Below are 249,161 nucleotides of genomic sequence, written 5' to 3'. Positions count from 1 at the left end.
GAAGGTCATTATTATTCATAACAGTGGCACCAGCCAGCAGAAATACAATGGTGAGATTCATTCTAGGCAGGGACCACCTGTCCTTTGACCCATTCTGTACTTTACACCACTATGTGTGCATTCTGGGCCTGGAGAAGTCTTCTGGGGGCCACAGGAGTCTGGGTATAAGAAATATTTCAGCCTGTCTGAATTGAGTTTTTTTTAATTGAGATATAATTAATATAGAACATTCTAATAATTTCAGATGTACAGCATGATCACCCAAAGATATTTGTATCTATTGGAAAATGATCACAATAAGTTCAGCTGTATCGGTTCTTTATATATTTTAGATATTAACCCCTTATATATATGATTTGCAAATATTTTCTCTCATTTGCCTTTGTTGATGGTGTCCTTGGCTGTGCAGAAGCTTTTTAGTTTGATGTAGTCCCACTTGTTTACTTTTGCTTCTGTTGCCTCTACTTTTGGTGTCAGATCCAAAAAATCCTCCCCAACATGGATGTCAAGGAGCTTGGCCTGTATATTTTCTCCTAGGAGTTTGATGGTTTCAGATCTTATATTCAAGTCTTGATTTTTGAGTTAATTTTGAGCTAATTTTTCTATATGGTGTAAGATAATGATCCAGTTTCCTTTGACTTGAGTTTATGACACTTACAATCAAAAGAATCCTAAATAATACAGCTGCTCAGTCTTGTTGCAAAAGTCTATGGAGAGTGTCAGTGGTAAGAAATAAAGTAACAGTAAGGCAGTAAATAAACATGATCACTCTACCTACCTGCCCACAGCCTCTTCTAAGAGACTGTCCTGCCTAGAATATTTTGATGAAGGTTTGGGTCTGATCATGTTATTCCAACCTACCAGTTGGCCAGGAGCAGGTTCTTGACCCCAAGACTGTCAGGATAAATTAGGTCGTGCTGCCTTAACAAATACCACCCACGATATTAGTGACTTCAAGGAACATAAGAGGGAATACAAAGCATAGGTTTATCTCCTGATCATATTCCACGTCCATAATATGTCAGCTGGGAGTTCCTCTCCAAATTGTCCTCAATCCAAGACAAGTTGAGGGACAGCCACCTGCTGGACCATTGCTGGTCACTACAGCAGAAGAAAAAAGAAAATGGCTGAGATAATACAAAGGGTTGAACTGTCAAAGCAAACTCACGGGGATCATAGATCTTACCCAATACCAAAATGTTTTGGTTTTTTTTCATTAAAGTTTATTGGGGTGACAATTGTTAGTAAAGTTACATAGATTTCAGGTGTACAATTCTGTACTACATCATCTTTCTATCACGTTTTGTGTTCACCACAAAATGTATTAATAATTCAAAGGATATAGGCAGTCCCAAGAAATAAGTGAAACAGGAGAAATTTGGAACTGTCAGTGCAAGTTTCCCTTTCTGTCTGAATTAGGACACATTCTCGTTCGGATTTAAAATACAGTGGTACCTCAGTTTTCGAACGTCTCCGTTGACGAACATTTTGGTTTATGAACGCCATAAACCCGGAAGTAAATGCTTCATTTTTCGAACACAACTCAGAAGTCGAACATGTCACACGGCATCCGCTGAGTGCAAGATTCCAAGGCCTAGCTGTCAGCTGTTTTCAACCATTTCAGAACTCGTGGATTACGTTCAAAAACTGAGGTACTACTGTAGTAGGTTTTAAGGATGGGTTCACTTAGAAAAAGGGAGTCTTTCAGTTATGAAATATCTCCAATTTATACCCTAATCATTACATATCTATTGACAGTTTTCCAGTGGACCATACTCCATAAGTACATAAATTCCACATTTGTGTACCATAAGCAACCTAGACAGACCAAGTACTTCCTGTTACAACCATTCTATAGGTGAAGACTCTCCATTGTCGTCAGGAGGTGTGCTTAGCACACTTACAAGGAATAATTCCTTTTTTTCTAAATCCCCCTTACCATCCATTTGCATCCCCAGGAGAAGGAGAATGGTTGTAGGCCTGTTTCTACTGATGAATCATGCTTTGGCTGTTAAAGGCGTCTATCGGCAAGTTAAGCATATCATTTCTACTCACATTTCATTAGCCAAAGCAAATCATATGGTCAAGCCTGGAATCAAGGGGATGGGGAAGTATAATCCTTCCTCAGGGAGGGGAACCAGATATTGTGAACAGTTATAAAGTTTACCAGAGGCAGCCAATCCACAGTCAGGAAGGTAGACTCTGATATACAGATTTGCATTGTACTAAGGTAATGCTAACTGCTGTAACAGATAAACCTCTAGATTTCAGGTGCTTAACACAAAGAATGTTTATTTCTCTTTCTCGTTGCAATTCAATGTGATATTTGTCAGGCAGCTTTCTATGTGGTAACTCAGGTTCCCAATCTCCATAAAATTACTCCACCATCCCCCATGGCTTCAGCATTCTCTTCCAGATGGCTAATGGAGAGAGACAGGATGGAGAAGTGAGAACTGATGCTTCTTGAGAGCTTTGGTTCACAAGTGACACACACAGTTTCACCTATATTCAAGGTAGGCTAGGAAATATAGCCCCAGCTACTTCCTAACCATAATTCCACACAGAAAGGGAACAAAATCTCTAATGGAAGCCAGCCATCTGTGCTGCAGGCATTAAAAGATGGGACTTGACAGATTTATCTTTCTCTTAGAAATTTTAACTAGCAAACGCTAAAGGAAATTTCCAATTTACGCATCTGATGGAGCTGTACCTAAAGGAATATATCAGTAAGGATTGGGTTGAGTTGTTGGGGGTGGGGGTGAATAGCAGCTTTAAAAAGAAGTTTGTTTCTTATATATAAAAGTCCAAAAATAAGCAGCCCAGGACTAGTATTGTGGCTCTGCTCCCCGAAGTCTTCAGCAATCCAGGCTCCTCCTGTCTTGTTTTAGGAGGCATGAATGGTTTCCTCCTGGACCCCATGGCAATCCCATGCCTAGCCATCTATCTATAATCTAACCAACAAGAAGAAAGGCAGAAAAAAGAAGAGGGTAAAGGGCTCATACCTCGTGTCATTTTTCTTGAAAGGTTCCTGGAAGCCATGACAAAACACTTCTGTTTATATTCCACCGGCCAGAACATACATGGTCATATGACCAAATCTAGGTGTTAGACAGCCAGGAAATATGGTCTGTATTCTAATAGGCCAGGAAATTGACTGGGGGTGAGAGAACTTTCTTTTAGAAAAACAGCCTAATGGATTAGAGTGGTTATGAACAACTAGGCTCTTTGTGGATTAACCTAGATGGGAATAAGTTAAAGAGAATTCAGTTGCTTTTCATAATAAAATGACAGAAAACTGGACTCTTCTTCTATTGTGCAAAAGATCAAGAGTGTTGGAATACAGGAGAGAAAGAGAAAGGCCTTAGTAGTGGGGGGATCTGGGTATGATGGTGTATAGTTTCCTAGGAATGCTATAACCAAGTCCCACAGACTGGGTGCCTTCAACAACAGAAATTTATTGTCTCACAGTTCTAAAGGCTAGAAGTCCAAAATCAAGGTGTTGGCAGGGTTGGTTCTTCCTGAGAGTTCTGAGGAAAGGCCTCTCTTCTTGGCTTGTAGATGGCCATCTTCCGCCTGTATCTCTTCTTATCGTTTTCCCTCTATGCGTGTCTGTCTGTGTCCAAATGTCCCACTTCTTAGAAAGACCCAGTCATATTGGATTGGAGTCCACACTAGTGACCTCATTTTGACTTGACTTCCTCTGTGAAGACATTATCTCCAAATAACGTTACATTCTGAGATACTAGGGATTAAGACTCCAACATGTCTTTTTTTTAGGGGAACGCAATTCAACCTATAACAAAGAGTAAGGGGAAGAATGGCTGGTGAGAAGTTCTCTAGGGAGGGATAGCAAAGACCTTTAAGAATAGCAATGTTTAATATTCCGTTTAAATGTTCTGTTCATGTAGCTATAAATCCCCTCTATGACCCCAAACCTTCAGTAAAAAGTCTGCCACGTAGGAGCAACATTCAGGTTAGGGGTGCTTTGGAGAATTGATATTCTGTCTGAGGAAGCACTCTCAGCCTGCTTTTCCTGCTCTGCCCGCTCTGAAAGCAAGCTGGAGAGTTAGTGCCTGCAAGCATCCCCCCGCCATTCCAGATAAGGAAGTAGTGGGTAAATATCCCGACTTCCATGCCTTGGACAAGTCTGCGATTCTTTCCTCACCATCTCCAGATTCCCCAGTGGCACTGACCTCCAGTTGCCTACAGTGATAATCCTGCTTTAGTCACTTCCTTCCCCTCCTGAGCTCATGTCCTCACTGGTGTTTTCTGGGATCACTGCCCCAGAAAACTACTTGTAATCAAACTCTAGTTTGAGGGTTTGCTACTGGATGATCCTAAATTTAGACAGAGACGAAAAATCTGAAATCTTAAATCGGATTCCAAGAGCTTTCTTAGCTTACTATGCTCAAGGAAAAAAATCCTAATGCTCTTCATTAATGTCTGTTCATGTCTCTGATAACCCCCTGCCCTGGAAAACAATGCTGTATCAAAGTTTCTTGTTGATTCATGGGCTTTCAACATTAGATTTGAAAAGGTGGAAAAAACAACAAATAGTTGTATTTTCAAAGTTTATTTTTATTTTACTTCCTGCTAGCACCTTGAAACAGATGGTATCCATTCAAATGAAAATGGGGTATAAAGTAATTTTTATTAAATTAACATTCAAGTTTTGCTTTATTATGCATACCACAAATAACTAACTGTGTGAGTGCCCTATAAATAGGTTGTATATGTGAAATAATTCATAGTTATTCGTGCTCTACCAATTACATTGAAATTATGACTGGAGTTACCACAGCACCTCAATAATCATTACTATATAATTTGCAGTTTTCCGGATTGGGGAGGTCTTTGGAAGCGGCAAATAACTAGCCTATTGTTTTTGGGGAGTACAGTAATGACTGTTATTACCGAGGAGTTGAATGAAGCTCCTTTTTATGCCCTGAAGATTACTTGATAATTACACTTGATGATATCCTTAAAAAGAAAAAAAAGTACCAACAGATACACAGAAGCAAACTAACTATATAATAACAGTCCAATAAGGTGGGCCAATATTGGTGGCTGTGAAAATTAACACAATCTTCCATTGATTTTTATTTCTCTAATGGGAACACCTGCCTATACAAGTACACTTAATTAGATGGATCGCCTTGCCTTGCGAATGGCATTAGAAGAACAATCAGTGAAGTTAAACGGAAGATTTCTAAGATTTTGTTTTCTATGCGAAAGTACAATAGGTCGCAAAGAAGACTCAAACTAAGTCGACATCCCTCACCTCACCTGAAACAAACCCAGCTCGATCCTCCCTTCAGAGCTTCTTGAGTATGATGGCCAGCTCCATCACCAGCATTGCCTTTCAGTAACCTGACCCTGGACTAGAACGTACTGCTACAGCCACTTCTCAGAAAACCTTTATTTTCTATAGGTGGAGCCCATTAAAAGATTTCTTACATTTAAGTACTTGAAAACAATATTTCTCCTCTTTTTTCCCCCTCTTAAACTAGGCCACCTTAGACCTTCCCCAGACATTTTTTGTTCAGGGAAACTTACTTCTCATTCAGAATTGACTCCAAGCTAAAGTGTTAGAGATTCAAAGTTTGCTTTCAGTCCCATTAACCTCTTTTCCTGCCTTCTTACCCCTCTCATCTTTAGAGGTTCAGTGCAAGTCTGAACAAAGCTTGCTTTTAAGATAGTATCTCCTGCCAGCCCCTTTGTTACCTTTCCAGTGGTAATTGCTCTGTGAAATCACCTCTAGAGAGTGAATAAAAGATTTTTCTCCCCATGTTAAAGTACCTCAGCCAAGGGGAGGTCAAGTGGCTTCTGAAATCTGATGCCACAGGCAACACCTTGTCAAGTTACCTTCCTGAGACTGTGGGTATAGCCCTGAAACTGCCCACCATCCTGACTTCCCTGCTGGAAGAATGGAAGGCCCTGCCTGAAAATGGCCACAATGACAGCCTGGAGACTTAGCTTTTAATGCCCTCATTTTCTTCAGCTATTGCAAAATAAAAGCTCCTGCCTTTCACTGGTCAGTTGCCCTGGAAACCACTTTAATAAGTCTGTTAAGATCTTTGTTTATACTCTGTCTCATTGCTAGTATTAGCTCCTGTTTCTAATTTTAATAAGACTTTCACAAGCCAGCTCATTGAAACAGCCCTCTTAAATTTTTATTCAATTGATTAACTCCAACTGTTTATGACTAAACCATTTTATTTAATAGTCTCCAAAAGCACCCCATAAAATTCTTCATGAGTCTTTTCTTGGGGCCATTTTAATGAGCAAGCCCTATTATACTTTCAAAATCCTGTGATCAAAGTCTCACCTACCTTTCGAAGATTTTAATTGATGGAAACACCACCTATAAAAAAATCTACTGGCTGTGTGGGATGAAATGTCAGACTGACAAGATGGATACAAAGGCTGAAGTAGACACATTTGGGATGCGGTCCAGTTCTCCCTCTCTCAGGAAACTTCTTCACTCCCTTTGGGCCACTAGCAGCCAAGTTTATACTTACAAGTCGCCAATGCCTTGGCCAAAACTGAGTGGACCTGGAGGGAATGTCTAACCAAAGCTGGACCCAGGAATTTGGAATTGAGACTGACAGCTTAGCTGGTCATGCATGTTTTGCAATCGCAGGGGCAGGAGGGTGGAGTGGGGGGTAAACGTTACCTGTGTACAGGAGAAGCAAGAAAGCCAAATTGAAGGGAAAAGAGAATGAAATCAATGGGGTGAGAGGACCAGAGGTAAAAGTGAAGTGTTCTGACAGCATTGCAAGCCCAGTCCTGGCTGAGGCTCAGGTTCGTTTCTCCCTGCCCTAAGGTTCCATTAACCCTCCACAAACTTACAACAAAGCCCTCGGTTCTGCTTCAACTGGCCTCTTATCATGGCCTTGGTGGTGCTTTAAAATTAGATCCACAAATTCTCTGACACTCCTCCCTTCACAGAGCGAAGGCTGATTTCCCTCCCCTGAAATGTGAGCCAGGCTTAGTAGCTCACTCCTAACAAAGGGAACGGAGTGGAACTGACAGTGTGTGACTTCTGAAACCAAGTCGTAAGACACACTGCCACCTCACCTTGTTCTCTTACACCTTGCCCACTCTGGGGGACTTCAACAGCCACGTCTTGGGGACGCTCAAGCCGCCTGTGGAGAGGCCCAAGTTGAAAGGTGCCGAGGCCTCCCACAATCAACCATCTCTTCTTGGCAGCGACGGGAGCAAGCCACCTGGGAAGCAGCTCTTCCAGTCCCCGTCAAGCCCAGGCCAACATTTTAACTAAAACCTCTGAGATTCCTAGGCAGAACCATCCAGCAAAGCTGCTTCCAAATTCTTGACCCGTAGAAACCGTGGGGGTAATGAGTGTTTATGGTTTTAAGCCACTAAGTTTTGGGGTAACTTGTTACACAGCAGTCTTCAAGGCCCCACATGATCTGGACCCCCTTTCAGTCCTCATTTCTGCCCCTGCTCACTATCTTTTCCTCCTTACAACCTTTACCCATAGTATTCCCATTACCTGAAATCCTCTTCCCCCAGATAATATCTTCTCGTCTTTTTGGTCTCAGCTCACATGCCTGTGCTTCAAAGAGACCTTACCCAAGTGCCCAACCTAAAGCCTGTCCTTCTGCACCATCTCCACTATTCCCTCGCAACACCCTGTACTTGATCTTCATAGATGTTACTATGACTTATAATTACATATTTATTTGATTTGGGGTTTTCTTGTGGTATCCGCTTTCCAATAAGTCCAGGGCCAAGCACACAGTAGAATCTCAATAATACTTGTGGAATAAATATTGTAAATGAAGTGGGTTCCACTAGCTATGACCAAGGAGTCCTAACTAATAGCCGAACATGTTAACACTGGGCCAGGGAACCTAGACTCTGTTTCTGGGTTTTACAGTACGCTGATTGCCCTTTGCAGGATGTTTTTAGCTCCTCAAAGAAATCTTTAGGGTACGTAGATACCTAATGAAATGGGGCCCTGAGCTCAGGTGGGTAGGCTGTCAGAAGCCAAACAGTTAAAGAACTGTGAATGAGCTAGCTGGCCAATGACAGAATCACAGGTACCCGCTCTCACAAGCCACCCTGCTGGCTCTCTCTACCCTCTCATGGATTCATGCCTTGTTTTCCATCCCTTTTCAGAACAGCAGGACTGAACCTAATCCCAGAATGCTGGAAAGATCTCATTGCCACTGCATGTGGTATAGAATTCCCAATGTCCTTTCTACCCATGCTAGATGCTCTTGACTCTCTCGGTCTCCTCTCTGATGCCACAGAAGGGAGTTCTCTCTTCCCTCTGATTTCAACCCTACCCTGCCCTGGTCACAGCTCTCCTCCTCCGTGAGGGCCTCATTCTCTACTACCGCCTCAGACTCAGGCTGGTGCCCACAGCACTGTCTCTCCCCCCCACCCCACCAACTCCCATCTCACGTCTTTAATTTACCTTTTAAAATATCTATCACCCCGGTCATCACCAATACTAGAGTCACCTACAGGAAGTTGACTTTTCCTCACAACTAGCCAAGATAGAAAGCAGGGCAAGCCTGGGAAGGACACAGATAAGCTCCAGGAGAGCAACCGTTTCATGGGCAGAGCCCATGGCTTATTTGGCCAAATAGCCACAGCTATCGCTTGTGCTTCTCTCTCTCTCTCTCTCTCTCTCTCTCTCTCTCTCTCTCTCTCTCTCTCTCTCCCTCTCTCTCTCTCCCTCTCCCTCCCCTTCTTCCTCTCCCTCTCCTTCTCCCTCTCCCTCTTCTTCTCCCTCACCCTCTCCTTCACCCTCTCCCTCGCTCCTTCTCTCCTAAGACCGCTGGCCTCAGCCTGTGTCTTTGTTCCTATCTGTGCATCTGCTCTATTTTTTTTTCAGTCTCAATCAGCTTCCTCTTTTTACCTTACACCCTGTTCTTAATTTCTACAGAACTGAACACCACAGCACCCACAAGTCACTGGGATTTCCCTCTGTATCTTTTAGTTCCAATTTCCAAGATAGCTTGTGAGAAATTCAAATCATCTTTTCAGGCCAAACTATGCCAGTCAGAGGGTAGTAGCCTACTTCTTCATGGAGTCTCCCGTCGTCTGGGGCCAGTCGTCTGGGGCTGTAAGGGGCTGGGAACAGGGTCCTCAGCAAACTGTGGGCAAGCACTCTTCCAGAAGGGTGCAAGGAGGCCACTCCTCCACCAAGACCTGCCTCGTAGAAGCGTTAAATGTGATTTGAGGATTACTCAACAACCTAAGTATCTATTCCATCAACCCTTGGAGTTCAGTAAATTTTCTCCAGAAAAATCCTGCTACTGGCCAATATGTTACATGTAATCATAGCTTGGAGTCTTACAAAATGGGACTTTAGAGGTTCTCTAGTTCAGGAATAGCAAACTTGACTCATCTCCTGCCAAGCCTGACTGCTTACAGCATTGTATTGTAAAGAATTGTGCCCTGATCATTCTGTAAAGTTTGGGTATAAGGATTTGCTGGGTATTTGCTTGAACATGTTGAGACACTCGGCATCATACTTCAGGGGAATCTTTCCCAGTTGGTGTGTGGACTGCAGCCTCCTTTATAGTCTCCCATTCCTTCCGTCCTCAGTGGTAAACACATCATCCAGGCTGAATCAATGATAGTACACCATCCCTCTGGCCTCAGTGATTGGTACAGAGGTGGAAATGTGATCCCATAGGACCATTTAGGGTCTTTTCTATGATAACTACTTCTTATTAAAGTAGCAAGCCTCGAGACTGCCAGGTGCCCTGTTCCCCTGGGACATGACAAAGTCTGCAGGCAACCTGAAGACAGGGGAAGTCCTTCTGAACAGGAAGAAGGAGGGGGAGGGAAAATGGAGAGAGGGAGGGGAGGCAGGAGCGATAAGGAACTGGGACCTTAATAATATAGTTTGAACTACTGGATCCAACTATGCCCAAAGAAGACAATACATTTCTTTTTCTCTTAAACTAGTTTGAGTTTTCTGTCACATGCAACTAACAGAATTCAAAGTAATAACCCCATTCATTTTACAGATGAGGAGACTGAGAGTCCACATTCTTTGCCTATGAATCTAGTTAGTCATATGGCCAATTGGAAAGCAGGTTCTAAAAGAATGTGACACGGAGCCATCTATTCTTGCTGAGCCAGAGAAAAAAGGCCTATTGAAAGCTATTTGGATGCTGATTCTGTCATTAACTCTCTCTTCCAGTTCAATGTCCTCTGAAAATTTGATAAGTATCCCATTAATGTCTAAGCCACTATTAATATTCTTAAACACAACAAAACCAGATCCCAACGACAGAAACCTCCCCCCAGGATGACAGTGACCCATTGATCAATAGCTTCTTTTGATATAGCTATTCAATTACTTACTAACCACCTACCTGTACTTTTATGCAGTCTACGCCCTCACTACTCCAAGTGTGACGTGTGGACTTGTGCAACACCTTGGAGCTTTTTTACCCTGCCTCCAGCCCCCTTCCCATCTGGCAACCACCAGTTTGTTCTCTGTATCTATGAATTCGTTTCTGTTTTCTTTGTTTATTTATTTTGTTTTTTAGATTCCACGTATAAGTGAGATCATATGATATTTTTCTTTCTCTGTCTGACTTATTTCACTCAGCATAGTACCCTCTAGGTCCATCAATGTTGTCGCAAATGGTAAGATTTTATTCTTTTTTATGACGGAATAATACTCTATTGTATATACCAGGGGTGTCAAAAAATATATATACAAGTGGACATTTTGGTCAACGTTGCTCAAGCAGTAGTTCACCGTAGTCAGAAGTGTCTGAACGCTGATGGTAAGCACTTTGGGCACCTCTTGTAATTGCAAAAGTCAAACGTGACTTATATTTGTCTTTTGTTATTAGTATATATTGAGGATTACAATTTTAAAGCAGTTTTTTCCTTTCTTAAAATGTGTATGCATTTTTTTGTCACCCTCTGTACGAATACGTACCATATCTTCTCATCCACTCATCTTTTTTTTTTTTTTTGGCGTAAATTTTATTGGGGAATATTGGGGAACAGTGTGTTTCTCCAGGGCCTATCAGCTCCAAGTCATTGTCCTTCAATCTAGTTGTGGAGGACACAGCTCACTGGCCCATGTGGGAATTGATCTGGCAACCCTGTTGTTCAGAGCTCGTGCTCTAACCAACTGAGCCATCTGGCCTCCCTATCCACTAGTGTTTGGTGAACACTTAAGTTGTTTCCATATCTTGGCTATTGTAAATAGTGCTGCAGTGAAAATAGGGGTGCATATATCTTTTTAAATTAGTGTTTTGGGTTTCTTTGGATAAATACTCAGAAGAGGAATCGCTGGGTCATAGGTAGTCCTATTTTTAATTTTTTGAGGAAACTCCATACTGTTTTTCATAGTGGCTGCACCAATTTGCAATACTACCAACAGTGTATGAGGTTTCCCTTTTCTTCATATCCTCACCAACACATGTTGTTTGTTGATTTATTGATGATAGCCATTCTGATCAGAGTGAGGTTGTATCTCATTGTGGTTTTTATTTGCATTTCTCTAATGATTAGTGAGATTGAGCATTTTTTCATGTGTCTGTTGGTCATCTGTATATCCTCTTTAGAGAAACGTCTCTTCATGTCTTCTGCCCATTTTTTTACTAGGGTTGTTTGTTGTTGTTGTTTTTTTGATATTGAGTTGTATGAGTTTTTTATAAATTTTGGATATTAATGCATTATCAAAGTTATCACTGGCAAATATCTTCTCCCACTTGGTAGGATGACTTTTTATTTTTTGATGGTTTCCTTTGCTGTGAAAAAACTTTTTAGTTTGATGTAGTCCCACATGTTTATTTTTTTCTTTTGCTTCCCTTGATATATTTCCTGAGGAGATATATCAGTGAAAATATTACTAAGGGAATGTCTGTAAATTTACTTCCTATATTTTCTTCTAGGAGTTTTATGGTTTCGGGTCTTACATTTAAGTCTTTAATCCATTTTGAATTTATTCTTGTATATGGCATAAGAGTGTGGGCCAGTTTCATTTTTTTTGCATGTATCTGTCCAGTTTTCCCAGCACCATTTATTAAATAGACTGTCTTTACCTCAATGTAAATTCTTGCTTCCATTGTCATAGATTAAATGACCATATAGGCATGGATTTATTTCTGGGCTCTCTATTCTGTTCCACTGATCTATGTGTCTGTTTTTATGCTAATACCATGCTGTTTTGATTACTGTAGCCTTGTAGTATGATTTGATGTCAAGTATTATGATACCTCCCACTTTATTTTTATTTCTCAAGATTGCCATTCAGGGCTATTCACAGGGTCTTTTATGGTTCCAGGTAAATTTTAGGATTATTTGTTCTAGTCTGTAAAAAATGTCATTGGTAATTTGATAGGGATTGTGCTGAATATCTATTGCCTTAGATAGTATGGACATTTTCACTATATTAACTCTTCCTATCTATGAGCATGGTATATGTTTCCATTTATTTATGTTTTCTTTAATTTCTCTCTTCAGTGTCTTATAATTTTCTGAGTACAGGTCTTTTACTTCCTTGGTTAAATTTATTCCTAAGTAATTTATTGTTTTTGAGGCTATTGTAAATGGGATTGTTTTCTTAATTTCTCCTTCTGATAGTTTATTATTGGTGTATACAAAGGCACAAATACTGAATATTAATGTTTAATTTCTGCTAGTTTACAAAATTCATTTATCAGTTCTGATAGTTCTTTGGTGGGATCTTTGGGGTTCTCTACGTGTGGTATCATGTCATCTGCGTGTAATGACAATTTTACTTCCTCCTTTCCAATTTGGATGACTTTTATTTCTTTTTCTTGCCTGATGGCTGTGACTAGAACTTTCAGTACTATATTGGATAAAAGTGGTGAAAGTGGGCATCCTTATCTTGTTCCTGGTCTTAAGGGGAATGATTTTAGCATTTCCCCACTGAGAATGATGTTAGCTGTGGGTTTATCGTATATGGCCTTTATTATGTTGAGATGTTATTCCTCTATTCCCACTTTGCTAAGAGTTTTTATCATAAAAGGATGTTGGATTTTGTCAAATGCTTTTTCTGCATCTATTAATGTGACCACATGATTTTTACTTTTCATTTTGTTAATGTGGTATATCATGTTAATTGATTTATGGATATTGAACCAACCTTGCATACCAGAAATGAATCCCACTTGATCATGGTGTATGATTTTTTTAATGTATTGCTGAATTTGATTTGCTAATATTGAATAGAGGTTTTTTTGTTTTGTTTTGTTTTGTTTTTAATCTAATGCTTAGGCTCAAGCATCAATAGTTTTAAGCCCACCAGATGATATTCAGGTGCAGCCAGGATGGAGAATCACTGACGAGAAACTGTTCTCAATTTAAGCAAGATATTATGCTTTCTTCTGTTACATGCAGCCCAACCTGATCCAAACTAATGCAAATAGGGTTCACTGTTTGTGTAAGTCACCCAGACATACTTGAGCCCTCCTAGCTCAGGGCCCCCTGGAAAGCAAAGAGAAAATATTAATTCAAGGGAAAAGTACAAAAGACTACTTCAGGAAAAGTATACAGCTGTCAGATCAACTCAGTAACTGAAGGTGTTACTGTTACTGAACTGAAAATATTCCTCTACCCAGTGCAACAATGTTAATATGGCCCTTTGCCTGACCAGAAGAAAATGATTTTAACTCGTACTGGATTTTGGTTCAAGTCCCTGGAGGAAGCCTATGGGAGATTTGGAGTAATCAGGAAACTGGAAGGGTGAGGGCAGGGTGCACTAAGAGCTCCACCACATGTAGGCTAACTGTCCCCAGTATAGATATAAAGATGCAGAAATCAATCCAGAATGTCACCTAGATCCCAAAGCTGAGTTAGTGAAGCCTCCCGATGTCACCTCGAGAACTAACCTCATGGCAAGGGCAGCACGCATGAGTAAGAATCTCTAATTACTTTTTTCTTTTATTGATCTCAGCTGATCTATTCATTTGGTCGAGCTTACACTGAATGGAGGCTGGTCCATTTAGTCTCCTCCTGGCTGTAGGGCTTGCTTAATTATTCTTGGCATCTAGTTTATCACCTTAGAGCCTTCCTCATAAAAGATGTCATTGACACCTCAGAGAAGGGAGTTCTTTATAACATAGCATTTTTCTGGAGAGGATTTCACCTGCCAAATGGGAAAATATGACTTTTCAGGCAGACTGGTACAGCATTTTTCCTGCTCTGAGTATTTTCTTTCAGCTGTTTAGCAGGCCGTGGTCTGGGCCATTTTCAAGATTATGGAGAGTCAGTGAATGGCTGTGCCCACAGACTGGGCTGCATAAAACATACAGCCCTCTTGGCAACACTTCTCTGTCTTGGCCCCTTGCAGAAGTACCATGTCACTTTAGAAAGAGCAATGTCCTGCTGCTCTGGGTTCAGATTCTGACTCTGCCCCTGTGATACTGTGATTTCTAATAAGAAACATATATAGGTCTCTGCCCCCTGGTTCCTGACACAGAGCTCCTGAAACTTTGTAATTTCCTGCATGATAGAAGTGTCTTTTGTTCTAATAAGGTGACTCGGAGCGGGCTCCTGGATGGCTCCCGAATGAGGGCTGGTCACTGGAAAGACCGAGCCATGATTAGAAGCTTGGAGTTTTCAGCCCCACCCCCCATTCTCTTGAGAAGGCAGGAGGGCTGAAAACGAAGTTAATGATCAGTCATGCCTATGTAATGAAGCCCTCCGTAAAGTCCCCAAACTATGGGGTTCAGAGAGCTTCCAGGCTAAAGCACAACATCCATGCTGGGAAGATAATGCACCCCAACTTTACAGAAACAGAAGCTCCTGCTCTTGGGACCCTTCCAAACCTCATCCTCTGTATCTCATCATCTGGTTGTCCATCTGTGTCCTTTATCATATCCTTTGATAAACTGGTAAATGGAAGTAAGTGTTTCCCTGAGTTCCGTAAGCTACACTAGCAAATTACATAATTGAACCTAATGAGGGGATCTTGGGAAGCTCCGATTTGTAGCCGAATTGGACAGAAGTTGTGGGTAGTCTGAGACCTGCTCCTTGGTGATCTGAACATCTGAAGTGGAATGAGAACAGTCTCGTGGGACTGAGACCTTAACCTCAGGGTCTGACATTATCTCTGAATAGATAGTGTCAGAATTGAGTTCAACTGTAGGACACCGAGCTGGTGTTGCAGAGAATTGCTTGGTGTGGGGAAAACTCTCCACACAGTTGGTGACCAGAAGTGTTCTGTATTGAAGTAAAGAAAGACACAAGAGCAGGAGAGAACTGGAGGAAAAAATTGTGTATGTAGATGTTTCTTTTTCAGCCCCTCACTCTAATGTGGCCTGGAGTGACAACTTTGGGCAAGTCACTTAACTTCCCAGGGCCTCCGGCCACTTATTTGTAAGATAAGGGGTTAACGCATTCTTTAAGAAAGCATTCAGCTTTAAAATACTATAATTTTTGTGAGTTTTCTTATTAGGAATAGTAAAGGAAAACTTACCTATATTTTTTCACTGCACGTGCGCAATTATTTTTTATTACTCAAATGCACACATACTTTGCCAGAAAGTATAAATACTTATTAGCAGAAAGATTAAAATGTAAATCTTTCATACTCTCACCACCATAAATATTTTGTATATATCCTTCCAGACTTTTGTCTTAACATAAATATGCTAGAAATCTTTTTATAAAAAGTATGATCCCATCTAATCAACTGTTCCATTGGTCTGCTTTTTCACTGAACACAATATTCAAAAAACCTTTTTATGTCATACACACACACACACACACACACACACACACACAGAGACACACACGCACACACATAAATATGTGGGCATGTATATCATCATGTTAATGATCACATGCTATTCTATTGTAAGAATACAGCAAAATTTATTTAACCAAACTCCCATTTTTTGCTATTATAAACATTGTTGTATTGAACATCGAGGTATATACATATATTCTGTTATTTTTCCTTAGGGAAAATTCCTAGACATGAAATTCCTGAATTTAACAGTATCCTTCTTTTAAGGATTTTATACATATTCCAAATTGTCCTCCAAACAATAGGAATGGTTTTTTCCCACCCTCCCCCTCAGTCCTCTTACTTTTTGTCTTTCTAGTATGTATATCCTGTTACTTTTAATTTTTCATTCTTTGACAACCAGTGGGATTTGTTCTTTTGTATATTCTCTTGGAGATTTGTGTATTTTCCCTAGAAAACTGTCTGTCCATGTCCTATATCCTTTTTTCTGTTGGGACTATCTCTGGGCTCTCTTCTATAGGCATAGCTGCTGCCACCTTAAAGGTGACAGATGGAGAAGAAGTGACAGGTGAAAGGATGAAGAGAGAGGGAGTCCCCAAGAAAGGTCTATAAGGGTTCCTGGACCTAGAGGATAAGCCCATATGCTCCCCACTTCCTGCACCTTCAGTCCCTGGTAACCCACTCCAGAACACAGGAAGGAGAGGGATGTGGAACCCATGCTCCTAAGGCTATGGGGGGAACTGAGTGGCTCTCCAGGTGACTACCTGACGTTGGCTGTCATAGCAGGGTCGGAGCACAGGAAGATCCAGAGCGGTCCAGAAGCCATCATTTAGAAAAAAAATGACTAGACAACAATGAGTGATGGGATGGGGTTGGGGCTGTCTCCAAAATGTCCAGCTGCATTACTGATATCCACCACACATTTACGCTTTAGTTAGTTGATAAATATTTATTGAGTATCTACTATGAGCCAGGGACTACCCTTGCCAAAATAAATAAATGGACCACAGTAATATTGTTACTTATATAACTATTTGGTTCTTGTTTCTTCAAAAAGGTTTCATTTTCAGCATTCAGAAAGTTGGGAACATTTCATTTGAAGTAGTTAGAATGCAGTCAGAACAGTAAATGGGATAGAATCTGACTGGACAAAATGGAGTACTTCTCCCAGTGATATATTTATATAAAACCATGTGATTAGATAGGACCTGGAGGTGATGCAAGAATTTGCAACAATCCTCTAAATAGTTTCCTTGGGGCCAGAGGAAGTAATATAAACCTATTCCCAGCCAACTCACCATGTGGGAATGTGTTTTTACAAAAGGCAAAATGATCAAGAGTTTGTACTGAGTAGTGATGGAAATAGTAACACTAGCAATGGTAGCGGACCATCTATCAGTTTTTGCAGTGAGGTATGTTGTAACGTTTTTAATGGGAAAATCTCAAAGATTATTGACATGAGAGAAATTGAAACTTTTGAATATGACCTGTGGCAGCTGTTCAGTAATTCACTATAGCTGACTCAGAGAAGATTTCAAAATCAGTGGAGTTCATCCCCTCTTCCTTGCCTGCCCCCAAATACCGCTTTCTGGTACAATCAAAACTCAATAATTCAGTCATGTGGATTATCTCAAAGGTATGATGTAGTATGATAAATACGTCGCTCCTTCATTATTACTTGCTCATCTTATGTGTGTCTCTGTATTTGTGAGGCAGGTTTCACATTTCACCCTGGGCACATCACTTGCCAGGCCGGTTTTGCCTTTCTGTGAGTTTTGTTTCATAGGACCAGAGGTTAAATATAATACCACAGCTTGCACCTTCATGCAAGGGGTGAATGGTGGAGGGGCAGATTTTGTAGTATCTCTAGCAATCTTCCACATAAATTAGAGCCATTCAGGAACATAGACCTTTGTTTCCGCAGTTCAGGAGAATTCATTCTTAGTAGAGAAAATTCATTTGCTAGTGACAGTGATTCAAGCTGCTAAGCTCACGGAGCATATTGCTGGAGCCAAATTCTTTCTCAGTTATGGAGGTCAGAGGGGAGGCAACTGTGCTTACAGGGCAAAGCTCTTTTTATGGATTCCCTTGGCTTTCTACCTTTTCCTTTACAGCTGATTAATACCCAATAACCATTTCTTTAAAAAAGAAAAATTCACTTCCTCTCAGTTTAATTAGCTTACCGAGTGCAGCCTGCTGAATCCAGACAATGGCTTGAGACTTGAGAGAGGGGGTTTGTGGTCAAAACAAGGCCTGGACTTAACCTTTTGCTGGCTGGCACATGTGAGGACTCCTGAATGCTGCGTAGTGTATGCATTATAGGTGACTTTTGCCGAGGTCTCATCCCTTAGGATAAGCCTTCCAGCCCTCTTCAGTGCATGTGCCAACAGCATGGGTTTTAGTATTGAGAATTTGAACATACTGTGGAGTACTTCTTTCTGCTTCATTCTTTGGACAATTAACAAATGTTTATTGAGAATCCAGAGAGGATGGTTTATTTTATACATTTATTTTGTACATTTACGAAGTATCTATAGATAACCATATGCATTTTTATTCTTTTATTACAGCTTTTCAGTGTTATATGGTAGAGGCAATAAAGTATAATGGTGAAGTGAATACGAAGCCCAAATGCCTCAGTTCAAATCTAGCTCTGACATTTCTCAGTTATCTTGATGATGACAAGTTAAGGGACTTTCTCTGTGCCTCAGTTTCCTCACATGTAAAATAAAAATAAGAGCAGTAACTACCTTGGGGTCTTTAAGTAGTAAATTAGTGAACAAATGTAAAGCAGTTAGAACAGTCCATGGGCTCAGAGTAAGTCCTCATAATGCTTACCCACAGTGAGCATGAATAAAGGTCATCGCTGCTGAAAGAGCATTCTTCCATTGAGGAGTGAGATTGTACATTTTCTACAACTAATTGTCCTGTCAACTATCATTCATCTATTACCTGTTTTGTGCAAAGCATGGTTTGGGGGGATAGAGCCACAAGGTGAATCCTACATAAACTCTCTTCTGGAGTTCATTGGGAATTTTGCACGTACATCACAATTGTGTGATGAGTTGCTGCATGAAGTCACCCAGCTGTACCAGCCTAGCTAGGACTGAGTCAGGACCTCATACATCACAGGGTAATATGAAGTGTCACAGTGCTCTGATACCCAACTCATTATTTCCTTATTTCCTTTAAGGCTTTCTAAATTACCTCACCTCTGTCAGTGATCTTCTGCTCCTCGAAAAAGCCTGGCACACAAGAAAGGAAACAATCCCCACTGATCTTTAAAAAGAACCTTAAAGGCGGTGTTACTGTATGTCACTGACTCTGAGGGGCACATTTTTTTCACCTTTTTGACTCCTCCGAAATCAGATGCAGTGAGAAAGTGTTGCCATTGCCTACGCAGGCACAAATGTGGTCATAGCCACTCAGCTGTCACTGCAGCTGAGTTATGTGCATTGTCGGTACCACAGGGCTTAAAATTTATGGTCATTAAAATGTCTTCAAAAAGATTACAGTGTGATTTAGATTGAAATGAAAAGTTATTGTACATACAGGAAGGCACAGAAAAAGAGCACTGTAATATATGATCAAAAATTATGCTTAGTAAGTATAAAAGAGAGCTTTCATTAAACATAAAACAAAATTCTAAGTGCTAGGAAAGCATGGGTCTTAGTTGAGTACTGGCAGTATTTTCTTGTTTCTTTGCAGTGGATAAAATAATAGTTCATTTTACAATTAAAAGCTTCTTAAATTTGATGAAATATAGTACATTTAAAGCTCGAGAAATAATTAGAAGATTCTAAAAATAGTTACCTTGTCCCGCATTCCATTCCTTTCCCCAGCATTCCAAATTTTCAATTTTTGGCAGAACCAAATTCTACCTCCATTCATATTTTTTGTTTCTTTTGTTTTTTTCTTGTTTTTTGTTTTTGGTTTTTAATTAAAATTTATTGGGGTGACAATTGTTAGTAAAGTTACATAGATTTCAGGTGTACAATTCTGTATTACATCATCTATAAATCCCATTGTGTGTTCACCTCCCAGAGTCAGTTCTCCTTCCATCACCATATAATTGATCCCCCTTACCCTCATCTCCCACCCCCCATCCCCCTTCCCCTCTGGTAACCACTAAACTATTGTCTGTGTCTATGAGTTTTTGTTTCTCATTTGTCTTGTTCTTTTGTGTTTTTGGTTTATATACCACATATCAGTGAAATCATATGGTTCTCTGCTTTTTCTGTCTGACTTATTTTGCTTAGCATTATAATCTCAAGATCCATCCATGTTGTCACAAATGTTCCTATATCATCTTTTCTTACCACCAAATAGTATTCCATTGTGTATATATACCACAACTTCTTTATCCATTCATCTATCGAAGGACACTTTGGTTGTTTCCATGTCTTGGCCACCATAAATAAAGCTGCAATGAACATTGGAGCACATGTGTCTTTATGGATAAATGTTTTCAGATTTTTTTGGGTAGATACCCAGGAGAGGGATTGCTGGGTCATATGGTAATTCTACTCGTAATTTTTTGAGGAGCCTCCACACTGCTTCCATAGTGGCTGCACCAGTCTGCATTCCCACCAGCAGTGTAAGAGGGTTCCTTTTTCTCCACAGCCTCTCCAACACTTGTTACTATTTGTCTTGTTCATGATAACAATTCTTGTTGGGGTGAGATGATATCTCGTGGTTTTTATTTGCATTTCTCTGATGATTAGTGATGTTGAGCATTTTTTCATATGTCTATTGGCCATTTGTATGTCCTCTTTGGAGAAATGTCTCTTCAGGTCCTCTGCCCATTTTTCAATTGGGTTGTTTGTTTTTTTGTTGTTGAGTTGCATGAGTTCCTTGTATATTTTGGATATCAGCCCCTTATCGGAGGCACTGTTTACAAGAATCTTCTCCCATTCAGTTGGTTGCCTCTTTATTTTGTCAATGGTTTCTTTTGCTGTGCAAAAGGTTTTAAGTTTGATGTAGTCCCATTCATTTATTTTAGCTTTTACTTCCTTTGCCTTTGGAGTCAAATTCATAAAATGCTCTTTGAACCCAAGGTCCATAAGTTTAGTACCTATGTTTTCTTCTATGCAGTTTATTGTTTCAGGTCTTATGCTTAAGTCTTTGATCCATTTTGAATTAATTTTGGTACATGGTGACAGATAGCAGTCCAGTTTCATTCTTTTGCACGTGGCTTTCCAATTCTCCCAGCACCATTTATTGAAGAGGCTGTCTTTTCTCCATTGTATGTTTTTTGCTTCTTTGTCAAAAATTATCTGTCCATATTTATGTGGTTTTATTTCTGAGTTCTCAATTTTATTCCATTGGTCTGTGTGTCTGTTTTTCTGCCAATATCATGTGGTTCTGATTATTGTTGCCCTGTAGTACAAGCTAAAGTCCAGGAGTGTGATACCTCCAGCACTGCTCTTTTTTCTTAAGATTGCTTTGGCTATTCGGAGTCTTTTGTGGTTCCAAACAAATCTATGATTTTTTGTTCTATTTCTTTAAAAAATGTCATTGGGATTTTGATGAGGATTGCAAAATCTGTATATTGTTTTGGGTAATATGGCCATTTTAACTATGTTGATTCTTCCAATCCATGAGCATGGAATATCTTTCCATTTCTTTGGGTCTTCAATTTCTTTTAAAAATGTCTTATAATTTTCAGCATATAGGTCTTTCACATCCTTGGTTAAGTTTATTCCTAGGTATTTTATTCTTTTTGCTGCAATTGCAAAAGGAAATGTTTTTTTTTTTTATTTCTTTTTCTGAGATTTCATTGTTAGTATATAGGAATGCAATGGACTTTTGTACGTTGATTTTGTAGCCGGCAACTTTACTGTATTCGTTGATTGTTTCTAATAACTTTTTGATGGAGTCTTTAGGGTTTTCTATATATAGCATTATGTCATCAGCAAAGAGTGACAATTTAACTTCTTCATTCCCAATTTGGATGCGTTTTATTTCTTCTCTTGCCTGATTGCTTTGGTGAGGACTTCCAAAACTATGTTGAAAAGCAGAAGTGATAGGGGACAGCCCTGTCATGTTCCTGAATGTAGAGCAAAGGGCTTCAGTTTTTCACCATTAATTATGAAACTAGCTGAGTGTTTGTCATATATGGCCTTTATTATGGTAAGGTATTTTCCTTCTATACCTATTTTATTAAGTATTTTAATCATAAATGGATGTTGTATCTTGTCAAATGCTTTTTCTGCATCAATTGATATAATAATATGATTTTTGTCCTTTATTTTGTTTATGTGATGTATCACATTGATGGATTTGCGGATGTTGAACCATCCTTGTGCCCCTGGGATGAACCCCACTTGATTGTGATGAATAATCTTTTTAATGCATTGTTGCATTCGATTTGCTAGAATCGAATGGTTACCCTTAAGTTTATGTAAAAGAAAGTTTGATATTTAGAGTATTCCATTTTCTTCAGCATGCTTACTTTCTCTGTTCCCATATTCCAGTTCAGGCCTTTACTCTCCCCCTTTTTATGTTTTGGTTGCCACAAATTATCCCTGTTGATGGTAGTCGAATAGCCTCCTTTAGTATTTCTTGTAGTGCAGGTCATGTATTAGAAAATTCCCTCAGCTTCTGTATGTCTGGAAAGGTCTTTATTCCTCCTTCATATCTAAAGGATATCTTTGCTGGGCATATTATTCTTGGCTCATAATTTCTCTCTTTCAATTTTGTTTGAATATTTGGTTCCTGGCTTGTAGAGTTTCTGCTGAGAAATCTGATGATAATCTAATGGGCTTTCCTTTGTAGGTTACCATCTTCTTTTCCCTGGCTACCTTGAGGATTCTTTCTTTGTTGTTGATTTTAGACAGCTTCAATACAATGTGCCTAGGGGAATGCATGTTGGGGTTAAGGTAATTAGGTGTTCTATTTGCTTCTTGGATTCGAGGATCCAGTTCTTTCCACAAGTTTGGGAAGTTCTCATCGACTATTTGTTTGAATATACTCTCTGTTCCCTTCTCTCTTTCTTCTCCTTCTGGTATGCCCATTATTCTTATATTGCTCTTTCTGATGGAGTCAGAAAGTTCTTGTAGAGTTCTTTCATTTCGTTTAAGTCTCAAGTCTCTTTCTTCTTCCATCTGTGTCATTTCCAAGTTTTTATCTTCGATGTCACTGATTCTTTCCTCTACCTGGTCAACTCTACTACCTGAGCTGGCTATTTCATTCTTAGTTTCTTCTGTTGAGTTCTTAATCTACAGAAATTCTATTTGGTTCTTTTTTAAAATTTCAATCTCTTTGGTAAAATGTTCATGTTGTTCTTTGATTGTGTTTCTGAGTTCATTAAACTGCCTTTCTGTGTTTTCTTGCTTCTCGTTGAGTTTTTTCAGAACTGCAATCTTGAATTCTCTTTCATTTAAGTCACATATTTCCATATCTTTAAATTCATTTTCTGGAGACTTTTCACTTTCTTGCTGAGCTGTCTTGTTGCCTTGGTTATTCATGGCAATTATTGATTTATTATTTCTCTTCCTAGACATCTTCAGAAGTGGGTTCTGCAACAGGTTGATAGGAAGAGGTCTTTCTTTTGTTTTCCAGTACATTTGGTAGAATGTTTTATTTTCTCTCCAACTGCAGCCTTTTTTTCTCTCTCACACTGTAGTGTTATGTTTTCTCTGCACTATTCCAGCTTCTCACACAATGGGGGGATTCCCTGAAAGGCGGGTTTCTCCTCTATTTACAGTTCACCTGGGTCATAGGGCACCGTGTCCCTGTGGGGATGCGGAGAGCTTTTGAAGTTCCAAAGCTCTTCCTGCACCAGATTCAGAACCCGTGTGTTTCAGCAGTTCTGTTTACTCCTGCAGGGATCTGCCCAGATAGGTGGCAATAGGGGCAGGGTGAGTTGTGAGAATTGGCCCAGAGCAATGGCGGAGACCACCACCACAGCCAGTCCTGCTTCCACAGCTCCCTCCCCTTTGCCGGAACTAGTTGGGCTACCAATCTTTGTCTGTGGACCACAGTTCTCAGAACTGCAAATATGCTGTTCTTTTGATCTGACACTGCTACTGTTCTGCTTGTAGCACTGGGCAAGTGTGCACTTGGGAGGGTAGGGAGGGGGCGGCTAGTCTCAGTGCCTAAGGCTTCCGTTCTCTGCTCAGCAGTGAGGGCTTAAACCATCGTTTTCAGCCTTCTTCATTCAGCCTTTGCTCCGAGGTCTCTGCCGTGAGTGTTGGATTCAGCTGTGTTATATGTCCCCTCAGCCCTGTGGGCCATAAACGGAGCCCTAGGTCCAAGTTCTTCCCTCTCCCGCAGCTGCGGTAGTTCTGGGATGCAGCGAGCTCGGACCACTGAGCTAGGTCTGCGTCCTGCGCCCCGCGCGGCTCCGTCTCCGCACTTCTCCCTTCCCACCTCCCCCACTAGCGAGATTCACCCACCTTTAGGTGAATTCAGTAGTGAGACTCTTCGTCTTGCCTGTCTGCTGTGCAGGGAGTCCTTTGTGGAGTTAGAGTTGTTCAATTTGTTGTAAATTCTAGGGGAGGTTTCTAGAGGCTCACCTCACGCCGCCATTTTGATGATATCTCTCCTCCATTTATAATTAATTAATTTTTACACTCATCTCATTTTTTAAACCTAATTATATTATTTTGAAAGTATATTATTCTTATAAATATAGAACGAAGGCTTTGATGTGCTAGTCAGATGATTTAAATATGAATAACAATAAACTGAATAGATGAGGTTCCACACACTCAGATCAGTCACTTCCTCCCAGCCACGGAGCCATTTTAACCATTTCCAGTCTCTTTATTTGCATTTGCTTTCAAGAAATCAACACAGAAAAATCTTGCCCAAACTGAACTCACAGAGAACTGCCACTGATGTAGTGTTCGACACAGTACCCAAGAGTTCCCAAGCTCATTTATTTTACTAAGGGATGGAAAGTTTTATGCCCTACTTTGGCTGGATGACTGACCCTCAGAGGTTGCCAGAGACTTTGCCATGAATTCTCACCAACATTTTGACATGATCATTTTGGAACTTTGGGGGTAGGGCTTTTAGCTTAAAGAAATCATTCTCACGATTCGTACTTGTCCTTCAATTTAGTTTCAGTTTGTAAACCCAGTCATACCTCTTCTTTGACTCCATAGAGCATCACTTTCATATGCCACCAGGATTCTTGTATCAACAAGATGAGGCAATTCTGTTTATCAGCAAGTGACACTTTTCACACTTTGTACTTCCTACTAATTATGGCTGTTAAGTTTTCAAGGTCTTATCACAAAGAGCAGCTCATTAACTTTAATTATTTTTGAAATTCATTTGCTCTGATACAGAATGAAGTTGGCAGGTGCCAGAGGGTTAGAGTTGAAGAAAGTAATTAACAAAGAATAGAAACTCTAATTAGATGATACTTTTGCTGTCTTTCTTTTTCTCATTTAACCAGTTCAGAGTGAGTTTGAGACCCTTAAAACTGGAGGCAGGAGAAAGGTAAGAGCTGAATGTTTAAGACAAGAAGTTCACGGCTTAGGCCAGGAGACGAGAACTTGGCTCATTTTCCATCATTTCCAACTGTATCACCATTGAGTCTGGAATTAGAAAATCTACAGATCAGTTGGTTGCCAAATCACCTCCAACTGGTGTCTATGTTTATTTGATTCCAGATAAAAGTTGGCACTTAAAAGCTTGACTGGAGTCCTTCTGCATGGCAACCTGTTAAAATGAAAGACCTCTGCTCTGTGAAAATGTGGCACTTTTACTGATATTTTTAAAACATCAAACCAGTTGGAATCTGTTGTTGTAGATTCCACTATTAGTAAGTCCATGTCTATTCTAATTTCTCTTTTTAGAAGTGACTTCCTGATGTGGAAAAGTAGTACTCTACAACTATTTTCTTTTCTTCCTTCCTTCCTTCCTTCCTTCCTTTCTTCTTTCCTTCTTTCCTTCTTTCCTTCTTTCCTTCTTTCCTTCCTTCCTTCCTTCCTTCCTTCCTTCCTTCCTTCCTTTCTTTTCCTTCCTTCCTCCCTCCTTTCCTTCCTTTCTTTTCTCTCTTTCTTTTTACACAATCTTTCTTAAAAACAAAGTAGCCATAGGCATAAGATGTCATCAAATGTACATACAATTTGACCAAGATTTCCACAAGTATTTTGTCTAAGGAAATAATAAGAAATGTGAGCAAAGATTTATCAATAAGGAAGTTTATTACCACATTAATTATAGTAGTGAAATATTAGAAAAACCTAAACATCCCAAATGCTTAACTATTATACAACTAGCAAACATGATGTCATAGAATATTTGACATAGGCAAATACTTACCTTATATTGTGCAAAGAACCATGTCACAGAACTACATAATATTATTCTAATTTTTAACATGTGTATACATTTATAGCAGTTAAGAGGGGATAGAATTACAGTACATGTTTATTTTCATCCCTGTATGTTTCTGTATTTTTTAGAATTTATACATTGAACAACTACCACTTTTATGATCAGAGAAGGAACATTAGCTTTAAAAAAGAAAGAAAAGAAAGCACCTCCTTGAGGCAGAGCACATTGTTGAAATTAAAAGTTTGTCAGAATCAAGCCCTTATTCTTCCTGAAAGTTCAGGAAGAAGGAAACTATGATTTGTTGAGGGCTTGACATGCAATATGCACTATGCTTGGGCCTTTTGCATGTATTTTCCCACTTAATCATCACAATAGTCCTGAAAGGTAGATACTATTAGTCTTATCCTTAGGGGTGAAGATGCAAAGACTAAGAGAACTTACGTAGCTTAATTTTTCTCAGTTCAAATAACTATAAATGACAGAGTCAGAATGCAGAGTCAGGTCTCATTCATTTGTTCATTCACTGATTTATTTATTCATACACACACACACACACACACACACAACTGTAATTTTGAGGATGGCTAACCAGTTCTGGCATATGAAAAACAAGAGAATAACATAACAAACAAAGAATAACATTAAAAATATCCATATATTCACCTTCATCCAGCTGTAGAAATTAAATATTTTAAACATACAGGATGCTGTCTGTGTATTTATCCCCAATTCTATCTGTTCTCTTCGATCCAGAGGTATCCATTAATTTTAATATGGAGTTTACTGTCTCCATGCAAGTTATTTTTCCTTTGCTACATATGTTTGTATCTGTAAACTATACTAAATCAGTCACTGTCTAGTCAGAAAAATAGAAACCATTTTATGTATTTCACACAAAGAGAGACTTAATACTGAGAACTGGTTACAAAGGCATATGAAGGGCTGATGGAACAAATGGGATAAGGGGGCTATGTTCAATTTCATCCATTTGCCCCTACAGATCAATTCTCCACCTTTCTTTGTACTCAGAAAACTGAGTGGTACAGACTGCTCCACTGGACTCTCTTGACTTCTGACTTCTGGTTGGTTTGGGCCATCATGAAGTGCTGGCAAGAGGTTGAGAAGAAGAGGAGAATGAGATCAGAGTATCTGCTCACTTCCTTTCTTCTCTGTTTGGTTGTTTCAGGTTGGCACTGCCACTGCTAACATAGCCACTATTGATACTATTGAAATACTCGTTTCCAATCACCTTCTCCTACAGCTGCTGCCACCATTGCTGGTAGCAGTGCCAGGAACAGAAAGGAAAATGGCCTCTCCGTTTCTTCTGTTTTCTAATCTCTTTGTCAGTGCAAGACACTGGCAAAACCTAACCAGAAATCAGGTGACAAGAGAGCCTGTGACATGTAGTACACAGGTTTCCAGCCTCTTACAATACTGAAGAGTGCACAGAAAGGCTGGAGTGGGGCTCAGAGCCAACAGCACATACCCAGCCCAAGGGCATTGCATTGTTTGCATTTTTAAAGATCTATATAGATAGTGTCATGCTAAACATACCCTTGCTTTTTTGTTTAACTTTAAACTTTGGAGATCTATCCATGTTAATTCATGTGTCTCTAGTTTATTCATTTTAAATGAATATTATATTTATATAATATTATATTTAATAATGGTATCTCTGCGAGGGAACTGGTAAAGATAGAAACATGGACGTTACTGGCATTGGGACAAAAGAGGTAGAAAGATAATATATGGCAAGCCATCAACAGTAGGTAAAATTAGATTACAGGAAAATGTTTCTAAAAGCTGTTTATTCCTTCACTCACCGCAGATTCATTGAGTTCCTACCATGTTCTAAGCATTGTTCTTAACACAAAGGACAGAAAGTCAAATATTATCTCGTCCCTGCTCTCCAGTTGCTGACACATAGACATTTAGATACACAATTTTCATCAGGGTAATAAGTACTTGGTAGAGTTATAACTAGGGTGTTATATAGGCACAGAGCTTGGTAAATAGAAAAAAGAAACAATAAGGCAATTTCAGTTATAGGCATAGATTTAAATTTCTAAATAAATAAAATACTGTATTTCAAATGGAATCCAGGAGTATAGTGAAAAATGATAATACTATGACTAAAAAAGGCTTATTTCAAGAATGCAAAATGCTTCAACATTCCTAAAAACCTATAAACATAGCAAGTTAAATGAGAAAAGTGGGATATATGTCAAAACTTCATTTGAAAAAAATTCAGCAGCTTCTCCTAATAAAAACTTAAAGTAGCCACTATTGCAGGATTCCATCTTAACATAATAAAGATTAGTTACCAAAAACTAAAAATAAACATCATAATAAATAATAAATTGTTAAATGCATTTCCACTTAAAGCAGGAGTAAGATACCACTAGTAATCACCTCATTTTGGACATCTTAGATAACATAGCAAGCTTAAAAAATAAATAAACAAATAAACAAACAAATAAAAGTAGGCATTGCAACAAATATCAAATTGTGAGCTATAATATCCTTATTAAAACAGAAGGATGTCCATGATACATTATTAAAAGAAAGGGGGAAGGGAAGCAAATTGCAGAGTCCTGTGTATAACGTATTTTTGTGTGGATGGGGAGGAAAAGAACACCCAATGTGTGTGAACATAAATGTGCATTAAGTTTGTAATTGGCTAGGGAAAAAAGCAAAACTACACAATCCAAACTCTTTTAACAGTGGTTATCTCAACAGACTAGAGTTTGAGATTGAGAGTTAGTGGATTTTTTATTATTTTAATTATATTTCATTGTGCTATTTAAAAATGAGCACGTGTCACTTTTGTCATCTAAAAATCTAGTAAACGGAATTTTTATTCAGATGGAGGTAGTCACAGAAGGCTTCCTATAGCGACGCCTGAACTTACTTTGAAAGATGAACAGTAGTTCATTAAAGAAAGAACCAGTAAGGCGCTTTCTCAGCAGGGAACAGTGAGAGCAAAGGCACTGAGGCATGAGACCAGATGAAGCTTTCTGGACATCACAAAAACCTGACGACAGCTCAAGCTAAGATGGTATGTGTAAATTGTCTCCATCATCACTAATTTCTGACATTTATGGGTTTACAGGCGGGATGGTTGGTCCTATGTGTCTGTACCACTTTGCATTCCCACCAGCAATGTTTGAGCATTCCATGTTACACTGCATCCTTGTGAGTACTTGGTGTTGTCAGCTCCTTTTATTTTAGCGACTCTCATAGTTGTATAGAGGTATCTCATTGCAGCCTTAGTTTTCATTTCTCTAAAGCTAATATTAAGCATTATCTCATGTCCGTATTTGCCATCTCTACATCTTTTTGCATTTGTGTGTGAAATATGTTTATTTAAGCCTGTTATCTATTTTTTAAAATTGGCTATTTTCTTATTACTGAATTATGAGAGTCCTTTATATATTATACATATATATTTATTAGATACGTGTTTTGCAAATATTTTCTTCTAGTATGTGGCTTTTCTTTTTCTTAATAAGTATCTTTTAAAGAGCCAAAATTTTAAACTTTGATGAAGTGTTATGTACCAATTTTTCTTTTATGGTTTATATTTTTTGTGTCCTATATAAAAGAAAATCTTTGCTTATGTTTTCTTCTAGAAGTTTAAAATTTGTAAGTTTCACATTTAGGTTGAGATTCTTTTTTTCTATCTTTCTTTTCTTATATATATATGGATGTCCAATATTCCAACACCATTTGATGAAAAGATTATCCTTTCTCCATTGAATTGTCTGAGCACCTTTGTCAAAAATCAATTAACCTTACCATATGATCTTACATATATGGAATCTAAAGAACAAAATAAATGAACAAACAAATCAGAAACAGACTCATAGATACAGAGAACAAACAGATGGTTGCCAGATGGGAGGGAGGTTGGAGAGCTGGGTGAAAAACGTGAAGGGATTAAGAAGTACAAATTGGTAGTTACATAATAGTCATGGAGATGTGAAGTACAGTACGGGGAATATAGTCAATAATATTGTAAAATTTATCTATAGTGTAAGGGAGGCACTAGACTTATTGGGGGGATCACTTCATAAATTATATAAATGTCTAACCACTAATGTATGCTATACACCTAATATAAAATATTATTGAATAAATAATTTTTTAAAATATAACTAACCTAAAAAAAATCAATTAACCTTATACGTGGGCCTATCTATTCTGTACCATTTATCTGTGTGTCTATACTGTAGCCAATATCAGCACTGACTTGATTACTAAAGCCTTCTATTAAGTGCTTCAGGCTGCTTTCACTATACAATGGCAGAGTTGAGTAATTGCTATCGAGGTATAGGACACAAAAATATTTGCTATCTGGCCTTCTACAGAAAAAGTTTGCTATTCTTAATCTGGTTCATATAGAAAAATGAGCAAGCAAGAACAGAAGAAAAATTCTGAAAAGAAAGAATACTGAAAAGTGACTAGTTCTACCAGCTATTGAAATATATTGTAAAACTATTCAGTTATGAAATGTGGCACTGGATCATGAACAGACAATGGGACACAAAATAGAAAGACCATAAGTAGAATCAAATACATATAGGAATTTAGTATTTGGTAAAGATGGTATTTCAAATAATTTTTCTTCTGGGAAAAGTTGGATATTTCACTAAACAGTTTTAGAACAACTGGGTAACTGTTGGGGAAATAATTAGGCTGGTCTATAATTACTATTCACAACAAAATAAATTACATCAAATGATTCTAACAGGATACACCTTAGTTGCCTCCACGTTAGGAAACTACGTGTCTCAGCCACAGTGGTGGGAGAGGGACTTGTTTCTCACTGTTCATTCTTTCATATCTGTTGAATCTTGTTACAATTATATTACCTATTCTCAAATTAATAAATAAAAGTTACTTTTTAAAGTTATAAGATCGAAAAATATCACAAATGACACAAGGGAAAACAAATAGTTGAAAGCCCAAAGCCCTCACAATTTTTTTATGTATCTCTAAAAAATAACTATTAACACACCTAAAAAAAATTTACAATAATTCTTTAATATCATCAAATATCTAGTCAGTGTTCAAATTTCTCTAATTGTCTTATAAGTGTCTTTATAGTTAGCTTGTTCAAATCAGAATCCAAACAAGAGCCATGCATTATGTTTTTTTATATACCTAAGTCTTTTTTTTTATCTCCAAGTTCCCCCTCCCTCTTTTATTTCCCCTTTGCATTTTATTTGCTGAAGAAACCAGATTGTTTGTCCTGTAGTTTCCCACAATCTGGAGTTTGCTTGTTTCACATGTTCCCCAGTATTTATTGAAAATATGTAGTTTCTAGAGGCTTGATCAGAATGGAGGGTAGTTATTTTTTTCTCACAATATCTTAGAAACACCAATGTAGCAATATTGCCAATAACATTTTCTGACTGAAAACTAGATGTAGTCACTAAGCTTTTCTAAAATGTATACTGCAATCACAGAGCTTCTCCAGCCAGCTCTGAGATTTTAGGAATTCTAACAGTGAGCTCCCTAGTTTAACTTCCCTACCCTTCTCCACACAGGACTGTGAAAACATGACAAACCTCCAAGCTGCCTCCAGTGTTCTCTTGCATAGCCCTGGGCTGGATTCTCCAGCTCGGCTAGAGAGGAGAGGGTGTAAATGCAGGTACAACCTTTTAGTTCCACTTACATTCCAGAGGGAGGCAGAATGGTATAGCCAAAGGGCATGAACTTGGGCATCATTGGGTCTGGATTTGAACTCTGATTATGCCATTTACTAGCTGTAGAGTCTTGGACAAATCACTTAACTTCTCTGCATCTCAGTTTCTACAAAAATGTAATTAATATCTACCTAGTGTTAACAAAGTTGTTTTGACATTTTATAGGCACTAAGGCAAGTTCAAAGTTTTCCTGTAATAATATCACTCTCACTTACTTAACATTTCAACATACTTTCTTAAGAAAGGACTTGAATCACAGTTATCAAATGGAGACTTTGCATAATCCTAGATAGGTCCCAGGTGCGTGTCATCCAAGTGAATATAATTTAAGTGTTCTAATTGGAATGTTGGTGTTCTCCCTCAAATTTATATGCTGAAATCCTAACCCTCAAAGATGATGGTATTAGGAGGTGGGTGGGGCCTTTGGGCGGAGCTTAAACCATGAGGGTGGCACACTCCTGCACGGTATTAGTGTCATAAAAGAGGCTCCAGAGAGATCCTTGCCCTTCCCATCATGTGAGGACACAGCAGAAAGATGCTAGCTATAAGCCAGGAAGAGGGCCCTCACCAAAAGGCGACCAAGCTGGTGCCTTGGTCTTAGACTTCCACCCTCAAGAACTGGGAGAAATACATTTCCATTTTTTATGTAAGCTACCCAGTCTCTGGTATTTTGTTATAGCAGCCAAAATGCACTAAGATTGAAAACTGATACCAACAAGTCGGGGTGTTGCTGTAACAAATACCTGAAAATGTGGAAGTAGCTTTGGAACTGGGTAATGGGCAGAGACTGGCAGAGTTATGAGGTGCATGCTAGTAAAAGTCTATGTTGCTCTGCACAGACCGTTAAAGGAGAGTCTCCTGAGGGCTCAGGAGGAGGAGAGCTATAGAGAAAGGCTCATCTTAAAAAATACCTAAGTGGTCATGAATAGAATGTTGTTAAAAATATGGACAGCAAAGGCCATTCTGATGAGGTCTCAGAAGGAATGAGGAACATGGCATTGCAAATGGGAGGAATGGCAATTCTTGGTATAAAGTGCCAAAAAACTTGGCTGAATTTCGAATACCAGTGCCGGGCTCTTCTGCTACCCCCAGGTGCAGCTTGGAGGGCACAGGTGCTAAACCTTGGTGACCTCCATGTGGCATGCAGAGGGCACAAACCATGGCTGTCTCTCTGTAGATTTTAAAGGGTGCCCAGGCAGAGGGTAGCCATGGGGGTGGGGTCACCACACAGAGCCCACACTAGGGCAATGCCCAGCTGAGGCTCGGGGCTGGCCCCCCACCCCTGCCTGTGATTCCAGCCCTTGAGAGCTACAGAGAGGCCTGTGCCCGGTGCTTTAATAACATGCTTTACATTGTCCCATGGTACAGAGCAGGGGCAAGGAGAAATAGATTGCCTAGGATGGTAAGATAGGTTCCTCTCTATCACCCAGGACCCTATAGAAGCTCCACCAACTTCTTCCACATTCTGAGGAAGTATAATTTGATGCAGCTCATGAGTTTCCATGTCTCCACAATAACAAAGAAAAAAAAATCATGCAAATAAAGCAGATATTAAGAGGTCGGTATTGTTCTTACTACACTTATTTTATTAGTGGCCCTGCCAGCATCTTTCATCTTCAAAGGACTCACAGGTAATAATTAACCTAAGCACTCATTTCCTAAGGTTAGACACCCACTAAGTTGCTAGAAGGACTCAGCTGCTAGGAGACAGTTGAAAGAAGTAGACCTGGGAAAGCTGTCTAAGCAGGTTCTTTTATCTGCAAAAAACAGATAGGCAAGCTACCTTGAGTAATAAAGGTTTTAGTTAAAAATACACGTGATGATAAAAGCGATGAAAATGTCAGAGAAATGCAAGAGCATTAGTACATGTGGAGCCTTACTACAGTAGTCCCCCCTTATCTGCGGCTTCACTTTCCATGTTTTCAGTTATTTGCAATCAACTGTGGTCTGAAAATATTAAATGGAAAATTTCAGAAATAAACAATTCATAAGTTTTAAATTGCACACCATTCTGAGTAATGTGATGAAATCTTGCTCCATCCCACTCGGGATGTGGATCTTCCCTTTGTCCAGCATATCCACACTGGACATGCTGCCCATGAGATACCTATATAATTAACTTTTATCATAGGTCTGTACATATAGAAAAAACATAGTATATATATATAGGGTCTGGTTCGATCTGTGGCTTCAGGCATCTACTGGGATCTTGGAACATATCCCCAGTGGATGGGGTAGAGGCACTACTGTATAGAGTTTGTTTGCTGGGAAGATCGCACCCAGCTCTAGAGAGTCTCTTTGACAAAGATGCAAAGACAAATCAGTGAAGAAAGGATAGTCTTTTCAACACATGGTGCTGGGACAATTGGATGTCCATATGCAAAAGAAATGAGCCTCAACATACACCTTACATCTTATACAAAAATTAACTGAAAATGGATCATAGACCTAAATGTAAAATGTGACACTATAAAACTTCTAGAAGAAAACATAGGAGAAAATCTGTGTGACCTTGGATTTGGTGAGAAGTTGTTAGACACAATACCAAAAGCACAATACATGAAAAAATTGATAAATTGGACTTTATAAAAATTTAAAAATGTTTGCTCTGTGATTGACATGGTTAAGAGAACAAAAAGAGAAGCCACAAGCTGGGTGTACTTCACATATTTGGTAAAGATTCATATCCAAGACATAGAACGAACACCTAAAACTCAACTATATGAAAATAAATAACACAATTTAAAAATGGACAACATATCTGAATGGACACTTCACGTGACAAGGAAGCTATATGGATGGCAGATAAGCATATGAAAAGATATTTGACAGCATTTGTCAATGGAGAAATTCAAGTTAAACCACAGGATACCACTACGTACCTAACAGAATGATTAAAATCCAGAAACTGACAACACCAAATGCTGGTGAGAAAGCAGAGCAACAGGAATGCACATGCATTGCTGGTGGGAATGCGACATAGTACAGCCGCTAGGGAAGACAGTTTGGCACCTTCTTACAAAGTTAAACATAAACTTACCATACCACCCAACAAATCCACTCTTAGGTATTTGCCCAAGTGAATTAAAAATGTATGTTCATACAAAACCTATATATGAATATTTATAACAGCCTTATTGATTCTCACCGCAAACTGGAAGAAACCAAGATGTCCTTTAACAGGTAAATGGAAGAACAAACTATAGTGCATCCATACAATGGAATACTGTTTAGTAATAAAAAGGAATGAGCTACTAGGCCATATGACACGCATGAATCTTAAATGCATTTTGCTAAGTGAAAGAAACTAGACCCAAAAGTCTACCTATTGTGTAATTTCATTCGGATGACATTCTGGGAAAGGCAAAACTATAAGGATGGAAAACAGATTAGTGGTTGCCAGGTTGCAAAGAAGGGGGAGTGGTTTACCACAAAGGGGACACACAAGGGAACTTTTAGAGTGATGGAAATATTTTGTATGATAAGGTGGTGGATACATGCATTTGTAAAAACCCAAAGAACTGTATATCACAAAGAGTGAATTATAATGTGTGCAAATTAAAAGAAAATCAACCGGGATGTCAGGGATCCCAGGATAAAATGCAGACTGGCACTAATCTAACTGTATTGCACAGGTGAAGATTACCATATATCTATCTTCACGTTACTGAAGAAGGTGTGGAGGAAAAAAAAGGAGCCAACCCAAGAAACGTTGGAAAATAGTGTTTTAACTCAAAACTGTAAGGCTAAATATAAAATACTGTACATAAATATGGTGCTCCCATTGGTAAATTTGCTTCTCATGAGAGTACATGTGAACACTCCTGAAACTATTTTGTATATATACTAGGTTGAAAAAAATAAGGAAGGAAATGGTAGATAATGGAACTAGGTTTCTCACCGTCAGAGAAAGAAGTGACATCTAATTAATCAAAGGGAAAATGCTGGATGAATACTGCGGTGCTCAGTCAGAGTTGGAGACAGTATAAGCTCATATTTAGTTTAATGTATATACAGATCAGGAGATACAGAAGTAATTACAGATATGTGAGTATACACAGATCAATACCTATTCACATGTTTCCTAGCTCTGTCTGCTGAGAAGGCCTGAAAGCAATACACTTCAGTAGCAATGAGTACACTCAGCACCCAGATCTTGGTCTAAATACCATTCTCCAAATAAAGGAGTCAGGGCTCCTGGGAGAATGGCTGATGCAGGGGCTGGTACAGGAAAAACACTGGAACATTTTGTAGTGCCAAAAAATACAAAAATGCTCAAATAACAAAAAAAAAATGATCGCACAACAATGTGAATGTACTTAATACCACTGAACTGTACACTTAGAAATGGTTATGATGGTAAATTTTAAGTTATGTGTTTTTACCATACATACACAAAAAAAGATGAGAGCCAATCAGGGAACACAGAAGTCAACCTGCAAGAGGTCCCAGTCGGCAAAACTGGAAAGATTTGACATTCTGCATTCCCATCAGCAATGAATAATGTAGTATTAGGTTATAATTAAAGTACAAAGCAAATACACATGAGTCCACACCAATATAAATAAAATGATTAAATAAATACGGAGGAAAGAAGAGGCAAAATTTCTCCTCCAGGAAGTGGAGCGTCAGGGTGAGCTTGACATAGTGACTTGTTTCCAGGGAAAAGGGAAAAATAGTCACTTGACTGTTAAAGCAGACAGCACCTTAACAAAGTGATCAGATCAACATCACCAGTAAGGAGTCATGTGACTCACGTGTACTCCTGATATGATGTAATGAAAAGAGCACTTTACCTCTGTGGTCTTTCTCCCCAAAACTCACAAGCCCATTCTAATCATGAGAAAAATATTAGATACACCCAAATGCAAGTGGATCCTGCAAAATACCTGACAGTGCTATTTGAAATCATCAAGGTCGTGAAAACCAGGAAATTCTGAGACACTGTCACAAACCATAGAAGACTAAGGCGATAGGACAACTAACTGCCATCTAGGATCCTGGATTGGATCCTGGAACAGAAAAAAGAACATTAGTGGAAAAACTTGTGAAATTTGCATAAAGCTTAGAGTTTAGTTCATACCCATGTACGAATGTTGGTTGCTTGGTTTCAACAAATGTACCACAGTGATGTGAGATATTAGGAGAAACTGGGTGAAGGACATATGGGAATTCTTGGTGCTATCTGTAACTTTTCTGTAAATCTAAAATTATTCCAGAATAAACATTTTGCTTAAAGGAAAACACTAAATAAAAGTTTGACAATAAAGGTGATGGGAACTTTACAGAAATGGTACCGTGCTAAGGGTCCAGCTGCCTGCCTCTTGAAACAATTAAAACTTAAGAGACAAGGTTTGTGGAAAGAAAAGCAGGTTTATTCAGAATGCCGGCATTCCTGGCGGATGGTGGACTCCTGTCCAAAGGCCATCTCCCGATTCCTAGACTCGGCAGAAGGTGTTCTAGATACACAAGAAGAACAAAGAAAAGGAGGAGCTGGTCTGGCAGGTCTGAGGGCTGACACACTTCCTGGGGTCAGGTCTTTTAAGATAATGTTATCTCCAGACTCTGCAGCCTGGGGCTTTATGCATCACCAGTAAAAACTGCAAGGGAGTTGCGACACGGATTCCGGTGTCCAAGCATCTGAGGATTAAGAAATTGCTCTTTTCAGATGAGGATTCTGCTGATTAAATGGATTAACAAAGCATGTGTAGCCTTAAGGAAGGGAACAAAACAGAGTTCTTAATCATTGAGGGAGAAACAAAAAACAGCTGAATATCAGGGTAGATCAAACTGCAAACAGGCTAAGTCTAACTACCTTATTGATTCCCCGAGTTTCACCCTTACAGAAACACAGGAACATCAGCACAAATTGAGCCTATGGCTGAGGGAGAATCCCTCTCAGCTCTACAGCTTCTCATTGGTTACCTGATTGCCCACAAATTGCAGCGCTTTATTGGGCATCGCTCCAGTGTGGTAGTTCTCAAATTTTGTGTGTATCAGAATCACCTGGAAATTAATAAAGACTACTAGGACCCCGGCTCATTGAAGTAAACTAGCACTTGGACTTCTGCATTTTCACAATGTTCCCTGATGATTCTGATACTTATCCAAGCTTGAGAACCACTGCTCTAGTGCTTTTCTATTAATATTATCATTCATTCAACAACCATTCGTTAAACAACTATTCTATGCCAGCCCATTATCAGTACTACTAAGTATACAGTGGTGGACACACGGGAAAAGATATCATGGAGCTAACATTCCAATATGCAAATACATATACACTAAATGAGTCTCTTCTTGTATTTGCCAGTTCCATGTCCCCAAAGAGAACATCTGATTGGCCTAGCTTGTCACCACCGTCTTGTTTGTTTTGGGGGACTCGGGGCAGAGCTCTTCTTAATGGGCCACTTAATAGGTTATTCGTTAGTGTAGGTATTGGTGGACAGAAGGTCAGGGGTTCCCCTCTACTCCAGTCTGCTGTGGCCGGTGTTCCATGGCACACTGACCCCTCCTGAGGTTTGCCCCCTAAGCAAAACAAGCTAGGTCAGGAAGAGACCCATGGATGAGGGAGGCCCTGCTGGCTGACTATGCAGAGCGGCTATCATGCAAAGGCAGCAGGAACCAAACTTTCCCAGGGCAGTCTGGAGGCAAAAATGTTAGGCTGCACTACCGTGTTTCCCTGAAAATAAGACCTAGTCGGACAATCAGCTCTAATGTCTTTTGGAGCAAAAATTAATATAAGACCCGGTCTAATATTATAGTAAAATAAGACCCTAATATTATGTTATAATATTTTATATTATTATGTTATATTATATAAAACTCAATCTTATTTTACTATAATTTTTGCTCCAAAGGACACATTAGAGCTGATTGTCTAGCTAGGTCTTATTTTCAGGGAAACATGGTAGCTGATACGATATAAATGACCCTATCATTTACACTCATTTATGGGAACTCAGAGTTCCCAGGACACAGCAAATTGTGTCTCAGATGCTTCTTCCAGAAAAGTAGATTTCTTCTGGTTTGACGTTTTTAGCCTAGATATTTGCTCTTGCTGGGTTTTGCTTTCCTGCTGCCTGTGATGTTTCAAAATACCAACTTGCCTGCAGCAGATTTCTACTTGAATGGAGACTGACTTAGACAGTAAGCTCCCATGTCTTTCCCCTCCATCGTGTTATATTTGTTTATATTAGCTTTGACAACATTCTTGAGATTTTATTCTCTGCCCTCGAGCACATTCCCTAAAAGAGGAAAACTGGCACCATAAAAACTAGAGCAATGGTTATCACAGTTTTTTAGTCCCAAATCAGGTGAGCTTTGTACGTCACTTTCTACGAATTGCCACTAAAGAGATAACACAGGATTTGATGAGGCACAAATAGGAGCAGCAGAAGTAACTTACTAACTGATCCTGAAAAGAAAAGGCTTTGAAGCTATTCATTACACACACTCAATTCAAATCAACAAACATTACTACTATGTTCCCAACACTCAATCAGGAACTGGGGATCTAACGATGAAAAGATCCTCACTCGGAATGCAGGGACCATAAAGAGTGCAAGATAAGCCTGTGAGGATGATGATGTTACCAGAAAAGAACTATTTCAGGAACTCAGAATGAGGAGAGTCGTTCTGAATTTAGGGATACATAACTAATATTTGAAATGGGCATTAAGGGATAGTTAAAATTTTTCTAAGAAAAATGTAGGAAAGCATTCCAGATGTATGGATTAGCATAAATAAAGTCAGGAAGGTAAGAATGTAAATGGTATGTATGGGGAATAGCAGGTAGTCCAAACTCTAGGTTAACTCAACACTAAACTTTATTCACAAAACTTGTGTAAAAATTTCACAAGTTTTTCCTCCACTTGTGTGGCCAGAACACAGTACAGTTCTAAGGAAGGGCAGGCCTGCAACCTGAGTTCTGCAAACAAAAATTTTGACCACTGAACACAGCAACAGCTTATTACACTACCATGAAGAGAATTATAATTGCCAAGCAGAACAAAACATTATCATCAAATCAAGTTCTTATATTTATTCCTTTGCATTAAAAATTTGTTGAATTAGCGGCCAGGCGCTCTGCTACGTAAGTATTAGGAACACAGAGTTGACTCCACTACAGTCCCTGTCCTTGAGGAGTCTAATAACTGGAGATTTGATTCCTGTATTTATGCATTTGTTAGGCCTCCTAAAACCTGATAATGGCTTATTGACAGCACAGAAAGGTAAATACTTTTTTATATTTAAATGTTAAATACTGTATTGTTATAGAAGCAGTCGATGAGCACTACAGAATATAGAGCCAACAAAAACAAAAAATAAAACATCTCTGTCACTACCCAGAGATCACTACTGGAACCCTTGGGTCATGTCCTCCCACATCTTCCTATACATACATATGTATTAATATGTATTTTATTTACGAAAATGTTTTTGTATTGTTTAGAGACGTTCTATCTTGTAAACTATTTTTTTAGTTAATAATTTCCACTTTTCCATGTCAATAAATGCTTTTCTTCTACTACTCAGTACATATTCAAATTTCCCAAATTGAGCCAAAAAGGTCCTTTACAGCTAATTTCTCCAAATCAGCCCCCAACTCAAGACCTTACTTTGCATCTCGTGGATATGTCCTTTATATATCTTTTCATTCAGTATAGTCCCTTTCTTATTATTCTAACTTGATGAAAAGAACTGGCCAGTTGTTCTGAAGGACAGTCTAACTCGTGTGTTTGCCTGGTTGCTTTCTTGCCTGTCAGTTTACTTGTTGCTCTGTCCTCTGCTTTCCTGTAAACTGGAAGATGTAACTGAAGATGTGACCGAAACAAGTTAAACATTTTGGACTAGAATACTTCATGGGTGATAATATATACTTCATGTTGCTTCACATCAGAACACGCATATTCTGATATCTGATTGATCCACAATAGGTGATAGTCAAATTGACCCCTGGGCAATGGACATAATTGGGGGTTTTAGAGGGAATGGGACAAAAGGAGGGAACAATGGAGTAGGAAAAGTGTGAATACAACTTGGCTACCTAAAGGAAATGGGGAATCCACCAGCAGGCAGTGGACCGCCAAGGACATCCAACTGTGCTGATCTTATTCTATTAGGGAAGGTAAAAAACAAAAACATCACCCCCCCCCGCCCCCTCCGTGGGTCCTCCATGACTCTTTGGGGAAGCTGTTTTATAAAGAGAAATTCCACTTTATAAAACTGAGCTGAGCAGACGCGTCTCCAATCCACGGAGAGCCACTGTCACACTCCTCTGTACAACCTGGGACAAGACCCCGAGAATTGGGAATAAGTTCGGTGTTGTTTGCGTCGCCTCCACTCTTTTCAACAGCAGCTCTTTTCTTGCCTCTGGCCGCCAGGGGGCGCTACAACCAAGCAACCGTTCTTTCAGGCGAGCGGGAACGAATCTAGATGAATCTTGTCCAACCTAGGACCCCGTAGCAAGGTGCCGAAGCCGGATGAACCGTATTTCTGCTCTCTCGCGAGCAAGAGTGGGCCCCTCCCCGCTATCCTCCTCCGCCCCTTCCACCCCACCGGCGCATGCTCAGGCCCCTCCCAGTGGCTCGCGGCAGGTGGCGCTGTCTGCGGCGTCGCAGCGGCCCTGGCAGCGGCGGAGACGATCTCCCGGCGGGCAGTGCGGCCCGGCTCTCCGGCGGCAGCGAGTGCCACGTCCCAAGTGCTACGCGGAGGAGCGGAGCAGGCGGTACGCGGGGGGCGGGGAGCTGCGCGGAGCCCGGTTCGGCCACACTGATCGCCCGCCGCCATGGGCTCTTCGCAGAGCGTCGAGATCCCAGGCGGGGGCACGGAAGGCTACCACGTCCTGCGGGTAAGAGCTCCGACGGCGACCCGAGAACGGTGGAGTGGAGGCGGTGCTTGGCCGCCGGGAGGCGGAGGCCCCGACGGGCCCTTTCCCGAGGCTGCCAGGCCTGACCCCGCGAGGGAGCGGCGACCGTGGTCGCTGCTTTGGTCGAGACCGGCTCAGGAGGCCGCTTGGATCCCCGCTCCCAGGGTGGCCTCGGGCCCCGGGGTTCCCCGCTTTGGGAGGACGGGCTGGAGCCGGAGACGGCATCCCGCGACTTCGCCGGGGGGCTGCCCAGGCAAGAGAGCGACATCCTTGGCTGCTTTTTTCCCCTCGCGATGTTCTCCGCCCGGTTCCCCTTAATTCTTAGCTTCCAAAGTTAGGAAAGGTTTGGGGACAAAGTCTGCAAAGAAGTGATGGTGAAGGTATCCTTTGAGTTTTCCGAGTAGAGGAAGCCTGGAACCTGCAGACAAGAGGCCGGGGGATGCGACGGCAGGTGGTCGGTCATTCACCTGGGCGCTGTCTGAGTGTCCGGAAAGGCCAATTAGGCAAACAAAACGCAGTGGCCTTCAAGTAGGTTTGACGGACTTAACATTTACTGGAATGGGACAGTTTCTCCTCTCGTGTAGCTCCTAACCTTTCAAATCCTCCTCTTCAACATTTCCTGGTGGGGGGGCAACTTCCGTTCTGTTCTAAAAGTATTCAGGGTGTGGTGGGGATTAAGGTCTAGAGCCACAGTGATAAAAAGAGGTAATGGAGGAGAATGTGTAAAAAATATCCAGATAAATAAAGGAAAAGAACCTCAGGCATCAGGATGCTGAGAAACACAGTATTTCAAAAGGCGTTAGCTAAGTCCCTGCGTATGGACAGCCTGGGTTGAACAAAACGTAGTCCTTCCCTCATGGAACTAGGAGTCTTTAAAAGTAGCATTGATGGTTGTGTGCTGTGACACCTACGTGTGCGGCAACATGATTTACTGTCAACAGAGTGGCCCCAATCTTGAGTGCCATTTCAGAATGTAATAGAGTGTCACTAGATACTAGCTTCTCACGGGCAAGAGCATTTTCACTGAAAGGGCGAAAGTGCACTTCGTGGTGCTACAATCATTTATTTTCGCCTTAGGTCCCAATGTTTTAGGTGAGACAAGCTCTTAAACTAAATTACCCAGATAGCTGTGCAATAGGGCTGTGATCGATCACCTTTTGGATCTTCAGGATTATCATGTCTAGTTGCCTCTCGATTAAACCTCCCTCTTGAAGCCACACTCTTGGCTGGAAAGGATGACTCTCCGGGAAAATAAAGGGAATCTATAAATCGTATTACCTTCCTAGTTCCTTCAGCTAAGACAGCCCCCAAGTACCACACTGATGGGGGAAATGGAAAAAGTGTCAGATCCCAGATGTGAAGTGAAAGTGGCAGTACTTTTCTCTCTCTTACCATGTTTCCCTGAAAATAAGACCTAGCCGGACAGTCAGCTCGAATGCCTCTTTTGGAGTAAAAATTAGTACAAGAGCCAGTGTTATGTTATATAAGACCCAGTCTTATATTATAGTAAAATGAGACCTGGTCTTACATTAATTTTTGCTCCAAAAAACTTATTGGAGCTGATTGTCTGGCTAGGTCTTATTTTCGGGAAAATATGGTATCTGGTTTGATTTTTGAGTTCTGTGCTCTGGGGTATGTTACCCAGGATTACCAGTTGATTCTTACAGTGACTGATTTTGGCCATAAATCCTTGGGGATTCATGATATTTTTGTAATACATGCACTTAGTAAAACAGTGTTAATGAGTTTAAAAAGTCTTCTAGAAAGCTGTACACATCAAAAGGATTCCAATTCAGTGACTTCTGTTAATGACTACATTTGCAGTTAGGTAACAAGCTAAAGTGTATTTTCTTTTCATAGGTGCACCTCAGTAAATCAGCGCTTATATTAATACATAATCTGATTTTTAGAAGCACTAGGGACAGCCTTACTTTCCAGTTTGCGTCTGGAGCATAAATATAGCAAAAGATGAATTCTTTTGTTTGACTTTTATTAGATAGAGCTTTAAAATAGTATTGATCATCTAGTTTAGGAGAATTTTTAAACTGTATCTGAGTTTCTAACCCACTCTGCCCCCATTCTGTAATTGGTTTTGTCTTTGTTCTTAAAGAAGGAAGTACATATTAAATCTCAATAGATAAAAATATCTTCCTTTCATTTATTATTACCTAAATGTACAGCGGTGTCTTCTACTGCTGGCTTACTGAGTTTGTAAACCAGAGTAAATATGACAGGATAACATTGGAATAAAATCACCCATGTTTAACCTTCTAGAATGATTTCATTAGAAGTTTATTTTCTTTAATAATTCCCTGGCCATTTCCTTGTCAGTAATGAAAACTTGTATGACTGGGTTTTGAAATACCAAGTATAGTGACTACCATATTCACTGCTGTTTTATTATTGTTATTTCAAAGTCCCTACAATTCAGATAGGTTGCACTTGACATTTTTTTCCATTTTTCCATATCCATTGTTAGAGTCTGCTTAAAAAAAAAATCTTTAGGGACAACCTTGAAATGGTTCCAGATTTTCTGCTATGAGCATTGTGCTTTCCCTTTTATGTTTTATGTGTTTATGTATTACTGCACATTTTTAATTTTGTGATCATTTTCTATACCCAATTTCCCACTCAGGAAATAACCACCATCGATAGTTTCTTATGTATCCTTTCAAAAATGTTTTATGCATATAAAATAATCTACCCTCCTGTCTTTCACTCTCTTGTTTGTTTCTTTCCTTTTGTAACTATTGAGATCAGATGATACATAGTGTTACACACCTTGGTCTTCTCCTTTGATAACCCATCTTGGCAGTCTTTCCATAGCAGCACATAGCTCTTTCCATAGCAGCACATAGCGCTCTGCCTCTTGTTTCACTTTGCTTCCATAGTAGACTGTTGTACCATAGTTTGGTTAAGCAGCACCTCCTGGCGTTGGACATTTAATTTTTCTAATATTGCTGTTACAAGTACATTTCTACAATCTTACATCCCACGTTTTGTTTTCACTTAAAATACACATTTTTCCCCAAATTATTGAATTTCAATTTTGTCTATTTATATAAATATTGATCTTTAGTAAATTGTTTTCTGATTATCAGCACGTGTTCATTAGAGATCATTTGGATAAATTCAAAAAGTATAACAAAGAATCAAAATTACCTGAAATCCTACCAAGTAAAGGTATTACTGTTGAAGTATTTTTCCTGGTGTTTTCCTGTGCCTAACATTGCCCCTTAGCCATGTTTCACAAAGATTTTGAATGATATGACATATTCAAGTTCAGTATGGTCAAAAGTTATCTTAAGATGTTAGCTTTATGACCTAAATATGTAGTAGCTGAGGAATTGTTAAATAAATCCGCACCTAACTACAGATTCGAATATTCTGCATTCAGTGAAAATTGTGTTTCAAAACACTCTGTGGACGTAATTATGCTTCTCCGTGTATGTCCATGTATGTTTGAGTGCCCAGGAAAATAAAATGGAAAGGTAATAAGCCAGGATATTAGACAGATTATTGGTGGGTGGTGGCATATTTATATTCCTTTTAAACTTGAATGTATTTTCTAAGATTTCTACAGTGATCATGAAAATTTATATAGTCACAAAAATATAGTTCAAAGAGTTATTTCTAAAAGTGGACTCCTAATGGAAGATTTTTTAATTTGTTAAGAAGTCTTTTGAAAATAACGTATTTTAGACGCCCTTTTGCAGTGGGTCCACGTCCATATTCACCATGAGTACCACTTTTATTCCCGTTCCGTAATTCTAACATAGACAGGAAAAATGTTATTCAAGGCTTCTAGTTTTGTTAGCAGCTACTGTGAGTTGCTACAGTTCAAGTATGTCAAATACAGAATTCTTGCCTAGATTTTCCACTAATTATCAAGTGAGTCCAACAGGGCCATTTTCAAAATTATATTTTTGGAGTTTCCTCCTGGACGCCCACTATGAGATCTATTTCTAAATTAAAGTATTCAAATTAATTCCATTGTACACTTAATACTTTTTGAGATGGGGATGTCTGAGGATATTCTGAAACCAGTGTTTGTACCAATCTGGGGACATGGAAAATGTCATGTTCACTATTTTTTATAATTTCCTCCAACAAAGGTTTTGAGGTGATAGATTTTTGTGGGAAAGGACATTGAGATGAAATGTGTCTCCAGTGTGATAACAGGCTTTTATCTCCTGAGCCATTTGCTGCAGACTGGGCAGTATTAGTTACTCTCCTTACAGGAGAAAGTGACAGTGAATGGAATTATTTCCATAGAAAACAGAATACCTAGACCGTATCTCCTAGTATGTATATCTGCTCTTTAAATGATGCTTCACTAATCTACATGAAATCCTGCAGGATTTCAGCTTAGTATTTATTTTGAGAAAGTGGATTCCCAATATTTGACAGTCATATTTTTTATCCTACTAACATAGTGTTTCTCAAACTTTTAAAACTCATGCTTCCATTTGAAAAACACAAAAATTTCACTACCACCCCCTTCTCTTCTCACTCATTTTGAAAACAATGGGTGAAAAGAAAACGGGGTTTTTTATGTGTTTTTCCAAATAAAAACTTATAATTGACAAAGCTTTATAAATGCCACCTAAAGATTCTGACCTGCTCCCCAAATTAATCCCTTCTAATAAAAGGCTGTGGAGTTTAATAAACATCCTTGAAATTGCTTTTAAATGTAGGAGTCAGAATATTTCAGTTTATTAACACCATAGAATACAAAGTATGTGAACCTTAGGACACTTTTAGGAATTGTAAGTATCATCAGAAATAAACGTTTCCTGATATGTTATAAATAGGCCTTGAACAAATACAAACTTTCATATTTTTGTGACGAAGTGTGTTTTACTGTATGGAGTGTCGTCTTCAGTCTCCTTATTTGGGGGGACCAGCTGTCGGTATGGTTTCTGTCGCTGGTCCCTTAGTAGTGTGCGCAGCACTAGTGCGAGTGCCTCGTGGGTCAGATGGTGACAGGGTTTTAAAAATAATTCCCCTGAAATTTTCATAGGAATTGAACTTCAAATAACCACTAACATCAGTACATTCATTTTGCTGGTTTTAATATTCTACTAAAAGGATTATATTATTTTGATTCACTAATAAAATATTAGTTAACCTAAACTAGCAAACACTTATTCATAAAGGTTTGATATGTCCTTGGAATCTGATTATAGATTGCTTTGGGAGGTGGGATTGACTATCAAGTAATATGGTTTTTTTTATTCCCCCCCCCCCCACCGAACAACATATTATGCAGAACCAAAGTAGTTACTTTGAGGGACTGTACACATCCCTCTTGGCACTGCAAATAATTGACGGCAGCATGAAGAGAATGATGCTGGGGTTTTTTGTTTGTTTCTTTAAAGCACCAATGAGAGATCATTCAGGCACGTTATCAGCAATAAGGAACTTCGTCAACTTGCCGGCATGAATATATTGAGAGACTATCAGACCACCACAGACCACTTTGGGATCACTGGATTCTAGTCTCAGCTCCATCCCTTCATTGTGTTTCCTTGGACAAACCTTTGAACTTCATTCTTTTTTATCGAAAAGTGGGGATAATAATAGTGCCGCCTCCACCTTTTTTACTAAAACCCATATTAGATACTACATATCAAATGTTTTGGAAAAAGTTGAGCACATTAACTTTCTTTATTTAAACTGCTGCCCACCTCATTGCTTATCCTGAGGAATAAATGAGATATTGCATGTAAAGCACGTAGCATAGGATCTGGAATGTGATAAAAATTCAATAAAGATTAGCTGATACCTTCATTATTAGTATTTGTATTATTGTGTCATCCATTAAAAACCACTATCATAGTGGCAATACTAGTTACAATATACTTGTAAACATTTTAAGAGTATTTCCATTTAATCCATCATTCAGTAGCTACTTTTTGTCCATGTGCTTAACCCTGTACTTTGCTGCTGTTTAAAACATAAGTTTTGGATCAGCTCTGACCCATTCATTTTATAAACGTGCCTGCTAATTTTTAAGGATCCTCATTTTTAAGGAAATCTTATGTCTTTTTTAAAAAGTAATACTATTGTTCTTTTTTTCATTGCTTTGCCACAGTGTGACTAAACACCTAAATTAAAATGACTAATAAAAGAGTCTATGTTATTAAAATGATCTTGTTGGGTTTGATCTGCACCATAGAATCTATAGATAGCTTAGCAACAGTTAGACTCACTTCATGGTGAATCGTTAAATCTTAGGGACTATCTAGTCAGCCTCCTCACTTTACAGCTAACGAAAAGGAGCACAGAGATTATTGCCCAAGGTTACCCAGCAAGTTTTCTTTCCCTAAGAAACAAATACCTAAGTTGGTATTTGAAGAGTATAAAATGAGGTGACAGGTTGTCAAAGTCTTTGCTTCTTTTGGAGCAGACTTCAGTTTCTTTCAACATTGATTTACTAATACACAAATCTTTTTCTAGGAAGCTACTATGTAATGATGGGTTTTTATTTCCTTCTAGTTACCATTAAAATTTTATTTCAAATTGCTTCATATGTTACAAGTTACATCATATGTTCAGTGTCAGGAGAACATGCTCTTTTGAGTTATTTTGGTAGAACATGTGAGGAGAATGTTTTAGCAGGTGAGACTTGAATTCTTCTAGTTTACTGCATAATTATTTACCACATATTTGTGGTCAAGTCCCAGATAGGAAACTGGACCCTTTTAGATGTAGAAGAGCTCCCCCACTCCAAAAGTGTGTTTCTTATCTCTGCAGGATTTAGAATTTATTTTATTACATCACATTCCCAAATCTTTTCCATTGTTTCAATCACCTAAACACACTCATATAACACAAGGCTTTATGTGTATATTTAAAATGAGTCCTTTAGGTGTTACTTGTATTGAATTTTGTAGTCTTATTTAAGATCTCTGCTGTTTTAAAAGCATTACAAAAGTGAGAGTGTTAATATTAAACTGAGAGCTAGAAGAGATGATGGTGTAGACAGAAAGTCAAAGGGACATTATCTATCTTTTATGGGTGAAGAAGGAATTGGTAGTGCAATAGTTGAGAGGAGAGAATTCCATTGAGTCAATTTTATGGAAACATCTCCATGGTCAGAAAACTTAAGGAAGATAATTCACATACCAGCCAGAAACTTGGATAAGTTTATCTTTGTATATCAATTTATAAAATACCTAGTCTGGCGATATCCTGTGTTCTGAAAGAAAGCTTGTGGTCTCCTTTGTTGTTACTTTAAGGTAGCAGTTCTGTATTCCTCAGCTGGAAGTACACAAGTAAATGGACCAATGCAACTGGGAAAATGCCTTCTTCCCTGCCTCCCCCCACTCCACCCAAACTTCTTTCTTTCCACCCTGCTGTCCCTCTCTCCCCTAAGTCAAGATATAAAAGAGAGAGAAGGGTTCATGGGAAATGGCCCAAACCTAGTATACAGTGCTACTGTACTTTTAATCCCAGAAGAGATGGATGCTTCACTGTTTCGAAAACAACCAATATAGAACTATTAGGTCTGCGCACAAAGAAAATTTCAGGCTAAATCTGGTAAAACTTTCTAATGATCCAGAATCAGGTGAGGGAAAAGTCAAGAGTTTAATTACTCTTATTACCTGAAATTTGAATGGACAAAACAGTTAATGGTATCTTACAGGGCATTTTTTTCAAACTTTGTTACAGCTCAAAGTAAACATATATTTGCATTGCAACTGGTATGTACTACTACATTTCATGAAAAATACCCTTATTAAGACATGAATTTTTTATATTTGTCTATTCTGATTTTTTTCTATTTTGACATTGGTCTATTCTATCATAATCCACTAAATTGATTATTTCAGAACCCACTGAAACTTCCCACAGTAGTTGAATGACTCCACTTTGGGGATTAATTTATGTATAGTTAGTAATTCAAACTTCTAATCATTGGTGCTTCTAATCATTGGTGCTAATTTCTTATGTAATGGGGGTGCATGCCCTTTCACTGTGCAGTTTCTATCATGAATTCATGTTTTGCTTCTTGAGGAGTAAAAAATGTCTAGCAAGTTTCATCTTGCTGTTTTTTCAAGAGTGCTTATGAAAGAATTATTTCTTTCATGTTGTGATTTTTATTTTGGTAAGATAACTTCAAAATGTAAAATTTGAACTCTTGTGTCAGTAACTGTGTTCAAAATTTCATCTACCTGCTCATGATTTGGTAACATTTCTTTTTGTAATTATCATTTATTTTTGTAAGCATCATTGCTCTTAGTATTTTCAGCTGTTTCATTATGTTTCTTAATTGTTCAAAGTAAATCAGATGGCCTGAGGAAAATTGGAAAAAGTACAATTTCAACATGCTTGTTAGAACTCTCAGGGAAAGGGTTTGCAAAGAATCAAAAAAAATTTTTTAATGGAGTGTTTACTGCTTTAAATATCAAAACTGTGTTATATGAAAATCCATTTTAAAAATGTATTGTGTGCTTCTCCAGCATCATAGGTAAGTTCTGAATATATTTTTAACCTCTTCATGTCTTAATTGTTATGATGACTGTCAATTAATGTGCCATATTGGAATACAAATCACATAGTTGTCACCTAGACCTGTGCTATCCAGCATGGTAGCCTCTAGCCACATATGGCTATTTAAACTTAGATGTCAATTATTAAAATTAAATGAAATTAAAAGTTCTGTTCCTCAGTCACATAAGCCACATTTCAAATGCTTCATAGTCACGTGTGGCTAGTGGTTACTGTTTTGGACAGCACACATGCAGAAGATTTCCATCATCACAAAGAGTTCCATAAATAGTGGCAAAGACTTTTTTCAATTTTTGTATTCCCTACAACAAGACAATCACAATTACACTTTTTATATAAGTACACAGTAAGTACTCACTAGGTGGAATTTGGTAAGTGGCTCAAGACTATTGCTTTTTTCTTTGGATTTTTGACACTTTTATTTTTTCTTTTCTGCTAGCTATCTTTTTCTTTTTTTCCATTTTTCTTATAATTAATGGCAGTAGCATCTATTTCCTCTTTCAGTTCTTTTGGCTGTTACTCTGCCTCTTGGTGGCTTGGAAATCAGATAGTCAAACTATGTAAAATAAATGTGAATAGAATCTAAGAGTGATCTTCAAGTTTTCTTGTGAAAAAGAATGATTGTAAGGTATATAAATATCTAATCATTACGTCATATACCTGATACTAATATAATGTTGTATGTCAACTGTAATTGAAAAATATAAAAAAAGAATGAGCAAGTAAGTTTACTTTGTGACTTTTACATTGCCTGCTCGGAGTCCTTTTAGACTTACTTGTTGGTTTTCAAATTGTGTTCCTTATAGGTGAGGTGTTGGGTATGTTCTTAAATTGTAGTAATTTCATTTCTACTTTTTGGATAGAGGGAACATGTCTTAAAACGTTTTACATTAAAATGCACATAAGTGTACAGCTTAATGCATTTTCACAAACAACACACTTGTGTAACCAGCATCCCATCTCCTTCCATTCACACCCCAGATATTCCTCAGCCCCCCCAGAATGAATACTGTCTGATTTCTAACGGCATAGATTAGTTTGGCCTGTTCTTACACTTTATATACATGGAAGCATGTGATATATACTCATTTGTGTTTGGCTTCTTTTGCTTAAGAGATTTTTATTGCTTGTGAGATTTACCCATGTTGTGTATTGCAGTCGATCTGTCATTAATATATCTTATGTCATTGAGAGCATATATGAAAATTTATGTTGATGAACATTATGTAGTTTTTAGTTTGGGGCTATTACAAATAGTGCCACTAAACATTCCACTGTGTACATCGTGGAGAACATGTAGACCCATTTCTGTTGGATATACTAACGAACAGAATATTTGGTCAAAGGCGTGCATATTTCAACATTAATAGATATTACCAAAAAGTTTACTAATTTACATTCCCACCAGCAGGTTTCTGATTGTTTCGTATCCTCATTAACAGTATTTTCCATCTTTTTCATTTTGGCCATTCTGATAGGTGTGCAGTGGTATTGCAGTGTGGTTTCAATTTTCGTTTCTTTGATAATTATTGAAGTTGAGCACATTTTCATATTTATTGGCCACTTCAGTATCCCCTTTTGTTTAGTATCTGCTTAAATCTTTTCCACATTTCTCTATTAGGTTATCCTTTTTTAGCAGTTTTATTGAGATTTAATTTACATACCACTAAATCTAACCTTTTAAAGTATACAGTTCAATGACTTTTTAGTATATTATTAACAGAGTTGTGCAACCTTCACCAGTATCTAATTCCAAAACCTTTTTTTCATCCCAGAAAGAAACTCTGTACTCATTAGCAGCTACTCCCCATTCCCCCAGCCCAGACCCTGGCAACTACTAATCTTTCTATTTCTATGGATTTGCCTTTTCTGAACATTTAAAATGGAATCATACAATATGTGGTCTTTGTGACTGGCTTCTTTCACTTATTAAAATGTTTTTCAAGGTTCATGCATGTTGTAACATGTTTCAGTACTTCATTTATTTTATTACCAAATGATATTCTGTTCTGTGGGTGTACCCCGTTTTGTTTAACCATTCATCGTCTGAGGAACATCAGCCGAGTTTCCATTTTTGGCTATTACGAGTAATGCAGCTGTGAAATCTGTGTATACAAGTTTTTATGTGGACGTGTTTTTATTTCTCTTGGTTATATAACCTAGGAGTGGAGTTGCTGGGTCATATGATAACTGTGTTTAACATTTTGAGAATCTGCCAAACTCTTTTCCACAGCAGCTCCAACATTTTACATTCCCATCATCAATGTATGAGGGTTCCAGTTTCTCCACATTCTTGCCACCCTGTTACTATCTTTTTTTTTTTTTTTTTTTTTTTAAAGATTTTATTGTGGAAGGGGAACAGGACTTTATTGGGGAACAGTGTGTACTTCCGGGACTTTTTTCCAAGTCAAGTTGTTGTCCTTTCAGTCTTAGTTGTGGAGGGCGCAGCTCAGCTCCAGCTCCCGTTGTTAGTTATAGGGGGCACAGCCCACCATCCCTTGCCGGAGTCGAGGAGTCGAACCGGCAACCTTGCGGTTGAGAGCCCGCGCTCCAACCAACTGAGCTATCTGGCCACCTGGGAGCTGAGCGGCAGCTCATTGACTTCAGTCTAGTTGCAGAGTGCGCAGCTCGCTGGCCCATGTGGGAATCGAACCGGCAGCCTCATTGCCCAGAGCTAGTGCTCTAACCAACTGAGCCACCTGTCCACCACTGTTACTATCTTTTTTTGTGTTAGCTGTTCTTGTAGATACGAAGTGGCATCTCATTGTGGTTTTACTGTCTATCTTAATGATTTGCAGTATTCTAAATTTGTTCTGAATACAGTTTCTTTGTTGAATAGGTATTGTACTTTTTCACTCTCTTGTCTTTTGATGAGCAGAAGTTTGTAGTTTTAGTATAGTTTATCTTATCATTTTTTAAGTTTATGGTTAGTACTTTTTGTGTCCTGTTTTAGAAGTCTTTTCATACTTGAAGATCTCAAAGATATTCTGTGTTTTCCTCTGTAAGTTTTATTTTGCCTGATATTTAGACCTGCAATCGATCTAGAATTGATTTTTGAGAGACAACACTTTAAACAATGATTTCTCTCCTCCTCCTAGCTGGCTAATATTTTAGGTCCTTTTTTTTAGGAGTAAGAGATAGTTAATACATAGTTAGAAAAATAATGCAGTGTTCAGGAATAAGATGGTTATAACGATTTGCCCTCAGGTGGTGATTGCAGAGTTAGGAAGATGAGCTTAAGATTTATAGGACTCTTATCATATGTCAGAGACTTAGCTAAGCATTTCATAAACTTAAACTCGTTCAGTCTCTACTGTATTCTTGTCAAGTAGATAACATTATCCCTTACAGATGAAAAAACTGAAACCCAGAAAGGTCAGAAAACTTTCCCAAGCTCACACTGCTAATAAGTAGGCAAAACCATGACGCAAAACCAAGTAACTCTAGCTCTAAAATTCTATCTTTTCACTGAACATTTTTTCAAAATCTTGTAAAGTCTTAATTATTAAACTTTCTGTCTTAACCTGTTCATCTTAAATTGCTATACTATTTGGCCCAATAATAAATGTTAAGTAGCCTATGTAGCCAGGTGCACGTGTGTGTGTGTGTGTGTGTGTGTGTGTGTGTGTGTGTTTTAAGATGGTTTAAAGGAAGCAAACGATGAAGCAACAATCCAGAGATCTCATAGGGGACAGAAAGTATTGAAGTGGTAATCTGATGCTTGAGAGATTAGGTGCCTGAGAGATTCTTGTCAGTGGATTATATTGCTCGAGAAACTTACCTGTGTGATGTTTAATTTGCTGTGTTGTAGGTCTTATTTTCCATACTATGAAATGTAGAAAATTTCCTTTTAAGTGTGTGAGGGTCAAAGGAAGCATTTCCCTAGGGCTCCCTCTACTGGTTTCCTAACAGAAATGAAGAGACCTAATTGCTAGAATTGTGCTGATACTAAGGATATAAATACATTTAGGAAAGAAATTAATTTCAAGGTCCATTAGAAACAGAAGATTGATGTTTGTAGCAAATGACAATGGAAAAATAGGATTAGAGAAAGGATTATTTAAGTTTATTTTAGAACTCAAAGTTTGTTATTGAATCTTTTTTGAGTTACTGGGAAGAATGTATCTAATGGTATTAGAAACTTTACATTTCAAACAGTGGTAAAAACTTTATGCCCAGAGGGTGGCATGATGAGGATTGACATGTGAGATCAACTTTCTAAGTTGGTGATGACATTACAAAAGCACTGTCTTTAGTCCTTTTTTAACTAAAAGGTAACCTTTTGGCAGCCTCAGGGGAGAAGTCTGAAATTGATCAGTGGACTAACTGGTTTCTAAATAAAATGGTCATTTGGAAACAGATTCAGAGAATTAGACAAGGACACTATTAAATAAGAAATTTCCCTCTGAGGGAGCTCCTCGGGTCCATGCTAATTGTCCTCTTTTCACACCTGAGGCATTTTACACCTAATTGATAGGCAACTAATAGGCATTTCACGCTTACCGTGTTTCCCCGAAAATAAGACCTAGTGGGACCATCAGCTCTAATACATCTTTTGGAGCAAAAATTAATATAAGACCCGGTCTTATTTTAATATAAGACAGGTCTTTATAACATAATATAATATAATGTAATACCCGGTATAATATAATATAATATAATATAATAATATAATATAATATAATATAATATAATATAATATAATATAATATAATATAATATAATATAATATAATACTGGGTCTTATGTTAACTTTTGCTCCAAAGACACATTAGAGCTGATGGTCCTGTTTTCGGTCTTGTTTCCGGGGAAACACGGTGGTAGATCCTGACTCTTTTTCAACCGACTGTGACTTGACCTCACTTTTCTTCTCCTAATGGCTCCAGGCAGCCACTTTCTTCCTTCCAGAGCTGCCACTTGAGAAGAAATCTTATCTGCCATTTTAGGTTCTAGACATTTTACTTGATGATATGTGTAATATCCCCCATTTAAGAAAACAGAAACTAAACAAGCGTGTACTGATTATTTTTTATTAGATTAAACACTTTTAAGTTCCTTTGATATTTAACTTTAATTTACAAAAATTAATTTACAAATTTGCAGGAAAATTTTCATAAAGCAAGATCAAACAGTTTTATTTTATTTTTTATTAACATTTTTTAAATTAGTTTCAGGTGTACAAAACAATGTAATAGTTAGATGTTTATCATTTATATCCCTCACACAGTGATAAGCCCCCTCCCCCATCCACTATCCCTCTGACATCGCACAGAGCCATTACATTTCCACTGTCTCTATTCCTAATGTTGTACTCCGCTTCTTGTACCTGTATATATATATATACAGTCTAGTTGCATATATGCACATATGCATATATATATATATATATACACACACACACAAAATTGTAGTTGACATTCATTACTGTTCAGCTTCAGCTTCAGGTGTACATCGCAGTGATCAGGCATCTACATCTTCCCTGAGGTGGCCTCCCTAACGAGACAAGTGTCCATCGGATACATGCTGAAAACTGCTGATTCATACAAAATGTTACATATAATTTCAGGAGGTGCAGTGTTCCCTGAAGCCACCCACCGACCTCTTGGATTAGAGGATTTCTGATTTTGAAAATCTATAATTTTTTATTTCTATCCCACAGCACCATGTTGTCTAGCTATATTATATTATGAGCCTCATTTTTCAGACTCGTCCTTTTGAGTTTTTACTCATTTCAGCTTTCAGGTGTCCTCCTTTATCTCCTTGTCCATCTTCATCTTTGCAAGTTCTGTGTGTATGTGTGAAGCTTCAACAATCAGAATTAATCTTTCCCTTAGAACTTTGTACCTCCATTTAGCCCTTACCTGTTTGGTCTTGTGTTACACTTATTAGGTTGGTGCAAAAGTAATTGCGGTTTTTGCAATTTTTAACCTTTTAAACCACAATTACTTCTGCACCAACCTAATATTAGAGGACTGTATACCCTCTGGCTCCCCTTTCTCTTCTTTCCTGTTCCTCAACAGATTGTAAATATTTTGACATCAACAGCTACGTTCCTACATTATTAGTTTTATAATTGAATTATGTCTTGCTAGTAGTATTTATGGAATAAATGCTCACTAATTTTAATTTGTCGCTCAGTAGTAGTAATTAACATTTAGCACTATGTCATGTGCTAAATGTTGGGAGGATTGCCCCACTTCTTACCTCCAAAAAGTGGAAAGTGGTGTGAAATAAAACTATTGAGGAAAAACCTCACGTAGAAGATGAACTTAAAGAAAAAAGAATCCAAAAAAATGAGTTTAAGAGGCCTTTGGGACAGCATCAAGCATACCAACTTCTGCATTATAGGGGTGCCAGAAGGAGAAGAGAGAGAGCAAGGAATTGAAAACCTATGTGAAGAAATAATGATGGAAAACTTCCCTAACCTGGTGAAGGAAATAGATATACAAGCCAAGGAAGTGCAGAGAGTCCCAAACAAGATGAAACCCAAAGAGGCCCACACCAAGACACATAATTAAAATGCCAAAGGTTGAAGACAAAGACAGACTCTTAAAAGCAGCAAGAGAAAGGCAGTTAGTTACCTACAGTGGAAATCCCATAAGGCTATCAGCTGATTTTTCAACAGAAACTTTGCAGGCCAGAAGGGAGTGGCACGAAATATTCAAAGTGATGAAGAGCAAGGACCTACAACCAAGATTACCCTACCCAGCAAAGCTATCGTTTAGAATCGAAGGACAGATAAAGAGCTTGCCAGACGAGAAAAAGCTAAAGGAGTTCATCACCACCAAACCAGTATTACAAGGAATGTTAGAGGGACTTCCTTAAGATGAAAAAAATAAAATATATGAATAATAAAATGGCAATAACTGCATACCTATCAACAATTACTTTTAGTGTAAATGGATTAAATGATCCGATCAAAAGATAGAGGGGCTGAATGGGTAAGAAAACAAGACCATTACATATGCTGCCTATAAGAGACTTCAGATTGAAAGACACAGACTGAAAGTAAAGGGATGGGAAAAGATATTTATTTTATGAAAATAGAAACAAACAAACAAGCTGGGGTAGCACAACTTATACCACACAAAATAGACTTTAAAACAAAGGCTATAACGAGACAAAGAAGGACCTAGTGATCCCACTTCTGGGTATTTATCCGAAGAAACCTAAAATGCTACTTCAAGGGGACATGCTCATCCGTATATTCATTGCAGCATTATTGATAGTGGCCAAGATATGAAGGCAACCTGGGTGTCCCTGAATGGATAAATGGGTAAAGAAGTGGTGGTACATTTATACAATGGAATATTACTCAGCCGTAAAAAATGAAATCTTGCCATGTGTGACAACATGGATGGACGTAGAGTGTATTGTGCTGAGTGTAGTAAGTTAGTGAAAGACAAATGTCATATAATTTCACTTACAAGTGGACTCTAAACAAAATAAATGAAACAGAAACAAGCTCATAGATACAGAGAACACTTTGATAGTTGCCAGATGGGAGGAGGTTTTGGGGATGGGTGAAAAAGGGGTCAGGATTAAGAAGTACAAATTGGTTGTTACACAGTAGTCTTAGGGATGTAGGGTATAGCATAAGGAACATAGTCAATAATATGGTAATAACGAAGTATGGTGTCAGATGGGTACTAGATCTATCAGGGTGATAGATGGGAGGGGTTGGGGGCAGGGTGAAAAAGATGAAGGGATTAAGAAATACAAATTGGTAGTTATAAAATAGTCATGGGGATATAAAGAAAAGCATAGGGAATATAATCAATAATATGGTAATAACTAAGTATAGCACCAAGTGGGTATAGTCGGGGGATCACTTCATAAATTATGTAAATGTCTAACCACTATCCTGTATCCTGTATCCTGAAATTAATATAAAATATTGAATGTTAATTGTAATTGAAAATTTTAAAAAGGGGGGAAGGATAAAGGGGAATAAGAGGTTCAAAGTTCCAGGTTTAAAACAAGTCTTGGGGATATAAAATACAACGTAGGAAATAAAATGAATAATATTGTGGTAGCATAGTACGGTGTCACATGGTTTCTGGATTTATCATGGTGATCACTTCTTTAGCACAGGGAATGTAATTAGTAATATGGTGATAACTATAGTACTGTTGAATAACTATGATGTACACCTGAAACTAATATAATATTGTATGTTAGCTATGTTTTAATACAAATCTTTAAAAAAATAATAAAGGTTAAGAAAAAGTTTTTTAAAAAACAGTAAAAAATATAAATAAATAAGATGAACTTGAATGAGTAGAATTTAGGAAGCTGCAAGGGTACTATCTGGGAGAGATGGAGAGAAATGAGAGAACGAGTCTATTTCTTTATCAATGAAATTAATCTATTTTTACAGAAAAGAGATAGGTATTAAAATTTTGCTTACAGTTTTTAATTCAGCTTTACATTTTTTATTTTGGCATTCTTGTTTTTACAGGTACAAGAAAATTCCCCAGGACATAGAGCTGGACTGGAGCCGTTCTTTGATTTTATTGTTTCTATTAATGGTTCGAGATTGGTAAGTTCAGCTATATGTAGGTTTGGCTATAGTGTTTTGTCATCTTTTGAAAAAGGAATTTCTCAGATTATCTGGGATGGATGTTTACTCGTTAGCTACATAGAATATGATAACAGTTTATAAAAATAATCGTGTTAGTAAACATACGAAAATGTCAAATACAGAATACCTCCCTCTCCATTGGTTATTTTATGGGAATAAAATCACTGGAGACTTACTTTATAGGTTAAATATTTAAGTTTTTTAAGCAGAAAGAAATAATTAAGATGAAAAAGTTTGCCTAGACTTTTGTAGGTTATTGACAAATGGATTAGTAAAGCTTCTCAAATTGTCAGTTTTCTTGGAGCTAAGTTCCATGATATATAAATAATGTTATCAGAACCTTACAGAAAGAGGTGTTCCCAAAGTGCAGAATTAAAACCACTTTTTATAAGTTGCTTTCAGTTTACCTGTAGTAAGGTCCTGTAGGAAGGAAATTATATAATTTCAGCAAAAGAAATTGTTACAATAATGGCTACTTGGTTGGCTCATTTTTTTTACAAAAATCTTAAGTTTTTGTTTATCACTTATCAACATCTCCTATATTTTGACCTTTATTCATTTCTGTAATGAAATATTTAACATACAGCTTCCATTTTCTTTTCCTGTCAGTTCCTAATAAATAAATAAAATGTATATTTAGGAGTAGAATCCAAAATTAAACTTCAACGCCAGCAAATGTTTTAGAGTTTAAAATCCATGTCATACCAACTCTGTTAGTAATATGACTTACGGAGTATTTTGGGTTTTTATCAAGGAAGCCCAAGATCAATTTATGTTGGGTTGCAAATTCCACAGTCTGTAATTGGTTATTAGCAAAAAGTCCAAAGTTGTTGTTAACGCAAGAGTTGTTCTTAATTTCTCAACACTCTTTTGCTGGGAGGAACATTTGAATGTTAATGAAACCTTTGCCTGTTGAATGTTTTATGTTGATTATTAATGTTACTCCAACAGGGCCATAGGATGCGTAAGCTAAGATAGTTAACATTAAATTTTTATTTATTAAGAAAAAATAATTTTGTATTCACAGAATAAAGACAATGATACCCTTAAGGATCTACTGAAAGCAAATGTTGAAAAGCCTGTAAAAATGCTTATCTACAGTAGTAAAACACTGGAGCTGCGCGAGACCTCGGTCACACCAAGTAACATGTGGGGTGGCCAGGGCTTGTTGGGAGTGAGCATTCGTTTCTGCAGCTTTGATGGGGCCAATGAAAACGTTTGGCATGTGTTGGTAGGTATCAACTGGGAGCTGTTACTTGGAGTTTAAGAAACGGTGTGGAAAGGTGTTTTAACAGTGATTGATTGCTTCCAGTTTGGTGAGATTGTAGGGGTATTAATATTTTTAGGCTATTTTTAGTTCCTGAAAATCAGAATTCATTGCTTTTAATATAAGGATTAATTTTAAAAAAACATGAGGAAGAGGAGCAAATACAGATGCCTAAGAACTATTTTTCTAATGATTTATCCATTACAAGGAGATACGTTAAAGCAGATAGCTACAGAAATATTTTAAATATTTATTAAATGTTACATAATTTTTATGCTTGGGGAATTTTAAAATTTATATTCTGTAGTTTCTGACATCTCTAAAAAGACAGAAATATAGGGGTTTTTATCCACTATAATTAAGGACTATGAACTATAAAATTTGGAAGATTATTTTCTGTACATTAATTTTGGGGTGTTTTTGTGTCCTTAGGAAGTGGAATCAAATTCTCCTGCGGCACTGGCAGGTCTTAGACCTCACAGTGATTATATCATTGGAGCAGATACTGTCATGAATGAGGTAATTAGTGTGTGTATTAATAATGAAAATTACGTAACATTTTTAAAGTAATGTTTCAAGCAAAAATATGTTTGCATACTTTACATTTAGAGTTGAAATTTAGGTCTTTGCTGTTCAAGATAGCTTATGCCTGGGGATGTTAAACAGAACATCTGGGAGGTTTCTTATTAGATACAGCTGTGAGGAAGAACACATACCATGTAACAGTTCTACAGAGTTTATGTGTGGCTTATATCAATCTCTGTGTACCTCAGGACGAAATCAAATCCTCATTTTGGTTATTGATTTCATTTTCTCTTCCCTTTTTAAGGTAACAAAATAGGCTCAGCTATGCTAATCACATCCTTTTCCTTGCCTGTTAATTAGTAGAAATATATATTGCTAGTCAAAAATGAGAGGAAAAAATAGGGTGCTCAGATGACCACATCTTAATAATGGAAAGCAAAAGCAGAATATGTAGAATTTGGGTGAGAAAAGTTTTACTAAAATTGAGGACTAGGTCTCATGGAACCGGATATAAGCCCTTGCACATAGTAGATAGGTAGTATATTAAATTAAACCTGGTTTGGAAGTATTGGTTTTAACAGTAATTTTTCTGTCTGGGGCTGGGACCAGAATCTGTGTGTGTGTTTTTGTTTGTTTCTTTTTTAAGGTTTTTTTTTTTGAGTGATTATGATATTAGCCATGTTTGAGACCCACTGTTTTAAAGTTCAGTAATGTGAAAATACTTTTCTCCTGTGATGCTTGCAGTCTGAAGATCTGTTCAGCCTTATTGAAACACATGAAGCAAAACCATTGAAACTTTATGTGTATAATACAGACACTGATAACTGTCGAGAAGTGATTATTACACCAAATTCTGCATGGGGTGGAGAAGGCAGGTAAGGTCATTTTTTAGACTGTTACAACTGCTTAAACTTAGTTTTGTTGTAAACGTTGACTGCTTTTATTTTGAAACAAGTTATTGGTTTATTATAAGACTTCTCTTGAGAATAGAAAATAGCTGACCTAGAATATTGAACCTAGTAATTCACTTTTTAAAGCACACATTTAGGAAGCACGGTATATACAAGCTCTAACAATTGAGTTCGGGAACTCATCCTAGAAAAAGTGCTACATACCTCATTGCTGAATATCACTATGGTCACCTTGGAAGTACTCCCCTTGGGAAGCTATGCACCCATAGCAGCACCTAGTCCACCCTTCAAAGCAATTTTGAAACTCTTTTTCTGGAATGGCCATGATATTACCCTTGATGTCCTGAATGTCATCAAAATGTCTTCCTTTCAATATTTCCTTAATTTTTATTGGGGGCCAGATCAGGTGGGTAGGGAGGATGTTCCAATACAGTTATTTGTTTACTGGCCAGAAACTCCATCACAGACAGTGCCGTGTGAGCTGGTGCATTGTCATGATGCAAGAGCCATGAATTGTTGGCGAAAAGTTCGGGTCGTTTTCGTCTGACTTTTTCATGCAGCCTTTTTAGCACTTCCAAATAGTAAACTTGGTTAGCTGTTTTGTCTTGTTGGTATAAATTCATAATGAAGAATCCCTCTGATATCAAAAAAAGGTTAGCAACATTGTTGTAACAAGTTCGTGAACAATTTTAATTGTCTGACCTCATATACTATAGTTCTTTTCTTTATTGATCTAAGAGATAAACAGCCTTTTTTGGTTTTGTTTTTTTAGTTTAATAAAACAGTTTTCAGTTTTTTATTTTCCCAATTCCCCTGCCAGCAATGGGACAGTACAGTGTAACTTTATGTAGCTACTGGGAAAATTTCTTAGCACTTTGTGGATGGAGACCGTTGGCTTTCAGAAATAGACTGATTTCAACCAAAAGTTAGACAAAATTGCAACAATAAAAAAGCGTTTGGAAAGAGGATCAAGCCGAGCAGATAAGCAGACTTTATAAAATCAGTTTTTTAGGACTGTTCATTATGTCAGTTCTCTAATTTCAAAAAGCCAGACCATAGCAAAGCATGCTTATTTACATTGCTTCTTTAGGTCTTCCAGTTGTTGTTTAGATTGTACAAATTTTTCACTATTTTTGAAAGTTCTAACAGCAGCCTTTTTTAATTTAAGGAATTATTGAACATAAGCCATAATTATAGGAAAGCCTAGGGTTTGGAAACTTCCAAGTGATCTGAAAAAGTTCCAGCATTTGCTGGGGAAAGGATGACTTAGTTTGCTCACAGTGTCTTTACCCACACTGCCTGAGATTCTACAGCTGAACATATGTTACCACCAGAATGCTAAGTTGTTGCAATTTGAGAAAATGAGATAGAGGTGTCATCTTAAGAATCTGCCCTGTGTGGGGCAGTACTTGATCAAATTATCACTGTCCAGGTTTATAATCACACAGAAATACGATCCTCTCGAGGCATTTCAGAGGGACTGTCTCATGCAAACTAAATTTGCAAAGAAGCTGCTGTATTAATTAGAATGGCAAATTTTCAGTTTACAGAAGAAAATACCCCTTCTCCAGGTAGAACGCTGAGGTCAGATTAGTACCACAAGAGTGCTTGGTGAACATGGAATCAAAGTGCGAGGAGGAGATTCTGTGGATGGTGAAGTCATCACTAGTTCTTTTATTTTTAATTACACTGACGAAATACCGCTGCATTGTTCTTGGAGCCCTTCTTTTCTAGACTCTGGTAATTACTTCTTTTCTTTGGAAGACATTTTTCCTTTTGACATGGTTTAGTACCATTTACCAGTCATTGCATTAGACAGGCCCATCCAGACCATATTCCCTAGTCTACCCTCACTTGGCATATGTCTGCCTCAGGTTTTCATTCATTCCTCAGAGGCTGACCACATTTCATTCATTACAACACATTTCTCTTAGTTTCATTCTTGGGCTAGCTTTAAGTTTGCAGAGGGTCTTGCTGTTGCCTCAGTGTTATCTCTTCCACCACTTAGTTATTTTGATGAATAAGCACCTCATTTTAAAATGCAGCTACTTCTAAAAGGCTAACATTGATCACTATAAATTACTTAATCTTAACTTACTTTCTTCAAATTCATGAGTTCCAGTCCGTGAGAATTGCAGTTTTGACAGTAGAAGGGAGGAAAAGTGAGAGAAAAAGGAACAAGTAATTTTGTAAAGTGAAGCATCATTGTGAAATCAAAATTGGATAAGGAAGAGCTGAATTTGGCCACTGCCTGCTCTCCCAGCTTTGGGTGGTAGTAGTACCCATGGAAATAATAAATGCCTTAGCAGGGGAGAGGCACAGAGACATCTGTGCATGGCCTACTCAGAAAGTGTCAAGTAGTTTGGGGAATAACGATCATGGTAGTAACATACTTAGAACCTGATTGTGCAGGGCCTTAAATACTATGGTCAGGAATTTGGATCTACTTTGTGCAGTGGGACTATGAAACTGTATCAGTGGGGGTTGTTTGCTTACAAATAGTAAAAACCAACTCATTGTCATAAGCAGACATGAATTGATTGCTGTGGAATCTTTCATATAATCAAAGAAACAGCTAAAGAATCAGACTTGGAAAGGACAGGACTCCGAATACCTACCTCTAGGGATTTAGAGAAGAAGGACTAATTGGCAATTTCATCAGTATTCTACTGAAGGGATGAGTCGTTTTTGTGTTTTCTGTCACTCCCAAGATTTGTAGCCATGGGCAAGAGAGGTGGATTGGCCTGGCTTAGCTCATTAGCTGCTCCTTGGTTTGAGTGAGAGAGGCCCCTGATTGACAGTCTCACCAGCACTGCACACACTGTTACAGAAGTAATTCTCCAAAAGAAAGAAGGAAACGTGAAGATTGGGAGGCCAGCAGGCTATGGAAAGAAGCAACATGATCAGGTCTTGTTAAAAAGATGGACTATGGTGGCAGTAGGAGGATGAATTAGAAAGAATCTGGATTAACTTGGATTGATTTGTGTCAGGTTCTGAAATAGAACTACGGGATGTATAAATGACTTCACTATACCAAAGTGTTTGGAGCTCTTCAGTGGAAATACTGTATGTCATTCGTTCTGCAAATAATTATTAAGTGGCTACCATGTGACAGGAACTGTCAAGGCAGTAAACAAACAAGGCCTCTGCCCTTAAGGACCCTAACGTTTTATTGGGGGAGACAGAAAATAAGCAAATAAACATGCAGTGTGTTCGATGGTGATAAATGCTTGAAGAAAAATTAAGACAAGTAAGGGTTGTGTCTGTGGTGGAGGGAAGGATGCTGTTTCATAAAACAGTGGTCAGAGGAGACCCCTGATAAGATGACATTATTTAAAGAATGGAAATTTATTTTTATATTTCAAAACCTCAGTGAAATGCAAGCTGTGATTGATGACAGTAACTTTAAAAATATGTATATTTTCATAGCCTAGGATGTGGCATTGGATATGGTTATTTGCATCGAATACCTACACGCCCCTTTGAAGAAGGAAAGAAAATCTCTCTTCCCGGACAAATGACTGGCACACCTATTACTCCTCTTAAAGATGGGTTTATGGAGGTAAGATTATGACCTGATTATATCACAAGGTTTTGACCAAAATGAGTCAAGTTGTTGTTGTGTGTGGTGGTAGCACTACTTGAGGTAGGGCAGACGATGAGGTCAGTATTGACCATGTTGAATGGGAAGTTCCTGTAGGATATCCAGCTGGATGTCCTGCGGGTCTAGATTTCAGGACAGAGAACAAGGCTAGAGATACAGATGATCAGCAAAGAGGATCATTTAACCAGTGAGTACTGATAACAGTTGTCAAGGAATCGGACCTGGCTGGGTCAGAGGACTGAGGTCGGAACCGTGAACATTCCTGGTATTTAAATGGATGGGCAGTAAAAGGGGATCCAGCAAAGGAAGCTCAGAAGTCCACGGGGAGAACAAAGCTTCAAGAAAAAGAGCATAGTCAGCTATGTGAGGTACTGCAGAGAAGTCAGTGAGAGGAGTGAAACAAACCTGTCCTGTGCTAGAGCAATTTCAGAGACTTGACAGGACGCAGACTTACACGAGGTAGAGGGTGAATGGTGAATGATAAGGCGGTGATAGCTGGTGCTTACTAGTGCAAGAAACTTGACTGGAGAAGCAAAGAATGCTAGGTGTGTGGGGACTATTAACAGGATCAAAGTAAAGCTTTGTAAGGAATAAGATATTTATGCACAGGATTATAGGCTTTTAACATGTTTTCTATGCAGGTCTCACAGGATAGTTAACGTTTGTCTGCATGACTAAATAAAAAACAGACATGCAAAAAGAAAAAGATACAGTTGTAAAGAAAGGGCTGCTACCACTCTGATTTTATGGTACACAGTTTGGCCATCCCCGATTCTAGAGGAACTTGGAGAAATGTAACCTCTGCTCCCTCCCCGTTGCCACCTATGGCCAGAGGCAGCATAGTTGTATGTTCAGACTCCTGTGACCATATCTGTGGCCCCTATCCGGATGAGCCTCTCTGGGCAGTCTGAGAAGACCAGCAGGTGAAATGGCAGTGAGAGAAAAGGGCCAGAATGCAAATTATGTTGGAATGTGCCAGAGGACACTGGAGTTGGCAGAAGTTGGAGTATTCAGAGGTGAAACCACCCATCCACCCAGCTGTAGAATCCACATAGACTCACTGATTTTCCCTCATTGGAAGGTAAAGATCTGGCTGCCATATTCATTCATTGATGAGAAAGGATAAGATGGACTTAAGAGGTTAGATATCTTGAGAAACTTCTAAGGGATTTATCATGGTATTAAGACTTCCATAAAACCAAAAAACAAACAAACAAACAAACAAAAACAAACAAACAAAAGACTTCCATGTGATTTCTTCCATGAGCAGTGAAAATTAAAAACAAAAACTCACTGAGAATTCAGAGAAGAGGAAAGCGGTGGTCTTCTGAGTTGACTAAAATGATTTGGGGATGGCCCCAAAGGACGAGGGAGTAGAATCTCCGCTTAGGGTGGAAGTAGCCAGTGTGTGAACCAGGGTAGATGCCATGTGTCGAGAGACTGGAAGTGGCAGGATGGGGAAATTGTTTACAGCGCTACATGGTCCTTGGCGTGTATCAGAATTAGGAAGGAGTGTGTCTGAAGGCAGAAGTGCCAGGTGAAAACTTTGACAGCTGGTATATGATCAAGAAAGGTATCTGCAGGACTGTTGAGAGCCTGTATTTTTATTTTCTTGTAAGTAAACTTGAGTAATTTTTTTTTCCTTTCTTTTTTTGGAAGGTCCAGCTGTCCTCAGTTAATCCCCCGTCTTTGTCACCACCAGGAACTACAGAAATTGAACAGGGTCTGTCTGGACTTTCTATTAGCGCAGCTCCGCCAGCTGTCAGTAATGTTCTCAGTACAGGTATATAGAAAAATATATTCTATTTTGAGTCTATTTGTTTTACATGATATTCTTTTCTATCTCAAGCTGTGGAATTTTAAAAATTAATGCCAGTATACTTTGAAAACTAATTTGCTCTGCACTGGCAGGCCCTGTCTGTGAAAGTTAGTACTAAATTACACACAGCCAGCATTCAAACCTCTTCTCAATTCACTTTAGACCTTGGGCTTCTCTTAATATTGTGTGAGTTATAGAGTCAGGACTCTACCTTTAAATTCTGTTTACTTGCTCTGTTTACTCAACACATGTGCATATCCCTTACGTAGTAGACACTGGGGGTACAAAAGTGAGCAGGATGCCATTCCTTTCCTAGGGGCTCAGTCTGCTCTGGGCACGTGTGTCTATTTCCTTCCTTTTTTTATTCCTTGTTCTACGTAATATACGTAGTCCTTTTTTTTTTTTTATCAAGATCTAATTCACATACCATGGAATTCACCCATTTACAATATACAATTCATTGTTTTTCTTTTTAATATATTTGCAGAGTTGTGTAATCCTCACCTCAGTTAATTTTTGTTCTTAGTTCATGAGCCCAATAGACATTGACTAGAATTCTTCTGTCCCATTTCCCAATATCTAAAACAGTTTGCTAATCTAGCCCTACTTAGGTCAAGTATAAACTCTCTTCCATGGGCCTTAGCTGGGTGGCTTTGCAGAGCCTCCCACCCTCAGCCCAGACTCTGCTAACCAGTCTGTTAAGGGCCCTGGGCAGAGTAGATGGATCAGCTCGGACGCACAGTGGCGTGGCCAGAAACCAAACCACATGAAGTCCCACTGAATGAAGACCTGACCATGGGGGAGGGAAGGGGACTGAACACTGTTTTAATATAGTCTGTTCATTCTTTGTCAACTGAATTTGTGAGACATTTTTTAAAGATTGTGCTTTTAATTTAGGTGTACCGACAATACCGTTATTGCCACCACAAGTAAACCAGTCCTTCACTTCTGTGCCATCAATGAATCCAGCTACTACATTACCAGGTGAGCAGCAGAAGCGTAATAATGATAGCATTACTGATATTTTGCATCTTAAAAAAATGACGACAAAAGTCTGACATCTGTGTAGTGACTTTTGCCTTTTAATCTCATTTTATCTCTGCTGCAACTTTGTGATAAATGAGAGCAAGTGTCAACAAGCTGTTAGTCACCATCTAGTTAGCTGCTGAGGCTTGGGCTCCCTACCTACCCCCAGCCAGCTCACCCACACCCTGCACTCACCCCCACCCTCATGCAGCATGAGGCAGGAATAAGGAATATGTAAAAGAACAACTTCTTCTTTTTTTTTTTTTTTTTATATATATATATTGAGAGGTTTATTTCAAGGATCTGTCTCACATGATTGTGGGGTCTGGCTAGGGAGTTTGAAATCCATAGGGCAGGTGGTCAGGGTGGGCTGGCTGGAACTCTCAGGCATGAGCTGAAGCGGGCTATCCACAGGTAGAATTTATTCTCAGAACAACTTCTTATCTTTAGGGCTTTCTAATAGTTGTTTATGTGAATACATAGTGTCCTGGAAGAGAGTAGTCCTGATTGGAATTTTCAGTAGCTCTAACTTTAAGTTAGATTTGAGTTTATTTCTCTTACTGTTCTCAGGGAAGACCAAGGAAGGCCCTTTATCCAGTAGATAATGATCAAATATCATGTCAGTGATCGAATATATTTGCATTGTGAGAGCCTTTAATTATATGGCTAGAGATGTCATTACACAAACATAATAAGCCGTTAACCCATTAACCAAATGTGTGTGTGCGCACACACACACACACACACACACAGAATGATAACGCAAGTATTGTAAAATGTCAACATTTGGGGAATTTGAGTGAAGGTACTGTGTTTCCCCGAAAATAAGACCTAGCCGGACAATCAGCTCTAATGCATCTTTTGGAGCAAAAATTAATATAAGACCCGGTCTTATTTTACTATAAGACCCAGTCAATAGAATATAATATAGTATAGTATAATATAATATAATATAATATAATATAATATAATATATCAGGTCTTATATTAATTTTTGCCCCAAAAGACGCATGAGAGCTGATTGTCCGTCTAGGTCTTCTTTTTGGGGAAATAATGGTATATATGGGGGTTCTTTATATCAACTGCTTTTTGTAACTCTAAGTCTGAAATTATTTCAGAATTTAAAAAAAAAGCCAGAGAGACTGTAAACCTCAACCCATCAAAGAAATATTAATTTCCTTTTACCATCATACTTGCTGAGCTAAATCAGCCTCTCTCTGAAACACTCAGGCCGGCTCATTCTTACTCTCGGGTTTAGAAGTATTTGTTTTAACCCTTACCCACTTAGACATCTGATCACTTAGATATAGAAAGACATTGTGCTGAAGTGAGATTTTGTTGTTGTTAATGTTGTTACGATACAAACCTGCCACAGTAAGTGGACTTCCAGTTTTCTCACTTGGCAGCGGGTAGTATTTTTGTCAGTCCACAAGGATTGAATGTTTCCCACAGGGGAAATGGTTTCCCTCCGTTTTTGCCTTCTCTCCAGGTCTGATGCCTTTACCAGCAGGACTCCCTAACCTGCCCGCTCTCCCCAACCTCAACCTCGCTGCGCCGCACGTCTTGCCCAGTGTCAGCCTTCCGGAACTCGTGAATGCGGCGGGTATGTTGCCCATCGTGCCTTCCTAGGATCTGTCTAAGGAAAGCTGTATCCAGGAAAGCCAATCCTCTATCTCAGCTTTTTTCTGGAAAAGGCAGATCAGTTTAATAAATTTCAGCTGCTTCAAATAAATATTAATCTTTTTTATTTAAAAAACTGAAAAAGGAAGAGGAAGAAGTATACCTCTGCGATTCTCCTCTACCTGGCCACCTCTCCGCCCCTTTCTCTTCTCTCTGCTTCCTGACTGCTCAAACACCGGAAAGGCCAGTTGTAGGAATAAAGACCCATTGCGTGGCACTGCTGTAGCTAAATTGGATGGAAAGTGTACGGCTCCCCCAGTGCAGGTGAATGAGCTCCTGTGATTCTCCTTGTTTGGGGCGCTGCCACTCATGGTGCCCATCTTACGTAGCCCAGGCCCAGAAACTTAAGCTGTGAAACTACTACCTTTGCTCATCTGGCTGGGCTTGTTATTTAATAGATACTCTCCATAATTAGCAAATATTATTATAATGAAAACGAGAGAGATTTTAGCAGAAATAGTTAAGTTAGCAGATGTTCAAAGTGTTTACACTCAGATTTCAGGCACTGATGAAAATGAGGCGGCAGAGTATCCCACTAGTCTGCTCTTCTAGTTAACGATTACCAGGTCCCTTTGACTCTGAGATGGCCACATGTCAGGGCTGACTTTTAATTGCTGCTGTGAACTCAAGTTAACGTTCACTGTCTTAGCGCTCCCTTTGTCTTTTGTGCCCCGTATTCTTGGCTTCTTTATCCTTTGTCCAGATTGAGGGTTTCACTAGCCCAGTGCTTGCCCTGAACCTGTTATGCAATCTGCTTTTCCTTTTTCTTAAAAAAGTAAAACTCTTTTCCCTTTATTCTACATTTTAAGATCGTCACAATAAACCCACCAAGTATGATATAAATAGTTATCAATCACAGGGCTTGAGCAGAGGCCAGGTACTTATGGGAGGCTGACGCCGGGCTACGTGACAAGCCCCTCCCTCCCACAGCTTCCCCAGGAGGGCTGGCTTCTGTGTCTCTTGCTGTCTGTCCCGAGGGCAGCCCTAGCCCAGCTTGCAGCTTCCCTGGGTGAGCGGGAACGCTCCTGTCCGACACTCAATGGAGCTGCACTGCCTGCCAGGTGAGGTGCAGTCCATCCCCACTGGGAGAGTCGGTGCCTGAGGCACAGCCTGTGCACCTAGGAGCCTGGAAGCTGGAACCTTTCCTTTTGGCCAGCTGGTCTTACAGTGACCATTTAATTCTGTCCTGGCCTCCCAACTGAGGATAAGCAGAGGTGGTGATCTGTTTTCTCTCCTTTGCTCCAGTTCCCTTAATGAAATACAAATAAAAATAGACAGGTGACAATGACTACTGCTCTTTTAGTGCTGGGAGGATATGTGATCTATGCCATTTTTGTCCTAGGTTTGCCACCTCTTCCTTCCTTGCCTCCCCGAAACTTACCAGGCATTGCACCTCTCCCCATGCCGTCCGAGTTCCTCCCATCATTCCCTTTGGTTCCAGAGGTGTCTTCCGCAGCAGGTACCGGGGAGCTGCTGCCCTCCCTCCCCCCCACCGGCAGCCTACCCTCCGACCCTGTCACGACCACTGCAAGGGCCGACGCCGCCTCCGCGCTCACTGTGGATATGATGCTCCCACCTTCCAAGGCGCCCACTGCCGCCGAGGACAGAGCCAGCGAATCCGCCCCAGCCGGCGAGAAGCCTGTGTCTGCGGTAACGGCGGCAAAGGCCTCGGAGTCACCTTAACTGGGAACTGCCGTCGCAGTTGGCGTGGTGTGCTGATTTCACCACGGGAGCCAGTCTGGAAATGAAAACTAGCATTAATTTCATCCTAGTTTGTACTGTATCTGTAGGCATCCTGTAAATAATTCTAAGGGGAAAACGAAGCGAGAGGACCGGGCTTGTATCCTGCTAAGTCAGGGCAGGCTCATGGGCCGAGGAGGAAACTGTCGCAAAGTGCTTGTATTTTAAAACAACCAAAAAGAATTGTCAGGGTGGCTTGCTGCCAGGTTTCCACTGCCGTTCTTGGGAGTGTGCGTCTTTGGGAAGGGTGGCGACGGCGTCTACGAGTCTCCCTCTCCCCCTGCTGCTCCTCTGTAAGAAAGCGAAATGTTTTATGCCTAGTACTCATACACCACATTTCTTGTATTTTGTAAATTGTTTGAGAGAATGCAGACCACCTCCCTAACCCATGAAAGGAAAAGATATTTTCTTTTGGTCTCTATGAGTCACATCTCTATTAAGGTTTACACGAAATTTCCAACTAAAGATGTTTGTTAAAGTTACACAATGTGCACTATTAATTGAACATCTTTTTATTCAGCCTATACATAGATCCTTGTTTTGAGCTCTCCAAATGACTCAGACAACATTTTGTAACTGCTGCTGTTGCTTTATACGTCCACCATAAAATGGCATTTAAAAAGAAATAAAGGAGACGCTGCGGTTTTAAACCAGAAGGTGGCACTTCGTGGCTACTTAAATTATGACAGCTCTACTGGGAAAGAGTAGATACAGCAATAAACGACAGTCGTTTGACTTTTCTTCTTGTGATCCATTTAAATTACAACTAATGACCGTGTGTGCACTTTTTACTCTCCAGGATGTCGCATATCTCTAATGTAATTTTTCGTGTCTTAATGTTTGCTTTCTCCTAACTTTTCTACGAGATAAGTGGAATTGATCTGTTGAATGAAATTAAATGCATATTATATCTCTGTTTTGTAACTAAGACGAAAGAGGCTCATCCGTTGCTGACCTGGTGCTGGCATGAGCATTGCTGAGAGAGCAGCACAGGTGACTGACCGCCAGCCCTCAGCTGGAAATGAGTGATCGGCACAAACCCGGAGCCTCCGGTAGGAGGCCCCGCGCCAGCTGATTTTAGGTCATATCCATTTCTGGGCCAGGTTTATACTAAAAGCGAAATGGTACAAGAAGCCTCCAGATCTAACCATAGTTTCTTCTGTTTGCATTGTAAATATTTCTCAAATAATTCAGTTAAAAATCCTATTTTTTGAAAAGGAGCTTATAACAGGTAGGGAAAATATTCACAAATATATTTAAATGTTATAATTTTTCCAGGACAGGAAAAGTTGAGCAAGTTGTTACTACTTTCGAAAAGATGCTCGTTGTGTGTGTGTGTGTGTGTGTGTGTGGGTGGGTGTGTGTGTGTAGGAGATAGATAACCTTAGTGGAAAGCAAGTAATAAGATTTAAAAAATGATTTTTTACAACAGACAAAGCCATGAGTATTACTCTAGTGAGATGACAGTTCTCATTTGAAAATGATGACAGCCCTGGGCCGTCATCTTCCCGGGATAATGCCCATAAGCACATGTATTAGGTGGGTGCAAAAGTCATTGTGGTTTAAAAAGTTAAAAATTGAAAAAATCACAATTATGTTTGCACCAACCTAATAAAACACTAAGCTCTGAGGAGAGAGGGATTCTTAGCACTCACACAAGATGGACAGATGGACATGGACTCGACCTAGATTGGATCACTGGGTCGTCCTGAGCTGGAAAACACTTATTTTAGATATTCTCTGCTTCTTTCAGGACCACCACTTTAGGTATTTATAGACAGTAGTAGATCCTGTACTGGGGGCCAGAAATGGAATGTAAAAGACTGTTCCTACCAAGATGCCCCTCACGTGGCCTCGTAGGGGGAACAGCCTGGGGGTTCGGCCTCAGGTCACTCCAGGATAAGTGCTCTAACCACAGAGAAGAGCTCCGCTGCCAGCCCGGGAGCTGAGGGCCACATCCAGGCAGAATTACCTTTAAACCCTCTTATGACTCGGCGTGGGCTCAAGTTCACACGAGATAGATATGAGGCAATGATGGAGGAGGTCATTAGTTTGGAATAGGCTCAGTTATCACAAAAACTCTCAATAGTGGCTTAAATAAGAACATGTATTTACCTATCACGTTCAGGTACTTGGAGGCAGCCCGGCTGAGGCAGCCCTGGCACTGCAATGTCAGAGACCTCGGCTTCCATCTTGCAGTTCTGGGTGTGGTTTTCATTTCCAAGGTCACCACATGGACCCAGATGGCAGCTGGAGCCCCAGCCATACCATTTTCGTTCCAGCCAGAAGTGGAAGGCATGCCCCCTTTGGGGACAATTCAGAGAAGATGCACACAGCACTTTGGTTTACATCCTTCTGGCCAGTGGAGTCACGTGGCCACTTGTAGCTGAAAGGCTAAGAAATGAACCAACCCACCACGTGCCCAGCCATTAGAAGGAAGAAGAGTAATAAATAGTGTGGCCCGCTATTTGCCCAAGCTCTAATGGAGCCAGAAGAGGCAGTTGGGCCAGGGCACTGGGGAGGGGGGCAGGGAAGTTTCTGAGAGATGACATTTGACAGCAAGAATTATACAGGCATACACCTGAAACTAATACAGTGTCAATGTGGGGACAGAGCCCCAAAAAGCAGTTTCCAGGCTCTCGGCCTCACATAGAAAGGTGCTGGCTCAGGTAGTAAATGGCCATCGACTGTGATCAAATGGCCAGCAGCTGTGGCTAGTTGGCCGTCAGCTGTAACCAGTGAGCCATTAGCCATGAATATAACTGCCGTGGCTAGGCTAGTAGCGAAAAGAAAAAAGGGGGAGCTAGCAAGAAGATGATGGCTGAGTCTGCAAGCGGCACAGTGAGGGTTGAGAATTGTGTTGCTCCTGGTTCCTGTGTCTCCAACCCAGCCGCCAGTGAGAGTATAGTGGTGTGACTCCCCTACCTATGGCTCCGTGGGTGTTCCTTTTTGGCCTCACCATGTCCTGCGTTCTTGTGTGGGGAGCGGGACCAGAGACCCCGCCTGACACCCCGCACGACAGTCAACTATAAAATACATATATATGGACGTGAACAGTGGCAGAGGCGTGCCAGCAGCTGCGGAAGGCTGGGACAGAGTTTACACCTGTTAAAGAGCAGCTGAGGACTGAGAAATGCAGCAAAGCTGCCCCTCACAGGTGCCCTCCGGCCACTCTCTAGTTCAAATAAAACTAGAGAAAACACACTTCATCACTGGTGGAAGTGGCCCCCAGGGACTTTCAGTGTTACCAGAGTTGAGGTTGCACCATGTTTCCTGGCAACTGATAGAAACAGGCCCCTCCCTGCTCAAAGGCACTGGGCCCTGGGATAATAACCGGCCACGGTTAGTAAGTGCTCACTGGTCGGTGGGTGAATAATGAAGCAAGGAGTGAGCCTACTCTGTGCAAAGCCCTTTGCAGGACAATCTGCCCAGTAAACGAGATGTACCGAGTTGGCTTCCCGGCAGACGTGGTTCCTTTGAGCTGCCCCGTGTATATTAAACAATTCATTGCCGATGTTTGAAAATCAGAATGTCCCATAAATCCAGATTTATGGTTTCTCTTAAGTCTCAAGATCTGGTAACACTGGATCCTCAGTCCCACAGGGAAACAAGTGCCCCCTTGAGCCTACACCCTCCAGTTTGCCACAGTCCCCACCTGGCCCACTGGTTTTAGCCACCTGCCTGACACACAGGCATCTGAATCTGCAGTGTCTCAAGTATTATCCTGGTAGGGAGGCTTGGGAAACTGGGTCTTCAAAAAGTTGGAGCATCTAGAGCCCAGGAGATCCAGGATCAGAAAACAAGATCCTTCATGGATTTCCTTATTTAGGATCCATAAATCATGGTGAGATGGGCACTGAGGTTGACAAAATTTGAAGCAGTCCCTGACTATAAACCTGCGGGACAAATGGGTCTCTGGACAATGACTGGGATGGCAACAGGGTTTGGGTTTCACCAGCTTCCTGCTCAAGTCAATGCTGTGACCCCAAACCCATTAATTATTTACCTTAACAACCAACTATTGAAATTTATCATCAGTTATCTTTCTTAGGGACCAAGGAGTAGGTAATAAGAGGTCCTGAATCCCTGAAGGACTTTCTTGTCCTCTGTCATGCAGGGTCTCTTGTTCTACTACCCGCACATGAACGCAGGATATGGTGAGGCCAAAAAGGAACACCCACGGAGTCATGGATAGGGAGCCACTATTTTCTCACTGGCGGCTGGGTTGGAGACACAGGAAGCAGGAGCCACACTATCCGCAATCCACTGCCTGCTTCTCTGCCAACCAACCAACGCAGCCATGGCAGTTATATCAGTGGCCATTGGCTAACTGGTTACAGCTGATGGCCATTTGATCACAGCTGCTGGCCATCTACTACCCGAGCCAGCACCTTTCCATGTGAGGCCGAGAGCCTGGAAACTGCTCTCTGGGACTCTGTCCCCACACCCTCCACTCTGTATGGCCTCAAACCCTGGTAAGAGGGAACCAACTCATATTTGCCCAGCTCTGGCCAGGCTGGGCTGGTTTGACACTGGAACTAGTAAGTCTGCCAGAAGTTGTGCTTCTTTGAGAAGCACTTGAATTAGGGTGGTTGGGGATGGGAACTTCTTGTTTCATCTCTTACACATGATTGTGTATTGCCAGAATTTTTAAAAACATATTTGAATTATTTTTTACTCAATAAAACCAATAGAGTTATTTCCATGTCGGGGGAAAATGGGAGACTTACAGGGTCAGGACTACATAGCCTGGAGGGGGTTGGGGGTGGTGCTGGCGATCTCCAGCAACACTTAAAAACAGCATATGACTGGTCTTATACACAGGAAGCTCTCTACTAAGAAATCCCTAATCATGGCCATAGATTAGAATTATCGGTGCTGTTTGCCTTAATAAACTGCAGATCAGTCACAGCACAAGTCTACGTTGTGTTTGTAAATCAGTTCGGCCTGAAGTGTCCTGTGTGTGTTTCAGACAGCTCTGCTGAGCGGAGGCCTGGAGACATGACGGCAAGAGTCCACACGGTCTGAAGGCATTGCTTTGGCATTCGGATCTCCAGAAATAATGTTAGCTGTCAGGTACATGAAGTACACGCAGCTCTAACATTATTTCATTTTAAGATCAGCAGCTGAACAACCTGTGCTCTTTTGGGCAATGGGGAACATGAATGTGAGAGCAAACTCCGTCTGTCTTGATAGGGAGCTGAATAAAAGAAGCAAGAAGAAATAGGCTTCTGTTGCATGAGTCCAGGGGCTCAGAGCTCATTTTCATTTTAATAAACAAGGCATTTACCCACCTCGGTCTCTGCCAAGTTTTTGTTTTTCTTTTCTTGGAATGATCAGCAATGAAAAGGGCATGAAATCTTAGAGACAATGAAATTCATTTTTCCAAATTCAGATCTCTACTAGGCAAATAGTATAACCTGAGGGGGGGTCTTTGCATCCTGGGGTCTTTGCATCCTGATGTTGCTGTGTTCCAGAGGCGACAGGTGAGGAGGGACTGCGGTTGGAACGTGGAAAGAAGCAGAGAGAGAAAGAGGAGGGGCCCCTGGGCGTGCGCAGGTTCTGGACTTGATGCCATGATCTCGTGTTCCCGAATATGGTACGCGGAGGAAAATTTGTTTTCTAATTTGAATACCTATGTATTTATTTTAACAAGTATTGGGGAAAAAATAGAGTTGCCTCAACGAGGCTGAAGTTGCTTCCTTTGCAAATAAACTTCAGTGAGAAAAAGGAACCAATTTAAAGTGAAGTATTAGTTGATAGCAGGTGCCAAGCACCGAGGTGGGCGAGTTTTTCTGTTAATTCTCCCTGGCATCCCAATAGGTTATACTGATATCTCCAATTAACAGATAAGAAACAACCTGCAGTTCACGCAGCAGGAGAGCTTTGGGCCAGAGGCTGACTCGAGGCACGTCTGTCGGGTCCCAAGCCTCAGTTCTGTACCCATATGACGGGCGGCCGCAGTGCCCAACGCTGACTGTCACCCAGGGACTCCTGTTCTCTCCACCGGGAGAGGGAAGGGAACGGGGGCAGGTAGGGTTCCCGAGCGGAGCCCGCAGTGCGTGCTGCGGCCACCAGGTGGCACCGCGAACCCGGGAAAGCTGAGCCCATCGGAGGCCGCGGGGTCTCCGGGCCGGCCTCGCAGGGCCCCTGGGCGGGGCTGGGGCGTCGTTGGAGCGGCCCCAAGGATGGGGACGCTTTTTGTTCTTTGGAAAAGGGTTTTGGGACTTAGTCCCCGGCTTCCCTTGCACCGCAGACGTGCAGCTGAGTGGGGATGCAGAAAAGCCTGCGTGCATCCACCAGACGGAGTACCTTTTCAACACAATTTTAAAGTAAACATATCAACTTGAGGATTGTTAAGATAAAGATGAAAAGCCCTTCAGGTGAATCCCTCAGATACTTCAGGAAACATCAGGAGTCTAAGTACCTGGTGAGGAAGGTTCAGGGGTCTTGCTTCCCACCGCTCCCAGCCCCAACCCTCCTTGCACCCCCTCCCCTGGCTCCCCAAGGCTTCCCCCTCATCCCCCCACCCCCCGATGTTGGAGCCTAGCTGTGATGTCACGTCTCCTACCGCCCAACAACCGCTCGGTGGGCGGACCGGACTCCGGGCCTGGCCCTGGGCTGGGCTCTCCCTTCCCTCTGCATCCTCCCTCAGCTGCTCCACAGACACAACCAAGCGCAACTAAGTGGGGCACCTGGGTTTGGCCCCACGTGTCTCTGAACCCAAAGGCATTCCACCACACTGCTTGTAAATTAGCAATTTAGTAACCAGTGTGATGCGTATAAGGAACAGAAGAGCGCCCAAGCAGGACGCTTTCCCACTGAGGAGGTCAGGGGAAGGCTCTCCTTTGAAGGATGGATAGAGATTCCCTCAGGCTGTCAAAGTGGAAGGACACTGTAGGCAGAAGGAAGAGCATGTACAATGACATGAAAGCATGGAACACACAATGTGTCCTGGAAGCACGAACTGCTCTGGGAGTCTCGAATATGGAGGGTGTAGTACGGAGTGGTGGGAGTTGCAGCCGATGGGGAAAAAGGGCCAGATCGTGAAAGGTCTTGGAAGCCACGGAGTCTCAGACCGTCTTGGGGAGTTGACAATGGGGTTTTTGTTTTGTTTGGGGCAGGGGAGTAAAGAGCTTGCCCTTTGTAAAAGATCAGTGATTTGGAAATCCTCCCTTTTAGCAAGGAGATAGCTTTTTGAAAATACAATATACGAAACACAGACTTAAAAACCAGATCCAGGTGGAGGGGCTGGCAGCTGCCCTCTGACCAGGAGGGAAGGCATGGCACCCCCGAGGAAGGCCACCAGGTCACCCCAGAGCTGACAGAACTCATCCCCCAAGAAACCTAAATCCAGAGAAAGGATGGGATGCCCCAGGTCTCCCCCCGCCCAATCCACCTCATCACTCACACAAGACCCTGCTCTAGACAGGACAGTGGAGCCCCTTCAGGTCCTCCCGGTCTTTAGAGGTCTGGGAAGAACCCAGCGCCGGATGCGGTGTGACCTCTGTCTCTTCCCTCTCCAGCCAAGGCAGCCCTTTCCGCCTGGGGCTTGGTAGAGCAACCCATGGACCGGTGCTGCTCAACCCTGGTTGCTTTTTTTAAAATACTGATTCCTGTGGATCAGGGAAAACAGCTTGGGGGGCCTTGGAGATCATGTCCCTCAAAGTGAAGAAAGTGAAATCCATTAAGCGACTCTCCCTCAGGCCCATAGCTAAGGGAGTGGTAGAACGGGACCCAGTACCCAGTTCTATGAATTAGGAACCGTTCATTGTTCTTTCAACGGGGCCACAACCTATGCCACGTGGGGTGGGGTGGGCGGAGCTGCTCACAGCCAGACCAGTGAGGCAGCTGGAGGGCAGGCAGAGGTCAGTGCCAGGGCCTGTGAGCGCTGGGAAGGGATCCCCTTAATACGCACCAAAGCTAAGAGCACCCTTGCTTATATTAGAATTTAGAATGTCTGAGTTTCCTTTTTTCCAACAATAAGACAGTGCAGTCTTATTGTTGTGATAAGAACCCAACTTGAACCATAATCTCACGGTGGCCATTTAATGGCAGGCTCCTGGAGGAGTTTCTGTGGTTGGAGGGGCCGCGTGCGCCTGGGCTGCAGTTCTCCTGGCGCTGGAGTCGTGTCGCTCCTGTGGACTGACAGAGAAGCGGACCCCGTGGAGTGGATGGCTCAGGTGAGAAAGGGCTGCAGTGTAAAGGAGTGTTTAAGGAGGGGAGTCCCGCTCCCCCCCGGGGGTTATACCCATTTGTCTTCACGCCTTGGTGGCAGGGACCATGGTTTTACGGTGTCTGTGCACATAGCACATGCTTAGCTCACAGCAAGCACTTAACATCTGCTGAATGAGTGACCATCAGGACCTGTCCTCGTTCGGTTGCAGTCTAGCCATGGGACCCAGATGAGAGTGTGTCAGTGTGATGGATGTGAGCTTAGAGTGCTCCGTGCGGTGGTGGGCCCCATTCCTCTACGTCCCTCTCTAGCCCACGGGCCCTCTACAGGGATCTGAGGCTGAAGGGACAGAATGGGGGAGGGGAGGAGTAGGGAAAGGACCACATTCCCCCTCCCCCGGGGCAACAGCTGTGGGTGGGGATAAGAGCGTGTGCCCTAGGGTAACTAAAGGGCAAAGGCTGTTCACACCTGCCTCTGACACCCAAAGGCCCTGTGTTCTCTCCTTCACCGCGTTCCCCGTCTAGCTCTGGTGGCCGTGGGGGAGGGGGGAGTTAAAAACAATAGGGTTTGGGATTAGGGGGCCTAGCTCTCTTGCTCAAGAGTAAATGATTAGTAAGTTAGGGGCAGGAATTGAGTCTAAAGAGAGTCTTATTTGATAGGATCTCGCGTTCAAAAGTCCTGTTCAGAGACTCATTCTTGAACTTACAGATTGGGACAATTAAAGTTCTCAACACTGAGAAAAAATGAAATACTTGAAATACCTGAGCATGTCAGAAACTAGCAACTCTTTGCTTTGTCTTCGGAAAACAGAACGGTATCTGGGGAGAACTGCATGTGATAAAACATTGGCAAAAGTATTCATAAAGAAAAGTATGGTAGTATCAATAATATAATCATCTAGGGGTTTAAGAAGTTCATACATGTAATAAAAATGGCAAGAATTATTTCAGAACCTTGTTAGAGAATTACCAAGGAAGGATTTTTAGCTTAAGTGCTCTCCTATTTTTCAGGGCTAGCATTTGTCCAACTTTCTCTTTTGAAGGGTCAAGGAGAATGGACAGGGTTAAAGTCTATGAGCTTCTTCAGATTGAAATTCCCTAAATAGCTGGAGGATTGCCAGCTATTATTGCCAATGTTCTCAGTGTGCCCCAGGTTACGTTTGTGCGTCTGATAATGGGGGGTACGGTGGGGGGTGATAATGATGACTATGTCGTATTATTTCATTTCCAAAGTGAGGAGATTTTATAGAATGATTTTAGTTATTTTTTCTTGAACAGCATAGACCTTTGACATTCTCTAGCTCTTTTTATTTTTCAGTAGCACATATCACAGTGTCTCACCACAACGTAATCTCACATTTATTTGTGTGATTCTCTAACTATTGTCTGTCTCCTCTATTGGACTCTGTGCTCCCAAAGGACACTTTCCTGCTTCCTTCTGTATCTGTGGAACCTAGAAGAGTGTCTGGCATAGAATACATGCTCTGTAAATTTTTGTTGGCTGAATAAAAGGGACATTGAGGGATTTTTATACTAGATAACCCATTTTACAGTATCCCTGACTGCGTTATTATCTAAATGCTCAAAAAACATATATGAAGGATGGAATTTTTATTTAGCAGCCTATAGATTTTAAATGATAACCTTTTCCCATTTTGAAAATCTTTCTTGATTTACTTGAATTTATTCGTAAGTAAAACAACTTAGATATGTTGACTTCTTGTCCAATTTCCCCACCAAACTTTTTTTACTTGAAGAAAATAACATAATATGTATTAGACACTTTTGTCTATATTTGCAGATTAAGGTGAAGGAAATTAGGGTGAAGTAATTTTGAGATATAATTGACATATAACATTACATTAGTTTCAGGCATACAGCATAACGATTTGATGTTTGTATATATTGCAAGATAATCACGCCAGTAAGCCTAGTTAACATTTGTCACTATAATTATTACTAAATGTTTTTTTCTAGTATAAAAACTTTTAAGATCTATGCTCTTAGCAGCTTTCAAATATTCAACAGTATTAACTGTAGTCACCATGCTGTATATTACATCGTGAGGACTTATTTATCTCTGGACATTTGTACCTTTTGACCCCGTTCACCCATTTTGCCACCCCTAACTTGCCACCCCCACCTCTGGCAACCACCAGTCTGTTCTGTGTGTCTATGAGCTCGTTTTCTGTTTTTCAATGTATGTTTTTTAAATCCACATATAAGTGAGATCATACGGTATTTGTCTTTCTCTGTCAGACATTTCACTTAGCATATAACCTCAAGGTCCATCCCATTGTCACAAATGTCAAGATTTCCTTCTTCTTTATGGCTGTATAATATTCCACTGTGTGTATCTATATATATCTATATCTATGTCTGTATACCACATTTTCTTTATCCACTCATCCATCAGTGGACATCAGTCTTGGCTATTGTAAATAATGCTGCAGTGAACATGGGGTGCTCATATCTTTTCAAATTAATGTTTTCATTTTCCTTGGATAAATATCCAGAAATGGAATTGCTGGATCATATGGTAGTGCAGGTTTTAATTGTTTGAGGGAACTCTGTACTGTTTTCTTCTTGTAATCAATAGTTCTGGTAGTTTGTTATTAGTGTATAGAAATGTAACACATTTTTGTATATTGGTTTGTATCCTGCAATTTTACTGAATTCATTAATTCTAATTTAGGAAAGTGTCTTTAGAGTTTTCTGTATGTAACATGATGTCATCTGTGAATAGTGACTGTTTTACTTCTCCTTTTATTTGGATGCCTTTTTGTTTTCTTCTTGTAATCGATTTCTAGTTTCATGCATTGTGGTCAGAAAAGATGCTTGATATTATTTCAGTTTTCTTAAATTTATTAAGACTTGTTTTGTGGCTTAACATATGATATATACAAGAGAATGTTCCATATGCACTTGAGAAAAACATGTATTTTGCTGCTTATGGATAGAATGTTCTGTATACATAAGTCCAACTGGTTTGAAGTGTCGTTTAAGGCTGGTTTCTGTATTGATTTTCTGTCTGGGTGATCTTTTGACGAGAGTGGTGTATTGAAAGTCTCCTATTATTACATTGCTATTTCCCACTTAAAGTTCTGTTAATATTTGCTTTCTATACTCAGGTGCTCCGATGTTGGGTGCATATTAACAAATGTTACATCCTCTTGTTGGATTGACCCTTTTATCATTATGTAATGACCTTCTCTTTTATTGTAGTCTTTGTTTTGAAGTCTGTTTCGTCTGAATAAAACTACACCAGCTTTTTTTCCCATTTGAATGGAGTATCTTTTTCCATCCCTTCACTGTTAGTCTGTGTGTATCCTTACGTCTGACGTGAGTTTCTTGTAGGTAGCACAAATGGATCTTTTTTAAAAAAACAATCCTTCAGCCAGTCTTTTGGAGAATTTAGTACATTTACACTTAATTATTGATAGGTATGTACTTACCGTTTTATTTTCTATTTTGTAGTTCTTCCCTTGCTCTCTTCCTTTGTGATTTGATGATTTGATGTGGTGTGCTTAGATTACTTTCTCTTTCTCTTTGTATATCTACTATAGGTTTTTCTCTTTGGTTACCATGAGGGAAGCTGAATTTCTTATAAAGCTTTTTACTAACAACTATGTATGTATTCTATATGTCCGGGAAGGAAGCTCAAGGAATAAAATTTTAAAATATTCCTGATGAAGTTAAAATCATAAGGTAACATTTTATCATAAATTGTTACATTAGCCCACAGACTACCATGGTGTTAATATTTATGGCTTGAACATATTCTTGGGATCCAAATAGCATCCCTAAAATGAAGAAAAAAGGGTAGACTGTTGCTCGGTCTGCAATCCACAATAGTTAGCTGCCTTGTCATTGAAAGTGCATGTACTGGCGAGGGGAAACATTTATGGAGCTTCTCACATGGTTGGTGACCGGCACAGCTCATACTAAGTAATGCACATGAGTTAAAATACAGTCTCTTCAGTGGTTGATAGATGGCTGCTGCCCCAAATCACGAGCGCCTCATCCCAACTACTCCTACCCCTTCGTCAGGGGTGTCCCACAGTGACCCCCGATCTTGGGTCAAGATCGGGGTGTCTTGACCCTCTCTTCCGCAGGACGGCCAGCATTTGTCCTGACTGATCAGATCCCATGCCATCAGTTGGAGAAACTTCTGAATGCACTCCTGGTGCTGGGTGCCTGAAAGGCAGGTACTATTAATAGAAAGAGTTTATAGATGTGGGCAGTAAGCCGAGAGGTTAGTGACTTTTCTCTAAGGTCAGAAAATTATTAAGTAACAAAGCTGGACGATGAAGACAGGTGTAACTTCAAAACCCATGCTTTCCCCCCTTTTAATCCTTCCTCTGAATACCTCCTTAAAAAGAAGTGATGAATTTGGTCGTCGTAGAGATGTTCTAGGATGCTGTATGAATGGCATGATTTGAAATAACCAACATGACGAATACTAAATTAACCCTACTCATTCTTTGGATCAAGTCATTTTAGTGTCTAAGTTTGTCTGTTATATTCTAGAGATAATACCTCAGTAGCTCTCTGATCACGTCAATGGTATTTAATCCAAGTATACCATATAGTCCACTGACAGTGGGGTGTTGGTCATAACATCTGTTGTTTAGCTCATGGGAACAGCCTAAGGTCCTTCAGATGGACACGGGGCACATATTTAAATAAAAATGTAAACTTAATTACTTGGGAGATTTTTTAAACCAATGAAGAGTCCCTTGAAGTCAGGATTACTCATTTGTGACCCGGTGCCGAGGCGCCACACGTGGGTAGTCTCAGCAGATGTGGAAGACTTTTAGAGATCAAGTTCAGGGGGCCATAGGGACAACTACTGAAGTTACCCTAAAGTTCCAGGGCCTCTTTTGAGAAAGTTATGGACATAACAGTTTTACAAATTTGTATTAGCTACCTACTGGTACCACTGCAGGAAGACAGGATGTGTATCATTACTTCCTGTGCTCGTGAACGTGTGCCAAGAATCAGGATGGTGAACAGATCTCTAAGTCAGGTAGAAGTGGACCGGACCTTTGACTTACAAAACGCGATGAAAAACCAATGTGAGAATGGGAAAAGGTTTGTGACCCACTCTCCCTGACCTAGAATGAGTGTGGGACCTTTGAAAGGGTCTCACAGCCAAGGCATGGCTCAGACGACACTCCTCATTGTTCTTTAGATTTGCTCTGTAATGGTAGCAATTATGTTTACACATCTACTCAGTTTTGTGTCCCCTTCGAAAACTCATGATTTAACACACTAACCAAGTTTTATACTAAAGAGGCAAGACATTAGCATGTTAAGAACCCTGCACCTTAGTTCTGATGCCACTACTTACTCATTATGTGGCCTTATCCAGTTTCTTCTCTTCTCCAAATGTTTCTTTTTTCTGTAAAACTATGATAATACTGCCTATTCTACCCCAAATGGCTGTTATTAGCAAGAAAAAAATATGGCAGACTTGCCTCTGATGAAATAGCATAAACCGTCAGGGTGTGATCCTTTTGGTGACTACAGTTTACACGAAGAGTTACCATTTTTTTGTTTTCAAATTGTTGGACCTTACCTTCCATTTTCAGGTAATCTAATCATTGTTTGAAATTTGAGTCTGGCAATGTTCTCGTAAAACTGCTATTTCTTAAAAGAAATTAAATTATCACCGGAAGCAAAGCATACTGCATCATGTATGAGGTTAAAAGCAATGGAATAATCACTGAGTCGTAAAGAATGGTAATAGCAGCTGATTATACGTGGCAACACAATGCGCTTGGCATAGTTCTAAGTGCTTTATATATGTGAATCATTTATTCCTCACAACCACTCTGAATGGTACTATTATTCTCATTTTCAGACGAGGAACCTGAAACACAGGTAATAAATGGCAGTTGACATTTGAAGCCAAAGAATCTGCTTCCAAAATGTGAGTTTTTAACCAGTATATTGTACTGCCTTTCTTAAAACAGTCATATGTATGCAGGTAATCTACATGCCTTGTATTTTGAGTGAGGATTTCTAGGTGAAAAATATGCATTTCCTAAAAACAATTCTATTAAGTTCTCTGGTTCTATGTAAATTTTTGAAGTTGGTTTACACACATTTACTCAAATCTTTTCCATTCAAGAACTAAAGAATTCCCAGGGGTGGGGTTGGGGGTTAGGGCCTCAAAAAAGGGGGAGGAAAGGGAAAGTAGGGGAAGGTAAACAGAGATATATGTGCTGGGAAATAAAGCTAATTCAAATAGACAAATTATATAAATTCTAGAGCTATTGTAGAGTTCCTGAAACCCAGGAACAAGAATTCTAATAATTTAAAATCTAGCTGATAAAGCACTTTTTGAAATGCCTTCAGAACATTAAATTTTAGTATATTTGGGAGGAAATTTAACATGTCAAAATCTAAAGTGGGATTAGAGAAAGACTGGTATTTGTGACTTTAAAGATATAAGGCTATCTTTTTCACACACAAATCAAACAGCTATGTAATTAAATTCTAAGAGAAAACTGACACTCTAAATGGACGGTCTGCATTACCACTAAAACATAGGTAATAACATCTGATGATATTATTGCATTTAATAAGCAACATTGAACAGCAAAACACAAATATACTCTTTAAATGTTTCACTGAACCTTTCCACCATTTTGGCTTCATGTAATGAGGTATTTGTAGAAGTATTTGTTTATATTTCATGTACCATTTAAACTGAAAGAGTTCTTTTTTTAGGAGAAGAGGATGGTGGCCAGTAAGGAAAAAACCAGATTATTTTTGAAAAACCACCAAATATCTACCCAATTCCTGACTTACAAATTATTAGGGTGCTTTCTACACTTACTTCCTCTCAACATGCACACACTAAAGCTGTTTTACATTAGAGAAAGATTTACATTAGAGAAAGATTTTAAAATTAGATGCAAAAACTGCATTTTACTGTGCCTCATCAGTGCTGACTTTTATAGGGAGTCAGACCGATAAGAGCCAAAGGAGAAGACCTCAGCTACTATTGTCTTATGGATATGAGACATGCTTTAATTTGGAGTGAATTCAGGAAACCAGAAAACAATTTAAGCTTCAAAAGGTGTTAGAGCCAAGGCTTACCAGAGTGACTGATATTATGTAGTGATAGATACCAATTTCCCATGTGAGGAAAAAAGTAAATTATTCAATTTGGCTCAATTAGCCATCTTCTACCTGCTGGGTTACTGGCATATTGTCCAAAATCTATAGCATTTGTTTGGAAAAACTTGAGGAAGAAAAGGTCTGTGAGTTTACTCCTTTCCTATACCTCGTGATTCTAAATGATTACCTAACCCAGGTCAGGGAAGCAGTTTCACTTTTATGGCTTATTTTCCTTTTTTGCTTTTTGACGCTAGCAGTCACTTTCATTCATCTGAAAAGAATAGGGTAGAGCAGGAGTCTCAGTCTACACTATTTATTCAAAGCAATCTCAGATTTTTATGTCCACTTAATATCTCACCAAAATTTTAAACAAAGCTGGGCATTTTCTTTTAATGCAGGTCTTCAAATAAAAGTTACTACATGTACACAGTACTTTGATTCAGAGACATGAAAACTACAAAATAGAAAGATTTGCGGGCAGCACCTAAAGCACTCGGGCAATACAACATTTCATTACCATGTCAATATTTTTTATAGGGTTTCCATCTTAATCTCCAGGGAAGCAGGCACAGCCCTTAAGCCACTCCTGATACTGCTAAGTGGTCCCCAGGATTAACCTTGATGATGGTTGTTAGGTTTACTTTAACAGCTTGAAACACGTTATACTTGTCTTGAAGTATACTTAAAGAATTTACTTAGCTGATTCTTAAGGAACCAAGTCAGAGGTGATATCCTAAATCTTAAAAGCTCCCTTCGAATATAATTTTCATAGTCTTTAAATTTTAACTGTAATTGTTTATTACTGTTTTGGCTATATCCTCTACAATTTCAGCAGCATCTTAAAGAGACAATGTGTGTATGTACAATGAAAAAACAAAATGGTTTGCAACATCAGAAGTTAAGAGCCACAGTTTAACTGTACAATATTAAGGAGAATCTGTGGTACGTATAGCCTCCTTTTTCGGCAACATGGACAACTTACATGTAAGTATCAGCATTATGAATGTAACAATAAAGAAATAATTCTTACAGAAGTAAAATACAGCATCCTGAAAAATAATGGTTTCTACCATACAAGGCAGTTAGAAAATGTTCACATTTTAACAAATCTATACAAACCACAAGAAACTTGTTTATGGGACCATCATCCCACCTTGCTGATAAGAACCTTCTAGAAATGTAGAATAACCATGAACAATTTATAAATCTAGTCTCTATGTGCTCCACAGCCTTAGAACCCAAGAAACTGATTTAGAGAATGCTGTATGTCCAACATGGGTCATTTTTACATGCCTTGATTGTTAATGAATGCCTGCTTTTAATTAATATGTCTCTGTGATGTACAGTCAATTTGCACCTTTAAGGAGGTCATTCAATTTTTTTTTTTTAGCAAAGAAGCAACATTTAGCAGCAATTAAAGCGCCTTCAAGACTTAAAAAAAATACAATATCCAATTAGAAAAGCCATATTTTTAAACATTTGTACAAGAATAAGCTGCTGAAAACCTGGTAATTGAAATACAACATATGTACAACAATTTACAACAGAGCTAGAAGGGAATTTATCATTATCCTGCATAGAACTGGTCTGCATTTGGTTATATACTGTCACTTGTTTTAATGAACAAGGCCTGGTAACAAAATGAAAATATCTGTTAACAATTCTAACATGTCGAAAACACTGGAGATACTACGATTTAGTGAATTCAACTGATTTCAAAATAAGCAGCTCATTTTGTCAAAGGTGTAAAGTAACTAGGAATAAAGGCTCTCCCTTTAACATAACCAGTGAAAAAGAGGACATGTGATTTCGAGGTACAATATGATAAAAGCCAGAACAGGCAAATGACAAAGTCTAACTTTGTCCAAAGCTCCTAACTCTCACATTCTATTACTATAAAAACACAACTGTCACTGTCATTCAGTTCTTACTTTGGTTTCAGCAGATTAACTGCCGAATGCTGAAGAATGTATCCAGGCACTATAGTTCTTGTGTTAGAAATGTCTCATTTTTTCCATGTGTTTTTAAATAATGAAAAACTACCCTTCATATTAGAACTCTCTAGTAACAACCAAATGTATTTAAGTATTATAAACGTTATGTACAGTGTTCCCCCAAACAAACAACAAATTATTTTTCTATCTTAACATGGTATTCCTGTTTCTGTGCAACAGGCAGTCATCCTTCACTGCTCAACATTATAGCTAGAAGTGAACATTTATTCTTGTCCATGATCCACTCTCATACAAATGACGCTAAGAAGAACTTCAGTTTACAAACAGTTCTCAACCATGTCCTGTGTAAAAAAGAAAATGATAACACTCAAATTCTTTCAAACTCAAGTGTGCATCTGGAAGCAATCAAAGGTATCATGCCCATTTGGGAGGAAAGTCAGTAAGTAATTATGCTGGAAGAAGGGGGTGTCGGGGATGCTGTCAGCCCAGCCATGTGTAAGTTCCCTGAAGAATTGGATCTTCTCATGTGTGGGAGAAGGTATGGGTCATTTGCCAGTTGGTGCACATCAAATCGATCTTCTTTTCGGTATGCCAAACAGCGTCTTATAAAGGCCTTAAAAAAAACAAAAAAGTCAGCAATTAAAATCTTTTCCCCTTCTAAATATCTATCAACTTAATACCATAGAAGGATGGACACATCAGAGACAATAGATTTCTTCTTACTAGAAGTTCAAATCTTACAAATTTTTTTCTATAGCAATAAAATTCTCACTCCAAATTCCACTCCCAATTCACAGCCCCTAGTGGGTCACTATACAGTCTAAATTATTATTGCTACCATTTAAACTTGTTACAGGAAAGCTATACTTTTTCAAAAAAATGTAGAGGTAAAATATCTATAACAAATGAACATGTTAACCCTTTCTGAGTATACAATTCAGTTTCATTAAGTACATCCACTCTGTTCCGCAATGTCACATCTGTCTCCAGAACCTTTTCATCTTCCCAGACTGAAACTCTGTACCCATTAAACAATAACCTCCCATTGCTCCTTCCCCCAGTCTTTGGTAACCACTATTCTATATTTTTTATGATTTGGCTATTCTAGGTACCTATATAAGATACCTAGAATATAAAATAAGTGGAATCATATAATATTTGTCCTTTGGTATCTGGCTTATTTCACTTAGAATAATGCTTAAGAGTCACCCACATTGTAGCATGCATCAATTTCATTCCTTTTTAAGGCTGAATAATATTCAACTGCATGTATATACCACATCTTGTTTATCCATTCATCTGCTGATTGACTGACACTTGGGTTTTCACCTTTTTGCTATTGCGAACAATGCTGTTATGAACACTGGTATATAAATATTTGTTGGAGTCTCTTTTCATTGCTGATGGATTCTGTTGCTGTGCAGCTTTTTCATTTGACGTAGTGCCACTTGTTAGTTTTTGTTGCCTTTGTTTTAGGTGTCAAATCCAAAAAATACTCGTCAAGATCAATGTCAAGAGCTTACTGCCTAGGTTTTCTTCTAGGAGTTTTATGGTTTCAGGCATTTACACTTTCAAGTCTTCCATCCATTTTGAATTAATGTTTGTGTGTGGTCCAGTTTCATTATTTTGCATCTATCTATCCAGTTTTCCTAACACTATTTATTGAAAAGACTGTCTTGGGTGGGAGATGAGGGTAAAGGGGGATCATATATATGGTGATGGAAGGAGAACTGACTCTGGGTGGTGAACACACAATGGGATTTATAGATGATGTAATACAGAATTGTACACCTGAAATCTATGTAATTTTACTAACAATTGTCACCCCAATAAATAAATAAAAAAAAGAAAAAAAAGAAAAGACTGTCTTTACCCCATTGTATTTTCTTGGCTCCTTTATTCATAAAATAATTGATCATGTAAGCGTGGGTTTATTCCTGGACTCTTGATTCTGTTCCATTGATCTATGTGTCTTGTTTTTATGCCCATACTATTTTGATTGCTATAGTGTGTAATATAGTTTGAAATCAGGGAGCATGATGCCTCCAACTTTGTTCTTCTTTCTCAAGATTGCTGTGGATATTTGGGGTCTTTTGTGGTTCTGTACAAAATTTAGGATTGTTTGTTCTAGTTCTTTGAAAAAAATGCCTTTGGAATTTTGGTAGGGATTATATTGACTCTGTAGACTGCTTTGGGTAGAATAGACATTTTAATATTAATTCTTCCAATCCGTGAGCATGGACTGTCTTTCCATATTTCTTTACTTTCTTCCATTAAAGTCTTGTAAGTTTTCAGTGTACAGGTCTTTCACTTCCTTGGTTAAATTATTCCCAGTATTTTATTCTTTTTGATGCAACTACAAATGGGACTGTTTCCTTAATTTCTCTTTCTGATCGTTATTTACTGAATTCACTGATTAGTTCTAACAGTTTTGGTGGTGTCTTTAGGGTTTACTACATACACAGTTGACCCTTGAACAGTGCACTGGTTGGGGTGCTGACCACCAGTGCAGTCGAAATCCACATACAGCTTAAATCGGCCTTCCACATATGTGATTTCCTCTGGCCACTCGACCCTTGAATAACACAGGTTTGAAGTACATGGGTCAAAGAAAAATTCTGTGTCTAAGTGGACTGGAGAAGTTTGAACCTGAGTTGTTCAAGGGTCAACTGTATAATATCATTTCATGTCTAAATATTGACAGTTTTATTTCTTCCTTTCTTTTATTTCTTTTTTGCCTAATTGCTCTGGCTAGGATTTCTGACATTATGTTGAATATGGGAAGCTGCATTTATACTTAGAAAATTCGGGATCCTTTTTTCTAGAATTTTTCTTCTGCTAAAATAATCCTCTCACCCTCTATCAGTTTAGTCTGGCTAGAGGGAATGCCATTTTTAGCCATAATGTTTTTTTTCCTACCGAGCATAAGGAATTTTACATGACGGGAACACTGAAGAACACTTCTACTGGGGTTTTTGTTTCTTAGGTTAAGACTGTGCATCAGTACACTTTTGAAAAAGCTAAATAATGGAATATAATCACTATCATTTTTCCTTCTCAAACTCGTTTTATGTATCTTCTTCTTGAGAATAGCTTCTTATAAAAAAATCTACTGAATTACAACATTTACAAAATATATAAATCCTAAGTGTACAGTAAAAAAGTGAATGTATCTATGTAACTGGCGACCAGATCAAGAAAAAAGCTTTATCAGAAACCCCTGAGTCTCTTCACACCCCTTCCAGGCATGGGCTCTGCCTACAACCCACCTGTATCTTAACTTTTAACACCAGAGTTCAATTTTGCCTGTTTTGATCTTTATGTAAATATACCCCTTTATCTAGCTTCTTTCACTCAATATTATATTTGAGAAATTCATCCATTTTTTGTAAAATAAATCATTCTCAAGGGGTAATTCATAATTGTTTCCATTTCTTACTGTTGACACTAGAAATAACTTCAGCTTGTCTTGAGATTCCTAACTGCCACATAAATTCATGAATTAAACCATTTGCAAGAAAATTATAACTAAGATACATACTTTATAATGTAATTAAACTTCGATTTAAAGTTAAATCTTTTGCATTCTGCTTTGAAATTCATTAGAAGTAATTTTTTCTCTAAAAACAAATCTAGCTCTTATCATTATACCATGGTTAGCTTACTAATATTTATCAAGTCTTTCTGATCCCTTAGGTCTTATCTTTTTAAATCTTTAACAAATAAAAATTTCAGAGACCACTCTGAATATGATTTAAGATACAGAAAAAAAATCAGGAGTGATTGACATGTTGAAGGCGGAGATTGAAAGGAAAAGCCATCACCAGCAAGATTTAGAAGCACACAAGGAGTAAGTGTGCTTCCGATGGCCGTATCGAGCTGCAGAGGCACTTGGCATTCTACAGGGACAAGAGATTAGAAACCAAACAAGCAATAATGTGACCTCCTCCTCTCCGGGTTCCAAAACGGACTGTGGCACCTATAAAGGGCCTAAGGACAGAACCAGATGGTAGATGCGACTTTCTTTTGGCACACTGCATTCATTCCTGGTAACTTTTGTCAGTATTAAAACATAAATGGACCTTCCGTTGACTAAATTTGTTTAGTTTCTATTCCCACTGATGCTGTATGTAGAAACAGAAGACAAATTTAGATGCTAGCACTGTCAAGATCTTTTTAAAGGAGCCATAATTACCTTATGAAAATAACTCATTATGCTTTAAAATAAGAATGCCAGTTATCTTTCCAATTGTCAAAATCTTCTCAAAGTCATTCAAATAATTTGCAAAAAGCCAATCAAGATGTAATGGATAAAATGAAATATGGAACAGTTCCAACAAACAACATACTTACTGAGATTATCCAAAAAGCAGAACATTTTCAATCATGAAGGCCATTCTGACTTCAGCCAGGGCCATGTAGCAGTGCTTGTCTTTACTCTAAGAATATGGAAAACTACATAATGCTTGTTTATGAATTATTATTAAGGCCTAGACTATTCCTACCAGGAAAATGAAATGCAAATTTCATGCGTTTGTCTTAGGAATCTCACCGGGTTTAAAAAGAACACTCCCACAGGGAGGTCACAAAGAAATAAACTTTGTGATGAGAGCATAACAAAGCAGGAGTGAAAATACAAATGTGAAAGGCCAACAGGAGGAGGAATGTGGGAAGATAACAAGCACCATAAAAGTCCTGCTACTAATTAGAAATAGCTATTTCATGTTATCATGTAGACATGGATTACAACTATAGGAAGCCATTTGTTACGGAGTCACAGACTCCTACATGCACGCAAAGCTGAAGAAGAGGTCAGGCTTTCTCAAAAACTACTGCAGGGCAGCATAACATCAAGTAGCGTTGCTACTTACTAGCTGGTATGATTCTGGACAAGATACTTTTGCTATGGCTTGGCTGGTTTCCTATTTTATAAAATGGGAATAGCAAAAATATCTACACCCTCATAAGGATGTTAAAAGATAATGTATATCAAATATCTATACAATGCTTTTATTTCTTACACAGCTGACCCTTGAACAATTTGGGGGGTTAGGGGCACCATCCCACCATGCAGCTGAAAATCCAACTTCTGAGCAAAGCCAATTAAGACACATTTGTACGTTATATACTGTATTCTTAGAATAAAGCTAGAGAAAATGTTAAGAAAATCATATGGAAGAGAAATATGTACATATATTTTATGCACTCGTGATATACCTTTCTCTTAAATTTTTTCAATATTTCTAGGCTACATGTTTGGGCCTAACTGGCAGTGTATTCCCAGAGAAGTCCCTTAAGTTCTTTTTCCACACTGATGAAGGGACAGGATGGGATGGGGAGCAGATAATATCTGTGGTAGTTTGTAGTTCTGACTTCAGTATAAAGAGAGGCTTGGGATTCCTCTGTAAGTTTTTTCAAATTGTTGTAAATCTCCAAAATATTTTCTAATATATTGAAAAAAATCCATGTGTAAATAGACCTGTGCAGTTCAAACCCATGTTGTTCAAGGGTCAACTATATATTTAAATATCTCAGTATTAACTGATAAACTGATATATAAAACAAAGGTAATGATGGGCCCAAATCCTGTGATTTTCCCCTAATTTTCAAAGCAAGCTGGTGTGAACAAAGAATCAGGGATTATATTTGGGTCCTTAAAAGATGAAAACTATTACAACCAAAGAAAGGCCTAAGCAACTCTTTTTTTCCAGAGCCAATTACCAGTCCCCAACTGGACAGATTTTCCTGCAGCAGCAATCCCTTTTATTTTACTGACTAATAAGTAATTATTTTGTTTAAGCACAATTTATGACATAAAATTTCACAAAACTTATTTATATAAATTTAATACCTTTGCTTCACTGCTTACAACCGGTTTTACAGGGAACTGGACTTCTGTGGCTTTTAATATTGTATTTTCTTGAAGAATATCTTGTTGAGATTGATTGTGACCAAATGGCTTTAAAAAAAAAAATGAATAAAATGTTGAGAAATTTATCTCACAAAAACTTTAAACAGAGATATTAGTGAATTCCCAAGATATAAATGATTTGTGTTCTAAAAAATCTAGTCCTCAATTGTATGGAAGTTTGGATACATTATCATAGCAACAAGGTAACAATTGGTAGCAGACTAGAAAGCCTTTCTAATCAATCCTCAGCATAGCTGAAACATTGTGAATGAGCAGTAGAAACAATGTTGTTACAATATATGTAATTAAGATAAAATAAAAACGTAAGAAATTTAAAAATTTATTCTGAATATTTAAAAAAATGAAGTTTGATTTAAAGAAGAGATGAAGAAGTGGCAATGTGAAAAGACCAAAGAATACTTGGAGCACAATACACTAACTTAAATGAAACAGCTCTGGGTTTGGTCCTAACTGGCAGTGTATTACCAGAGAAGTCCCTTAAGTTCTCTTTCAACACTGATGAAGGGACTGGATGGGATGGGGAGGAGATAATATCTATGGTAGTTTGTAGTTCTGACTTTAGTATAAAGAGAGGCTTGGGGAAAATGAAGACTAAGTTAAGTGGAATTTCCCTGCGGAAGTACAGGGTGAAACTATGCCCAGGCCAAACTGTGTGTGTGGTGGAGTAGAGAATGTGAGGACGTGGAGAGAAGGGAGGATAATGAAAAGAGTTTTGACTCCAGTATTCTTAACAGTAGAGAATGTCAGCACTGTTAACAGATAGTTACTTCTTTTCCTTAAGTTAAAAAAAAAAAAAAAAAAAAAAAAAGGCAGGTCAAATAAATTGCTATGACATTAAAACAATTCTGATCCATGGAAATTTTAGAAAGAAACCTGGATTTTCTTGCAAGAATCTGAATTGACCTTCAACTCCAAATTAATGAAACTTTGTATTTAAGAGGGTAATATTCAACTTATCTATATACACGTGAATCTGGTGTACTTGAACTTACCTTTCTACCGTAAAGACACTGAAAGAAGATGACTCCAACTGACCACACATCAACCTTGTTGGAAATCTTTGGTGGTTCTTTTCCAACTACAAAACACTCAGGAGGTAAATACCTATCATTTTTGGGGGAGAAAAAATTGTTCATAGGATACATTAACAATCTATAATTTAAAACCTTCTAGTGTAAAATCTCAGAACCCCAATTTTATGCATACATAAACCTTAGGATTTCATCAATGAAAATCACCAATCAAACTGTGAAGCATTTGCATCTGGTATCATTTGACTCTAGAGCCAAAAGATACAACTTTGTGATGAAGTATGCAACACACACACATACACAGACACACGGAGGGGGGGGAGGGGGGCAAAAAAAATGTATACACATGACTTGTATTCATCTTGTTATCGGTATATATTGAGTATTACAAATGTAATATAGTTTTTTCCTTTCTTAAAACGCGTATACATTTTTTGGCACCCTCTGTATATCTAAACTGTACTATATATGTATATTGTCTACAGAAATAAAAAATATCCTTAGAAATTACAATGTTCTAATTTGAGTACTAATAACAGAAGAAATGCTCTCTCATCCCCACCCGCTCACCAGCATTCAAACTGTAGGCAGGTCTTTTCCTAAAACACATGTCTGCTCAGTGGTTCTTTTGCTTAAGGAACTTCAACATAACTCATTGCCAAGATTAAGACCCCCTATCTCTTGTTTGTAACACAAGACCCATCCTAATCTAGTTCCAATTTAAATTTCCAACATTTGCACTCACTCTTCTCCCCCACCCCCTCAAACTGGCTAGGCAAAGCCAATTCACCTGGTTCCCCACACTGCTCTTTTGTCACCCATGCTTTTGAATATGACAATCTCTAGTACCTCCCCTACCCACTCCAGCTCACTTAGTAAGCACCTTTTCTTCTTCACAACCCACCCAACCTCTATTATCCTTTTCTGCTTCCCTCTAGGCAGAGCGTTGCTTCTTCCCCATGTAACCAACCACCAGACGTTATGGTACCTCTATTACAGCATTACAATAAAATCATACTAGACTAGGAGTAGCTCAAGGAGCTCTTAGTCACTGTGCAGTGTTCAAATAATAGCAGCATCTGCAATTACGCAGTATTTAAAACTACTGTTTTTTATTTGTAAGTGCTATTTATAAGTTCATAATTTTAGATAAAGTAAAGGTAGAAATAAATTTGTCACCTTAGGCTGTAAGTAAAAAGATACACCAGGAATGCAAGTACCTTATACCTCAAACATTTAGATAAACTGAAAATCCTGAAAAGGAGTAATACAGCTAAATGGGCATCTACGCTTTTTTTTTTTCCCTTTAGTTTCATACTCACTGCTAGGATGCTGACAGATCTCTTAAATTATTTGTGATGTTAACCCTTTCCTACACCCCAACTCAAGTAAAAAGCCAGATTTGTTTTACAAATAAAAGTGTATTTTGTGTAGCTTAATGTCTATGTAATTGAAACAAGAATAACTCTTAAACACTATGCTATACCATCTCTTGAGGCAAAAGGATATACCAAAAGGAACAAATACCAAAGGTATTTTTTTAAAAAATATTGATTTATAATTAAAAAAAAAAACAAAACACTTTTATTTAAGTGTGTTTTTCCAGGACCCACCAGCTCCAAGTCAAGTAGTTGTTTCAATCTAGTTGTGGAGGGGGCAGCTCACAGTGGCCCATGCAGGGATCGAACTGGCAACTTGTTGTTAAGAGCACCACGCTCTAACCAACTGAGCTAACCGGCCGCCCAATACCAAAGGTATTTGGGAAGAAAAATGTTGATCAGTATTTAGTAGACAATTACATTTGAGACCTGAGAGGGACAAAACCGATTTTCTTCTAAATGATACTCAAACAGCTTAAGCTTCCAGGGATGCAAGGTAATTTATGAAAGCACCATAGACAGGTATTCTATAAGTTTGTACAGGATATCCCAGTTTACCAAATACATAACTAAAAAACTAGTATGACTGTAGAAAACTAACCATTTTTGGAATAGTTTCTATGGGAAATATAGTCCAGGTTCCTACAGGGAAATGCCACGACTGTATCGCCTTCCTGCACAGCTCCCTAAACATAAGCTTCCCTGTCTCCTGCTCACCTGACAGAGGTAAATCCCCTGCCCTGCCCTGCCCTATTGAAGCCAGAGTGAGAGGGAAACAATATAGTGGGAGTCTCTGCAGAGGAAGAATGATGTATTATTTAGAACACGGTTTTTAAGCTGTCTTCCACAGAGTCCAGGGCTCTACCAAGAAGCCTTGTTCTTATTGGTTTTATTTATTAAAATTCTAAGACTTTGTTGTGAAAAAAGGAGGCTTGTTGTTAAAAGAAAAAAGTCTAAACACTACTGATTGAGGATACTGACTTTTAGGGGGCTACTAGTCTGAATGACAATTTTCTTTAAAAATGAAAAAGAAATTCATGACATTATCTTATAGTATACTCCTAGAAAATGCCACAGGTAGAATTTGAAACTTTAAAATGGTTTTAAAAGAATACATGAACATAACCAATCCCTGTTTATGAAAAGTACAGTCCACACAGACCTGTGGTATCTTATGGAACTGGCCTAACTGTGTGAAGACTGTTCTGGAAGCGCTAATGTCACATTTATGTTTGTAGTCACCATCCTGTTCAATGAAGTTAAGTACAGTTACTTCTCTTCCAATTAAAATTTCATTCTTTTTGCTCAGCTACTTTATTCTGAACACTAAGACTGTTTTGGAATTTTATTGTCTATGTTCTCTACTTTGGTGAATTTGACAAGAAGTGTGACAATTTACACTGAAGTAGTTTTTGTCCACACCTAGGGAACTTTGAAAGGAATAACATTCACTTAGACTTACATCTGTGAATCTATATTTCTATCTAGAGTTATATCTGTATGTATGAAGTCAATAAAAGGTATTTTTGAGAATCAAGTCTAAAGGCCAAGAATATGCCAAGTACCTCTCCCACCCATGATCAACAAAACATCCATCTCCACAAAATCTCTACAGAGAGGGCTTTATGCTTATTGCTTGTAGTAATTAAGATGCTATATTGCTATAAGTATTATTTGCATGATAAACGTCACTCTAACATTATAGAAGAAAATCCTCAACTTCTCCATGTAGGGAGTTTCTGGGTAGGTACTGAAGTCACTTGCTAATGCCCTGTCTCCCTCTAGTTAAGACCAGAGGAGTAAAGAGGACTGGCGAGAGTAGACTTCATATTAATCCCTCACCACAATTTCAAAGGCATGTGAAAGGAAAACTAAACTCTCAAAAAAGCCTTGTCACTAATTTAGACAATTTTCATATATTTCATAATACATTTACCAGTAAGTGCCTGCCCCTTGGGAAGTTAGGTCCATTCCATCTACACCATAACTATCATCATCCATAATCTTGGACAGACCAAAATCAGTGATTTTGATTTCTCCACATGCTGTTCCATCTACCAGAAGGATGTTTCCTAAGAACAAAATATAAGGTTCTTTTAGTGGTACATAGGTGAAAAACATTATCTTTACTACTTCAGCTAACTTTTGGGAAGTCGATATATATTTAAATTTTTAAATATAGTTAAAATGTAATTTTAAAAGGTGATTATGACAAAAACACTTTAAAGTCTACTAGCATTCCATTAACTTTAAAAAACTAAACCAAAAAGCATATCCTTAGGTAACTTAATAAATATGACTTTTAAAAACTGTACACTTTAGAGCTTAAAAATTATTTAGACACATTCTGCTAATTACCTGGCTTAAGATCATAATGTATAATAGGGGGTTTGATTTCATTGAGATATCTTAGTGCATTTACAATTTGCATTACAATAGACCTAGCTTCTTTCTCTGTCATTAATTTATGTTGCTTCAGATAGAAATCCAAGTCATTGCCTTCACAATATTCTAACACTGTACAAAACCTAGAATGGAGAAAAGAAAAAAATTACACAAAATACTATCCAGTAATTCAGAATCACAATGGAAAAATGAAGATGTTTATACTATCACAACAGAATAGGGAAAGCAAAAGCAAACATATCTTTATTTAAAAACTAAATCCTTATATTCACTTACGTATCTGTATCCAAGGAGAAATAATCATAGAGTTTAACTATTCTGGGGTGATCCAGTTCTTTATGTATTCTATACTCTCTGCAGGCATGTCTGTGGGAAGAGAGAGTACATTAATTCCCCATGACCATTAAATGTATTTTCAATTGATAAAAACCATGAAGTATTAATATTTACTTGTGGTAGTTTTCCTTTTTTTCATCCCTCCAGCTTTTATTAAGCTGATGGATCTTCACAGCAGCATATCTTTGTTCATAAAGGTCAAAAGCCTAGGATTAAGTCATAGAAGAATTAGGACCAAAGACCACTGAACAGCTAGAGATCTAAACAAAAATTTTGGTGATAATTTTTGCAATAACAGGGAATTAGAATATATACTACAATTTTTAGTGACCATCTCTGCTAAAGTTGTATATAGTTCAATGACACATTATCAGAAATAAGATACAAATTCCATGGTGTTAAGTCAGAGAAAACTTTAAAGTCAATTTCACATTCAAATTTTAAAAATGCTAATATACTGAAATCAAGATAAAACAATAAAGCTATTTTTTGTTTTTAATATGAACTTGCCCCTCTATTCTGGCAGTAGCATTAAGTAGCCAGGAAAACAGATGGCTCTAATGCTTTTTTGTGGGTTGGTTAAGCAAACTTTTTTTCTCTAGCTTTTTTCCTAGCAATTCCCCACTTCGTTGAAAATTAACAAGTTCCTAACAATTTCCCAACTGTTTAAAAAAATTCTAAATTTTGACTGTGAGACTGTTCAGACAGAACATAACCATTAACCATGTATCATTATCACACCTAATGACATCAATAATAATTCCTAATCTCATCTAATATACAACCTGCCTTCGATTTTCCTTGATTGTCAGAAAAAAAGTGTTTTATACTGGTTCATTTAAATCACCAGCCTATTTCTTAAATAACAAAATAAAGAATGATCAGGATTCTTTTAAGGCTTCAGGTGATTTTTAACCTTTAAAAAAAAAATGGAAGTCATTAAAAAGAGATTTAATAATTTAGGTTCTACTGTGATTTATATACAAAGTGCCCCTTTAAGAAAACTTAAAAGCTTACACATTTATTAGAAAGAAGGTCCCCAGTCTCCATTCTCCCCATCAATTTAACCTAAAAAATAAGCAGTAGGTATAAACTGCTGGTCACAAAATTATAAAAGCATGAGATCAGAAATAATATAGGATGGAGTAATTAAGAATATTAATATTGGAGTCAGATAAACTTATCAGCTGCATGACTTTGTGCTGATATCCTGTCTCAGCCTCAGTCTCATTTATAAAGCTTGGGTTCTGATTGAACTATATGTAATTTTAGCAGAGATGATCACCAAAAATTGTCGTGTATATTCTACACTAGAGGATTAAATGGAGTGAAACATACACAGTGTTTAGAATAACATATGACTCATAGTAAATATTCAATAAACATTCTATTATTAAGCATTGGGTTTAAAGAAATAGAAAAGAATTTTAAAAGTTCATGTGAGAGAAAAAGAGCATAAAAGATAAAATTCAAAGGCACTCATAATAAAGGATAACAGATGAAAATAAAAATTTAAGTATACTAATAAAAAGTTAATATCAATGATACTGATTATAATAATTATATATTGACGTATCTTTCTCCCAAGATTGGGTGAGTAAAGAATACCTTCCAATAAAGCTAATACGGTAATCACTAAGCAACTGATTCAATATTTTCCACCTTGATATAAATAAAAGTCTATACATTTTAGCTTACAACCTGTTGCTTTGTTTCTCAATGGACCTGGCAACCAGGAAAGGGCTTTGTAAGGGTTGGAGTGAGTCGTTAGTATTTAGGTCAGTACTGAAGGTCGAAGTCATCTGGCCCCCATCTGCATTTTCTAATTTCTATAAGCCTTTCTTCAAAAAGAAAAAGCTGCTTTTAGCCCCTATCAGTGGGGCTAAAAACAGTGGAAATACTATTGGGCAGTGGCAAAGGGTTGTTGTGATTAGTGGGCTCGGAAACTGGGCAACTCTCCGGCTGAGCTATTATGATCTTTTCTACCTTGTGACCTGGGTAAGCCTACTCCAACCATTATAGTGCATGAGACGATCTACGATTAGAATCAGAGATACAGAAACTGGAAGAGCGTTCGTTCACTCATCGACTCCTGATGGGTGAGGCCCATGATGCTGATTGCTTATCCAAGTTCAAACAAAAACAAAACATAATTCATGGTTGAACCAGAATCAGAACTGAAGTTCTCTAAATTGGAATTCCGTAATTTTTAATTTTTCCCAGTCAGAATAATCCAGGATGTCTTTAGTAAACCCCAAAGGCACAGTCCTCGTCTGACTGAACAGAGAGGACTTCTAATAATAATCTGATGAGTTTACATTTACTAAGCACCAATGTTCTACGTGATTTACTGGTGATAGCTCATTGAATCATTACCAGTATCCTATGATGCAGGTACTATTACTAGTCCCAGATGAAGACAGTGAGGCAGAAGATAGTAAGTAATAAGCCCAAGTTTATACAGTTAGTTAACAGTAGTCAGAATTAGTCAGGATTCAAACCCAGCCAATCTGGCTTCAGAACCCAACCTCTTAACCACTAACTACACCAATGTAAAACGAAGCACAAAGTATCACAAGGGGCTTATAAAAGGCAGACCAACAGGGAAGGCTTCTTTAGGAACTGAAGTTTAAGGGCGAGTCTGACCTTAATCCTAACTAAGAGCAAATAGGAAGCCGCTGGCTTATAAGCAGGGACATGAGATGATCAGATTGCACGTTACAAAAAGGCTACTAGAGCTGCAGCATACATTAAGTGAACCGGGGAAACTTAATGCCCAAAGGAAGGTGATCAGCTAGGAGGCTCGGGCAGCGATGCAAACGAGACAAGGAGGCCCTAACAGGAAGGGTCACCACGGGATTTAGGGGAGTTTAACGACATTAATAACAGTGGGCACCATGGTTATGTGTCGGGGGAAGGGAATTAAGGGAAAGGCTAGGTGAAGGATGGCTTTTATGTTTTTCACTTGAGGGACTGGGCAGGTGAATAGCAATGCTATGTACTGAAGTAGGGAGCAGTGTGAGAAGAAGGGGTTTTGTTTTGGAGAAGAGGAAAATAACTTCTAATTCAGATATAGGTTTGCAGGGCCTATGAAGCACTCACTTAAGGTGAACAGACTAAGTCATGTACATCAACAGGCATGGAGCTCTGAAGGAAAGTGTGGCACCCACACACATCTGAGGGTGAAATCAAATAGATGATAACTCAGTGAATGGGAGGGCATAAATTTGAAAAGGAGAACACAGAATAAGAGACCTTAGGAACTACAATATTAAAGGTTGGGCAGAAAGATACAACGTAAAGTGGAAAAAAAGTAAAGTATAAAACATTGAACATGGGGAGTGTGGGAACAGAGCTAGGAGTGCAGTTTCCAGGCTCTTGGCCTCACGTGGAAAGGTGCTGGCTCGGGTAGTAAATGGCCATCAGCTGTGATTGCATGGCCATCAGCTAAGGCTAATTGGCTGTCAGCTGTAACCAGTGAGACATTGGCCACTAATATAACTGCTGTGGCTACGCTAGCAGCAAATGGGGGGCTTCATCGGTGTTCCTGTTTGGCCTCACCATATCCTGCGTTCTTGTGCGGGGAGCAGGACTAGAGACCCCGCCTGACACCCTGCATGACAGTAAGTAAAAATGTCTACACTTACACATACACATTTGAGAAATACTGGCCTTAAAATGGGTAGAAATTTGAGTAAATTCGGGACATGTAACACTTCTGACATATACAGGGGTATCATCTTCCCACAAATGTTCTATATTAAGTGGCTCTCTGTCTATCTTGTTTCCAATGGCTGTTATTATTTGGATCGAACCGGCTAACCGGCTAATGGTAACTAGGTACCAAACGCCAGCAGCGCTGGGCAGATGCCCAGGACAGTCCTTAGACTCTTAAGACAACATAAGCCACCAGAGACTTTCGTAACAAGAGTCAGGACAGAAAATCTGTCAAAACATTCATAAAATCAATAAACAAAAGACAAGTACTTCTTAACCAAATACAGGTACCCCCCACTTTTTGATAGTTTGTGTTACACCCCTTTGCTTTTACAAAAGAACTACATTTGCACTGTTTTCGCTAACTGAAAGAAATCTAAAGAGGATTTTCGCTTCTACGAAAAAAGGCAAAAAGCGTACACAGCACTGTTTGCTCAGCCACGAGGCATTACAGAGGCAGCGCACATCCGCGCAGCGAGAGGGGCCCCACCAAGCTCCGGCCCCGGCACCACACTCAGCATCTCAGCCTCCAGCCGCCACAGCTGTGCACTGTGCCTGGGAGCATCTGTGCTTTATTTTGATTTACTTTGTGCATCTGTCAGCAAGGTATGTCCTAAGGTATCAGAAAAGCCTAAGAAAGCTCATAAGGGTGTTGCACTTAACATAAAACTGGATGTAATTAAGCGTATTTGGTATGATTTGGTAGGTTAATTTTTGGGTCTGGGAACAGCTGAACAAATTTCCATATAAATTAATGGTAACTGCTTCTTAGCTTTATGCTACTTTGGCTCATGAAAGCTTTCACAGGAATGCCCTTCTTTTGGATAGCAGGGGAAACCTGCACTCCTGTATCTTTGCTATACACGTTTCGTGTGAAGAACAGAAAAAGATTTACATTACCTTATACACTTCACTAAAGCCACCTCTACCAAGCAGATGAAGTAATAAATATCTTTCATTTAACGTTGGGTGATCTTTGAACCTTAAGGGTGGGGAAAAAAAACACTCAGGCACATGAAAACACACACAAAAAGGTTCCCTCCACAATAAAATTCTACTCTCTTACGTCTCCTCCTAGCTATTTCTTTCTCACTCCTACTGCTAATTTTGAATTCTGTCCCATACTTCTGACCAATTATAGTACTGTGATATAGACCTACCAACTACTGTGTTGCCAAGAGCTTTATAAAACCCCTATCTATCTACTCAGCAGGAGTGATTTCCCTTGCAAAACTGTACTTTTATATTAGGAGTTATGGTTAATCAAAACTTTACAGTATTGACATGATTAAAAATAATTATATTTATAAGTTGGCCTTCAACCACGATTAAATTTTACTGTTTTTGACTTCTACAAATAAAATTTAATTCCTAATTAAAAAAATAAAACTTAAAAAAAAAAACACACACAGAGAGTACTATTACATATCCACAAAAATGTTTGAACATAATTTTCAGAATAGCCAATTGTTAATAGTTCTGTTCTGTTTTACTAGAATTTTCATCTGGTACAATTTAGGTTATTCCATAACTATATTATTTTATCACCTTATACACTGGAATGATGTGTATGTGTATGAATTATACAGACCCAGATTATCACAAATAGGCCTTTTAAGTAAGATTATTAGTATTTCACAGCTGAAGGTGGCCACTTTGAATTCTGATACTCTCATTAGGTCACAAAGCTGTAAATTACATGACAAGTCTTAAAGATAAAGTTCAAAAAGGCACGCTTCCTCTCTTCTACATCAATTAAACCCAAGTAGTGCCTTGCTTAATTTATGTCTTCTTCATAAAGCTCTCACCAGCCCACAAGTATGTTCCCTTCTTTGAATTCCTTTAGCATTTAATATCTATGACACTCGTTTTTATAACCAGGGATTAAGGACAGAGACTATAACTTCAACTTTACCAATTTTTGTCAAGTTTTGTATAATGCTGAATACATGGCTTACTGAAATCCCTTTAGTTGAAATAATTTCTCCTTCACTATTGTAACATTAACCTTGGTATTCTGCCAACAAATATTTATGGCATACCTACCACATGCCAGGCACTGGTCTAGGCTCTGGGGATACAGCAACAATATAACTAGGCCCTCTTCTCCTGTAGCTTATATTCTAATATAACTAGAATATAACTAGAATATCATCTGTACTTACCAGTTAGAATATCTGTACTTATCAGTTACAGATTAAGTAACTGAAATATAAACTTATAAAGAGATAATGATAAATGCTACGAAATAAAGCAAGGTAAGGACACTGAGAGGGAATGGTGCGAGGTAAGGACTGCTACTTTAGGTAGGGTCGCTTAGGGATGCTCTAATGACCACTTGGAGGGCAATAAGGAGTAAGCCACTCAGGTACTTAGAGGAACATTTCAGGCAGAGGCACTGGCCAGCACAAAATCCCTGAGATGGGACTGTGCTAGCCAAGTTCAAGGGAGCCAGCATGTGTATGACATATGAGTGAGGGGAGGACGAGAGAGATGGGGTGGTGAGGTGGCCAGACGAGACCAGGCAAGACCTTCCGAGCCGTGGAAGGACTCTCTGGATCTTTTTCTAAGTGTGATGAGAAGCCCCTCAACGGGGAATCTTTTGTTTATGCTCTGCACAGAGGAGAAAGACTTTTATCATGCAAAACTGAAATACAAATAATGACTTACTGTGAATTATCTTCATTATTTATTCTTTTGAGCTCTCGAATGTGAAGATTTCTGACTCTTTCCAAACGTTCAAGTTCTGCCTGGATTTCTGCCTCTTCCTGAAAACGAAGAGAGGGGACTATAACAAGCTCAATTTATTTGTGATATAAAAAACATATTTTTACCCATGTATCAATTTTTTACAGTGACAGGAAGAATAGTGTATTATAAAGTACCACTGAGTTAAAAGACCAAAGTGCTCTTCTTTTCAATGCCTGAAAGATGGAAAAAGATCAGGAAAAAGCCTATTTCAAGAAACCATCCTCCACATAAAAATCTATACGTAATGAGATGCTGAATTTTATTCTGTACTATAAGAAATCTATTTTTATAATGTCTAAACTGAAAATGACAGCAAGGTAGTCTGAAACTGACTTAAAACACAAAATGAGCTGAAAGTTTTATTTCTGGCACAAATTTTAATTCTAAGCAGAAATAATTTACTACTTTGGAAAAAATGAAATGAAGATATTTTACAATAGCTAAAAGAAGAAGAAAGGAAGAAGACAAAACTGATTATTCCTAGACCTTGCAACATCTGAAAAACACACACACATTTACAATATGACCACTCACTAGATAAATCCCACTCTAATCTTAAAGAGACTCTAAAACTTTTATGGACAGCTGTGACAGATCCTTAGGTATCAAAGCAGATCTAGGCAAATCCTAAAGAAATTTAACATTCATTTAATGTAAAAATTTTGATAAATATTTTCAGGTCTCAAAATGTAATTCTTACACGTGTAGTAAGCTACTAAACATTTGATAGGCTGGTGGAATTTTAAATAATCTGATGAAATTATGAAATGCCTATTAGAATACCAGCCGAAATACCTGTTTTAACTTTATGTAAAATTGTGCTATGGGTCCTATTTCAAAAGTGAATTTATAGAAATTAAATTTTATTGAGTCATAAATTTATAATTATGAGATTCAACTAGATTGTTGATATACATAATTACATTTGTTTTATAATTGTTGGTAATCTTTAGATGTTTATATAATGGTAGTAACCAATATCACAAAAGAAATACTTATTTAAAAAAGTAAAATGTATATCTGCATCAGTTAAGCAAGCATTTTTTTTCCCTCCACGAAACATGACAAATATGCCCTATAAAATCTTACAAGACAAAAGCACAGGCAAGCTGCATTTTAGTTTGAACTGTAAAGTTTACAGGAAAAAAAACAAAATGTCAGAAGCACTATGGGAAAAAAACTGGATCCTAGTTACTTAAGAAGAAATGTCAAGGGAAAGAACTATAACCAAATCTTACATACAGACAAAAATCCTCCATCGTTAGTGAAACATATTTACAAACTCCATATTGTAATTTAGTATTCCATCTTAAGGTAATATCTTGGACCTTAAAACAAAGTGACACACTTTGGGGGAAAGATAATTCTGCAACTCGTAAGTAATCTCTCTCAAAGCCCACCAAACTGTAGGTATGTATTCGCCCCAAATTCATGTTTAAGCCCTAAACCCCAGCATGATGGGATATGGAGATGGGGCGTTTGGGAGGTCATGAAGGTGGGGCCCTCATGATGGGGTTAGTGGCTCTGTAAGAAGGACAAGAGAAAGCTCCCTCCCCCTACACCCACCTCCTCTGTGAAGGAGCACAGGGGAAAAGGCCATGGTGAGGAGTTGAGAAGGCAACCTACAAACCAGGAAGAGTCTCACCAGAAACTGAACCCTGCCAGACCTTGATCTTGATCTTCTAGCCTCTGGAAAAATAAATTTGTGTTGTTTAAGCCACCCAGTCTATAGCATTTTGTTATGATAGCCCAAGCAGAGCAGATCAGTACATACACTTTTAGGTGCAAATGCTAGAGCAACACTGCCTAGAACCCTCTCCTTACAGAAAAGGGTACGGCTCAGTTTTGGTCTGGCTTCAGGGTACAATAGTCTGATTACAGTTGTCTCAGTAACTAATTATCTGTAGTGCAGATCATTTCCAAACATCTATCCTGTAGGCGACACCTCCTTGCCTGAGATTGGCATTAACTTATGGGCCATCCTCAGAATAGTGTTCAGAGAGTTAAGGAGAAGCAAGGATGACCTGGGTTCACAACTGACCTAAATTCATTCAAGAATGGAATCCGCAAATGCAAGGCAAAACTAGACCAGATTACTAAAAATCAAAGAGAGAGAATCCAACTAGCTAGATCTTGCTTAGTAAGAACACCAAGTTTCAATCCTCTAGTCACCCACTAGCTGAGCAGCTGACAGACAGAAGGTCTAGAAGAAATGAAGAAACAATCTCTGGAAAGGAACTAGAACGACTGGAAATTACGGTGTAGAAGGGACATGAGTAAGAACAGATGGTAGTCAAGAAAGGTAGGTTTGGTGATCACGCACAATAAAAGGACACGGCTCCTTTCTGTTTAAACAATTTAACAGCACACACTGTAGCTACTTTAACAATATTTTGAAATAAGCTCTAATAGTCTCCATTATATTTTAAAAACCAAGTCACACCAGTATACAACAACAGATCTTGGTATTGCCTCATTGTTTAAACAACCTGCAAAGCATACCACCTTCCAAAATTTTTAACTTAAAATTTGTATGGAAGGTAAATTTCACAGCAATTTAACCAGAACAGTTTGTCCACCAGACGTTTAGCACAGAAATGCTTTCTATTTGTAATTAAAGTCTCTTCTGGAAACTTAATATCCCTTTGGCTCAACATTCTAAGGCAAAAGTTAGTTACAGCAATGTATAATTTCTGTAAAATGCCAGATTAAAACTGCGAGGCAGATATGGGGTATTTCTGAGCATTTCCCATAATGACAATTTTTAAAAGACAGGTGGGTGTGTAGGCCTTAAGCTATACAGCTTTCAGAGAGTTGTAAAATGCATTTTCACATGTAAAACTGATACATTTCCTATAAAAATTAAACATAGTAGTTTAAACTTCTTTAGCAAATCTTGAATGTACGTTACATGTTATCCCCACAAAAATAAACTCTTATTTCCAAGAGCTGCCTTTCTATAAAGCCAAGATAAGATAGGAAGAACTTTGAAACGACATTCTCAGCTTGCCTGTAATCGATGAGGACTGATAAAAGAAATTCTATGTGGTACATTAGGAAGATGGTGGAAGCAGAGAAACACCTGTCATTTTGAATAGTCTATTCAACTCCAGGAAAATTAGTTCAGAATGAGGTTTCAAAAAGTTTAACACCAAATTCATTTTAGTAACGATCAACAGCAATCCCTCAAAAGTTAGTATCTCTAGGTTTTAATTTCAAATTAAGTTTTCATTTCATGAATTATTTATAATGTCATTCTTACAAGTTCATCACCAGGAAAGTGAAACATGAAATTAACAAAAGCCACTACTAAAAACTAATGGAAGGGGCAGTTCAGAAAAGGAGAAAATTATAAACAATTTACTTCAAATTTATCTTTATTATATGTCCCCAGATTACTTACTTCTATGATATGCTTTCACATATCTTAAATATGAGATATGAACCATTAGAAGTATGAACCAACCAACAAAAAAACACCTAGAGAGCAGGTCTAACTTTGTGGAAATTAATTTTGAAACTACTTGCCCATAATCTTCTATTTTTGCTTGAGCATGATTATGTAGATTGAAGAGTGGGGTAAGAGGAGGACAAGGGACTAAAATTACGAAATTCCTGGGTGGTTTCTTTCCTAACTATATAAATGCTCCCTCCACTCCCATTCCCAGCCACTGAGCTGGTTATTATTGGCAGGAGCTACTTTAGCTCCCTCAGGTGTGTTTAACTGGCTCAGATAATTATTTTAGAACCTTAATGTTCTTCCCTCTCTGCAGTTTATTTCCTTTTCGGGGGGCAGGAGGGTTGTAGTGATGGAGGTGGTGTTTTATTCTCTCTTCAAATGCATAAATACTCATACATACATTAAAACCCCTAATGGAGAATAACTGGTAAAATGGGCAGGTTTTGATTCTCAGATCCTCCACTGTATTAAAATAAAACCTTACCTTACCAGCAGCAAATAAATATAGCAGTTCAACTGACTGGCAAAATTTAAGTATTTAGCACACTTCTTGAAACAGCAATTACAGCAGCTGTATGGGGTGGGGGGACGTGAAATTCCTTGACGTTAACACTACCCAAGGTGCTGACACCTGCCATAGCCTATACCATGTTTCCCCAAAAATAAGACCTACCCCAAAAATAAGCCCCAGTTAAGATCTCAGCCAGATGGACACATTTAGTACGTTATGACGATGTTCCAGAAGATGATGACATGACTGTATCTAAATAACTGTCAATTGTTGTATATAAAAAAATACGACATCCCCTGAAAATATGCCCTAATGTGTCTTTTGGAGCAAAAATTAATATAAGACCCGGTCTTATTTTCGGGGAAATACAGTACAGGTCCAATGCCTGACTACAGTATACAGTAGCCCTTCTCCCGGCTTTCTGCTTCCCTTTAACCTGCTTCGAGATTTTGGTAGATTCCAAGGATTTTTTTTTTTTTTTAAGTATGAAAAGATTTAATTTTCAACACAATAATGGAAAAAGCCTAGTTTTCTTGACTCCCTTAAAACCTACGCACATAAATGGAGTTACAGTTCTGATTGGGAAGGGCTGGTGGCCAAGCAACTGTTTTCTCCTTTTTTGGGAAAACAGTGATCTCCAGACTGAACTCACAAACCTAAATAAAACCCTGCTCTAACTAATGGCTAATATGACTCCTGAAATTCTTTCCAAATTTCCATTGCCTATACAACAACTGGATTAATATTAAACACCACGCAAATAAAACACATTTTACCTTTACAGTTTCATTTTGGTAAGTGAACATCATCTACTCCCGAGTTACGATGTATGATTATAAATAAGGACACACAGAGCCAGGAGTATGTTTATAGGTCCATAATGAGAGGAGGAGGTAAAATATAAACATGGGGAGTTTTTCTATCTACGGTTAGTTCCACGTTCTCTCAGCACAGTCATCTTGTATAGAACACTATTCATTGTTAAATGGGAAGGAGGAGTAAGGACAAAATGTCAAGTTCAGAATTCCAACACTCTTCTTAGCACTGTTCTTGCCCACACATGACAAGTCAGGAACCTCTAACGTTCTTCACGGGCTTAATCGTGCCTTGTCCTAGTACAGTGCATTTTTACCACACTTCCCCTGAAAACTACTGCCTACACAAGTAGCATCTTGTGTTATGTTCTAGAGAAACATAATGTACAATACGGTTGGCTTTAACTGACAGAAGAATTCCCCAAAGATTTCTTCTAGTCATAGCCGTGAATATAAAAGTGTACACACAGATTTAAAGATTAAGCCCTTTAGCATTATATTGTTCATTATTTTTGTATTTTTATTCAAACCTAAAAAGTGACAAGAAATGTCACATATGCAAACTTATTCTTTGTGGTCATACTAAGGTTTTGATAAATCAGATGACAATGGTATTCTAGAAAGAAAGACTAAAGGAGGTATTAAACTTCAAGAATACTTGGGGGTCAATTCACCTAAAACCAATGCCCTGTATTCTCCACTGTTCAAAAGGCTTGTAGACAATCCATTGTCTTCCATTTCAACTAGTTGCATGGTCCACTGTGAAGGAGTGAGAAAAGAGCTGTGTGCTTGTTCTTGACCTGTAAAGATTTCATCATGGAAGATTAATACTGATGCTGCTGCTGCCTGTTACTGGTTGTTTCTCTTTGCAGGTGCCAATATCGGTCAGAGAACAGGATTTCTGTGGCTGAGTTGTTGCTATACTGTTATCTCTTCAGAACGGAGGCACAAGGAGAGATGAATGCCACATCGCAAGGAGCAAAGGAGAGAGAGAGAAAGAAATGGTGTCAGGTGGCATGTTGGATGCGGTTTTTGTTTTAGTAGATTGAGACGACTGCAAATTGTTTAGCTGATTCCTTCGTCTGCAAAGACACAGTCGTGTGGGTGCTGATGATTCTTGACTAATCCTGTTTCAATTACAAATTGGTTATGTTTTTCAAAAAAAAAAAAAAACCACACCTTCTAGCACTTATATTTAGGGCTTATAAATCTCTCTCTCTCTCTCTCTCTCTCACACACACACCCAACACCCCAAAACACATACACTGAAGCCAATCTCTACTACACTACTTAATATCCCAAACTGAGATGTCAAATCTTCTACATGCATTTTTTCCAATTAATCAAATATTTAAAATCTAGAAGATGACAAACTTAATTAGAAACTAAAGAGCAACACATCCACATGCTGTTCACATCACAAACTTGAGTAAACAGCAGTGGCAAGACATACTTATTAGTCCTAATAACTTTCAAATTTTTTATTTCTTCTTCATTTGGGGTATTTTTGGTAACTTGTACCTTTAAAATAATATTATGACTACAGAGAGAATCTATTACAAGAAAAATGGTTTTTCAGGGATTAAAAAAACTTATTTGTGTTAATTTAGTAACAATCCGTGGAAGGCACACCCACATAGTCTTGAATTCCAGAATAATGGTCTGAAATATATAAATAACAACCTAGCAGAACTCCTCAAATCAAAGATAAACTGCTTTCCCATAACTGTAATTTATCAAAGACTGGAATTAAAAAGGATCATCCATAAAAGCTAACTGGTATATGGTTTGTTCCTTTCCTTAAATCCACAGATTCCACATGTGGATAGTATAGAGTAGCTTGCCTCAAAGGAATAGTTTTTTAAAGGCAGGAAATTACTCCCATTGCAAATATAAGCTTTTAATAAGTGATAACTGGGAAGGATGTACATAATTACAAGTAGCAAAAGTTTTAGGAGTCACTTTGTATAGTCTCCATATATTTTATTATCATTTTTTTGTTTTATTCTGTTAAATTCTTAAGCTATACATAAAAGGCAAAATTATGTTAGAATATTTACACTTTTTACAAAAAAAATGTGTTTTCTGTTGACCTCTAACAGTAAATTAAGAGTGAAAAGCAATATACCAGCTAAAAATAAAATATTCAAGCTGACACAACAGTTTCTACAGAATACCCAAGGAAAGTAATATGTGAGAGAAAGAGAGTATGTGTGTGAAAAACTTAACTGCCTTATCTGCAATGAAAATGAAATAGCATGAGTCTGGGGGGGAAAAAAGCAAACATTCCCACTACTCTAAAAGAATTAATTCTTCTGAATACAAAGAATCAACTTGCTGTCCATCTACAACAAAAGAATGTAGGAATAAAACGCATGGGCATTGCCACTGAAATAGAAGAAAAAGTTCAAGAGAAAAGGTTGGCTTTGCTGGTTACTAGCTGTTATTAATTTAGACAAAGCATATACGGATCTTAGCATTCAAAAAGTTAACATTAATGGTCACTCTAGAATGGTTAAAATTTCAAAGTTCATAAAATGTAGTATTATATAATTCTCTTGAAATGGGGACTTGAATTATGCTTGTATCAGGCAGAGTGTAGAAATAAATCACTTAGTGAATGAGTAAGCAATGATTTCATAAACTGATAACCATAAATACTAAAGAATTCTTGATACATTTAAAAAGTGATACTATACCGTGATTTTCATAATCTCAGAAGACAAAACTAATAAGCCTTAAGTAAGTTTAAATTTACTATTTGGTGGTAACCAGAAATATCTATTTTTTTTTAGCCACAGCCTTACTTTTGGAAGTTTCTACTTAACTCTCATTTGTTACTCTATCACATTAACAGTTTTGAATTTATACTTCTAACCCTACAGAATAGCACAGAATGTGAACTAAACTTTAGTAAACACACATTTCATATTTCAGTTTACCTATTATTATTATCTTTATGAAATAAAACACATGGCATAAATTATTGATTTCAAGTCAAAGTAAATAGTCCTTCTAGTTCCTTATGTCCAAATGGCATGGGCTTCTTCAAGGAAGGAAGTTTTCTCCTATGTGCCAACAAATTTAATCTAATAATTCTGCTTACCTTGAAGAGTTTTTGATAAAGGCAGAGTGGAAGCAAGAGTTACCCTGGCCAATGCAACTGTATATGGGGGGCTCCAAAACTAAACCCTAAGCTGACATGACACAGGTTAATTCCTGTGCAGGTTACACGAACATCAAATATTCACAGATCAGATCCAGCCTATGGCAGAAGCTATATAGTTACAAATTGGGGTACAGTTCATATCCGCTTAATAAACCCAGGAGTGTATGGAGCTCATAAGACAGAAGTGATAACATCTTTTCTCTTACCTCAAAACTGTTCTGTGTTAAAAATGTCCAATCTATCTCTTTTGTAGAAAACAGACCTATTTTAAGGACCTATTTTTCAACTGTGCTTTAGAATGCCAAATAACTTATTTTTAAAACATGTAACTTAATGCTTATTTTTTAACTGTACAGTTCAAAAACTAAAACCCAGTGGTAAACAGGCAACTGCTTTTATTTGTGTTCTAAGGTGAGACTAGTTACTCAATTTTGTTCTCTTATATATACTACTAGTAACTTTCTTTATAATGCATTCAATTCTTCTCACCCAAAATAGTCTCTCAGAAGAAAATGTGAGAATTCAAAACATAAAGAGTATGTTTCAGCATCATAAGTTCATCCAATTTCCCAAAATATTCCATGATGGAGGTCAAAGAAATGTAAATTGGTTAAGAAGAAGATCAAGTTAGAAATCTAAAACTGCTCAGTAAATCTGATTTAAGCTGGAAGAAAAAAATAAAACAGGAAAAAGATTATGGAGAGGACATTAGAAAGAATGAGTAAATACAAAAAATGGAGAAGCAAACACTGGGAAAGAGGATAATATGGAGGTTAGAAGAGAAGGTATAGCATTCTAGAACAGTTTACAACTATTTATATAATACCTAGACATTTACATATACCTTATTTTAGAAAACAGAAGTGTTTCAGAGAAATGGAATATTTTCAAAGTACCAGGAACACTTTAAAATAAACCAAGAGAAGACCACCAACCAACTAAAAACAAAAACAAACCCTCCTCAGAAGACTTTTAAAAAGTGAAGTATTTTTTTCGAATACAAATAGCTATTCCTAATTTAACTGCTTTATAATTTCAGATTTTATATAACAGGTTTTTATAAAATAAGACATGTAAAATCTCATCATTAGAAAGAGTAATTGAAAATTTATTATTATATGTGAAAATAATAACCCTCCAAGTTGAAGCTCTAAGTATATACTCTCAGCTCTAAGTATATACTTAGTGTCCCATTATCATGAAAGGCTGATTAGGAAAATAATTTATAAATCTTTGTATGGGACATCAAGCATAGGTCTCTATGTATGAATTGATTATCAAAGTAGCTTTAGGTGGGCACTCAAATACTTGTACTCATTCTGTACTACAAAATCCCCTCTTCCTTCTGTAGTCCCATTATAATTCCATCTGTTACAGAGAATAGACTGAAAGTGTCTACTGTATCTCAAAGAGCAGGGGAAAGTCAATAACTACAACAGAACAGAGTAGAAGAACTAAAAAAAAGAAAAGAGAATAAATTTACTGTTCAAATAGTTTAGGTTGAAACTTTTCTGAGCAGGGGCAGACAGATATGGCACAGTAGAGAACACTAATGCAAATTATATATATACACATACATATACACTATTTATAACTTTTTTCTGTTCCCTGTAATTAAATGGCAGGAGTCTGAAGCATGTTGATAGCATTGCAAAAACAAAACAGTGTATAGTGTGATAGCAGGGGCTACCAGAATGCGTTTCTCTGCCCTACCTCATCCTACCCCAGGGAGACCACTTCAGAGATATTATCTTCAATTAGTTCACTAACTCAATTTTAATTATTATTCAGCCTATTTAAAAAATTAAGTAATCTGACAAGCAGAACATAATAAAATACTGGATAAAAGAAAATGAATTTTATATCAGTCGGTAAAATTGAGGGGACAAATCTATTATTTCTATGAAATGATTTGAAAAATATGGACTATAGAAACAATGAACTGATTAGAATTTCAGAGTTTACAAACAAGTACAAGGCCATACATTATAAAATTTTACTATAATAACACATAGCAACATTTTTCTAAATTATATCACTTTATACTATTACTGATGAATAGGCTCTTCTAACTTTAGCAATGTACGTATTTTAACTGAAACATTTAATCAAGCATTCAACAGCTTAAAAGTTAAGCCAACAGCTTAAAAGAAACAATTTGTTATTAATTTATAATTATTTCAATTTATTATGAAATGGACAAAAACAATATGGAATTTTACATTTCATCTTAAAAATGAAGCATTTTTTACAAAAAGGTAGTTAAGACCCTGGAGATCTGGCCAGGAATCCCTCCTCTACTATAGGGATGGCATCTCTATGTTGTAAGTTGCCCCAGGTAAAGGAATATTATTTTAATATACTCAACATAAAAAGGCAAATTTAATACACCTCATTTGTTTTGTCTAAAGTTTTTAATTTAGGTGCTTGCCCTCTTAAATTCTGATTTCTTCAATAAGAGACTTATAACACAACTTTCCACAACGTCTGGAAACAAAGAGAATCCAACAGATGCTTCACATACCTTTTTGAGATATCCTAGTCTAAGTTTGAAAATTTCTTCTTGTTCATGATATTCTGCCAAAGTCAACCTGTCAAAAATAAAATTGTAATTCTAGATATTAAGATTAATATTATTTCTTATTAACAGCTATGTAAAAGAAGATAAAATTAATCAAATGGAAATACTAACATCTTGACAGCTTTCAGCCCAAAAATCCTTTAAGATACTCTTCAGAATACATCTAATACTTATACTCGTAAATGGAACAATTAATTAATAAACACATGAACATACACACACATTTATATTACCTTCTCCATTTGGTTTTCAAGCATTAATAAGCAAAGTAGCAGATAGTACTATATACCAGGCAATAATTCTTACACTTTTAAGATCATGGATCTCTAAAAACAATTTAAAGGCATTTATAAACACTCTATCCAGAAAATTTCACATATAAATAATTTTGGGGTTCACAGATCTCAGTTTAAGAATTCCTATTCCAGGGTCTTCTTTCATCAAATAGAATGCAAACCCCAAAACAGCAAAAGAGACATTTTTTACATTTCTCCCCATTTCCCTATCAGGAAATACTTGACATGTGTTAGCTTTTTAGATATCTCTGTTTTCTATTTCCATTAATAAAAAATGTTTTTGGATAAAATGTACAATATTTAGATAATATGAATTGGGGACAATCTTCTTTTAAAAAACGTGATTTTCCTGCAGACTAAAAAGAGCTAAGCTAGGATAATGTTAATTTTAATGGTTTTTAATCGCCATATCAATTAGTTGTAGGATGTCCACATCCTAATCCCTGGGACATGTGAATATGTTAAGTTTTACAGCAAAGGCGACTTAAGGTAACAGATGGAGTAAGGTTGCCAATCAGCTATCTTAAAATAGGGAGTTATTCTGAATTATCCTTGTGGGCCCAATGTAATTACAAGAGTCCTTAAATGAGGAAGAGAAGAGCAGACAAGTCAGAATCAGAGTGATATGACACGAGAAAGACCGACTGGCTGCTGCTGGCTTGCAGACAGAAGGGATCATGAACCAAGGAATGTGGGCAGCTTCTAGAAAGGCAAGGAAATGGGTTCTCCTCTAAAGCCACAAGAAGTAAAACAGCCTTGATGACACCTCAATGAGATGACAGCCCAATGAACCCACTTCAGATTTGTAATCTCCAAAACTGTAAGATAAGTGATTTGTGCTATTTTAAGCTACTAAATTTGTGGTAATCTGTTACAGCAGTACAATAGAAAACTACAACAGATCTTAGTACCTGGAAGTGGTTCCTGTAATAAACAACCTAAAAATGTGGAAATGGCATTGGTATTGAGTGGTGGATAAGAGGCTAGGAGAATTTTGAGGAGCATGATTTTAAATTTAAAAAAGCTTAGACTCCTTGAACAGACTGTTAGCAGAAATGTGGATGTTAACAACTCTGCTATTGAGGACTCAAGGAATTCCAAAGTACGGCAGAAAAAACATACTCCTTTAGAGAAGACTTAAGTTGTCAAGGACTGTTGACAGAAATATAGACAGCATAGGCGCTGCTGGTGAGACTCAGAAGGCAATAAGAAACATGTTATTCCTAAGAAAAAAGAACAATGCTGGAGGTATACACTCCCTTACTTCAGCTTGTACTACAGGGCAACAATAATCAAAACAGTATGGTATTGGCAGAAAAACAGACACACAGAGACCAATGGAATAGAATTGAGAACACAGAAATAAATCCACATAAATATGAACAGATAATTTTTGACAAAGAAGCCAAGAACACACAATGGAAAACAGCCTCTTGAATAAATGGTACTGGGAGAATTGAAAAGCCACGTGCAAAAGAATGAAACTAGACTGCTATCTGTCACCATGTACCAAAATTAATTCAAAATGGATCAAAGACCTAAATATAAGACCTGAAACAATATACTGCATAGAAAAAACACAGGTATTAAACTTATGGACCTTGGGTTCAAAGAGCATTTTATGAATTTGACTCCACATGCAAGGCAAGTAAAAGCTAAAATAAATGAATGGGACTATACCAAACTTAAAAGCTTCTGCACAGCAAAAGAAACAATCGACAAAATAAAGAGGCAAACAACCAAATGCGAGAAAATTTTTGCAAACAATGCCTCCAATAAGGGGCTAATATCCAAAATATACAAGGAACTCATACAACTCAACAACAAAAAAACAAACAATCCAATTAAAAAATGGGCAGAGGACCTGAACAGACATTTCTCCAAAGAGGACATCAAATGGCCAAGAGACATATGAAAAAAATGCTCAACATCACACTAATCATCAGAGAAATGTAGATAAAAACCACAATGAGATATCACCTCACCCCAACTAGAATGGTTATCATCAACAAGACAAATAGTAACAAGTGTTGGAGAGGCTGTGGAGAAAAAGGAGCCCTCATACAGTGTTACTGGGAATGCAGACTGGTGTAGCCGCTATGGAAGGCAGTGTGGAGGTTCCTCAAAAAACTACGAATAGAATTACCATATGACCCAGCAATCCCTCTCCTGGTTATCTATCCAAAAAATCTGAAAACATTTATCCATAAAGATATATGTGCTCCGATGTTCATTGCAGCTTTATTTACAGTGGCCAAGACATGGAAACAATCAAAGTGTCCTTCGATAGATGAATGGATAAAGAAGTTGTGGTATATATACACAGTGGAATACTATTCGGCCTTAAGAAAAGATGAAATAGTACCATTTGTGACAACATGGATGGATCTTGAGATTATAATGCTAAGTCAAATAAGTCCAACAGAAAAAGCAGAGAACCATATGATTTCACTCATATGTGGTATATAAACCAAAAACAACAAAAGAACAAGACAAACAAACGAGAAACAAAAACTCATAAACACAGACAATAGTTTAGTGGTTACCAGAGGGTAAGGGGGGAGAGGTGGTAGATGAGGGTAAAAGGGATCAAATATATGGTGATGGAAAGGAATTGACTCTGGGTGGTGAACACACAATGTGAGATATAATGTATTACAGAATTGTACACCTGAAACCTATGTAACTTTACTAATAATTGTCACCCCCAATGAACTTTAATTTAAAAAATAGAAAAAAGAAAAGAAAATGGAAGGAATGGGTATCTTTGTCATTATGGAAGATAGTTTTAGCAGAACTGCATCCTGCAGTTATGCAGAAAGCCAAACTTATGATAAATGAATTTAAATATTTAGCTTAGGGGATTTTCCAAACAAAGTGTTGTTAAAAGCATAGACTGTTTTCTTCTTGCTATTTATATTAAAATGTGAGAAGAGAGAGATAAATTAAGGGAAGAAATATTCAACAAAAAGAAACTAGGACGGCTTAATAGTTTAAGAAATTCTCATCCTAGCCAGAGTGCAAAATACACGAAAAATCAGATTCACTGTCAGAAAAGCTATTCTTAAACAAAAGGGGGTGAGGGGGCGAGAGGAAGAGGGAGTAGCTGGACAACTTTTTTGCTAATACCCCAGAGAGGTCAGAATATTCAGTCACATAAATGGTCTTTGAAAAGATGAAGTGTGTGACTCAATGGATCCCCTCAGCCTTCTCAGCAGAAGCTAAATATAGCAATGGGATTATCTAGAAATGAACTGTGGAGGATCCTCTTGTCTAATGAATTGAATCCTTGTTTTACACATGGGAGATCCACATGATTCTTGACAATGTTATACCAGCAGAAACACTGCCAGTTTGGATTTAAAAGGACAGAGAGAGTATTAAATGTAAGGCCATCAGATCCCCAAAATAATGCAAACAAAAAACGGGCTGATAAAGCTACTCAGCTACAAATACAAATTAACCCTCATCAAAAAGACTCAAGAGTTGTTGACAAAATGTTAAGCCCAGGAGGTAGAGCCCCGAGCCACAAATAATTATTACCAGATCTTGAAACCAAATGGAGTTTGCCTGGATGGATTTCAAAACTGCTAGGGATCACTGACTCTTTTAATTTTTTTCTGTTTGAATAGGAATGTCTATAACTGTTATTTGCCATACTTTTTTCTTTTTCTTTTTTTTTTTTGTCTGTCCCCACAATTGTATTTTGGAAAAAGGTTACCTTCTTTCTTGAGGTTCACAGATTAAGAGAAATTGTGTCTCAGGGTGCAGTGAGATTTCGAACGTTTGAGCTGTGAGATTTAGATAAGATTTTGGACGTTGAGTTGACACTGTAATGGGGTTGAGACTTTTGGGGATGGTGGGGTAGGATTAAATATATTTTGAATTTGGGAAGGATGTGAATCTTGGGTCAGAAGGCAGACTATGATAGGCAGAATAATGGCTTCTCAAAGAAGCCACATCCTAATCCTCAGACTATGCGAATATCTTACCTTACATTGCAAAGTATTAAATGAAAGTAAAGTTTCCTAGTTAGCTGACCTTAAAATAAGGTGGTTATCCTGGATAATACAGCTATAAGTTAGTACACAGAACAAAAGAAAAACATTTTCATCTGGAGGAAACTGGAAAAAAGTACAGAAGCAGTAACATTTGAGTTTGGTTAAAGAGGAGAAACAGAAGGAAGTCAGGAAGAAGAAAGATGCAAGCATAAAGAAAAATGAATGCATGGTATCTACTACTGTTTGCTAAGAGGTTTAATCACAGGTCAATGCTGAATTTTATCTGTTTCTTATTTTGACAGCTGTTAGGATGATCATATCTTTCTCTTTATGTGGAAAATTACATTGATATTTCTAATGTTAAACCAACCTTCCATACCTAAAATAAATCCAACTTGGTCTTGATAGGTTATCATTTTATATATTATATTGTGGGTTACATTTACTTTTATAAGTGAAATTAAATAACTTTCCTTCCTTGTACAGTCTTTCTTAATTTTGACATCAAGATTTTGTTGGCCTCATAAAATAAGCTGGAAATATTTCTGCCTTAGCATTCTTCAAAAAAGTTTTTAAAAGACTGGTACTACTTCTTCCTTAATTGGTTGGTAGAATTTGTAGATGAAGTCATCTGCACCTGGAGTTTTCTTTGATCAAAGATTTTAATTACAGATTCAATTTCCTTAATAGCTATCGAACTATTTGAATTTTATTTCTTCTCATGTTAATTTTGTTAAGTTGTATTTCTCTAAAACTTTATTCATTTCACAAAAATTTAAAATTTAAGCCATTTATAATATTTCGTTTTCCTTTAAATAACTGTAGACTTGTAAGTAATATTCCTTTTTCATTCCTGATAATGGCTGCCTTCTCTCTTTTTTCAGTTTACTAGTTTATTTATTTATTTTTAAACACACATGCCTTTTTTAGAATTGGCTAATTCTCTGTATTGTATGTTTGCTTGCTGTATCATTAATTACTATTCTTATCTTTCCCCTCTTCCTTCTTGAGTTAGTTCTGCTGCTAATACCCTAACTCACTGACATAGATGCTTAGTTTGTAAAGTTTTCATTTTTCTTCTTTTCCTAGATAGTAGTATACAGGCTATAAATTTCCCTCTAGACACGTTTCAGATTTATCTCACAAATTTTGCTATGTAGCACTTTCACTATCATTCATCTAAAAATATTTTTCATTTCCATCTAGACTTTTCCACTATCTTTTTTGTTACTGATTTCTAATTTAATTTCACTGTGGTCACAGAACATATTCTGTATGATTCCAATCCTTTAAGTTTCACCCTGAGTTCTACCAAACATTTAAGGATGAAACAATCCCAGTCTTATGCAAACTCTTTCAATCCTTTGAAATTTGTTGGAACTTGTTTTATGACCTAACATGGTCAATTTTTTATAAAAGTCCATGCTCAAAAAAAATATATATTCTGCAGATATTAGCGGATGTTCCATTAGGTCAAGTTTGTCAAGTTCACTGGAATTTTCTATATTCATACCGTGTGTTCTGTTTTGTATTGTTTTATTTTTATCTACGTGTTCTATTACTAAGAAATGTGTGCGCTGAAATCTCCTATTATGATTTGTGGATCTGTTCATATCTCCTTAAAGTACTGTCAAGTTTTAATTTATCTTGAGGACATGTTATTACGTGCATACAAATTTAGAATTATTATTATATGTTCCTGGTGATTTAAACCTTTTGTAGTTAGTTATGCAATAACCACTCTATTTCTTATAAATATATAGATAAAATCAAAACAATTTAAAATATATTTAACATGAAGTCAAAATCTTGATTAAAATGTATTAATGTACAGTTAATGCAAAGATGACTTAAGACATTATCTGTACAAAATATTAGCTATGCAAACTATTTACTCTGAATAATAAAAGTCTTTGTGACGAAAATCAGAAAATCCTACCTAAAACTTGAATGAATTTTGCTAGTAGTTGAAAAATTAGTTAAGAGCCAGGAACCATGCAAGTACTTAATATGTGTTACCTCACAGCATCCTTTCAAAATCATGATGTACGAACTTTCATTAAGTGAAGAAACCAAGGCTCAAAGAGGTAAAATAGCTTAATAACAACCTGAAAGAATCAAGGTTGGACTCCACATCTGTCTGACTACAGAGCTTCAAGTTCTAACCACTACATAGTAGTAACTTCATTTTCTATGTTAATTTCTTGATAAAAAAATAATTAAAGATTCGTGATCCCTGTTATAATTATACTAGGTATTCTGCACACAATGCAAAGCCTAATTTCCACTAAACAGTGATTCAAAAGTTTTTAGAAGATAGTTGCAGAGTATGGCTGCTAAAATCAAACTATAATATACCGTGTTTCCCCGAAAATAAGACCTAGCCGAACCATCAGCTCTAATGTGTCTTTTGGAGCAAAAATTAATATGAGACCCAGTCTTATTTACCAGTCTATATTATAACATTATATATATATATATATATATATATATATATATATATATATATAAATATATATATATAATATATATATTATATATACTATATTATATAGACACGGTCTATATTTTAATATAAAATAAGACCGGGTCTAACATAATATAATAATATAATATTGGTATAGTATAATATAAAATATGGGGTCTTATATTAATGTTTGCTCCAAAAGTCACATTAGAGCTGATGGTCTGGCTAGGTCTTATTTTCGGGTAAACACAGTATATGAATCAAAGTGCTTTTGTGGCTTTTCCCCCTATTTAAATCTGCATCTGCATAAGAATGCAATCAAATTACTATCTAGTATCAATTCATTTGCCACTCCAAGAACACATGGCAGCATAACTTCAGAGTTAGTTCTAAGTCAACATATGCAATAAAATGGGATAGAAATGAGACAAGTCTATGATTATTAAACTACAGTTATAGCTGTTAGCATCTTGGAAGACAAATAGGAAGCAAAACACCTTCCTATTTTAAAAGACTTTATTGTTTTCTGGTAACAAACCAGAAAAATAGTCTGTTGAGGAGAAAATGAAATCAATCAAATGCTTATGCATTGTAATTTAGTATTTGCTGACCACTTCCCATGTGCTGGCAACTGTTCCAAATATTGAGAATATGTATAAATATAAAATAGTGAGATAAATGCTACAATATAGATGAGAATGTACACAAGGCTATGGGCACCTACCCTGTGGGGGCGGGAGGAAGCCGCCAGGAAGAAAAAATGTTAGAGAGTGCTTCTTATTAAAATTGGCATTTGAGCCAAGTGTTAAGAGATGAATAGGAAATGAGGTGAAGAGAGGCAAGGAACCAGATTCACAAAGACCCAGAAATAGTCCATTTAGAGGACTGGAAGAGTTTACCATAGGGGACACAGGGCAAATGGTGGGGAACGAGGCTAAAGAGGGAAGTAAGTATGCCTTTAAAGAATCTTCCTGAGACAAGAATTTTATCTTGAAGGCCAGTGAAGGAAACATGAAAGTTACATGATGAAACACGTAAGAAAACAGTCATCTAGGTTATACAGAGAAAGGGAAACATCTTGGATGTTTCATTAACTGTGTCATTAATTGAGTGAATGGTAACGCTGTGTGATGAAGAGACAGACGGCACTATGGCAATACTGCCAAGTGCTAAGTAAGTCCTATCCTTCAAGGGTCAAGAACAAGTTTTCAAGAGGAGGAACTATCTAGTATGGGATTTGAAAGATGGACAGAAATTAAGACAGTGGGTTGGAGTTTGAAAGTTGATGATGAGGAGTAGGCACTAATCAATGGCAAATGATGGCTAGAGAGGTCGGAAGATGCTAGACCCAATGTGCTTTATAAGCCATTTTAAGACTTTAGGATTCTATCATTCAAACAGAGAACTATGGTAGGGTTCTAAGAGAATAAAAGATCGTAATTTTATTTTGGAGAAAGTGACTGACTGCCACGTGAACTGGACTGGAGGAAAAGATCAAAGTTGAAAGGGGTGTGTGTGTATGTGTTAAAATAACCCAAGTAGGAGACGGCGGTAATGTGAGTTAGGATGGTGTCAGTGGGGACCTACACACTTGGGTACATTTGAGATATAGAAGAATTGGGGATCTACTGTGGTGGAGTTAAAGCTAACATACACTTTATATAACCATTCACCTACCCACTGACCCTTTTTTTAAGAAACAAATTTACTAATTTACAAAAGAGTAAATCATTTGCTAAATTTTTAAAAAAATATCAATGGTCAAATGCTTTAATTCCAATTTATAATAGCCCCCCAAACTTAGGAAAGGCTTGAAGAAGTAGACTGTAGATGGATTTTTGAAAGATGAGATTATCAGCACCTATTTATTAATGGAAAATAATAAAAATGAATTATGAAAAATAAATGGAAGCTTGCTCTAAAATGTTAAGGGTGACAACCAGAATTCTGGCATGTGGAACTGAAAGACTAGTACTACCATTTACTAATAGAGAGGATATGAAAAAACAAGGGGTGTGGAGGGGAGAGGGTAAGGGATCAGGAGGGAGGGATGAAAGGAGGGGGAGAGAGACTGAAATGGGAAAGATAATAGTAAATACAGTTTTTATTTTGTGTTGTATTTTTAGTAAATACAGTTTTGAACAGGCTGCACAGGTTCCTGTGAGGTATTTAAGAACCAATATCAACTAAGCAAGGACATGACAGTCACGACTGAGATATAAATATTTGACACTCAAAAGAGAAAAGTGGACTGGAAATAGAAGTTTGGAAGTCAGCAGCATATACATATTAACTGAAACCCTGAAACTAGCTAATACTCAAGGAGAAGATTTAGAATGTAAGAAACATGACGGTCTAGGACAGATCCTTAAATAACACCTACATTTTACAAATGGTAGAGTAAATGATGCCCAAAGAAGAGACAAGAAGATGTGGGCACGTAAGTTAAAATGAAAATGAGGAGAACAAGGTATTTCAAAAATTAAGGCAAGAATGAGTCTTTTGGGGAAAAATAAGAAGTCAACAACATTCAATGCTGCCAAGATAAAGACTCAAATGTCTATGGAATTTAACATCAAGGAGATAGTTAATTTTCAGTTAAGAAAGGAGAGAGTGGAAGGCAAGCCAGAAGATGTCATATGGAGAGGACAGAACACGGAGACTAGAGTGATTTATAACTCAGGGAGAGTTTGTTTGTTTTGTTTTCTAAAAGGAAGGAACGAGTAGAGAGTAAAAAGTTGAAGACAGAAGATAAAGAAGGGATCAAAAGAAGAGGTCCCTGATATAGCAGGGGATGGGATTCAAAACATAGATGAAACATTTATCTTTCAAGAAAGGAGAAAAAGAATACACCCACATAAAATATCCCATATAAAACAGAGGATGTGTATGTATTTTCTACTCATATAAACTTATGTAAGTTGTAGAAGAGAAAAAATAAGCTTGGCTACATCTGTATGGAAGTCCCCTCTTATCCAGGGGGATACATTCCAAGATTCCCAGTGGATGCCTGAAACCACAGATAAAATACTAGACCCTATATAGACCCTATATCTACTATGCTTTTTCCTATACATACATACTTATGATAAAGTTTAATTTATAAATTAGGCACAGTGAGAGATTAACAACAATAATAATAAAACAGAACAATTATAACAGTATACTGTAATAAAAGTTATGTGAATGCGGTCTCTCTCTCAAAAATACTTTATTAGAATGTACTCACCTTTTCACTTAAAGGAAGCATTTCTGGCTTCTCTTTGGCATATCTGAATTGCCAATATTACTACTCTTAGTTTCGGGGCCATTATTAAGTAAAATAAGGGTTAGTTGAAAACAAGCACTGTGATACCCCAATAGTCAATCTGAATAACCAAGACAGCTAGCATGTGACTAACGGGCAGCGGCATACAGAGTGGATACACCGGACAAAGGGATGATGCACGTCCTGGGCAGGACAGAGTGGGACGGTTTGAGATTTCATCACGCTACTCAGAATGGCGTGCAATTTAAAACTTATAAATTGCTTATTTCTGGAATTTTCCATTTAATGTATTTGGACTATGGTTGACCATGGGTAACTGAAGTCTCGAAAAGCAAACTGCAGATATGGCAAGACTACTGCACATCAAAATTTTAACAACGGTGTTCTCTGTGGTATCGGATCATGATCTGTATTGTTTTATTATGTTCTTCCATATTTTCTATGATAAGCATGTAACTATTTTTTAAAATGTCTTTGTCCCTTGAATTATAAAGAGTAATACATCTTAAAGCAGAAAATTAAGAAAACAAAGAAAAGCTGAAAGGGGAAAAACAATACCTAAAATCTACCAATATACTGCTTTCAGAGGTTGAGAAAATATATGGCAGTTACATTACTTAACATTCTTTTAGAAAAAGGAACATTAATAATTGACTCTATCATTCAGACATGGAAGAAGGAGTGGCGTTCAATCTCCTCTTAGTTACCTAAGTCTCTGTTTTAAAAGATGAATAAACCTCCACTTAAAACAGTAAAAATCAAATATTTGGGGCTTATTATTAATTTAGAGGTAAATTTCCAATACTGCCTTCCTTCCTGGCCATAACTATTTCTACTACCTAAGTATTAGTTTAATTATAAATAATATCCATTACTAACATTCATGTTCACTGGCAATAATTTAAAAAAAGGAAAATTAAAAATGTAAGCTTACAGTTGTGGTAAATTTGGTCTAACAAAGGGATCATTTTCTGCTCCATTGACTGCTTTGTTTTTCCTTTGTTTTGGTTCAGAATTGGTAGAGGGCGCCTGAGAATTATTAGCTGTGGGAGGTTTGCGTTTGGCTAGAAGTTTCCTTTGCCTTTCAATTTCTTCCCTTTGCTGATTCACCCATTCTTGTTGCCTGTATAAAAATAAACATAAAAAAACATATTAACTCTCCATTACTTTTCACAGTTAAAACATGAAAATACATTAATAAACATGAAACGTCATATAATATAAATTTGTAACCTTTTGGTCCCACCCTTGGGAACCAACTCATACTTACTGTCCAGGACTCATTTGAAACATTTATTTCTAAATGAGGTATTAACCCGCATAGTAGGGAAAAATGTGTTGCCATATATATATTCTCGTGGTACCTTACAGCTCCCCACCTCCTTCTTTCTAACAAATATTCCTGTAGATACTCAATCAGAATGTGTCTGGTTGGACTACATCACTCCATGAGAACAGAGAGTACATCCATTTTAATATCCTATTGTATTCAATAAATATTTGTTGAAGTAAATGTGCTATTAAAAAAAAGAACTAGCAGAAATTAAGTATGGGGCAGATTTTATATATGCATATCACTCATTACTTAAGTGCTTGCAGAAAAACTTACAAAAGACAAATATGAATTCAATAAAGTATTATTTTCTAAATTCATCTGTTAAAAAGAAATTTGGGGAATGGCAAGTGATGTTTTGAAATGAAACAAAAATTGATCTAAATATTAAAAATTTAGGAATAAAGAAATTTTGACAATTTAAAGAAAGGAAACAAGAAAATTAGCATTTGAAATTGCTTTGAAAAAATGGGCAATTAATAAAATAAAAATGTTACTGCTACCCATTCAAGAACCTAAAGCTTATTAGTTCTAGAAACTAATAGATATGATGTCTATTATATAGTCTGGAGTTATCAGCAATTAGATCAGAACATTAAGTAGGTAACAGTCAAACTTTTTAAAACCATCCCATCATACACCTTAAACTTATTCTAACAGTAACCATATATTCACCTCGCATGCTAAGAAAAAATGTTTTAAACTCTACATGGTTGTACTAGTATTTAGAACAAATCAAATGTTTCAATTCCTTGCTCCCCCACTTCCATTCAAACCAGAACTACAGAACTTTTACTCTGCTGATGCAGAATTGGCTTTACAAATATAATTCCTTTTCCTATGGTTCTAGCCAGGTAGGAGTACAATACGGTAGGAGTAAAATAATCAAGAACCACCTAGGTAGAAGAGTAAAAAGGTCAAGAAAAATCTCAAGAATAGCAAAGCAAGAACAAGACTTTAATCCAGTTTACATTTGGAAGTGGAAATAAATACTTCCGATTTATTAAAAAGTTAATTTTTAAAGCTAGTTTAGAGTACAACCAAGATGTTAATATAAATAAAAATAAACAGCAATAACCCCTATGATTAAAATCCTAATGGAAAGTAAAGAAATACTAGAATGAATATACAGCTAATACTTGGTTATTCAGGAATGACCATAGAATTTAGAGCCTATTGACTTAATATTACTAATTTTTATTTATTTCTCTTCTCATCCTCCAACTACTTTGGTTTTATCACTGATATACAGCTTGACATAAAATACATATATGTAACAAGATACAGCAGACCCTCAATAAATTCTTAGTGATAAAAAATGCAAGAATTTTTTTTTAAAACTAGATTACCAGTTTATTATAAAACGATATAACTCAGGAGCAGCCAGATGGACGAGATGCACAGGGTAGGTAAGGTCTGGGGAAAGATCTCAGAGCTTCTGTGCTCTCTAAGTGTTCCACTCTCCCTGAATCGCCACATGTTCAAACAACCTAGAAGTCCCAATTTTGCTCTTTTTTGACAGTTCCAAGGAGAAATTTTAACTACAGGCGGAGTTTAGATTTATGTTTAGTTTATATCTAAGGTTATATTATGTAATATAGCCTTCTCCTATTGTTTACCAGGACAACTGTAGGTCTGGGTTTAGTAGCAGAGGTTCTTCCTCATAAAACACTCAAAAATTATGGTTTCTATCGCAAATGTATCCTACTCTCCACTTTTACTGTCAATATTTTAGCTCAAACCTAATTGCCTTTCTTTTGGACACCTCTCCATCTGAACTGTCAACAATTTATCCTCTTTCCAATATTATTCCACCATTACCATCAGCGTTATCTTTCTAAAAATTGTAACTATACACATTACATACAAGCCTTTAATAGCTTCCCATTATCCACAGAAGTAAAACCCAGACTCCCTAGCATCACAGGACACTATCTTCCACGATGGTATACCTAACACCCAGCACAACTGTGTGGAACAAAAGCTGAATAAATCAACAGAGATACAGAGAAGGCCATTCTGTGACAAGTCCTGGGCAGCAGTGTTTGAAACAGCAGTTTATGTGCTACTGTGGGAAACAATGCTTTGTCTCTATTTTCCATTTAACTGGATTAACTCTAGAAAAGTTAATGTAGATGCTGACACTTCTGCTTTTCAGGTTTAAAAAAATTTTTTTTCCAGCAAAAAAAGGAGCAGCACCGATCCTGGCTCCTTAACACAAACAGTCAACCTATCCTTACCTACCACCACCAGGCCTCAAGGAAATTTCAGTAACAACGATTTCTTTGTTTAAAAGTTTACCTCAGAAATGCTAAAGCCACATGTTCCATTCAAGTGATTTATAAGTTATTGTATCTCTGGCAGAAGAGAAAAAAATTCCTGTTTTTTTCCATAGGAAAAAGAGCAGGCAAGTGCTGAATATTAATACTTCAGTAAGAGCTAGGTAATAAGATAAACTAAGTAGAAAAATCCCACCATATATATCTATGTCTATATCTATATCTATCTATCTCATCCAATGAAAATTAAATTTTCAACAATTTTCCTCCTAAATCATCCATAAAGCTAGGTCAGTTTATATTTTGGAAAGTCATATTTAGAATAATACAACATAATGTATAGATGAATCTCCACTAGTCAAGAAGTCTGCTAAAGCTAAAATTATCTTTGTTTTATGTTCCTTTCAAATGTACTAAATTCTGTGATTTCAAAGAGTAATAAGGAATAGATGTAGAACATAATTTTAAATCTATAATCGTTGTAATGAAAACCCAAAGGAATACTACACTTTTTAAAAGGTAATAATGACTAACTTCACAAGATTCTGAAATGCAAAACCATCTGTCCATTGTTCAGTAAATGAAGCACCATGTCTAACTGTTGTGAAGTGCCCAAGGCGTAATCTGTCTTGCATACTCTTCTCTCGGCTTGACAGTTTTTCTTGCGTACTCTGAAAAAAGGAGGAAAAATCATCACTCGATTATAGTTATTTACATTTTAAAAGCACACAAGGTAAAGGGGGCTAGTAAAAGGGAAAGTAAAATTTATCAAACTTCTAACTTACCTTTTCAATAAGCAGTTTCTTGCTCATTGAAATGCACTTATTTAATCGTTCTTTGTATTTTTCAAGTAATTTTTGTTGTTCATCTATTTGCCGTCTGAGATCACAGTTAGCCTATAACAGTAAGTAGAAAATGCAAAAGTCGAGAATTTGTGTATATGAAACACTTAGAAATATTTTTTAACATTTTGAATAAATTACATAAAGAAAAAGGATTAATAAGATTTAGTATTTGAGTATGATACTAAAAAAATTTTTTTTAAACATCTACTTACCATGGAATAATACTGTTACCGTGTTTCCCTGTAAATAAGACCTAGCCGGACAATCAGCTCTAATGCATCTTTTGGAGCAAAAATTAATGTAAGACCCGGTCTTATATATTATATTATTATATTATATATTATATAAGACCGGGTCTTATATTATAGTAAAATAAGACCAAGTCTTATGTTAATTTTTGCTCCAAAAGACGCATTAGAGCTGATTGTCCGGCTAAGTTTTATTTTCGGGGAAATACGGTAAATGCTGCTTAAATGTGTAGTGGAAAGTACACAGAATTTGTATCTATACTCCATGGATTCAAATCCACTCTCTAAGTTATCTGAACCTTAGTTCAGCTTTCTTATTTCTAAAATAGGGCCAATGCCATCTCCCTCACTTAAAAATAACTGAAATATGGTATATAAAGTATCTAACATTTAAAAATGAATGTGAATCTTTCCCATCTTTTGTAACTAATATTCTCTATTCAACTTGAGGATGACACTGTAGATGTCTATCCAACAGCTAATCATTCCCACCATCTTTTCGGCACAATATACAACTTTGCTGACTTTGTAGGCTGCCATATGCTCAGGGAAGGGGCCTCTCTCTAAGCTCAGGAGAGGAGTCTGATTACTCGAGTATAACGAGAATAACCTGGAGGGCTTGTTGGAACAGTTAGCTGGACGTCCACCAGCAGGGTCTGAGTCAGTAGATCTGAGGTACAGTCCTAAAATGTATTTCTTGTAATTTCCCCAGTAATGCTGATGCTTCTGGTCTGGGGATCCTACTTTGAGAACCACAGGTCTAGGCCAATCATGGTCAAAGCCAAAAGACAGTGGCATATTCAAAAATGCTAGGAGAAAATAACAGCCAACCTAAAATTTATACACCTAATAAAGTTGTTCTTCAAGAAAAAGGGTGAAACAAAGACACTTTCAGAGGAATACAAATGGAATTTAGCACCGACAGATCCTCATCATTAGGTGCAATTCAAACAAAACTCGAATAGTGTGTGTGTGTGTGTGTGTGTAACTTGAAAAACTGATTCTAACATTTCTCTTTTACTGCAAAGGGCCAAATACAGCCAAAAAGAAATGGATATTTATTCAACCACATATCAAGATTTAATACAAAGCTACAGTAATTATGACCACCCAAATCTATTTTCTCCTCCTTCCTTAAAAACGAAAAACCAGTATTTCATTTTGGATTGGTAAGTGCCTAGCTTAAAGATACATTTCTTAGCTTCCTTTGTAGCGAAGGATCGTCAGTGAGATATAAGCAGAAGTTGTTCAATGGGATTCCCGAGAAGACTGCATACAGAATTGTTGTGCTTTTTTTGTTATTCCCTTCCTCTTCCTGTTTTCTGCTTAGGAATATATATATAACTTTTACTCTAATAAAAATTTTGTACCTTGATATGACCTTCAAGATGGAAACCATACACTAAGGATGACAGAGTAAGAAAACGAAAGGAGCCAAGATTCCAAATGACACTGGGGAGCCATCACACCTGGCTTCCCACTTCCGTTCTTCTCTCAAAAAATAACATTGCATTTCATTTAAAGTATTGTTGTTTATGTTCTCTGTTACGAACAGCCAAAGACAACTACTAAATTATAAAAAAAAAAAAAAATGCTGTGAAACCAGAAGATTCGAATATACAAATAGAACACAGAGCGCAGCAGAGAACACAGAAATAGATCCACACTTGTATATAGAAACTAGATGATATGATAGAATTGGCAGTAAAGAGTGGACTTTAAATTAAATGGGCTGGACAACTGGTTATCTTTATAGAAAAAAATTAAAATGAAACCCTACTTCACACCATACCCCAAAACGAAGATTACAGATAACAACTAATACTGAAAAACAAGACTATAAAACTTCTGAAAGAAAAATACAGAAGAACATCTTTATGATCTTAGAGATAAAAAGACTTCTTTTGGTATACCTTTGATAATAATTTGGTACAAATAAAACAAACTATAAAAAGATATTTAATCATATCAAAATTTTAAATGCATCTAAGCATCAAAAGATAGCGTGAAGAAATGAAAAGACAATTCACACATTGGGAAAAAAATCAATATATATTGATTATCAGAGCAAAAACCTGACATCAACTTAAAAAAGACAGCAACCCAATAAGAAAATGAGCAAAAAACACGACCAGTTATTTCACAGAAGAAACACAAATAGTTAACAAATATTTTAAAAGATGTTCAAAAAATAACTAGGGAATGCATAACTAAAGACACTTTTTGTTACATCTATCAAATGGGCCAAAAAAATATTTAAATCTGATTATAAGACTTGGCAAAGGTAATGAGCAATGAGATTATTTCCTGCCCACTGCAGGGCATGTAAACCAATGCAACTATTATGGGAAAAATTTGACGTTATAAAGTAAAGCTGAGGATGTGCATGCCCTGTACTCCTAAGCATATACCATAGAGAAACCCTTTGCCCTAGAAAACATGTACGAGAATGTTCATAGCAGAACTGTTCATATTAGCAAAGAGTAGAAGCTAAATGTCTACCAAAAGCAGAAAAGATAACTTATGGTATATCCATATAATGTCTTGCTATATAGTAGTAAAATGAACAAACATGACAATCCCACATATAATGTCTAGTGAAAACGAGCAGGGCAAAAGGGCACATCCAGTATAATTTTGCTTATATAATGTCCAAAACCAAACTCAAATATGTTAAGAATGTATACATATATGTAATAAAAAAGAAACATGAAGACGTAATAAATACAAAACTTAGAATAGTGGCCAATTAAAGGGATGGGAGAGACAGCATGTGATGGAATCAGGAAAGGCACACTGGATGCTTCAAAGGTATGAGTCACTGTGGTAGTATCATGGATGTTGGTTTTACCGAGTTTCTATACCAATAGTTCTCAATGCTGGCTTAAATTAGAATCATCTTGAAAAGCTTTTACAAGTAAAACTACCAATGCCCAAGCCCTACATCACATCAATTTAATCAGAACTTCTCAAGGTGGAGTTTGGCATCAGTACTTTTAATAATGTGCCTCCTACCCTTTCCATCATCCAGTGATTCTAATGAGCAGCAAAGGAGTGAAAACCACTGTTTTATACTTTATTCACATTACAAATATATTTTTGGATGTGTCTTTTGATAAAGTTTTCATTAAAAATCTCACAGGATTGCAGCAGTTACTTCACCTTGTATAATAATCAAATGTCAATTAGGTTTATAACAAAATCAATTAACTTTAAAACTCATGTGAAATGGATCTGTCATATAATAGTTGATCAAATAAAAATAAATTTAACTTCCCTCTATTTCTCCAACTATTACTCAGTTCACATTTTAAAGAGCTAGTAAAATAATTACTTTAAAGTTGGTATTTTCAAGCATGTACTTATACAACCAGAAAAGGCTTACTTTTCTTTCAGGTATGGAATTTTTTACAATGCTAACTAAGTACTTTTTCAACAAAATTTTACCATTGCCAAATTAGTCAACTTTTTTCCCCTCTATGACTTACTACTTACCCTGAGCAAGTCATCTATACGACCTTCCTTCTTCTCCAGGTCCTGGTTTTTATTACTTTCTAATGCTGCTAATTTCAGCATTGTGAGATCAGTCTAAATGAAAGAAAGCTATTTTATTATCATACACATACACACACACACACACACACACACACGTATATATTCATTGCATAGAAACATAAAATTAGATTTTGCTCTGATTCTAAAAAGCAAAGAAAATATTTGAGTTTGCATATATATATATGTAAAGGTTATCCCAAAAAGTCTCAGTACAGTTTTAAGTTTTAATCAGAAGTGTAAGTGCTACAAACTTACAAAGAAACATTTACATATCAATTATTTAAAATTTTAGAATATTGATATGTTTGTCATTAAAATTCAATATACCCACTGCTTTTTGCTATCAACTCTATCTGATTTTTGGACATGGCAAAAACTTTTATGAGCTATTCAGACTGCAAGCAATGTACTTATAATCCCAGCCTAAAGATTATCCAAAGAACGAAGTTTTGATGCATGTAGAATAGTTTAAACATGACCTAACAGAAAAAGTCTCATGGCAATAAATCAGGTAACTGAGGTAGCCAAGCAAAAACATATCCTCTCCCACTCCCCAGTCTGAGACAGTGTCATCCAAAAACTGTTACATGTACACTGAGCTGGGAGCTACTTCAGGAGTCAGCAATATGGCAGAAGACATCAAGACCAAAATCAAGAACAACCAGACTGCCCCTTGTGATAGCCGCTTCCCCAGCCAGAACCAGACCAGGAATTGCTGGCAGAACCTGGACTTCCATCGCTGTGAGAAGGCAATGGCCGCTAAAGGGGGTAATGTTTCCGTGTGCGAATGGTACCGGCTTGTGTACAAGTCCCTCTGCCCCATATCCTGGGTGTTGGTCTGGGATGACAGTTGGACAGAAGGCACGTTTCCTGAGAAAATCTAATCTGGCTCCATCCCGCTTCTCCTCTGTCCTCCATCCTTCTCCCAAGGAGGTAAAGGGGGATCTGGGTACATCCCACCCTGAGATCCTGAATCATGGCGTACCTAATAATACTTGTTGGGAAAAGTCTAAGACCATGTATATATAAAAGAGCTGGATGACTGGGCAAGAAGCAAGGGTGGAAATAGTGCCTGGACCAGTAAGAGGGGCTTCAGAGTAATTTTTTTGTTTAGTTTTTGTTTTTAATTTTTATTTTATCAAACTTTGACCACCTCCTCTGCGCCAAACAGAGTGAGTAATTAAACAAAATAGCCCTAAGCCCCTATATGCGCTAAAATTTATCTGTATGTTCCCTTAATTATCTGTACATTTTTAAAAACTTTTCTTATGCAATTTTTGAGCCACAGGAAAATAGTACGATAAAAACTCATATGTACCCATCAAAAAAACCACACAAAAAAACAACATGTAAAGTTAAAATGAAAAATTCAGTACTCAAAATTAATAAAATTAAATAAATGTAAAAAGGTATCTGATTAATTCAATTTTCAAATAATTTTTCTAAGTGTATACCATATGTAAATATACAAAAATATAGACACCCAAAATGAATTGCTTTAATGACCCTTATAAAAATACAACAGTTTCATGAAGACATTGATTATATGTACTTAGATGTTAAGCTAAAAAAGAATCAGTAAACAGAGCTGACATGTTACCGTTATTTTGCTTATTTAATTTGCTTAAAACATCTATATATTTAACCAGTGTGTAAAGAACTAGATGATAGTAAATTGGATGTTGCAATTTCTCACCCCCTACAAATTTTGTTGTTGTTTAGTAATTAGCTTTCTTGATGTATAATTTTACTTTATGACTATATCTAAAACAAAGAGAAGATATCTTAGTTGTTTAGTTTTTGTACAAAGTTGGTCAGAAATCATACAAAGAAATTTTAATTGCTGTTTACCTGAGAAATTTTAAAGGATAACTGCTTTGGTTGTACAATAGGGTGGTCCCCAAAAGCTAATGCAGTAGGAGAAGGGCTATTAGGTCGAACCTTTAAAAAAAAAATTACAATGTTTACATTAGCAAGAAAAAAAATAGGCTTCTGCTTAGCAACAACTATTTAACGTTTCTTAAGTTTTTATTAGAATTATAAACTGAATTAAAACATAACTGACTTTAAAACTGTTAATTACCATGTATTCAATAAGCATTCACTGAGTATCTCTCTAAATAAGGCCCAGTGAGAGACAACCATATATTCCTTGCCCTCAAGAAGCTTACATTCTAATGCCATAAAAGAAATTTTAATGCTTTCAATCTGTTAAATAAAAACAAGGCAACATATTATTTTAAAACAAATTAAAAATAGATTATTATGGTTCAAAAAGTAAAACTGAAAAGACCTTAATATAGAACTCTTACTACTGGAGATAATAATGCATGCTCATCTGTAGTATAATATCAATTTACTGATGAGTTGCATGGTTTATCTAGACATTAATTTTAAAACACATTCAATGACAGTAATAGATTACATCACTATATCCATGCTATCACTACAACTTAGTTATTGTTGCCTATTACGCTTTACTTTGTATATAGCAATATGATGCGCCCCACGGTACAAAATGAATTAAAAAACTAACTAACTATATGTCTACGGACAAGGACCAGAAAGGTACACTGCAAGCAAAAACAGGATACTTGAATAAATAAGAGATACTCTGACTTTTAAAAATATTTAATTCATCTTTAAATTACTGAAAGCCAATACTGTTTTTCTGGTTAGCCACTGAACTTTCACATAACTAAAGTAAAAAAAAAAATAAAATTCAATATGCAAAACGATGCATATAAAAGAACTAGGTCTTAAAACATTAGAGACAAACCTAAAAGTTGTAAGATAATTTTCAGGTCCAAGACCCTTCTCCTATACTGAACTAAATAATCCAAGGCTGATGGCTGCTTATCTTTTCCTTAAGGATTCCCAGACTGGAATTACGCTATCATTTTAGTGGTTAATTCATAATAAAGTAAGAAATTAGAAATCAGTAACTGAATACAGAACGATACACGAATATTCATATTAGTCCCATACGCTTCACACTATTCTTCTACAGAAACAGTACTTCTGGATATAATTCAGGAAAACTTTAACTTAAGAATCTCACGTTCAGAAATAAAGTTCTAAAAGCAACAGATCATTAAAAAGAATTCAACTTACCTCACACAATTTTTTTTAAAAATAAACACACACACATATACATACATACATATATATATCTGTGTGTGTATATATATCTTCTTAATAAAAACATAATATAAAAATTATTCAGTAAATATAACTTCCCAGACATTAAGACTATGTGTAAAGAAACTTACCGATGAGGAAGGAGTGGAATGTGAATGTGAATTCTGAGGAGAACGGATCACAGGAGGTATGCCTCTTACTGGACTTGAGCCATTTCCACCTTGGTACTGAGGGAAAAAAGAAAACATCACTATTAAAACAGGTTTCAGTAAATGTTTTTTCAGACATGGCATTAAGAATTTAGGGGCGGCCAGATGGCTCAGTTGGTTAGAGCGCGAGCTCTTAACAGGGTTTTGCCGGTTTGATTCCCACATGGGCCCCTAAATTCTTAACATGGGCCAGTGAGCTGCACCCTCCACAACTAGATTGAAGACAATGAGCTGTCATTGAACTGCCAGAGGGTCGGCTGGATGGCTCAGTTGGTTAGAGTACAAGCTCTGAATAACAAAGTTGCTGGTTCAATTCCCACATGGGATAGGTAAGCTGCGCCCCCTGCAACTAAAGACTGAAAAATGGCAACTGGACTTGGAGCTGAGCTGCATCCTCTACAAATAGATTGAAGGACAACGACTTGGAGCTGATGGGCCCTGGAGAAACACACTGTTCCCGAATATTCCCCAATGAAAAATTTTTAAAAAAAGAATTTAAATGTATCTTATTTTAAATGAAATCCAGTCGTCATTTAAATGGGCCAAGAAAAAGCAAAAGTAAGGCCAGTCACAGCTAAGTCCAAAAAGACTTAAGACAGAATACTGATCACAAGAACATGACAAGACTATGTCTTGCACAGAACCTGCTTTCTCGAACCTTCTGACTATATATAATTTGTTAATGTGGCAGACTCAAAGACAAATAAATTTCCCAAAAGCAAATGAACATCTTATTTTTCCTTCACATTTTAGCATAAATTAAAGTCTATGACTCAACAATAACTTTAAGAGTTGTAGTTATAGCATTGATACAATATTATGTAACATTATGTTTGTTGAACCAAAGAACTTTAACATGTTTACATGCAGATGTTAGTGAACCTAATCCACCATCTTAAAACAGAATCATCATTCTCAAGATCTGTTAAATATCTAAATGTTCGTAGCGCTATGTAAAGAATTCTACAGACTAAGTCCCTCCCCTTTAATAGCACAAAATCTAATAAAAATTGAGCCTTTCTTATATGCGTGACATGCATTACAGTGCATGACTTAGCTTCCTATGAAGGGAAGCCACCTAAGCTGTTCCATAGCTACCTTTCTCATTTCTCATGTTTCTGTATCAAGAACGGGAGGAGAACACAATATGCTGCTACTGGCTTCCTCTCAGGGTATTAGGTATGAACGGCAGGGACGGGGACTTCCCAGTGTGTTCATTAAACAACTTGTGCAACCTTAGGAACTTTGTCTAATTTTTTTTTTTGCACTATAGTGCCCAGCATAACGCCTGGCACGTAGTACGCATTTTCAAGAGATTTGAGATTTATTTATTTGAATTGATCCTATCTTTAGCAAAGATTCATAGTATTAACAGTGAGGGACTGACCTCCATTAAAGACCACTAGGTACCTTTTGATCAACATCAGTTTTACCTTAGATTCTATAAACCCAAAACACAATGGAAGATAGAAAACTTTTTTAAATGCAGCCCTTCCCCTAATCAGCAAATTCTATGCTCACTCTCAAGTAAATATATTTTTCAACTGAGTAGATCATGTTTGTTGGTTTAATAATCATATTAATGTTTTATAATGTGGAATTGGTAGCCAAAAGTATTTCTGTGTAGAAGCAAGGAAACATTTCAGGATTGGGTAAATTTACCATTGTTTATTCTTTTGAGGGACTCTTAGATTGACATCTCTATCATTATTTAATCTCCATCCAAAGGGCTCAAATGTTGCTGTGGTGCAGTAAAGCCTGTATTGACAGTAGAAAGAATTCTGAACTAGAGGATGTTAGACTCCAAGTTCTACTCTTTGCTCTTCCATTTAGAATTTGTCTTTAGGTAGGCTACTTTACATTTCTGGTCCTTAGTTTCCAATTCTGTAAATACCTACTTTGCTTATCTCCCAGGTTGTTACAAGCAAATATGTGAGGAAGTACTTTGAAAAGTATGGTGTGCCATACCAATATAAAAGTAAATTTTAATGTTTCTAGGAAAATAAGACATCACATAATACTGAAGCTCTGCTCTAATCAAGTACATAATCAAAAGTTGAGCTTGTGCTCCAAAGAAATTATTTCATCCCATAGCAGAATTATATTAAGAACTGGAGACATTCCTCAATGAACTTACTTCAAAATAGTCACTAATTTTGTGGCCACGTCCCCCAATACTTTTTCCTGAAATATAAAATTAAAAAATTTTATAGATTAAAGAAAACAAATTTTATAGATTTAAAATCAGTCAAGACTTTCAACATCAATTTTTTTTAAAGTCTCAATTATTAAAAAATCAAATAAATTACATTAAAGGATCTCCCATTTTAAAAAATACATTATTCATATTGCTTAATGTCTCCTATTTCATTAGAGCAAATCAATGAATAAAAAAAGAAAAGACAAGAGGAAGCAGCATAATTGATAAACCAATTCATACCTATAAATAGTAATAAAAAAACTTTGGTTAACACAAACAATAACAAACTGACATTAACATGCTTTAATATGAATGTTATTTTTTAAAAAATGTTTTTATTTTCTAAAAGTATTTCCAAATTAACAAGCTATTTTTTTAATAAACTAGATTTTAAATATTGTTCATATATGACCATATTGATAAAGTTATCCAAATCATTACAGATCACAGTTCTTCAATTTAAAAAGTTTTGCCTTAAAACGGACTCTTCACCAGTTTTTAAAATACTGAATTAAGAAGTTGCTACTAAGAAATACAGTGTTTAGGGATACTTTCTTGGATGAGAGTTATCCATCCTTCATTGGAACTCTACAGAATACACGATTTCTTCAAGTTTCAAAAGAAAAACTAACGATACAACGAGTCAAAAGTTTTGGATAATAAAAAGATATACATTTATCAGTTCAGTACTGACGTAGTCATCCATTCATTTTATTCAATAAATATTTCTTGAGTGTTACTATGTGCCAGGCATTACTGAAATGAACAAACAATATATTTAAAAGTTCAACAACCTTAAATTCCTTCTTGGAACAAGGTAGGGAGATTTTTTTAAAAACTAAGTAAGTACTCAGGACTATAAACGCTACCTAGAAATTTTAAACAATTCTGTACAGATTTATTCAGAGGTTAGAGAAGACTGTAAAGGTTTTATACCAAAGGAATTTCCCTTTTGCCTATAACAACTTTCTTGCAGATTCTGAAGAGGTGCTATTTTTAAATGAACATAGAGACATTTTTGCCTATCCAGAAGCTATTTCCCCAACTGAACCGAAATTTTGTTCTGTTAACATCCCCTCCCGTAACTTTGGGGGTAGTTGATTCCTATCCCACATCCATTACTAGTTCCCCTTCTGATAAGAAATCCAATTTTGTTCAGGTATCATCCCTTTTCCACAAAACCTGTATTTCTAAAGGGCACTTGAACCAATTTTCAATTTCAGAGATGGGCCTGATTTTTGTAAGGGCAATAATATCTTTGTTGGACATAAGTGGTTTTAGAATGGACACATGACCCAATTTTGGCCAATAGGATGACAGGAGAGGTTTGCTCTGGACTTGAAGAAGCTTACTTCAAAGAAAGAGGGGGAAAAAAACACAGAAAGCTAGTCCCTCTCTGAAAGCAAATATTAGGTTGGTGCAAAAATAATGGCGATTTTTGCAATTATTTTTAATCTTTTAAACCGCAATCACTGTTTCCCCAAAAATAAGACCTAGCCAGACAATCAGCTCTAATGTGTCTTTTGGAGCAAAAATTAATATAAGACCCGGTTTTATTTTACTATAAGACCAGGTCTTATATAATATGTTATGATATGATATATGATGTGATATGATATGATATGATATAATATAATACCCGGTCTTATTTTACTATAAGTATAATATATATATACTTATAATATAGTATAAGTATAATATAACATAATACCGGGTCTTATATCAATTTTTGCTCCAAAAGATGCATTAGAGCTGATTGTCCAACTAGGTCCTATTTTTGAGGAAACGCAGTACTTTTGCACCAACCTAGTATAAGAGAGGAAGCTGAAATGAGTAAATCCAATTAAAATCAGCCTAAAACCGTAAGAAATTCAGATAATTCTGTAGATTGGCAGACCACAAAAAAAAAAAAAAAAATTAAAGAAATAGACTGGATCAACCAACCCAGAAGTCCCACCTTATTTTGGGACCTGCTTTTAAGTGAGTTTTTAAAAGTTGAAACTATCATAACTAATGTATCTTGCATTAAGTAAAGCTCCAAGACGACTCACCAAAACTTAGGGGAAATACACTAAGACCAAAAAGGAGCTCAGAGCAGAATGAGATACAAAATACCACTCACTTAAGGAAAAGTGCTAGAATGACTTCTTCCTTCTTTCCAGAAAGACAACTGCTGCAAATACATTCCTTAATGCCATTGCCACATGTAAATACTAGTAAGTTACGGGTTCGTGGCCCTAGACCTTAAAGACTGGCCCCAAAACATGTAATACATGTATAAAATCATCATTATATATGATTTAAGGTCCCAATTTATTATATTTAATTTTGAGTGGCCAAATTAAATGACAACACTATTTTGTTGTCCATTATAAGAAGTTTTATAGTCTAATAAAAATCATTTTCTTAAATCATATGACAAAAGGTAGGTATGCAAAAAAGGATGAAAACAGGTATGAAAAGAGTAAGATGGTGCTTTAATAGAAGTCTCTCAATTATTTTTACAAAGTCTTTTTAAAAAAATAATAAAAGGAAGGAGTAAACTTGGGTACTTGCTTTAAAGTGAGATCTAAAGTTCTTAATACCGTAATGCATACAAAGAGAGAAAAATGAAAGACATAAGGTAATGCTTCCCAGGTTTGTCTCATTCTCAAATATAAATAAATAATTAAATAGATAGATAAATAAAATGTCAAAAAGCCTACCAACAGTAACCACACACTACCTGTGATAAGACAAGATTCCAATTTCATATTATTTCTTAGGCACAGCACATTCCTAAACTATTATTAAATGCAGAAATTACATAATAGCCATAGAAATCACAAAAACATGCAATTACTTATATTATAATTAAACTATTAACTGATTAAAAATCAGAATAATTAATTGTCAATGCCTATCTGGGTAGGCGGAAGATTTTGTTTCGCTTACCCTGACTACTTTCATTCTGGTTTTCTGCTTTTCTCTTTCTTCCTCTAGATGATTCCGATTGTTTCTTCTCCGGTGTCTACAGAAAGTAAAGTTAACAGAATTTTAAGTTACAGTTTTAACATACAAAATTATTATAGTCAGTATAAAATCATTTTTACTTTCAAAGTAAAATGAATACTGTTTTGTTCAATAGCGCTCATGCAATATAAATGTGTAACAACTTACATACAATTTATTTTAAAAATAAAATTTCCTGCTCTATAAATTTTAAAAGTTCTAAGTATAGACCTTGTACACATTACTTGAAATTCACACAGAATGTGATTTGCGATAAATGAAAAATCTGAGAGTAATTAGCCTTTAAAAGATGCACTTTAAATCAACTTCCTGGATAGGGCAAAACAACAAAAAAACTTATGTTTTTCCTATTAATTTTCTACTATTCGCACATATGTAGTCTATAAAAGCAAACACAGATAGGAAAAAAAAGCAGAAGACAAACCCTGATATATATAATCCCTACTAAAAGGACTACTCATCTAAATGCTTAACAATTATTATCCAATAACAATTATAATAAATTCATAGATTATGCTCTAGATTAAGTGTCACCAAACTATAGCCCACTGACCAATCTGGTTGGACATCTGTGTTCATAGAATCCATAATCTAAGTATGACCTTTACATTCTTAAATGATTGAAAATTTTAAAAATCAAAACAAAAATATTTTGAGGTATGAAAATTATAAGAAATTCAAATTTCAGTGTCCATAAATAAAGTTTTATTGGACACAGTCACACTCATTCATTTATGTATTGTCTGTGGTTGCTTTCATATTATAACAGCAGAGTTGAGTTGTTCCAACAGAGACCACATGGCCCACAAAGCCTAAAATATCTAGTCTAGCCCTTTACAGAAACAGCAGACCCCTGGCCCTACATGATGGCTTATTTTAAAATTAAAGGTTTGTTCTTTTAACTGATAGCAAGTATTTTTATCAGGCTAAAATAACAAGTAATTTTTGTAGAGTCTGACAGACTGTTATTGTGCTTAGATAAAATTAAAACCAACACAAGGCAATGGCATAGGGCCCTCAAACTCTAGAAGCTTGGCGAGTATGTCTGGTGCCAGAACAAAGAATGTTTGAATCAATGAAACCAAGACAATTTAAATAAATCTGTAAAAGCAATGAAGTTCCCAAACAAGGAAGGGACTTGATCCATATTTTTATGTCTCTGAGTAGTTTTATGATGAAATACTAGGAATGACAAAACATAACCTAACTCACATTGAGCATCTATGGTTCCTCTAAGTATGATTTTGGGGATTTTAAGTTCTCTCACCTCCATTCTGCCAACAAGGTAACAGATTCACAGAGATTAAAATCAATGCTACCAGTCTCTGAATTCTTTAAAGACAGGACTTATACCTTCTCCCCACCTCACCCTCCCGCCTCTCCATGCTTAGCACATAGTTACTACTTGATAAACACATCATTATTAAATAACTTACTCAAGGTAATCAGGAGTCAAATCCAATTCTGTATATTTCCAAGGACTAAATGCTTTTTTTCTCTGACATGCTACATGCCCTACATCAATAACTGAATGAATCAACTATACAAAAATATTTCCAAATTTTGTTAAGTTCATAAAATTCATTATGTCCAATAATTTGCCTATGTGTTTTCACATCACAAACCAGAGATCTTAAAAGAAATCCACCTTAACTGGCAATGTACCAGCAATTTAGGGTAAATAGTTCATTGGTTTAGTTTCATTGTCAAAATTACCAAATTCAAAGAAACAATAACCAATCTTCTATTTTCCTCAGAATAAAAATATCACTAAATTAAAAAAGTCTAAGTTAACATTTTTATAAAGAACGCTAAAATCTATCTTAAAACAAAAGAGGATTCCCAAATTATAATTTATTCGTATCTTTCCCAACTTAATCTATGTAAAAAAAATAAGGTCAAGAAGGTATGACTTCTCAGAAGTTTTATGCTAGATTCTATTTTAAGCACGGCAGGCTCCCATATGAACTCCATCTTAAATCTTGACTAGCTATTTTTGAATAAACAAAAACACAAAATAATGTAATTCTGAAAGTTATACTGGAAACATTTTCTACCTAGAAAACTAAGGAAGAGATAATCTTGTAAGTAGTTACAAATTATTTCTAAAGCACATTACAAGGAACACTTGATCGGTGATTGACTGACAGGCTACATTTTAAATGGAGGGGACAGTGAGGTGGTGCACCTGGGGTGAACAAAGTTAAATTTATTTACTGCAGAGCTTCACAGAGCCACTAAAATGCTAATATTCACTGGCTATCTCCAAAAACGGAGTGAGATGGAAGAATATATTAAGAAATTCTCGAACTTATTTGGAATAACACTCATTAAATACCTGACTGAATATACCCTTTGAGATATTTAAGGTTTTTTTTGTGTGTGTGTGTGTTTTTTAAAGACATAGACAGTGCTTACTTCGGAAGCACATATACTAAAATTGGAAATTCATGAAGCATTCCATATTTTTGAAGTCACAGGGATGCAATGTACAGCATAGGAAATATAATCAATAATATCATAATACCTATGCATAGTGACAGATGATTACTAGTTTACTGTAGGGATCATTTTGTAAGGTATGTAAATGTCTAATCACTATGTTGTACCTGAAACTAATATAACATTGTATGCCAATTGCAATTTAAAAATAAATAATAAAAAAAGAGATTACTTGGCAAAAAGCTTTTTTCCTAAGGCAAAATTTCCCTAAATTTAAAAATTTTCTGGAATGGAGAAGTGGCACAGTTCTTTGGGGAAAATGCCATTTTGCTTGGAAAAAAACATCAAATGCATAATGATTATAGTAAAAAAAAAAAGGCAACAGGTTTACCTTTTTTAAACCAGAGAAGAATTTGAGGAAGAAGGGAAAAAAAGTATGACTAGATTAGCCTATAAATAAAAGTCTCCATTATAAACAAACACACCATTTTGTCCCTTCTCGTGACCTTAATCGTTTTCACCTATGTCCTAGTATGACAACCTGGTGTTGACCTTTAATTTCATTCTCAACTCATAGATTACAGGATTGTTCTGTCAGCCCAAATGGACTGTAATTTCCTTAAAAAATCAAGTATCGTGGGTCTCTGAAGAAACACAGATTAGGAATCAACCTCTGGGTCCCTTATTTACTGTATGTACCTCTCAGCATTTTATTTAACCCAAGACTCAATTTTCTCATCAATTTTAAATGTGGTAATCCAGGCATAGGGGGACTGTAGGTATGAAATGAGGAGCATACAACAAACATACCCAGTACAGCATCTGGAACAGAGTATGTATGTACTCTATAAATGTCAGCAAGCACCCAATAAACTCTCTTATCTAAATGGCTATCCTATTACACTAAATATCCGGGTACCTTTATGTTTCAAAACTTCAATCATGTGTCACCTGTTAAATGATTAGAAGCGCCTACTCTAATAATTTACAAATAACGTGGAGGGCTTGTAAAATAAGCACACTTCCTCTTTGAGGTCTCATTTAACTCTATTCTCGACTACAAGCCGTAGAACCTGTCTGTAGTCTAGGCCATAAGTATTACATCAGTAACCCTCAGGCAACTGTGCAGTAAACAGTTTTTTGGTTTTGATTTAAATATCTGAGAAACACCTTTATTAAACAACAACAACAAACTATCAATGAAGCCTACTGCTGCCAATTCTCCTGACTCACTCATTTGTAAATGGACTTATTTGGGGATTTGGAACCTTGGCGATTTAGGATATGCAGAAACTCACCAAATATTTAATCTCTAAAATGAATCATCACTGAGGAAAAGTTCAGAATACTATCTGAGATTTTCAAAACTATACTCAAGAGATACCTTGGGGGAGAGAAGGTTGTGCCTCAAGTTATTAAAGGTGGGGGAGAAGGGAAAGAAGGAGCAGGTAGCTGAGTTATGGCTCTAGCCTACCAGAGACACATCCTCTCCCACCTCCACCCCCGTCCCTGCAAACACAGGATTTCCTATTATTTTCATATTGAGGTTCTATATTAGACTTACTCTGAAGAAAGTCTGATGGCTTAAAAAACGTTTGAAAATCCCCTGATCTTGACCACCGATTTCCTACAAAACCCAAACGACATCAACCAGGCAGCTTTTGTATTTGCATAAGGTGTGAAATTTGCATACACTGAGCACTTTATATAGAACACTTTATACCTTATTATTGCTCTCACTAATGATGTCACTTCTTTTTTTTCTTCTCTACATATTTTCTCAACTATTGCACTATAATTGACCACAATAGGAAGGATTAACATGGAAGGCAAAATAATATGATTTGGCTTTAAAGTAAAGATGGAAAGACTACAGAAATGATTAAAAGGCAAAGAATTCCGACATACAAGTTGAACAGTGGTTAGGAGAAAATGAAGAGAGACTGGTACTCTTTAAAATCAACTTAGCTTTATAAATGCTAATTCGTAATCATACCAAAACCTGAATGATTACTCTGGCATTTAAATGTTCCAAGATATTAGTGTGAATTTACACAGTATTTTCTAGCAGTTGAAAGTACATTCAAAAAACAAAGACAAGTCTAAAGAACTCAAGAGATAACAGTGACATAATTAAACTAATGTTCCAATTTCATTTGGCATGTAAGCCCAGTGATTATTAAACAAACTTTTCATATTTAATCATGTGCCTTGGTTTATCTTAAAATAAAAACAAATGTGTCTTTCTTCAATGCAAATAAGACCAAATATAAGAAAACAAAACAGAAACCTGAACATGGTTACAAAATGAGGGATATAAATCAATATGGATAGTTTCATGAAAATAGATAATTACCTCCACAAGCCTCCAACTAGACAGACATTTAAAACTGTTGGCATAAATTCACTATTGAAAAATTGTAACAGTATGTGAAAACATCAAGAAAAGAAAAAAGAATGGATATTAAAATTTATTCTTCACCTCTTCTTTAAGTAGAGTTCGTCAGCCCTGACTGAACAGACAACAAAAAGTCCGGTATCATGATCTCTAATAAAATCATTATACTTAGTAGACACAGATATAGTTAATTTCTTTCTGTTAAATGAGAAAATGCTTTAAAATAAACAGAAAGTTACTTTAATATTAAACAATATCCCTAACAAAATACTCAATCCTCAAACTTGTCAGACTGATTTTTTCTGATCAATTCATTTAGCTAAAGATTAGCTTCAAAAATACAACTCATTGGCTATTCCAATGATGCATATAGTTACTCAGGTATCAAATTCAAGCTCACTACATGTGAACAAATGGCATGACAAATCTTTTTGCTTGCAGCTGGAAATAACAATATTCAATTTTTATCCACATTTCTAGGCACAATTTATTGAACTAGATGAGAGACAGGAAAATGCTGGAAAAATCTTTACTTCAATGGCACGTATCAAAACAGCCTGGAATGAGAACGGAAAACCTGGAGCCGTATAAGAATAGTTAATGTAAAATAGATGTTCTATTCAAGAATATCAAATGTACTGCTTCTTCCAACCTTTTGCTATAAAAACGAGGTTAGAATTATGCACTATAAGAACACTAAAATTGTGATAATTTCCTTGCTGTTTTGTATCCAAGTTACATTTAGATAAAAACTATCATGAAATATATGTACGTCCTAATTCAAGGATGATTTTGAGCTGGGAAGACGTGAAATTCACAGAGCCTGTCTCTGCCCAAGAGTCAAAACTTTAATTTGAGAACTATTATCTGGAAATGTTTGCTTGAATCTTTAACACCTAAAAGAAGATCACGGTTATACTGCTTCAATAGTATAATAGTTATACTGATTTCAATATTTAGTGTAAAAAAGTTTGTGTATGCAACATTTTGGGATCCTATCTCTGAGTAAGAGCATTCCCTTGCTGTTCAAAGTAAATCCAATCAATGTATCGGCAAATCTGAGTGTAGCCTAATTTCTGCTATATTGCCTTTATTATTTAATAATATGTAATATCAAAGATGGTAAAGAGCCAATAAGACAAAACTGAGTAACCACCCAACTAAAATGCATGCTGTCTTAGAGGTAACTTAAAGTGTGCCAGCTCCTATTTTTAAAAGCCTGGAATATTTTTACTCCCTTCACAAATATGCACCTCCCATAACCTATCAGTACGTAAATACAATACTAAAACAATCTTATTCTCAATTTTTAAAACTACTTTACTTGCCACGCTTACAGTCTGACTTCTTAAGCTCCTATCACCTGGACACATTTTAATTTGCACTCACATATATTTCAAAGGAACATCCGAACTAAGTCTTCAATATTGATAAAATGCAGTACTGTTTGCCATTTTCTTATTATTTATGTAACATAACTATTTCTCAGCATTTTCTCTTCTCTGGCTTTCCCTTTAAGGTTTTATTTGTTAAATAGCATAAACCATAAAATTTAAAAAGTTGGACTTTCTCCTTTATTCATATAATCTGGTAAGTTGTTTTCAAATCATACAACCAGAATAAAAGAGCCACACAGAGCAAATGCTGTTGGAGGAAAAAACAAATTTTGAAGATAACTTATTCTAGAAATGTTGGCATTTTGAGAGTACTAATAATAGTACAATTTAGAACAGTGATTTTGTAACTTTTCTTCCATGATGACACTCATGATATAGTAACATGCTCCTGTACAATATCCGTATAGCCATTTCCTTGAACGTGAATCCCTAGAGGTCCTCATATAATTATTGCTTTGGGAGAGACACTTTTAAGTGTAAATGCTGTATCACAATAGGCACATTTAAACATTTAAAGATATTGTCAAATTGCACTTTCAAAGGCAATATCAATCTATACATACACTGACATTGTATAAGAATACCCACCAATCTAAGCTCTGTCTATGTGATGTGTTAAAAAAAAAGGTATTTCATTGTTGTTTTCTCTATAGCAATACTACATTTATAACCAGAAAAAGGGGATTTCTTGTTTTATTTTTTAAAAGAAATTGTTCTATCATTTATCTAATAGCACAGATTCTCAATGTTGACTATATATCAAAATCACTTTCAAAACTTTTATTTAAAGTTCATGATGAAATCCCCTTTCCAAATTCAACCATCTCTGGAAAGACATCAAAGAAATTCTTATTTTTGAAAAGTTCTTACTTTTGAAAAATGATGCTGATGTATCATAAGGATTAGCAATGGTCAATCTACATATAAGATAATAATAAGTCATGTGTTTCCTGCATATTCCACTTTAGAGAATGTCTAAATTTAGGAAGTTATTCTTTATATAATCTTCCATTAAGAATTAAAGACCAAAATTGTGACATATAGCAGACATACATCTCATTAGGACAAAATAAGTCTAATTAGTTGTCATGGTTACTCGGTTATCCTAGAAAATGAGAATCTTAAAGAAAATTCGTAAAATAATCACTATGTTCTGCTGACATAAAGATACATCGAATATTTTAAAAACTCTATCATAAGACATTGAAACCAAATCTCTCAGAAATGTCAGCTTGTGCTGAATGCCCTTAAAATTCAGTCTAAAAGCCATACTTATCAGATAAAACATTTGTGAGGTGCTATAAGTCCAGGCATAGCTTGGATTGGCAAATTTGATAATTACTATAAATCATCTTACATCTAAATATTTCCAAAAACGAATACCATTTTTTTCAAAAGACTACTAGGGTCATTTGTCTAACTAATTAAGTTATACACCGTCTTAGTTACACAGAGAGAGCATAGCATAGGAGTTAAGGAGCATCGCTTTGAAATAAAAGATACTTTGGAATTAGAATTTTGACTCTTGTTAACTTATTATCTGTGGGCAAATTAATCTTCTTGGGCTTCTGTTTCCATACTTAGAGATGTGAAACTTACATAGCTGTAATCTAGCTCCCCAGATAACGTGTTAAAACTATTTTCCCTCCTTCATTAATGGAGCGGCTGTCAAGCCGAGGAGATCTGCCCCTGCCCCCAGAGTATCTGGCAATCTCTGGAGAACACTGGTGGTTGCCACAACTGTGGGCTTCGGACATCTGATGTGTTAGACAGGGAGGCTACCACACGTCCTACATTGCTCAGGACAACCCCCCTCACCCCCAAGAATTATCTCGCCCCAAATGTCAATGCTGTTAAGGTTTAGAAACCTTGCTTTGATGAATACATCGGAATCATTTGTACTGACACAAAAACTACCAAGCTACAACTAAAGTGAAATTAAATATATTTATTCAACAAATATTTACTGACCACCTACTATGGTCAAGCAGTATACAAGCAGTATAGTTTCACTTTAAAATATGTCTTCATTCTAAAAATGACCTGGCATTTTCCTCTTCCTATCTTTTCATCAATCAGCTTAGAACTTTTCCTGCTCTAAAAACAACCAACCACCCATACTAAATGCACTTTTATAAAGGGAAACATTTAACTAAATGGCTTACTGAATTATTTCAAGATTTCATGATTTATAAGAAATTGCAAGATTATCTAGAGTATATGAGAATTTCCAAGCAGGAAGTCTGCGTACTTTTACTTTGATAAAGCTTCCCAGATGATTCTGACACACAGTCCTCCATCTTTATAAAAACAGAGGCACAGGGTCAATATCAGACCCACATTTGGTTTCCAGTTCACTTTTCCTTCCGGGAGACTAAGGACATATACGAGTATATTCAACCAGAATAGAGTCACTTTCTTTGCTGTGAACCCTATCATATGGCTTTGGAGTAAGACACACTAACTTATAGCTGAATATAGTTCCTGTAAGAGCATGTCCTTTAATGTATGGTGTTAGCATTAAATACAGCTTTCTCTTTGAAATAAAAGAAAAATTTACAAAGTAATTCCAGGTTTTTCACAGGAACTTTTAAATCCTGTAATTTATAAATTTGATTATTAGTTTTAATAAGAGAGAGAGAAAAAAAACCCACAAATTTATTCCCCTACTGAGACAATGTCTTTATTAGTGTTACAAAATACACAATTCTGCAGGTACACCCAAAGTACCCACCTTCAAGACAATGTTACTGTATATACTGTACACTGTATATAGCAATACTGTTACATACAGTGTCTCAGCAAAACAAATGACATAATAGTACTTACTAAGATTTATGGTTTGGCCCACCTAACAGCAAGAAGTGAGAAAATACTACCGGCTGGAAGGTAAGTAAAGACGATGACACAGGAGCCCATCAAATAGAACACCACAAAGACCATTTATCAAGATAAAACATTTTAGAAAATAATGCAGGAAGCAGGATACAAAGGATATTTCTTAAAAATAACTAGGTGTCTAACAATCTTGAGAAGCTGAACAGATATACACAGAACAAAGTCAAAAACAAGGTAATTCATTCGGAGGGGAATAGGCAGAAAAATGTAATTTTTGATGATTCTTAAACTATATATCATTAAATTTGGTTTTCAAATTTTCTTCTTTCTTACTGGGTACTCAAACTAAGACATTAAAGAAAAGATCTGTACGGGATTTAACAAATATATACAGACAAGTAAAACTTCAATGAATTTTTAAAAATCAATCTAAAACCTAAAATTTATGGCCAGTAATACCTCTATTTTCAAATAAAATCATAACTTCCAATCAATCCTGGGTACCTAAGTGTTCACTGAGGAAACATTCAAACTGAACACAATTATTAAGAAGGCAAAAGGGAAACAGGAAAAAGTAGAGATGGGTATGTATATAAAAACAATGTAAAAACAGGAAATACTCATCACTCTCCTAATTTAGCTGATTTACTAAGAATAGAAGACAACCCATTTAATCAATTTACGCATGTTTAAGTGCAATTTTAAAATATCTTATTCAAAAGTAAGATTCTACATTTAAAAACCTATTAGATAACTATAAACAGCATGAAGTTCAAGAAATGGAAATAATGCCTTCTTGAAGCCAAGTCCAAGTTAGTTTTAGGTCTAACTGCCTACTATTTTTAATTTCGACTTCCTCTAAAATATGAAAATAAAAAAGCACACACAATGTGGCCCTTTAAAAAAGAACAGAACAAAGCATTAATGCTTCAAAGTGTCTTCAACTCAACTGAGGGGAAAAAGAAAACACTAAGTTCCAAGACTACTTCTAGGAACTTAATTCAAATGAGAAAGCTAATGACAGATCTTTCATAAAAGGGCCTTCATTAATCATCGTTAGAGGTAAATTCAGACAATCAAGCCATCATATCTATATTATATTCTTCTTTCATTACAATCATTACAATTCTGAAAGTCGAACTAAGTTTAAATGTCTAGATGCAACAATTGTCCCAGCTTCCACATCTGAACTTAAAATCCTTAATCTTAAATAACCCAAAAATCCCCAAATGCACTTGAACTAATTTAATGCTAATGTGCTAAGGAGAGGGTCATGGAGAGCTAAAGAATTGATAATTACCCAGGAGGAAGGGAAACAAATACTTTGGTTTGCGAAAGAGAGAGTTTTAAATTGCTCAATTCTAATTCAGGTTACACAGAAGATGAATATTAAAGATTAAATGGAGGCAAAAAACAATAATCCGACACGTGTATGCATCTGCTTTACAAACATTATGTAGTAAGCACATATGTATAAATATACTTAAATGTGTTTCTCCAACATTAAAGATGATATAATTCAATGATGTTTATATCCAGTCTTATAATCAGACAAAAATACTCCACTTCAGTGAGAAATAAAAGAAAGCAGAGAAATATATTCTAGGGTCTCCAAAAGGAGAGGCAGGGAGGAGGAACGTTTATAGCGTTAATATTCACTATAAATCCCAAATGAGCTACAAGATACCTACCTAATTTATCTTAGCAGGCTGGGGTAAGGTAGGATGGGGACAGCAATTACAGAACTTAGAGATAGTAGAGAAGGTCTTTGTGTTTAGACATAGGAAGGGTCTTGCAAGAACTACAAATGGGTGGATCAAGGCATGGATTCCTTCTTTTATCACCACAAAATAATCTGGACGTTTAGCCAGCAGATAAGGCATGCAGACCATGTTTCTAACTCCTTCAGGTACTCTAAAACATTTAAATGAAGGATGAGTGACCCCCTCCCCAACTCCTTTCCCTGACCCTCCCATAAAATTTGTTATCCTTCTCCTCACACCCACAACCTATTCATGATTCTTACCGTCAGCTAATAACCTTTATTTTCACTGTGCAGTAGGAGAAAGGTTGTTAGGTGTGGAAGTTCGCCCCTCAGAAGAAAGGACACTCCTGGTCAGTTATGCCCACAGCTAACCCTGACCAGCAGGGTCTGGGTCTCACTCTGCAAACAGCCTCCAGGAAAACGTGCTGAGTTTCAGTTCTATTTTCTCCTCGCTCTTCAGCACTTTCTTTGTTCCATCGTAGCTCTGCTCTGACCCTTTTTTCTTTATTAACACATAATATGTCAAGCCTGTTAGACTCTAGAAACTGTTTCTTTCAGAGTCAAGATTCTGCCAAGAGTAGTCAATATTTGCTGTCACTATTTCCTCACTTTCCAATGGTTCCTTAACTTACTATAATCTGGCATCTTGCTCCCATTAATCTGCTAAAACGAAGCCTAAGTGACAAATTCTTAGTCACTTTTTACAGTCATTATCTTAAATGACTTCTGTGACATTTACTTCTATTAATTATTCTTCTCCATCACTTTCTCCTGTTTTTCTTTCTTCTATCCATTTCCTTTCTCCAGCACACCCACCTTGCCGACTAACATTTCTTAGTGTTACACAAACTATCAGGATGAGTTCATCTACAAAAGCAGTTTTTAAACTTTTGGGTCTTAGAACCCTTCTACAAAACTACGCAGGGCCCCAAAGAGCTGTTATTTATATGGGATATAACTTTCGGTATTTACCATTTTAGAATTTAAAACTAAACAACTTTTAAACACCAGAATACATAAGTACATAATCCATAAATCATCAGTGATGTCATGTGTCATAGAGCCTCTGGATATCTTCAAGGTAAGCTCATGAGAAAATGAAAAATTTTGAAAGCCAAATATGTCTTAGCATTATGGCAAAAAAGCCAAATAATGTCTCAGCACTATTATAAAAATTGTTTTGAATTTGTGGACCCCCTGAAAGAGTCTCAGGAACCCCCAGGAATCCTCAGATCACCCAGTCCTTTCACACCTAATGCCAGACACTCCTAAGTCTTCATCTCTAGCCTGACCCCTTTCTTTCCTGAGTTATCACCTAAAGTTAGATACCTTACAGTAATCCTAGGCACTTCCCTTTCCTTCTTTTCCCCACATTCAGTCATCAAACCCTACTGATCCTACTTTTTAAATCTAGTGGAAGTTGAGAGCTTGTTGGAGAAATGCAAAGCCCCACTGGAGACCTACAGACATAAGAACCCGTGGTAATTCACTTGCACATGAAGTTATGAGAAGCTTGGGTCTGGGTGGTGATGGCATCAATACCCAAAGTTAAAGAATCTGAAGGAGGAGGCAGAGCCCAAACAGCAAACTTGAGAACACTATAATTAGAATCCCTCCCACTTGAAGCTTTTCCTCCTAATATTGAACTCTGGAGGGTTGGAGTTTGCAAAGGCATAGTAATCCTGAAATCAATAATCTTCCCAATTTAGGTTTCACTTCCCTCCAATCCTGTCCTCTACACTGCCACCTGGGACACGCCTTCATCTCTACTTCATCTTTTGTTTCCCCTGCTTCAGTGGCTCTCCAAAACCTACATAAAAGTCCAAATTCCTTAGTATGAAATACAGGTGCTTTTACACCCTGACCTCTGCTTACCTTTTACCATTCCTGCATATCCTCCTATATTATATTGGAAGTTTGCAAACCAGCTGAATCAGCTAGGTAGGCAGCGTGGTATTTTCCTTAAGCTCCTCAGGTGATCTAAAGTCCAACTGGGCGTGAGAATCACTGCCCTACGTCTTGAACAAAACTACCTGCCATGCTTCTATGTGAAAGCAAAAGCATATCTTAGTCCCTCTGCCTGCCTGCCTTCTCACACTTTGCCCTTGTCCTCTGGGATGATTCACGGCTTTTCCTAACAACTATCATTTCTTCTTTGAAGAAAGACCTCTTTGTTTCCCTCCCACTTCCCCACTGCAGGCAGATAAAATTAGGGGTCCTTGCTCTTTGATCCTGTAGTACCTTGTGCTTCCATCTATGCTAGCATAGCCCACTCTGTTTATGAAACAGTCTGTCCTACTAGACACTGATCTTATATGAAGGCAGGGATAGTTTCCTATTCATCTTTATATTCTCTGTGCTTGGGCACAGAGGTTAGAAGATAATAGATAAGTAATAAATGCTTAATGAAAACACAGTGAATTTTTGGAGCCTGTTGAATAAACCTAGAGTGTTGTAAAATAAAGCAAAAACAATACCAGCACCTTCCTACCTACTAGGCAATTTCATTAACAAAAGGAAAAACCATTTTGTTCTACAAATTTACATTCAGAAATAAAAGGCATTATAAAGTAATTCATATATAAACTGAAATAAAAACTTTCAGTTGAAGTAGATTCAATGAGCCCAACAGAAAATATCAGGTGCTTTTCAGTTTTAGTAGTAAACGATAGACGAAAACAGGAGGGGTTCTGGGTACCTGCAAAGATTATTGGGTAGGAGGACAGAGTAGAGGAAAGGGATATTAGTAATCTAATCTTTATAAATACTAAGAGGGTCTCAACAGATAATGTCCAATTGATGAAACAAAGTAGCAAATGTTTCATCAATTGCTACTATAATATAAGCTACTATAATATAAGTAATTATATAATTTAATATAAGCACATTACTTATATTAAAATGTGGAAATAAATACGAGGAAGAAAAGCTAAAAGAATAGAAAGTAGGCTGTCATAAGGGTGGGTGGTAGAAAACTGCTTTCTTTCTTTTTCTTTTTTTTTTTTTTTAACTAAACCTGTTATTACTATTTGTTCATAAAAACAACTACAAAAAAAGCTTTTATTTTTTAAAAAAGTAATGATCAGGAAATGGGTTACCAAAAGAATAAAATGACATCAGAAAATAATGGAATACTACATAAACTCTACTTCTAGGGGTACTGGGGAAAAAAGAAGTACTACTATCTTGCAATTTATTGTTTACTCCCAACAACTTGACTTAATGAGCTATGAATACCTGTATCTTGATGTGTTATGAAATTTCACCCCAAGGGAATTCATTAATTAAAGTATCTAGTTTAGAAATAAAACCTGGGAATCATTTTCCAGATACGTAGCTTCTTAAAATGGAAAGACAAAAAAAAAAAAAAAAATTGCTTCTTTAAATCTTGAGGAAATGGATAATATGTAGTCATTTCCAAAATACTGTGTCACTCATTTATTAAACTTCCAGATATAGAACTCAGAATAGCAAAAGACAAAAGATTTTTAAGATTTTCTATTACTGCCCCAAACGTCAAAATTTCTATACAAATAAAGCTAAATACAATCAATGGTGAACCAAATTGTATTTCACTGCAAATGCCACTATGGTCTTAAAAGAAAAAACAAAACATTTTTAACTAAAAATATAGCCCAAAGTGGTCCTTTGAATTCTTTACAGAGAAGTGGTATTTTCTTATAGACTGATTCTTTTGAAAAGAAGCCAAAGACTGCATCTATAAAGAACATAGTAATATATGTAATAGCTGATCTAACTTCTACTATGTTTTACTATTTTTAAAAAAATCTATCAAAAACACCAGATGTGGTGAACAGAAAAGAGAAATATCTAAAATTATTTTATTGCTCTTCATAACATAAAAGCCTATGAAAGAGGAGGCATGTGAAATTACTAAATAGACCCAAATCTGGAAATATCAAGATATATTTGAAAGTCCAGGAAATATAAAGTGAAAATTCTTGATGTAGTTTTTGAAAAACTGTACTTTGACTAGATCTAAACCTGCAATTTTGAAGGACTCAGTACAAGTGTGTGAATTTAATAAAAAACTAAACTGTGATCATCTGGTGCTACAGGGGCTACTAACGCTTACCTCACGGGAACCTACTGCAGATAAAGTCCCGGCACTTGCACAGTCCTTTCAGCTGCCTGCCAGTTGTCTCTGTGGAAGGGAAAGCCTGATGAGTGAAAGCCCTATGCCACACTCCTCTGGAGTGTCAGGGAGCCTGCACAGAACTGCACAAACTGTCTACCCTACAGATTCCTAGATACTTTCAGTAACACGGGGCTTTAAAAAGATGCCACTTTTGATATTCCCTTTCCACTGAACACCAAAACTAAATGGCTAAGAGCCACTGAGTGCTAACAACCTACTGGTATTTACCAAGGTGATATATCTACACTAACCCAAATAGAAAAAAGACTAAAATGGATCAGGTAGAAATAAGTTCACTTTGACAGAGAAAACACACACACACACACACACACACACACACATACACACACTCACGAAAGAACTCTGTAATTCAAGAAGAGACGATATTAAAAGCTACATCCACAAAAAGTAAAGTTGCAGCACCAACAAGTGAATGCTAAAACCCAAAGAAATTCCTGTCTGTACATTTTAAAACTATGCCATCAAGTACATCATGTTCAGTGTGAACTATACAATGAATCCAACTTACAAAATCCCATATATTTACTTAGTAGGATAAGTAGGTAGGAGAGGAGGGGTTTTTCAAATATTTTTAAATATGAAAAGTGAAAACCAACAGCATGAAATTCCACAAGAAATTTCAAAAAGAGAAAAAAAACTATATCTGTACCTCAGAAAGTAAACAAACCCTTACTCAGGACCAAACCAGTAAGTGTAACAAGAAATAGTAGAAAACTGTGAAACAACTCATTACAAAAACCACCTTCATCCCCTAGAATTATGAATGGCTAGTAACTGTCTTCCACTGAAAACATCTACACCACTAATGTACAAGTTCAGCTACATAACCAAAAAAAATATATTTTCTTTCTAACGCCAAATACAGTTGTCAATCTGAATGCTGTGCTTCATAAGGCAGAATAAAATGCTCCTACAAGAAACTTAAAAAGTAGTAACCTTTGGCACAAGGATTGATGAAGACAAAAACCTATTTAGTTTAAAAAAAAAAAGTTAATTCCATATTTTACTTTAATAGCACCATATTTAAAATAAAGTTACTTACCTCTGATTCTTTGTCACTTAAAGATCCCAAACTTCCAAAACTGTGATTAGAACTTTCATTATTTGTTGAAGCCTGTTAAAGATTTTTAAAAGAGAAAAATTAGAAGTAATTTTAAATGAAGCATATTACAATATAAATAATCTATCTTCAGAAATGAAAATAAAGTATGATTTTTTTTTCCAGGTTACAACTTGACTTCTTTTTTTTTTTTAATTTTTTTTTTTTTAATTTATTGGGGTGACAATTGTTAGTAAAATTACATAGATTTCAGGTGTGCAATTCTGTATCACAAGTATGATTTCTTTTAAGCAAGGAAGTCAAATGAAGTAAAAATAAGAAATACCAACTTATTAACACTATAAATATTGGCAAGTTTTATCAACTCAGTAAAGTTCTGCTGTGTTTCAGGAACTGACTTGTGTTAGCTGACTTTACAATACCAAATTCAGAAGCAAAGGAATCGGGCTATTGTTAGGATAAGAATATCCCTAAAACTACCACCTAATGTATACAAACTAATGTTTCCTTTAACTGAAAGTATTACTTGTGTTCCTTAATTTCCTTCACAATCATCAAATTCCATCGTATCCCACCCACACACCCATTTGCCTCTCTTCATCTTAATAAACTGGACAATCTTTGGTTTTTTGTTTGTTTTGCCTTAGTCTTTTAAAATTTTTTTTTTACCATCTTGACTATTTTAATTGCTCCGCTCAAGAGTTTCTACAATTCCTTTACAATGTTTTAAATTGTGACAAACAGAAATAAGCTGTTATTCTTCAGGATGACATTTGCTGTTTCCAATATGTTTCTATGATGCTTACTATTTTTGTGGTCTTTTTGGGATAATCGATATGGGACTTTTTAGGATCAGAAGACATCTGATCAACGTCTTCCAGGAATGTTTAGACCAGAGGATGACAGGCTATATAGTATACACCAAAGATGACAAATGAATGAACTTCATGTTCAGGCAGGCCCAGCTGATATTCCTGTTTCCCTTCAATTTGTAAGAGTAGCTGCTGATCCTACTATTAAAAGGTTGCATATAATTACCCAAAAAGTTGGGATATAATTACCCGTAGACCAATTTCCAAACTGATGACTCTGAGCTATTGAATGCCAGTCCTATGCCTGATACTGTAAAGGTTGTTTTCAACACAAATAGCACTTGGACTGATTAGATTCAATCACTATTTAGAGGATGTTATAATCTAATTAGGGCAAGATGATCAAACTTGAAACAAAGAACACTATAAACAGCAATTAAGCAGTGGTAAACTAGAAAGATTCAGGGACAACTGAGGCAATGGCAATGCTTTTGAGCATCCCTAAATCACCACATAAAAATATAAACCCCAAATCCACAGACACCATTTACAAAAAAAAATAGGTGACAAAGAATCCCCCCGCCACCAAGTAGGAGGTGGGAACAGATCACCAACAACCACAGAACCTTCATGGTATGAGAGGACGTAAAAGGAAATAGGGTGTCAGATAGATATGAGAACAGAGACTCCCAAAACAGCAAATGCAAATTGACCGGAAGGTCAATTTGAGTACAGAAACTACATCTGGAAGGGTTTCTGCCATTTCCAATAGTGACTAAGTGCAGGGGTCCATGGTGAAGTCTGAGGAAGTTGGTGCTATCGAGCGCCCATGAACTCTTGAAACTGATCCTTTACTAAGGGTGTTACAATAAGGATAAACTACTAGGTGTGGAATCAAAATCGAGCACAATAAGTATAATAAAGAAAAAGGAAAGAGAATATCAAAATAAAAGTGAGGAAGGCAGCAAATCTCAGCTAGAAAGCCTAGAAATCTCAGAAAACAAATACCACACTTTTGAAGAGTACCCAAAAACAACAGCAGAGGGAGCACTATAAGAAGAGCCACCCTAAACAAACCAACCAAAAAAAAGGCAACAGAAAATGATGTAGGTAAATCCCATGAAGTTATTATAAGAAAAAAGAGAGCAAGATACAGAATAAGATCCTGATAATAAAAGCATACATAATATCCTGATAATAAAAGCATACCAGAAACACATACACATTTCACAAAATAGGTGAAAATTGTAACCTACTATTTGGAACTAAGCTAAAAGACATTACAAAAATGACTCAAGACATGAAAGAACATAAATCAGATTTCAAAAAACTCAAAAATAAGGTAACAGAACTCAGGAAAGCATTAGAAATTGAAAAAAAAATTTCAAAAATAAAGATTAAGCCTGAATGATAAGAGAAAATACATCAAACAGATAAAGTGTTAAGAGAACTAGAAGGTAAAAAGGAGGAACACTTTTGAAATCAAAAGAAATGAAAGGATGAAAAGGATTTGAGGGAAAGCAACGACTATGGAAGCAAGAAAGATCCAACACTTAGGTAATAGAAGTCTTTAAAGAGTACTGCCATGAGAAAACAAACAGTAGAAACTATAATTCAAGAAATCTTCCTAGAAATTGTTTAAAAATTGAAACCACTGCCTGAAAGAGCACCACATACACCTAAGAACATCACCCAGAAGGCCAACATCCAATTTTTCAAAGGCAACACTTTATGCAAGACGAAAATGCAGTAATATATTTAAGATATTCCAGAAAATATGAATAAAGTGTTTTATATTCAATAAAACTGATTTTTAACATATAGAAGGCTTAGGTAAACTGTTATCAAAATGCCAGAAATCAAGAAATACTGCTCACATGAGCCCTTCCAAAAGAATACAGAGAACAAGCTGTAGATAATCAAAATGAATAGAGTTTCAACCTAAGAACTGATGGCAAGCAATAATATTACTTGTTGATAAAGGTTAAATGAGAAATAAAAGGAAGAAAGTATGAAGTTTAATAGCTAAAGTTGTTAATAATACAATGTTTTAAAAACTGGGGGATGGTTTAATAGAAAACATAAGCAAAAATTTTTTTAACTTTTCAGTAATCACTTTGGTCATCGTGATAGCACAACTACTGTTATTTTGAAATAAAATAACTGTGGTGGGGAATATAGAAAGAAGTAGGTAATTGTGATATTCTAATTCTATCATCTGCTTTATGTACTTGAGAATCACAATTCTTGGTATAGAAGAAAGAAGATACAGACATAAATAAAAACCTTACAGTTCTGATTTGAATTGGTAGTATCAATATAAATTCATTAGCTATTTTCACCTTTTAAAACAATTTAAAAAATACAAATTCTGCTACTAGTAATAACAGAATACCTCTTATCAGACCAATGTTCCCACAGATAACTAAAAATTCTAGAAAAAAAATATAATAAACAACTACCTGAAGGCATATGAGCAACCAAAAGTCAGCAGATTATGGTAAGAGATAACATTTGGAAGAAAGGAATAGAACTGGGTGGGTTTCCTGTTTTTACAGCTTTTGACTGAGGGAAGTATGCTAGTGTGAGTTGCACAGAGTAGCTGAAACTTGGATCAAAACATGCAGTCTTACTGGCCTGAAAACCCAGAGTTTGGAACTACCACAACAGCTGGAAAGTAAGAAGGCTTATGCTAGAAAATAAAGCACCACAAAGAGAGAGTTGCAAATTCTGCCTATTTCCTCTACCCATGTCTCTGGCCGGTCACTGATCTGTTCCAAGAGTGGAAAAGACTCTAAGTAGTCCAGACAAGGCTAAAACAACTGTAAAGAGATGTCCCCAGTAGGGAAACATAGTTTAGATTTCAGTCTAGCCAAGTTAATTCTTTGCTAATACACATAACCAAAAAAAAATCAACACTCTCCAAAAAAACACTATGCCATAATGTATTATTCACAGTGTGCAGGATATAAACAAAATTTCTAAACTTATGAAGAAACAAGGAAATGTGACCCATACGCTCACGATGACAATGGAAAATATACCTGTAATAAATGCACGAATTGGAAATTTCAGCAGAAAAATAAAAATATAAAAAAGAGCCAGGTGAAAATTCCAAAACTGAAAAATTCACTCTCTAAAATAAAATTCACTGGACAGGCGTAACATCAGAATGGACAAAAGTACTAAAGATCGAAAGAAACTATTCAGGGCCCGGGCGCCCAGAAGGTCAGCATGTGAAGGAGTGGATGGGTCTCCCTGCTGTTACTGAGGAGCAGGGGCCACACAGAGGAGCCCGGCCTGAGCAGCTTACGGGAGGGTTGCTGCAACACCACGGAGGGTGGCAGGGGAAGTGGCAACAAAACCACGGGAGAGCTTTTATGGAGCCATGGAGCTGGTTACTCACATGTGGATTTGGCCGGCATCCTGCTGACTGGTATGAATCCTGTTTCCTTATTGACATGTGGATCCCTGACATCTCGTGCAGGACACAGATGAGTTTATTTTACCAAGTGGAGCTAATAAAACCTGGGGCAGATCTGAATTGGCCTTCTTTACCACTGGAGGATGCTGTATGACAGGGGCTGCGTGTGGGGCAATGAATAGCCTAAGGTTAGGATTGAAGTAAACCCAGAACATGGCCTGGTCCAAAGAAACATACAGATTTTGAACATGGTGACGAGGCAAGGGGCATTTTGGATTAATACACTAGGTTCTCAGGCTTTGCTCTACACTGCATTTGGGATCACTGAGAAAACACGAGGTGCCAAAGATGACCTCAATACAGCAGAAGCTGGAACCATGATGGGCACGCAGGACCAAAACCAGCTTCGCTGCACTACACAGTGAGAGTCCATGAAAGGCTCCCTGAGCCAAAGTCACTCAGACGATTTTGCCAACTTGTGAATAGAATATACTTTAATCATCATCCAGGTCAATTTATATAAGTCAGTCTGAAGTTATTCTCTCTTGTATCTATAATTAGTTGGAAAAACTGTGGAGATTCCAATTTGTTGTGACGAAGATCATGGATGGTGAGCAGGACTGGCTCTCCTCCCAGCCATTAATGAGCTGAAGCCAAAACCCTTTGGCGACTGAGTAATGTGGTTCTCCTCTTTGAAGATCTTGCACCTGCTCTTTCTCCTACTCCTGACCTGGAAAACCACTTACTCCCATAATCCAGGTCATGATTGTTGTCAATACTGTATCACCACGTTTGTTTATTTAATGACCCAAAACTCTAATATTGCCCTATATTCCCAATAAAGGGTGAACACAGGGAAAAAAGAAATTAAATTAAGTAGAGAGAAAAATTAGTTGCCAGACACTATTAAGCAGTCTAATATACATGTATTGGGAGTCACAGGAGAGGAAAAAGGAACAGAAAAAAAATCTGAAGAATTACTAGTCAGAAAGTCCCCAAATTTGGTGGAAGATGTAAATTTACAGATTAAAGAAGTTCACTAATTCCTCCAAACAGAACAAGTATAAAGAAAATCACACTTAGGTAACATCAACCATTGATAAAGAGAAAAAAATCTTACTACAATGAGATATCACCTCATTATCCGTCAGAATGGCTATTATCAAAAAGACATAAATAACAAAAGTTGACAAGGACATAGAGAAAAGGAAACCCCTTGAGCTGATACTAATTCACACTCACTAAAATAAGAAAGAACCATAACACTGAATGTGATAAGGATGTGGAACAATTAAAATTCTTATATACACTGCTGGTTACAGTAGGAAACAGTACAAACACTTTGGAAAACTATCAGTTTCTAATGAAGTTAAAACATACACCTACCCTATTCCACTCCTAAGTATTTCCCCAAGAGAAATGAAAACATATATCCACAAAAAGATTTGTACAAAAATATCTATGGCACCCTTATTTGTAACAGGCAAAAACTGAAAACATCCAAATATCACTCTACAAATAGATAACAAATTGTGGCATATCCATACCACAAAGAAGAATGAACTGCTGAACAGCAAAAACATGGATATCTCTCAAAAATATTATGTTAAATGAAAGAAGCCAGATACAAAAGAGCACACTGCATGATTCCATTTACATGGAATTCAAACACAGGCAAAACTAATCTGTAGTGACCGAAATCAGACAGGGGTTCAGGAAAGGGGTTTGAGAAGTGGGCAATGACTGGAAAGGGGCAGAAGAAAACTTCGGAGAGATGGAAATTGTTCTATTCTTTGTCTTGTGTGGTATTTACACCACATAAACAATTCCCAAATCTAAGACAAGGGAATATACAAAGTTTATAGTAGCTTTGTTTGTAATTCTCAAAATATTAGAAACAACCCAAAAGTTTCTTATCTAGGAGAAATGGTGACCAACGAATCTCTCCATTTGAAATGCCCATATTCTCTTTTGTAATTAATAACTAATCTATAAGGTAAAACTTTGAGACCTTGTTCTCCATAATATTTTACTAAATGGTTCTAGCATCCGTTGACGATCCTGGCCTTAATCAATAATTATACTGGAGAATATTAAATGCTGATTTTCTGATTCTACATTCCTCTACATCAGTTGACTAACATTCTTCTAAGAGACTACCACATAACAAGCATAACCTCGCTTGATTCCTAAGTATTAAAAAGAATTATCATTATATGTGGAATCAAAAGAACAGAATAAACAAACAACACAGAACCAGACTCATAGATACAGAGAACAAACTGATGGTTGCCAGATGGGAGGGGAGTTGGGGGATTGGGTGAAAAAGATGAAGGGATTAAGAAGTACAAATTGGTAGTTACAAAATTGTCATGGGGATGTAAAGTACAACATAGAGAATATAGTCAATAATATTATAATAACTATGTATATAGTGCCAGGTGGGTGCTAAACTAATTAGGGGAACCACGTGTAAATTATATAAATGTCTAACCACTATGCTATACACCTGAAACTAATATAAAATACTGAATGTCAACTGTAATTGAAAAACAAAAATAAAAAGAAGTGTGGTATATTTATACAATGAAATACTATTTAGCAATAAAAAGTGACAAACTACTGATAACATACAGCAACATAGAAAAATCTCAAATGAATGCATTGTGTTAAGTTAAAAGAAGTCACACTCAAAAGGCTGCATATTACAATACTTATTCCATTTATATGACATTCTTTGGCAAATCTACAATAACAGAAAACAGAAATTAGAAAACTTCATTAGCTTCATTAGAAAACAGTGGTTGCCAGGGGCAACCTAGAGGAGTTGACTACAAAAGGGCATGGGGAATACTTTAGGGACTATTGTATATCTTAATTTGTGGTTACACAGTTATATATATATGGAGGTTACACAATTAGACATATTTGTCAAAACTCATAGCAGAATTATGTAATAAACAGCGCTAATTTCACTACACGTAAATTATACTTTAGTAAAAACCATGGGGAGATCACTTAACAGAACACTTAAAATCTATACATTTTATTGTGTATTAATTATGTCTCTATTTAAATAAACTAATTAATTCAACTCAATAGCTGGAAGGAGAGTCACAGAGCAAACCCAAAGTAACAAGTAAATTATGAAGACAAAAATGAATGGGAAAGAAAACAGTGAGATAGATTAAAACCAAAATCTATTTCTTTGAAATAGTGATTAGTTGGAGCTCTGGCAAGAATGTACAGAAAAGGAAAATATGAAAGAATGAAAAGAAAGGACATAACAAAGGTGGTTTTTAAAAGTATTATCACGATACACTTAAGTTTGAAAAGCTTAAATGAAATGGATTAACAAACTAAGTAATATTAAAGAAATTAAATGGTAGTAAAACACCTCCCTTCCCAACAAACCCAGGCCAAGATAGTTTTAAGGGTAAATAAACGCCTAACCATCTTCCCATGAACATCCCCTATTATATACAGGATGTTGATAATACAGCGAAAGGGGAAGCAGTTCACTTCATGGGGCTCGTGATACTGAGTTATACTTATGAAACAGGTAAGGTAGGGTGAAGAAAATGTTCTGTATCTTGAGACGGATATGGATTACTACGAGTATACACACTTGTCAAAACTCATTAAACTGCTACTCCAGGTCTGTACATCTATTTCTTCTATAAGCATTTATGTATAAATCCTAAATAAAATAGTTATACATTATATCCAGTAAATGTATTTTTAAAAATAGTGTATCGGGTGGACAGGTGGTTCAGTTGGTTACAGTGCGAGCTCTGGGTAACAGGGCTGCTGGTTTGATTCCCACATGGGTCACCAAGCTGCACCCTCCTCAACTAGAATAAAGATAACGAGCTACAGCTGAGCTGCCGCTGAGCTCCAGCGCAGCCGATGGCTCAGGTGGTTGGAGCGCGTCCTCTCAACCACAAGGTTGCCGGTTCGACTCCCGCAAGGGATGGTGGGCAGCGCCCCCTGCAACTAGCAACGGCAACTGGACCTGGAGCTGAGCTGCGCCCTCCACAACTAAGACTGAAAGGACAACAACTTGACTTGGAAAAAAGTCCTGGAAGTACACACTGTTCCCCAATAAAGTCCTGTTCCCCTTCCCCAATAAAATCTTTAAAAACAAAACAAAAAAACCTCCTAGGTTAGCAATAACCAATTAGAAAATATCATAAAAATCCTTTGGCAACATTTTAAAGTATCCAGGAATTAGCCAAAAAATTAAAAAAAACTAGCCAAAAATTCTTAAAAATTCTGTAAGAATTGAACAAAATGGAGAGACATTTCCATTTCATGTACCTGCACGGGACAACCTAATCTTGTAAAGATTTGGTACTCCACAGATTAAGCTATAAATTCAATGCATTCAGTATAAAAATTCCATTTGAATCATATAAGGAAAAAAGATACAAATAAGCTATTACAGAAAAAAGAATCCCCAAACACTAACAAGCAAATGAAGAGATGCTCAAATGTTATGAGAGAATAAAGACCCATAAATAACTAAGTCAACCTTAGAAAAGATTAAAGAAGAGCCTTGCTCTGCCATATAAAAAAGACATACCAAAATACAACAGTATTTTTTTTTTATGTGATACTAGCACAAGAACACAGACCACTGGAACATTAAGAGAAATTTCACAGACAGATCCGTACATGTACATGGCAACTCAATATATGATAACGGTGGCATCACAATTCAGTAGAAAAACACAAATGATATACGAAGCATCATTGAGAAAACTGGCTCAGTAGGTGGAGAAAAACAAAACTGGATCCCTATCAGTATTATATAAAAGGTGAGGCCTAGATGAACTAAAGAGCAACTATGACAGTGAAACCATAAAATTAATAGAAGAAACTGCAGAATATTTTTGTGGACTTGGTTTGGGGAAGAAGTATTTAACTCTTAGAACTCCATCAGGGTCCACTGGACCCAATTTTAGTTTTTGAGCTTCTTTTTCAAGCAGTTCTATTTGTAAAGACTGACATTTTAGGACTTATTCTTTCTTAGAGATCATCCAAACAGTAAAAATAAAATTTACCTTAAAAAAATAAGATGCATTCTGTCTTGCAATTAATTACCAGATGTCCACAGGATCCTTCTGTAAACCTTTAATACATTATGGGATCTTATTGATCTCATTTTTCCTATATTTTGTTACTAAATCATCCAGGAATTACTTCATCATTACTTATAATTATTCCCAACTATGTTAAAATAAACAAACAAAAACCACTAATATAAAAAGAAAATGGAAGCATGATGATATGACAGGCAGCAGAACGGCTCACAATGATGCCTGAGCCTAATCCCCAGAATCTGTGAATATAACCTTTTATGGCAAAAGGGACTTTGCAGATGGATTAAAGGTTAAGTACTTGAATTGTGGAAATTACACCAGATTATCCAGATTGGTGCGGGCCCAATCTACTTACATGAGTACATAAAAGTGAAAAACCCTAGGCTGTGGTTAGAAGGAGATTAACTTCCACCAGAGAAGAGTAAGAAAGATGCAATTCTGCTGGCTTTGAAGATGGAGGAGGACCACCAGCTAAAGAATGCAGGCAGCCTCTAGAAGCTGGAAAAGGCAAGGAAAAAGGTCCTCTTCTAGAGCGTCCAGCAAGGAATACAGCCCTGCAGCAGACACCTTGATTTTAACACAATGAGACGAGAGAAAGACTTCTGACCCTACAGAACTATAATAAATTTGTGTTCTTTTAAGCAACTTTGTGGTTATTTATTACGGTAGAAATATAAAAACAATCCAGATTTAATGACCTAAATAGATGATGCAATAGTGCAATAAATGATCACCTTTCAATTATCTTCTTGCCTTGCCAAAGTACTGGACCATCTTTCAAGAATGTATAAAAATCTAGAGATACCTGCTTTGTAGTATGATTTTAAGCTTTCACTGACTCCAGCTGAGAATTAAGAAATATCCATCTTCCAACCAAGATGTAAAGAGAAGAAAATGACGGAGGAAGACATTTTATAATTATCAGAAAATAAATACAAAGAGATATTTCAGCACCTCTAGACTATAAAACTGATGGTGACACTATTAGTCACAGTCATCAAATGACATTATCCTAGACAAATTTTCTCAAAGTCAAAAATCAATAAATTGGACAATATATTTACAAGGAAAAAAGGGAAACATGGTATTCTTATCAGTTAGTCATTCAACTGAAGGACTTCATCATATAATATTCTGCAACAAGAATCTGGACCATCTTTTTGTGCTCAAAGGATTCATGACAATACCCTTTATGTTTATGTACAAAGATTTACTTGATATAAAGAGGTTTCTTTCAGTATGTTTAAATTATTAAAATTTCTAATAAAGCTGTTTTTCATTATATCTTTATTCCTACTGCTATAAATCAGTGGTAAAATAACTTAAAAATAGCAAAAAGGTCTATTTGACCCAGATGGTTAATGATGATGTATTTTTTTTAAGCATACCAAGCGTTAGTCAAAACTTCAGAAATAGACAATAAGGCAAAAAAACAGGTGAGTATGATTACAACAAAATTAAAGAATCCTGTACAATGATCCTGTACAATAATGGATACGATGAACAAAGTTAATAGACATAAGAAATGAGAGACGTTATTTGCACTGTATACAACCAATATGGAATTAATATGTGGAATTTACAAAGAACATGGAAAAATCAGTTTGAAAAAAAAAGGAATCCTGATAAAAATACAGGCAAAGAATTAAAACAATTTATAAGACTCCCCAAAAGCTAACAAGCAAATGAAGAAGTGCTCAAAATAACTGGTGGTACAAATAAAATAATGAGATATTATTTTATAACTAAAAGACTCTCAAGAATAAAAAATCTTAGTAACGCCAAGTGTTTCTAGGATGTGGGGATACAGACATACTCTGCACTCTGTTCAAAGTGCAGATTAGCTTTGTACAACTGTTCTGAATAGCAATCTTGCACTATTTATTCAGCTTAAGTCTAAACATACCCTATGACCTAGCAATTCTGCTCTTGGAAAAATATCCTAAATAACTGCTCACAAAGGTCCATAAGAGAACAAGTACAAGAAATTCACTGCGGTGTGAGGTAGTATGGAACTGAAGAGAACGTGATGTCTACCACTGAAAAGCCTAACAGCTACACCATTAAGTGTTATGAAGCAGTGGCTAAAGGTAGGTAGGAACATACACAGATAGGAACACGGGTGATGGGGCAAGGAAAACACAGAGGACAGGAAAGGTAAAAATTATGTAATGGGAGAAAGGCAGTACAATCTACCACGTTCCTTTTTGCCCCTGAACCTAATCAGGTTTACAAACACTGACTTTTTTTCTATACATTATAAAAATTATAGTAATATTTTACTGTTAAGCACATATGTAGGGTTCCTTTACAAACTATATTTTAGAACACTTAATACAAGGAAAAAATGTCAAATAAATTTTAGAATTTTACTCACTTTAGCTCCAACACTGCAACTGCCAGTGCTCCCAGTGCTCCCGCTTGCAACTCCTGTAAATCTAGCTTCCAATAATTCTTGTCTTCTTGGATCCAGACTATGAAGCTCATCCATTGCACCTATTAAGAAAACACACACACACACACATATGTCTTTATATACAAACACAAAATACGTGTGTTTAGTTGAGATGTCAATATAAACTTAATGAATAAATTCCACAAACAGATGAAAGTAAGAGACTTCATGGTATTTATAATGTCCACACTCAATTACCAAAAATAACCTACAGTGGCTTTCCACCACTTTTGACAGCAATCCATACTAAGAAATATATTTTCCACCCAACTCAGTACACAGATCCATACATATTTTATGTGTATTAAAAAGTTCCATAAATACTTCTTACTGCATGCAGTGCACTCCAATATTTTCTAGTCTATTATAATTCACTAAAAACCATTGGTTGTTAAACTATTAAATTGATTTCATGACACATTAATAGACCATGGGTCCACAGTTTGAAAAATGCCACTCTAATAGTATAATTTCCTTATTTTAACCTTGGACACTGGCACTGACATTACTACTTAATTATTTTGTTATATACACACTTTATCTGACTCCATTTTATACTGGGAAGGATTATTTTATCACTGTCATATTCCCAAAGATTTTTTTTGTACAATTGACAGTTTTGGTAGTTTTCAGTTTCTATGAGGGAGATAAAAAACACACACAAATACATCTAACAGAGCATTGACGTAACCTCCGTTATTTAAAAATCACCTTGAGAATTAAGGGAGAAAAATTAGCACCCTTATATAATTGCTACTATGCAGATTAAAGTACCACAAATTTTAGCTAAAGTTCAATTAAACTTTTAAAAATTCTTTTATCCCGGGGTCAAATATATGGTGCTGGAAAGAGAACTGACTCTCGGTGGTGAACACACAATGTGATATACAGATGATGTATTACAGAATTGTATACTTAAAACCTATGTATTTATACTAACCATTGTCACCCTAATAAATTTTAATTTAAAATCAAAATTCTTTTATCCATGTCTGCTAATTCTCTGCTGACATAAATGAGTGATTCTCAAGGGGAACAAGGATAGTATGATCAAAATCTAGAATCACATGTGGAACATTTTCAAACAGCAGTAGACACCTTCCGCACAGCCTGACATTCCTCTTGCAAAGGTTAAGAACTATTCCTACAGACCTTATTTAAAGTTTCCTTCACTATCTTTAATCTTCATCTGGACAGAACTGGACGGATAAGGGCCACGCTTCCTTCATGTTTCCTTGCATCCCTGTACCTGACTCATCTTCCCCGTGTACTATACCTTCCCTTTCATCTCAAAGAGGTAACTACCTTTAAACAGCTGAAGCTTTCGATTCTTGCTTTTGAACCCATTCCTTCTTGATATCCAAGGGATCTTGCATTTGCCTGAATCCCATCTCTTGCATTTTTCTCTTCCTTCCCTCCTTTTGCCTTCATTTATATGTGTTTTTCAAAAACCACTTTAGCTTGAATTCCATGCTATCAATATCATCATTTAAGTCCTTCCTTAAACTGGTGATTTATAGCTATATCCTTCCTAGGTCCCTGGAATCTAGTTTCTATTATAAGTACAATCCTGACAATGTACTTTCAAGTATCACCATTGCCTCTAACTTTTTTCTGATTGCTGCTATTAGATCAGAAATTGTGTAGTGTTCCTTTCTTGGCAATCACCCCCCCACACACACACACACACACACACCCACTATCACTTCTTGGTTTTTAAAATACAGTTCTAGTTTTCAGAATTCAACCACGTCTTTTCTGTTTCTCTTCTTGTTCTCTGTTAAATATGAATACTCCCAAGAGTCAATCCATATAGCCTTCTGTTCTCTTTTCATACTCCCTTTGGCTTCCCACTGATGCTTCGCAAATGAAACCCCTAGTATATGTCAAGTCAGTGAAGACTTCAGCTTGGCACTGTAAATAAAGAAGTACTAAGACAGGCTGGCCTCAAAGAGCTTACATCTCAGAGATTCTGCTGTATAAAAACTCTCAATTCTACCCTGGCACAGGATTATTTTGAAAATATTATATCACACTTTAAAAATAGTATATAGGTACTTTAACTATTCTTGTACAATTATTTTGTAAATAAATGTTTCATTTAAGTAAATACCTACAAGTGGAATTGATGGGTCTTAGGGATATTGCATATAAACTATTTAAAAAATTGCTAAAAGCCTCCAAAGTAGTTGTACTATTTTACACTCCTATGTGCTTGCCAATACTTGATGCTGACTTTTTAAAATCTTTCTTATAGCAGTGTGAAGTGCTATCCAGCTTTGATTTTGCTTTGCATGTTCTAGATTACTAGTGTTGTCAGCACCTTTTCATGAGCTTACTGGCAATTTGTGCATCACTATTGTTGATGCTGTGGGAAGGGGCCACATACTAAACCTAACAAGCTCAGGGGAGGCCCACATGGCAGGACCTACAAACTCAGAGAATGAAATTAAACACACAGGATGGTCCGCACATACAAATTCCTAACTAAAAGTGGGTCATACTGGGTAGTCACATCCTGGGCCTGTAATTTTCTTGACAAAGGTCAATCTTTACCTTAAGTGAGCCTGTCTATTGTCTTTTTGCATCTAAGATAACATACCTGTGTAATGTCACAGTAATCTTTTCCAGACCCCTCAGGGCACAACAGCTGCACCAGAACAGGAGACCACAGAACCCCTCATTGATATCTTGTTCTCCAAATACCATCTCTATGTGCTGCAAACGTTAACTATCCTGTACCCACCAATGTAAAACAAATATGTATCTGTTTTACTTTTCATCCAATCCCAGAGATTTCCTGCTTTGCTTTCTCCCGCCCCCTTAATCTACCACCAATGGATTTCATGGAACCCTCCTTATGCCTCCTACTTTGATTCTAAAGTATAAAATAAGCTGTAAAACTGTCATTCTTAGGAGCATTTTCTTAATACACTGAGATTTTGCTTCGCAGCAATTGTCAGTTTGGCTCAAATAAACTCATTACAATTCTCTACGGGTTTGAACATTTCAAATGGACAACAGTTAAGAATATTTTCAAGTCTGCTGCCCAATATTTCATTAGGTTGTTACTGATATGTACTAATTATTTATGTGTTGATTATTTATGTCAGATAATAGATGATAAATAGATAACAAAATTTCTCTAAGTCTTTACATTTTCCCCCATTTTCTTTATGGTGTTTTGACAAGAAGAAGCATTTAATTTTGGTGAAGTGAAAATTACCTAATTTTTCTATTTATGGGTATTATTTTTCTATTCTAAGAAAATTTTGCATGCCTCAAAGTAAAAATATATATATATAAATATTATCTTTATAAGTTTTATGTTTCTCAGTCGAGGTCCATGATTCATCCTAAATTAATATTTGTGTATGGTATGAGGTCAAGAATTTTATTTCCCATGTATTTTTCCTATTTTATTACCACCATTCATTACAAAATAAAAAAGCAAAATTCTGTTTCACCAAGTCTTGGTGACTTTGTCAAAGTCAAAAATAATAATAAGTATATGGTTACTGGTATAAAGACAGATACATATACCAATGGAATAAAAAAGAGAGCCCAGAAATAAAGCTTCACGTACATGGTCAAATGATTTTCAACAAGAATGTCAAGACCATTCCACGAGGAAAGGACAGTCTTTTCAACAATGGTGTTGGGAAAACTGGATACTGGGAAAACTGAATATCCACATGCAAAAATATTAAATTAGACCCTTACCTTAATGCCATATATAAAAATTAACTCAAAATGGATCAAATATCTAAACATAAAACCCAAAACTATAAAACTCCTAATTAGAAAACACAGGGGAAAAGCTCCAGGTCATTGGATTTGGCAATGATTTCTTGGATTTTGAAACCAAAGACACAGGCAATAAAAGAAAAAATAGATAAACTGGAGTTCATCGCAATTAAAAACTTCTACGTATCAAAGGACACTATCAAGAAAGCGAAAGGATAGGCCACAGGATGGAAGAAAATATCTGCAAATCATATATCTCATAAGGGATTGATATCCAGAATGTATAAAGAAATGCTGGGGGTGGCCGGTTAGCTCAGTTGGTTTGAGCGTGGTGCTGATAACACCAAGGATGCCGGTTCGATCTCCGCATGGGCCACTGTGAGCTGCGCCCTCCTTAAAAAAAAGAAAAAAGAAAAAAGAAATCCAACAACAACAAAAATTTAAAAATAGGCAAAGGACATTAGAATAGATATTTCCCCAAAGAGGATAAACAACTGGCCAATAAGCACATGAAAAGAGTCTCAGTATCATTAATTATTAGGAAAATACAAATCAAAACTACAATGAGATACCACTTCACACCCATTAGGATGGTTATTAACCAAACGAATAGAAAGTAACAAGTATTGGCTAGGATGTGGAGACACTGGAACCTTTGCACTGCTGGAATGTGAACTGGTGGTGCTACAGTGAAAAAATGGTATGGCAGTTCCTCAAAAAAATTAAACAGAATTACCCGTATGTTCCAGAAGGTCCACCTCTGAGTACATACCCAATAGAAGTGAAAGCAAGGACTCAAACAGATATTTGTACATCCATACTGATAGCAGCATTATTCACAAAAGCCAAAAAAGCTGGAAGCAACTTAAGTGTCGACCAACAATTAACTGGATAAGCAAAATATGGTAAATACATAAAATAGAATATTATTCAGTGTTGAAATGAAGAAAATTTTGACACAGGCTGCAACACAGATGAACTCTGAAGACTGTTATTATGCTAAGTGAAACAAGCCAGACACAAAAAGACAAATACGTATTGTATGATTCCACTTATTTGAGATTCCTAGAGTAGTCAAATTCAGAGGCAGAAGGTACAGTGGTGGTTGCCAGGAGATGAAGGGCGTGGTGGAATGGAGAGTTTGTGTTTAATGCATAGAGTTTCAGGTGGGGAAGACAGAAAAATTCTGCAAAGGATGGTGGTGATGGCAGTACAACAATGTGAATGTACTTAATGCTACTGAACCGTATACCTAAAAATAGTTAAAATGGTAAATTTTATCTGTTGTGTATTTTACCACAATTTTTAAAAATAATTTTTAAAATGAAAAATTGGACTTCACCAAATTTTAACTTTGCTAATTCAAAAGACCTGGTTATAAAAATGAAAAGACAAACAACAGACTGGGAGAAAATGTTTGCAGAACAGGTACATGCTGGATGTCCCCTCTTTGGCTTGGTAACCAGTTGACCACCCACTGGAATTTAGCAAGAAGATGAGGACATCAGTCCCTACTTTGACCTGGACTGACTAATGCTATGGTATTTTGTTTCTCATTGTTTTGTTTCTTAAATGGATAGCTTCCTCTAGGACTTCAACCCTCTCCCATGAGGTCCTGAAGGAAGCTATGTACTCAAAGTAAAAAACGGACAGACAAAAACACTCACAAAACAATTAGTTTCTAACTGAAAACCCTTACTAAGGGTGCCAAGCTCACTGCAGTCCTTAATACCTTCTAAAAATTTTTGTGATATTTTAAGACGCAATACATGAAACAGCCCCTGGTATAACTCCCGGAACATAACAGATGCTTACCAAATATTAGTGTACCTGTCTAAGAACCTAACCTTGAACCTTACTTCGCAAAATGCAGTTCATTGACCAGCAGCACCTGTTATCACCTCAGATGCTTATAAGAAATGTAAAATCTTGAGTCCTATTCCAGCCCTACTAAACCAGAATCTGCCTTTTAACCACATCCTCAGGTAATTACTATATGCATTCATATTTGAAACGCACTGCTATAGAAAAGTCCACAAAATTATTCTGTAAAGGGTTAAATTATAAGTAGTTTAGTCTTTGCAGGCCAATACGCCAAAAGAAAATGTAGATGCTTATATAATGAGAGAAAAACTTTTTACTGAAAAAATTCAAAATATAATGACAGTATAATATTTTGTAATATGTAAGTCTGATTCCCATATGGGCCAGTGAGCTGCACCCTCCACAAGTAGATTGAAGACAACGAGCTGCAGCTAAGCGGTCAGGGGGCGGCTGGATGGCTCAGTTGGTTAGAGCACAAGCTCTCAACAACAAGGTTGCCGGTTCAATTCCCACATGGGATAGTGGGCTGTGCCTCCTGCAACTAAAGTCTGAAAAACAGCGACTGGACTTGGAGCTGAGCTGCGCCCTCCACAACTAGACTGAAGGACAATGACTTGGAGCTGATGGGCCCTGGAGAAACACACTGTCCCCCAATGTTCCCCAATAAAATTTTTAAAAAAAGAATGAAATTTGGGGGGTAACGTTTCACTTAATTCAAGTTGCCTATCTGATAATGCTGACCAAATTTTATGTATTTATATTTGAAAATATCTTTTCTGACACAGATACTGCCAAATACTGACATCAATCTACAAGCACATGATTTTAATTGAGCATATTCATTACTTCAAAGGCAGTTATAAAAGTCTATTAGATTCTTCTGATATTTGCCTTTCAGTATGTCATTACATTGCAGATTTATCACTTCCAATTGAAGGTTAGGTAGAAGTTCCTCAAGTGCACAATTAAATGGATTTTGAAATATGGAAACTTTTTGCAATTGCATCACTGTCTGGAAAAATACTGCTGGAACTGTATAGTTTGAGGTTGGAAAATATACTCATGCAAGTTCACGTGGGAATGAAGATCTCACTTTGACAGTATGAGATGTGTGTAAAGCAGCTTGATGTTATTTGTGATTCAAACAACAGTTGCCACTGACTTTACTGTAGCTTTGTAAGCACTATTTTGCCTTGTAATTTTAGGTTAAATTCACTTAAAAACATCTCCAAGTCTGCAGAAAAGTCAATTTGTATTTTATAATAATAGTTTGATGGCCATCCTCTTGGTTCAGAAAAATTTCAATCTCAGTCCTAAGCTCAAAAATTTGCAATAAAATGTTACTATTGCTAGGCCAGTCAGGATATTCAGCTTCTATTCCTAACAAAAATGTATGGAGTTGATGCTAGTTAAGTCCATGAGAGCAAATAAAGTTCACCACTGACAACACTGATTCAGTAACATAATAAATTCAAATATTTTCTGCAAAATGCATGCTGATGAATAATACCATGAATTACCATAGGTTTTGAACACCTCATATTTTTATAAGCTTTGTGAATTTGTCCAAATAAGCCCCTTTCTGTTCTACACATATTTTTACCACCATCAGTTGTAGCACATCTTAGCAGATTCCACTTCAGATTGTACTTAGTATTTTCTCAACTTTGAAAATACTCTTGCCTGTAGGTGTTCTACACAGACTCTTCACAGAGGCTAATTTTTTTGCCACTTCAAACTTGGAATTGACACCTTGAACAAACAATAACTGAGTAGTATCAATAACACCTGTCAACTCAAGAGCCACTGACAACCACTCTGTATCACTTGCCTTGTTTTGTAATTGACTTCAAATGCCCTCAACTCTTAAATCAACTGTTTTTGTCAAAAATAGTCTAAAACAAGTTTATTACTGCTGGACACATTTCTTTAACTGATGAAATCAAACATAATTTAATTAACTCGCAACAGTATATAGCTTTCCTCGCCTGGCTAACAAAGGAGCCTGTCAAAAGCTTCTTTTAGTGGCAGCCTCATTTTAAATTTGTAGTTTTACAAAGAAATTATGGTGATGAGATATGCCATTTTAAATTGACTGTTGCTTTAAGAAAATTGAGAGTTTGGAATACTGTGGTGTATGTTTAGTCTAGTAATGTCAACATATAAAGTATTCTATCACAGTATCACTGCATAATAAGAACTATGTTTTGCTTATGTAATTCAATAAGAAAATAATACTCCACTAAGCCTTAAAAGCATGCCACTCAGAGTCCACTTTTCTCTTTTCTTGTTTTGACATGATGGATATGCACTAGTACAAAAAAATAATTATTGCAGACTGGCAATACACATGACACTCAAAACACTATGAAGTTATAACTGCAGCTCTGAAATTTATAGTGAACCAAAGGCAGTACAAAATGATGAGAATGGCATATAGGGTCTGTCACAACTACTCAGCTCTGCCATTATAATGCAAAAGCAGCTGTATTCCAATAAAACTTTATTTCTGGGCACTAAAATTTGAATTTTGTATCTCACAAAGTATTATTCTTCTTTCAGTTTTTTTTTTCCCATGCAAAAATAGGTAGTTTGCTGACTCCTACTGTAGTTAACACATTTCAAAGATTTTACTCTTTTATGGAATCAAACTGTCATTTCTGACACCAATTACAAGAGGTGAGATTTCCTGAAGAATATGTAATTTCACCATAAATTCTTTAAATTCTTTATTATACAATATATGAGTATACTTTGAAAAAGAAGTTAGAAAAGCCACTACAAAGACCATACATACCATCCTTAAAGGGTAATACCCCATCTCAAAATACAACCATCTGTCTCCTAATTATACTACCACGCTACTACTCTTACATAACTGTTCCCCAAAACCTACTGTAAACCCAAAACTTCATCAGTCACATTCAATCCTATGAAGAAAATTTCTAGGGAAACATAAATGAAGACCACAAATTGACTCATGAGAGCAGTTTGTCATGGCCCCTTCTAATAAACATTTTCTCTCTCCCTCTTTCACACACACACACACACTCACTCAAAAACTCACTCAATAAATGTTAATTATGAAAGCATGGTCTCCCAAGGTGGGCAACCTAAAAAAGGATGCATCTATTTGGACATATTATTAGTTCTGGTTAGTCACCATTACTTTATATTATACATAACCTATAACCTATTTATATATGTTTCCTAATTACATATAACTTATATAATGTAGGTTAGTCAATGTTACTTTTTTATGATACGAATCAATTTTTCATTATATCATTTTTTAATTACTGCTAAGTCTTCATCTTCCTTGGCAGACAGTAAAAAAAAAGAAGTATCAAAATAACTAGAACATATGTTTTCAAAAAGAAATCACCAGTTACCAAAAAGTAAAAGAAATACATTTGTTCACTAAGACCTTTCTAACAGCAGATTAACTGCTGCTAAACAATCACCTCACATTAAATTTAAAACTTCCTGAAGTCTGAAAATATTTTAATTCATTCCAGATTTTAATTGTACTTTTCATATTACATCTGATAAGCTGATTTATATGAAACAGTTAAGGTTTCTGTTCTATTAATACTTTTCACATTATACCTGATAAGGCAGAGAACTATAATTAAAAACAGAAATACCATGATAAAGTTACAAACTATTTCAAAAAGATAAAATATTCCATTAAAATCATTTCTCTTCATTAGTTTTTTAATGCATTAAAAATACACGAAATGAAAAGAATAAGAGGTCTACACTGTTCAATACTCTAGAATTATTTGACTGTTGCCTTTAAACATCCATTTTTACATGGTTAATAAATAGAACATATCTATTTTCAGATACAGCATTTTCTACCATGTACTTAGTGAACACAGAATCACTTTTGTTGACTACATTACATTCCAACATTTATTCCACAGTTCGATTTCCTATTTAAAACCAAATATTCTAATTTTTTGGTAGGTAAACGAACATGTTAAATGAGCTATCACAAAAACAGCCCAATATCGTGATTTTCCAATAACTTTTCTCCCCCGTGAAACTAATTAAAACGTCTCCTACATTTTTTTCCTAATGACTTGGACATTAACATTTGGAAATTTAATCCATTTAGAATTCAATTAAATATATCTAGACTATTTTCCAAAAGAAAATGTCATACAATTTCTTACAAATGCAACCTTTCCCCACTCATGTGAAATACCCTCCCCTGTCATCTATCACATTCCCATATAAACATGGGGCTCTTTCTGTGCTCTGTTCTGTTTCACTCAACTACCTATTTCAGACAGAGAGAGAGAGAGAGAATCCATTCATGTACACATACAAATATATATGTATTGTACACACACACCAAATATTTCACCCAGAATGACTGAAAGGAGTAAGCATAGAAAGCCAGGTTCCTGAATCTAGCCTACACGTTCAGTTACATAAGCCTGTGGTAAAAGAGAAAACAGGTCTGACCACGAATCCCTCCAAGTCAGATTAATACCTCAACTTATTAAGATATTTAGTCATTTTAAATACTTTTGCTGCAGCCCTTACAGCAAAGGATTCAACATACTAAGACCAAAGTATCCATATAAGAAATACAGCTTACACCAGAGGTAAAGCATGGAGAGTCTGGTTATTGCTTCTTTATACGGTCATAACCTTAGATAATGAGAGTAGTTTAATTTTATTCATATAAATTAAAATTGCCTAACAGCTAATTTTTCTATCATCAAAAATAAACACACAGATATGTTAAGTCATGTAAGTATGGCCAAGTTCTAACCTCTTCATGTTTCAGCTTCCTTATAGTATATAAAAAGGAGATAATGAAAGTACATACCTTAGAGTTAGCATAAAATAAGTTTATATGAAGAGTTTTGAACTAAATCGGTCACTTAGTAGGTATTCGATAAATATGAGCACATATGTATGCTAAAATGAAAGTGCTCAACAACACTAGCATATATAATATACGTAATATTAGCTTCCTTTCAGCTTTCTCCCTGAGGTTAGACGTTCCTGGTAGATAGAACAGTGCCTACTTCAATGCCTAATTTCTTTATATTAATGTAGTAGTAACATAAATCCTCTTCCTCTAACTTAAGGCTTATAATAATTTGCTTTTTGAAAATCAATCAGTCTCTCTCTCTCTCTTTATATATATATATATATACACACACACACACACACACACACACACACACACACAGAGGGTGCCAAAAAAATGTATACACATTTTAGGAAAGGAAAAAACTGTATTAAAAATTGTAATACAATGAATGATACTAGCATTCATTTGATTAACACCTTCTTTTGAGCGAACGTCATACTACACATTGCTACAATTCAACTTCAAAAAGTAATAGATAACGTATCTTAAAATGTGTACATGTTTTTGGCACCCCCAGTATATATATACATAAATTCATGTGTATATGTGTGTGTATATACCGGGAGTGCCAAAAAAATGTATACAAGTGGACACTTTGGTCAATGTTGCTCAAGCAATAGTTCACCAGAAGTGTCTGGACGCTGATGGTAACCACTTTGAGCACCTCTTGTAATTGCAGAAGTCAAACGTGACTTGTATTCATCGTTTGTTATTGGTATATATTATTACAATTTTAATAGATTTTTCCTTTCTTAAAATGTGTATACATTTTTGGCACCCTTTGTATGTACAAGGTATGATCATAAAATATAGTGAATGTTTAAATTTTAAAAAATTTATGACAATGACAGATTGCCATTAGCCCCCCTCAAAACACTCCCCCTCGCTTCAAACACACTTATCCCAACATCCTTGCCACTTTCTGAAGCAGTTCTGGAAGTCCTCTTTCCTGAGTGTATTTAGTTGCGCTGTCATGGCTACCTCAATGTTCTGAATCATTCAACTCTGGGGAAGAGCCAGAAGTCGCATGGTGCCCAATCCGGTGAATAAGGTGGATGAGGACACAATGCAATGTTTTTATTTGACAAAAATTGCCGTATACCAGAAGTGATGTGTGACATACTTCCAGAGCCTTTCCATTGTGATCACAAAATACAGTGAATGCTGCTGCCAAGTGCCATCCAAAAAGGCAGGGATCCTCAATACAGGAAGTGGTGCATCAAACCTTAGTAACAGTGTGACAAGTTTCAATTTGTTCAGTGCAGTTAGTCAGGTGTGAGCTACAGTTGAGAGCAGGTGTGTTTTCAAGTGTGCCGTAAGCCATCCTCCATCATGACAACGCTCCGTGTCACACATCACTTCTGGTATACAGTAATTTCTGTCAAATAAAAGCATTACAGTGTGTCCTCATCCACCTTATTTACCGGATCTGGCACCGTGTGACTTCTGGCTCTTCCCCAAAGTAAAAATGACCATGAAAGGGAAACATTTTGAATAGATTCAGGACATCGAGGCAGCTACAACAGCACAACTGAAGACACTCACAAGAGGACTTCCAGAACTGCTTCCGAAAGTGGCAAGGACGATGGGTTAAGTGTGTTTGAAGTGAGGGGAGTATTTTGAGGGGAATTAATGGCAATGTGTTTTACTGTAATAAAAAATTTTTTATTTAAACATTCACCATATTGTTTAATCACACCTCATATACAGATACACACATACATGTATTTTTACACTAGGCTATTTTTCTATTGTAACATATAGTTCTCATTTTTAAGACAAGGAAGTTAAGACTGAGAGGTTAAGTTATACTGTCTTTTATTAGAATTTATATCCACTCAACTAGTATCTTTGTCCCAAAAGAACAGTTCAAAAGAAAGGGGAGAATGCCAGAGCACACAGAGAGTGAGTCCTTTAACATGTAAGAAGAAATGTTCTCCAGGAAAGCTCCAAAATATGAAATTGGTAAAACCTGACCTAGTAATTACCTCCTGCTCACTAACAGAGAGTCAACTGGTATCCTGTCCCTAACACCTAAGTACTAATTACTTAAGAATCTTTTTTAGTTTCATGACCTTTTCCATTATTAATGTAATACATGCTTGCTAAAATAAACACGATTAGAAATACAAAAGTTAAAAGTCTCAATACACCCATCTCCCCAAATCCCACTCCTCAGAGGTAACCATTGGATAAACATTAAAAAGGACAGTGATGATTTACTGCCCCACAGTAGTCCTTCTTGGTCTGTTCTTCTATCAATAGTGCAGGGTGAAAGGAGGGCTACAGAACAGTTTCTGTTATAGTCCATCTGCAACAGGGAAGTAAATCTCTTGACCAGAAAGGAAGCTGCATGTACTGTATGTAAGAAGTCCAAGTTGAGCATTATGCACCTATTAATGATATACTATCTAAAACAATGTATTATAATAAATAAGTTTAAATGTTTATACAGTGATTTCAACATAAGTATTATTTTACCAGCATCAACTCTATGCTATCCTTAGTGAGACACCTAAAATGGATTTCTGTGGACATTTATTGCAGCAATATCACTTTAGGGCTAAGAGCATGAGCTCTGATGCCAGACTGAGTTCAAATCCCAGCTGTGCCACTTACTGACCTCCTCATACATAAAATCCTGGTAATAACAGAGTCTACCTAACAGGATTGTTAAGTGAATTAAATGAGATAATACTTGTAAGCCCATAGCAGTCCTGGAATATATAGCCTCAATAATTTTTACTTACTATTATTGAGTCCCAGAAAAATAAGCAAGTTGCCCCAAATCACATGCCAAGTAAGAGATATAAGAGAAAACAACAAAACGTTATTAGCAGACAGATCATTCTAATTTACTCACTTTCGATTTCTTTAACCTAAACCTTCAAATAGGAAGAAAAAAATAAAGTTTTCAAATTAATAAATCCACAAGATTTCCAACAAAACAGACTACTCTGCTTAGGAACCCTACCTGCTGTAAATACCCATATGTTTAGCACAAATTAACCTGTTTGGTAAAAATAAGAACAATCTTTAACCATTCCTCCCAACTCTACATTGCTGTAAAAATCCAGAGAATAGTGCTGGCCCGGTGGCTCAGGTGGTTGGAGCTAGGGTTTCGAGGCGGGATTTCCCACCTGTTCTCAGGAATTTTTTCTGCTTTCCCATTCCCGAATCCCGAGAAAAGTTGGTCGGGAAATTGGGAAAATCGGCTCCCTGAATCCAGTAATACCCACAATGGGAAATAAACGCACCACTCACAATGTATCTCTTAGACATTTTTCCTATTTATCGCTAGGGATTCCAGGGGGTAATTCCCGCCCGTTCTCGGGAATTATTTCCGCTTTTCCACTTCCGTATTCTAAGAAAAGTTGGTCGGGAAATTGGGAAAATTGACTCCTTGAACCCAGGTGGTCGGTAGTATTGGCCGTCACTTTGTGGAAATGATTCATCATGGAGAACAGAAAACAGTTTAAATCCTGGGATTCGGGAAAGGGAAAGTGAAAAAATTTCCTGAGAATTGGCGGGAATTCCCGCCTGGAAACCCTAGTTGGAGCGCAGTGCTCCTAACGCCACCGAGGTCACCGTTCGATTCCCACATGGGCCAGTGAGCTGCACCCTCTCCAGCTAAGATTGTGAACAACGGCTCTCCCTGGAGCTGAGCTGCCATGAGCGTGAGTGGCGGCAGCCATCAGAAGCGGCCGGTGAGAGCTGCTGTGAGTGGCTGACCGGTGACCAACTGCCTCAGCCAGGGAAGCGCAAGGCTCAGTACCACCACGGGCCAGGGAGCTGTGTCCTACACAACAAGACTGAGAAACAACGGCTTGAACTGGAGTGGGGGGAGGAGACAGAAGAAGGGGGGAAAAAATTCCAGAGAATACCAAAAGTTTAGGTTCCAGACATATAAATTAGGGCATAAGCCCATAAAGATCGTAATGTTCCTCTAGAAAGACACATTTCAATGACCAAATGACACCCCCAAAAAGTAATCCCAAATTTTTTAATTGTAGTAATAATTTCTATTACCTGCAACCTTAATAGACATGCCAATCTGTAACTAGATAAATATATAATACAAGTTAGGTAAATCAACTTGAACAAGGATGAGAAATTACGACCTTTTACCAGATTGGACTTCATGAAATATGTTCAACCATTTTAATCCACTAAATTGGTTCCTATGGTTTAACCTAATAGTCAATGACCAGACTGGCCTATGGTATAATCAATCCCCAAACCTTTACAAATGATTATGACTGTCATTTTTTACAGTGTTACAGTGTTCAGTGATTCAAAGAAATTATGGGTCATATCATTCTCATACGTTTTTTATTTGTGTGTTAATCTCAAAGTTGCCAAAAACAGAGTGACAGATACAAAGTTTTATTAAGTATATACCTTATAAGGTTGGCCCTCAAATTTACACCATAGTGTTCAAGCAAACCTATACAATGATTTAAAAAGTCTGACTTACACCAAGTTTTCTTTTGATTATAGCTATTTTCTGACTTAACATTTCTTTCCCAATGCCAATTTATTTACATTATATATTTTTTAAAGGGCATATGCTTTTACAAAACAGTAACAAGAAAGAAGCAAATTCACTTCTTTCCTTTGTTATCCTTGGTCATGAATCCAAAATTACGAACAGCTAAGAAAAATGCAAAAATGCTAAAGATTAGAGCCTTAAAAATCCCACCCATATATATATATAGTCCCACTACTCAAAGATAACCAATGTCAAAAATTCAGGTTTATTTTCTTCCAGTCTTTTTTCTGTACACTTCTTATTCAATATCTTTGAATGGCAGTAGCTCCTGGCATTCAAAGATGTTTCCATGTTTACAATTTCAATCATTTGCAAAGACCCTGAAAGTTGATGACAAAATAAAATTATCATTTTTTGCAGTGCTGCTAAATTAGAGAAACTTATACTCCATCCAATTCTCAGTTTGGGTTTGTTTTTCCTTATCTGTAGTCATATATCCAGAAACTCATATAATTACTTTTTAACCTAACCCCCCACCAAAAAAACTATTTAAAAAATATTCCCCCAAAATAAACCCAATTAATAATATCAGTGATGAGAATGCCAGCACAGTTCTTCACCATAAAAAAACAAGCTTCAGATATTCATGTTTTTATATAGTAAGTTCATTCACTGCATATTCTATGTTGCTACCCTAATAACATAATACAATGTACATTTTAGTGAAATGTATTTAAACTTCCTTACAAACAATTTTTGTGTTACAACTGATGATTATTGAAGTTGTGTGATGGGTACCTTAGAGTTCATTGAAATAGTCACTCCAATAAATTTAATTTTCTCCATAATAGTTAACATTTTATATTTTCTTATATTTCTGTAAGGAAATTTGTGTTTTAAGAGCATTCATAAATTTCAGAGCTAAGAAAGCTGTCTGGCAGCCATCACTACTGTCAAGATTCTACACTAATGACTATGTTGTATCCTATATTCTTCCAATTATACAATAGCAATTTTCCACATTATGATGTGTTTTCATGAACATTATTTTCATGGCTACCTAACATTCCCTTAAATGAATGTACGGTAATATATTTATTTTCCTACCATTGGTAATTTAAGTGGTTTCTAATTTCTTGCTACTAAACACAGTGCTGTAACAAACATTTTTCTACCTAACATGCTGTATTTGAATTTAGGATTAATTCCTTACAAAAATCACTCCCAAAGCATGGTAGGAAAACGACAGGTAAATATTTATTTATGTCTCCGCAGACCACCCCAGCCATCTCCATCCAGGGTCAATAGGTAACTGCGCGGAAAACTTGAACACAGCAGGCCTGAGGATGCTATCTTTAGAAAAGCCTGCCAGCAAAGAAATCCCCACCTTGCCCTAACTGTACGGGTGGCTCACAGTGCCTATACTGTTTGTGCAAACAATGTGGTATATGGTACCCCAATAAACACCTTGAGTGCAGAGTCTCTAGCGGATTTGTGTGCTCCATGTGTCCCCTCCGTTGAGGGAGAGAACATAAGGAAGCCTACACAGACTCTTCCTATGCCTCTGTCCCTTACGATCTGGCTGCGTATCTTCACTATTTCACTGTAATGTATCTCAGCCATGACTACAACTATATGCTGAGCCTATTAGTCTTTCTATCAGATCTCTGAATATGGGGTGGCCTTGGGGACACCTGACACAGTACCTACTAGACCACTCTAAGACAGGCTGACAGAACACCTGGTCACTAGTGAGGCGCCATGTTCATAGCCTTAGGCAGGAAATAGCATTTACCCTGCTATTCAAGGTTATGGAGGACCCCAGGTAAGTTAACTTCATATTAGCTCCTTCTTCTGCCAAGACAGGCAATTGCTTCTTAGTTCTGAAACTCCCTGGCAGACGTGGCCATTCTGAGTCTGCAACTGGATGAATGAGCCAGCACGTCTCCTGTCGCTAGACTATAAGCTCCAAAAGACCTGGAATTTTGGGGCATTTGTTTGTTCACTGAGATAGCAAGGTGCCTAAAAGAATGCTAAACACATAGAAGACTCTCAAGAAATATTTGCTGAAGGAATAAACGGTTATTTTCACGCATCCCCAAATTCTCAAATTAAAGAAAAACATAAGTAAAACACATAAAGAAATTTATATTTCAGCTCTACCACTGTTTAATTGTCAACCTCAGTTTCCTCATTCGTAAAATAAAATAACCGTCTAACTTACCGGTGTGAACATGAATACAATACTATGTATGGTAAACTCCTCGCGGTGCTCAGTAACATGACAGACCTTACTTAGAAAACCAAAAAATTATAATTTCCTATAGCTCAATCTGTAAACCTACATAATAATAAAAACTTTTTAATACAAGCTGAGCTACTTTAGTTACTTGAGAAATACCGTAACTTCTGCATTTCTGCCTAATTATAGATTCCAAAGTGGATTCATGGATACCAGTTAGTGATCACTACAGTTATCCAGATAAGAGAAAACAACAGCTTGGACTAGAGCACTAGCAGATAAGAAAGGTATCTAGAGGACGAAAAAATAACAGGACTTGGTGACAGACTGAATTTGAAAGGTAAGGGAGCGCGGCCAGGTGGCTCAGGTGGTTGGAGCTCTGTGTTCATAACACCAAGATCACCGGTTCAATTCCCACATGGTTCAGTTATCTGTGCCCTCTACAACTAGACTGAGAACAACGGCTTGACCGAGAGGTGAGCTGCCGTGAGTTGCCATGAATGGCCAGTGGCCAGCGTGAGCTGCCGTGAGCTGGCAGCCGACTGGTTCAGCTGGTTAGAGAGCAATGCTCATAATATCAAGGTCACCGGTTCATTTCCATATTGTCTACGGCGGCGCTTGCACTACACAAGGGCAGAGATCAGTTGCAACAGAGACCATATGGCCCACAAAGCCTAAAATATTTACTAGCGTGACCTTTAAAGAAGAGTTTGCCAACTCATGCTCTACACCTAATCCCAAAATAAGGAATAGGTGCAAAGCAGAAATAAAATAAAGCAAATAAGTATAAATTTTAAAATGTGATTCACTGATTTTTTTAAAATAAAAAACCCAGCCTTTCATATGGTATTTTATTTTATTTTATTTCTACCAAGACATCTACATACAGGCACCAGGACATACACACATGCTTTATTTTTAATACCTGCACTACCTGGAGTAAGCCTCAATCTTACGGTGAACTTTCATTAGTTATTAAGCTCTTGGGTACCTTTAATAAATGTAAGACTTATACAACTACTTAATCATACAACTTTGTCTTCTCAAAAAACTGGGCTAAAGTCATTTTTACTTAACACAAATTTAGAAAGGTATCCTAAGTAACAGTTAAAATATGCAACAAACTTGTTGAGAACTCATGATAATTAATGTAAAGTCTACATTACTTTTATCATTTTCTTGCTAAAAGCAAGCTCACCGAGTTAGGGGTGAAGATTGTAATTTCTCATGTTAGCTTTCAAACATAACTAGCCATGCCTCTATGTTTTAGCCAGTAACTTGTTAATAAAAGTTCTGTCATGGAAGATTAACACCATTCTAGGCCTCAAGTTATTCTATAGCTTTTCATTTAAAAAGAAATACCCCAAACACAATTTAAAAAAGAAAAGAAACAAGAAAATAACACAACTGAAAAGAAAATAAAACATGGAACAAGACCCAAAGGGGTCTAGATAATAAAGTCATCAGACACAAACTTTTTTCCTCTTCTCCCAAGTCTCTTTTTCCTTCTTTTCCTCAGTTTCTTTCTTTTGTTTAAATTATCAGTTGGTTATGTACAGAGTAAATAGGGCCAATTTGTGGAGCAGTTAGCCATCTGGAGTTGCAGGTTTAAACTGAAGCAGAAATATCTTTGCCTTTCATGCCTTGATGATTACTGTAATTTTTAAAAACATTTTTTTTTGCAACTATGCCGAATATTAAGACTGAGAACTTCGACAGAGAATCTAAATCTAAAAAGTAAAAGAACCTAAATTAAGAACTCAGTAGATGAGTCTGGTGCATATTAGACACAGCTTAAGAGAGAATTAATGAACTAGAAGATAATTCAGAAAATTACATCTTTAAAAATGTACACAATAAAAAAATGAAAATACAGAAAAGGGAGTAAGAAACATAGGTAAGAAGGTCTAGTGTGTGTATAACTGGAGTCCCAGAAGGAGAGAAGGCGACAAAATAGGAACACTATTTGAAGTGATATGGGTTGAGAATTTCCCAAAACTTATGAACGTCCTCAACATTGCTGTCCAAAAAAAACTTCCTACAATGATGAAAATGTTCTCCATCTGACTAAGGAAGCCAATAACTACATGTGGCTACTGATAACTTGAAATGTGAGGAACTGAATTTTTAACTTTTTAAATGATAATTAAATAGCCACATATAACTAGTGGCATTGGATAATGCAGACCCAAGTCACAGATCCGAGAAGTCCTACAAACACCAAGTAGAACAAAAGAAAAGCACGCTTAGACACTACACAGTAAAACTGCTTGAAAACCAAAAATAAACCCCCAAAACCTAAAAAGCAACCAAAGGCTACAAGCTAGATTACCAAAGGAACAACAATAAGACCAACAGGTGACTTTTGAACAGAAGCAATGCAAATTAGGTTTCAATGTGATAACATGCAATATGCTGAATGAAAATAACTGTCTATTTAGATTCCAATGTCCAGACCAAAAAAAAAAAAAAAAAGTTTCCAGAATAAAAATGGAAGAAAAAAAAATTCTGACAAGCATTAACAGGAAATTCCTTGCCAGACAGGCCCCAATTAAATAGTATTTAATTAAAACAGTAATTTAATTAAAATAGTACCTAATAAAAATAATAGAGTACTCTTCAGGCAGACAGAAAATCAGCTGAGCTTTTAAAAATGGTAAATATATAAGTATAAATGTAACATTACTTTATAAAACACTAATAATAGCTTGTGAATGGTTAAAATATTGTATATAACTAAACTATACAGTAACAGCATGTAATTCAGTAGGGGGAAATGTACAGTTAACGTTTTCTAAAGTTGTTGCACTGACCAGGAAGAGAAAAAAGTCCTGACTTATTTTACACTTCAACAAGTCAAGGAGGCATACTTTAATTTCTAGAATAACTACTTTAAAAAAAAAATCTAAAAGGAGAATAAAAGAAAGTTCAAACAAACAGGATAAATAGGACTCATTTATCAGGAACATCAATTTAAACTCAAATACATCATAAGTATATTAAATGTAAATTTACTAAATGTTCCAATAAAAACACAAACGTGGTCAAAGTAGTTTTTTTTAAAGAATATCTGCTACTTACAAGAGACAGGTAACCTATACAAAATAGTTAAAAGTAAAAGATACACCATGCAAACACTTGGCAACTGAGAACTAGTGTTGTCTGTCTTAATGCTCAAGTACACCACTAGGCGAAATGCATTACTAGAGGTAAAGAGGGACATTTCATGATGATAAAAGGCTTGATTTACCAGGTAGAAACAAAAATTCTTAATTTGCAAGCACCTATAACATATTCAAAATATATAATAAAAGACAAAATGATAGAACCTACACAGAGAAACAGACAAATCTACAATAATTTTGGGACATCTTAACAATCTTTCACTGAATAACAACAAACAAAAATGATAACAATTGTACAAGGAAACAAACTTGACATAACTGATATAACATACCACATGTAACTAACTGTAGCCTACAAATTTTTTTTGTAGTATACAACGAATATTTACCAAGAAAGACCACAGGTTGTGTCATAAAGCAACACTCAAATTTTAAGAAACTAAAATCTTACAGATTTAGTTCTTATTACAGTGGAGCTAAGTTAGAAATAAGTAACAAAAAGCCCTTTAGAAATACTTCATGTTTAAAAATTAAGCAGTATAGGGCTGGCCCGGTGGCTCAGGCGGTTGGAGCTCCGTACTCCTAACGCCGAAGGCTGCTGGTTCGATTCCCACATGGGCCAGTGGGCTCTCAACCACAAGGTTGCCAGTTCAATTCCTCAACTCCCTGTAACTAGCAACGGCAACTGGACCTGGAGCTGAGCTGCACCCTCCACAACTAAGACTAAAAGGACAACAACTTGAAGCTGAATGGAACCCGCCACAACTAAGATTAAAAGGACAACAACTTGACTTGGAAAAAGTCCTGGAAGTACACACTGTTCCCCAATAAAGTCCTGCTCCCCTTCCCCAATAAAATCTTTAAAAAAAAAAAAAATTAAGCAATATATTTCTAAATAATCCATGGATCAAAGAGAAATCATGGAAAGTAAAGAATGTTTTGAGCTGAATGAAATATGCACACACACACAACTATATATATGGACATACACACACATAGCAAAACCTGGAAGGGAGAAGCAAAATTAGACACTTTAAAAATGGTTAATTATATGTTATGTGAATTTCACCTCATTTTTAAAAAAAAGAAAAAGAAAAAGAAAAACAATTGAGAAAGGAAGCCAAATCCATGCTTAGGGAACTTTATAACCTTGAATACATATTGAGTGGGTGGAGGCTGAAAATCCAGAGCTAAGCGTTTGTCACAAAAATCTAGGGAAACAAACAACTACAAATTAAACCCAAAGAAAATCAAAACAGGAAATAATATTCTGAACAAAAATTAGTCAAATAGAAAACAAACATGAAATAGAATGAATGAGCAAAGCCAAAAGTTGGTTCCATGAAAAAACTAATAAACTGGTAAGACAGATCAAAAAAAAAAAAAAAAAAAAAAAGACATCAATAGTGATTACCTGGAATGAAAGAGAACATCCCTAAAGATCCTAGACACAGAAAAATTACAAGGGAATATTATTTACAATTTTATGCAGACACATTTGAAATTTTAGATAAAATGGAGAATTCCCAGAAAACGCAATTTACCAAAACTGAAAACTGAAACTCTAAAGAGTACTATGACGTCATAGAAATTGAAGCCATTACTTAAAAACTTCTCCATAGCAAAAACTCCAGGCCCAGAAAGCTTCCTCAGTGAATTCTACCAAATATTTAACGAAGCTGTAACACTCTTCTTACCTAAATTCTTTCAGATGATGGTAAAAGAAAAAACACTTCCCAACTCATTTTTCTGAAGTCAGTGTTACCTTGATATAAAACCTGACAAAAGCATTATGAGAAAGTTACCTCATTCATGAATGAAAGTTACCTCATTCAGACCTACCTCATTCATGAATGTTGGTGCAAAAATACTAAATGAGAGATCAGCAAGTAATTTGTATAAAAATAATAGCAGCTCACAATTAAATTGGGTTTAGTCCAGGAACATAGGTTGGTTTAGTACTTAAAGAGCAATAAAATAATTCACCACTTTAAAAAACAATCAGGAGAAAATTTAAATGATTATCTAAGTAGATGAAGAAAAGGCATTTGATAAAATTCAATATTCATTCATGATGTGAACAAAAAAATAGATAACTAGTAATAGAAAGGAATTTCCTTGATCTGAGAAAGGATAGATCCAAAATGCCTGTACGCTAAATTGTGAAATACTGAAAAATTCTCCTCCACTTCTAAAATTAGTAATGACACAAGAATTTCTCCTATGTATAACCAATCTATTCAACATGGTACTGGAGGTCATAATCACTGTAATAAGGCTAGAAAAACAAATTAAAAGTGTAAGAATTAGAAAAGATGAAATAAAATTATCATTCACAGGCCATATATTTATAGAAAACGAATATAGCTGAGATAAATTATCAGAATTACAAGCAAGGCTGCTGGTTACCAAGTCAGTGCAAAAATTAACTGAATTTCTACGTATCAGCAATAAATAGAAAATAAAAGGTAAAAAGACACCATTTACAATAACAAAAAATAGAAATAAAACAGCTAGAAGTGTTAACAACTGTGAAAGATTACTGGAGAAAACTATAAAATATTTAAATGATAAAGAGATAAAACTATATATGTGGATTGCAACACTCATTATTGTAAAAATATGATCAACAAATTCAGTGCAATCTTAATCAAACCCCAATAGATTAATTGGTATATTGGTTTTTGGTATTTTGTTTGTAGAACTTAGCCAAACATAGCCAAGGCAATCTTGAAGAAAATCAATAAAGTGTGTATTAATTTTCTATTGCTGTCCTAACAAGTTACCACAAACTTGGCAGTTTAAAACACCGATTTGTTATTTCCAGCTTCTGTGGGACAGAAATCTCAGCATACCTAGCATGGCTCAGCTGGTTCTCTGCTTAGAGTCTCCCAAGGATGAAATCAAGGTATCAGCCAGGCTGTGTTCCTGTCTAGATACTCTAGGAGAGAAACTGTTTCCAAGTTCATTTAGGATATTGGTAAAATTCAATTCCAAGCAGTTGTAGGACTGTCCCCATTTCCTTACTGTCCAGCAAGGGGGGTTTGGTCTCAGCTTCCAGAGGGCACCAACACGGCCCGGCTCATGGCTCCCTTTCAAAGACAGCAACAACAGGTCAAGTCCTTTCCATTCTTCGGAGTCAAATCCCTCTGACCTCTCCTTCTGCCTCATCTCTCTTCTGCTTCCTTCTCTGCCTTCTCTTCTCTTCTGTCTCTTTGTTTAAAGGGTTTGTATAATTACACTAGGCCTAAATAATCCACGATATTCTCTTTTGAAGTCTGTTAATTACATATGCAAAATCCCTTCACAGCACTACCTAGATTAGTATTCAATTGAATAATCAGGGGACAGAAATCTTGGAAGAACATCTTTAGAAGGCCACCTACCAAAAAAGCTACAGTAATTGAGACAGTATGGTACTGGCTTAAGAATAGACAAACGAATGATATAGAACACGGAGCCTAGAAACAGACTTGTTTCTGGGTAAAGATACTTGATTGGCAAAAACAAAAAATAAAAAGCACTGCAAAACAGTGGGAAAGAACAATTCTTTTCAGTAAAAGGTACTGGGACATCAGGATAGCCTGATGGAAATGAAACTCACTGCTATCTCACAATATAGAAAAATATCAACTTTAAGAGGATTATAGATCTAAATATAAAAAGCATAACAAAGTTTCTGAAAAATAATACAGGAGAGTGGGACTTCAGAAATAGTGACATGAAGAGCTCAGTGGACTATCTCTCCAATGAAACAATCATTTAACTGGTGACAAAAAAAATTTTAAACCATTTAATGTCTCTAGAAACTATCCTTAGGACATACAGTAAATGGGGAAACATTTATTCAAGAAAACATACTAAACTGAGGTATGAACAAGCATCTATGACATTTGAGCCACAAGCCACTCCCATTCACATCCCACAACTCAGGGTGACAGAAATGCTACCCCACACGGGTGCTGCAGGAGGTCCCCTACCTGGGTCTAGCACCACAATTTCACCCTGGGACGGGAAGGCTGCTGGCTTCTCTCACCACGTGTCCCAGCCCCGAGCTCCATTTTGCAGAAACTCTATGCTGGGTAGGCATGGATAAGACTAGGAGACCCTGCTTGTAAGGCAGAACCTCTCCTCCAGGTACAGTAGACCAAAAATACTGGCTCCCAACTCTGAAGGCAGAGTTCTTTACCAGAAGGGGCAAGCTGAGAACTGGGGCTACGGTCCTCGCCCAGTACTCCGAAGAGTGAGGTATCACTTCAAGAGAAGTGATCTGATCTACCTCTGTCCCTAACTCCACTGAAGCAAGGCAGAGGGTCTTCTCCGGGGAAAAGGCAGACTTTTAGAACAGAAAGCTCTGTTCTCCACCTAAGGGAACTAATTATTTGGAAAAGGAAGTTGATTCCTAAGGGCACTGTCCAAAACTACGGAGACTTTGGGGGTGTGCTAAAAAGAGTCTCACAGTTCCATGATACTAGTAGCAACAAGCAAAGGCACAGACCCTGTACAAGTTTAACAGAAAAAGGGAATTAAGAACCCCCTTTAAGCACAGTCTCAAAGACTGGTAACACTTAGCTTCTGCAGAGACCTGACTCAATACAACCAGAGTGTGGAGCAATTTATGCCCCAGGATGTTGATGAAAACAACAGAGCAATCAGCTAGCAATTAGTGGAGGCTGACAGTGGGTGTAACAGCGAGAGAGGAGCAAAAGCTGGGAGACCAGAGACTGGGAAAGAGACAAAGAGAACAGGGCCAAAACCAAAGTCCTCTCTGGTGGTCAGGGAGACTGAGCACATGCCTTTGAGAGGGCCCAGATGTGGGATTTAGCAGACAGAGTTCAAATCAGCTATTATAAATATGCTCAAATAACTAAAGAAAACCATGTTTAAAGAATCAAAGAAATGTATTGTGACAATATCTCATCAAATAGAGAATATCAATGAAAAGATAAGAATTATACAAAATAGGGGCAGCCAGATGGCTCAGTTGGTTAGAGCGTGAGCTCTGAGCAACAGGGTTGCCAGTTCGATTCCAACATGGGCCAGTGAGCTGTGCCCTCCACATCTAGTAGACTGAAGACAACGAGCTGCTGCTGAGCTTCCAGAGGGGCAGCCAAATGGCTCAGTTGGTTAGAGCATGAGCTCTTAACAAGGTTGCTGGTTCAATTCCCGCCTGGGATGGTGGGCTGCGCCCCCTGCAACTAAAAATTGAAAACGGCGCTGTACGTGGAGCTGAGCTGCACCCTCCACAACTAGACTGAAGGACAACGACTCGGAGCTGATGGGCCCTGGAGAAACACACTGTCCCCCAACATTCCCCAATAAAATTTATTTAAAAAAAAAGAATTATACAAAATAATCAAATGAAAATTCTGTAGTTGAAATGTACAATCACTGAAATGAAAAATTCACTACAGGGGCTGAACAGCAATTGGAGCTGGCAGAAGGGTTAGAAGCAGTCCTTCTGTCTACACCAGAGAGTAATCTGAATCTACATGAGAAAACATGAGTTTATGGAAAAAGAGCATAATTGCGTATTTCTTCTTTCTTCTAACTGATTTGAGAAGCAATTGTATGTAATTGTATTGTTGAGCCTATAACATATAGAAATGTAATACGTATATTTGACAATAACAGCACAAACGAGGCAGGTGGAGACCAACTTTATTGGAATAAGGAAATGATATCAGATGGTAAATCAAGTCTATAGGAGGAAATGAAGAGAACCAAAAATGATAAATAAGGTTAGTACGAAAATTATAGATATGTATGTTTTCCTTTTTTATCTCAATTTCTTTAAAAGACACAAAGTTAGATAAAGTAATAATTATAATTATAACAATGTATTTTGGGACTTGTAACATATAGCAATATGCATAACAAAAAAGGGGAGAATGGAGTAGAGCTATATAGGAGTAAAGTTTCTATATATCGCTGTAATTAAATTAGTATAAATCTGAAGTAGATTCTGATAAGATGTATAATGTAAACCCTAGAGCAATCACACTAAGAAAGTAACTTAAAAAATAGTTTAACAGTCACTAAAGGAATTAAAATGTTACACTAGAGAATATTCAATGCAAAGAAAGCAGTAAAAGAGGTACAGAAGGACAAAAAGATATGACATACAGAAAACAAAAGTAAAATGGTAGACATAAATCCAACCATATAAGTAACATTAAATGTGAATGGATTAAACAATACAATCAAGAGGCCCAGACTGTATGACTGGATTAAAAAAGAACAAGATCCAATAAATACTGTCTACAGAAGACATACTTTAGATTCAAAGACACAAATAAGGTGAAAGTAAATGGATGGAAAAAGACACCATGCCAACAGCAATCATAAAAGAACTGGAGTAGATATACTAAGACAATCTCTAAAATGTTTAAGGAACATTTTATAACAATTAAAGGGCCAATCCATCTGTAAGATATAAAAATTATAAATATATATGTACCTTATAACAGAGCCTCAAAATACATGAAGCAAAATAGACTGAATCAAAGGGAGAAATAGTCCAACAATAGTTGGAAGACTGCAATACTCCATTTTCAATAACGAATAGAACTAGGCAGATTAACAAGGAAATAGAAAAACTTGAGCACTATAAACCAATTAGACCTAACAGACATCTAGAGAATACTCTATCCAACAGGATACATATTCTTCTAAAGCACAAATGGAACATTCTCCAGGACAGACCATGTGCGAGGCCACAAAACAAGCATCAACAAATTGAAAAAGTATGTTCTCTGATCACTACAGAATTAAATTAGAAATCAATTACAGAAAAAGAAATTTGGGAAATTTGTAAATTAGCACACTCCTAAATCACCAACAGATCAAAAAAAGAAATCAAAAGGAAAATTAGAAAACTCTTGCGATCAATAAAAATAAAAACATATCAAAACTTATGTGATAAACTAGTTTAGTGCTCAAAGGGAAATTTATAGCTGTAAATGCCTACATTAAAAGAGAAAATATAGAAAATCATTTACATGAACTTGAGATACGTTTTTAATGCCATAAGAGAAGAAAAAGCAGGCCACAGAACAAGGGGAAAATGTAATAAAAAAAAAAAAGAGTACTTATCCAAAATACATGAAGAATTCCTTCAAGTAACTTTTTTGATAAAGACAAACAACACAAAGGAAAACTGACCAAAAGATTTGAACAGCCAGTTCACAAGAGATACTCAAAAGCCAATGAACTTATGTAAAAATGGTAAACATCTTAGGAAATGAAAAATTAAAACCACAAATACCACCTCACATCCATCAGAATAGCAAAAATAAATACAAACAATTCCAATTGTTGACGAGGATGTAGAGCAATGGGAACTCGCATACACTGTTCATGGGAATGTAATCTGTTACAACCACTTTGTCAAACTCGCGGTATCTACTAAAGGTAAATACACACATGCCCCATAATCTAGTAAGTTTACTATTAGGTACATACTCAACCGATATGAACAGTACATCGAGAAACAGATATAAATATATTCATACAGCATTACTAGTAAAGAAGTGGGAACAATCCAAACGTCCATCAATAGATTTTATAAACTGCAGTATACACATACAAAGTAATATTACAGAGCAATGAAAATGAACTACAGTTACAGGAATTAACACAGATGCATCTCAAAAACATTATGTGGAGCAAAAGTAGCTAGGAACAAAACATTCTGTGTGAGTCCATTTATATAAAGTTCAAAAGCAGGCATAATTAAATCAGAATAGTGATTGCTTTGGGGAGAAGGGAGAAGGCAGTGACTGATGGGGCAGAAGGCAGCTTTGAAGTGAGGGCATGTTCTAGTTCTTGACTTAGTGATAATTCTACAAACAATGGTTTATAATAATTCACTGAGCATTAACTTATTTGTGTGGTTTTTCTGTATGTTATGCTTCAATAATGAAAGGTAAAGCACCATATAAAATTTAAAAAGAAACTGAATCAGTAAAATTAGAGTACTTAAACTTTAGAGGGTAGTAATTTTTAAAGACGTACTTAAAAATATCACAAGGAAAAACTGATATTAAACTTAATAAAAGTATAAACTTTATACAATGGAAAAATACACAAATATACATAAAAAAATGGAGAAAACGGTTCCATCAAATGTAACAACCATATATTGACATCACAACCATATATCCTAATCCCTAAGATATCGACTTCAAGAAAATTTGGCAATGAATGGGCATTGGTACAAATATTAAGTTCAAACTCACTAGCAATCAAGACATACCAACTAAAACAAGAAGACACCATTTCACAGTTAAACTGGAGGAAAACTGCTTCAGCAGTACTTTGTTCATACCTCTGTGACAGAAATACAATTTCCTCCCTTCTCACTTTTCCTTTTTTGAGAACTTTCTTCACTGCACTGGAAAGGGTTGCTCTATGATCCAAAAGAGAATAGTGCTACTGTGGTTCTTGAATTTCCAGTTTCCAGTTCAGTCCTAAGGAAGACTCAGCCCTATATCCTTCTAAAAATAAATCTGCTTTGTTGAAGTTTGTTTCCAGCAACCCAATGACCAATGAAAAGCAACTTCATATGCTACAACTATATTATAGTTCTGTTTATATCAGAAGTTGAAAACTGGCAACTCAGATTGTTTTATCTGACCCACAAGGTGTTTTTTTAAAAGTATGAATTACATCCTATAAATTAATCTTCGTCACTATACTGTGACCAAGCTCCTGCAAGGCAAGGACTACCTACATGTTACGTATCTGTTTTCCCAGTGCTAGTAGGCTCCAGGTCAAAAAATACTTACTGAATGAATAAACAAACTATGCCAGTAAGGTTCCTACCAAACTCTGACAATTGCTTCATCCCTGAGAAGCAATAATAGACTTTAAAATACTAGTTAACGCACTGAGAAAACAATAATGACAATACACATTAAGTGACATCAAAATATTCATCCCTGTCTGCGCAGTAAAGCAAATCCTTGAAATGTATACTAAAGATGTAATTCAGGGCAGCCGGTTTGCTCAGTGGTTAGAGCGTAGTGCTCATAGCATCAAGGTCGCCAGTTCAATTCCCACATGCGTCGGTGAGAAACGACTTAACCTGGAACTGAGCTGCGCCCTCCGCAACTAGATTGAAAACGATGACTTGACATGGAGCTAATGGGTCCTGGAAAAACACACTGCTCTCCAATATTCCCCAATAAAAATTTAGAAAAAAAAAACAGAAGTAATTCAAAAGGGAAAAAATTATATGTATAATAAATGCCATAATATTATACAGTGAAAAGGAATGAGACTAAAATTATGATTAAGTTTTGGTATAGATATCAACTAAATGAATTAGTATACATTCATTTACAAGATAATTATGAATAATGTGCTATGTGGAAACATGTGCAGGTGAGGGAATACAACCTTAATGTTACTGTTCAATGACTCTCTAATATGAGCTTGTTTTTCTGTCCCTACTTTTCTTCTCACAAAATTGATAAATGCGCGTGCGCGCACATACACACACACACACCAGCAAGTAACTTGTCCAAGGTCACACAACTCAGAAGTGATGGAGAAAGAACACAAATGGAGATGAGGTCTATCTCCACTGCCTACACACCCACTAGCAAGAGCACATGAAGCGCCTGGTGCCCATAAAGCATTCTCCGTGGTACAAATAAGAATACACACAAACACAATGCAGGCCCCTTTTATAATTTTAAATGCCTTAAAGTATATTTTTGCATAACAAAGATAAAGCATAAACACTGCTAATCCAAATCTAGAGATTGGTGCTTTCTTAAATGTTATAAGCACATCTCATAAACTTGATCAATTCTCAAGCCATAAAAAATTACAAGAACTAAAATGACGAAAGTAGCAATTTAGAACATCATTTGAAATCTGCCTCTGTCAAACACAACTCTGCTAGACTTCTTCAACAGGCCAGGGAGACAATCCATGCTCTACAAGGGACCTTTATCCAGATAGTACGAGTTCCCTACTCTTGCCATTTAAACAAAGAAAAAACTTAAATTGTAAAGCATCATTATATCTACACATAATAGTCATCGTTAACACATACTGACTGGCTAATGGGTCACAAATTTCTCATTTAATTCTCACAACCTTGTGAAGTAGTGTAGGATTACTATCCCATCCTACAATCAAGACAAACTATGGATGAGGCACTGAGGTTAAGTTACTACAGTAAGTGGCGAAACCCAAACTGGAATCCAGGTCTAAGAAACGTGCTTGTAACTATTACTTACATTAAGTTATGTTACACTAACTTTCTATATAATAATGCTTTTAACGTGTGGTATCAATATCCAAATGCTGTCAACTAGCTCAGAAAAGTAGGGAAACACTGAGAGGCAAGAGAATAGGAGCCAGCAGCTTGCAGGATGCTGCCATTTATTATTAGCCTTTTAGTTTTGCTGTTGTTTAAAACTATAAAATGATTTTTTTTTAATAGTGAGAGAATTGCCCAGAGAAAATATAATAAAGGATTGGGTTTTTTGGATCAGTTACATGTTCAGTGTTAGGTTTGAACTCTTTGGTTAAGTGGAAAGCACTATGTTAATATTTAAGCCCAGTAATTCCTAGGATGAGTTGAACCTGCCTAGGTAAAAATACGTGCCTGTTTCATGCATTGCTGGTACATGAGCTGAGTACAGTCTTTCAAATAATTTGGCAGCATTTATCAAAAGCCCTAAAATTGCTTTATATTTTTGCCCTGATAATTCCATCACTGGAAATCACCTTTTAAAAAAAAAGTGAAAAAAAGCTTTTACTCAAAGATATTCATTGTGGCATTACCTATAATAGACAAAAATTAAATTAAAAATAAAAAGAAATAACCTAAATAACTACCTATTGTAGTAGTTGTTTTGTTCAACGTGATCCCTTCCTCAGGAAACTACCCCTCACCTAATCTGTGCGATCTTAAGGGATTGTCAGTCGAGGCTTTCTTCTGCTGGTTCCCCCCTCACCCTCCCCACAGCCATCGTGGCTACCTTGCCATACTTCATCTCCCAGGTCCCAATGGTTGGTTTAGGAATTAACAATTAGAATACAGCAACATAAACCCAAAGCTGACACATGTACATCAGTAAAGAGAAGCTGTCTTTCAAGTGTAATTGCTGAGCTAAAAGCTCTGTGTGTGGGGCTCTAGAAGCAAGAGGCCAGAAGAGCCCAGAGATGGAGACAGAGGCTCAATGACATTAGTTGAGATCTTGGATTTAAGATGTTTCCAAAACCATTCCATCATCTTCCATACCTACAATTCCCAGTTATGTGAACCAATAAAGTACCTTTTTAAGTACCGAAACTTGTATTAAGTTTTTATCACAGGTAAGTAAAAGAATCATGACTAACACACTAGAAGAATGGCTAAGCAAATGATAGTACACCCATTCAATAGAATAACGTTGACAGAACAGTGTTAAGAGCATGTACTCAGGAGCCTAGTCCGAATCCTGACTCTGCTACATATTATCTACGGGTCCTCAGGTAAATTACTTAACCTCTCCATGCCTCAATTTCCACATCTGTAAAATAGAGATATAGTAGTATTTATTTCATGATTGTTAGAAGTAATTGAGTTATTATTTACAAAGTGCCTCAAACAGAGCCTAACATTCATATGTACTCATGTTTTTTTAAATAAATAAGTTAAAAAAGCAACATACAAAGTTGACTAAACCATATAATTACCGTGATGTTTTTAAAAATCTGTGCACAGAAAAAGAAGAAACTATATTTTTTAAGAAGCAAGCACACACATTTTATCAGAAAGAGAAAAAATGAAACACGACTGTCTCACGACAGACAGAAGGAACCTGACTGGCTTCACACAAACCCCTATGACCTTCCCCAGTTGCACTATATTCATCTCAGGAAGCACAAACATCGTGTCAAATGTGGAATCATGAACTCACACAAGGTATCACACTTAACCAGAATTTACCAGGTTAAAGCTTTAGAATTTAAACCTAGAAGTTGTCACTTTCTCCAGATAAATTAGTTTCCAAGGAAAGTCACAAATTTATGAGTACAACCAATTCTTAATCCACATAAATGAAGAACAAATACTACAAGTTATCTCCTCAAACCACTCATAGTTGGCTTTGTAATGTGTCTTTGTAGAATATAGTATTTTCACAATTAAATACAGACATAACTTGTCTTCTTGAGATCCACAAAATTTCAGACCTAACAATAAAGTCACACTGAGAAGATTTAATGGTTCTAGAGCCCCAGACAAGTAACTTTAAGCTTAGCAATCACACTCGAAAGACAACTCTTTTCTGAAATCCACATGTCAGTTCTGGGTTTATGCTGCTGTATTCTAATTGTTAATTCTTAAACCAACCATTGGAACCGGGGCGATGATTTATTTCACATTCTACCATCTGGTTCAGCACTGCATATCTTTCCACACCATGCTTGGAATTCCTATCAACCCATTCAAATTCTCTGATTCTTATTAGATTTACTAAATAATACATTATACCAAGGAATTTGTTTTATATGCAATAGAGTAACTAAAATTGCTTTTAAAAAATACTTCTTATATGAGCTTAAAGATTGAGCTTCAAGCCTCCTTTCCCTGCCCACATCAAATACTAGTAAGAGTCAAAGATCTGCCACTGAAGCATCTCACTTTTATTCAGAGCCTCATGCACCAGCTTATAAAGCCTCCACAAATAAGTGGACTACTCCTGTACCAACACTGGAAAACTCTTTGTTCAAATTCTAATGTTATTTGTTATGGCTACAGTGGGCTTATGAGGCCAAAATATTAAGCTAAATGACATTCCGATTTAGATTATTAAACATGAAAATAAGATTTTTCATTAGTGTACCTCTAACATTACCATGAAAGTACTAAACACATCTGAAAAAATGAAATGTAAGTAAGGTTTGAACAGCTGGTACAACTTTCCAAAACGGGTTGTTTGGTTTTGGGTTTTTTGCGGTTTTTTTAAACATCTTATCTTCATACATGTATAAAACTCATGTAAAAAAAATTAACAAAAGTTTAGAGGTAAACTGAATGAGCCTAAAAGACCGATTAGTAAATTAAAATTTGCGAAGGAAAACCAACTGAAAAATTACCCAAAACCAAATTTCCATATTTTAGGCAATATATCCTAGTAGTTAAAAGTGCAGACTTGGTACCAATCTCAGCACTAACATTTACTCCTCTGTGTCACACTGGGCAAGTTTCTTTAAGTCTCTGTGCTTCAGTTTCCTAATCTGTAAAATGAGAATCATTGCATATATTTCACAGAGCTATGAGAACTAAATGAATTAACATGTGCAAACAATAAGCTTCAGCTATTATTGTTACTACTATCTATATCACTCTCTAAAACATAACGTCTAAGAATTACTAAAATAAGCATCTTCCTGGGTCTGAAATATGTGCATATTAACATACATAATCACACCATTTTAAAGAAAACTTAACTATCCTTCAACAAAACTTTTTTTGTGTGCCAAATCGATAGAGGGCATCCTACCTACTAGGCACTGAGAATGTAGAAATGAATAAAACACAGTCTCTGAATTCAAGACCTTTGTGTCTAGTAGGCAACATAAATAAAACTATAGTAAAAGCTAGCAGGATGGAGGTGCTATGAAACAGACAATCCTATAGGACACTAAGGAACAATACAGGCACCTAACTCGGGAGCAAACATTCCAGAAATAATTTGAGAAGCAATCCCCTAGTTATTTCACTTAAGAGCACCACACTGTTACGTAACTTACATAGTTTTTAATACATTCATAAGTGTCTTAGAATGTAGATAATTAAAAAAACAACGTCACCCACCACACTACTTACCATGCTCATAAATTTAAAAATCTTTTATTAATAATGAAGATAACTATCTTCTCTTAAAAAGCCAAATCATAACCTGGAAAGGGTCACACTGCTTCTTCAAAAACATTTCTTTCACCAATAAATAAAAAGCTACAAACTTTCCTCCACTTAATTCTGTTAGGACTAATGTCAAAAGAATAATATTTTTGAGCTGGTAGAGACCTCTGAGAGCCTCAAATCCAATCCCCTCATTTTACAGATGAAAAGAAGCCACAAAGTATAATGGAAAAAGCACTAAGTCAAGAGTGAGAAAACTGAATTGTCGTCCCAACTCCCTTACAGTAAAAGCCTAGGCAAATTATCTAAGTTTCCTCATCTGTAAAATGAGAAGTTTGGACTCAACTGCTTCCAGGGTCCCTTTCAGCTCTGTAATTCTCATTTTATGAAATGGAAGCAGAGATAAGAAACTTGCCCAAGGTCACACAGCTAGTTAATGGTAAAGTAAGGCTTCCAATTACAATCAACACACTTTCTCATCTGTACCATACTGTTTCTCCTACTTTGTTATACTATTCCCTAAATTACTCTAAGATTTTTGGAAATTATTAATAAATACCAAATTAAATTTATACTTAAATTTATACAAATTAAATACTTATTAATAATTAATAAGGAAATTATTAATTTGTACCAAATGACTTATTCCTATGGCTCTTCTATAGAAAATGAGCTTTAAATCCAAGTGGAACAAGTACATGAAGTCTCAAGCTGTGTGTCACTTACTGCACTTAGTAAATTGACCTCAAGAAAGTTATGGGAATTTATGCTTAACTTTCCACCACCTAAAATCTAACCTTTCAATCCAACTCACAGGAGATTACGTTCCATATAAAATTAAAATATGAATTGTTATAGGTAATGATAAATATTACATATATAATTCTCTGAATAAGATGAGAATCAAAATTTGTCATTTTATTTTCTGTCCAGATTATATATACGTAATGTGCATTTTTAAATTCAGGAGAGATCAATTTAAATACTTTTCTTCATGTGCCCTCTTTCCAGACTCCCTAGCTTTAAAACCATTAGAACAGATTAAGCATATTACTTCTGGAATCACATAAACAATTATAAATAAAAGACTACAGAGTGTTGATTGTTTCTCTTTCAAAATTGAAAATTAGCCCCCCACAGTATTCTAAAATTCTGTGTCCAAATATATTACAACTCTACTAAACTGTATCATAGGCAGCATTTGATTCCCTAAAATACCTTCAAAGCTTGTTATATTTCACTGGGAATTTAGCAAGATTTCGGGAAGACTGATAGTGTTGATTCCAAAAAATACAAGAAAATCCTCCGAGGAACAGCACAATAAAAATGCAAAATAGTAACAAAGTCAACAATAGCTTCATACTACTGACAAGAGAATCTTCAAAAACCTTCATGAATATATAAGCACAGTTTAACTATATTTAGCACTTTTCCAAAAAAAAAAAAAAATCACAGAATGTATACATTTTTAAATTGGATGGGACCATAAGTAACTTAATCCACGAGCACCCCAAATAAGAATCTACACAATTTATCTCTGCCTCCCCCCAAAACGTCCATCACCTGCTTTAAATTCTTATAGCTAAATATTAATACTTCAAGAGGTAATTCCTTCCCTTGTGAGGTAAGTCTAGCTGCTATACAATTCTTGCAGTCTTGTCAAAAAATTATACCGAATTCAATTTATGCCTTCTAACTTCCATCTGCTGGTCTACCTTCTAAAATAGCAGAATTTATTCTCTTTTCTATTTATGTTTTTTAAGTACCTGAAGACAGCTATCATGTTTCCCACCCTTTAAGTAGTGTTTTCTTTAGGCTAACTGTATGGTCCACAGATTTCTCGTGGGCCCTGGAGACAATTCTAGAATATAATGTATTTCCATATTGCAAGTAACCTTTAAAAAAACCTGCCACTTGTCAAATTTTGGTGTAATATCAAAAAATATATCCTTCTCAAAAAGCTATTAAAATACTTATTCTTTTCCAACTACCTATCTACGTGAAACTGGATTTTCTTCACATACCTCAATCTAAATCACAAGACTGAAAGCAGAAGCAAAATCCAGCTGTCTTCTAGTAGCCAGAAGTTAAAGTGATTTTGTAAAATATAAAACAAAACCACTAGTCTCACTAAAGTTTTTGTTTCAGAATAGTCTTCATTTAAAAATTTGTTAACATGTAATCAGTCTATTATTATTTTTAGATAAATATATTTGAAATTATTTCATTCCAATATAGTAAATATCAATAGACACAACCCATATAAAATCTCTTCAGAGTCCTCAATAATTTTTAAGAGAGTAAAGGGGTCCTGAGACCAAAATCCTAAAACAAGCCTATTTCTCGGGCAGATTCCCAGACCTCTATCCTGGGTTTCTCTTTCTTTCCCTTTCTCACCCTTTCTCTTTCTCTCTCTCCTCTAATATGTAAATGTGCCTCTGAAACCATTTCTATCTTGATACCTGGGGCTTCATATATGTAATTCCTGTCAGCATCAGTGAAATCTGAGACTATAGCTTCAGGATAAATACATAGCCCTAAAGAGGATTAACACAGTTTTTTTTTTCCTTTTTCTTTTTTTCCCCCAGGATTAACAGAGTTTTAACTTACATGCTAATTGGTCAAAAAGAAATATACCTACCTACTGCACATATATATATTCATGAGCTAGAATCCTTAAACACACAACGCTATCCTCTTATAGCTAGTGACTTCAAGAAATTAAATGGCCATCTGGTACTCTTTTATTTTTAAACATCTCCCTACCGGTGTTACTAAATCATCTGGAGTCAAATACTCTAATTCTTCTATCTAAGGGTTGTAGTCTGTAAACATGGAAATAGAGAAAGCAACACTTTAATTACACTGTGATACTACCTTTGTAACCAAACTACTTTTACTATTTACATAAAAATAAAGCAATTTATTTATATCTGGTAAGATAAAATCACAGAAAATACAAGTCTTCTGTATAATCATTAATTTAATTCAGCTATAACCCATTTGAAAGCACCCATGTACCGATGGGGGGGGGGGGAATCTGCTCACCTAGGCAATATGACACTGCTTTTTAGACTTCAACAAAGCAAAATTGACCTTTATTTGAAAATGTACTTCATTTCTTAACTTCCCACCTCCTTAATCGCTTGATTATTAGAAGATAAAAATGGGACAGAGACCACAGGTTTCAAAGATCCAACATGAAATCTATAGCTACATTGTGAGAAACTCTCAGAGAAATTCAAGACTGATAAAGAAAAAGTTTTGGGACTCCCAAGATAAATAGTCGTCATTGCTATATAATACAAATCCCTAAATTCTAATAAATTCCTAAATCTTATAATATTTAACTGTATTTTATTTGTAATTAAGCCAAAATTATATTCATATGATGAGAATAGGATGGGAAAGGAAGAAAGTCAAAATATGGAGCATTAAAAATAATTAGCTTATAATCTTAGATTTTCAGTTTCAAATATATCAAAACTTCAAAATAATTAATTTTTTCAGATACTTACAGCACATCTTTAAAAACAGCCCATTTTCAAAGTTAAGTTTTCTTAAAAGTTCATCACATATAACCATTATATGTGGAAACATACACGTGTCTCTTTTAAATTTAAAATTTCCTATTATATAGGAAATTGGCCCAATTTTTCAAGGAACAAGGTTTGTTCTCTTTCTTGATACATACAGTCAAGTTCCATTTATATTAATAGTTCTTACTAGCAGTCACCAGAAGTCGAAAGCTCTCTCAATTAACATCAATTTATATAACATACTAAATGTATACCTGGAAAATATGCTAAACACTAGTTAAAATAAAAACTGAGATCCCACTCAAAAGAAAATGTCTCCATCTTGATACCTGGGGCTATTAGTGAAATCTGAGACTATAGCTTCAAGATGAATATATAACCCTAGGGACAATTAACGTAATTTTAACTTACATGATAGTTGGTCAAAAAGACTATGGCCTTACAGGTACTTGGGGTGAAGAATTACTTTCACAAAAGCATGTACTGTTATTTCATTAATTAACAGAGAGACTCACTAGTTTAGGTTTCATAAAAATCGATTATAATCTAAACTGCTGGAAAAATTCTGGTTATTTGGAAGTTCAAGCTAAATTATTCCAACCCCTCAAAAATTTCAAACATCAGGAAAAGTGCAAAATAGAAGTTTTTTAAACTAAAGTTGAAGTAAACTCCAAAACTTACAATCTAAGTTTTGCAGCCCCCAAATTACTAATACGGATTAGATGTTACAGATGAACAACTAAATACTACATCCTCAGTGTGTAGCATGGCATCTGTCTCACAGAAATGGCTCAATAAATGCATTTGAAAAAAAATAATAAATGAATGGATGGATGGATGGATGGATGGATGAATGAATGAATGAAAGAAAGGTACAGCCTTAAAAACCAGGAGTCTTTCCCAAAACCATCTCTTACTATCACTCATTACATTATCATTCATAACACTATCATTAAGCACCTTAATGAAACTACAGACAAAAGTAAAAACATGCTGAAAGCGCCAACTGCTCTATTTACAAAATAAATTTTAAAACATTCATTTACAAATTTTCCAGTGCAAAAAACATCACCAAATGTGCTAAATTTGAGTTAATCAATAAATAAAACTTTTATCTTCTAATAATCAGAACTCAGTGTCGGGTGAGATGGAAAGGGGAAAATGTCTGTCAATGTATTTAGCATGTTTAATGGATGCCATAAATCAAACCTTTCCATGAATTTTCTAGAGCAAATTCATGCCAATCTTTGAGCCTATTGTCACTTTCACACATGCTCACAGGAACAAAATGACAAAGAATGCTATGCCGGAACCAGTGGATTGAGGGCACAAAACACTTGATTAACAATTGTCAAGGCTCTAGTAGTAAAAATTGACAGATATTTTCAAAATAAATTAATCCCACAGATTCCTACATAAATCAAAGCTCCTGGTTTCTTTAAATGATTTACTAGACTATAGGACTACCAGACGTCTTTTTTTTTTTTTGAGAAGGTGGCTACAATCTCGTGTGACACAACTGGGAGTGAGCCCAAATGCTGATGAATACCGCTCAACGTGTTCCAGACAAAAGAGCGTTAAACGCGATTCCACGCACATTTATTCTTCCCCAAATGTGTGTTCTCCGAAATATCATTTTATGTGGTATACTTAAAGTTAAACACATACAGCAAGTTGAAATTTTAGGGAAAAGCACTCTAGTGTCTTACTAGCTGTGTAACTGCTACATCTGGTGGCAGCACACTTACATGCAAGAAAGCAGAAAACTTAGAAAACAATTGTAACCGATCTGGTGCGTGTTTGCAGTAAACCTTTAAGCGGGTATTTCCCACAAAACCCACGATCCTGTCAGAGAACAGTAGCCTACTTGCAGTAGAGATAATGCACAAACACACAGGAGGTGATGCCGAAGGAAAGTTGCCACCATCTGAAGAGGTGGTTTAAAAAGCCTGCACACGAGTCAGTCTATCCGTTAAATTGCTCTAGGGGGCCAAGCAAGGGATCAAAGTCGGTTTTGATCATTTTAGCGGCTCTCCCCGAAGGGCAGAGACCCTTCAAACGGGGGGCATCCTTCAGGTCCCGGGCAGCACAGCTCGCAGAGCAGGGACCGCCTCTATGGGAGGAGTACGCGAGGGAAGGGGAGGGGGCTCGAGGATGAATGCTTCAACGGGAGGGAAAACCCACCAGAGACCGGAGGCCAGGAGGTTAAGAGTACTGAGTGTACTAGCAAATGGAGCAGAAAGGGGCTCGCGGCCGGGGGGAGTTTTTCCACCCTAGCAGGACTGGCTCCTAAGAACCCCAGGCGAGTCTGTGCCCTCGCCTCGCCCCGTCCCCTCCAGCGCGCACCCCATCTCCCGTGTCCTCCGTCACCCGCGAACCACCACCCACAGCCAGCGCACTACCTCCCCGCAGACGGGCGGCCTCGCGTCTACCTCACCACCATCCCCCACCCCGGGGTCGCGGGGAGGAGACCTAGGGGTCGCGGGTTCCCCAGCGCGCGAGGGGAGGCCCGCGAGCGGGCGCTGGCGCGACGGCGCTTACCTTCCCTGGGCCTCCCGGATGGCGGCGTGTGATTCAGCAGGGACCTGGCCGCCGCCGCCGAGCCCGGGGTTGGAGACGTGGAGAGCTGGGACCAAGATGGCGGCCCCTCCAAACTTCCACTGCTACTTTGGACACTCATCAAGCTACTTTCTGGGAACCCAACTCCCCCCCTGCGACGGCAGCGGCGGCAACGGCACCGGCACCCGCCTCCGTCATGGCGGGGGCCGCGCTGAGGGCGAGCAAGAGAGCGAGGGCAGGGAGGGGAGAGTCAAGGGGATGGGGGAGGAAGCCGAGAAGGGGGGAGGTGGGGAGGGAAGAGGTGAGGGGAGGAGAGGGGACGGGGAGGAGGAGAGGGGGGAGAAGCGAGGGAGCAGGCTGGCGCGCCGGGGAAGAGGCGGAGGGAAGGAGAGAGGTGGCTGAGGCGTCGAGGGGGCGTCCGCCGGTGCCGGGGTCGGAGCGCGGGCGGAGCGCGGGCTGCGCCGGCCGAGGAGACTTCCGCGGGCGGAACCTGCCGGCACCTCTGCAGTGCGTCGGCCCCCGGCGTCGCCCGGGTGGCGGCGGCGGCGGGCGGTGGGTGGCGGCTGAGGCAGCGGGGTAACCTCTGCATCAGTTACAGGCGGCGGCGGCGGCGTCACGCGCCGCCTGTGCAAACACTATCGCGAGGCTCCTGCGCCTCCGGTAGCGGCGGCGGCGGCGGCGGCCGCGGGAGCAGGCATGGGGGAGGGACCTGCCAGGGGTTGGGGGCGGGGGGTGGCGAGGGAGGTGACGCGGGCGCCCCTGGCGCACCCGCGGATCGCGGCGCGGGAGCTTCGGGCCGGCGGACTCGCGTGCGCGGGAGTGGCCTCCCGCGCCGGCCAGAGGGAGACGCGCCCCGGCCGCGCCGCTCCGGCTCCTGCTCCGCTGCCACCTGACTCCCCGTCTCCCGCGGAAGCGCGCGCCTGGCTCCTGACCCACACCCAGCCTGGGGAGAATTGCTGCTGCTCGCTGCGCTGTCGTTTCTCACGAGTTCGATGCGATCATTTCTCAAAATGGAACTGAAAAGTTGAGAGTTGCTTCTTTCCTAGCCATCTGTACTATGCAAAAAAAAAAACCTGTGTGCGTCTCCCAGTCTGTAGAATGGGAGTGATTACAGAATAAAAGCTAAGAAAATACGTCGGGAGTGGAGTGTGGAAATAAAACTTTATGAATGTTTCCTTAAAAAAGAATATTCGATGGTGTTGTGCACCGTATGTGTGGTATAGCAATTCTTTATTTTGAAACTAAGTGGAAAATCTAAACAGACAACTTTGCTTACTGATTTCACATATTTAGGGAAACTATGCAGCGCTCATCTTGTAGAAGAGGGTATGGTTTCCAGAAAGTTCCAGCTTCTTTGCAGTGCCGCTGCTGAGTCCCGACTACAAAATTCCAAAGGAAAATACAGTATTTGCTACAATTTATAGATGCAGTGTAGTTTTCTACACAGCCACACACGTACAGACACATCAGTGATTGGACGTCTTGTATATAAAAGAACCGTCTAATAAGGAAAAATACAAGGTTATTGCTCTCTAAAAAACCAAATTGAACACTAAAAAGATGATATAGGGCAACTGTACAGACATGAGGAAATGGCATGATTACCAGGGGGACAAAAATGTCATTTCTATTTTTTATTTTTATGACTTTGCATTTCTCACAGTAATGTTTTGTTCAGATAAACTCATATTAGACTAGAAACTTGGTTGTCAGTTATCTCCAGAAATAATTTTAGTTTTCTTGTGCTTCAGATTCTTCAGTGAGTTTCTAGTCTTGTTCTGCTTTTCAAACTTAATAGGTAGATTTCACTTCAGTGAGATATAATTGACATACAATAAATTGCACATATTTTAAATGTACAATTTGATAAATTTTGACATATATGTACTCCTGAAACCATTTCTACAATCAAGATAGTGAGTGTATCCATCAGCCTCCAAAGTTTCCTTTACCCCTTTGAGGTGGTTCTTCCACTCCACCCTGACCCCCAAGTAACCACAGGTCTGCTTTCTGTCACTTAGATTAGTTTCATTTTTCCAGAATTTTAGATAAATAGAATCATACAGTTTGTACTCTTTTGTCTGGCTTCTTTTACTCAACATAAACATTTTGAGATTCATCTACATTGCTATATTTATCAATAGTTCATTTCTTTTGATTGCTGAGTATTCCAGTCTATATGAATATACCACACTTTATCCATTTACCTGTTGAATATTTGTGTTGTTTCCACTTTTTGGCTTATTACATGCTTTCCTTTCTCATGGATACATATCTAGGGCCTTACCATTAGATTTATATACCAAAGTATGCGCACACTAGAATGAGGAAACAAGTCCTATAACAACATGTAGGTAAATTATGTAAATGTATGCTTTTTCTGTATTTTAAAAGAGCTTAGCTCATTGTGTAAAAAGCATAAGACAGAAGGAAAGTCAAGAGACCTGGGTTTTAGTCTCAGCAGGTAACAATCCTTGATTCAATCTCATCATCTTTGAAAAAGAGGTTAGAATCACTAGGTGATTTCTAAAGCTCTTAACCAATTCCAAGACTTTATACAGAGCTCCACTCCTCTCAAGAGAAAAAACCCAACCAAAAAGATTGAGGTTATCTTTCTCCCAACTCTCTCCAGAGCTTCTCGTTACCTTTATACCAACCTGGGTAACACTATGCAGACAAACGCCTTTTATTTTAAGTGGTAACTAGAGGATCACAGCATATACTTAATTCAATTACTTTAGCTATGTTTTTGTTATGAGTGCTGCCAAGGAAGGACATTTAAATGACTGATTCCTGCTTTCTTGTAGCTTAAGATGAAGATAGTCAACACTGACTTATAAAGAGGCTACTGCCAGCAACAGGGAACTAATTAAATAAACTGTGGCTTAGGCTGAAAATGGAATGTCATGACATCATTTAAAATCATGTCTTCAAAGAACACTGAAAAAAGATGATAAAATTTTCATACAATAATAAGTGAAAAAGTGGGTATGATCCCAATTTGTTTGTAAGTATACATAACAAATGACTAAAAGGATCCACCCAAAAAAGTTAATAATGACTAGCCTAGGGTTGTGAAATTACATCATTACTCTTTTCCCCCTTTATGCTTTTTCAAACTTTGTGAATCATGTATTAAGTAACAAGTTTAAAAAGGGCCTGAATACAAATGTGTAAATACATAATTTTATAAAATGATTGTGATTAATGAAAACGTTTAAGTGGTAAGTAGAGGTTCCCCCACACCTTGCACATGGTTAGTACATACGCATTCAAAAAACGTTTCATAGGTAGAGCAGATGGCGAGGGGGATAGCTTGCACAATAGGAAAAGTTACCAAAAATCAGGAGAGTCCCGATTCGGAGAAAAAAGGAACAACTGCCACTCTATGAGGGAGGAGAAATCTCAAGAAAAGGAAGAGAAGATGATTAGAAAGGGGTTTGTGGCAAGCTTTCTTGGGGAAATGTTCCCGGGGGGAAGCCAGCATGAAAACACAGGAGTGAACTGAGTAAACGATAGGAGAGTGCAGTAAATCCAACTAGAAAGAATTGGAAAGAGGGTGGACGGTTGGTTCAGTGGTTAGAGTGCAGTCCTAATAACACCAAGGTCGCGGGTTCAATTCCCACATGGGCCAGTGAGCTGCGCCCCGCCCCCCGTAACTAGATTAAAAACAATGACTTGACATGATGCTGATGGGTCCATGGAAAAACACACTGTTCCTCAATATTCCCCAATAAAAATTAAAAAAAAAAAAAAGCATTAGGAAGAGATGGGAGAATGTTCTTTCTGTGAATTGAGTGTTCCATGAGGACAGGGATTTAAGCCCCTAGTACGGTGTGTGGCGGAGACCAAGGGCTCTGTCAATGTGGAATGAATGAATGATGAGGAACAATAAGCTGGGATAAAGGTGAGGGTGCAATGCAGAAGAGGTCTTCAAGGGTCTCCTGAGAGAAGTTCATATACAAAAGGGAGAATCTGGGCCCTGTTCTGTAGACTGATCCTAATTTACAGCTATGTTTATTAAACTCTTTTCTATTTGTATACCATAGTAAAAGTACTTACAAAACATCCAATATTATAGATAATAATAAATGCATTTTATAGCTCTTAACATTTGATTCTTTCTTAATTTGATGAAATAATGCCCAAGCCCCTTTCCCCCAAACCAATCAGAAATGAGCCCAGAGACTGGATGGTGTCCTTTCTGAGGACTTGGGGGCAGGGGGCAGGGGCAGATTATGTACATCTCTCATAACTCAGAGTTCAATGATGTCACATCTGTAGCTTGAAATTGGCTATGGTAAGAGTATTTACAACTCCAAAGTCAGCAAAAACTACAAATAAGGGCTTCCTCACCAGCACACCACTGTTCCCACAGTATATAGATCATTGCCTTACTGTCATTTGTTTCCCCACCTTGGCTAAAATCTTAGGGAGGGCAAGGACCTTATCTGTCTGTCTATTACATATATTCCCAACATCTAGCAGTTGCATGGCATGCAGTTGGTGCCAAATATATATTTGTTGAGTCAATCAGTTACCCACATAGTTAGCAAGCAATGGAGTTCCCTGAACCAAGCACTTGAGTTCCCTGAACTAACCTGCTAGTAAACAATTGGGTTGGCCACTCTAGCAGAGGAAGAAAGGGCCAAATAATCTCACACTTACCCCTCACACTTACCCTTCATTGCCCAATGTTTGTGATTTGGTAAAGTTTATCATCCTTGTTAGAGTTGGCAGATGAAATATAAATTTTACATGAGCCATACTTATACTAAAAAATTATCTGTTATTTATGTGAAATTCAAATTTCACTGAGCGTCCTATATTTTTATTTGCGAAATCTGGCAATCCTAGCCCTTTTGAACTAAGTACAAAATAATTAGTTTTTTATTATTTTATTAAAAATAATAATATTACCTGGTAAAATTGAAGATACTATAACCTGACAATTCAATTACAAAGAATGAGTATATATATAATAGAGGAATTCTTATCTGTGCCAGAAGGTAAGAACAAGTATGCCCATAGCACTACTGGGTATAGCAGCCCAAAACAAAACCAACCAAATGTCCACCAACAAGAGAATGGATAAATAAACTATAGAGTTATGTGTATCCACACAATAGGATATTATACAATCAAAATGCTCACAAGCATAATGCTAATGTAAAAGAACAAATTAAAGAAGAATGAAGTCAGTTTGATTCCATTCATAACATTTTCAAAACCATTCAAAACTATGTTGAACAACTATAGTGTACACCTGAAACTGATACAAAGTATGTCAGCTATATTTTTAATAAAAACATTTTTAAAAACCTAAATAATATATTGTTCAGGACTATATACGTGGCAAAACGATAAAGAACAAAAGAAAAAGGAATGAGAAGCCAAAGTCAGAGTAGTTACTTCCATCAGGTAGAATGAGGGATGTGATCGTGAAGGACACACAGGGGCTTCAAAAGCATCAATAAATGTACTACTTGTTACATTGGGTGGGAATATGGAGGTATGTTTGTCTTATTCTTTTTCTTTAAATTATATGTATATATTAGATCTGCTCTTATATGTATGAAACATTACATTATATACGTCAGGAGTTCTGGGTCTTTTAATGAGAGTGAACTGAGATGCTACCCTATTTCTTCTGCCTGGACTCACCCCCCAGATTTGATTTCCTTCTTTGTTGAAATGTATGCACATAGATCGGCACTCTAATGATGGCTATCCACCATCACAACATGTCACCGCAATAGTCTTTTTGATAGATGCTTAGACAAGTGACTCCATTGCATTGGATTACGAAGAATTCTCATTTCACTGAGTTTGTTCTACCCGCCTTGCCCAATTCACAAAGCCACTGCTTGAAGATTTAGGTTTCCAAATTCCTGTAGACATAGTTCCAGTGTTTTGTGCACAATAAGCTATACTTCCTCTGCAATGGAAATGGTTGTCAACTCATTTGGGGAGGTGGGGGGAAGGGCTGGAAGCCATGGTCTATACATAGAAACTGGAATTATTGGGTTCTCAAAACTGATTCATTTTGCCTGAGGTTAAAAAATTATAATTAACTTTAGAACAATACTACCTCCCCCAAAGTGCCCTAGAAGCTGTCCTCCAAGATACGAGTATTATGAAATGTTTACAAAAACAAAGTACAAGCAAGCAGTTCTCATGTAGTACATTTAAAATCAACAATGTACCTTTTAACAAAGCAGTATACTTAGAAAAGTGACTAAGAAAACATATCAAACCAGTTGCAATATAGTGTTACACTTCATTCACCCTAAGTTTTACTGATTAAACCAAAATATAAGAACAAAGATTCCTGAAACCTTAGGCTAGACTTTGTTTCTGGAATAGGAATTTTTTGTAGGCAAAGAAATTTGTTTCTTTTTCATATAAATTAATACCAAACATCCTTGATTTTTGACAAAATCTTTCCAAGTGCATAGCTTAAAGACTTTCAAAATCACTTAATGCTTTCCCAGCAAATATAAAGTAAATGCTACATCTTTCTTAATTAGACACATGGCAAAAATAAGTAGAGACATATATAATCTCATACATATTTAGAAACTTTGAAACAATACAGAAATGTCAAATATTGAGGAGAATTTCTTCCCCTTCCCCTCCCCGCCCTACACCCCAAATAAGTCAAAATGCCACCAGGAAGCCAGAGGGAGTTTTCTGAGATGCGAGTAATATTCTGTTCTTTAATCCAGGTGCTGGTTAGAAGTGTGTGTTCAGTTTGTGAAAATTCATCAAACTGTATACTTAGAATAAAAAGTTAGAAAAAATTTTTTTAGGAAAAATAAACTGGCATTTGTGATTCTAAGTATTTATACACACATTTAAGGGAAAATAAATTTGCTGTTTAATGAGAAAATGAAAAGGAGTATTTTTTTTAAGGAAAATGTTAATATAAGGGGAAATGAATGGTGGTTTCTTATGGGAAGAAGAGAAGAAAACAATATCTTAAAATCAATAAATATACAATGATATTTCTATAACTGACACTATGAGAAGGTCCTTAAGTAAATATTTATCTACTTACCTATTGGTCAATGTGGGCACTTAGTAAAGAAAGTTGTTTGGGAATGCTTTACAACCTGTATATCCTTCAGTTTTGATTGCAGTTATGGACTGATAGACATTCATTTCAGGAAATACTTGTTGAGCCCTAATCTGGGTAAAGCAATTTGCCGGTGCTGTCAGAGTGCAGAGGTGCGTCAGACATGGAGCTTAGGGGTGATGAGCAAAGAACAGTCAGGCAAATGACCACCATCAAAGTAGAAAATGATCCACGTCAGAAGTGAAGTATAGATAAATGGGACAATGTAGAGGCAAGAGAGATCACATTTAAGGCTTCCTAAATGAGGAACAATTTCAGCTGGGCCTTCAAGTACATCAAAGTGATTTAAATTATTATTACCTTTTCAAGATTCAAAACATCCGTCGGAGTCTGGATCTATTCCATACACCAACTAACGACTCTATTTTTTATTATAATTTCAGTTTCACAGAGTCTTGAGCGCCTAGTTCAATTTTTACTCCCCCCCTTTTACCCCCTTGTTCAGAGGCCTCAATGCACTTTGCAATCCCGCCTAGAACAGCATCTTTTAATTTACCATAGGCTTCTCCTTGCGCTATGGGTTGGGATGGAATGGAGGAAAACAGGGACACTAGTAACAAAAAAATAATTTTCCTTAGTGAAACTAAGTCACCGACTACACAACATGCAGAAAAGAAACCTTCTAATTAAGTTTAAAAAAGCATTAATTTTATTGATCTACCAAAAAGCATATCAGGAACATTCTCCCATGGATTTGACACAATTTGATGAATCATAAAATCATGAATCACTGAATCAGAAAAAGAGCTCGTAATTTGAAAGATAGGGGTTTGGGAGAGTTGGTGATATCTATAACAGACTTTAGCTATAGATATAAGTTGATATAAACACTAATAATGAGAGACGAATTGAGGCTAAGTCTAAAATACTAATAGAACTATAGTAACAATAAAATCATATTGACATTTTATTTATAATGATGTGATTTCTTTTGGAAAGCAACTTAGCAATATGGATCAAGAGACCTGTAAAAAATTTATTTCTTTTGACTTGTTAATTTCATTATGGGAATCTATCCTAAGGAAATAATCCTAAATTAGGGGGGAAAAAGTGCTTTTTCTCCTTTTGCACAAAGATAATTCTATTCAACATTATTTATGATAATAAAAAACTGAAAATAAACTGAATGTATAATAATAAAAATGTGGTAATAACTTATGGCTCATCTACTTTATAGAATATAATAAGGTCATTAAAATGATTATGAAAACTTTTTAATAACCAAAAAACACTGGTTTGCTCATAAAATATTTCAATGAATAAAGCAGCATATAAAAATTATGTATACACTATAGTATATATATATATGTAACGTGTATAGTAAAAAGACTGAAAAGAAATATACTAAAATATTAACAGTGGCTGTCTTGGTATAGTAGTATGTCAGGTTTTTGTTGCTGGCCTTTGTACTTTTGGATATTGTTCAAATGTTTTATAGGAATAGTAATTACTTTTGAAAAAAAAACTATTTTTTTTCAAATGACTGGATTTACTATCCCAGATTCTATTAATGAAGACCAACAAAAGGAAGATTAATAGGGGATAGGGAAAGAAAAAATGTTTGGTGCCTCCTTTTTCATAGAGTTTCCAAAGGTTATTGTTTGGCTTTTTATTGGTAAAATTAAACAAATGTAGGTTTTAAAAGTATTTGTGGGACACTCTAAGGAACCCCCTAGCAGAACCAGAGGGAGTATCTATCTTCAAATATCACAGTAGAAAAGAAGAGCAAACAAAACCAAGTCTGCAGAGCAACTGACAAAATTGAAAAGAAACAGCATGCACATTTGAAAACAAAGGCACAAAAAACATGGCAGTAGCCTAAGCATGGTAAGTTTAGTTATTAAATTTAGATTCCCTATTAATAGAAAAAGTCTCTCAGATTGTGTTAAAAATTAAAATCCAATATTTTTCTGCATATAAAAATACATTAAAATAAAACAACACAAGAGACTAGAAGGAAAAGGATGGGTAAAATTGTAGTAAGCAAGCTTGCAATAAATTAGAGATAGCATTGTTAAGTTAAAATAGAGTTCAAGGCAAGAAATCTTAAATATGAAAATATGAGAAATAAAGCTATTAAAAGAAAACATAGGGAAATAGCTCTGTGACCTACATGTAGACAAAGGTATCTTAAACAAGACATAACATGTGCTAGCCATAAAGAACAAAGTTGACAGACTGAACTATATTAAGATTAAGAACTGATCACCAAAAGACTTGATTTAAGTTTGTGAAAGCAAACAGAATGGTATTTGCAATACGTATATCTGTTAAAGGACTCATATTCAGAATATGTAAAACAACAATACCAAAACCTCCTACAAATCAATAATGAAATGACAAACAATACAGTAAAAAAGTGGACAAAAAACTTGAACAGTTACTTCACAAAAGACACTATCCAAATGGCCAAAAAACATATGAAAAAGATGTAAAACAGCTTTAGTTAACAAAGAAATGCATACTAAAGCCAAATGAGATACCGCTCACCAGAAAGGCTAAAATGAAAACGACAAAATGTCAATATCCCACCAGTGTATGGGATACCTTTGGAAAACTGAGGACAGTAACTACCAAAGCTGAACATACACGTTTTAGGATCAATCAATTTCATTTTTAAGTATATTCCCAACAGAAATGCATACATACATTCATCAAGGAACATATATAAGAACGTTCATAAAGCACTCTTCATAATAGCCCCAGACCAGAAATTACCCAAATGCCAGAATAAATACACTGTGGAATATTCCTGCAACAGAATACGAGAATTAATGAATCACAACCTAACACAGTGACACGGATGAATTGTACGAACATAATGTTGAACAAAAGAAGATAGTTATGAAAGATAACATACTATGTGATTCCTTTTATATAAAGTTCAAAAAAAAAAAAAAAGCAAAACCATTCTATAGTGTTAAAAATTAGGACAATGGTTACCCTTGGGTGTGTATGAGGGAGACTTCTGAGATGCAGATAATGTTGTTTCTTGATTTAGGTTCAGGTTACACAGTGTGTTTACTTTGAAAATTCATCAAGTTGTACATTTAGATTTGTACACTTTGGTGCATGTATATTTTACTTCAATAAAATGTTTAATGCACATAATAAAAATATATACATGCCACAGATATATAAAACCAAAGTATGGCAAGTGTCTAGTTAAACTTGCATTCCCACACATTGTTGGTATCAAGGATAAACTGGTACAACCAATTTGGAAACTAACTTGGATATTATACGTGTATGACACATTAACTATTGTGTTTCCCCAAAGATAAGACCTAGCCAGACCATCAGCACTAATGCATTTTTGGAGCAAAAATTAACATAAGACCCAGTATTATTTTAATACAATATAAGACCCGGTCTTATGTAATATAATATAAGATAATATAAGACCTGGTCTTTATAATATAATATAATATATAATATAATATAATATAATATAATATAATATAATATAATATAATATGATATGATATGATATGATATGATATAATACAATACCGGGTCTTATATTAATTTTTGCTCCAAAAGACGCATTAGAGCTGATGGTCCGGCTAGGTCTTATTTTCGGGGAAACACGGTAAGAACAGGGATAGGAATTCCATTACCCAAACCAAAGATCTCAGAGTCATTCTTGTTTTCCCTCACTCTGTATTCTCTATACACCCATCACTTAATAGTTCCCTAAATCCACACTGTCTCCTAAAGAGCCTTTTGAATTCATCTCTATCCATCCACCCATCCATCCATCCGCCATTATCTTTACCATTTCACACCTAGATTATTGCAAAAGCTTTCTAACTAGTTTTCCTGCCTTCAGTTTCAGCCCCTTCAGTTCAACTGCTGTGGTTATATTTGTAATACCAAATCTAAGCATGCTTTTCCACTTTAAAATTCTTCTGTGGCTCCTCAGAAGTGACTGAATAAAGTTCAAACTCTCTAGCACAGCCTATGTGATTCTTTTTTATCTTTTTAAATCTTGTTATCACCTGCCTGTCTTTCCAGTTTTAGATCTGGTTACTCCCTAAGGGGAATCCCACACTCCAGCCACACCAAAGTGATTACAGTGGCCAAACAGGTTATACACTGCTTCACTTCCCTTGCTTTCTTCCAGTTCAGAATTCCCTTCTTTCCCTGGGGCATGATCCAAGATTCAGTTCAAGCCTTTCCTTGACTGGGAAACCTTGAGGATCACATTTTTACATGGTTGTGATCATGAGGTACACCTAATTTTTCACCTTGTTTTTATCACTAACATTAAAACATGAGCAATTTTCTAGTTTGCTAAGGTACTCTCCATAATCATCATTTAACATGCAATATTAAGTTCTCTATTTTCTCTGATCCCACACTATCCTGCATATAACCTTTATTAATCACTTATCACTGTATTTTGTAAATTTTTTTAAGTGCTCACCTCCTCAATTAGGCCCTGAATTACTTGAGGGCAGAGATTTTTGTTGTATTTGTTTCTATATCCTCCGTACAGAGTCAACTGCAGAGTAGGAATCCACTCAATGAATGTGAACGAATGACTAAATAATAGTAGTTGTGTAAGTGCAATAAAATATGGGTAATACATTTTTTCTTTGCTCAATTGTCCAAACTTTCTGTGGCTACTTTTTCATTTAGATTCACCATCTTAACAAAAAACAAAAACAATTTAGAATACGATTTTTAATAATATTACATTACCTTTACCATTTAAAATTCTTTTTGATTTATCAAATGTCTTATGACTCCCAGTCTTGCTTAACGCTTATAGATACAATGAAGACAGACAGAAAGAGCACTTATCTCCTATTCTGTTTGTAACACATTTCACCATGCCTCGTTAACAGTTAATTCTCCGTCCTTATCTTACTAGCCCTTCTAGCAGTACTTGACTCAGCTGATTGCTCCCTCCTCCTTGAACCTCTGTCTTTATTTGACCTCCAGGACACTATCTTGGTTTCCCTCCTACCTTTATGGCTTCTTTTGATCAGTCTGTTGCTGGACCCTCTGGCTCGTCTTCTGATCCACTAAGTATTGGAGCCCACCAAGGCGCAGTCCTGATGCCCTGCTTCTCTCTTCCTACAATCAGCTACCTCACTCCCTTCACCCTGGTTCTTAACCCTGGCTACACATTAGAATCACCTGAGAAGCTTTTCAAATGAAATACCAAATATAGGCTCCTTTTGTATCAGAACCTCTGGAGTCAGAGCCAGGATTCCATAGGTTTTAAAGCACTCTCAGGTATTTTAACGTGGGACCGGTGTTGAGGATCACATCGGGTGGGTTTAAATACCATCTCCATGCAGATAACCACAGTAAGTTTAGTTAACATCCATCACCTCAAAGAGTTACACGAAAGAAAGAAGGAAAGAAAGAGAAAAAAGGGTTTTTCTTTGTGATGAGAACTTTTAGGATCTACTCTCTTAGCAACTTTCGTATATACCATACAGCCGTGTTAACTATAGTCATCATGTTGTACATTAATCCCCAGTACTTATTTATCTTAAAACCCAAAATATGTACCTTTAGACTCCCTTCATCCAATACCCTCACCCCTGCCCCCCACCCATCAATGGTCAATGTATTTTACACTGTATGAAATATGGTATTGGTCACTCAGTAAATAACATAATGGGCTGGGGCCACTGAATAAACATACTAATAATAAGAATAAATGTTAATATACCTGAGACAAAAAAGGTATATCCTGGTTACCATATACATAAAGGAAACACACCATAGAAACAAGAGATTTTCATTGATGTGATGAGGGCAGAAACCCCTGAGTTGCACCTCAAACACTGCTGTGGGAGCGTTTGTCATGGAGAAACCTATGTGTCTTCAGTGTAGAGGGGAGTCACTGAAACAAGAAACCAAATTTGAAACACAACTGTTCATCAAAGAAGTATCCAAGATACTGAAAAAGGTTTGTCAGAACCTGTCTCTTCTCAACTACCAAAGTGATGCAAATACAACCATTTTTAGGCTCAGCCCCCAAAAGGATATAGGAGCATCTCCCACCAAGGGTATGGTGTATTTTTCAAACAAAAATATTTTTATGTTAATAGATGTTTTATTAGTAAGCATTTTTTTAATGCTTACTATTTGCAAGGCACCATGTAGAATGTTTACATGCATTACGTAATTTGATCCTAACAATAAACTCTACGACAATAGGTATTATTGTTATCCTTAGTTTACAAATGAGAAAGCTGAGGCTTAGAAGGATTAGAGAGCTTGTCCAAAGCCATGCAGGCATTAAGGAAAGAAACCAGAATTGGAAGCCAGGTCTATTTGAGGCCAAAGTCCATGATTTCAACTGCTCTGTATACTGCTTTTGTATTTACAGTTGACCCTCCATATATGTGGATTCTGCATCTGAGGATTCAACCAAACTCAGGTGGAAAAGACAAAAAAAAACAACACGTTACACTGTTGACATATTATGTAGAGTTAGACCTACAATGGTTGTGTCTGTACTAAACATGTACACACTTTTTTTTCTTTTCATTATTCCCTAAACAATACAGGCTAACAACTGTTTACATAGTATTTACATTGTATTAGTTATTATAAGTAATCTGGATGTGATTTAAAGTATATGGGAGGAGGTGTCTAGGTTATATGCAAATACTATGCCATTTTATATAAGGGACTTGAGCATCCATAGATTTTGGTATTCACGGGGTGCTGGAACCAATCCCTTACAGATACCAAGGGACAGCTGTATTTCCATTTCCACAGACTATGTTTTTTAATTGCTGGATGGAATGTCATGTCATGGAGCTTCAGATTACAGACTGGATCTAAAAGGAAGTGTGCTCCTCAGTTTCTCACCCTTTCCTACTTCTTAATCATCTTTCTTCATCCTTGACTGTCAATATAAGGGAAACAGACTTAAGTTCACATATACCTTATGACAACAAAAATTATAGAACAGACAAAACAACAGTAGAAAGACAACTCCAAATCTGACAATCAAAGTAACCAAGACATGTTTAAGCAAAGCAGCAGCTGAAATAAACTGAGACTCAGTGAGCTTTATAAAAAAAACTATAGAGAAGCTTAAGATCTTACTTGTTTAAATAGTCAAACAGAGCTGCTGTAATATATATTGCTTTATTCTTTTTGTTAAATATTTTATAGACTTATTAAACTGAAGAAATATATGTGAGTTTAGGCTTTGTACCACTTCCTTGGTTTGGGGTCTCAATTTAACTTAACATTATCAAAACACTTTAATTTTCAAGTATTATGGCCTTTTACACTGATGACTATTAAATTTTATATATACCTTTTATTGCATTGGATAATTCAATGCATTTTCAGTGCTGTAATTTTGAATGACTCTTTCCAAGTTTCTGAGGTAGCTTGTACCTACTCTAGTTACAGCTTTTTATAGCCTCATCTAACGATGGATTTGAAGACTATTCTAATATTTATTGTTACACCAGAATGGGTCTCATATTCCATGTAAGAAGATATAGAATGGCAATTACCAACTATATAGGGAAATTGGCAATGTTACTGTGATGACAAGTACAGTTGTAGTGGTGTGACCAATTTATTCATTTCTTTCATAGTTGTAATGAGTCATCCGTGTCTCTTATTCTAAATTATAGGGCACCCTTTAATTCTCAAAACAAATGAGCATACATGATGACATTTTTTTCTTTCTAACTCTCATTTCAAAGACTTAATTTTTTATAATCTAGTAGTTAAGAGAATCAGACAGATGTACTAGCTGGAATCCTGGATAAGGGAAGAGAAGCTTAGAGAAGGTGTGGATTCTACCACTGCCCTCAACTTGTCCTCTAGACATCTTTCAGAGGATTTGAAGCATGGCCAGGCTCTTTGTTGCTATGAGTCTACCATTTAAGCAGCTAGTCTCTTTCATTCCTTTTATGAAAAAAGAAGGAGGAAGAGAAGGAGGAGAAGAGGAAATAAGTTTTGGGTTGACAATCAAGCAGACCATATTTGTTCTATACATCAATTTCATTATTTTACAAATGAGGAATTTTTGAAGGAGTTATTAAAGAACAGTCATCTTAGAAGGCAGGAGAGCATATCCACCTTCCAGGTCTCAGTGTCTTAATAGGTGGTGTTTCTCATAGAAATTCAGATGCCAAGCTGATGAGAAAGAAAACCTCAGCATATTATTATTTGTTTTATCCATATCTTTCTTCTTGTGTATGGATAATCGAAATGACAGATTGGCAACATAGTAGTGCTGCAAACTAAGAAGACAAATTGTTTTCTCCTATGGTTCTTGGAAACAGAGGAGGAACTGTCTGAGCTGAGAGTATTGCAACATTTTTTAACTTGTTGCTTCAGTAGCACACAGGGTTTTTCTATATTGGCGTAAAAATGAATAACTGTCATTTAGACAAAGATTTGAAACAAATTTCGTCATGTAAATTCTGCAAATGAGTCAGTCACTTGACATGTTAGAAGAAGCACATGGGCATAAAAACAATACTAAGAGGAAGCATTTTTGACTTTAACATAAAGTTCTAGGTTAGAAGATACCCCTCATGAGATATAAAACTATAGGCCTAACAAAAAATGTTGAAAAGTTCAGAGATAATTAACTCTGATAATGATGACTGAGGAGTTATATTTATGACAACAAAAGGATTCATTCCGTAAGAAAACTGGAGCACAATATAGTTTTATTTAGATTATGAACAAGAGCAATAAAGGTCTACATTTGTTCTGATCTTTCAACAGAAGCTGAAAAAGTTAATGTCTCATAAACAAAATTGTAGCTCAAATAAAATATGGTGTCTTTTATGACTGGGAAATAAAATATCAAAGTTGGTGGTATAAAACTCTCACTGCCAGGACCCAAAAATTATAGACTCTCGAGGGAAGGCGATGTTGATTTGATTATTGACTTCAATTAGTATGAATTATTCCATGTGGTTAAGCAAGGAGGTGTCCATATAAGGACTCTGAAGCATTAGTGAGCATCTGAGAAATTCAAGGTGAAAAACCAAGCCAACAATTACACCCACGTGCTCTAACGTCTTTGTGTGCTTCCAGAGCTGAACCTCCACAATGTTAACATCATCAAGGTTCTAAGTCCTCATCTCTCTCTCTCCATTTCTTCATAATCTGTCAGCTGCCTCTGGCTTCACCTTCTAATTTATCCAGCCAGACCTCACGATTCATCCCTTCAATCCCACTCTTGCCAAGACAATCAACTTCCTTACTCCTTTGAAAGCTCTTACACATGGATGTCTGAAGAGAAAACAAAAAATTACCAGACTATTAAAATTAATGTTAGTAATGGATATCTCTGGGGATAGGGCTATAGGGGAAATTTCACTTTCTGTACTGATACATGTAGAAGAATGATGGAATTAGAAAACCACTTTTTGGCAGTAAGCATAGTAATAATTCAGGGAAGAGACATCAGTGGATGCTAAATACTAAAGGGTGAAAGTGGGATAAAGAACAGAATTTTACATAGTCGCAAAGTACATCCTTCAAATACTAATTAGCTACAGAACGATGGAAGAGTAATTTTTCAGTTGAGAAACCTGGCAGATACCATCTGTCAACGTAAGAAACGTCCAAACCTGTGGAGAATTTTTATAAGAGTTTATTTGAGCCAAACTGATGACAAATGCCAGGAAGCAAGATCTCGAATGCTCTGGAGAATGACAGTTTGTAGTTTCTTTTATGCATTTGGAATTAAAGAGGCATCTAAGGAAGATTACTAAGGGTGGGAGAAAGCAAGGTAGAAATTGGATTACAGAGTGATTAACAAGATTATGTCCTCCCTTGAGGGTGGTTACGCCTCTGAGGGGGTCTGAAAAAGAGGATTACTTCTGGCATTTCAAAGGTGTGTTAACCTAGATGCACAAGAATAAGGGACAGTGCTGATTTAAAAACATTTCATTAAAAAAAATTATAGTCCTGGGGTCTGACTACCCACCATGACCTGCCCAGTTGGGAATTTATGATCAGATCACCCTGTGAGGTTACTTTCTATAGAATCGCTTACTTGTCCAGAGATCTTTAATCCAAGAGTAATTTATTCTTTGTTGATAGTGTGAGATGGGGATCCAAATCAACATTTTCCACCTGTGATAGGCAGAACAATGGTCTGGCAGAGATGTCCACACCCTAAACCCCCAGAATCTATCTATGTTACCTTACATGGCAAAAGAGATTTTGCAGATGTGAATAAGATTATGAAATTTAAAATGAGAAGATTGTTCTGGATGATCTGGGTGGGCCCAATCTAATGACATGAGTCCTTAAAAGTGTTGAACCCTTCTTGGCTGTTGTCAGAGGGAAATGTGACTGCAGAAGACTGGTTAGAGAAATGCAATGTTGCTGGCTTTGGGGATGGAAGAGGAATGAGGGTGGCTTCTAGAACTGGAAAAGGTAAAGAAATAGAGATTCTCATCTCCAGCTTCCAGGAAGAAATGCAGTCCTGCTGACACCTTGATTTTAGCCCACTGAGACCCATGTCAGACTTATGACCTACCAAACTGTAAGATAACAATTTTGTATTGTTTAAGTCACCAGGTTTTTGGTAATTTGTTAATTAGAAAACTAATATACCCCTCTAACCAGCACTTTTTTATTAAGTATTCCATCCTGTTCCTACTAAATTAAAATGCCATCTTTATTATATATATAATTCCCATGCACATGCACCTTTCTGAACTTTCTATTTTGATCCATTGATCAGAATGGATCTCTTTTTCTTTTTCTATAACCATATTATTTTAATTACTGTTACTTTATAAAGTTGGAGTTCTTTTTTAATGTCTTGAATCCTTTCTCTCCTATTAAACCCCATTCCTACCTCTTTATTTAGAACCTCATCATTTCTCTCCTCTTTCCTAGCATCTTAGACACTCTCTGTCTCCACAGCATAATCCTTCAGTTCACTTTGGCTTTATTGATGGAGAGATTTAAAATGCAAGTGTAATCAGATATCTACCATTTAAGTCCTTCATCTTCAATACAAAGTCCTAATTCCTTGGTATGGCACATAAAAGTGGTATGAAATGATGCTAACTATTCTGCCAGTGTCATCTCCTGCCTCTCCCACTACTGTCTACTCCAGACACCAAAGAACCTGAAGTTCACAGAGAGCAGCACACTTTCAATCTTTTGTATATTTGGGTATGTTGCTCGTCAGCCTATAATACCTTCCATTCCTCCTCCAAGCCAATTAGCACCATACACTTATAACTCAGATGAAGCATCAACTTCCCTTCGTAGCTTCCCTTTGTCCATTCCTCACTGTTAGATTGAGCTAGTACCCTTCCTTTGCACAGCCATAATAGCAAAACAATTTCCTCTTCTAGCACGCACTTATATATTTTCACTGCAATTGTTGGTTTACTTGCCTCCATCCCTCACTAGAGCGTGAAATCCTTAAAGGCAGGAGCTGCCTTTCATTTCTGTGTCTACAGTACTTAACAGGGTGCTAACAACCTTGTAATAATAAGAAGAATAGGAAAAATAATAAAATAAGTGGTACAGCATATTAAAACCTGGACTAAGTGCTTTTCATAATTCAGTAATTACTAAGTGTCAGATCATAATTTTGTGTTCTGTGAAACTGGTTTTGACTAAAAATAATATTGTCCAGCTTGTTCACTCATCTTATTCACAAGGCTTGGCTATAAGCGACTTTGGGATATTTCCAAGAGAAGAAAGTTTTTTACGTTGAATAAATTCAAAAGACATGACTCAGGCTCTAAAAGTAATCTAGAAGAGAATTTCTAAAATATTTTGATTGGGAATGGTATTATTTGATTATCTTGATAGGCATAACCCCTATTTGAATGCCTGTGAGAACCACCAGGTTCAGTTCGGTGCCTGCCTTTCCTCTGTGATCCCATAGCAATGAACAGACATCTAGCATAGCACATATTATGTCATACGGAAGTGACGTATTTAAGTATCTCTTTTCCATTATCAGTGGTTTTCAACAGGGGGATAATATAGCTCCCTGCCCTGTAGGAGTGTTTGGGACAATTTTTAATTGTCATAATGATAAGGGGAGAGGTGCCCCTCTCATTTAGTGGTTAGGAGGCAGAGATGCTAAATATCCTACAGTGTGTAGGACAGTCCTGTATAACAAAGAATTATCCTGCCTAAATGTTCATTGTGACTCCATTAAGAAGTTGACTTTATCTACCTTTAATTTCCAGTTGGCTAGGAGAATCCTAGCACTAAAAGCCACTCTGAACTGAAACTGCAAAGGCAGGAACACCTCGTCGTGGTTTGTAGGTTATGTGGGCTTAAATAATCAGTCCATTTCTTTGTAATCACCTTTCATAGTTACTTCTATATTTCTTTCTTATACTATAATGAAAAATGAATAAGGGAATGAAGTCATCAAGTCAGATATTTTTTTCCCTTTTTTTTTGGTTGGTCCAGGTAAGGTTAATTCCAATTTAAAAAAGGAAAAAAAAAAAGTTTACCTTCAGTACTTTCTTCCATCAATGCACTTATCTCTAAGATTCTCCTTCGTATTTTGGCATGTTTCTTCAGGAAGCTCTCCAATTTGGCACCATCTAGGCAATAGACATTCTCGCCTTGAATGTGCTCACTTGATATGCCATTCTTTCAGGGTTCAAGATCGTAATTGTTTGAACTGATAAAACAGGTGACTCCCAGATAATATGGTTTCTACATTATCTCTAAATTTCCTTCCAGTTTTAACATTCTATGATTCAATGCCATTAAAAATACAATATTCTAACAAGTCCTTCCTAAATATACTTGTGACTCTAAACTATTAATGAGCGTTTACACTTTGTACCAGTGCCACGAGTTGAAGTACAAGAAAGAATTTTAGGAAGACCATTTCAGACAAGTGGGTGATATTTTTTGAGCTGCAGGATTTTGGATTCCTCTAATCATAATTTTTAGGAAACTAGCTCTCCACCATTTCCTAGGTCCATTACTAGTTTTAAAACAACATTGTTTATTGTCTGCAACTGCTTGGATGTCAACTTTATAAGAGCAAGAACCATGTCAGCTGTGTTTGTACTGCATCCCCAGTGCACAGAACTCTTTCTGTTCTATAGAGGTGCTCATTAAATATTTGTTGAATAAATGAATAATAAGTAACTTACTATAAAAAGATCTAATCATTTACCAATAACATAATAGAATGATATATGCACAACAAAAGGAAATTTCATGTTGAAGGGAGACTGATGACATATTGTGAACTCTGGACTGAATGGCAAAGTCATGGAGGGCAAGGAGCAGGAACCCACATGCATCACATGAAATATAGAAACAGACATCTCTGAATTAAAAGGAACACTTCAGAATGGGTCAAAGGTCAAGAGAAACTCATTCATCCCTTATGTCTGATCTAAGTGAAGAATATCTGGTAGGCTCTCAGCAAAAATAAGATCAATTATACAGTATTACCTTAAAAAGTCCAAAGTCCATTAGCTTAAGCAATAATCCTAGGCACACTTAAAATCTTCTTTTACAGAATCTTAATATGCCATTAAAAGCAAGCAAAATATCTCATAGGAGTAATGATATACAAATGACATACAAAGAACTTACATTTGCATCATTTGTGTTTAATTGGAATCAGTAATTATTTCCATTTTACAAAGAACAACATACAGATATATGAAACATAAGTCAATCAGGAAAATCATCTTAAATCAATACCACATCCTAAGTGAAATTTCCATGCAAACAGATTTTAGTGAGGGACTTTAAATAAAAGTGAAAAATCAACTCAAACATTGATAGTATAGTTTTAAGGCTTCAAAAATATACTTATTTTAAAATGTCAGTAAGAAGTATAGGAAAAACTTGTGAAAACAACTTGCATTTTTCATTGCAAAGTCCTACGGAGGGTTGCAAAAGAAATTCTATCTCCTAGCTCCATAATTCAAAACCATTATCATAGGAAGTGTTTCCATTTTGTGATTACATTCAGTAGCAAATAACAGAGAAATAACCAATTTTTTCATGTACCAAGAAGTCTGAAGGGAGATAGTGACATCAGGCCAAGAGCCTTCTATCTTTATTGACTTTCATCTTAGCATATGTTTTGTGCCCTCATGTTGTCATTTGTGGTCACAAGATGGCTGCTCCACCTCTGGCATTGCATATGAGTTCCGAGCAGGAAGAAAGTGACAAAAAAGGGCAAAAGGCATGCCAGCAAAAACTTGGTAAGAGATTTATTAGAAGCCTCCATTCAGTGACTTTTCCCTCAGATTTCATTGACCAGAACTTGCCTCACATGGCCACCCCAAGCTGCAAGGAGAGCTGTGAAACGTACTGTTTTGCCAGCACTTTACCACACTTTCAGTTTCTGTAGGATATATGCATAGTAGACCGTGCCATGTTGATGTAGTAGACCGTGCCATGTTGACCGGGTGTCAAAGGGTAGGAGCCTTAGAGGCAAATTTATCCTGACACAAATGAAACTTAAATTTCAGCTTCCCTTACTTATAAGGACCCTTCCAAGGCCCTAGGAGATGTCCTGGAAATATGTTCACAAGGTCATATGTTTTTGTAAAACTTGCACACTTAAAATATTTTAATTGCAATTAATTAATACCACTGTTCTTTTCCACTCTGACTTTCCCACTCTTGTGACACAGGGTGAATGTTACTGGTCTGGCCATGGGTTTTGGGAGATCAAGCTAAGTGGAAGATAAGTTGAAGATACATTCAGATTGGATTTAGTAGGATACATTAAGGAGGTTCACTGCTGAATTATTGCCAGACTTTGAAATATTCTTGCTCCTCACTGTCCTAACTCATCTGGCACCATGATGTGAAGGTACAGGGCTCAATATAAATGTCATTCATTAATAAGAAGCTACAATAGCACATTGGTGACCACCTGTTCAGTGAGTGTCTTCAACTCATAGTAGTTATGTTAGTCACTGACAAGAAAACTTGAGATATTCTGAAATCTCACATAGGAAATAAACTAGGTAAAAATTTTCCAACATTTGACAATAATCCTAAAATTTTACATGAATCTCCAATAAGATAAGATGTTGAAATAAACTTTTCTAAATTATAAATAATTTTTTAAAAATTCAGACTTGTTAGAGGAAAGCCTGGATTATCTTTTAATTCTATGTAAAATGTTATTTCAAATTTTGAAAACTCCATATGAAGAGGCAAACAACAAGCATGCAGCTTGTTCAAAACTAATTGAATTAGTTCAAAACTAATTGAAAAAAATAGAGGTTATGTCAGGCAGTGAATCAGATTTATGTTATTTTCTGGATTTTGTGATATTCATGGCATTTGTCAATCTAATTCTTTTGTGATTCCTTTTCTCATTTTAAATAGTCACTTTTGTCCTTAATTTTATATTTGTTCTATTGACTTCTCTCTACCTCCAAATTGGGTAACTTTCCAGCCCCACATAACCTGGATCGGCCCTTGGGCCTCAGAAACCCAAAGAGTTTCCTAACAAGAAGCAATCGCTGAAACCTTCCAGACTTACCTCTACATCCACTGGGAGAAGAAAGTGTAAGGAGAGCGCTGTTCTCCTCTCAAATAATACTTAGAGCTGGCCAGAGATGCCCACTTGAAGTGTCCTTTCCAGTGAGCTATACCCTGAGTTCATTTAGTTTCCCTGGAGAAAGATCATAGTCAGCCATTTCACACTAGCCACGAGAGGGCCGCAGCAAGAAGAAAAGAGGAAATGAGTTTTAAATTCTCTTAGTTTTCCCACTGAAAACTAACACCCTTCGTCCCATTGTATCCTTAAAGACTCCTTTTTGTCATTGGCCCATATTAGCAGTCTTTCTACCTGGACGTAAGAGGTTTATCCACCATGGCCAGCACACTTCCCTAAGGGTGTCCTGTGAAACCTCAATCTCACAAATCTGGGCTTCTTTGGTATAATCAATTGGGGTAATGCTGCTTTCTAGAATCTTCTCCGAAGACTCCCAGTGCACACTGGTATCTTCAAAGCTTTGAGAAGTACACAAGTGCGTTGACTTTGATTCCACATTTCTCAGTCTAACATGACCATAGGATCTTTCTACCTCAGAATACATCTTGAGAATTCTTGATCTACACAGATGTACAAACATGTTATTAGTATTGTATTCATAATACAGCACAAGCCTTCAAAGGGCATTTGGATTTTAAAGAGCTCTTGGGAACAAAAGAAACCAATCTGTAACATTGGAATTTAAGGTGTCATGATCAAAAGTTTAAAGATAGTTTAAGACAATGTGAGGGGACCATCGTACAACAAATTCCAGCATCTTGATGACTGTTGTCCTTGCCATTCATAAGGCAGGTCTTGAGCCTATTTATAAAAAAGAGGATTATAATGGAGGATATTATTTATTACTTGATTATGTTTCTGTGCTATTATTCTCAGATTTGGAATTAGTTGCCTAACAGATTAATAACACTTTAACATATGCACTTTTTTAGTTTTTAGTTACAGAATCTGTGGAATGACTAAGGTATAAAGCCTTGGTGAATAACAAATCCAGTTTAAACTGCTATAAGAAATCTTGTTTAAATTTGCTCTTTGAAACATCCTGCTCAGGTATAAATGTGTATAGTATTGGTAACCACACAGTTGTTAAAAGAAGGAAATTGGTAAACACCATCAGAAGCTAAAAGAAATCAACTGCATGGGGCCAGTCAGCAGTCATGCTTAGAAATATCAGTACTGGGAGTGAATGAAAGGCCTACTCTAGGAGGGGTAGATCACTAGCACTAGGATGTTATAAACCTCACCAAATCCCTTGAGTCTTACATGACATGAAATGGTGACTTTTAATTTTTTGTTTGGGTTTGTATGTATTGCTTTAATGATGCAATTGCCCTGGTCTTGGCATATCTGGATCTTTTTTCCCCTCTTGTGCTAAAAGCAAATGGCTCACATATCAATGCATGGAGGGCTCTCCATTGACGAAATGTATTTCTTTAGTTTCTCTTCATATTAATCTGCAAACACAATGTTCAGGAAGTGTTGGAAAATAAGGCTCTGCCATCAGAGTCACCACACATGGTTGGGTAGGTTGTGGGCTGTACAACCTGCACAATTATACCCAGCAGCCCTGTGCTGCAATCTTCCATACTTGCAGAAATAAGATGACTGAAGAAGGCTGTATAAAGGAATCTGAAGAAATCTTGTGATTTTTTTTTCATACATGAAACAAAATTGATCACTTATTATGTAATTTTAAGTTACACACTGTTTATTACAGAATAAAGTAAATATTTCTGGTTGAGAAAAAAGTTCAGTGAAATCAAATTTGAATAAAATTAGAAGTAAAACCATTGTAATTATTTTCCACTAAGAGAAAAATACCAATTTTTTTAATATTAGAACATAAGAGGCCAGGGGTGGGAGGTTGAAACTTGAGGTTCTTGGCAACCACTATAGGATCATTATCCCGCTCATCCTCTGCTCCTTTTCTAACACATCCCTTTCCTCAAACAGTTCAAAATGCAGAATGTCTGCATCTGGCAATTTGGAGTCAGCAGCAAAATTTCCCTGAGATGCATTTTCATACATCTGCTGTCAGTAGAGAGACTGCAGTAGTGAAATTCTTCTAGCTCTCAACATTAAAGACATGAAACATTCTTCACAATCCCAAACAACCTTTTCTCAACAAGATGTCAGACACTAAGAAGAAAATAGGACCTGAGCAAGATCTAGTTAAGTATATACCTTTTCCTAAGGGGGTGTAATTAAATATATACTCATCTTTTGCTCCTGAGATTATATATTGTCCCTGGATGAGCAACATTGTTCACTTTGAAAGATAGTTTTCTTAGACTGCTTGTTGGTTGAGTATGTGGATAAACACCTTAAAATGATTGCTATTGTACGATTTTCTGTTGAGATCCCAATTAGCTCAAAGACATCATGGCTGCTTTATTATTTCACTATAATGTGGATAATTGTCTCCTGCTTATTAGAAAACAGCATATCCACAGGGATTTTTTTTAATGCTCTCAAAAGACTGATATATTTATGCCAATATTATATGTGTGTGTGCGTGTGTGTTCATATATCACATATGGCAGCCAAGTAACTGTCAATTTGTGTGTGTGTGTGTGTGTGTGTGTGAGAGAGAGAGAGAGAGAGAGAGAGAGAGAGAGAGAGAGGGAGGGAGAACTTGTGTGTGTGTATATCTCCCTCAGCTGCATTGACAGAGGTTGTAGAGCGAAAAAAGGGGAATAGATTTCTTCTCTGTAGGGTAAGGTAGGGCATCCTTTAAAAAAGACTAAGCAAGTTTGCAACTGAAATGAAATGAAGGAAGGAGTCCTGAGGCCCTTATCAGCCTGGTTGTAAAAGAGACTTCACAATGAGCTGGAAATGAAAGTTTAAGACCAGGATTGGGGGTGGGGGTGGATTCTGTCTGATCAAACTTTTAAACATCAGTGAGAAAAATACCCAGTTCTACCTGTATGATTAGAGCTCTGAAAACTTACTTGGTGAGGTTATTTTCCTATTTTTATTTTTTTTTATTAGTTTCAGGTGTACAAAACAATGTACTAGACATTTACACTTCTCAAAGTGATAACTCCCTCCCCCAATCTACTACCCCTCAGACATCGTATATAGTTGTTACAATTCCACTGACTCTGTTCCCTATGCTATCTTCCACATCCTGTAACCATATATATATTAAATTATAGTTGATATTCATTTAATATTTTGCTTTGTGAGAACTTATTTTCATAGTCTCTTTCAAAGTAGAGGGCATATGACTAGAATCTGCATTTCAAGTAAATCATCATTTTGGCCTAAATGTTCCTTTTCTCCTGGAAGCAGGAGACCCTGCTTGCAGGAAAAGTATCTAGGAAGAAAAAACAGACTCAGAATAGTAAACTTTGAAATATGTACTATTACAAAGTAATAACATTGTTGTAATAGTGTTATAAGGTGTTTAATTTTATGATTTAATGTTAGAAAAAATTAAGAAGATATATGATAAATGTCTAGGTTTTTAGCAAAATACTCACATTCTAGATCTTATACTTAACTGGTAATCTCTGAATATGAGGAGATTTCTTATTTTAAAATTGTAGGAAAAAACATTTATGGAAAAGGAAACTGGTTAAATAACATTTCCTTTAAATAACATGTTTTTTAGACTTCGTGATAACAGTACAGAATGACAGGCACAAATATAAAGCATTGAATAGATTTAATGTAGCGTTTTTAAAGTTATCAATGGACAACCTGCATCAGAATTACTGGGAGAACTTGCTAAAATGCAGATTCCTGGGTCCCATCCCAAACTTTTTAAATTGGGGTAGATGAAAACTCCAGAATCTGCATTTCAACTAACACCTACACATGATTTACAAGAAGACTAAGATACGAGAACCATTATACAAAGTTTCCTGTGGCTAGAATAGACATGTGCCCATTTTTGTATCCTCAGAACCTAGCATGCTGCCTGGCCCAGAGCAAATGTTCAATACATGTTTACATAAGCAATGCGTATAGGGGAGAAGGTCTTTTTGCCCTGAATCATAGCTTAAGTCCAAGTGTTTACCTAAGGAAAGTAGTCATCTATTTTCTATAGTTACCAAGGGAAAATAAGTACAGAGAAAAAAGTAAAAGACAAAGAACATGGGCTGGCCAAGTGGAAATACATTATAAATGTAGCTGACGTGTATATTTAATGTGTGCTATAAATGCTTAAGCTCAATTAATGTGCCATAAATGTGTCAGCCCAATTAACTAAAGCATGAAATTTTTCTTCTCAGAGAAGAAATAGCACCATTTAAGCAATAGCAATGGATCAACATAGCCCCAAAATCTCAATTGCAAAAATTATGTAAAATATTTGCATCTTATGGGTTAGTAGAATAATTTTCAACATTAAAAAAATAGCATTTTTAAAACCACAGTGGAAAAATCCTAGAATGAATGTGCCAGTATAGACGGCTGGAATGGGTTTGGATAAGATATATAAAAGGGCTGTTGTAACTATTCAATTAGCAGGTTGTGACAGCAGCTGGGTTGGGTCAATTTGGTGGTTGGGTTGGCAGTGATGAGAATGGGAAGTTAGACCAGTACCCAAAAATGCCTCGGAATATAGGTCTGATTAACTGAAGGATGAAAGTGAGGAATGATTACAAAATGGTCTTTAAAACCCTGCGTGATCAGAAAAATCTGACCCTAATAAATTTATCCTCCCATCTACAAAAGCAAATGTTTAATTGTTTCAGTTCTTTACTGATTATAACTTAAGGTTTTTCTTATCTATCTACCTGTTAATAAATTTTAAAGTAAATGTATATTTCTGCATTTAAGTACTTTATTTAACAGATTAAAACGAACAACGCATGGCTCTGACATAACCAGAATCAACTTTTTTGGTAATATGAATTTAAAAAAAAAAAAAATCAAGTCCTTTCCATCCAATAGGTTTCTAGTAAAAGAGCCATGTACCCAAAATCAATTTTTCAAAAGAATAAAAGGATTGTTTCCCAAAAGGTTATCTATAACTAAGCTGTTTGTTACCTGGAAGTATTTCTTAGTAGTGTTATAATAGGGATATGCATGTGTATCTTTTAGATTAGTTTTCTAGGCTAGCCCACTCAACCCCATTTATACTACCTGTCTTCCTTACCCTAATTTCATCACAAAAGCCTGTGCATTCATAGAGTAAGTTTGTAGTTAATTTGAAATCCATTTTACTGATGATTGTTAATTAATTATTATTTAATTGCCATCTTGTTTACAGATATACACATGATACTTCATCATTAATCATTATTGAACATTCTTTGAAATCACTACTGGAGAGCCACTATTTGGTTGGTAAAAAGCCACAATATCAACACTAACCCTTCCTAGCCTCACTTTAGAGCATTTGAGAGGACAACTGGGCCATATATATAACCATTCAATCGGGAAATCCCTAAAATCACTATACACCCATTAGAATGGCCAAATCCAGAACACTGACAACGCCAAATGTTGATGACGATGTGGAGCAACAGGAACTCCCATTCATTGCTGATGGAAATGCAAAATGGTACAACTACTTGGGAACAGAATGTGGCAGTTTCTTACAAAATTAAACATACTCTTACCATACAATCCAGCAAGTGTGATCCTTGGTGCTTACTTATTCAAATGACTTGAAAATGTTCACATAAAAGCAACTTTACTTACAGTTTCCAAAACTTGAAAGCAACCAAAATGTCATTCAGTAGACGACTAGAGAAACTGTGGCACATCCAGACAATTGAATATTATTCAGCCCTAAAGAGAAATGATCTATAAATTCATTAAAAGATGTAGAGGAACCTTAAGTGCATATTATTATGTGAGAGAATCCAGTCTGAAAAGGCTACATACTGTGTGATTCCAACAACATGACAGTCTGGAAAAAGCAAAACCATGGAGACAGTAAAAAGATCAGTGGTTGCCAGTGGCCAGGTGAGAGGGAGGGATAAACAGGCAGAACACAAAGGATTTTTAGGGCAGTGAAATGACTCTGTATGACACTAAAACGGCAGATACATGTCATTAGACGTTTGTCCACACCCACAGAATGTACAACACAAAGAGTGAACCTTGATGTAAACTATGGACTTTGGGTGACTGTAATGTGTCAAGGTAGATTCATCAATTGTAACAAACATACCACTCTGGTGGAGGAGTTATTGATAATGTGGGAGGATGTACAAGCATGGGGACAAAGAGTATATGGAAATTTTCTGTACTTTCTGCTCAGTTTTGCTGTGAACTTAAAACTGCTCTAAAAAAATCCTATTTTTAAAAAGGGAAAGTGGCAGAGGTATTCTGATGACCAATGATTTAGATTTAAATTACCTTGGATGACTCAACTACAGGTCAACTAAATTGACAGCCCAGGCTCTCTAACCTGGTCTGAGGCAGTCTTTTTTCTTCTTTTCTTTCTTTCTTCCTTCCTCTCTTTTTTTTTTTCACTTTTGGCTCTTGTAAAATTACCAGAAGAGTATAATCCTAGGAAAGTATAGAAATTAGTATTATTGCAAACTTAGGAAGGTATAAGGAAAAGTATACAAAAATTTTTAAAAAACTGAACTTATTATGTGGCTATTTTAAAATAGCAAGTATAAGTTTTTATCACTGCTGTTTACATTTAAATATTCTAAATAATCCTTCATATTATATTAAATGTGTAATTAAATTTTAAATCACTGAAGAGATTTTAATTAACAAGGTTAAAATCATTGTTTAAATGTTTAAAGAAAACTGATTGTCTAAGTTTTGTTTATTAGCTATAGTAGAGCAATAATTACATTACAGGAGTGGAGAGTGGTCCTCTCCCTGCTTAGAAGCCCATGAGACTTCATAAACCCCCCAAATAGACAGAACAGATCAAAAGCCCTAAAAAATGTAAGTAGTACTCCTGGAATCACATAATCAACTTTGAGAAATTTACTTTTAGGAAATCGTTAAAATGTCAGCAAATCGTGCAGCTATGAGGATGTTCATCTTAGTGTTGCTAAGTGTAGCAAAAGTAGAAACAACTTAAATGTTCAAAATTGAGGCATTTGATATTGATAAGCACCTAAAATTTGCAACTCGGACGCTGTGAAGAGTTAGTGACTGTCCACTACTGGCTCTCGCACGCGCACTGCTGCAGCCTCTATGCGGGGCGATTGGCAGTGTGTGTCTATCAAAATCACAAATGCATTTTGCCTCAGCAATCTCGGTCCTAGGAATTTATCTTAGCAATACACCTGTACTTGTAGGAAACGACATACGTATAAGTTTATTCTCGCCCCACCCCACCTGGCTTGTGATAGAAAAAGATGAGAAATAACCTTCCATTGAGGACACTGGTTAAATAAACTATGGTTCATCCACACAATTGTGCATTTTGTGGCTGTGGGGAAGAACTGTTTTGCGGTGATAAACTGTTTTGATTTTTAAACTGTATGAATATATTTCTTATTGAAAAAATGAACTTAAAAATAGGGGAATTGTTAAATTATGGTTCTGCATGATAGAATACTAGATAATGAATAAACCTGATGTTGTAGGTGTGTAAATACATGGAGAACTGTTCAAAATATATAATAAATAAGAAAATGAATAATGTATGATCCTATGATTTGAGGAATTATATGTACTTCTTTAGTATAGCTTCCTAAACGTAGAATAACTCAGTAAAGTGTCCTTTTTAAAGTGTATTATTGGAGTCCTAAACCCCAATACCTCAAAATATTACTGTAATTGGAAGTAGTGTTTTTAAAGAGGTAATTACTTAAAAATGGGGTCATCAGAGTGGGCTCCAATCCATATTGACTGATGTCCTCTTGTAAGAAGAGGAAATTTGAACACAGATTTGTATAAAGGGAACACCATGTAAAACCACAGAACGAAGATAGTCATCTATAAGCCAAGGAGAGGCTTCAGAAGAAATCAACACTGCTGACACCTTCATCTTAGACTTCTTGCCTCTAAAATTGTGAGAAAAAACATTTCTGTTGTTTATGCCTCCCAGTCTGTGATACTTTGTTACACAGCCCTAGGAAACTAATACACTATTGATCCACATTCCAAAAAATTTTAGGCGCTTGCACCTACTAGTGATATATGAGAATGCCTGTTTCATACGGTCTGCGAGCTAATTAGGTTAAGTCAAATTACGGCATCATGTCCCAATCTGCATTTCTTTACATTTTCCTTATGTTACAAAGTAGTACTGTTCTGAATTTGAATGTCATTATATTGCCATGATTAGCGAACCAACTGATTATTCTTAGATGAATAAAGCTGAGCTGGAGTGTGGTGACTAAAGTGTGTATTTATAGTGCTCCTCTGAAGGAGAAATAACGCTACAATGCCACCCACATCTTCATGGTCAGTATTGCTTCCTTTGTGTGTAACAGTCCTAGCTAGGGCTGCTTCCCACCTCCCCTTGCTACCTCTCAGGTCTCACCTTCATTGCTGTTTTCCCAGCTTTAACCCCAGTTCTCCCGGAGACCACACTTAGGCAAGTATGTGGGACAGGCAAGTGTTTCACAGAAATCATCAGAAAAATAACCATAGTGAGCACATCTAATGAGCTGAGCAAGCACAGTGAACAAAAACAATTTCCCTGTGTGAAAACAAAGCAAAACAAATGAACAAAAAACACCCAGTCTTAAAGTTCAGGGATACCTTAAACTCTGATTTTTTTTGCATTGTAGGGCACTATCGTTATGTCTGAACCATCTAGTGACTAAACTAGGATCCTTTACAAGGGAGAACTTACTGGCTAATTAAATTAGGGCAAGGTTAGTCCATGGAGAATGTGAAGAGGAAAGCTAGGAAATAGGAAATAGTCTCCTCTGACTGTTACCAGTAGGAGAAAGGAAGCTGCATTTGAACCTGAATACATCCCAGGGGCTGAGAGTAATGACCCAGCAAGTATATACGGCTGGGTGTATCAGGGAGAGCAGTATGAGCTTCAGCCCAGAAGGCACTTCTCAAAACACATCTACTTTATGCCATATGATGTTTGCCGTGACCTCCTTTGAGCACATGAAAACCTTACTTCTGGTTAACTTCTCTACTTCCTGCCCATGTCACATTCTTAGAAACTAAAAAGCACTCTGAAGAGAGATGCTCAACCGTTCAGAGAACTCGAATCTTACACCGTTGTCAGGTCCTGTAACACAGATGATATTGCTATAGAACCTTCCATGCAAGAAAGATTTAAACAAGTATTGTTTTAACAAGTATTAGTAATTTAAACAAATATTAGTTACCTGGCTTACTTTCTATAACGAGATTTTGGTTGTAGGAAGCCTTTTGATTTTTACCACAGTTATTTCACTTGTCTGTCTTGGTAAGTCCACTTCCTCTTCCTTTTCTTGCATAATTAAACTCATCTAAGATGCCACAGTGTGGTTACCCCATATTTTGATACATCTGAAATATAATACACAAAGGTACTTCATTGATGTGTACACCAAAGTTTAATTTTTCAATGCTATTTTCCACTGACCAACTCTCAGTCCATTGATAAATGTATCTGACGATGGATGCTCCTGCTGCTTTCCCTCTCCATGTAAAGCCTGTCTAACAAGCCTGGCCAGCTTAGAACACCAGAAATTGATTAGCATCTGCATAAGTGCAACCTGGCCACTCTAGCATTTGTGTTTCATCATAGAAAAACACTCCTCGTTCCCACCCCCAAAACTCTACTCCTCCTTATGCTCTCTTGTTGCCACTTGAAACTAACATCCCCAAATTTCCTAAGATCTCTTGGGTTGATATTAATTTTATATCTTGTAATAAGTCCCTGACGTTTGATTTCATCATATCTTTCTTGCCTGGTTAAGTTAATATATTCCCCCAAACAAATAAGAGACATCTTATTAGATTTCCTTTATCAATATCTGTGTGGTCTAAGAGTGCAGGATTCTGAATGAGGAGACAGAAGATTTAAATTCCAGTACCAGCTCCTTTAATAACTGGTTATGTGACCTTGGAAAAGCAATTTAGGTCCTCTGTACCTCTAGCATGTAGTTTCTCAACTGTAATAAATATTATAAATCCATTCTGTTCTCATCGTTTTTATCATCAAAAAACATTTATCAAATACAAGTATGCATTTATCAAATGATGGCACATTGCAGGGGAAGGCCGGCAGTCAGGTCCTGTGTTAGTCAGTCAGGGGTCAAAAGCAGAGCATTTGAGCCTCTTCTGGCTTTGTTCATTCGAACTCCATATGAGCATTTGCTCACAAACTTTTACTGCTCTTTGGGGAAATAAGAGGAAAACACACAGTCAAATTTTTTTTTGTTTTTAAAGCCAAATGTATTTAATATTTTAAAAAATTGGTCCTGTATCTTAAGATTACACCTAATTATTTTTGGTGTAAAAATATCATTTCTCTTATGAAATTATGGTCATAGTAGATGTTACTTTTTAAAATTGTCCTCACCAAAACAAAAATAAAAATTTGCTTTTTAAAAAATTTTAATCTTCAAAAGGTTTTACTAGTAGGTGCATTCCAAGTCTGAGCTCCATGAGACTACGGAGTTTTCCACTGGGTCATATCTCTCTTGAGGAGGAGTTTGGGTCCCACCTCTAGTGGCCATCATCCTCTTCCAGACTCTGTGATGTGTAGTTTTAGAATGCTCTGAGCTGGTCATCTGTGGGCAAGCTGGGACCTAGTGTCTGCACTGCCTTTTAGTGTCCACGTCACGTGGGTAAGTCCTGTAATCCCTCTGTACCTCAGGCTCCTCATCAGTAAAATGGCATCAAGAGATATCACTCATTCACCTTTATCTTAATGGGTGACAAAAACTCTCTTTGATCTAACTCTTGTCCCATTCCTCTAAGCCCTCAAGGCCCTGACCTTGGGCTCTGTCCTTGAGTATTATCTAGTTTTAGCAGGAATCCTGCTGGGTCAGTTTAGCGGAAAATCCCCAACCCTTGACATCAAATTCCTCATCACTATCCTCAAAATCTTATCACCTGGCCTGCCTTCAGCAAGAATCCTGTTGAGTAGGTCTAGCAAGAATCCCATTAGTTTCATCTAGTAGATTTCCATACACTGATCCCCACCCGGCTCTTTGGCTATAAATCTCCACTTGTCCTTGTTGTATTCGGAGTCGAGTTGGATCTCTCTCCTCTATTACAAACCCCATTGCAGTAGACGCCTTGAATAAAGTCTTCTCTTTAAGAAGCCATGATTTTACTTTTTATTTAACACGGAACTCCCAAGAATGACATGTGCACCTGCACAGCTATTTGCGCTCCCTTCCCTGGGCAGCAGTTGTGTACAACTTTACCCCTTCCACTCTCTCGTAACAAAGCACTCCAGGATGCCAGGTGAGTTAAACAAATGCTATTTGAACAGTCATTATCAAACTGGAGTGAGCATGAAAGTAGCCTCCAGTGCTTATAAATCACAGGTCACCAGACCCCACCCCAGAGCTCTGATTCAAGAGGTCGGGGTAGGACTTAAAATTTTGCATTTCTGTTAAATTCTCAAATGCTGCTGCTGCCATTGGTGTTTTAAGTCATTAAATTGTGGGGTAACGTGTAACATTGTGATATGAGAGAAGAAGAAACCAAGCCCCGCCCAAATGACACTTCACCGACAAAAACCCTATTTCGACCCATGCATTCGAATAAAATGATACGCTTTTTAAAATTCCACAGAGAATATTAATCTTATAATGATATTATTTTTGGACAATAAGCAATGGATGTGGGTGGCACACAACATTCTATATTCCCAGGCGCACAAAGGAAAGAGTGTGTAGTTTTGTTGTAATTACTCTCTATCTTCTTATACTGTTGCTATTGCTTACCCAGTGTTCATTGTCCTGGAGTAATAGTGCCTCATTTTTCCTCTAGGGAACTGCACTAGAAGAACACCAAAGAATATTCTTCACATGGCCTCTTTTCTGTGCACACATATAGAGACAGAGAGAGAGAGAGAGAGAGAGAGAGAGAGAGAGAGAGAGCTCTTTGGTGCCTCTTCCTTTTCTCATAAGGAACCAGTCCTATCAGTTTAGGGTCCCACCACTATGACTGACTTAATTAACTCCTTAAAGGTTCTATCTATAAATATAGTCATATTGGGAGTTAGGGCAGCAATATATGAATTTGAAGGGGACACAATTCAGTTCACAACAGACATTTACTACTCACTAAACATTCATGTGCTCCCTGACATTTTCCAGACCCCTTACAGTCAGTCAGGGTCAGGTGACTAGTCTTGTAAACTGCTGTTAGCAAAAGATACATGTATCACTTCTGATCTAAACTTTTAAAAGCCAGTGCATGGCCCTTCAGTTCTTTCTCTTTTTCACTTCATGACCTAGAAGACCTATATTCTAAATGATGCAGCTATAAGATGACATAGCCTCCATTAGCCTGGATCCTTGAACCACTATCTTGGAGCCCTACCCCCAATCAAATTGCCCTGGACATGTATTACGAATTAGAAATAAATATTTGTGATGTTAAGCCTTCTAGATTTCAGGGTAAATTCATAATGAAGCAAACCTTGCATTTCCTGACTAATTGTTAAACCTTATCCTTTGACCATAGTGACCTACTAAATAAATAGAAAGATATCCCATGTTCATGAATCTGAAGTCTTAATATTGTTAAGTAACAATATTACCCAAATTGACGTACAGATGCAATATAATCCTCATAATGTCCCACTGGTTTTTTTGCAGGATTTGACAAGCCAATCCTAAAATTTATATCAAAATGCAAGTGATACAGAATAGCCAAAACAACCTTGAAAAAGAGAACAAAATTTGAAGATTCACGTTTTTCAATTTCAAAACTTAGAACAAAGCTACAATAATCAAGATAGTGTGGTACTCGCATAAGGATAAACATATATATCAATGGAATGGAATTGAGAATCCAGAAATAAACATCATTTTCAGTCAACAGACTTTTAGCAAAGTTTCCAAGATAATTAAATAAAGAATAATCTTTTCAACAAATGGTTCTAGGACAACTAAGTATTCACATGCAAAAGAATGAATTTGGACCCCTAACTCACACTATATACAAAAATCAGCTCAAAATGAATCAAAGGTCTAAATGCAAGAACTAAACATGACGTCAAAAACACAGTGAAAAAGAAATAAATAGATAAATTGGACATCATCAAAATGAAAAGTTTTCATGCTTTAAAGGACACCATTAAGGAAGTGAGAAGCAACCCACAGATTGAGAGAAAATATATGCAAATCATATATCTGATAAGGGTCTTGTATGCAGAATATACAAAAAACTCTTACAACTAAACAATGAGAAGAAAAAGAGCCCAATTTAAAAATGGGCAAAAGATCTGAACAGACACTTCTCCAAAGAAGATCTACAAATTGCCAATAAGCACATTAAAGATGCTTAACATCATTAGTCACTAGGGAAATGCAAATCAAAACCACAGTGTGATACCACTTTATACCCACTAGGATGGCTATAAGAAAGAAAACAAAAATAACAAGTGTTAGAGAGGATGTAGAGAAATTGGAACATTTGTACATTGCTACTGAGAATGTGCATGGTGCTGCTGCTTCAGAAAACAGCCTGGCCCTTCTTTAAAAAGTTAAACATAGAGTTACTATGACCTAAACTTTCCAGTCCTAGCTATATTCCCAAGAGAATTGAAAACATATACGCGTATCTACAAAAAAACTTGTATGCGGGTGTTCATACATTCTTATTTATAATAGCCAGAAAGTTGAAACAATCCAATTGTCCATCAATTGTTGAGTTGCATACATGTGTTCTTAATGCTTCCTTGTTTTCTGAAATGATCGTTCCCTGACCCAAACCTAGAATCAGCCATTTCTCAAAAGAGTCCTGATTTCTTTCAGCACTGGTGAATGGAATTTAGAAACCAAGATCTGGGCACCAGGTGTGTTCGTTGTTCCGGGGCTATAGTTGCTTCGAAGCATTATCAGTGGAGAGAGCTGGGGTTTCTGGTATTAGTTTTTTAAAAAGGTATCATAATTTACAAACGTATAAGATACTCACCTACCCACCCCCTATAATTTCCTGTGACTATTTATAAATTTCCTATGGTGGAATCCCACATACTAGAACCCAAAGGAAACAACCTGCATGGTAACCTATGGAAAATGGTGGAACATGTACAGAGAATGAGAAATAAGCTTTTGTTATTATAGGACATTGAAATTTGGGGTCATTTCTTACAACCACATAATCTAATGTATTTTGACTGTTAGTTACAGTAATTATGCATAAAGTACTGGGCTAGGTACAAAGAGTCATTTTAACATAAAGTAGCAAGAAGTATTAGGAAATTAAAATCTTGTTTGCTTTCCCATAAATCAGTAAGGTATCAAAAGAGCAGAAGACCTTCCAGAAATTCCAAAGTGGCCAAATTTCTTAAAAGGCATCTGGTACTCATGTCTAACATAATAAGGGTTGAAAACCCTGGAGAAATGTGTTGACAAGGGCTATGTTTTCCGTATAAAAATCACTTCACTAGAACATGAGGTCTCTGTGTCACTGCACAGATTTATGAAGAAAACAGAATTCTTAATAGAGCCTTGGGCATCTGCTCCTATCATGGAGGGAAACACTCCCAGTACAAGTAGACAACATTTGCCTAGAACCTGCTATTATTACACTCTGTGCATATGGTAGCTAAAAACTCATTAGTTCTATAATTCTGGCTGAAGTTGGCAAGCCACCTCCAGAAATATTTCATAGAAGCAAAGTGACAGATGGCAATTTCCTTTGTTATAGGATGAGCTGGTTAGGGTAGTGGTCACACACACAAAACTCATCCAGATAAGAGCAAAACTACTCTTATATAAAGTAATTTATCTGCAGCTTCTGATAAGTTAATCTTCATGTGGTTGACCTCATTTTTCTCATC

At 36.8% G+C, this 249,161-nt stretch overlaps 3 protein-coding genes and 1 pseudogene across 3 annotated transcripts; 3 read left to right on the top strand and 1 right to left on the bottom strand.

The window, feature by feature from the left end:
• The first annotated feature begins 41,336 nt into the window (after positions 1 to 41,336).
• GORASP2 (golgi reassembly stacking protein 2) lies at positions 41,337 to 72,021 on the top strand. The gene is made up of 10 exons (XM_033112712.1): positions 41,337 to 41,590; positions 58,587 to 58,667; positions 59,737 to 59,940; positions 60,409 to 60,495; positions 61,246 to 61,376; positions 64,842 to 64,974; positions 66,676 to 66,799; positions 67,733 to 67,819; positions 69,351 to 69,461; positions 70,884 to 72,021. Exons 1-10 carry the CDS (start codon positions 41,528 to 41,530, stop codon positions 71,222 to 71,224), a joined length of 1,362 nt encoding a protein of 453 aa, XP_032968603.1. The 5' UTR covers positions 41,337 to 41,527; the 3' UTR covers positions 71,225 to 72,021.
• A 14,863-nt stretch (positions 72,022 to 86,884) lies between these two features.
• On the bottom strand, positions 86,885 to 211,779 carry TLK1 (tousled like kinase 1). The gene is made up of 21 exons (XM_033112316.1): positions 211,641 to 211,779; positions 171,283 to 171,401; positions 159,547 to 159,618; positions 143,407 to 143,482; positions 140,410 to 140,456; positions 138,195 to 138,290; positions 136,774 to 136,863; positions 134,863 to 134,955; positions 131,060 to 131,170; positions 130,809 to 130,945; positions 127,597 to 127,785; positions 116,574 to 116,640; positions 106,014 to 106,111; positions 104,244 to 104,325; positions 99,741 to 99,832; positions 99,567 to 99,656; positions 99,243 to 99,412; positions 98,821 to 98,956; positions 95,467 to 95,578; positions 94,394 to 94,501; positions 86,885 to 89,155 (listed from the first exon to the last, which is right to left on the bottom strand). The coding sequence occupies exons 1-21, from the start codon at positions 211,777 to 211,779 to the stop codon at positions 88,979 to 88,981; spliced, it is 2,301 nt and encodes a 766-aa protein (XP_032968207.1). The 3' UTR covers positions 86,885 to 88,978.
• On the top strand, positions 135,549 to 135,806 carry LOC117025940 (cytochrome c oxidase subunit 6B1-like). Its single transcript, XM_033112317.1, has one exon. It carries the CDS (start codon positions 135,549 to 135,551, stop codon positions 135,804 to 135,806), a length of 258 nt encoding a protein of 85 aa, XP_032968208.1.
• On the top strand, positions 162,998 to 164,225 carry LOC117025909 (mitochondrial import inner membrane translocase subunit Tim23-like; annotated as a pseudogene).
• Positions 211,780 to 249,161: the final 37,382 nt, after the last annotated feature.

Source organism: Rhinolophus ferrumequinum, chromosome 8 (genome assembly GCF_004115265.2).
Source record: "Rhinolophus ferrumequinum isolate MPI-CBG mRhiFer1 chromosome 8, mRhiFer1_v1.p, whole genome shotgun sequence".
In the NCBI taxonomy this organism is placed as follows: domain Eukaryota; kingdom Metazoa; phylum Chordata; class Mammalia; order Chiroptera; family Rhinolophidae; genus Rhinolophus; species Rhinolophus ferrumequinum.
This window is presented reverse-complemented; position numbering and strand designations above follow the sequence as displayed.

Coding starts and splice junctions, on each gene's coding strand:
- GORASP2 (XM_033112712.1), top strand. CDS start 41,528: ATGGGCTCTTCGCAGAGCGTCGAGATCCCAGGCGGGGGCACGGAAGGC. Junction 60,496..61,245: donor CAGATACTGTCATGAATGAG/GTAATTAGTGTG, acceptor TGATGCTTGCAG/TCTGAAGATCTGTTCAGCCT. Junction 66,800..67,732: donor CAGTAATGTTCTCAGTACAG/GTATATAGAAAA, acceptor CTTTTAATTTAG/GTGTACCGACAATACCGTTA.
- LOC117025940 (XM_033112317.1), top strand. CDS start 135,549: ATGGCAGAAGACATCAAGACCAAAATCAAGAACAACCAGACTGCCCCT.
- TLK1 (XM_033112316.1), bottom strand. CDS start 211,779: ATGAGTGTCCAAAGTAGCAGTGGAAGTTTGGAGGGGCCGCCATCTTGG. Junction 136,864..138,194: donor ATTCCACTCCTTCCTCATCG/GTAAGTTTCTTT, acceptor TTTTTTTTAAAG/GTTCGACCTAATAGCCCTTC. Junction 106,112..116,573: donor GACTAGGATATCTCAAAAAG/GTATGTGAAGCA, acceptor CTTCGTTTTCAG/GAAGAGGCAGAAATCCAGGC.